This window comes from Chrysemys picta, chromosome 2 (genome assembly GCF_011386835.1).
Source record: "Chrysemys picta bellii isolate R12L10 chromosome 2, ASM1138683v2, whole genome shotgun sequence".
Classification (NCBI taxonomy): domain Eukaryota; kingdom Metazoa; phylum Chordata; order Testudines; family Emydidae; genus Chrysemys; species Chrysemys picta.
Genome location: NC_088792.1, coordinates 175,207,022 through 175,421,204, shown reverse-complemented (window position 1 = coordinate 175,421,204; position 214,183 = coordinate 175,207,022). Strand labels below are relative to the sequence as shown.

The 214,183-nt window shown below is 42.1% G+C and overlaps 1 protein-coding gene across 8 annotated transcripts; it reads right to left on the bottom strand.

Annotated features, from left to right (window-relative positions):
- Positions 1-17,137: 17,137 nt before the first annotated feature.
- RREB1 (ras responsive element binding protein 1) lies at positions 17,138-158,154 on the bottom strand. Of its 8 annotated transcripts, none has more exons than XM_065584930.1 (13): positions 157,502-157,640; positions 157,179-157,356; positions 96,473-96,597; positions 90,996-91,109; positions 89,163-89,476; positions 84,545-84,634; positions 60,736-60,880; positions 59,405-59,544; positions 42,650-42,839; positions 37,304-40,055; positions 30,631-30,795; positions 21,607-22,344; positions 17,138-17,892 (listed from the first exon to the last, which is right to left on the bottom strand). In XM_065584930.1, exons 7-13 carry the CDS (start codon positions 60,874-60,876, stop codon positions 17,372-17,374), a joined length of 4,647 nt encoding a protein of 1,548 aa, XP_065441002.1. In that variant the 5' UTR covers positions 60,877-60,880; positions 84,545-84,634; positions 89,163-89,476; positions 90,996-91,109; positions 96,473-96,597; positions 157,179-157,356; positions 157,502-157,640; the 3' UTR covers positions 17,138-17,371. The 8 variants fall into 8 exon arrangements, with proteins under 8 accessions (XP_065441002.1, XP_065440998.1, XP_005306027.2 ...); XM_065584926.1 differs by having other exon boundaries at positions 89,163-89,362; XM_005305970.5 differs by lacking the exon at positions 96,473-96,597 and adding an exon at positions 83,140-83,303 and having other exon boundaries at positions 89,163-89,362.
- Between the last annotated feature and the right edge of the window lie 56,029 nt (positions 158,155-214,183).

Sequence of the window (214,183 nt, the reverse complement as noted above, 5' to 3'; positions counted from 1 at the left end):
ATCCCACTGCTGCAATAGTTCATTGAAGTACTGCCACAAGGAGCCTTTCTAAGCAAAACGGAAGTGGCAGCAAGGGAATAGCTGCCATCTCTTTTAATTAGAAGTATGTTGGTTAAAGTGAGAACCTTTATCACCAGGCAATGACTTTTGCCAGGCAGAAGCTGACATGCGGCTGAAAAAAAAAAAAAAGCACTATAATGATACCAAGAGAGTCTGGAGTACATTGAAAGACAAGCACTACCCTGGGTACCATCACCAGATCCACAAGTGATGACATAATCCAATAGCCAAAACAGGGTAGGCATTCAGTGCCAAAACCTACCACCCCGTCCTCTAGTCACCACACTGATCAGTTTCAAAAGGCATTCCTTCCTCTCTCCTGGGACCCAGGAAGGGCACTCTGGGATTTGAACACTGGTGGGCCCAGGTCTGGGACACAGCCTCATGGGATATGTCTACACTGCGATAACAGAACTGCAGCAGCAAGCCTCAGAGCCTGGGCCAACTCACTTGCACTCAAAGGGCTAAAAATGGCAGTGTAGATATTCAGGCTTGGGCTGGAGCCCAGGCTCTGAGACCCTCCCCCCCCTCACTGAGTTTCAGAGCCTGGGCTCAAGCCCAAATCTCTACACTGCTATTTTTAGCCTCGTAGCACAAGCCCCACTGGCCTGAGTCACTTGCTGCGGGCTCCGAGACTTGCTGCTGTGGGGTTTTATTGCAACGTAGACATACCCAGTGGCAGTTTCAGTCCTGACTGGTGCTCGTTCTACAAGATTTGAGGGATAACGTCCTAGAGCCCGGAGTCTGAATTCTTGGGATATAGAGCTGGCTCTGACACAGACTTGCTGTGTGACTGTGGGCAACTCAGCATGCCTTCGTTTCCTCTTCTGTGAAATGAGGATGATACTACCTTGCAGGAGTGTTGGGATGCTTTGTTCCATAAAGCCCTGTGAGGTCATCAGAGGCAACGATGCTGCAGATGTGCAAAGTATTATTATTATTATTTCTATTATTCCTATTACCATAGAGCCTCAGAGGCCCAGTTATGAACCAGGACCCCAGTGCATTCTCTAATGACTTTCTTCCACTGAATATTATGTGAGTAAGGGGAAAGAGAAGGAGACTGTAGCTCTGAAACCCAGACAGGATGGAGCACACTTGGGGTTTGTTCACATTAGGGATTTTTGCACTGGTGTTGCTATACCAATGTACTACTGCAATCTCCCCAGTGTAGATGTGTAGTACTGGTCTAAAGTGGGGGCACCTGTGTGATGAATAAGTGTAGCAACACCAGGGCAAAGTTCTCTCAAGTACATGGCACACAGCAATATTTTAGAACAGGAAGTGAAGAATGCATTTTCCAATTCAAACGGCAAGTGGGGTAGATAAAGTTATTGCTTAGTATTATTTGTTATTTCTACAGCTGTAATGTCTAGGAGCTTCATTGAGGTAGGTGCTGTACAAACAGAACGAACGGACAATTCCTGCCCCAAAGAGCTGACATTCTAAGCAAATTAAAGAAATTGCAATTCTGAAGGACAAGGAAGGGATTCAAAATCCAGAAGGCATTCAACCCAAACTCCACTACTTATATAGTGAGACATTGTATAGTTGTTAGTGGAGCTGGAGACACTAAAGGGACACAGTTAAAAAATAATTTACAGAAAAAAATTCTTGATATACTTGCATTACCTTAGGTCTGAAGAACTTTAGAAACACTGTGCTTTCCTCCATCTATGCTTGTTGATTGTTGCTTTCCTCTCAGCATGGATAAGGAAAATAGTCATTAATTTCACATGTATTTGTTTACAGTCAGTTTCTAATCCCTTTCACTAGGTTCCCATGCCATAGTCCTCTAGCACAATGTTTGGGTTGCAAACACTGCATGAAAATGTTTGCTGTTGAATAAAAATAATCCACTCACTATTAGAACCAAAAAAACCCAAAACAAAACAAAAAAAACACTACCCCAAAACATTTCTTTAGGTTGTAGGTTTTTAAAGAGCCTGGGTGTTTTTGTTATAACACTGAAATTTGAGGCCACCTTTGAGCTGACGGCAGCCCTTTCTGCATATGCAGATTCTCTACACTTGAGCTAGTAAGAGGAAAGGTAAGCAGACAGCTATGGATATATGTCCAGATTAGGACAGAAGATAGTTTTTTAAGTGTGTTAACTAGCCCAGTCTAACACGTGTTCTGTAACTTGAGGCAAGTTGACGCTAACATGTGCTACAGTACAACTTACCTTGTCTACACCAGAGTTATACGACATGTATGTTAGAACGTGGTAATTAACACATTCTAAACACACACCCCCATACTTTTTATCCTACTCTACACATACCAGTCCTATAAAGGCATGTTCACCTAAAGGAATAGCAGTGAGTATGTTTAAATTGGAAGCTCTTTATGACTATCTTTTTATTCTCTATTTGTACAGCGCTTAGCACAGTGGGTTCCTGGGTCTATGGCTGGCATGGCGCTCCTAGGTTCTACCACAATACAACTAACATCCAATAATAATAAAGGTGTATTAATCAACGGAAAGGCTTTTGCATAGTTCAGACCTGATTCTCTGAGGTGCTGAGCACCTCCTGCAAGGTACTTAATGCTTTCACTTTAATTGACTTCAGAGAGGCTTGAGAGCACTCAAGCTGCTCTCATGATTGGGCCCTTCGCAAGGGCTTCATGAATACGCCTGATGAATTCTGTTTACCTGAACCTTCCTGAGCCTGTTGTTCTGCCCATCCCTAGACTCAGAAGAGAGGCTATAAATGCTAAACATACTTGAATAGTTCTCTGTGTACATGCTGCTGACAGAAGTGTTTTGCCGCTTGCTTACCTCTACTGCTCAGATTATGTATCATAATAAGACTGTCTCTCATGGTTCAGTCTGGCATGCTAGACTAGCCAGGACACATCTTTATCAGCGACTTGGCCATGTTCCATATTCTGTCATGGGTTGTATGCACAAGAGAATAACTGCCTGAAAACTAGCCCCGGGCAAATTATTTTGCACTTACCACATTAATCTTCAGTCATAAAATTATGGAAACGATCAGGCCTTTCATATTGAAAGGGAAAATTCTCCTTTTCAATCTGTATTGTTTATCTCTTATCTACTGGGTTGCCCAATTAATACAGTAACTCCTCATTTAACGTTGTAGTTATGTTCCTGAAAAATGCGACTTTAAGCGAATCCAATTTCCCCATAAGAATTAATGTAAATGAGGGGGTTAGGTTCCAGGGAATTTTTTAGACCAGACAAAAGACTATATTATGTATGTGTGTGTGTGTGTGTGTGTGTGTGTGTGTGTGTGTGTGTGTGTGTGTGTGTGTGTGTATATATATATATCTCATCACTGTATACCAATATTAAATTGTTTGTTTAAAACTTATACACACACACACACACACACACACACACACACAGTATAAGTTTTAAACAAACAATTTAATACTGCTACACAGTGATGATGATTGTGAGGCTTGGTTGAGGTGGAGGAGTCAGAGGGTGGGATATTTCCCAGGGCATGCCTTACTGCTAAATGATGAACTAGCAATTGGCTGAGCCCTCAAGGATTAACTCTCATACTCTACAAGGCAGCAGGAATGGAGGGAGGGGAGACAGCATCGCAGACAGAGACAGAGACACACACCTGTGTGTGTGAGAGAGAGATGTGCATTTCCCCTTTAAGTACACTGCCTCGTTAATTAGATCAGCTTGCTGAGACCGCAGCTGCTGCCAGCAAGCTCCCTCCATCCTGAGCCCTGTCGTGTGTGCCCCCTGTTCTATGGAAGATGGGGTAAGCGGGGTGCAGGAGCAGGGGGAGGGGGACACCCTGACATTACCCCCCCCCTTCCTCCCCTCCCCCCTGCACAGCAAACAGGAGACTCAGGGAGCAGCTCCAAGGCAGAGGGCAGGAGCAGCACATGGCAGTGCGGGGAGGGACAGCTGCAATTGCTAGCCTGCTGGGCAGCTGCTGCACAGAGAACTTAGGGGGAGTTGATAGGGGGGCTGCCAGTCTACCCTGGTTCCAAGCCCCCACCAGCTAGCTGCAACGGGCTGCTCTTCCTGCAAGCAGTGGACAAAGCAGGCAGCTGCCAAACAACGTTAGAAGAGAGCATTACACAACTTTAAACGAGCATGTTCCCTAATTGATCAGCCACGTAACAACGAAACCACGTTAACCGGGACGACTAAGTGAGGAGTTACTGTATTTGTAAACTGCTTTACCGTTCTCTGATGATAGGCACTAGAGAAGTTCAAAAGTGGTTATTATCCACAGTGTAGATCTCTCCATGGCATATTCTCCACTCCTGCATATAGAACATCCCTTTGGGTCAATGGCAGTGCTCTGAGCAGAACAAGTGAAAAACATGGAGTGAGGCTAAGCAGACTGCCTTGGGGATTGGAGGGGGGGAGTTTTCTCTTCAGTTTTTACTGTTGGGAAGATCACTGTAAGAATTTCCATTGCTCAACTTTTTGAGCTAGTTGTGGAGATGTAGCACACATTGCCCTGGTCCACACCACTAAATTACTTCAATATAAGTACGAATTATTCACACCCTTAAGTGACGTAGTCATGCCTAAGCACCGGTACAGGCAGCGCTATGTCAGCGGGAGAAGCTCTCCTGTCAACATAGCTACTGCCTCTTGCGGAGGTGGATTAGCTAAGCCTATGGGAGAAGTTCTCTCCCATTGGCATAGAGCGTCTTCATTAAAGCGCTACTGTGGTGCAGTTATGCTGATGCAGTGTTTTAAGTGTAGACCTGCCCATTGTTACAGCTACATTATCAATAGCTAGAAAGTGCCTGTTTTGCCAGCAGGATTCCCTTTCTCCAGGGGATACTAGAAGTGTTATGATTTATGTGGGTTTCAAGGGTTCTCTGCACTCTGAAAAATCCTACTACTGCAGGGATTTATGATTTGATTGTGATAGAAAAATTCCTTCTTTTCTGGAGTGGCTCCGGCTTGTAGGGTCTCTGGAAGGAGCCATGGTACATTAGCTTTATTTCTAATGTTCCCCACACACATCTTGGATCACCCAGGGTCTTTTATAAAATCATAAATACTTTCTAATACACAATACAAGCAGTAACATTTCACAAACTCTTGAAATTTGAAACAGAACACATGGAGGGGATTGAATACAGGGGAAAGTGGGAAAAGGAAATAAATGTGAAGCCTCCATGATGCTACTCAACTAAACCTTGGGGGCAAAAAAAGGTGTAAAGATTTTTGTTGTTTGCTTTTTAATTGGGCCAGGTGATCTGAGTGGATTCCAAAGGGGGCAAGCTCTGCCCCCTAGGGCCTACCATAGGAATAGCACAACTGATAATCAATTGACAGGTTTGTCTGCACTGAAAATTTAACCTGGCTTCAACAGAGTTTTCCCCTTAACACACACTGTGTTCACACATCAACACGCCTCCAGTCGTGCTGCACAGTGAGGCGGCCACCATGTCCTGAGCTATCAGACAGACCCTAGTTAGCAATAAGCAGGATAAGCTACACCAAGGTTAACTTCAGTGAAAACTGGGTGGCCACTACCAGTCACAACAATCAATAGATGATGGTCCCTCAGTCCCTTCCCACAAGCTCCTGAGCACCCAATCCTGTGTACTAACTTGCCATCTAACTATGCTCTGATTCCTCACTGCAAAGGATCAACCAAAGTGGACAGCACTGCAAGGAAAATATAAAAGGGCTCAAGGTGAGCTACCAGAAGACCATTTCCAGGTCTGGTACTGCCCTGATGAGCTACCCATTGCATGATGCTCTGTTCTCAGTAGCATCCTGAGCATGGAGCTCCATTTCAGTTGAGAATCATCTGTAGAAGTGGGAAGGGTGTGTGTTGGAATTTGGATGTCTGCAAGGATAAGGAACTCTCTCCCTCTGGACAGCCAGCCCCCTAGGAAGGGAGAGGACCTTGGCCCCAAATTGCAATATTTCTTAGTTGATCCAGACCAGGAAGAACACAGGAGGGTGGAGGAGAAGAAGAACCATAAAGAAGAACCAAGGGAGGACACAGCCATAGTGATCCACAAGGCCCTGCATAAAAATGGAGCAGTATCCTTTCCAGTTAGTGTACTTGCTTGCTTTCTATGGTGGCCTTAGGGTGGGTACATGTTTCATGAAAATTGCACTGGTACAACTCAAGAACCCCATCTGCACAAATCCCACAAATATTTCAGGGATATTTCCAACTATTACAATCCTGGAGGCCAGAACAACATTAACAACCTTGCAAACCTTTATGCCTACTGTGCCAACTGTGGCTTTCCCAATCAGGAACGGATTGGCATCCACAGACTGTTACAAATCTGTAACTGTTACAAATCTGTGGTAGCCTCCACGGTGCAAAAGCCACACACTTCTCCTCCCACCCTCTTATCCCATCATCTGCAAGCATTGGCATGCAAACATCCACCATCTTAGTCTGTCTGAAGTGGCACTAAGGTCCACTTGCTTACCATCTTCTTGGATGCAATCTATCCATCGCTTCCTCAGCTTTCCTGGGGGCCCTCTTTCCTACCACCTTTTCCTGCCCGGCTATCTTCACCACGTTGTCTTCATTCATCCTCTGTTTGTGTCTGATCCAGTGAACTCATGCTTCCTAGATTTTGTCAGCCACATCATAGACTGATTTCCATCCTAATGCTTTCATTTTGAAATCTGTCTCTTCATGTAACTCCTCTTATGGCACAAAGAAATCTCATCTCAAATATCTACAGGGCTTGAACCTGCCACCTCTTTACCACCCATGCTTCTGCACCATACAGCATTGTGGGGTGCACTACTGTTCTATACAATTGGGCTTTTAGTCTCACTGGCATACAATTGTCATACACAACACCTGAGATGCTATTCCACACTCTTCCAGCACTCCCCAGTTTGGACTGTATCTCACATTCTAGATCGCCATCTTCTGTGACCCACCCACCAAAGTACTTGAATTGGTCAGTCTGATTTAGTCTCACTCAGTTAATCTCTATGCCCAGTTTCCCTGTGGCACCGCTATTGGACAAAATGACCTCAGTCTTAATCATGTTCCTTTTCATCCCATTACAGCTTAGATGGTCATACCACTGATTTACTATTTCCTCTAGGTCTTTTTTTTTTTTTTAAAAGGCTGTCCTTATTTCAATGTCATCTGCCTATAGCAGCTTCTCACCTTTTCCCATTGGGATCCTCCTGTTGACATAGTCCATCAATGTGATAAAAAGCAGCAGACTGAATGCCAACCCCTAGTGCAGCCCAACTTTCACTTCAAAGGGACTTGTCATTCCAACATATGTTTGGATCATTGTTTTGGATCACTCACCATAGCTATTAAATCATTAGACAATCCATATTTCCTTAACACTGGTGTGAGAATCCTTCTGGCCATTTTATCAGATGCCTTTTCTAGGTCTATAAAAGCAGAGAAGCCATCCTATGGATACTCTAACTGTTTCTCTATCACTTGCCGAATTACGAAACGTGGCATCTGTGGTTCCTTATATTTTCCTAAAGCCAAATGGTTCTTGTTTGAGGAGTAACTCCATCATTCTCCTAATCCTAGCATTCAAGATACTTTCCAGTAACTTCATCCCTTAATGGTTTCTGTAGTCATGGAGGCTTCCCTTCTTATGTACTGGGACTAAGACAGACTTGCACCAATCTTCAGGATTTCTCTCGTCTCACCGTACAGCTTTAACCATTCTGCTCATCCATTTTATGCATCTCTTGACCAAGACTTTCTGCCATCACATCATCAGGTCCTACTGCCTTAACATTCTTCATTCCCTGGACTGCATTTCTCACCTCCTCCTCTGTCATGTCAGGCTCAGACACCATATTAGGATCACAGATTTGCAACACCACCAAAAAAAAAAAAAAACCACGGGGGGGGGGGGGGGGGGGGGGGCTTGCCTCATTTAAGAGACTCTCCAAGTATTGTTTTCTCCTCTCCTTCACTTGTTCAGATATTACTAGCTGTTTTTCTTGGTCAGCTTTTACAAATGGTATTGGCGACACCAACCTCCTTCCCTTTGCGTCTTGTTTTTGCAATGCTATAGATGGACAGTGATGCACTTCTGAAAAGTTATTCACCTCATCTGGGCATTCAGCTACTCAAAGGCCAAGGTGAGCTCCTCACAAACCTCCAAGAATGGGGCTTTCCTCAGACAAAAGTACTGGACCCACTGCTATTCATCACATGTTTCCATCACAATGTAGTCCCACCGCTCTGTGCTTATGGTCCTGGTCAAAAGCAAAGCGCAGCAAGTTGTGGTGCTATGAACCACAGAATATGCACCGAGACAGCTGCACTGTCTCTCACAGCCAGATACAGCACCAGTGAGGATACAGGGCATGATGGCAGCCTGCTGATGCAGACACTTTTGTCCAGTGAGTTAGTCTACCACATTTTAGTTGACCCATGATTATTTATCCCATGGTTAACATGCATTGAAGACACAGCTTAATACACATTGGTGGGAGCCCCTGCAAGGGAGATTGAGAGCGGGAACAGCTGCCAGCACAAAAGGCATGACCGCAGGGACAAAGAAAAAGGGAGTGGTCTCTTGGACCATAATCTAAGTCAATTTTGAAATTAACATCAATGTGCATCCTTTAAAAAAAAACGAAACAACAACAACAAAAATGGCATGAATTACTGAAAGAAATGGGAGGGAAAAAACAAAGTATTGGAACTGAAATAGGAGGGGAAACAGGAACATTCAAAAGAGTAAATCATTACCAAAAAACCTTACATACAAGGAATTCAAGTGATATTTGCATAGTCAGGGGAATGAACATGACAAAGCATATTTACTTTCCATCGCTAAATTCTATGAAACATTTTGGATGACCAGGAAAATCCTGTGAGCAAAGCAGTGAAGGTCATACAAGGCACATCAATAGTTTCAGAATGTAGATGATTAAAGAAAAAGAAGAAAAGAGCAAGAAAAATTGCAAGTGCAAAGAGGATTTCATAGAATCATAGAATATTAGGGTTGGAAGTGACCTCAGGAGGTCATCTAGTCCAATCCCCTGCTCAAAGCAGGACCAACACCAACTAAATCATCCGAGCCAGCGCTTTGTCAAGCCAGGCCTTAAAAACCTTGAAGGGTGGAGATTCCACCACATCCCTAGGTAACCCATTCCAGTGCTTCACCACCCTCCTAGTGAAATAGTGTTTCCTAATATCCAAACTAGATCTCCTCCACTGCAACTTGAGACCATTGCTTCTTGTTCTTTCATCTGCCACCACTGAGAACAGCCTAGCTCCATCCTCTTTACATGATATTAAGACAAATGTGAGATTTCACATAATGTGTGTGAAACCAGAAACATTAATGAGACGTTTCCTTGCCTCAGTGTACTGGAGACAGCCTGGGAAACATGCCAGAAGCAAAGATGAGTTTTCTGAGGTGAAGAGGGGCATTACTTACCTGTAATTGTAGGGTCAATATATGTGGTCCCTATTTGTATTCTACACATGGGTATGCATGCACTCCATGTACCTGAGACTGGAGATTTCTATTAAGTAGTGTCCATTCGTCTTTGCCTGTGGAGTTGCTCTTCTTGTGCTCTAAAGTGAGGGTGTAATGGGCGGCATGGGCTGACCCCTCTCCAGTTCCTCTTCTTACTGCAAAATAAGGAAAGATCCAAAGCAGATGGGAAAGAGGGTGGACAGTGGAATATAGATAGGGACCACATATCTCAAAGAGCCTCCAGTTACAGATAAAATCTCTATTTCTTCAAGTGCGGGCCTTTTATGCGTATTCTCACATGGATGGTGAAAAGCAGTATTCAAAAAGCAGGACGAGGGTGCCAGGATGCAGTTGGAATAGATGCCTGCATGACTGCAGTCCCCACAGCAGTGCCTGCTGAAAAGGCCTGGACTAAAGCGTAACGTTCTCTGAAGATACAGATGGCGCTCCAGGTAGCTGCTCTACAAATGTCCAGTACAGGCTCTTTTACTTGAGGTTGCTTGTGCTCTAGTGGAATGGGCTCTCACCCTGCTCAGGGGAGGAATAGGTGCCAGCAGATAAAGAACAATGCAGCCAGAGATCACCTTAGAGAGTCTCTGAGTAGATAGTGCTTGTCCTCACAATTGCTCCGCTATATGGCAAATAATTTTGACTTCTAATCACTTTTGTCCTTTGTAGACATGTCCTGGAAATGTTTGCTACTGATGTAGAGCATGATGTAGGCCTTGTTCCATTGGAGTTAATGGAACAGCAGTGCTTGCAGGATCAAGACCCAATATTGCAGGTAGTGGTACATAAGACACCTCTCCCGTGATGGAAGTGATGAGCAGAGTTCGGCAGGAATTAGCATCTGGTTTTACTCACACGGAGTATCAGTGGCTTGGACATAGGAATGCAGAGCAGCCTTTACGAGTCTACAGCTGACCCAAAACTAGAAGGGTTTGTAAATACCTCTGAGGGAGAGACATTAGATCTAAAAGAAACTTTACTAAAAAGTGGGCAAGGCCTTCAAAGCAGCTCATCTGATTTAATGGAGAGAGTGGTGAGGTGGGGTAGGTAGAGATGGACAGGAAATGTAAAAATAGATTGGGCAAAAACGAGGAGAGGGATTATCCCTAATAAACAAACACACTACGAGACACTGACATGGAAGAGGATGTGGGGTTGAGATGGGGACAGACCCTTAGCCAGCAACTCAGTGTTTGGCATCAGTTACGAGACGACGAATAGCACCCATGACAGAAGGCAATGTGTCGCGATGCTGATCACGAACACTTCTGCGTATTGTTCACAGTCGTGGGCACCACATCACAGGACAGCAAAAGCAGTGAAGAATTAGCAAGAGGTGCAGGGGAGGGCAAAGGTGGTATGTATCTCCAGGGCTAGCATTATGTGGAGAAGGAAGGAACACTAATTCATATTGATTTAAAAGGGGAATGAGGAGACCTTCTAATGATCTCCTAGGCCCTGGTGGGGGTTCACTATTGTAGCCCTGTGGGGAGCATTTGCCTTTTTTGATAATCACTGAGATCCTGAGATTTACAGGGCAGCAACATTGATGTCCCACATTGAGTGGAGGTGGCACCACCAAGGCCTCCTTTTCCCAGCACATTGCTTTTTTCCCAGCACATTATGTAGCTTCCTTACCACTAGGGGAACCTCTCAACTTTAGGTGGTCATGCATAGGGGACCACTTTCCTAGAGGAGACTGGCCAATTTCTCACCCTCTCTCCACATGCCTTTTCTTCTGGCTATAGAATGCCTTTGTACTCCATGCATGATTCTGTCACTGCTCTAGGACCAGTTTCTCCAGCATTTTATGCTTATTTCTTACCCTCTGCCCAGGTCACTTCATGTACAAACTTCCCTCTCCTGACCCCGAAAGCCCGGCTTTGGTCCCTCCCTTTTCCTCCTTTCTAACTGAACGGAGACATTATCCCATGGTTGAAGAACGGAGGCCTGGGTGCAATTCCTGGCTCTGCCCCCAGACTTGCTGTGTGGCTTTGGGCAAGTCACTACACCTCTCCATGACTCCATTTATCCCCATTTTATCAATGGGGATAATGATACTAACTTTGCAAATCACACTGAGATCTACGGCTGTTAAGTGCAAATTAATCTGTTACTATTATGATTATTGCCAGGGTGAGGCATGTTATCCAGCCTTAGTCCCAGCAAGCAAGTGGGCCAAAATTTCTTGGGTCACATTAGGATACTCAAGGCTATAATACTAAGAAGGATTAACACCTTTTTTCTTAACATTGGGCTTCTAGATGCAATCAAGCTATGGGGAATTCTAATCAAGCTCCTTTCACCTTAAACCAGACAGTGAGACATGCCCCTTTGTCGTCTCTTGCTCCTCTTTATGCCTTGTCTCTCTCCTTGGATATTAGCACGGAGAGTCAGTCTAAGGTACTGCCTTAAGGCGGTACAACAGTTACACCTGCTGGGTGGGTGCAGGGCCACTTTCAGGAAAGTGTCCAGCAGGCCCCTGGGTTTTCGCCTGAATCCAAATAGTTGTAGCTGCAACAATCAGGATCCCTTGAAGTTTCCACATGCGGCTTGTTTTTCTTAGCAAGTTGCCTGCAATTTTGAGTCCCAAGCATAGATCTCCACAAAAGCAAGCAAATTAATCTGAGTTGGAGGTTTGAAGAGAAGTCAGAAGGAGTTTCTTCCGGTCTTTTGCCTCCTTACTTTCCGTTTTGCGAGGCTGAGTCTGAACAGAGTGTATGCAAGGATTTCAATACAGGGTGGGGATGAGAAGTACAACTTTAAGAAACAGAACGGGCCACATGCATCTGTCCCAGTCACTACTCATTTCCTATTCTTTCCCCACTCCCTGTAAGTACTGCGTGTGCAAATCCCAACTACTGCTATTATGTGACTAAGGAGATAATGGCAAATACAAAATATTTTTATTCCTTTCTCCTTACCAGAGATTTCCAGGCTGAATTTCCACCATCTCTTACCAATAGCAACCCAAGTCAACATTTCGTATTGCAATCTGGGGGCAAATATTGGGTTTTCACCCAACTCCTACATTTTGAGAATCTCCTCCCATTCCCCCACCCCCAGCTACGGATGCCAACTTTGTGCTTTACACCACCATGCAAGAAGATGGGGTCTGGTTCCTTTCCCAGCAGAGGCACCCTTAACCCTCAGCAATGATTCCCTGCAGTGCTCTGTGAATGTAGAACTTCAGTCTTTTCCCCAAGCCCAATGCTTGGAAAAACAATAAATGTAGTTGGCACTCAAAAATCAAGCCGAAACCCCATGGTTATTCCCAAAACAGGATGGCTCTGTTGCCCACTCTGTGGGAGTTTTGCTTAAAACATATTATGTCAACAGAATCAAAATAATCTATGTAAAACTTCACGTTTAACGCACATCTGAGGGAACAAAGAGGTAGCATTTTTGGCATATAAAGGTAACACCAATAGCCCCAAATGTCTTGGCACTTCCCCCACACATCTGCCAACCAGCTGACAGCCCTACAAATGGTCTTCAGAAACCAAGTGTCACGGTGGCAATGGGGGGACTAGAAGGAGCAAAATAAGGTTGTTCTGGTAAGTAGCTGTATTGCCCAGTAGTAGTATTTGGTTTCTCTCCTAAACTGTTGCAGAACCAGGACAGGAAAAAATCACGGCAGTCACAGGGCCAAATTCAAATGGAATGGAAGGGAGTGTAAGTTACATGTCAGCAAAGGGGTTTCTGGGGAGCTTAATTTGGTATGATTTAAATATATGAGGCTACAAAAAGGTGTAAATCACAGCAGCACAGACTCCTTTACACAGCACTTCACAGGTTTAGAAGGCAGGAACGATTATCCACAGGGAAGGGATTTAAAAAGAAGCAGATTCTAAGGCCTTGGTTACACTGGCGCTGTACAGCGCTGCAACTTGCTGCGCTCAGGGGTGTGAAAACGCGCCCCCCCCCCAGAGCACGGCGAGTACAGCACTGTAAAGCACCAGTGTAATCAGAGCCTGCAGCGCTGCACCCTCGCTTGCAGCGCTGCACGCTACTCCCCTCAGAGAGGTGGAGTACTTACAGCGCTGCGAGAGCTCTCTCGCAACGCTGGCGGCCGACTATACTCGCGCTTCACAGCAGCGCTGTGAAGTCCCAAGTGCAGTCAAGGCCTAAAACTCCCTGCATTTCCCTGGGCTTTAGAATCTTGAGCTCAACCCAGATGGTCGTCACCACCCTGTGAAAGGCATTCTATACGGCAGACAAAGTGCAAGTTGGAAGGCCATATTTACCTGACAAGCTAAAATAAAGCAACATTCTCAGGTACTTTGCACATAGCTGTCTATTACATCCTGAAGATTTCACAGCTCTACTAAATTCCCTGTGGAAAATTCAACTGTGATGATAGTCGCCACAGAACAACTATTTCATTTATAAAGAATACTATTCATATTTTTTTAAGTATAGCACCATCCCCTGACAAAGCCATTTACTTATGTGATCATAAAGCTGAAGTTTAAAAGTGGAAAGAGAAGTTCAAACTAAAGGTGGCTCTAGGAAACTGGCATGAAAATTTTGCCCCAACTTTTTAAGTGAAATTTTAACCAAAATCTCCCCCCCTCCCCCCCAAAAAACCCAAACCATCGTTTTCAAAAGCTGTGACTTGCCCCAAACTGGTTGGCATACAGGACAAAATGTTCAAAATCTTTTGACCATCTCTAGTTCAAACACAGCCCAACAATAAGGGAGAACCAGAAGACCATCCCTACACATAAACTCAGACTCTGGTTTGTGTATAATCCTTCACAGATAGGCTTAAAAGAAAGTTATAACAAACCCACAAGAAGAGCCGTGTCCATTTTGCAACCTATAATTTTTAAATATAACATTTTATTGCTTAGATGGTTTGATACAGAACAGGTTTACTTTCAATTTGAATTTGGAAGTACTGTACAACTGAATAAAGAGAGGAATAAAAGTACCAAAACAAATGTGTGATTCTCTGTTCATGTGGCATAAACCAGTCTTGTACACAACTTGTAGCAGCAGTTTAAGTTCCCTTTAGAAAAAATATGAATTCTACACATTTATTATTGTTTCCTGCATGGGCTGAAATCACTAAGATTAAATTTCCTTCTTGAATAGAGAGAGGGAGAGAGAGACACACACACAGAAGGGGAGAGAAGATTATGAATCATTCTGAAAATGGAATCAGACTGTCACATAGCTCCGAAAAGCCATTTGAGAATAGTCACAAACATAAGTTCTCTTTTTCTTTTTGCGCTTTCACAGTCAAGTGCTTAATGTAGTGATTGAATTATTTCATCGTTAAGTCCATTGCAACTCTGACAAAAGAATTTCAGAAGATCCATTTTTTTTTGTAAAAGCCCTGAGAAAGGAAAAATAAAAGGATTCAAACAAACAAAAATAATAGAGAGACAAATTAGCTGAACATGCAAACTAAGCCTAAGATTCACCCATAGTTTAAACATGTTATAAACTTCACAGTTTAATATTGGGGAAAAAAACAACAACAAAAGTTTTCTCAGTCAAACTCAACTAATAAAAATGTCAATAAAATGTGGCAAGACCTTATAATCTACTAGGATATAGATAAAGGCTAAATAAAGCTTTAAATCAATAGTGATTATTGCTAGCAGATGTCCCGGCAGGCTGCTGGGAATTGATTACTCGCTACATTGTTCTGCAGCATATAGTTTAGTAATGGCTTCTCCCCCACAATATTGCGCAGTTTAGTGTGGAGAGCTGCAAAAAAAAAAAAAAAACAACAACCCCAAAATTAAAAATAAACAACAAAACAAACAAAAACCAAAAATACCCACAATAATATAATTATTATTATAATTATAATAGTAATAAAAAAAATTAAGGGATGTGTGAACTTGTTTAAACTAAGTAGAACACACCTGGTAAAGTTTTAAAGGAATCATTGGTTCTGATTTTTATTAATTTGGAGTAACTTATTTCAAAACTGGTTCATACATCCCTAATAAAAATCACATATACCTCAACCATTTTTTTTTCTTATTTTATATGCGAGAATATCACTTGAGAACATTTTTCTTCCTTTGAATTCTGGGGAGTTGGATTTCAGTCTCCAGAAATTTGCTGAAATATATATATTTATATTTCAACAAATTTTCCAAATATATATATGGAGAGAGAGAGAGAGAGAGAGAGATTGATTGATTTAAGGCCCTCTTCTTCCAAGTCTATTGGAAGTAGGACATGTGATTTTGCATGGGAAGGGATGAGAGGATCACAGTGTGGGTGAGGGAGCTGAAGTGGTGGAACAGCACAATGAGACTCCGGCAATACTATGGCTCTGTCTGTCCCAGAGATCATGACTGAAGGACACCAAGAACAACAGAATGCTGAGAATACCTAAAAATGCACAGCTACAGTAGGATACATTTTGCTTAACCCAAAAAATGCTGGTGGTTGGGAGTATCTCCTGTTGTAGGCCACAGGAGGCCTGTGGAGAAATCCCAACCCCCAGCATTAAAGCGGTTAAACTATCAATATGAAATTTAGAAACACACACTAGTCTTCAAGCATCAACCCCAAAACCTCAGGAAGAAAGATTTTTTTTTAACTTATTTTATTTATTTTTAACATGTTTTATATTTGTAGTTTTATTACCAGTAGTATTTTCTTGCTTTAGAAAAAGATGGTAGCAAGATCACGGTAAGGCTCGCATTTCTTTCTCGCTTTCTTTCAACTGGAAGACTAAATAACTTTGCTCATTAGTAACAAATGTCATGTGATCGGAACCAAGCAATTTGCAGTGCCTTCCTCACGCACTCAAGGTGGGAAAGGGAGTCCTTTCATGACCCTCCCCACACACACCCATGCTATCACTAGTGAGATGTTCCCCTGTACATTTGTGATGATTACTTGCTGGCCTCCATTTGATTCTCCAGTCAGAGGAAGGGTTCCATTTAAGTACAGTAGAAGAGCTGCAACATGAGAGGGGAGTTGGTGAAAGCTTAAACAGGGGATCCAAGCTGCACTGTAGATCTCCGTGGGCAAATATTGCCCATTTGTTTCTGCTGACTGCAGAGACTAGCGAACTGATGAATTTATAAAATAATAATAAAATAATAATAATAATAATATATTGAAGCAAATCAAACATATATAACAGCGGGTGCATAATTTCCATAGGTTAAGTTGCTATGTAACTCTTCTCTGTGTACTCAGTCCACAATGGCCAGAAAGAATGTCTTTAAATGGTAACTAGATTACCATTTCTAATGCTGAAAAGTGGAAACAAGTTATGAGGTTGAAAGCTCTTTGTCTTTCCTGGTTTTGGCTTTAACCAACTTTGAACACCTTCAACCACCATGTCGTTAATACCTGGAACTGGATTAATGCTCCATCGTATGGCAAATGCAAGAACGTCTATACTGAGAAAAATCAGCATCTTGTACATATTTCCTCTGGCTATCTCATCTGAAATTCATGTAATTTTCTTCCAGTTATTGGCTGTGGTATCCAAGGGCTTCCCCACCCCACTGCCCCCATTTCCAGCTCAGAGAACAAACACAGCGACTATAACAGATATACAAGAACAAGCTCACACACACACCAATACAAAAGGTAACATTAATGCTTAAATGAAAAAGGTCCTCTCCAAATAATTCATTAAAATATTACAAAAAAATCATTTTTTTTTTTGAAAAAAACCTATGATACCAAAAGATCTAATAAAGTAGTAAGGCACTCAAATCAGTATATACTGTAGTCTCTTGCATTATTATACTGAAAGGCATATGGCACTGAATCCAGTCTGCCATACTATCCCACAGCTGAAGGTCACTCTTACAAAATATACTCCAAAAACCTTGCTCTGCTGGTTTTAGTTTGTATGCTGGGATGGGTCCAATTTCATAGTAAGAATTCACTCAACTCCCAAAAGCTGAGGTGTACTATCTGCAGAGGCAAGAATGTGATTCATGGGAGATTTTTTGTTGTGCATCTCCAGCAAGTCCTGAATGAAACCTGATGGACTCTCGTGATCACAGTTACCCCGAGATTCCTGATCTTTTGTGATCTGTTTCTGTGCATTCTTGCTGGACTCTGCAAGGCAAGTACTGGCTGTTCGTCCAGGGGTTTTCTCCTCTCTGCAAAGGGAATCCTTTGCTGCATTGGCCGGACTTTCTTTTCGGTTTCTAGAGACAGATGAATGGTTACCAAGGCCTGCAACTGAGTCACACTCATTTTCTGAGATGGGGTTAGTGCCACTGTGGATAGACTCATTTTCACTGTCTTCTTCACACCTAGACTGGGTCTCTTCTTTGTCACTCTCCTTCTCATGGTTCCTAGCGTTCTTGACCTTCTGGTGTATGCGCTGATGACGAACCAGGCTGTGTTTCAGAGTGAAGGTCCGTTCACAGGTCTGACATTTGTATGGTCTCTCTCCTAGGACAGAATTAAGACCAAAATATAACTAAGATTATAAATACATTTCCCTCTCTCTTTTCAGGACAGTACAACATACAAGACTGCTCTAGACCAACGATTCTCAAACTGTGGGTCGGGATCCCAAAGTGGGTCACAACTCCCTTTTAATGGGGTCACCAGGGCTAGTCCCAACAATGTTTAGTCCCAACATTTACTGTAGGATTCCCTTTCACGTGACTTGGATAACTACCTGCTACTTGAGTAGTAAGGCCGACAGTTAGGTTCCTAAATAAAAGAGACCTGATTGAGAAAGGTACCGAGCTTCCACAGTGGGAGCTGCATGTAAACAGCACCTCTGAAAATCAGGCTGCTTTTCTTTAGGTGTGTAATTTTAGACACCAACATTTGCAGGAGTTGGCTTTATTGAAGTCATATACCAAATAAATGCATGACTTGCCACTTCTGTAACAACTGATATTTAACAACTCTGTACCTAAAATCTGTGTACTATATGGTTTCAAAATCTGGCTGTAAAACTACGACTATACTGAACTGTATGTCCACCTGTGTATCCAATTGCCTATTTAATAGTGAATTTACCTGCAACTACTCTACTGAAACACAAGCCAATGGTTTTAGAGAATTCTTCAATCTTACCCAAGGTCAACAGGATCTGGTGGTGAGAGAGTACAACCAGCTCATATGGTTATTCATTGTTAAACATTTAGCTATCACATAAACCTCAGGGGACTGTAAAGGCATCTGCTGAAACATGTATTTTTTAAAGGGACTATGTAGTAATTTGGGTAGATGGGTTAGTAAATTGACATGCTGTATTCAGCATCCATAATTCATGTCTGTTAACATTCCGTGCCCTTAAGTGAGCAACTTTTTCTGCCAGAAGTTCAGAAAAGTCTTTTGAAAGTCAAAGATGTTTGTGAAACCGAGCCAACGGCATTGAGGCAGCAGTTTCCTTTGCAGGATAAACAGACTGCATGACTTCCTTTCCCCCCTGAAAAGGATGGAAATGACCACAAAACAGTAAAGACTAGCTCATGGCACACAGGGGATGGGATTCATAGAAGGAATGAGGATGATGGGCCCAGTTTATCTGGGCAACCAGTATTTAAAAAACAAGCCAGGCAGCATGTGAGAAAACATTTCTTCCTCAGTCACTGATAGAAGGGTGAACATTTTACACACAAATTATTAAACCAACTAGAATGGAACCTGCATACAAATGAGTTCTGAAATAGCAAAACTATTTCTTGTTAAGTAAAATAAGAGTCCCATAGTGATTCAATGTGCAAATGTGGACCAAGCTGGAAAGTACCTACACTTATAAGAGGTTTCTGAGGCAGAGAGTAACTTTACTCTCAAAAGGTTCTGGTTAGAACCAGGAAAAAAAATTTAAGCCCCCCCTCCCCCTTTTTCTTATTTTTCCAAAAAAATGTTTCACAAAAAACTGGCATAGTGCTGTAAAGCATCTTTAACTCAGAATCAGGTCCTGTTTAATGCTGCACAAGCCCTTTGGTGCACTGCATGATCCATGATCAACAGAAAGAAAAATAAATTATGCAAGTTTGGTATGATTCCACTAATATGATAGCTTCTTGATCTTTTAACAAATATGAGTGCATAGAGTGAGCTCATAAATTTGAAGAGCCCACAGCAGTGGATTGAGCCAGACTTACTGTAGGTTGTATAATATACTAGAAAATAAACTGTAGGAAGCACCCTGCATTGGAAGAGAAATGGACTAGAGATGAGTGAATGGCTCTTCCATGCATCTTATTTTTATTCTTCAGGCAGGCATTGTACAAATTTTCCCCACACAACCCTGCCAATACACCTCAGTCTTAACCCAAAATATTCTTGCTATGCTGATCCTAGCCCTCTTTTTTGTTTTATTGAGAGGTCTTTTTTAAAAAGGAAACCTTTCAAGAAAGAGAAAGCATCTCACAGATTTTTGCCACATATAAATTTGAACGAGCAAGGGGGAAAAAAAGTCAATGTAAGTGATTGAGAGTCCCCAGTTGGGGAAAAATGTGGATGGGGTCACAAAAACAATTTTTTAGAAACAACTATCAATGAAGCTAGTTAAATGTATTACGTTTGAAGGAAAAAGTAGTCAAGGTAGTTATTCAAGACTACTACAGAAAAGGTTAAAAAGTTAAAGAAAGCGGGGTGGAAAGAGAGACTCCAGCGACAAGTCCAACAAACCTTCAGGAACAATGAAAATATTAAAAGTATCTGACACATGGATTGTTGAGGAGCTTATCCTCAGAAAGCACAAAAGCAGCATTTGGCTCATCAGAGAATGCTATGTTAGACTTAAGAATCTTTCCCCAAAGGCTTTCTTGAACACAGATGTATCATATGTTGTAGTGATTTTGTAATGGACACAAATAAATATAAGAATGAGACCAAACTAGTTTTTCCTTGTGACACAACCCACACATCTAGCAGTGAAAACTAAACTCACTGCAACACTCATCCTTCAGACTCATAGCCCAATTTTCAAAGGTGATGATCTTTCATTGACTTCAAGAGGATTTGTGGGTGCTCAGCACTTTGGAAAAAAGTCACACTAATGGAGATTTGGTGTTCTTTTTTTTAAAGACTTCAATCAGAAATCAGTTTTGCATCTGAGAAGTTAATTACTCAGGTAGGTAAAACATTGGACCCACACACTTTTTAAAAGTGTCGTAGTGTCATTACTTAAGTGAAGCTTCACCTTTGATTAAAATTTAAATATGACGTACTTAAGCTTAATCAGAAAATATGTAACAATGAAAAGCTATGCCAAAAACCAGCACACAAAGGAAGTCTCTTTTCCTGATGTCACTTCAGCTTACTGCTAAGTGAAATTAAGCACACGTGAATTCTACACATTTGGAGTGGTGTGAATGAGTCACACCTCTTTGGGGTCAGAGTTATTGCTCAGCCATTCTACATGTGGATGACTGCGATTTTACTAATCAAAATGGAAGAATCATCTAATCCTCCCTCGTAATGCAATGTTGAACAATATCCTATTGCATAAGCAGAACCCCATTTATTCCACGACGACTAACTGCACAACGAAGTCACTAGAGGGCATTGTACTAAATGTATACCACCTGCTCTGCTCAGGTTCAGAGAAAGAGTGGAAGCTGATCATGGCGTTGTCTCTCATTCAGATAAACATAGCGAGGAGTGTGATCAAACAGATCCACTGAGGCATGGAGATGCTGGGTCTCTAGAATCATATGATAAACCGACTCCCTTCCTCCGATGTATTCCCTTTATAGTGTCATTATACTCCAATGTGCAACAAAATATAAGAGAAGTGCAGAGGAGGGGGCAAGGAGCTGGATATAAAATCTGTGCAATAGTTTCCCTGCTCTCTCCTCACCTCCAAATTCTGCACCACAAGTGGAAAAATAATTTTGAAAAAAATTAAGCCAACTACCCCCATCCCCGAGGTAGATAAATATATAATTGACTATGTATTTCCACTGAGCTTTCTGCAGATGTAAAGGATTTTGAATGTTTACCCTTCTCTCCCCATTCCTCTCCAATTCATTTTATGTTGCCACAGAAACGTAAACTCGTCTCATAACATAGTTTGATTGTGCAGAATTAGAAGTCCCTGCTCGTGCTGAGGTCCATCAGGCAGAAGAGCTCACAGGATGCTGACCATAAGCAGCAATCTCCTCCCTGCAATACTGTCTCATGTTCTCCACTTACCTGTATGGGATCTCATGTGTCGTGTCAAGTCCTGTAGAGACCAAAACCGCTTGTTGCACACAGTACAGACTTTCTTCCTCTTGTCTGCCTTTGTGGTACTCTTAGCCCCATTAGTCTTTGGTTTTTTGTCGTCATCACTCTTCTCACAGGATTTTCTCTCTGTGCTCTCTCCCTCAGAGATGCTTTCGCTCTCTTCATTCTCCTTTCCTGTTGCCTCACAGTCCACAGAAGATTCTAGCACCTTTAAGTCCATTGGGGGCTCTTCCTGATCAAGAGTGGAGTCTTGCTTTGGGGGAGCTCCAGCTTCCTCCTGAACACTTTTGCTTTCATCCTCACTGCTCTTTTCATCCTTTCTGTCCTCACGAGCATGGGCCTTTTTGTGCCGGCCAAGAGTGCCAGCAAATTTGAAGGTTTTCCCACAAACATCACAGGCGTGTTTCTTTTCGCTCTGAGAGCAGTTACCTGCACTCTGGTCACTCTCTGCCAGCTTAAAGTCCATCAGCTTACTGGCAAAATTGAGGTCAAGGCTTTTGTTACTTACAGAGTCTTCCTCCGGTCCCTCTTCATACTCATCTGGTTTTTCTTGTGCATCCTCTTCTCCTTGGGGCGAGTCAACCTTTTGCTCCTGTTTGGGACTGCATTTGTTTTCCGGTAGCTCCGTTTCTTCCTCTGGTTGCTCTCTCTCGCAGGAGGTCAGATCCAGCACCCCACCTAGAGTCTCCAGATCTGACTGACTGTCTGTAGGCAAAGAGAGGGAAATTTTCGTCAGTCAGACATCCTCCACCAAGGCAAAATTAACTATGTGTCCTGTCAAGGCATCACAGACTTACTAGCATCACTTCTAATTCATTCAAGTTATTTACCGCCAAGGCCAGTAAATGTACAGCTGAGAAGAGAACATAACAGACACCAAAAATGAGGCCATTAGGAGTCTGTAACAACATACTTTCTTCTCCAATATACAGCTACTGGGTTCTTGGGTCTCAATTTCATTGAGCCACAGTATAATCACTCTCACTACAGAGAACAAATGGTAATGCTTGGATACCAAAGAAGGGGAGGTAAGTGCAATACTATTATAATTGCATATCAAAGATCTACAATTATTTTTTATTTATAAAACAGGAGCGTTTTTATGCATTCTCAGAGACTACTTAATCAGTCTGTTTAAGATGTGGTTTCTATATAATGGAGCCCCTTTGCAAAATAAAAACAAATGTACTTAATTAGTATAATTAAGTGTTAAAGATTGTTACATTCCGAATTTGGGTAGATACAGATATAGGTCATATTGACATACATCTGACATAAAGAAATCATGGAAGTTTGTGCCAGTACAGGATTCAGTTCTCTATAGTGAACACATTTATTAAAATGATACTTCACTGAACTAAGACAAAAATGCAGCAATGGGCGACATCACCCACTGTTTTGTGAACCCTGCAACAACCAGACATAGGGTGAATTATCAGCCTCAACTACTGTAAAGCTCCCTGCTTTTATCACCTTGTGTCACATTCTTAACATTGCTTAAAATACAGTTTGAGTTAAATTCCTTCATTTCTTTAAAGAAAAATGGAGGCAGAGACAGAGCGCTTCTGAATTCTATATAGAGGGTGAATATGTAAATGGAAAATAATCCAGACCAGATTTGGATGCCAAAGTTGAGACTGATGTATGGGACGTAATTGCAGCTGTTGTGCCTCTTTTTAGTTAAGATTTCAGGACACAAGCGAGGCAAATCATGTTACCAAAAGCTGTGACTCTCCTTGCTTTAGTCAACTGTTTGCAACATTAAAATAGACCTAGATGTTAGTATTCATCAAATGAACAGTATCATCTTTTATATTGATCATGGATCTAATATTTTGAAAAGACCTCTAATATGCTATATGTACTAGCAGCCAAAACACTGCATAACTAACAGTGGATTTAGTGTTTAACTGCAAGTCTAATAGCTTCTTAGTAACTATAGAGATTTAAAAATGCTGATAAAATTTAAAACTATTTTCTGGCTGACACATACACATCATGTGGAGTTTGTCTCAGAACTGCCTACATTTTTTATTGTAAGCTTCTCTCATATAAAGAGAGCAACCAAAGATGACAGTAAGATAGTTATAACGCTCTTGATAGTTTGGAATAGGTTTTTGTAATACAACACCTTCACAGTGATAAGAAACAGCAATTAAAGAAATATTGTGGCTAAGCAGAACTTCTAGTAATTTTGTGCGTACCCACTTAATACAGTGTAATCCTGATACATTTTGTTGGGGGGTAGGAAGACCACAGAATCACAGAAATGTAGGACTGGAAGGGACCTCGAACAGTCAGTTCAGTCCCCTGAACTGAGGCAGGACTAATCATTATCTACACCATCCCTGATCTGTCAGCAAGATGCAATCTCACTTGTTAAATCAGAATAGATTGGTTTACCAAGGTAGTTAAATATACAAGGGGCCATTAAAGTTTTCAATAGAATTCATATTCCAACCTGTGAAAATATAGGACTCAACCATAAATTGGCACATAAGGGATTTTGGGGAGGAAGATGACTCTCGAAAACAAAGATCACCTGGAAGTTACTTACAAATTTGTGTTCATACTTTGCCCTTTTTGTGTAATATTAGCACACAGTTTATATATAGTGGATTTTCAAGGGGGAAATTATGAGAAAGACTTATGAACAAAAGAGTGGGACATCTATTGTCATTTGACAAATCAAACTGAAATGCTATGGAATAACTCTAAAATTAGCACTGATCTCCTACACATACTAACAAAATATCTATCATATATCAGAAGTGCAGAAAATGCTTCTGGATACTGTGATATTTAAAGCTGTGGAGTTTTCGGCAGGGGAGCAAAACTGGAATCTCATTGTCAGGCTATATCCACACTGGGAAAGTTTTTTTTTTTTTTGTAAAAAGTTTCCCACTGTTTCTAACAGCTGTTCAATTGAACTGGGGTGAGATTTAGTGGGAGCCATAATGTAGACAAGGCCCTGGTGGCTGCATCTATTGTTAGCCACACATTTTTTAAAACTAACTGAAATGCCTAGTTTTGAAAATATGGTACTGAAAGGGCAATTGGATTCTCAGTTTCCAAAGTAGCCAGGGTCATGGCACATAACAGACAAATCTTTGGCCTTTTAACACAGCCTGTTTTGCAGTGCCTGGAGGGCCTCCGTTGCCTTCTCAATAGAAAAGTCCCAACTACACTTATTATGTGACAGGCAAAGGTCGAGGCAAAAGGGAGGAGCAGGACAGGTTCTTGATTATAGGCTCTAGTTAATCACTAAGCAAATCTATGTAGGGAATGAGAGGGATGGGCGAGGAAAATCTGTATCCACCCCAAAGACCTGTACTAGCCCAGGGCGGTAAGGGCAAGTCACAATGATCTTGAAATATGATGAACCATCGTAAAATGGCTGCCATATTCTATTACTGTCAATAGGACTGAAGCCACAGGTTGACCCTCAGCAAGAGGGATGCTATCTCCCACGGTTACCAATGGGTTTAAGCCAGGCTGATTTCCGTGAAGATGGTGACCCCTTAGTCACTATGTGAGGGCCTGGCAGGGAACAGAAGAATGTGGAAGTGCCAAGAATGGGGCAGTGAGGGCAGAAGGAATATGTTAGGGAACAGGAACGGAAATTATGAGAACTCAAGAGGCATGTGGGCAGCAGGAGGTAGAATGAGGGGATGCAGAACAATGGAGAGCATGAGGAGACTGGGGTTAGGAGTGCAGAGGAATGGGGGGGAAAGAGGGAGAAAAATCAAGAGAGACACTGAGGGTGCCCCAGCTTTAACAAATCAGGAATGGCATTTTATGGACTCTTTGCAGCCCTCGCAGTAAGACAGCAGATTCGACACTATACGCTACATGCTTGTAACTTTACAAACAGAAGATAGTGAGGGCAAAGTAAGTAAAAGAAATATGGATCTATAGCACCCTAGAAGGGCTGTGCAAAAGTGGGAAAATCTATTTTGTTTTAAAAAGAACAACCAAACTTTACCCAGTTTCTCTTGGGACAAAGGTGGGTGCATGGTCTCCTGTCATTCTCTTCAATGCAGAAGATCTATTCCAAAAGGTGGGTGGATTACAGATTGAATTTGAGCATGTCACCCTTTGGATGTGGATGAATTGATGTCTCTGACGTCAGGAAATGGAGTACAGAGAGGGGCTTAGAGCCAATCAGGAGTTAAAACCTTGTGAGCTGGAAATAGCTAGTCTAGCTGTGAGAGCTTTCCATTCCAAAAGCTAGACATCATATTAAGGTGTCCTGTTCCAGATTCAGATACAAACTAAGCTAGGAATACATGAAAATCTGTGGGTGCATGTATTGGGAGTGATACTTTTTGCTGCATCTGGATCAGCACACATTTTTGGAACAATTTCACAGGTCTGTTACAAAGGGGCTCAGGAAGAGGCGTTATTACTCTATGAAAACTGGGGGTTATAAGCGAAAAACTGTTTTGTAACCTTAATATTAGTAGTTACTATCAGAAAATGGTCTAATAGTCTCCAAGGAAGTTGTAGAAACCCCATCACATAAAGACATTTAAAAACTGGGGTGGGCAAAGCACTAGAACTAATGCTGAAAGAACAACTGGCACTGCCAGAAGGATAAGATAGAATAAAATAGAATATTAGAGCATCCATCTACATTCACCACCATCCCAGTGCTTAACTTCTAGGCTATCCCAAGGAACACCACCTTTCATGTGTGTAAGATGGCACATTTTCTCTCACGATCTGAACAGCTTCCACTAGGTGGAACCATTTAGTAAGTTTTTTTTCATTTTTAAAAAACACACAAGGTACAGCTTTTCCTAGCTCCACCACCAAAGGGAACACCTGCCCAATCACAAGAGGTTTATGATATCAAAGCTCTAAAGTGTTTTTTTTCCCTTCTTCATATTCACTCAAAATATATATTATTGATACCCCTATTAAATCTAGTCACCTTTAATGAGAATAATACACCTTAAAAACAGTCAGTTTACATTTGAGGATTTCAGTCATACTCCTAAAACCCTTCCAACTAAAGGGAAAATTAAAAGCATAAAAGGACAAGTGCAATTTATTTAAAATAAATAAATCCTATCAACTTGTAATGAATGTGGGGGAAAATCACCATTTTACCAAAAAAATAGTTATTAAATACAGTAACTGGTGAAAAACCAGATGCCACGATATTGCTTATCTTCTGATACAGGTTCTGATCCTGCAATACCTTCAAGTGAATAGTCATTACTCACGTGAACAGTCCTATTGACTGATATGAGTGAAATTGTTGAAGACTGAGTCCATTAATTCTGTCCAAGAAGTAGAAATCAGTATCTGAATACACTATAAAGCCTGGAGAACTTCCAAGCTGTTTTAAGATGAATTCCATTGTTTAATCAGGAAAATGTTCTTATACTCCACTGGTTAATGCAAACGATCATTATATATCTTCTATACAAGATTCTCTACTAAGTAATAGCACTTGCTTTAAAACACTTAATGGCTCTTGCCTTTGTCACACACTCTACTGCTAAGCAGCTCTTCCTTTTGTCATGAACTATGATCCGGAACCTGAAGTTGCTATGCATGCGCCGGCCACAGAGCCCTCTGTCCTGCTAGAAAGTAACAATGATCTATTTGACATGTACTGGGGGCTGCAACAGTTGTTGCAACATCATCATTCTCCAGCGTAGACAGGGCCTGAGAGATGTAAGGACGAACCACAGAGATGGAGATAAGCAATGATGGATTCTGCTAAACATACTAAATATACTTACTTTGTAAATATTTGCCCAGTTACCTCTGGAAGTAGTTCTCAACTGTCTCATACTGTGGACTACTTCCTGAACATATTTGTCTGTCTTTCTGTACTACAGAATAGAGAGGCCCTCTCTTACCCCTCTCCCAATTCCACACCTTCCCTGCATCAGTTAAAACATAGTCTTTAGTCACAAGAAACAGTAAAATAAAGTTGCTTTCATATGTTAGATATGGATATTTTATTATGTCCCCCCACATTTTGTCTCTGGTTATTTCCTCTCCCTGGGTCTAGGGCTTCACATTTATTTATACCAAGTCACCCCTCATTGCCTGAAGTCTGACTTTTACTCTTCTCTTCTGTACTGTTACAATCCTCTTCGTTTATACTCTGTGGCTTCCCTTCATTTCAGAATGCTGCGTACAGGTTACTCTCTCACCTAGGAAGTGGGAACATACACATCCTCTCTCACTTTCACAGATTCTCTATCCATCTCTGAATCCTATTCATAAATGCCACCCTGGTTTTTGAGAACTCCTATAGACTTGTTTCATTTTACATGACCTCTCAAATTGCATTTCCTGTCTTTACATCTCACCTTAAAGCTTTCCTCTTTGCTTTATCTTGTGGTTGTGTCTAACCCTCATCCAAACATCCCTTCCTTCCCCTTTCCAGTGACACTGGTGCTGGTAATCACTGGCTAATGACAGCCATCTTCCTTACCACCTTTAAAATCACAGCCCTTGCAAACTTCTTCCATGTTAGCCGGACTACACTATTTACCCACCTTCTATAAGAGCCAGAAGAAGAATTAAAATAATCCCTGTCTCTAAGGTAATATCATTGAAACAGAAAGTATTTTAAAAATATAATTTGCGTTAATCATGTATGCTCTTTACATACCTTGGACAATGAAAGTAGACTGCAAGTCCAAGGCTGTACAATGATTTGGAAATATGATTAAAAGACTATTTGGTCCTGTCTTCGCTGCAAGACTACGTTGTGTGGGAGGAACAACTGTATTGTAACTGCATTCCCCAACACTATTCCTGGGGGAATTCTGCATCACTGTGCATGCGCAGAATTCACGTGTCCTGCAGAATTTTATTTTTTTCCCGCAGAAAATACATTCTGCCCCAGAAGTGCTGCAGTTCCACCTTTCGCCCACCAGAGGCCACTGTGGCGCCAGAACAGCCAACAGCATGAATACAACAAGGAGTCTGGTGGCACCTTAAAGACTAACAGATTTATTTGGGCATAAGCTTTCATGGGTAAAAAACCCATTTCTTCAGATGCATGAATGCAGCAGGCTGTTCTGGTACCACAGCAGCCTCTGGTGTAGAAGTTCGTCACAGCCCCTGGCCTGTGGAGCCAGGTTAGGACAGAGTGGGGCACACGGGGCTGCTGGGAGGTCACAGATAGGGGTTCAGAATCGCTAGTGCAGGAGAACAGACTGGGGGCATGGGCTCAGGAGCTAGTGTGGTGACAGCATTGAGCCAGGGACTGAATGGGAGTGGGGGTGCATGGACACATGGGGATGTGGAAGGAGGCTGCAGGGACCCATCAGGATGGGGGGTGCAGGGACAGGGGCAGATGTGCCTGACTGAATGGGAGAGGCTTGGGATCAGCCAGGGTCTACATGGGGGAGGCTCCCCAACTCCCTAACAATCCTTCCCCTCCCCCCCCCCAAGAAACCTGTTCCATACTTCTCCCCCCAACAACCCTCCCAAGCCTTTGCACTGCCTCTGACGGGTGCAGGAAATACAATTCTATACTGTAATTTAAATGAATTCCTCAAAGTTCTTATTAATATGCCTAGTAAGGAATCTATTTGTCAAAAAACATACAGACATACTTGCTCACAGATATTTTGAAATAAATTATGAAAATAACTGAAATTGGTATGATTATATTGTGTTATTTTGACATATAAAATATGCAGAATTTTGCAGAATTTTTAATTTCTTGGCACCAAATTCCCCCAGGAGTACCCAACACGGACGTTTATAGAGTATAGATCTGAACTTTATCTTGATTTTTAAGGCCCTAACAGCACAGGCCCAATAGCCTTGTTAAACAGGACAACTATAATTTACTTTGACAAAGTAGTGTGGACTGAACCAAATGGTACTAGAACAATCATGCACTGCCTAGACAGAGACTGAGGCTACACCACGCCTTTTTGAATAATATTCCACTTTGATTGCAACCACCCTTGCAACCCAGCCATGTTAGAAACCTCTTTGGTGACAACCAAGTTTAAAAACTTTCAAGCAGGGTTTTTAAATTCTGTTGTAGGGAGAGAACACAGAAGGCCTCAGGTCCTGTCTACACAATTTTATTCTGTCAGGGGATCATGTTATAACATGAAGTCCCCTTGATCAAGTTATGACATGGTTTGGTTCGGTCTGTGTAGTCAGGAACAAACCATATCACACCAATGACACCAAACTGTGCTATATAGCCCTGTAAAGGTAAGGGCTGCTAACACGGTTATAACACAGTGTAGTCCCATTTTGACAGGCAAGGCCAAATCATGTTGTAACATGTCCCCCAACATGGTAAAGTTTATTGCGAGGCTAGCACTTAGTAGGATCTGTATTACACCGTTTAAAAAGGGATTGCGAGGGATTCATATTCTGGTCTCTCTTCCCTTCATTACAGTACAACGCCATCTATCAAAGAATTGGTGGATATTGGAAATCCTCATATAAATGGGAATTCAGAAAAATGGAAGGAAGGTATGGTGCACCCTGATGCAACTGACTGTTGGTTAAATCAGGGTTCAGTGTAATAGGGTTGATTTGTAACTTTCATTAACAGGCTAATCAAAACCACGTCCCTTCTGCTGCTTTTAAATTCATTGCTACAACACAACTTCTATGAAACCTACTCAAAAGATTCCTGACACGGAAGCTCTCTTTGAAGTATGTATGTACTTCACAATGAAGGCTTGCCCATGCAAACGACAACCAGTAGCATATTAAGCAATTTTCAGGCAACAGACTCACACAGCCATCTGGTTGGCTTCCTCTAAGTTCGGTCTCTCCTGTGTAGTCAACAGAAAAACTACTGAATAATTCCAACTACCCTTGTTCCTATCAGCTTGCCCTTTCTGAACAAACACCACTCCGCCCTCTGAAAGCTAACTAAAGCCTTGTGTCATGCAGCAATGTATTTGCTTCGTTTGTCTACAGTCTCCAAACAAATTAACACAACTTGTCTTGTTATTCTGAACAACCTGAAAGAACTACCTGTGCTATCATGAGATCCAGCATCACTTTCTTTAGAGTGGGGGATAAGCCCGTTTCTTCTCAGAGAGCAGTTGGCAACTCCATGTTTGCGCAAGAGGTGGCGTTCACAGTTAGATTTGGTAGAAAAGAAGACATCACATTTTTGACAGGGGAAGGGCTTCTGACCTGAAGCGGGAAAAAACAAAAATTTATCTATCTTTCTAATGTGTAATAAGACCCTCTCTGGTTTCTCGTTGGTTTGAGACCACATGTGATTAATGTGACAATTATTTTCCCCCTACAACTAAAATTCCATCCTATCCTGCCTGGGTGGATGAAGTTCCCTCTCACCTCCATAGTGTCCCAGGAAAACTACTACAACATACTAGTTGTAAGATCCTCAGCAGAAGGATCTTTTCTCTGTGTGTGTTGCATCAGGCCTGCTGTGTTATGGGCCTGATGCAACTTCCCTCTGAAATCACTGAGGAGGTTTTTCCATTGACTTCAGCAGAAGCTAAATCAGGTCCTGTGTGAACAGCAATGATCATCTCTGCATGTTTGGAATAAGAATAACTAAAGGAGTAAACATAAAAAGCTAGAACAGCAAAATAGGACTGGGTATAGAAAGCTTTAAAAAAGCCAAAGCAAAAACAAATGCCATGCAATGGAATCAGAAAAACAGGCCTAAAAGATACCTCTCTGAAGAAGGAAGAGGTGGGGATGAGGGGTGTGTATAAAAGGAAATCAGCTACTGTAAGAAACCAAAGGGTAGCCTCATCTCCTTCATACAACGCAGACAATATGGTCACTTCCCTCACTTTAATCTTCCATAAATTGGGTTCTGTGCTAATTAGCATCTGAATCTGTATTAGGAAATCATGTGTCACTTAAACAGCCCCATATCTCACAACTGAACTGTGGTAGTCACACAGCTCCCTCAGATGAGTTCTGCTTCTTTTCCTTTCTTGATTTTCTCAGTGTAAATTCAGCTTTCTGCAAGTGACATGGTACCACTGTCTATAGGCTGATAAGTTGCTCACTTCTTAGTTGGCCAGCTAATTATGTTGGCTGTAAAATTAAGACTTGAAATATTTATACCATCTTTGTCTCCACTTGTACTTGGCTTCTTTCCATAATCCAAATATAAAACAGAACTTCAAAGTGGAGGCCCTTTTGCAGTTTGCTGCACGTTAGCTCTGTGTTTTCCCATGTTTCTCTGTGTGTATGCAGTAGAAGGGTTAGTTTGGAATTAATTATTTGTAACTCAGCACCAGCTTCTCAGATCAGAATCTCCTGGCCATTTCTAACATGGAAAGCTTTCACACAGCCATCTTTGTATAAAACAGTCTAATATATTTACAGCAGTTACAACCTAAACCTTTTGTTCTTCTGACCTTCGCACAAACACACACATTAGACGGAGGTCTCAGGTCCTACCTACAAATCCTGCCTGTTGTGCAAAATGTACTCCCCCCCCATGTATTTTGCCAACACCAACTTAAACTAATAGACTAAAGAAAGACGGTTAGGCCTCAGAAGGGCCACACACTTTGGACTCCACAAAATAAGAACTTAAAAGCTGGACCATTCTCTCTCTCTCCCTCTCTTTTTTTAATTAAAAAAAAGTTTTGCATAAGAAAATGCAGGAAACCCTGGGTAATCCCTTTAATAGTAATGAGGATTTTTTCCCCAATGAACTCAAAAATGCTATTTCAAATAGACTCAGGATGTGGCACACTTCTCAGAAGATGTCCACATTTTATTTTAAGTCAGGTAGCAAATTATATGAAGAGACAATGTTTTGGCCTGAAGGCTTTTTCCCCGGCTTTAAATAACAAATTGTTCTAGTGATAGGATACCTCATGCAAGTAGGTACATTAACTTTTTTTTAGTTAAACTGATCAGGACTGAGCTTTTGAGTTTTAATTATTTACTTTTTCCATAAAGACATCATTGCTTGGCCTGAAGCTTACACATTTGATGCAAGACGACTCATTGTCGAACTCAGAAAGCAATGCAAAAGAACTACTCTCTGGGTCAGGCAAATTTTAGGGAATCTTCAATAGCATCTATTTAATACACAAAAAAAGGATTACGAAACAATTACAACATAACATAAGAGAATTTCTTAACTTTTCTTAAACAGAATCAGCTCATGGTATTTTCAAAATTTATTTATTTTTTCCACTGTCACCATAAGGGGGAAAACCATAATTACTATGACAAAGTGTAACAGTGAAGATATCAATTCAAAATTAAGTTATTAAAACAAAGAATTTTTAAAACCTAGTTACTTTTCTTTATTTGTGCCTTTATGTATTTCTCAGTGTGGACAATAAAAACAGACTTGTCAGTCTCATTTTATTTATAGATGATTTCATTTCAAAGTCTAGTGGTTACTTGGCAAGGTTTGCAAGTCAAAGTTTATTTGTTTAAAAAAATGCTTCTACCAGTAAGTCTTAGCAACATCTCACTGTTAAAACGTTAATGTCAAAAACTCATTTTTAAAAACCTAAGCCTTGGGCCAAATTTGACCTGACAGCATCCGTTAAAGAATCACTCAGGAAGGTTTTTAATGAGCACACCACTGATTTAAAATATATATGGTTAACCTGCTGTAGACTCGGGGGTCCAAATATACCAGATTTTTTTTTAAACCATGCACTGCCCCACATGCAAGGAACGAAGTGAAATTAATCATCTCTGAGGCAACCTCTTGTTTGTTTCAGTTTACTATTGGAACACAGAGGAGGAAGACGGGGAGAAAAGCAGAGGGATGAGGGTGGGGAAAATAAAGTGACGGGAGAGGACAACTCGAGGAAAATCAAATACAGTCAAGCAAAGAAGAATGAAGAAAGAAACATATTAAAAGGACAAGGGTTCAGATATACTCAGACACAGTGGTACAAGTGTACAGGTACCACTTCTGTGCTCTTCCACATTAGAGTATACCTGACCCACTGATAACCAACTGCATGCTGTGCATCGCAATACAAACCAATGGTATTTCATTTACAGGTCAAATACTTCCAGAGAAAAGTTCCTGGAGTCACAGAGAAGTACTGAGGTGGAGATGAGGAAGTGGAAGGAAGCTATATGGGATCTGGTAGTGTGAGGGATGGAGCAAAAAATGTGGGAGAAAATGACAGATGGGGAACTTAATGATGGGGTAAGGCACCAGCACTGAAGATGAGGTGATGGTGCTCCGGCAGTATGAAAGAGGAAGGGGCCAGCATGCATAGGATGGGGTGTCAAGAAGAACAGACTGTGTTTAGTTATTTTTTTAAAATAGGGGGTTGGGGAAGGAAACCACATTTTAAAAATGAAAAACATATTCTGACCCTCCTTGGAAGAAATACCCCCAGTATTAACAAGCATAAGAGACATATATTTTAACTTTTTCACATTTGTATAACACACTTGCTTAATGTTGGCATGTGAACCCCAATTTAATGCTTGAAATGGTGGAGCTTTTCCTCATTAGGATACTCATTTGCTAAGCTAACTGGATAATTTAAACACTTAAGCCTGGGAACAACACAGATAAGTAACAGATGGGGAGAGGTTATTCACCACTTCCCCAACTAAATCAATCTCCATTATTTGTTTCACAACAGCTTATTACAGAAATATAGGAGGATGTGAGGAAGGGGACGTGGTGAGTGGCAAAAGCCAGGACTGTAGGCCTGACAAATGAGAATACAGTGCCAAGATTTCCCCCTAACTCCTTCAGATCTGTTGAGGCCAAAACCTTTAAGTGTCTCCTCCATCACTGTCCCAAGTCAGGGAATGCATAGCAAACTGAATAAAATATTCATAGTTTTCATGACAAGAAGGCTAAATAGACTTGCTCTGAAGTTTAACCAGAACTACCCAACACATTACAGAGTTCTGATGTGCGAAAGGGGCTTCGGGAAACTATCTTTTCCCAAACCACCTACTAACCTGTAGCTGTCCCCCTCAAGAATTCCCATTGCACAGCTTTTACTATCACACTTCTCTCTCTGGCACCCATCAATATTGTATCTACTACACCTGGCTCCCAACAATTTCTTCTATGTGGTCACACCTCTGACAGAAGGTCCCATTAATGTTTCAAAAGATTTACAGCTTGTTTTTGTTATTCACGACTGCCTTCCTGACCAGTACTTTATAGGCCTTCATATCTCACTCCTCCTTGGTCAATCCGTGTAGTCTCCGAGGCCTTGTCTACACTAGATTTTTCAGCTGTCAATTATGTTGCACTGGTACAAAACCCCGAGTATAGGGTTAGCGTGCTAGTGTCACCCAGGCTAAACTGCTCTAGTGCAAGTCATAGTTTATATCAGGAAACCACATCAACACTAGGGGTGTATACCAGCACAGCTACACCGGTGTCACTACACTGATGGCTAAAATACTCAGTGTAGACAAGGCCAGAGTGTACCAGGATGAATCTGAATTGATTGTAACCATCACTGTAAGTGATGCCATCAGCAGAGTGGCTGCTCAGCAAGGAGGAGGATACTGGGCTAGATGGACCATTGGTCTGACCCAGTCTGGCCATTCTTATGTTCTTTACCTATGCTGGGGATCTGCACCACTTAATGCTCTCAGTGGCCAGCCACCAACTTAGCTGTACTGGTGCAAGTCCCTAGGGTAGACAAGCAAAGCTGCTATATGAACTGATGGAGCTCATCCCCAGCTTGGAGTTAAGGTAAGTTCCACCAGTGCACATCATGGCTTATTGTGGTTTCCTCTGTCTACACTATGTGTCTGACCAGGGCAGATACTTTGGTGGCTAGTCATTGTCAGCTGTAAGCAGAGCAAACCCCAAGTGAAGACACATAGTGTTCTGCCTCAAACACTGGATGCTGCTTTTCTGCTAAGGATGCATTTCCTCTTTGGAGGGTGGTGATTTAGAAGATGATTAAGAGAGACCTCAAACACCCCTTATCACCGAAAACGAGCTGTGTATTTAGCGAGACAAAGCAAATTTGTTCTGTGCAAGGCAGAAAATAATAGCTTTACTGTTGTACGGGTGTTCTGCAAGTTACATGCTCATGTCACCCAAAGTGGACTGTAACAGGGATTGCTCTATGGGTCAGAGTCCCTTTAAATTGCTTAACTAACTTTTTTCAGCTCTTCAGTTTTCTCTCTTCATTAGCGACACAGTCAGTTATTATATTTTGCATTCTTTTCAAAATGGAGATTAAACTTCCCTACAGTCTGTACAAGCAGTAAACGCCTTTGTGAATCAACACTACTTGGTTAATATACAGAATTCCCACAGGAGAGAGCATTGCTTACAAATAAATGCCCGTTACTCTTATTCTTTTTGATGTCAGGATTTGACATTCCTCAACACAAAAGCAAATGCTAAGAGCTTAAACTGCTATTTCTCCTCTTTAAATAAAATGAAAGCGAGACTAGGGGTCCAAAACTGCAGCTTCGCTTCTCTCTGTACACAGGATGAGAGTCTACCCATGGCTTGCTGCAATGCTAGTTGAAAAAGGAAAGTAAAAAGCAATGCAGCATTCACTACAGCATTATTTATTTGTTTTAAAGTGAAAAACAAACAGATCGGTCTCCTCATAACGCCCTTGGAATATAAAAGTTTAATGTTATTTACACAGCAACACGAGATTAAGAAAAAGTTCCAAGGAATATACACAAAAAGAACAGGAGTCTGAAAGGAATATACAGTAAGTCTTCTTGCTTCAGGGCATAAGCCAGCCTCCTAAATGTCTGGGGTTAGGAAGAAACATCCCCTATGGTGCAGGTTATTATGCAGTTGTTCATTATGATATTTCTTGCACCTTCCTCTGAAGCACGGGGTACTGACCACCCTGAGCAACCAATACTAAACTAGAGGGACCACTTCTTTGATCCAGGATGGCAGTTCCTACGATCTTGTTCTGCTATAGAGTTTTACATTTATTTGGCCTCAGTTTTAAATTTCCTTATATACTTACTAAAGCTGACAAGATGCTAATAAAGAAAGGCAGCCAAACAAATAATCAACACATAAGCTCATCTTCAGAATAAAGTTAGAATAATTGAAAACTAGAGGGAAAATTCTCTTCCTAAGCACAACAGAAGAACACCACTGATGTCAACTGAGGCTACAACTACACAGTGAACTCGGGGTGTGATTCCCTGGCTTGTGTACACATACTTGCACTAACTCTCATTGAGCTAGCATGAGTATAAATAGCAGCAATAGAGGCACAACTGAGCCGTGCCGCGTACAAACTGCCCGGGTATGTACGTGGCTCAGCTGTTCCTCTGCTGCTACTACCACGAATATACTGCTATTTATACTTGAGCTAATGCGAGTATGCGTACGCAGAATCACACTCCTAGCTCATAGTGTAGACATAACCTGATTTGTGCCAGATCTGTACTACATGTAGGAGAGCAGAATTTACTCCTTGATATCCATGTACTGAGCTACAATACTGACAAACACTATAGTACAGTGTTGTGTTTCCATACCCCAAAATAACGGGAATGGTTGAGAAGTCACAAAACAAAGAGCAAAACTATTCAGACTATAAATGGGGGAGATGAATGAATGAATGGATGACACCCTTCCCTCCCGTCCCTCCAGCTAACATGGTGCGCGGAGTCTCCCAAGAAGTCAGAGAGTCTCTTTCAGGGAAAGTAAGCTCAGTGACTACAACCTAACCATTACAGCATGAGGTTCTCTTACCTGTGTGAGTGAGCATGTGGCGCTGCAAGGAACTCGCCCAAGGAAAGACTCGGGGACAATAAGGACAGGTGATTTTTTGCAGGCAGTTTGAGTAAGCATTCCTCTTTCCTCTCAGCAGCTTATCGTCGGCAGTTTCTCTCTCGTCTTCACTTGTGCCGTTTCTGTCAGCTTCCTCTTTGAAATTATCAGTGGACTGCAGAAATGGACTAAATTTATTAGTGTCTGTGGTAGCTAGCATCTTCTCTATGCTAGCAAACTCCCCACTTGACTCCAGGTCCACACCACTGCTCGCTTTAGGCTTGTTTTTCGTTCCTTTCTTCCTACCTCTTTTCTTAGCCAATCCAGCATCAGCAACAGGAGACTTCTCTGGAACATTTGGATTGTACGCCTTCTGAGTAAGGTCACTGGGAAGGCTGGAATCTTTCTGGATAGCCATTGTGATTGTCGCTTTTGGTTTGGAGTTCCCTGATTTATCCGAACCAGCGGAGCTGCTGGCTGCCTTGGGACTGGAGTCTGTTACCTCTGTTTTCAGCAAAGCAGGAGCAGAAGACACAGATGAAATGATCTGGGCAATAGAAGCCAGAGGTGGCAGCTCTTTAGTTACCGGAGGCTTTGGCAAAAGAGGTGGTGGCTTAGGCCTTAAGGGTCGCAGCAAGCCAGGGTTGCCAAGAAGAGCTGGGGAAATGATTGGGACAGTCAAATGCAAGGGACCCTTCAGTGGCTGCGAATGTTTGAGGGCTCCATTTTTCTCCACGCTTCCGTTGGTACTGAAGGCCAGAGGGCACTGCTGACAGTTATAGAGCTTGTCACTATTCCCAGAAACTTGGTCTTGTTTCTTGGCTTCACTCTGGACATCATCTTTATCCTTCTTGAGGGCTTTGGGAATTGACAGGTCTATGGGCTCCATGGAACAGTCATAGTGAGACAAGGAAGAGGTGCCAAACAGGTTCTCCTGCTTCACTTGCACTGTGCTTAAGTTTTTGTTCTTTTGCGAGAAGTCTAAGGGCTCGTCAAAGTCCATCGGGAAATTATTTGCAGGTTCACGTTTGATTGGAACATGAGAAGGTGCCCCCCGCAAAAAGCCATTCTGCGATTCCAGGAAAGACGTGATGGACTTGCGGTCCATGTAAGTGCTGTCCTCCAGTAGTGGAGGGTCTGGCTGGTTCTCCTGAGGACTGCAGTCCACTGCCAGGATGTAGTTCTCTATCTCCCTCTCTTGCACATGTAAGTGTTGCTTGAGGATATGGTGAATGCAGTTTCGCTTGGCTGAGAAGGCAGTGCCGCACTCTTTGCACTCAAACGGCTTCTTCTTCTGGCAGCCGCTGTGAGTCCTCATGTGGATGCGCAGGGCGCGATAATGCTTGAGGTCCTCACCGCAGAATTTGCACACTGTGTCAGGGGAGCAGAAAGCATCCACCATCTCCGCCGCATTGCTGGTGACATACTCAATGTTCTTTTCTATGTCCTTCCTGGTCACTTTGAGGTGCTTTTTGCGCAGGTGCCTCTCACAGTTGGCTTTCACTGTGAAAGGGTAGTGGCAAATTTTACAGATGTACGGCCTCTCTCCACTGTGTGTCCGCAGGTGCCGAATCAGTGCTGCCTTGTCAGCTGCAATGTATTCGCAGATGTTGCACTGGTAAGGGGAGATGCCCAAGTGAGAGCGAATGTGAGCCCTCAAGACACCAGAGAAGGCGAACACCTGGTCGCAGAAGCGACACGGGTACAAGACTTTCCTCATTGCTGGTGCTTTCTTGTTTGTGGCCCCCGCAATGATGGCCTTGAGGTCCCCTTCTGTGACCTCTTGCTTGATCTTGGCTTCCATACTCAAAGGCAACAGGGCTTCTATGATACTATCTTGTTCCAGCTGGGTTTTCATTTCGTGCTGACTCAGTGGCTCTGTCTTGGGCTGAGGGAACAACTGTGAAGAAGGACTGGATTTGTTTCCTGATTTGGACTGCGTAAGGTGAGCCCTGGAAGCGGACTCCACAGAGTTTTTGATCAGCCTCAGTGGCGGCGGGGGAAGGCTTGGACTGATGCACCCAGGCGAGGCTTGCTGTGCACTGATCAGTGGAGGCGGCGTAGAGGTCGCTACGACTGTTCGAGGAGCCACCAAGGGCTTTGGCTTTAGTGGAGGCATATGCTTGAAAATAGACTGCACAGGGACAGGAGGTGCCTTAGAAAGTGGTGGAAGACTTATCTGAGGAGGAGCTGAAGAAGCCATCTTCAAGATCTGCTGAATGTCGGCCAGTTCAATGGCAGACTCGTTGGAGATGGGTTTGACCACAATACTGCTGTCGGGCTGAATGATAAAGCCCTTCTGGAAAGGCTGCAGTGACAGGAGCTTCATATTCTCTTTTGTAGGCGGAAGGACCGAAAAAGAACCTCCCATGGAAGCAGCTTCCAGAGCAGACATGTTCAGCAGGCTAGTGCTGCCAGGTCCTTGAGGTAGGTTACTCTTCAGTGTTCTAAGCTGCATGTCTTGGACCTCATCTTGCATAACCTCCTCCTGTTTGACAGGCTTGATGTCTTTGGTGTGCTGTAGGCCCAAGGACGCCATGTAGACTTTCTGGTCTGGGTTCTCACCAGCTGGGGTCTTTACCTGCGGTTTGTGCTTTTCTTTTCCCTGATCAACCATATGGGTTTCTATGTGCAGTTTGAGTGCCGAATGCATGGGGAATGCCTTGTTACATGTCTCGCAAATAAACCGATGAAATTCACTGATGCATCTTCGCAGATTCGTTTCACACCAGACCTACAAGATAGCCACAAAATAATGTAACTGACCTAGTATTTGAATTAGAAAGCCTAAATATCAAACAAGCCTTATGTTTCTGCAGAAAAAGAAAACAAATTTCACTTCTCCCCGTCTCAAGAGATTGCAAATTTTATGGCAAACTTTCTTCTTTTCCAGTGTAAACTAACCTTTTTCAGAACATGAAGATTATTTTTTTTTCAAAATATCCCTTTATATAAACAATCAAATAATATCCATCAGAAGTTAACAAGTAATTTTATTAACAAAAGAGAGAAATTTAAAAGGGGGAAGGGGGACAAACAAGAGGAAAGAGGTTTACAGCAAGTGAAGTTTATGTAAATTTATTGTAAAACACCTCATAGGGGAACATATTTAAATTCATGCATACTTTTATTAAGGTATGTGTGAATTAAACGTAGCCCTCAGGCTACTCTCATGTTGCTAGTATTGCCCGTGTGTGGCAAAGTTTGTCCACCATTGTTTTATACACGCCAGGCTTATTCTAGGACATCATTTGCAAACAGACAGAGGGCTAGCACTATGTTTACAGCATCTACATTTTTGTTTATTCTGGTATCCTCCAGGGTTTGCAACTCAGACAGGCAGGGTTAGCAAAATGATGTTTCTAAAAAGACAACATGTTTATTATGCCCAACAATTCATCGCCCTTTAAAGAAAGGTAAATCCTATGCAGAATCCTGGAGAATGCTTAGATTACATTTTTGCATACCTAAAAGTGTGTGTGTGTGTGTGTGTGTGTGTGTGTGTGTGTGTGTGTGTGTGTGTGTGTGTGTGTGTGTGTGTGTGTGTGTGTGTGTGTGTGTGTGTGTGTGTGTGTGTGTGTGTGTGTATACACATGTAGTGGTGATAATTATGTGATAAACTGCATTAACATGAACCTATGACTACATCATCTGCTTTCTGCCTACTAATCCAGCTGTTTCAGGACTAAATCTAACTTTTCAAACTCCTGAGCAATTTAGTAATAAAAATAATAAAATAAACCAACCTGCCAAAAAATGTTCCCTTCTTTCCTGAATATGGAATTCCTTCATAAAAACCATACCAATCTGAGATGCAGATTGGGATAGTTATACACAGTCCTGCACCAGTGATAGAATTTAGGTCTAGTACATGGGTACGCAAACTTTTTGGCCCGAGGGCCACACCGGGGAACAGAAATTGTATGGTGGGCCATGAATGCTCACAAAATTGGGGTTGGGGTGCAGGAGGGGGCGTGGGCTCTGGGGTGGGGCTGAGAGGTTTGGGGTGCAGGAGGATGCTCCAGGCTGGGATCGAGGGGTTTGGAGGGCAGGAGGGGGATCAGGGCTGAGGCAGGGGGCTGGGGCATGGGGAGAGGCTCAGGGGGTGCAGGCTCCGAGCAGTGTTTACCTCAAGCGGCTCCCAGAAGCAGTAGCATGTCCCTTCTCCAGCTCCTAGGCGGAGGCGCAGCCAGGCGGCTCTGCATGCTGCCCCATCTGGAGGCACCGCCCCTGCAGCTCCCATTGGAGCGTGTAGGATCCGGAGAAGGGACATGCCACTGCTTTTGGGAGCCACGTGGTGTGGCCCGACCCTGCGGCCTTGGGGCCGAGCCGCGTGGTTCGGCCCTGACCCAGCGCCCTGGCCAGAGCAGGGCCAAGCCGCGTGGTGCGGCTCGCTGGCCAGCTTAAAACAGCTCGCAGGCCGGCTGCGGTCTGTAGTTTGCCCACCCCTGGTCTAGTATCTTGCAACCCGCCAGAGCTAGAAAACAGAGATTAATCCCACTGGGAAGGAGAGATTACCAACTTCCTAATGGGGCACTCACTGAACCTGGATGGTCCTGAAGTATTGGACTTTTCAGGCAGGACCTTTCAGTATACAAAATTCTATTTCAGGTCTTTTTTTGAGAGGCACTGTAAATATATTAATTTTAATTTTCTTCTCCTTGTGAGCCCTCTCCACTTGGACACATGGTAATTAAGGCAGGTGGGCTTGGCAAGTAGAAGGATATAAACAAGATTTCCAGTGCAAAATTTTACAACTCAAAAATATTTACAAAATTCTTTTTCTGTGAATTCTGTAGTACGTTCAGAATTCATGCAGATATGGGGGTAGTGTAAAGATTTTATAGGCACACATTTGGGGGAACTGTCTAACCTCACCCAAGGCATCGCCACGCACAAGTAATATAAATTTCATAAACCTCTATACCACACCAAAATGTACATATGAAGAGCAGAGCAAAGCCCATCACGTATTCCTGACTCTATCATGTGTCTTTTATAGGTCTTTTAAATGTGGAACAAAACTAATTTTTTGTTTGGGGGACTGGGAGGAGGAGCAGAGATTCATTTTTGACAGCCCAAAAAGTTTTCCTTTAACAAAATTATTATAAAAAACCTTTAACAAACTAACCTAAAAGGCATCCTCCAAGACGCCACTTGAGATCTAACATCGAGAGGAAAATTGTGGAATCTAAAAAGGTTGAATATGTTCTATAGCTTTCCACAAAATATTCTACAGCTAGTCCCTGCATTACCCAATACAAAATCCTTCAATTAATTCAACAGATAAGCGTGGCTGCGATTTTCAGAGCTAAGGATATAGAATACCTGAGAAATGCGGGGGAATTTCCTACAGGAGAAGTCTGTGAATCCCAAATCATGGAAGCCTGCTGGAATTGAAGGATTGTTCTGAATAAAAGGCTTTCCCAATGGGTCTCTTGGAAGCTGCTTGTGAATAACTGCATTATGACGCAGCAAACCCCGATGAGTGCGAAAGGTAATACAACAAGTGTCACACCTGGAAAAAAAAGAACATAGTAAAAAGTCACAGAGTGTAAGGAGAATAGTCATCTCTTTACGCTGGACACAGTATTTTTTCTGTGATACTAACAACTTGGTAACAGTAAATAAAGTTGTGGCCCATAAAATGCTTAGCAAAACAAACAGGACAGTTTTTAATCACGATCACTTTCTACCAGCTTCTGGCTAGTACAGTAAGTTCACGGGAAGTTCAAAGAATGCAGCACATGTAACCTGAATGTCACATGTTAACGGACAATTAAGAGAGACTGGGACCACAGCATGCTGACATTGTTCCCATTGTCTCAAACAATCTACTTTGATAGCTTTATGTTGTTTAATTTAAGTACAAATTCTGGGACTCCAGTGCTGTAAACATCTTAAAATCGTAGTGGTGGGGAAGGAAGGGATGAGAAGTCAAACTCAAGTCAGCAAGCACCAAAAATCATGTACCGATAGCCTTTTTAATTATTGTTCACTGTACTACAGAATTTCTATTGACCCTATAAACAAACTTCTATGTATGAAATAGCAGAAACTGTTTTATACTCCATATCATTGTCGTACTTTCATTGGTTTTCCTATGTAACACCACCTCATGCTTTCTTTTACATTAGAGCAGGGATCGGCAACCTTTGGCATGCAGCCCTCCAGGGCCAGGACAGTTTGTTTACCTGCCGTGTCCGCAGGTTTGGCCAATTGCGGCTCCCACTGGCCGCGGTTTGCCGCTCCAGACCAATGGAGGCTGCGGGAAGGGCGGCCAGCACATCCCTTGGCCTGTGCCGCTTCCTGCAGCCCCCATTGGCCTGGAGCAGCGAACCACGGCCAGTGGGAGCTGCGATCAGCCGAACCTGCAGATGCGGCAGGTAAACAAACCGGCCCGGCCCGCCAGGGGGCTTACCCTGGCGGGCTGTGTGCCAAAGGTTGCCGATCCCTGCGTTAGAGTATAACCTCTTTGGAAAAAAGCATCTGAAGCAGATTCAAAAAAGTCTCATATCATATACACACACCTCTCATAGTCAATGTATCCCAAAGACTGATCAGGAGTGAACACATTTTGATATCATACCCACACCAAACAGCAATATTTGCAGAACCCTGACTTGCACTATAAATGTCACATTTAAAATTCACAGATTTCAGAATGCAGCAACATTTAGACAGCATGCCAAGATCAAGTGTAAACAACTTGATTAAATATATGGTATCCTAGATTTATACCATAAAGAAGAATTCAAATCTCAACACTGTAAATACACCTCTACCCCAATATAACGTGATCCGATATAACACGAATTTCAATATAACGCGGTAAAGCAGCGCTCCGGGGGGGAAGGGGAGGGGGGGGGAAGGGGCGCTGCGCACTCTGGCGGATCAAAGCAAGTTTGATATAACGCGGTTTCACTTAAAACGCGGTAAGATTTTTTGGCTCCCGAGGACAGCGTTATATCGGGGTAGAGGTGTAGTAAGCAAAACATTCTCATTGAATTCAAACAAAGACAGATCACTTCTATCAGCAGTACCTTGCCGCTATACTGTCAACTTTGCATTAAGGTGTCAGTTTCACAGAAACAAATGCCAATGAATAACAGTAATTTAAACTCTGCCAGTGGAAATTTTATTAGTAATATTTGTACATTAAACCCTATTCTTGCATTCCTGCTATGCTGTACTCCAGAGTGAGGTTTTCTGCAATAAGAGACTTACCCACAAAACAAACAGTGTTCAAGTCACTTGTCCCTTAAACTGCTCATAAGAAGAATTTTTTTGACATCCACCATTACTAATACTGCAGAATCCCATTAATAAAAAAGTGTTTTAAAAAAATCACTAGCTGGTCTTCTAACCTGATTTCTGCTACGCCTTACGTAAATGCATGGCAGTTTTACTGAAAGCACAGTAACTGTCTTCAAGGTAAGAAAACATCCTGCAATTGGAAAGAGCTTCTCTGACAAAGTCCTGAAACAGTCCCCTTCTCTCCTGACCCCTAACTCACTGCCATTGGTGCTCTTTTTATCACTCTGCAAACTTTCATGTAACTTTTTTTTTTTTTAATTCTTCTCTGAAAATAAAGAGATAACCAAGTCACTCACAAAGTAGCTGACTTCATATTCCCCAAGTGCTGAAAGAAACGAGTGTGAAGTATATGTAACACTGCTTTTGTTATCATCCTGTGTAGAAGGATAGGACATGATTATTACGCTCTTGAGCTTTAATCTGCTTTATCTCCTCTGTCAGTTCACTTGCATATTATCTTAATAATTACTGCCAGGGTACTGTCTGCATTCAATTAAATATGGAATCATGCACATTTACAAAGCAATTGTTTACTTCAAGGGCTCTGATAAATGTGATGACAACCTTTGGTCATGCTAGAGAAATACCTATGTGTTAGAGTTCTTAATATCATAATTTGCAGCTGTTCTGTTACTAGGTCTGTGATACTTGTTATTCTAAGGGTACGTCTATACTTACCTCTGGGTTCGGCAGTAAGCAATCGATCTTCTGGGATCGATTTATCGCGTCTTGTCTAGACACGATAAATCGATCCCGGAAGTGCTCGCCATCGACGTCGGTACTCCTGCTCCGCGAGAGGAGTACGCGGAGTCGACAGGAGCCTGCCTGCCGCGTGTGGACCTTTGGGAAGTACCTTTAAGTTCGAACTAAGGTACTTCGACTTCAGCTAAGTTATTCACGTAGCTGAAGTTGCGTATCTTAGTTCGAACTGGGGGATTAGTGTGGACCAGCCCTAAGATATAAAGCTTTGTCCTTTCTTTTAAAAAAACAAAACACCAGAACAAACTCCATGTGTGAGACCGCATGGGAAGGAGGGCATCAAGGGTTAAATAATTACCAAAGGAACTTGTATAAACATAGAGGCATAAACTCTTAGAAAGGATGACATGTCAAACATGAAAGCAAAGAGTGTCATCAGTAACTTTCCATGGTGCCGGAACAGAGGAATAAACTTTGAAGTATTGTATGTATTATTACATATGGTTCCATGGCTTGTAATACAACCTAGCTACTTTGAAATTAATGTTAGTCTGATCAGAAAGTTCATTCTGCCATGTCGTCTTATTATTTATTTGTACTGTGGTAATGCCAATAGTCTCCAATCATAGATCAAAGCCACAAACCCACAAGTTTGATAGAAGTAAATTTTGTTTTCTATACACTCTAACCTTTCAGATGCAATATATCCTAAAGCACATTTTATAAAGGGATGAGTTAAATACAGGTAAGAGATGTGCCTGGAGGCAAACATGGCAGCTATTATGCACTCTGTAATAGCTCTGACCCAGCTCTTTGCATTAAAATCTGTTTTACTGAGAGGCAGGAAACACAGAGCATACAGTTCCCTTTTAGTATTTTCAAATGGTGCCATAAATTCTTGAACTACCAGCTGAACAAACTAAATAGGAATAAAAGGGTCTTTTCTCCATTTAACATATCATCTGAAAGACAGCTCATGGAGCAGCATTGCCTCAGACAGTACCACAGCATCTGGACAGAACACAGAGTTCTAGAGGGATGATGCACCGCAGTCCTACCATCTTATGCCCACTCTGTGTATGATCTAGATCGGCTACTGTTATTCTGTCCTTGTTAGGTTTTAGAGGTCTTGTCAGAAACAACACTCAAGAGTCTTTCTTTGAGCAAAGTCCGGGTAGCTGTCTGTGCTCTTACGCCACCTACAGTTTTAAGGATTTGCTAGTGTTGCCTCAGGTTGGCAAGAAACCTGGTTGAAAAATGGCAAATGTTTTCCATTAAATATTAAAAAGAAAAAAAAATGTAGAAAAAAAGTTTGGATTTTCACAACTGAATTTTTTTGTTCCCTTCCTTCTTCCATCCTGCTGGACAGGGAGAGAAAGAGGTCACGTGATTTTTTATTTGGTTGGAAAATGCTTTTTGTTCATTAAATGTTTTGACAAAAATTTCATGACCAGCTCTAGTTGGCAGGTAATACTGCCATTGCTATGCTGGGCCCGAGGGTGTATAAATCACTGTCCCTTGACTGAACATCTTAAAGCAGTATTGGAGCTGTATGAGACAGTCAATACAGTGGAGACAAAGGCATGCCCTGCTCTCCTCCCTCAGATGCAACACACAGATTCTCTTGTGGTTCAGACTCCTACATCTCACAGACAGAAACAAAGGTTTAGGCAGTGAGTCAGAGAGGAAGGATCTCAGGATTTAAATCGCATAGTGTAGTGAATAAAAATTCTGTCTCACACTCAACACCTGTTGACATGGCTTCAGCTTAGAAAGCTGAAATAAAACCGTCAGGAAAAGCCATCACCCAGAAACTTTTGGAACAGCCTCTATCAGCCAGAGACACTTAACTCCAACAGGCCACTCCTAATGCCTCCCAGCTAACTCTTGGCACCTTGTTTCTAAAATGCTCTTCAAGGACAAAGGAGGTCATTGTAAATCCATTCCTGATGCAGAGCGATGCAGATAGAGCTGTAGGCTCTTAAGGTCTCCCAGGATTTGCAAACCTCACTTGGGCTTGTCAGTCTTCATTACAGATTCAATGTATAGCCATTTTGCCCAACATTGTGTGTGACAGTTTTTTCATTAAGTGCCAAGGACCTCTGAGCTCTTTGTGTACAATTAATTTAGCTTTCAATGCAATGGCACTACAGCTGTACAAATGAATGCCAATTCTATGACAAAGACATACAGCTATTGCTATACTTTATATTGTAACTGATAAGGGAAGTTTCATATTATACTGGTGAATGGTCAATAACATACTAAATATCTTCATATTATTCCATTTTAAAATAAGTTGTCATGCTTGACAATACACCACACTGTAAATGTGTTTATTTTTTTTACTTATTTTATTTGTTTAATTTAGGAAGCCAGGCCTTTATCTTCTTGCTTTATGGATAGCATTATCTTTCATCTTTTAAATGAAAAACCACATACAAATACAATTTTTCTATCTGGAAATCATATTCCTAAGAAGCAAAGAAAATAGTTTAGGAGAACGCTTAATATTTTTTTAATCTGTGCTTAATGGCTTTGGAAAGAGCATGAAAAGTCTGACATGTCAAACAAAGCATTTGAAACATATGGCAAATGTCACAATGAATAAGAAACCCATTACAATCTAACAAGTATGCCCCATGCCCATTGCCAAGTCAAATAAGGATGGGATGATTACCTAAAACACAGATAGAAGTCCATGAAGGATTTCAGTGGTGCGACACCTGAACATCTGAAGGAGGTAAAGACGTTGTATTTGCAAAACAGGTTTCTAGCTGTACTTGATGTAGGCTGGAATTGTTTTAGAATTTCCTAACATGTGCTGTAGTTTTCTATAAATATGAATGCAAAGTGAACTTTTTCTCCAACTAGAGGCAACTAAGCGAACAAGAAAAAAGAATAGTTGCAGTGAATCTGTGACTGTTTCATAATGGGCCTCATTTTCAAACACCTTGCACCTTGTGCTGTCATTCAGATCTATGCAAAGTGAGTGTAAAACACTAACTTTCTGATCTGGTAGCATTTTGTACTCACCTTACATTGGTGTAAAATGCTAGAGAGGGGAGAAACAGGCTCCAGAAGTTACAGGTGCCAACCCCTAATGTAGATGTGAAACACAAATGTAAACTGGGGTTGACTTGGAGCTTAATCCCTATCTTTCTGCCAATGCAGCACATCTACATTATTACAGTAGGGGTTTGCAAGAGTAGTCACACTGGTGCAAATTATCTTAATGTAAACAAGCCCTAAATTTACAAAGGTGAGGAAGAAAATGTATCATTTAAAGGAGAATGCTGGTGTGGAAACAATAATTAACATATAAAATCTACTCTGGCAACAGCATCAGAGGACCCAACCACATCAGCCACACCATCAGGAGCTCATTCACCTGCACATCCACTAATGTCATATATGCCATCATGTGCCAGCAATGCCCCTCTGCCATGTACATTGGCCAAACCGGACAGTCCCTCCGCAAAAGAATAAATGGACACAAATCAGACATCAGGAATGGTAACATACACAAGCCAGTAAGTGAACACTTCAATCTCCCTGGTCATTCTATTACAGATTTAAAAGTCACTATCATTGAACAAAAAAACTTCAGAAACAGACTTCAAAGAGAAACAGCAGAACTAAAATTCATTTGCAAATTCAACACCATTAATCTGGGCTTGAATAGGGACTGGGAGTGGCTGGCTCACTACAGAAGCAGCTTTTCCTCTCCTGGAATTGACACCTCCTCATCTATTATTGGGAGTGGACTACATCCACCCTGATTGAATTGGCCCTGTCAACACTGGTTCTCCACTTGTGAAGTAACTCCCTGCTCTCCATGTGTCAGTATATAATGCCTGCATCTGTAACTTTCACTCTATGCATCCGAAGAAGTGAGGTTTTAACTCACGAAAGCTTATGCCCAAATAAATCTGTTAGTCTTTAAGGTGCCACCAGACTCCTTGTTGTTTACATAAAAACACTTTAATGTCCTTTTGAGAAGTAGTCAACTCTGGGTAGCTTGCTCATGAGGCAAGCCAAGATGTGCAGCACTTATGACTAAAGTACATATGCGAGAGAGGTTTACATAAGCAGGGCCCAGTCATTATCTTATTCTCTGGGCTAATTCTAATTTGTCAGCAATGTAAATAACTTTTTAAAAATGGAATGGCTCTCTCTAAAACAAGATGCAGAATCACCTTTATGTGTAGTTCACTGTAATTTTTAAGTAAAGGACTGTACAGGCAAATAGCAGATGCCTCTTACAATTTTCAATTTCAGTAGTCAATGTCTTTCAAATTCTGAATTATTATACCTCTACCATTCTGTTATTGAGAAATTAAAATAAATACTAGCCTCTGCTTTACGTAAGACCTAGATAAAAGCAATGTTGAAATGTTCCAGAAGCTTAAGCTTCTGGATCTATCGCAGAAGATGACTAAAAAGTAAAATTCTCAGAGCTGTGTGGATCAAAAAAAGGCTGTTGTGCAAATATGGAAGCAAACAAAAGCTACGTTAATTTCCAGTTTCCATTTAAAGCAGATTTTAAAAATGCAGGACAATTTTTTCCATACCAATTTTGCCCTTTTCTAGCCAATATTTTAAGTGACTGTCACAAACAAAATAAATTAAAACAAACTAGCTATAAAAAACAGTCGATGACAGAAACCTTTAACACAAAACTACACTGATAAATCATCCAGCTCTCTCACTTGAATCCCCAATGTGTCAGTATTCTTAAGTTTGAATTCATATGGCATTGCTCTGTTTTCTAGTTCACATCATCCTTAGGATTAATGCCATCTTTTTTAAGGACCAATGCAAAATACTGTGCTGGCATTTTACAAGGACAATGGAACAAGGTAGAGAGGTTATGGAAGGTGGGCGGGGGGGAGAGAGAGAGATTACGCCTTCTCATCTAATTTACTCCAAATGCAGAGGTGGGGAAAGGAGTGCAGGGGAATCACAGTTCTATCACTGATCTTTTCAACTGTGGAGAAGGCTGTAATAATTCCCCCCCCCCCCTTTTTTTTTAAATTTAAAATTTTCACATTTTGTTTGTAAAGTTCTTATCAAGTGACAGACATTCCTTCTTGAAAGGATTTCATTGTTCACATGTTACTTCTCTTGCCTCCTCTTCCAGGGAGAGATGGGGCAGAAGAAGAATGAATTGGTTTATGCTCTTTTTTAGCTCCACCCAGTTCCAGACATTCAACTCCTTTCTGGACAACCCCCTTCCCTCCCCTGCCTTCCTACCCACAGCCCTGAGAAATGATGTCAAACAGCTGCTCTAATCTCTTCCAGTTGCTGGTAGACAGAGTGATGGAACAGTGGCAGCTCTCTGACAACGGCTGCTGTCTCCCACTCAGCTACAGTCACAGATGTCTAATACATACCTTCTCCCATTCTCTACCCTTCCAACAAGACAACTCCATTTTTTTCAACCCAGACTCAGTGCGGTGTGAACACAGAGCAAGAGCCTGACAAGTCTCCTTATGTAAGGGTTAGTACAAAAGCTGTACATTACAATACTACATTGTGCAAAATCTGCACAGAGCACAAGGCTGAAGAGAGACTTCCCTTGTATAACATGGGAGGTTTCTGACATAGCAGACTAGGCCTCTGATGCAAGCAGCTCTAGTTAAGTCAACAAAGGTGGGGCTTTTATTTTAACTTTTCCCTCATTCTCCATGGCCTGTTCTCTTTTGCTTTTACTTCTTCTCCTTCCCTTAAACCTCCTTCTCTCTCTCCCCACCCCCCCCCGATAAAACAAAACAAAAAAACCAACTCCCCCCGCCCCTCCCCAACCCCCAACCTTGGATGCAGTAAGGCTGGAACCATTTCATCAGACATTCTATTTATAGGATGATGCTTAGCAAGGGCACAATGCTATGTACATTCCAAACGCTGCACATTACTCTTGCAGTCTGGACCAATGTGTAGAAGCGTGTGCAGCTCTGATATAAACCAGGGTGACGTTCCAAAGACAGTATTTTAGAACTTGCTGGTATGCTGCAGAGTTAGTTTCAGCATTAATATATCATGACTCCCATACTCAAAGTAACTCAGGTGAAGCTGACCATTACCAGATAAAAATCACAAGTTACTTTCTGAACAGATTACTCTGTTAGTTCTTGACTTTCTTCCCCATCCTTTTCAAAAATAAGGGGGAAGGACCTCACATTTCTGGCAGCAACTTAATGAATTCTGTTTTTTAGCAAATGACTGATTTTTGTAACATCAAGACAGATTCTGACATCTCTACTTGGGTAGAGATGTGCCTCAGTCTGCAAGTGGCCTCACTGATTTCAATGGAATTATTTATGGAGTAAGGTACTACTTAGCATGAATAAGAGGAGACAGAATATGGCCCACAGTTATTTGTGCAACAAAAAATGTAGCTCATTTTCTTATAATTAAGTTTATAACTTTGGCCCTAGAATCATAGAATATCAGGGTTGGAAGGGACCTCAGGAGGTCATCTAGTCCAACCCCCTGCTCAAAGCAAGACCAATCCCCAACTAACGCTAAAAGATAAGCATCAAGAAAGCTGCTTGACAGAATCACAGAGCTAGAGCTACATCTGACCAGAAACAATTTTGATCAAATTAAAAAAAAAAAAAACTACTACAAATGTACCAAATTTGTAGGGTTCAGCACCAAATGGCCACAAAAAATCTTCATTTGCACAACACACAGATGGGTAAATGTATAGACGTGCCTATGGGCACAAAATGCAATTTTACCTCTTGCACCCTCCTTTGAAAATCCAGTCCTTTGTGTATCACAATGTTCCTTTCAAATACCCAGTAGTTGCATATTTTAAAAAGCTTTTGCAGAAATTAACAAAGGATATTTGCTACAGAAAAAGGCCCCAATAAATGTTCTCTCTCACTACATTACTTAGGAAGGAAGCACATCTCTCTCCAAGAGCTGGTCTACACTAGAACAGCTCTCTGTTGATGAGAACAGGTGTCAGCACTGGGTGCAGCTGAACCTGTACTGAACATGGCTTGCCCTTGTCTGTACTTGCAGCCAAACCATGCTTAGTACCTGTTCAGCTGCTCCCCTGCTGATGCGGTCACTAGCACCAAGTAGTCTTTTTAATGCAACAAACCCTGGGAGATGGGATGGACTAGCACACTAGACCTGCTATACCAGCCTCAACCCCTTCCCCCCCATACGAAGCTCCTTTCTGTAGTACACTCAGCACGTCATCCTGTTTCTATTCTCGTAACCAAGCTAGATATTCAACACGCTGTGACATCCTACACAGCTTCTCATAGGGGATGTCCTCTCTGCATCCACTCACTGTCTGATATCCTATCCAGCAGCTTCAGATTCCCAGGCTCACAGCACAATGAGATCCCTGATGTGACCGTGCAGTCTCTATGTCTGAGCAGGACTCAAGTGCTCTGTAGAATTTCCTCGTTCTCTTTTAAATAAAAACACTAGAGTGCACTGTAGCTAAAATCCAAGTCTGTTCTGACAAATCAGCACAAGGACAGATGCTCTAATAAACCTCACCCTGTTTTATTACTCAGTTTGATTTTATTTAGTCAGTGAACAGATGCATTCTCCAGCTGGGTTGCATGGGGTTTTGTTGTTGTTGTTGTTTTTTGTTTTTGTTTGTTTCCTTGAGATCATTAGGAATTACTTTCTGCCACAGTTTATTGTTTGCTTACAGGACTTACCAGTATGAACGCAGACTCTGATCTCAATCACATGGGTGACTCAAATCAGCTCATTGGAGTTACTCTGGATTTAAACTGGTGTAAAGGACATCAGAATCTGGTTCATTGTTTCCATCAGCAGGACATTGTTTAAACTCTCCAAGCAAGCAGCTCTTGTGACAGAACAGGATGCCAGTGAATTGAACTGACAATGGCATGCAACTGACCCCTTTGGCTTAAAGCCTTTAGCTCCACCCTGTCTAGTAGCCGTTACTAGACTAGGTTAGGTAAACTATTCTCACTAATGCAATTTAAAATGCTGACTATAATTACAAAGGTGGAATGGCAGGGTTCTTAACTTGCTAAAACCAGAAGGAAGGAGTCTGTGGGTGCATCTATGCTAGAATATTTCATATCTGTCCTCCAGCACTTGGCAATAGTGTATGTCCTTGTGTATGTTGGGCTCCGGATTATTCAGCAGAGTGTTATGAAAGTGATTTTCAGATTTACAACGTGCTGAAAAGGCTTGGACCTGATTTATGCTTGCACTGGTACTAGAAAACAGGTATGAAACTTTATAGTGTTACACAGAGCACGCGTCTCTGGTATTGCACGCTGCTTCAGGTGGCATGTAAGCAGACAAACAGAACTTTGGGTCTTGGCAAATACGTAAATTATTTCCATCAGCATTTTGTTTTCAAATGCATTTATTTTGTCATTTTTAAGTCTACAGATATATCCTACATAAATATAGATGATTTGTGATCTTAAACGAGTCTTTTTTGTTGTTGTTTAAAATCATTTCAGTGCACTTTAAGAAAATCCTACAATTCAGTCGCCTGGCTAGTTTCTCTCTTGGTTGCTGATTAAAGGGTCCATCATAACAAAGGGCAAAAATATACTGCTGTAAATGTGAAATAGTCTAGATACTTTTTTAAAGTTTCATTACTTTATTTATCAAGTATAATTTTGAATACAAGCACAAAGGCCGTTTCACCGTGGCTTGACTTCAATGGGACTACTCACATGCTTAAAGTTAAGCACTTCTATAAGCTTTTGCAGGATTGAGGCCTAATACTGCCTCTCTGTGCAGCATCCTGCCACCTACAACAGGTGTTGCCAGGAAGTGTAACAAACCCAGCCTGATCTGAACTGCAAGCAGGAACCCATCTCTGGGATACAGGAACTGATTTCTTCCTCCTATGTGATGTCATATACCACCAGGATTCCATGGTTTGAATACAAAAGTTCAAGTAATTATTCTGCTTAGACAGCGCTGGGAACACCACCTAAAGTTAGATTTGCCTAAAATGGAAAGTATTAAGACCCAATTTTCAGTTGCCTATAACTTTACAAAACTTTCATTGTTTGGTCTGAAATTTTCCCTTGCCTGGTGTCTGCCTCCAGGTGAATTTTTTTGTAAAAAAAGTTTTAGAAAAAAGGAAAAAACTGACATCTTCCCAAACTTCATTTTCAGAATGTTAATAAGTGCTCACAACTGTTTTGTTTAGAAGCTCTAGCACAGTGGTTCTTGAACTTTTGTACAGGTGATCCCTTTCACATAGCAAGCCTCTGAGTGCGACCCCCCCCATATAAATTAAAAATGTTTTTACATATTTAACACCATTATAAATACTGGAGGCAAAGCGGGATTTCGGGTGGAGGCTAACAGCTCGCAACCCCCCATGTAATAACCTCATGACCCCCTGAGGGGTCCCGACCCCCAGTTTGAGAACCCCCGCTCTAGCACTTACATGGCATTTGAAATTTGGCATGGGGTGTGTTGCCCCAGGGTGCCTTCATTTCCCTTCTGAAAATCTATCCAAATTTGGTTGAGTTATAAGTGTAATAAAAATAATCTTTTTTTTTTTTTTAAATCACTGCTCTGACACGCTCAGCAGAAGTTTGTAAGATTTCACCTAAGAGCCTTCTACAGTTACCAGTTACTCCATTAGCTCAAGTGGTAAATGTCTTTACAATGGATCTAAAGTTCACAAGCCTGCTGACAACCCATGGGGGGCAGTATGTTCCACATAATGGAATATCTATTTTATCAGTTTGCTGGGGTCCTGCAAAGAAGTTAAGAGTTTATGTTCCTGCATTTAAAGGCACTGTCTTGAATGGCCCAAAAGAGCGCATTTTTCAATCACATTAGCTCAGTTAAGCTAGTTTTTAAACACAATAGAAAAGCTCTCTGAAGACTCGCTAAGATGCAGGCCAACACATCTGAAGCCACAAGAGCTCTTCTCCCAGTTGCTGTAATTAAATAAAAATATGTATTTATTTTAAAATGTGTCTAGAAGGCTTTTGATAGGTGTTAAAAGCTGGTCTGCAGAATGATTAGCCCCTCCCTCGTCTCTGTTCTGAAGAGCAAAAAGGGTGTTCGGGGTAGGGAAAAAGGTCATTGTGTCCCCCTGAAGCTGTGAGGGAGGAAAAATTAAAAGCCCTTTCAACTGTGGGTACAGGGAGAACTGAAGACAGCCCGGGGGGGGGGGGGGGGGAGTAAAATCTTTTGGTTAGAGTAAAATCAAGTGAAGAGATTTTTGGTGTACATACTTGAAGAAAAAAAAAATTCACACTTTACATTAAGCCTGTTCCATTGTACTTGCCAAAGGAAAGAAGAGAAACCTCACACACTGCCTCTAGAGGTTTCTGCTCAGGAAATCCTCATGCCTCATACTTCTTGAGTTTTGCTGGTGCTGCTGATGCAGTCGTGAGTTGTCCATCAGGTGACATTTACAGGCATTTTTCCATGTCTGACAGCAACAGGGAGCCACAAAAGATTCCAGAGAAGTAAGCCTCTGCGTGAGATTTCTCCTTTTCCCTGTTGGCTATATAGCGTTTCTCAGTTCAGCTAATTATATCAACGCTCGGATACAAACTCACCAAAATAGCTGGAGCCCTGCAGAGAAATCACTGGCTTCTTTAAATAATCGAAGCGGGGGAGGAAGAGGATAAAAACAGCACTGTTGTGCCACCTCCCACTGATAATGGTCACTGCAAGACAGTGAGACAATGTTGCTCTATCCAACTAATGTTGCTAATTAGGGTGTGGCTTCCAGAGAGTTCAATGGGATGAGAGGCTACCCAGAGAGGTTAATTCCATGAAGGAGCTGCAGTACCTCAAGCCAATTGTTAGCATAACAAAGGGCTCTATTTATTGCCCAAAGGGTAGAGCAGTTCTTACCATAATTATCAGACAAAGATGCAGGCCTTAAGATTTTACATAATCAAAAGGTACTCTCCCAAAAGGAGCCCTGCTCACATAATCAATGGATTAAGTATTGTTTATTCTGCTGTAAGTAAACAATGAGGTACTCACAGCTCTGAGGCTTTGCATAAACAAGCAGCACTCAGGAAGACAATGTCCTGTGTCTTTTTCTTTCATTTCAAACAGCTAACCCTCTGATTTAAAGTTGTTCATTTGACAATCCTGGGAAGGGTAAAGGCCCACCCTGTAAATTACAGTGTCTCATATGCTGACCCAGAGGCTACAAACCACTGGGCAGTGTTCCCTTTCCTAATTCTTACAAGCAAAAGTGTGTGAGAGAGGCTCTGTTTACACAAGAACCTTTCTGAAAAATGACCTGCTGCTGCTAACCCCAGTGCAGTGCTAAATCTACATGATATGGTGATTAAAAACCACCAGCAACATTTTTCCTGTATAGTGTTTATGCCTCTGCATCCACTAGGAGAGCTACACTGGTGATCTGGATGGTGGGAAAAGGCTGGTGCACTCGGCGTCACAGCATTTGTATGTGTGTGGAAGACAGAATAGTCTTACAACAATAAACACAGACTCTGAAAAATCAGACAATGTGGGAAATTTTAAAAATAAACAAAACGTAGTCTACTATTGGGAAATTTCCCAGATCCCAATAATCGATGGCCAGTCACTGACGCAGCTGCTTCAGTACAGACCCCATGTATAGACAAGGAAGCCATGGTTTATACTCGTAAAGTATCACTGGGTTTCAGGCAGGGTACACCATATTTGTCCTTGTCTAGACTAGGAGAAGTATGCATTGCTGCAGCTACACTGGTGGCAGGACATTGATAGCCACAACTGGGACAAACTCCCAGTGTAGATGAGGCGTAACTCAAGGATTTTTGCTTTTCACTCAAGAAGACAAATAAAAGTGAGTATCTTTTGCTTCCCTGCACTGCAGTGACAGCACAACCAGTTGCCGTAGCTATCACATCCATGCCCTTTCCCCTTGTTTTTGTTTTTTTAAATTAAAAATCTCTAATTTGATTAAAACCTAATACTTCACAGGGGACCAGTCTGCTATATTGGGCCAGCCTAGGGCAAACAACGCCCTGGGGCTTGTCTAGACTAGGATGAAAGGTGGGTTTTTAAAACATGTTAGCTCGCTGCATTTCAAGGTTAGCTGGCCAAGGTGAGCCATAAGCACTAGCACAGGGGTCAGCAACCTTTCAGAAGTGGTGTGCCGGTCTTCATTTATTCACTCTAATTTAAGGTTTCGTGTGCCAGTAATACATTTTAACATTTTTAGAACGTCTCTTTCTATAATTCTATAATATAGAACTAAACTATTGTTGTATTTAAAGTAAATAAGGTTTTTAAAATGTTTAAGAAGCTTCATTTAAAATTAAATAAAATGCGGAGCCCCCCCCGGACCAGTGGCCAGGACCCGGGCAGCGTGAGTGCCACTGAAAATCAGCTCACATACCGCCTTCGGAACGCGTGCCATAGGTTGCCTACCCCTGCACTAGCATTTTAGAAAGTGTTAAAACATTTTACAAATACCCCTTTTATCCTTATGTGGATAAGCTCACAAAGAGCAGCCTCACTCCAGCACACTCCCACACAGCCTGCTCTCCGGGCTTATAGCTAAGGAAACTTCAGTCCTTCCCAGGAAGCACAACTGCACTAGCGTGAGGAGGAGTATAAATGGGACCAGCGTGAGTCATTACTGACAGGCTACAGGGAGAGGCTATCCCCGCAAGGCAGCAGATTACTCTGCTCCCAGGGTAGGGAGCCAGCTATGCTGCTACCTTCTATCCATTCTGTCGAGCAACAGAATCCATTTTACTCAGCTTCACTAAGTACAGGCTCATGAAGACATCATGTCTCCGTAAAAGCTCTAGAACTACGCCATCAATGACATGCTGACTTTACTGACATGCTCGGTTACCTGCTCAATAAGTGCATTCTGTGGAGTGATTATCTCAGCCCTCCTTAGACAGCAGGAGGAGGGGAATATATAGAATACTGGCAGAGGCATCATTTGCTATTTTGTACTACATATAATTAAAATATACTGGACTTAGTTTTGCTGGATTAAATTTAGAAAAAAGCATTTTGCCCTTTTCCCCACTAAGGACTACAAATACTTGTGATTCCTTTTAAGCTTCTTTTATATATTTTGACATAGTAATATCATGATACTGTGACTATGGATAATATCTGATGTGGTTTTAAGTTTATTTGCAATACGATCTATCTGTTCTAACAAAGTTTCACTCCAACCCTGCCCCGCACCATCCAGTAGAAAAACAAATCCTCAGAAATAGAAATCTTTTCAGAAGGGTAAAGAGTCAAATCAACAAAGGTGTCCAAATACTCTGTACATGAGATACTCTTCAAAAATAAACTTAAGATGCAGCCAATGCTCATGAGTTTGATTTACTGATGTTCCTAAATGGGAGCTATTTGATTTCTAAGTATTTAAACCGGACTTGAAATCTATTTATGTCCTCATGCATTTGGATCTACCTGTTCTAAAAACAGGAAATATCACAGCAATCTCTCAGACAAAAAATTAAACCTTCTTATCCAAATGAAATGACATCTAAAAAAAATTGTCTAACTGTAAATTTTTCTTCCTTTAACCACTATTTGATACTTCACATTTCAAAAGGTAAAGCAAAAAAGTGTACATTTTTGGTAAGATCGCTTCTTATATATGGGAACTCCCTTGCCTTTATTCAATCTAATTTAAAACAAAAATCATTTCTGCATGACCGGCTACTATAACCATCCTCTCCATCCCGTCCTTCTTCTTTCCCCCTAAAAGAGGGGAGTCAGTTAGTAATTAACACTTATAACAGGTTTTCATCTTCAAAACACTCTGTACATAAAGCTGGTCGAAATTTTTACGAATCTCAAGTTGTTTTTCATCAAAAATTTGATTTGACAGCTTCCTCCCCCTCCCCCCCAATTCATGGGTTTTTCCAACAGCTGTGTTTGCAAACAGCACCCGTGAGACAATCTGTACTACCCCTCATTTACAGATGGGGAACCTGGGGTAGAAGGGTTAAGCAACATGTTCAAAACCACAAATGGAGTCCGTTAACAGTGTAAAAGGTGGAATGGAACCTCCCACACCGTCCTCTGGTGACAGGGAGCATGTTCAGGCCTATTTCTTACCTCAGTGAGGTATCTGGATGGGTCTCCATATGGGTCTCCAGCCCATACTTGCATACAAATTCTTTGAAACACACTGGACAACGATAAACTTCCTCCTCAGCCTTCTTCTCCACTTCACTGGACTGAGCCTCCTCGACAACCTTCAGAGAGATGAAAACGCCCGTCACAAGGACTACGCTCAGTGAGCCAAACATGCAATCCAGACAGAGTCTTTCTGTCACAATGTACCAGCCCATGACTTTGCTACAGGCTACTGAAAATTACTCACTCCAGAGAGACACAGAGAGCTGCTGGATCAATAATTACATTAGCTAAATGTTGACTAGTCCTTTAGAAGGTACAGCTGCATCACCCCAGATCATCATCTCTTATGAGAACTAAACAATTTATAAACAACTTTAACAGGGAAGAAAATGTGCATGTGAGATGTTCAACTCTGCTGACCATTTAACTAGCATCATTACCCCTCCCCCATCACAAATCAGGCTGTCAGCCTAGGTTATTTATGCCAATGAATCACTGCCAGCCTCTAACTCAAGTGATCCAGAGAAGAGCAGTAAAATTGTTCATGTTTTTTACAGACATCTTCTAATTACAGGAAAAAAAGAATGCACCAAAACAAGAGATGTCTACACTGAGTTACTGCTAGCCTAAAGAGTATAAAGGGCCACTGTCAAGTTAAATTTTGCATTGAATGTATGTTTTGTATAAACAACCTGTTATGAAACTAAACCCAATAGAAATATTGTATTAAAAAAATGCCAATGGCAACTTATTTTTTTCAAATGAAATAAATATTTCCTTGCGGTGTTTGAAGCATAAACACTGCAGCAGTATGCTAGCATGGGAGAACCTCAATGTGAAATGGACTACAAACCAACTATAAATTTTCCAGAGAAAAAACTTAAACTGTTGTCAAGATTGAAAGTAAATATTAGTGACTTAAGCTTTAAAGGCCTTCCAAGGCTGTTAGGTTTATCAAAAAAATAACACAATCCTCCACACATCAGACTGAGTTTCAGCCTAAATGGGTAATTTATTCTCCATCTAATTTTCATTGTCCAAATTGAAATGCAAAAAGGAAAAAAAAGCTTAAATAGTGAAATGTAAAAGAGATGTTGAAATTCTTTCAATTTGAATAATCTAAGACGTTAACAATACAGGTAAGAACATCTGTGTTTTAAAATATATATATGATTTTAACTTAACAGTGTTTTCTGGATAGGTTCTTTCATGCACAACTAGGTAAATATCAGATGCGAGAGGTTAGGAAATCAAAATGGGGAAAATGGTGGTCAGGAAGAGATTCTGCAACATGCATCGTAAAGAACCTTTTTTGCTGGGGTTCGTTCCTCTCTGTCTGTCTCAGGCTCATGACTAAGTTTCCTCTTACAGGACAATCGTCTGCGCTTCAGAGGAGATGGGGGAGTAGTACTTGCAGTGCTGTTTGGATCCTTCTCGTGAATCTTCATGTGTCTAAGTAGGAGAGGGAGGAAGACAGCCTTTCAGCACCCAGATCAGGATTCTGAAATTCAGCATAGTTTTAATCCAAATACCATTCCAAATATTTGACTTCAAGTAATAAACACAACTTCCATAAACTGGATTGTGCTTTTTAAGCAACACATAATGTAGAGCCTGATCCTACAAATGCTTACTACCCAGTGCACGAGCAGTCTCATTAGTAAGTGTCTGCAAGATGGGGCCCTTAAAATTCATTCATGCTAGATGACAAGAACCCTTCTTTCCTATGCCAGAATGTACATCAGCTGAAAATGGAAATCACGTGGAAGCATCACAAAACTTGTGAACATGTCCTATACATTTATGAAAATATGAAGTCCCCACAGTTTGATTTTTATAGCTTAAAATTTATAAAACAAGGTCAATCTTGTTCTATGTATCTTGCAACTCTGCTAACTGTACCAGGCATGCTTATAAACCTCCATATCACCCCCCCAAATTTTTTTTAAATATATTCATGTTTCACACAAACCAGCAGGAGTGGTCTGTATTTTACTGAAAAGGATTGCTTTATAAAAAGCACAGATGCATTTTAAAGTTGGAAATAATCATGCACTTATAGACACTAATTTATAAAATACAGAGTTCAGTTCCCCCAGTGAAAGTTAAATAGATTTTTCAGGTTAACCAAGGCCTTTATTATATAACATGTGGGAGGAAACGCAGGCCATTAACTCATGTCACCTTGGCCAAATCACTTGAGCAATCTGTGCCTCAGTTTCCCCATCTGTAATATGGAAATCATGCTCATCCACCTTTACGAGGTGCTGTGAGACCCTTGGATGAAAAAGAGTAAGCATCGTTATATCATAAAGGATATTATAAATAAGTAAAAAACCCACTGAACAAACCCAGGGATGTTCAGTTACAGGAAATATTGTACCACTTATAAAAGCGTTTCTTTTAAAAACAAATAGTTTTGGCTTACATTGTACTAAACCTTTTATTTATGCATGAGCTTTTGGGGAAAAAATTCAAAAAGCACCTAACTGACTTAGGTGCCTAGATCTCATTTAACATTTATAGCAACTTAAGCTCCTAAGTCACTGGGTATATTTGGAAATTTTACTCCTACTGGTTTAGTCACTGTTTCCAGACACAATACTAAAAGGCAATTTGTCTTGGTCTACACTGGTAATTAAGACTGGAATTTTCCAATGGGATTTGGGCACCTCGCTCCCTTATTGCACCACTTAACTTTGTGTTCAATTGTGACAAAGTTTATAATCTTCTAGACAAACCTTATATCTTCCTGCAACTGGCTGGCTTAAAATACAATCAATTATTTTGAAGACTGGCTACATGTGAATCACCCAACATTTTAAATTAATGTTACTTTTAGATGCCAGGTGCATGACATATGAAGATAACATAATGAATCAAACTGACCCCTGCTGCAACTCCATTAAAGCCAAATGGGATGAGTCTGACCCAACATGTTTTACATATATTTATTTCCTTTTCACAACAACTGAACCTTGAAAACACACACACACGGCCTTGACTATGATCTTGCTTAGCGTGGTGTAACATCAGGAGTAACTCCATGTTTAGTCAATAGAATTACATTGATGTAAAACACGTGCAAGATCAAAAATGATCCTGCAAGGTGCTGACCACTTTGAATTCCCAATGAAATCAGGCAGAGTACACTCTTCACAGGATCTGTCCCCCCAGGGCAAGATTATGGCTTCTTCTTTGCATCCACACAGGGGGTGTAAGATGCTCCTTTGCTTTGCCCCCCTCCATCAGCTACAATACAGGAAAAAGGGAAGAGGAAGCAACTACACAAGAGATCAGGGAGTGGGCAGAACCTTGACTCTGCACAGCCTCCTTCCCCACAAACTATGCTGCCCAACGGTATGGGAAACGAATCTGTACGAGGTAAGATAAGTAACAGACTCGACTGGAGCACGGGAAAGTAAACCCAAAGACCCAAATTGTACCTCAGACAGCAAAGCAACTATGCGCTGCCCCTTCTTTAGGACATGCAATTACCCCCCAACTGAGTACATAAATGTCCTATTCCTAGCTCATATTTATGGCAAATATTTGAAACAGCTTCTCCAGATTTGCACAGTCTAGTAAATTCAATCATTCTTTTCATTATTCAAGAACAGCTTGTTAAAATAAAAATAAAAATTGAGACAATAGAGTCTACAGGCAAGATGCCTAGGTGCACTGAGGCCAGTCAGATCTCTCCCAGCCAGGTTTCTCCATTTTTTTTTTGGCATTGCTCTAGTTCCCTGCTCCAACCAAGCCAACCCCAGAGCTTTCTACGGATGATAAATCTATAGGATAAAGAGCAGTCATACAGAAGCACAGAAGTAGAACTTAACCATTTGTTCATTATTTTATGCAATAGTTGAAGATGAGCTCGGAAAAAGCAACGGGGGGGGGGGGGGGGAGAAGTGAGTATTTTAGTATTCAATTCATTGGCAAGGCTAAGGCTGGAAGAGGTATGGGTCTTTTTTTAAGATAGTTTTCCAGTTAATAGGCAAGTCTAAAAGTGAGATACAGATATTTATGTTACTCACACACATATATTAGGCCAGCATATTTAACCTTTTGGCAGCATGACTGACACATAGCTAACATTACTTGGCCAGTGCCTCTTCAGAGAGTCAGTATAAGCAAGAAATTAAACACACACACACACACACACACACACACCCCTACCTACCTACCTCCCAGGAAAAATTCTATACTATAAAAGAAAATATGAGAAACCCCAGCTTAAAGATTCTATTCTATCCCTGAGAAGCGTGCACAATTCCCATTAGTAGCTACACATGCAAAATATTTCTTAGGGCTAGATTCTCTGCTCATGTTATTTTTACACCAGTTTAGCGTCAATGGAACAATTTTTGGTTTACATGAGTGCAAGTGAGAGGAAAATCAGTTCCAATAGCAAAGAATGAAGGTCTGTTCATGTTTTAATTTTGCATGTTTGAAACGAAACAGTTCTAAACTACTGAGCCATAAACAGGAAGACACCCCGACTGCACCTTTGACTTTTACTGCATAGGTCAAACGTCAGAGACCCTGATAGCTTTCTGTGTGGAATCATTTAAAAAAAAAAACACAAAAAAAAACAAAGAAGCAGGTTCCAAGTTCTCAAATAAATTCACAATCTGCCCCTACAGTACAAGGAGCAGATTTATTCTTTGACAGGTTAAACAGGTTTCACTGCATTGAATCGAGGGTGGAGAGAAAGAGGATTACTAGAACAACCACCCAAGATAAGCAGGAAGAGAAAGCAGACCAGTACAAAGGACAGATGCAATCTTCATCATCTCCTTTACCTTGCAGCAGGGACATGACATAGTTTAGTCTGCCTTCAGAAAACACAATCATCTGACTTATGCTGAACTGTAACAGATGTCAGATTGCATCCACCACCTTTTATTTATTTATTTTTTAAAATATAATCCCTGTACTATGCCACATCTGCACTCTTGAGGGCTATGGCGCCATAGCTACTTGCAGGGGAGATACAGACTACAGTGACGGAAGGAGTTTTTCCATTGCTGTAGAAACACCACATCCCCAAGCAAGGATAGCTAAGTCAATGGAAGGTTACTTCTGTCGCTCTGGCTGCACCTACACCAGGAATTAGGTCAGCATAGCTACCGCACCGGAGTGTGGATTTTTCACAACCCTGAGTGCCTAAGCCATGTTGACTTAAATTTCAGTGTAGACCAGGCCTAAGGTTCATTAATTTAAAGTTTCTTAACTCTGAAAACAAACTAATATTTGTGTTGCCGTATCCTCCTTTAGAAGTGTACCAAGCAGCTCTAAATTGGCCTCTTTTAGGGGTAGATATCGCAACAAAAACTGAGGGCCAGACATAGATGCTGGAACTAGGGGTGCTGGGGTTCTACCGCACCCCCTGGCTTGAAGTGGGTTCAGTCATATACAGGGTTTACTTGATCAATGGTTCTCAGCATCCCCGGGGCCAGATTCTCAGCTGGGGGTATTGCTTTATTGATGTCATTAGAGCTAAGTGAATTTACACCAACCGTGGATCTGGCCCAGACATGCACAAGAGAAATATGGTACTTCACATAGGCACTCTCAAAACTATACTTTAGGTAGGTAGCCTGAGTATGTGCATGCACACACATACACTTGGGAATTGCACAGGGTGGAACAAGAGGGTGTAGCTAGGGCTAATGGAATGAAATTAAGGAAGTGAAAATTTAAACAGACTAGCAGGAAAAACTTCAAAGCACTGAGAGTTATCTGTCTATGAAATAATCTACTAGGGGAAGTGATGGAAGCCTCATTACTTGGAATTTTTAAAACGAGACCAGAAAAAACACCAGAAGAGGTACTTGTAGGAAATAATCCTACATGGGAAGGGGAATGGACTTGATGATCTTAAAAGGTCTGTTCCATCTCTTGACTTGAAAGCTTTAAGAAATGCTATGCAAAAAATGCAGATATCTTGCTCCACCAAGTTTTTGCAGCAAGTTTGTGTGCAAGAACTCCCCTCCCTTTTCCCTCCCAAAATTCCACAGGTGAGTCAAGAATATCTGATAATGCCACAATCTTATTAGTCAATCCTCTAGCAACATAGGTGTTTTTCACCCATTTTAGTGAATTTTACTCCCTACTCTCTATCGGTGTCATCTTCTTCTCCCCCAGGCTCGGTCCCTTACTCTCCATCCCCCATCTTCAGGCAACTGAACTCTGATGATCACATGGTTAACATTCAGACCAAGATGACGTGGCACAAAAAAGCTGCTTTTCCTTCTCTATCTTCAGCTCTACTTTGATCCACAAGATATGGTTTCAGGAGAGTAACATGTGAGTAATCCAGCACTGCTACTATTGAAGAAAGGGTGAAAAAAGTGAATCTCTCTAGTTTTGCTATTTTTGGTTGTTGTTTTTTGTTTTGTTCTTTTGTTTTCTCTGCTGGGATGACATTGGCTGAGTATGTCACAGAGGCAACTCCTGAGAAAAGCTTGCACCAGTGGTTCCTACTGGTCATGATCTGACCTCCAGAAAGGGCACTGCCTAAAGTTTCAGGGAGAAGTGTAGAAAATGCAGAGGTTGTGTGTGTTCAAAAGATAAGCTCGCTTAAGATTTTAATACCCCCACAAGAGCCAGGAATATCCTTTGAAGAGGATTGGGGGTGTGACGGAATAAAAAGGTGATGACTGTGGCCTCTGACTAGTGCCCGGGGTTAAAGTCCCTCTTCTTTTACTTCTTTGGCATGAGCAGGACCGCTTGCCAGTTAGGATAGGCTGGTCCAAGGCAGGTCTGACCAAAGGAAAGGGAGCTTACTTACCTTGTACAGTAACTGAAGTTCTTCGAGATGGGTGCCCCTCTGGGTGCTCTATGTCAGGACCTGTGTGTGTGCCGGTGCACTCTGGATTGGAGATTTTTGTCTGCAGGTTCGTGCCTGGGCCCTACACACCATCACACTCCGACATGAGGGTACACAGGCAAGGGGCAGATCCACCACCACTCCAGTTCCTTCTCAACCCGCAAAAGTCTAACAAGAGACTCCAAGGCAAAGGAGAAGGAGGGATGGTAGTTGAGCACACACAGGAGATACGTCTTGAAGAACTCTATTTACTGTACAAGGTAAGTAACCTCTTCTTCGAGCAGTGTCCCTATGGGTGCTCCACATCAGGTGACTCCTGAGCAGTACCTCTTTCATGGAGAAGGGTGCTGAACAGGCGGATTCAGTACAGATTGTAGAACAGCTTCATTGAAAGCAGTCCCAAGGGTTGGGTCTGGTAGGGAGCTGAATGGAATAATCTGAAGAAAGCACCTCTCTGAGGTGATGAGCTCCCAGGGAGGTAGACAATGGGAGAGATGATCCCCATAAAGGAGGCAGAGGGGAGAGGTTCAGCGTAAGATCTGGAGTGGGAGTTAGCTCATGACCCTTGACTAATGGGTCAAAAAAGCGGGGGAAAGTGCACATTCAGGCTCTCCCAGGGTGCAAAGGTCCCCATGGAACAGACATCTGGAAGCTACCAGGGACCCCGGATAGAGATCCTCTGGAGTCAATATGTCAGGCAGCAATAGAGACGGTATTGAAGAACAAACAGTGCATGACAAAGGTTTTGTACTGACTCTGGAGCCCCCTGTTTCAAAGGCACTGAGTCCGGTGTCGATGTTGGGCTACTCTCGGAGGCATCTCAGTAGGCAGCTTCTTTGCCCATTGCTTCTGAGACCCAGACTGAGGGGATGACTTTCCCCTTTTCTTATCCCATTCCAGACTATGGGGTCTTTTCTTCTTAGAAGGCCTGGGTGGTGCCACAGGGCCCCCAGGATCTTTGTCTACCACTGGAGCAGTGGTGGCTGACAGATCTGATGTATATGGGGTGACTCAGAGAGCACTCCATTACCTTTGTCTTCCCTCAATTTCTTAGATCTGCTCTTGAAACCTTGAAAAACACCCTCCTGAGCAAGTTTCAGTGCTGTAAAGCGCCAGTGTAAACAGTGCACCAGTGTTGGGAGCCGTGCTCCCAGTGCCAGTAGCTGCGCCTCTCGTGGATGTGGTTTTTTTTAGAGTGCTGGAAGAGCTCTCTCCCAGCGCTCTGCTATGACCACACAAGCCACGTTAAAGCACTGCTGCGGCAGCGCCTTTGTGTTGTCGGTGTAGACTAGCCCTTAGACTAGCCCTTAGGCCATGGAGAAGGCAGCTTACATTTTTGTTGCCAAGGGGAAAAGACCTAGTGCAGGTCTGGCAAGGTTTGGCGCCTCGGGTCTTGGGTGTAACCTCAACTCAAGGCTGTGGGTCAAAGCCCCAAAAAAAAAATCAATAAAAGCCCACATCCCGCAAAGAAAAAAGGGGAAGGAGAATCCCATCCCCTCAAAACCACAAACTGTGCAAAATAACAGAATGATGTAATCAAACCTATGAAATAAAGAATAAATGAGCGACGGGTGTAGCAAGCTGGATGGCTAGCTAAATGGACACCACAATGCTCCGTCTCAAGCTGCAAATGGCTGAGATGGAACTGCAGTGGTGATGGGTCCACCCCTCCTGATATACCCTTGTGCTGGAGCACAGGGGGTCTAGGGCACAGCTGTGGACCCGCGGACACAGCTGACAAAAATCACTAGTCAAGAACGCACAGGTGCGCACACATCCTCATGAGGAGCACCTATAGGGACACTGCTTGAAGAAGAAGAGCAAATCCACAGGAAAGCCAGGAGGCACTTTCAGTGAAAGATGGTTGAGAAAGTTCCAGGCTCAAAAATCCTGATTAATTGCCGAGCACACGGTTAGCAAATGTATAGGCAGGACACCCTTTCCCTCACTGCTCTGGAAACAATGAAGGAAAGTAAAACTAGCCATTACCAATTCAGAGTGATTGTTTGCCAGTATCACGTCCACGCTTCACAGTCCACACATTATTCTATACCACTTCTCTAAAGCTTTCTTCACTTTACCACTTTATGTACCATACATCCCACTGCACTGCGAGAGGCCTTTTCTCCCCTCATTTGATTTCTGAATGCCGGATCACAACCTGACCTCAAAAAGATATGGAGGGTACCCATATATCTGACATCTATCTGAAAACAACAAGTGTAAAACCGCCGTATATTATTGCAGTATATATAGCCATCTAAATATTCTGGTAAGCAGTTAGAGTGAGAATAAAATCAGCCATGTTGAAAATGGCTTCTTTCATAAGCTACCACCTATATCATAGAAATTATTCTTCAAAGCAAAACACTCTTCAACATCTACCAATCTAGTAAGCTCAGCATTCTGTTGAGATGTAAGCTGGTCAGATGGGCAGTAGGTCTAGCTGCCCTGACTACAATGTAGCTGAAAAAATTACTGTAAGTATGGTCTGCTACTTATTCTGATAATTCTCTTCCCTAATTACCTTCAGTGTACTATTATTTTAGTTTATGTTAATAAATTGACCAAAACAAAATCAAAACCACATACTTTCAATATTCCACAACAGAGGACATATATACAATTATATAAAAAAAGGCCAGTTTCACCCGGATTTCAATCCTGCACAACCACATTAAATTCAAATGAAGTGCTAAGGATTTAAACAGGCCAGGTTTTGGCCCATTGTGCTCTTTTTGTCCTTCCATGGGATGAAAAGTGGCTCAAGAGCGACAGAGTGCCAACTTTAATTCCACTCATATCAAAACCAGGACCTATTTTGACATATTTCCAGCTCAAAACGTCTGTGCAATTATTATTTCATTCTGCTTGGCAGTTCTAACTTTATCCAAGTGTCCTAAAAAATATAAAAGACAAAAACATTTTATTGTATGGATTCGTTGCTGTCATTTGAAGCAAGAGGGGGGAAAACCCAAACAAATACAAAATGGGCTTGTGCAGCAGTGTTTTCAGGAGCCAGCAGTCAATACAAAGACTGTTAGCCCTCCCCCAAAGTCTGGTTGTGAAGATGACTAGAGCTTAACTCCAAAGTACAGTAACACTATATACCGGAGTTAAACCTCCAGTTGTTTGTTTGTCAAAACACGTTAAGTCATCAATTTGTATTGACAATATATGTTCAGTCCTAATAATTACAAGCAGCCACTACTTAGAAGAGTCTAATTCATTCAACACTGTCAGTTGTAATCGCTGGGCTCAGAAAGATGTAGCTAATTCTGAAATGAAACATGACTGGTATTTGGAAAGGTTTTTGTTTTGTTTTTCCTAACAGCTTATCAACGACAACAGTTGCTATTCAGATCCTCCCAAAACACTTAGTAAACTCAGAGACATTCTGATGCCAAAACCCCAACCACCTTGTGAAAACTCTACTAACACCGATGAGAAATTTCAATGCCGAGATTTTTGCTTTTATTTCAAGTATTCACACAGTACTGAATGATTAATGGCTAGGATCGGCAAGGAGCAACTAATAGTGAGAGAACTCTGTGTAGCTATGGCGAAGCTAATAAGAAACCTAAGACAATACACTGGAGCAAAGTGACCTCAGCAGAAGAGTTGGGTGTGGCAAACAGGTCAGGGAAGAGTTATGTTAGAAGCACTTGCTCGCTCTAAGTTCAGAGCAGTTAACCATGGCTATAAACAGCAGGGTATTTCATTTATGTTTGATGTTTGTTTTTTTTAAAACACTGCGCTCTTAGTTTTCTTTGAAGTACAACCCCGATTGATCCTGCACTGAGCTCAGTCCAGGGGGAGACCTTCACCCACATGAAGCATTGCTGAACTTAACAGGGCTCCAAGCAAGTGGCAGAGTCCGCCAGCATGGAGCTCATTGCAGGATCGGGGCCTAACAGGCTAGGGAAAACCTTAGTTTAAACACTGGTTATAAACACTGTCAAGACTGCCAAGCCAAAGAAATGCTCATCAGAATGTGTCTAGTTCCAAATTCTCCAAATGGTTTAAAGGCCACTGCTGAAAGAGTCCTATGCAGGGCGGTGGTAAATCTAAGGCTAAAGTCTATTCTTTGGTGTCTTTTTGTTCTATGTTTGTACAGCACCTAGCACAATGCAGTCCTTGTTCATGACTAGGGCCCCTGGATAGTACAATAATACAAACAATAAACAACAATAGACAATTATCTATTCTTTTCTATCTAGATTCTTATACTCATCACTGTAGTATCTGAGTGACTTCCAAAGTGCATTAAGCAATATGGCTAACATCTGTCATGGGTTTGTTCTCTCATCCTCTCCTGAGGGGGAGAAGTGTGTGCAGCTGAAGGTTTTATTTTGCATTGCGCGTGCACGCAAAACACACACAGAGCTATCCATGTGTTAGAAAAGGCAAGGCCAAAGAAATGCGCCTTGCACCTAAAGCAGGAAGTGGGGAGGTGTGTGATGGTCCTTAGTTCCTGGGGCAGTTCATTCCACAATCTTGGGCCAGCCCCCCAAGAGAGCTCTAACAGAGCAAAACAAAAGCAAAAACAAAGAAACCCCACAACATCATTTCAAAAATCATCCTTATGATAATATTTCTAATGGTTTAGAACTATCAAGTCTATTTGAAAGCTCCATGTTTGCAAAAGCTGCTCATGATTAATTTCCGATTCTGGTCAATAAATTCCTTGATGGAGATACCAGTAAGCCTGTGAATTGTAGTCAATGCCATACAACATAAAGCTTTCTGAAGTCTGCCAATATACATTATAGCTAGAGTGTACGATACACAACCACACACATGCTTATATTTTAGTAGTTTTACCCAAGAGAAGAATGTTTTTGTTGTCAAAAATAAAAAAATAGCAGAAATGTGTGTGTGTGAGAGAGAGAGAGAGATCTACAAAACAAAAAGGGGAAAAGTACTATTTCTGTAAAGCAGACCCGTATATGTTGTATTAATAAATATCTAAACAACCAACTTGCTATACTGAAGCAAGTTCAACCAGGTTTAGATGGATACAAATGCACTTCCATCTTTGCTTGACATTATCCCTGCTCTCTACCAAAAGTGTTGTCATAACACCTCAGGAAAAAAAAAAAGAAAAGAAAAGAAAAGAAAAGAAAAGAAAAGAAAAGAAAAGAAAAGAAAAAAAGGAGGCAGCTATTCCAAAACAACATGCCTGATGCTGCTGCAATAGTGAAGTGATTCAGTAGTGGCAGCCTGCCCTGTACATGCTTTTAAAGCCAGTTTTCCCAAAGGGGAAGAGATTCATTTGCAATTGTAATCACACAATGCACAAGCGGAGAGAGAGATGGTGGAAATTCAGTGTGAGCTTCCCAATGCTGCCCCACCTAACTGGCTTAGAGGCACCTTGCAGTAATTCAGGCTGTGCCACATTAACAATGACAAATGACATATGGTGACTTTGAAGATGAAAGAAACTCTGCTTACTGAGGGGCGGAGTTAAACACATGACACTCTTTAACAGGGTCTTCTGATTCTGCAAGCTTTGTAAGAAATCCCTATTTGTGCTGTGTTTATTAACCACATATGCATATAAGCCTAGCCACTGACCTGCACATTTGGCTGTTTCTATTCAATGTCTTAAGACATTCCCATTAAAAATAGATTTAAGAAGGAGACAGCAATTAAAGCAGCTTTAATTTCAGCACAAATACAGAGCACTGCAAGTTTTATCCCCCTTCAAAATAAACCATGGTAAAGAAATCTGAGAAAAAATTTTATTCGTTAAAAATAAACCAACATGATGAGCAACTATGTCCAGAATCAGACATAGCCTACTCCATTCACTGCCCTCTAGCATTTTGCCATTGAGTATTGCTAATGGCAAACAGCACAGAACAACTTGTTATATCGTATGGCACAGAAAAGAAACAATACACACAAACGCTGAAGGTGCTTTACAAAGGGAATAAAATTAAAAAAAAAATCCCAAGGAAAATGCACTATATTACAAAACCACATTCTAGACAAAACAAGATCTCTGCACTATCATGTCAGTGGTATAAATCAATGACTGCTGAAGAGGAGGGGAAACAAATCAACTCTATGCAGAGATTCTCAAGCCTTCCCCCCCCTACACACTGCAGACCACATCCTAATAGAGGAATTTCTTGTAGACCACCTCCCCTCCCACTCCTGACTCTCTGGCCCACCTATTTCTCCCATGTGTGATCCCATAGCATCCTTGTGGTAACCACAATTGCCTGTGTGGGAAAGTAATGTTAAGAACATATTTAATAAATTTCTTAGCTGTCTTTTAATAAAATTTAGCAGCTGGAAACAGGAGTGCCAGCACCACAAAACTAGTCTGCTCTCTATGGGCCTCCAGACATTGCACTATGGAACACCAACCACAGTTTGGGAACTTCTGCTCTAGGAATATGAACTTGGATGCAGTCAATGCAGATGTAGACGACTGATACATCTCATCATTAAGGCTGTGTGTCTGTCATGGATTCCGTGACTTTCTGTGACCTCCGTGACTTCTGGAGAGGCCGCTGCTGAGGCAGTCTCAGGCCACTGTACCCCCACCCAGCAGCAGCAGTAATTTGGATGTAGGAGGGGGCTCAGGGCTGGGGGTTGGGGTGCGGGGCGATGCTTACCTCAAGAGGGGCTCCCCAGAAGCGGCCGGCATGTCCCTGCAGCTCCTAGGCGGAGGGGCCAGGGGGCTCTGTGCCTGCAAGCACTCCCCCCTGCAGCTCCCATTGGCTGCGGTTCCTGGCCAATGGGAACTGTGGAGCCAGTGCCAGTGGTGGGGGGCCAGGGCAGCGCACAGAGCCTCCTGGCCTTCCAACCCTTTGAAAGCAGCTGCAGGGACATGCCGTCTGGTTCTGTGCGAAGCCGGGTAGGGAGCCTGCCAGCCCCACAAACCCTCCCCCCCAGCACCCATGCTCCCCCCCCGGCCTTCCTCCCTCCCCAGAGCACCCCCAGTCCAAGTTTTAGTTAGGGATATATAGTACAAGTCATGGACAGGTCACGGGACATGAATTTTTGTTTACTGCCCATGACCTGTCCATGACTTTTACTAAAAATATCTGTGACTAAAACGTAGCCTTACTCATCAGTTTCAAGTTTGCCACTGAAGAGGTGTCACCTGCCAAAATAATACAGGTGCCTCTATTTTAAAACAGCAGGGAGGGTTGCTTGTCTTCCTCTTCCTAGGACAGCTTTCTCGAGTCTAGACATACTGGAGAGTTTGGTCAGAGGAGTCACTGGACATAGACCTGAGCCAGAGCTCAATGCAATCAATAAGAGTCTTCAGTGGGCTGTGGATAAGGCTGCACGAGAGCTTACTCTCTCAGCTTGGACTGGCAAGAATACCAGTAGATCCCCTAATGGAAGATAAAGCAATATTTGTATACCAAGTACAACCCACCTACTTAATATATAATGGCATTGTCAGTTTACATAAATAGGCATCTTCCCCATACTGAAAGCCAGCCACCTATGTATTAGGTGTAACATGCAGACAAGTAGCATAGTGGGAAAATGAGCATGCCAGGATCAGACTGCTGCTGTTTCATGAATCCAAATGCTGAGGTTTTTTGTCTCCAGTCTTCTTCTGTTTTTAAGAAACAATTTATTGCTAATGAATGGCTTTAAAAAAAAAAATAAACAAAGGAGAAGCTGACAATGAATGCCTATATTCTGAGGTTTGCTAGTTCCAGCATGCTAAACCAGAACAGGTTGGGCAGCTTACATATTGGGGAGTGGGAGGGGAAGGGGGAGTTAAAGCTAGACATGCGTTAAGGTGGAACTACTGCCAGTACAAAAAACACAGTTTAAGATAGTGACAAAGGTTTTCCTCCTTATTCTCTTAGGGCCTGTGTCTACACTTACGGCACTGTAGCGTTTAGTGAAGACACTACCTGCGCTGATGGGAGAGCTTCTCCCGTTGGCGTAGGTACTCCACCTCCCTAAGAGGCAGTAGCTATGTCGACGGAGAAGCCCTACACATTAGGTATTGCAACAATATATATTTTTGTACACACACCTCCACATATACAGAGGATGTATTCCAACATGCAGAGAACATTCCTCATAAACCTCCCCAACAACCCGCATTTTTAGTGCTTGGTATATTGATCTATTTCCTCACCTGTTCCATCTTGTTAAAAATCTGCAACATGGCATATTGCCATTTGTCCTTAAAATGTTAGGTCTACGAAAAATCCTATAATGCTGGGATTAAAGCAAAAGACAAACAGCTTCCAAGTCCCAAAGAGATTCTTAAATCTCTAGAGCTGGAATTCCATCTTTTCTTGCAGTCTTGTGTTAAAGATGGAGAGTGGAGGCAACTTTCCTGAGCAGGCAGAATACTAACCCCCTAAAGCAGGTGTTGCTCCTGGGCAGGTACTTATGAAGATAAATAAAGGTCTAAAGGAGCCATGTGATCGGTGACTAGAATCTACTATGCCAAGTGGCATGTTTTCGTTTGAACTGTGACATGGGAAACAAAGCAGCACTAAGCTATGCTGAATACATGCTATTATATGGAGATTTATGTTATTACCTGTGATTAAATTGGTATTACCCCGTATTCCAGATCATCTTCCCCATTACACACACATGCAAACCAGACACCCAAACCTATTGCCAGCAGTGCACAAAAGTGTAAGACAGTCTTAAAGCGACCAAGACCAGATTTACGTAAATTAGAGGGTCTGAGACCACACACCCACTCTGTAGACTTAGAGCATCCTTGACTCACTTGTATGTTCAAGAACTGAAGAGGCCTGGATATGCAAATATAATGCTGCTTATTGTATATGCTTCAGTTCTCAAGAACAATTGAGCCAACTAAGGACAGAGTATAAACCTTAACTCTGAACTTCCTTGCTTTTCTGGATTCTAATCAGACTCCAATATGAGTGTTTGTGTTAACTTCACAGCTCTTTAATAATGATTGAAGAGGAGGGTGATATTTCAACGGCAGTAAGTGGAGTATGACATACCTGTAATCATGACATCTCCCTAAAGCTCTTAAGGTCCACTGAACTGTTGCGTACTTTATTTAAGAGAGAGAGAGAGTGTGTGTGTGCGCGCGCGCTCACTTTTCATTGATCCTGCACCGGCAAAGGTTTATAGTAAAACTATTGAGACTCAGTGGCACTAGCACTTTCTGCTATACTGGTGTGTTCACAACACTGCCAGTTTTTCCGGTCCTTCACTTGGAGTCTTCATAGGTCCCCAGTTACTCAGAGCATACCTGCTGATAGTTTTAGTCTCCACCCAGTTCATGCTTTCACTATACTTACACTGCATATTACTCAAAGAAAACACATATTTAAATTAAAAAGAAAATCAAATGTGTTGTGTCTCAGTTTTCTGCTACAACTATAATTAAAATCATCTGTTACTTTGGAAGCAATTAGTTCTAACTGTGCAGTGTTCAAGAATTAGGGCATCTGCAAATGCTGAACAAGTCTATCCTCTCTCATATGCTGATGTCACAGCACCTTGATATTGGCCAATGATCCTACATTCATCATAAGACTGAGTTCGAGACCATGTCAAACATGACTTGTCCAACTAGCCCCACTCCTCCATAATTAGTTCAGTTTAAGGAATTCTGTCCAGTTTTAATTTCATGTAAACCAAAATTTCTCAGAAGTTAAGCAAGGACTCATCCCACTGCATGAGTTGATCTAAAACTAAATACAAAGGAGAATCTAATGCAATGCTGTATCTATTATAAATGCACAAAAGTCAGGTAATTCATTATGGTCATACAGAAAATATAATTTGACTATATTGCACATATATAGTCTTTTGTATGCTGCTAATTTTAATGCCTTAATTTGTTTGTGCAAAATATCTGTACCATGGATGATGTGAAATGATCACTGATTATATTTAATTACATATATATTTGTAAGGCATGTAGGCTGAACTTTTCAAAACTGCCTAAGAATTTTAAATGTCCAATTCCTATGAATTTTCCCTTAGGCCAGGGGTTCTCAACCTTTTTCTTTCTGAGGCCCTCCAGAACATGCTATAAAAACTCCAGGGCCCACCTGTGCCACAACAACTGGTTTTCTACATATAAAAGCCAGGGCAATTGCCTGGGGCCACAGGGGCCTCCATGAAGCTACATTGCTCAGGCTTCGGCTTCAGCCCCAGGTGGCAGGGCCCTGGGCCCCAACAAGTCTAACACTGGCCCTGCTTGGCAGACCCCCTGAAATCTGCTCGCAGCCCTCTAGGGGCTCCCAGACCACTGATTGAGAACCGCTGCCTTAGGCAGCTCTGAAGAAGTGTCAAACTGAATATTGCATTTAGGTCGTTTTTGCACTGTACTTCCCCCTTTTTAAAAGGCAGAAACTTTGTCACTGTGTTTAACTATGTAGAGCCTAAAAAAAATTCTCTTCTCAACACGCTATCTAAAAATCAAACAAATGCAGGACTGCATGTGTAATCAGAGATTGTACAAATTCTATCCAGACTCCACATACAACCTCAAAGTATGCTATTTAATGCACTGCACCTACAATGCACATAATACACACCAGAAGGGATCCAGCACCATAATTAACACTGGAGGAATTCATGGGTGGGTTGCAGAGAAAGGATGCTTTGGCAAGGTCAGAAAGAGGGTCTGTAGAATCAAAAGTTGTGTGCAAAAACCTAAAGTGTATGCACACCCACCCCCCCGTACCTGACGCATGTACCTATATTTTAAAAAAGTAAAGGAAGTATGGTTTATGCTCAGGGACAGTAAGTGGGTCTCATTCATTTTTTAACCAATGTTTTGTAAACCTCACAAACTGCACTCATTGACTAATGAAGAACTTATACACCCAAATTTTAAATGAAAGCTGCTTTCAAGCTCTCAAAACATTCAAACATACAAAAGTGGGGAGGAATGGATTCTGAAAAATATCTTACTCAGAAGGCAGAATTGTATCGTTCCCAACAACAAAAAACAGCAGCAGTTATGACATTGCACACTGACTTGATCCTTTTCAAGAAGTTTGGGGAAATTGCCACTGAAGAAAAAACAACATGGATGAAGTGCCTTCTTAACTCAAAGATTAAAAGAAAAAATGCTGTCTTTGACTAGAAGTCTTTGTAACAGTTTGCCACAGCAAAGCTCCTGCAATTCTGCTCTTCTACTTAAGTTTCAAGATTTTTTACATGTATGCACTGTATGGGAGAATTTTTTTGGTTGAAATACCTAGGTCATCCCACCATTCTTTTCAAAACATGTTACGGAATCTTTAACAGCCACCAGAGACTGTCAAGAAAGGAGCCAGTATGTATCGAACTTACCTTCTGACATTTACATTTTATTAAACCTTCAAGTTTTATGGAAAGTTCGTCTTTAACAGACAGAAAAATGCCATTTAAAATAGATGGGTACAGACCATCCTAGTCATAAAACTGGAAGAGGATCCAGGGCAGGATGACCTATTATCCAGAAGGAACTATTTTGGGGAAGCTCTGGGGATATTTTCAACTTCTACATTGAGTCCTTAACAAGTTTTGCTTCAGCAAAACTTGACCACAGAATTAAGTCAGGCAAGCAGTTTTAGACACCCCAAGTTCCCTTAATAAAAGATAGCACCACAAATACACTAGCAGAGCAACTCATTTGTTTTGTTTGTTTTTGAGGGTTGGGGAGCTGCAACTTTCAATTTCTTGTCAAAGCCAAGGCCCAGAGAGTTTCCCCAGGTTTTAATCTGCTAATTATTGGATACACCAACAACATACAGATACGGCAAAAGTGACAGCATGGATTAAAATACTCTCATAACGTTTATCTACTCCAACACTTACTTCAGACTCTTCTTCAGACAGGATTTGAGGTTCCTATGCTTTCAGCTCTACAGAAAGCCCTCTTACGCACGCACACACACACACACACACACACACACACACTTTCAGTGTAAATGTTGTAAAGCGTAAGCATATAACTCATTCACTGGGAATGAGAGAAAAAAAACCTCCTGCTCACCATCTTTCTAGCACAAGTATGTGTGGATCTGCATGCTCTAAATAGCAGTGGTCCTGTTAAGACAGCCTGCATTTTCAGGTTTATGTCTCAACCTTAATACGATTTTGAAAAATAGTTCTTTAGTTCTTTTCAAGAACAAGATTAATAACAAACTCCTCCATAGGGTTGTGTGTGTTTTGTAAGACATAAGAAATAAATGGATTCACTCTTTCCAGTGTTCCCCAGAAATAAATACATATTGGAATACGCAGCCTCCAACCTCTCCTCTCTCTCAAGGAATTCCACTCCCTGACAGACTCAGAGATCCCCCCCACTTCAACAACCCTTCTCCATTAAGTGCAGCAGTTCAGCAGGGTCAGTGCCCCATTCAGAGAAATAAAAGTAAAATAAATTAACTTCCCTTCAGTGTCTATGTGCCATTCACTGTTGTTCCTTGAACCGAACAGCTCTTCCAGACGAAGGCTCCATGTTGGGCACCTGGCCCAGTGCTTCAGGCTGTACAGTGCGCCTTCCAGTAGGGAGCTCCAAAGTAGCAGGACATTTTGAGCAGCCTGGTAGCCATGACAGAGACCTCTCAAAGATGCCCTCACTCACTCAGTCCAGAGGACAGTTACAGTTCCCCATTTAGAATGCTGACCAAAAGTCATCCAGTTCAGAAAATGAGGCCACGCTGTTCACCTCAGTTTCAGAAGAAGTGCTGAAACAGTGTTTTTTTTCTAAGCTTCTAGCACCGGCTCGGCTGTACTCGTGGAGAGAGGGCGTAAGGTCAAGGAGGATGACAGAGTTGGAACTTTAAGAAGTCAGAGGCTATGACTCATTCAGAAAAGAAATAGAAGATTTATTCTGAAGGTTGAGAAGGATAGCCTCTATACATCCAGCAAGAAATGTAAAAGAAGCTAGACTGCAGATGAGGGAGGCTAGGACAAGTTTGGAGTAAAGATTAGGACAAAAGCCAGACAACTATGAAAGTCAGATTAAAGGGCTAGGTATGAATTAATTTTACGGGGGGAAAAAAAAAAAAAAAAAACCCACTTTATATACACATGCAGCATTCACATTTCTTTCCTTTCAATGGCTTTTAGGTAAATACAGTATTAGGTGGCAAGACTCCAATGCAGGGCAAGGAGCATTCAAAGTTACCTTTCTTCTTCTACAGCAGGTCCACAAATCACTGATCTATTAAACATCACTAGCTCCCGGCTCTGTGTGATACCCCAGCATGATCTCTGCTCCTGCCATCACACCTATCATTGGAGTCTGCCAATAAGGGTATAAAAGTCTCGTCCCTCTCCACTTGGCACGTTTTTTTGTCATCTTTTAAATATTCTTATTTTTAGCACAAAATATTAAAAAGAAAACTAGAAAAACTGTGCAATCCTGGGGATTGGGGACTTGCCTTACCCTCCCCTCCTCCCCCCACCCCCCGACAGAGCACAGGTACAGGTGACGTCAAACTGCAGGTGCAGAGTGCCTGTAGGAGCTTCACACCAAGAGGGAGCTAGCAAGCCATAGCGCATCTTCGCTTGGCAAAGGTGACACAGAAGTAAGTTTGAAATGTAATGTGATGAAAAGCCTTTCCCCTCACTCATTTATGGCTTGTTGGACTCGATGCTACAGTTGTGTTTGAAATCCATATAAAAGAATTTTCTTTGGACCGCCTTTAACTAGAAGTACGTGGTTTTGACAGATGTACCCAATGCGCAAAATAAACCTTTTGATACTGCTTGCATTATAGTGCCATATAGTAATTTCTCTTCACATTTATCATCTGTCTGCTTGAACTTTAATGCAGTGGTTTGATTTTCTGAGGACTACTATCATAAAGCAGAACGTCTTTAAAACATCCAGGCTGCAATCCTGCCCTCTCTGAAATCAATAGCAAAACCCCCATTTACTTCAATAGGGGCAGGATTTCACCCTGCAGGTAGTCTAAGATCATCTTCTGCAATGACAGACTACGTCAGTCCAGTGTGAGACTTCTGCAACATTCACTGAGCTGCTGCAGTCTGAAATTGGGCAGTGAAATAAGAGCCTTCAAAAGGTTTGTTCGTTTTTAAGTTTAGTGTCTTAAACCTACACCCAGATATCGGACAATGGAAATGCTGTTTATAGGGCGTCTATTCCTGGTGGACCCATCTTAATGCTCTAAATAGCTGCTGCACTGCATGCTATTTGGCTTAAATGAAAAGCCTCACTAAAATTCAAAGCTTTGATATTGTTTTGATACATTTATTTCCTTTAGAGAAGTCATTTCTTAAGTCAACCATAGCCTGCATTCTGGCTGATCTGCCCTTCCTTGGGGATCAGATTTGCACATGACTTGTTCTGTTTAACACATGACCTCACAAAAGAATGACAAGAGATGCACCTACTGTGAATCACAGCAGTGAGATAAGCTTGCGGGCTGGGAATCTGAAGTACCATCTCACCCCTAGGGCAATCCCTGCTGCCCAGTAAGGAGGCACATTAAGAGAGCAGTGCTGGTAAGCAAGCACTTCTGCTGGCACTGTACCCATTCTATGGTTAGCTCAAGGATCATCAGGTCTGTCAATCACTTTTCATGGGCACTAAAACAAGTAACTACAGCATAAAATGAAAGATCACGTATTCCAATACTGTACGTTTATCAGTAACATGTTTCTGTCCCAGAACCTAATTTTCCCTGAATTTTTACCTTTTGGAAATTACTTGAGAGAAATTGCACCTAACTTTTAAATTAGCATTTTCCCATTCTGGCTGGCCAGGCAAGCTGTATCTTGAGACAGAGCATCTACTTGGAAATCAGAGACTTGAGGTCATTGGTGTGACCAGAACCAACTTCCTGTTCCCTGGAGAAAAATAATGAGACATGCTGAACATTAAAGCTAAAAAGATGGCAAACCCTGCACATTTGACCCCAGGTTTGGGAAATGGATATAAACAAAGCAGAGAACTCACCCTCCAATGCTGCCCGTCACAACATCTTAGACCCAAAACAAACAAGCCTGCCTTTGCCACTGCAGGGAGTACCGTGTCAGATACACAATATGTGAGAGACGTGTCAAAAGTCAACATACAGGAAAGTGTTAGTCTAGCAGAAAATGAAACCATCAACCTGAGAGCGTAAGAGAGAAGATGGTTCCTCTATTGGCATCACATTAGACAGAAGGAGAAAATCTAACCTTGCAAATATGCACACAGTTTTAAGTTTATGTGCCATGTGAGTGTGTCTAGTATTACACCAGGGGCCCAATTTTTATCCTGCATTTCATCAGCCAAATAAACATTTTAGGTGCCTTAATACCAACTGCATTGAAGTTTGAAAACTTAGTTCTTCCATGTTTAAATAGGAGACTTTCAGCAATGTGTTTACAACTCCACTATTCCAACCCCCAATAAACCCCTTGGAGCACAGAAACTAGCATCCAGGCAACTCTAACTACCAGCCAGCTACAATGGCTACCAGTTTCACTCAGCAGAGGCTAGTATCTCTCTCTTCAGACCCATCCCCTTCTAATCAGAAAATTATACAAATCACACAGATACAGATGCAAAAATACTGTCATTTTATAGTATCTTTTTAAACTGCATACACATCATGCAAAGAGGATAAAACAGCAAGAAAAATGTCAAAGAAATGTTGGCCAAGAATTCATCTATGCTCTACCTCTGCCTAACTGAAATCACTCCTTTAAAACCCAGCTTTTCATTGCCTACCAAAAAAAAAAAAAAAAGTTACTTAGGCTATGTCTTCGCTACGCACCTTTTAGCGACACAGCTGCAGTGTAGCCGTTGTTTGTTGGCTCTCCTGCTGACAAAAAAACTTCCACTCCCAACAAGCGGTGGTAGCTCCCGCTGACAAAGCACTGTTCACACCGGCGCTTTTTGTCGTTAAAACTTTTGTCATTCGGGGGGGGGGGGGGGGCGCGGGGGGTCATGCCTCTGAACGACAAATGTTTTGTCGTTCAGGTTCCAGTATAGACAAAGCCTCACACTCAAACCAAAGGAAAAAACAGACAAGAACATACTCCTGAACCCCACAAAGAACTAGCAAGATGTGCACCTGCTACCACTCTGGTCACTTCACTTATCATATCCCTTTCCCCTTTACCTGTCTTTCGTTGGGCGGCTTTGTAAATCGTTAGTTCTTTGACACAGGGAATTAATTTTCTTATGAATTTGGAAAGTGCTTAGAATATTTTAGGTGTTACAGCAATACAAATGAATGAAGTAATTGTGTGGGACAAAAATGTGTGTGTGATTAAGTGTTTTGCTTCCTCAGTCAACAACATGTATCATTATATATAAACTAAACTATAGTAACTTTTAATTTTGACAACCTGTTATAGACCTAGGAAATTCTTTGTAAAGAAGTAAGATGACTAGAGCATGCAAATATGTAAAAAAGGACAGGCCAAAGAAGAAGCCCCTTACTGAGAGTATTTAGATATTTAACTACCCAATCCACCCACAAATCACGCAGATGTCTATATGAAACCTCTTACATCTGCCAAACTGAAGCTGCAAAGTAAAGAGGCTGGTTGTTGCCCCTTTAAAATTTGAGCCCATATGTTATGCCATTTATATGACAATCTAACCTCTGTGGCACCTGAACAAAAAGAAAGTAGAACTTCCAGATATTATTTGTACCCATAGTTGATTGAGCTAAAAACCCATCCCCAATTCTTACATCATCCTAAAATCTAGCATTCTGGCAGTTCTGGGGGATTATTGTGACACAGAGCATATCATCACACACCTTCTTTGTTTCTCTCTCAGCAATAATGCACTATACATAATCCATACTTCCCTGCCCACGTAAAAGCCTTTTCCTTGCTTGACAGTCCTGCCAAGGAAACATAATGCCCCCACATTCCACAATCCTTTCCACGCTCCTGTGTCATGATCAGCACTCACCTGTGCATGTTCCCATTGGTGGTGAAGGATTGTCCACATACTGAACATTTATAAGGCCTTTCACCTGAGTGCACCAGCATGTGGCGATCAAGGGAGCTTGCTGAGCTCAGAGACTTTCCACAGATGCTGCAGGAATGGTCTGTCCCTCCAGTGTCAGTGTTATGCTAAAAGCAAGCAATGATTTTCATTGAATTCCTCCTATGTACTGCCCAGGAAATATCAGAGAACTGTAACAGCTAAAAAAGTAGTTGTGTTTTGGGTTTTTCTTTTTTTGTTTTTTTTAAAAGAGCTACTTAGCAGGGTACTCAACGTAAAGGTAAACCTTACATGCTTTTCTTTTCATTAACCCCTTCGCTGCCACAAAACCACACCAGGAATTTCTGGCTGATGTAGGCCTACTGTGTTGTGCAACATCCACTCTAGAGTGCAATGCAGGAGGGTGAAAAGGTATCCAGACACAAATGGTTAAGGGCAGAGTGGGGGGAGGAGAGGAGAGGTGTTGTTTAAACTTGAAAGATCATTTTAAAATATTTATGCATTTTTGTCATGAAAGTGTCAATTTACATTTGTTTAAAATGAGTAGGTGACAGAATTTAGAGCAATATTCTGCCATTGGATGGACACCAGATTTTTATGGCTATGTACGTGCCTTTTAGGGTAGAATCTGGCCCTTAGTTATTAACACCACATGAGGATCTTTACACAGACTAAAATCAGTGTGATATGTTGATGATGAGGCTAATTAAAACTATATGTTTTAGCATAAAAGGAAAAACTGAAATACACATTTATCCAGTGGACACCAGAAAGTGACCCACACCCTCAATGTTCAAAACAGATCTTTTTGTTCCTTATTATGAAAAAAAGACAAAAGCTCCTTTACAAAACTACCTACCAAAAAAAAATAAAAAAAGAGAGAGAGAAGCAAGAGGAGGACATTTAGCTCCACAAAAAAGGTGCTGTTTGCAAAGTCACTTCTTTGTCTAGCTTCCCAGAGTTGCTGCACTCTGCATAGGACAGAAGTGCTTCAATATCAACCTGAGCTCATAGGTCCTGTGTTCATGGTCCTTAATTTGCATGGGTGTTGAAGGTGACTATGGTGAAACAGACAATAAAAGCAGGACACGTCTTTCTAATGGAAACGTTGTTCTGAATCCTCAGATTACTTTAAACTTCCTGGAAGAGGAAACATTTCATTGCTTGGGAATAGGCTGGGGTAGAGGGGAAAGAACCCTACAACATTTTTGCATTCCAAAAATAAATTTAAATATGAAGGCACAAATATGTATGTGAAAAGTGGGTTTGGACAAGGAATGATTTTTGTTACTGAAAAATGGATCTCTCTCTCCAAGTCACTGTGCTCTCTTTAATATAAAAGAACGATTAAGATAAGTAGTCAGCATACCTGACGAATGTGCATAGTTAGCTGGTGCTGTGTAGTGCAAATCTTCTCACACAGAGGACAGGTATAGGAAGACTTCTCTTCTTTTGTTTCCTGTAACAACAACAAAAAAACAAGAAAAAAAAACACACAAACATAAAAGTAGAGAAACCCAAAAGCTATTGATGGGGATTGAAATCATACGCAAGAAACGTAAGAACATCTCTCAAAAAACAGAATAATAACTTGTATTTACACAATCATCATCCTGAAAGATCCCTAAGGGAAGCTTCAGAAACTTTATAATTGACAAATATGGGTCGCTTCACCCACCACAGACATGCAGCAGCTGTTTCACAGCTCACAGCAACTCTGCAACAGCAGTTTGGGACAGGAAGTGAAGGCAACCATTGTGACCAGCTGAAACTGCCAGAAGGAATTTAGGTGAGCAGAGCACAAGTACCCAAATTGGAAGTTGGCCAAGACGTGAGGGTTAACACCACTAATCTTCCAACAAGGACCAATGAGATCTTTAAACAAATCATAGGGGCCTACATTTTACATTTCATCCAAATGACGGTGCAGGAGCGCAGTGCCTTTAACAGAACACTGCTTTGCACAGGGAAGCGCTGCACCTACTGACTCACCAACACCACTTTTTAGAGCATCTTGGATTTTTCCTGGAAGTATCCCACCCACATGTGGGCCAGAGCCAACCTTTCTTAAGTTTGCAAGATCTGATGAAACTGTAGCCTTCAAGAGGTAATGATGCAGGAGTATATGCAACACAAACAAACACAATATACCTTATTCTCCTTTCACACTGGTGAGAACCAGAGTAACTATGGTCAAGCCAGAATAAGAACAGTGAGTAGAGAATCCAGCTTTATATTATGAAGTACGCCCTTGAGACATTGACTCCACCACCAAGCCAAAGATGCAATGGGACTCCAAGTGGAAATAAATTAATTTCACTTAGTTGGCCAGAACTGCTGTTAAGTGATGAAAGGCACATCACCGACAACCCTCCACAGAAGCACAGTGCATTGTTATTATCTGAGCCACCAACTAAAAAGCAAGAGTGTCTGAGACTGAAAACTGAACATGGTTCTTCTGCAGAACAGTGTAGCTCTCTACCGACCAGGAAGACCCAATGTTTGTTATTTAAACCCCTGGTATCTCAAGAATGCACAAAAATCATCAGTGTTGCGGCTGGTGAGTATCATGTTTATACTGAAAAGGTATGTTCTACTTGAACTTTCTTGCCTGCTATTTTAAGTATTCTTGGTGCAATAATGAAAAAAGATGAATAGCTCCTCCATCAGAGATACTGTGTATGTGTCCGTGTCCACCCATTTCCTCTTTCTAAAAAAGTTCACTGGAGATGTCAAATAAAAAACTTTCCAGAATGTATGACATACACATGAAGGGAGGTTGCCCATTCCACTGAAAAGTGGATGGCTAAAATCCCTTATGGTTATGTAGTAGAGAATTTAAAAGTGGATGATGCCAATCAGGTGCTCGGAAAATTATTCTGAAGTCCCATGCAATTGAATAAAGCAGTAACTGCTCTATAGTTTTTTTTTGGTTTGTGTTTGTCTGGGGTGATTTTTTATTTAGCAGGTGTGGGGGGGGGGAGACCATCCTATAGAGGGGAATATAATTTCCCTACTAAATTTTATAGAATTGTTCAAAAATAATGGTTATTTTCTATTAATCTCTAATAGGACTTTTCTGTATGGACAAATGGCCATTTTTCTGCATCTTTTTAGCCCAAACAAACAGAGTAAACAATAACACTGATCTCAAATCCCAAAAGCATGAGACTTGTGATCTAATTTGCAATGATTAGCCTTTTTTGCCTTCTCTCCTACACAAAGAAAAATCCTCACACTGTTTATAGATCTACTATACACAACTCTCTACAGCAGACTTCACTATAACATGGACCAACGCCTCATGTACTTGATGTTCACAAAACACAAGAAGGCAAAAACATTAGAAGGCAAGTGGGAAAAAAAAAAGTTTCTCTGAAATCTGTACATCCCCAAGAAAGCTGATCAAATCTGTGCAGTAGAACATATCACATATGGAATATATATGTAATTAAAATACACATATTCCCCTCCACAAATGCAACTTTATTGCACACCACCAGTTTGTGGAGTAATGTTCAGCTCCAGTTATACTGCAGCTCTGTTAAAGTTGGCTCAGGGCTGGGAGAACAAACACACAGTGCTGTGAGGAAAATCCCTGCAGCTGTGCTGACAGTTTAGATGGTGTTTAATCCCCAGAGATATCTGTGAAATTATCAGTCAACTTCTTTTTCCTTTTTAGCTAAGGATACAATTCTACATGATACAATTAATTGTTTCGAAGGCTGCTTTCTAGACTGCCTGCTCTTTGAATCAGCAAATTAACAAAAGATAGAGTAATTACTGGTTCACCTTGAAGCAAAGATCAGACACACATTATAGCTCAGCCAGAGTTGATTAGTATTGACTCTGGAGTTTATTATTAACTAAAACCCAAACTTTCTCCAGTGCTCACACAGTACACACTGCATACCATAATACAGGTCAACCAAATCAAGGGTGGCTAACCACGGAATTCTAGTGACTAACTCAATGCAGACAAAAAAGTTTAGCATCACTTCTGTAAAAGCAGCATCGCTGAAGAATTAAAAATGCAACACTAAGGGTATGTCTTCACTACCGGTAGCAACATTAAAGTGCTGCTGTGGCAGCGCTTTAACATGGCTGTGTAGTCCCGGCACCAGAGCTGGGAGAGAGCTCTCCCACTGCTGTAAAAAATCCACCCCCACGAGGGGAGTAGCTACCAGTGCTGGAAATGCGGCTCCTAGCGCTGGTGCACTGTCTACACTGGCACTTTACAGCACTGAAACTTGCATCGCTGGGGGGGAAGGGGTGTGTTTTTTCACACCCCTGAGCAAGAAAGTTGCAGCGCTGTAAAGTGGGAGTGTAGACAAGGCCTAAATATCTGAGTTGCTGCAGTTGTGCTGGTGACAGAGCACTTCCTGAACTGAAAGATAAAATTAGCAGCTCATTTGTTAACTACACTTGCTTAAATAAAGCAATTTGGCACTGCTCTTCTGCACCCAACTGCTGGCAAATCTCTTTAGGAGTTTCACATTAGGTAGATTTGTTTTCTTGTTTTTCTCCCTTCTTCTCTCTTAAAAGTGGCCTGAAGCCTCTTTGTAACATCTTTTCTTCAGGAGAAAATAAATGAAAAGTTATAATAGATGAGGATTAATGTGCATGTGTGTTTATGAGACTCTAGGCAGACCAGAGCCAAGATAAAGGCAGCATCATAAAAAGAACCATAGACTTGGGATAAGGATTCAGGAGAGACTGTTTCACTATAACCCCATGGAACATAGCAATGAGACATAGAAAACCAAATAAATTCTGTTACCCTTTTACTATACCTGGGGCATGGGATGGGGGCAATTCTGACCAGAATTTAGACTCCTATTTGCAATGCACTGAAACAATTCACCACTTTTAATGTGCTTTGCTGTAAGTAGAAATTTGCTGCATCCATCATGCATTGCTAGAGTCAGGCTACAAAACAGACTGATACAAGCTTAATATTGCCCTGAAATCCTGTCAATTCCATTTTTTCCAGTGAGACAAATATTTACTTCATTGGTGGTAACCTATCTCCACCGAAAAACAAATCAGCTATTTTATTAATTAATTAATTTATTTTTACACTGTAAGAATCCCTCTTAATCCTGTCACATTTACTCCTTGAGCGTCCCTTGATCTGATGCCCACAGAAATATCAGGTGGAATAAAGGTCAGCAACGCTAACAAACTCTCCTGAAGCCAAATCACGTGGTGTCCTAACAGCAGACAGCTGTTTAGTAGCCCTGCCACTGACACGAGTCTGAACAACACACTCCCACTTAATGTAACTTTGGACTGTGAACGAATGTTAGCAGGCAAATCTTTCATGCCAGCTGCCAGACAATATACTCCTATGTTCGCATTTATCTTTATGTCACCCTGACATATTTTTCTTTTCAATTAACATATTTTAGTTTAGAGGAAATAAAATCTAAGCCAAATCAGAAGCCATTTATCTGAAAGACTAGTTTGCAGGTTATTAATAAATTGCTACAGGAACATCACATAAGTAACACGGTTTTGACTGATATTCTCTTCGTGGTGGTATTGATACAGTACCGTCAACTGGTAAATGTGATAAACTTGATCACCGCCTACGCATTTGTATTGCGTTATGTAGTAAGTCTATGTATATGTTTAAAAAAAAAAAAGAAAGTAAAGAACAATGTGTACTAGTAGAGGGACAGACTAAGGGCCTGACTGAGCAAAGTACGTAAGCCAGGGTAATTCAGTGGGAATACTCACATGCTTAGAGTGAAGCATGTGTTTAAGTGCTTTGCTAGATCAGTGTGCAAATGACAAGAAGGTCTTTTCCAGCTCAGATTTCTATGCTTATTCTGTGAAAAAAGTCACAAACCACACATGGACTTGTGACGCATTTCAGCTAGTGCCACCATGTACTATTTGAAAAGCAAAAATGATAATGAAAATTAACTCCTTTTCCTCCACTGTGAACCTCTCTCACCCATTGCATGCTTTGAATTATATACCTGGTTCCTCCTGCCAATCCGATTTGGTGCAGGAGACTTCGATGGGGACTTGATGTTTTGAGAGTTCCCGCCATTTTCAGCGATCTTCCCCACACTCATTACTGCTGACATCATGGCATCAATGGACGACAAGTCTGTACCTTCCAAACTGTTTGGTAAAGTTGGTGTCTTGTAATTGGTTAAGCTTTTGAGCTGCTTCTCTGGAATTGTAAACAAAACAAGTTGCTGAGATTATCAGTTGGAGAGCTAATGGTGTGTTCAGCAGTATGCAGCTGATGGAAGAGACATGGTCCATGCCTCAAAGAATTCATAACCTGTGTGATCAGAAAAAGTAAAAAACAGTAGTTCATAACAGTTTGGGGTCCTTTATTAACAGGAAAGCTACGAAAGTTCTAGAAAACATAAGCCAAGTTGCGACTTTTTCTTTGAATGCTCTGGTCACATGAACTTGACCTTCAAACCCCCAGTACAGTACAGTAGAATCTCAGAGTTACAAATACCTCAGGAATGGAGGTTGTTCAGAACTCTGAACAAAACGTTATGGCTGCTCTTTCAGAAGTTTACAACTGAACACTGATATTAATACAGCTTTGAAACTTTACTATGCAGAACAAAAATGCTGCTTTTAACCATCTTAATTTAAACGAAACAAGCACAGAAACAGTTTCCTTACCTTGTCAAATCTTTTTTTTTTTTAAACTCTCCCCCCTTTTTTTAGTAGTTTATGTTTAACACAGTACTGTACTGTATTTGCTTTTTGTTGTTGCTGCTGCCTGAGTGTGTACTTCCGGTCCCAAATGAGGTGTGTGGTTGACCGGTGAGTTCATAACTCTAGTGTTTTTAACTCTGAGGTTCTACTGTAGAGAGTCAAAAAGAAGAACAGGAGTACTTGTGGCACCTTAGAGACTAACAAATTTATTAGATGCATCCGAAGAAGTGGGCTGTAGTCCACGAAAGCTTATGCTCTTCTTTTTGCGGATACAGACTAACGCGGCTGCTACTCTGAAACCTGTAGAGAGTCAGTAATTCTGGGTTTAAAATCAGACGTCGCTTAATTCTCTTGTCATAATACAGCATCTTGTTGGTGTCCTGTGTCCACAGTGAAAGACTGGAGCACTGTTCATGAGCAGTTGCACTTGCAAACACATTGCCATGGCGGTGAGTAGGTGTTTTGAGTAATGTTACATTAAAGGTATAAGAAGTGCAATGTAGAATACACATAGAATATTTATTCTACGTCACATGTAGGAAGGATGTTCTTGTTTCAGATACTGTACTTAAATAGTTGGGGCACTAGGTGTGTGGTGTTCCAATTTATGGACATACTACGTAAACATTAACATACTAGTAAGTCTTTCATATTCTGCTTTAGAAACATAAAAAGAGCATGCTTTAAAACCCCAGCAGATTCATCATTTAAGATGAGCAGCACAGAACCCAAGACTTAAAATCTGAATATATACAGGAAAAGCCACTATAAGAGATGACATGGGGGGGGGGGGGGGGGATGTATAACAAGGGACATGTACACTTGATCCTCTGTATAACATGTTTTGGGAAAAGAAGTACGGACATTATAAACAGGTGTTTTATGAGGATAAGTAATGCTGTGCCAAGTTACTGGGAGCCAAAAAAAGAGAGTCTTCATTTGTAAGCCTTCCGGTGGTGAGAGAGTGTTTGTGCTTCTGCTCAATATATATATATATATATATATATATATATATATATATATATATATATATATAAAAAAATGAACAGGGATGAAGAAAACTCTTAAAAATCTTGCTGATCCCTTAAATTAATGAAGAACATAATTCTAGTTAAATAAGTTACCTTCATTTTCCTCCTTTGACTGCTGAACAATGAGGTTTTCTTCTTGCTTGCTGCTCTCCCCACTTAGTGTATTAGGCTCAGCAGTGTCTAGATCCTCTATAGCACCCTCTAGTACTGTACGAAGAAAGGGGGAGAGGGGAGGTAAGAAGGAGTACATTAACTATGAGGTAGTTTTAACAGAGAAAGACTTCATCCCCCTAATTTATGTCCCAGATTCAACTTGCAAAAAAAGGAGATAGAGTACATCACTGACACTACTGACATCTGGCTGAGAAATTCAAGTGTATTCTGCAGCTAGAGAATTTCAGTAATTCAAGTTCATACATTCCGCACTTTCCTTTTAGAAAAATTACAATTTATTCTAACAGATGAATTCATGATGACCCTTTGCTTAATGCTAACAGTGGAAAAGATGACTGAAATTTCTGGGACCATTCAGCACATTTCTCATATCCACTGTCCCAGTTTATCAGTAATTACTGAAAATATACATAAGCTGGTAGAATTGCTGGTGGAATTTTTCCCCCTCCTCTTGCTCTTTTTTTTTTTTTGGAAGCCACACATGCACTTATCAAGCTATTGTCAGCAACTCTAACTCTGTGAGAAGGACACCTCTCTGGTTCAAATATGCCAGAATAGTTTTTTGAAGGCCTTTTTTGAGTGGCAGACATTCCAGGAACACAACAAAACATAACAAACACACAAAAAGTGATTCCTGGGGGAAGATTTTTTTTCAGCAAGTAACATTGCAAAATGCAATTACAGTTTTAACAGAGTTGCACCATGGTAACATTAAAGAAAAATAGTTGTTACTTCATTATTGAAACAAAGAATATCAGCCTTTGGAAGCTTTACCATCTCAGAATTCAAAATGGTGTCTGTCAGCAGGCCGTTAGCAGCATTACGTGCTTTTATTTCCCTATTACAGAGGCTACAAGGCTCAAATAGCAGCGAAAACAATAAGGATTATTTTTTTGTAAAAAGAATGAGCACATCTTACTGTAATTATCCCATTTACGGCATCATTGAGCTTACACAATATGTTTGCACTTATGTAGCACTTCTCAGTGGATCCCAAACCGCTTTGCAAACATTAATGAATTAATAAAACATCATAGTGATGTCCACTTTACAGGTAGAGACAGGGCCGTCCTTAGGATTTGTGGGGCCCTAGGCAGTATTATTAAACTGGTGCCCCAATGCTGGCGCATTTGGATCTGTGAATGCTGGTGCTCCTATACTGCCCCTATACTGGTGCCCCTATGCTGGTGCAACTGAAGCCCTTACACTGGCGCATTCGGCTCTGTGAATACGGCCCCTGCCTTCTGCCTAGTAAGGAGACTGCCGCGCGTGATGGATATGCGGGAGCCGACCCGTTCTGACCTGCTGTCCTAGTCATAGGCGTGGACTCCGTGGGTGGGTGCTCCGGGGCTGGAGCACACACAGAGAAAATGTAGTGGGTGCAGAGCACCCACCGGCTCCCCCCTCTGCCCTCTCCCCCCGTGCCTCTCGCTCGCCAGTGGTCCCGCACTTAACAACTCCTCCCCGTCCCGCCCAGCGCTTCTGGAGCACCGCAAACAGCTGATTTGCAGCGTTCAAGCTCTGGGAGGGAGGGGGAGTAGGTGAGGAAGAGGCGGGCTGGGGGTGGAGCAGGGGCAGGAAGAGACAGGGCGGTGGGGCATTGGGGAAAGGGGTGGAGTGGGGGCAGGACCTGGAGCAGAGGGGGGGTGTCAAGCACCCCCTGGCAAGATGAGAAGTCAGTGCCTATGGTCCCGGTGGTGCCCCAAATTTTCGGGTGCCCTACACAGCCATGGATGCCTAAGGACGGCCCTGGGTAGAGAAACAAAGGCATAGGGAGACAGAGGGCCCAATTCTTCCATGTTTACTCAGGCTGAATAGCTCCTTACACCACGCCTACCTTCACCTCAGTGGGAGGAAGGATGGCAGAATCAAGCTCTGAGGGACTACTCACTTGCTTAAGGGTTCCCCATGTGCTTAAGTACCTATCCTAAATCAGGACCTGAGTGACTTGACACACTGGGTTAGTAACAGAGTTTAGATTAAAAACTTAGGTGTCCTGATTCTAGTCCCGTGATCTACACACTAGACAATGCGGTCTGCTCCCTAAATTGGGCTTTTATAAACTGTCTGTTATACTCTCCTGACTGACACACTCTCTCCCAATTTTAATACCTTTCCACTCAGAAAGCACTGATTTTCCCTTCTGGTGTGGGCCTGATCCTGGGAGGGGCTGAGTATCTAAAATGGCCACTGAGTTCAGTAAGGGTTGCAGGTAGAGTGACCAGACAGCAAGTGTGAAAAATCGGGACAGGGGTGGGGGGGTAATAGGAGCCTATATAAGAAAAAGAACCAAAAATCGGGACTGTCCCTATAAAATCTGGACATCTGGTCACCCTAGTTGCAGGTGACCTGCACTTCAAGATCAGGCACTGCGTTTCTAGCAGAATTCCAATTAATTTCTTTGTTATCTTCCTCATTTTTGCACAGCTCTCAGATCAGGGTTTTTGTTAGCTGCAGTGTCAGTTTACTTTATTTTGGCCCATAAAAGTGATGGCTTTTTACTTTTTAAGTCTCAGCGATGAAGGGTTCATGCAGGAGTAGATTTATTTTAAAAACAACAACTACAAAAGTAAAAATCACAACATTTCCCTACTAGTTTAAAATTTTTGACATTGGCCCAAACTTAATCTTACTTAACAGCATCCCTTTAGTTAATACAACAGAAAAACTGGAAAAAATATTAAACTATTTTTCTGTTTTTGTTAAAGCGAAAAACAAACTTAGTTTAACCATCTTTCTTTCTGAGCAGATCAATAACTATTCTTGAAATTTTCACCCAATAACCAACATGTAAGTCCTTAATTATTAGATACTTTCTAAAACAGTCAAAAAAAATCTATTTAACTACTGTGAAAACAGGGTGTGGTCCAAGGTAATTTAAATACCACAGGAGGTCCTTTCAGAGAAATAAATTCTGAATTCCTAGCATTGTTTTTAGTTGTTGATTCAAACTGCTCATCAGAAAGAAAGAAAGAAAAGGGCAGACATGCAAACATCAGCCTGAAATCTCACCTTCAGTTTTGCAATCTCTGTGCAAGTATGCTTGGTATACATCTTTCAGAAAGGGCACAATACAGTACAATTGCAGCCCATAACAGCTTCTGTTTACAAATAGCTATTTTATGACAAACTAAAATACAGCTTTCTGCCAATTCAAACAAGATGTTTGGATACTGATCTTGTTTTTAAACAGGAGACCAATTTTTTTCTGTACATTAAAAACTTCCTCGTTTGCAAACAGTTTAAAGAATGAAACTTAATTTCTGCAAGAGTAAGTATTATTGGAGTGCACTAAAATATATTCCAGTACTGTTGTGGGAAGGAAAACTATACCACTGAAACAAAGACAATAGCATGCATTGATTCTCGAAGCACAACTTTCTATTTGCAATAGGATATAGCAACAATAAGAATACTGGGCCAAATCACTTCTTCCTGTGGGAAAACCCATGGCAGGGAGGGGCCCTGGGGCAGGAAAATTCAGTGAGTTTTCTCTTGCAAAATTTATTACACATCTGGGGGGGCGGGAGGGAGCATTCCCCCCCTCCCCAAGTAGAAAAGAGAGGGTTTGGCCCACTGAACCTATTTCAGGGAATCAACTGGGGAGACAGAGCCAAAAGCATGGAAGTTCTATAACTGCCTGGCTACAGGATCACCTGTCTTCTCAAGCTCTCAGGGATCCCTCTGCTTATTGCTGCACTGGGCAATTACCCCCTTCCCAATTAAAGGAGATAGGAGGTCCACAATGAAGAGGGAGCTCAGCTTGGAGGCAATACAAACTCAGGCTGCATTAAACACTGAACCAATTCCCTATGGAGTAAGCATTCCATCCTCACTCCACCCACATGCACACAAATTCAGAGCCAGACATATGACTGCAGGTTCCCTAGCAAGAATCTGTCCTTTCGCTCTGGTCCTGGCTGCTCAAATTGTGCTGTGGCTAGAGGTGTGGCATCTGTAAGTGACTGAGGCCATGCAGGACCACAGAAAGCTAAAGGCTGCAAATAGCTGTTTGTGCCAAAGGCGAGATCTGAAACAACTGACAACCAGCTTTGATGGGACAGTAAAGCAGAGACTTGAACAAAAATCATGCAAAACTTGTTGCTTCCCATTCAGTCTGAACAGGAAAGCATTTGCTAGATCTATTTCCTCCTTTGGGATAAAATGTGACTCCACAGTATGTTGAAACTCAGCTCATCAACATTTACTCCCCGCCACCTCCCCCCCCCCCGCGCAATTTTATCTTTAAAAAAGATCGTTCTTGATGGTTACAGCATCTTCTCCTTTCATTTTAAAAGCTCTAGTGAGAAAGCAACAGGAGAACCTTGGTTACAATCTTTAAAGGGGGTAGGAAGAGGGAAGGAAGAAGAGATGATGCTTTTTTCAGTCACTCGACTCACCACAGAGAAGCTGCTACAGAAGCAAAAAGTGTGCCCCAACCCTTTGGAGCTATTACAAGTTTTTACTACAGTTTGTTCTACTGTCTTGCACATGAGCGCTCCCTTTGGAATAGATAGGAAGAAGCACACAATACACACAGTACAGGCAAAAGAGAGGGCAAACCTGATGTATAGCACAAAGCAGCTCATTGTTCCGCTTTAAAAAAAAAAACCCAAAAAACACATTAATGTTAAAACACAAGCTGTGAATTAATTGGGCCAGAGAAAATTTAATACTTTTAGCTAAACACTTTTCTTGGTTTCATTAAACACACTATGTTCTATACTATGGATAATCTTTTCTTTTGTGGGGAGGAAGGAGGATTCCCATCTTAAAAACACACACTAAATGCATTTTAAAACACTTTTCCTTTCTGGGCCTAAAAAGCATTACTACTCCTACTTACCATCGCCCTAAAATGACCTACTTTTTCAATGAGAAGCGCAACCAAAGATTGTTTAAATGTAAGTCCAGGCAGTGTTACTAAGGCAGAGATTTAGAGAGGAATAACTAACTATTTTCAAATCAGCAAGGGGACATCTTGTCTGGGACAAAAAGCCCATGATAGCTTCTTTCTCGGTATTCCTAAAGATACATCTCATAGGTTGCAATTCACCTCCATTTAGAAGTCCAGAACCAAACCTATTTACCACTAAAGTTGCACTTGAGCCTTCAAATTAGGACTTAAGTGAGACATAAGTGGTACATAGGTCTCGTGCTGAGTTTCTGCACGGGAATGAATTTCACTCAGAGTATGCAATGGGAAACTGTTTCTCCCCACTCATCTCCCATGCTGTTGGTTACATCAAAAGAAGGATTATAGTTTTAGTGAAATTTTGCATCAAAGCCTCGAGGGTAGCAGGGAGGAAACAGGCTGGGTGGGAAGAAGAAAGAGTGATACTATTCAATGCCACTACCTGAAGCAAAGGAAAACCAAAGAAAGTTTTCCAACTGACCTTTTTTAATACCAAGTCTGCCCTGGCTACTGAAGTATTGGTGCTGGCGAGGCCCCAACGGCAGAGAAGTTTACTGGTAGCGTCACCTCACTGTCACCACTGCTGGAGCACCAGTACAGAGCAGCCTATATGAAAAGAAAAGCAAAAAGGATAAGACAGCGGAACAGGACTTCATGGTGGCAGTTTTCTACTACTTACCATTAAGTCAAAAAGGCACTGAGAATATTTCCAAAAACGTCTGAATATACACACACGTAAAGGTAGAATTTTACCCAGAGAAAATGTCACTCTAAACTCACAAAAACAAGAGAAGCACATCTTTAAGGGCCACCCTCCAACTACTAAACTGAGACTGCCTGTTTTGTTTTGAGCCTTTTATGTTATTCGTATTAGAGTTTGTTAGCAACATTTGGTGTATTTATATTACCGTGTCTATGTAGGTGTAATGGTTTATACTTTTGCTTTGTTTAAAAATAATAATAAAATAACCGAACCTGCCATCTCTTCACCCTCAAAGACCCGTCAATATCTCATATGCTTATTTTTCCTCTATAAGAGCTTAGATAACAAAATACATATGTACCATAAAAGTATGTAGGATTGGCAACATGGGCAAGTTAATGATGCTGAAAAAACTACAGCCCTTTGAGTCACCATTGCGTTACTTCAGTTGCATGATGTAACTGTACTGAAACCAGTGCAGCTATACTGGCGTGCAACTAAAATAATGCAATGGTGAACCAGTCCCCTGCCATTTCGTGGATGAGATTCACCAGTATGCTCCAGCTGCCCTGTGCCACTTCAGTGACACAAAGCAGCCCTAATGTAATTGTGAATTTGATCTCTGTCTTATCTTTTGTGCTCTATTTCTTAACTGTAATGTTGCATCAATGTTTCTTCATTGTCTGATATGGTATGTTTATGTGCATGTGGTGGGAACTGCCTCCCTAACTGAGATTAAGCTGTGAGGCAAGAAAGCTGGATCTACTGTGCAAGTACTGAAAGTGAGAGCAAAAACTGGATGGCCCCAGGTACGGATTGAGTGCCTGGCTCTTCAATGGACCGGTACCTTGGATAGTCACTTACACCTGCACACAGGGGCGTGAAACTATCCCATTCTGATTGTGTAGTCACACTTGTGCAAAATGCTACCCAAAGTGCCAGGCACTGGAGAGTCAGACACTGAGACAGTGATCACTACTGACACACCCATATTTAGGTTGGATAGTTGCTGAAGAGTGTAAACCCCTTCTTTCCCAATCTGGTGGCAATCACGCTCACCTACAGAGTACCCAACAGCTAGCACGTGACACGGAAAGCTAGTCAGAAGAAACTCCACACATCCTTACTGCTCATTCCGTTTCTGGGTTTAGCTTATTTAATAACAAAGTCCCAGGAAATAAGGTTCTACATATTTCAGTATCTTCAGGAACTTGCTCAAGTGAAAAGGAGATCAGGATTTGAAAGTGATCTGGATAATGTTGTTAGAAGCCCTAAAATTATCAGCTACACAAGCTAGGACAAAAACACACAAGCAACAAACTGAAGGCCCACAAAAATCAGGAAGGAGTTTTCACTCCTTTCCTCTCTAACCCCTCATGCTACAGCATGGCACAACTGGAAATGAGGAGGTGGCTGCCTTCCACTGAAGCCGGAGGAACTGACAACCATCAGAGGAAGACACTAGATTAGATGGACTTTTGGTGTAATCCGGTATGTCTATTCCTATATTCCTTCTCTGCTTGCTAAAGACAGACACAAAAGCATTACTGTGTCTGCCATAAGAACTGCTTTGCATGTGTTCTGAAAGCTAAGACAGCTGTGTGAATGACTTAGAGTTCCAGGAAGTAGATGTGTTTCTTGGCTTTAAGTCTGGTTTATTTGCTTTAGACGGAGTGGCAAGCCAGGCAAGTTCCCTCCCCAAAGAGTGGCACTGGCTGTAAGAATACTGAGCCGCTTGAGACTTCACGTAGCGTCTTTCAGTAGACAGATGAGCATTTCCCAGTTCTGGACATTATTTTGCTCTTTAGACAGTATTGTCTCATCTCACTGGGCAAGGAGACTTTTTTTTTTTTAATACAAAGATTGAGGAGAACATGGCAGTTTGAGACAATACTGCTGACAGCAGCACCAGGGACTGACGCAACAACTTTCCGAACTCCCTATCCTCAAGCAGCCAACCTTGGGGCAGAGCCATAGGGAGGAGAATTCTATTCTGTTCTATATAGGTTCTTATATGGCACTCATTATTGTAGTATCTGAACTCCTGCTAGTGCTTTGTATCTCTTGGGGATGCAGTTATCAGAAGCCTCATTGGGGTGAAGATACAAAACAAGCCAGCAAGGAGAGTGGCCCTGTATACAGCCAGGAGCTGTTTCTGCAGAAAAGCCCTGAAAGAACTGAGGAAATGCCTTCCCTGTAGTGGCTCTTGGGCCGCCTTTTCCTCACTAAGCAGCAGTGAGAAACGAGAGGTGCCCTTTCTCCGGGGGGGGGGGGGGAAGAGGAGGTAAAGGGATACTTGTTAAGACTCCTTTAGTGATGTGTTATGATAAGTAGTGCATCAGATATCAAAGCACCACATGGCACTCCCCCTGGCACAACCAGGAACTATCTTTTATTGAACCAACTTCTGTTGGTGAGAGAGACAAGCTTTCGAGCTTACACAGAGCTCTTCTTCAGATCTGGGAAACTTATTCAGTGTCACAGCTAAAACACAGAATGGAACAGATTGTCTACTTATGCTAAACAATCTGTTCCATCCTGTAGTTAGCTGTGACACTCTGAATATGTTTCCCAGACCTGAAGAAGAGCTCTGTGTAAGCTTGTCTCTCTCACCAACAGAAGTTGGTCCAATAAAAGATATTACCTCACACACCTCGCCTAATATCCTGGGACTGACAGGGCTGCAACACTGCATTTGACCAGGAAAAACAGGCTGGGGCTGTAAAATAAGGAAACATGGTCTAAAATGCAACAGGTAAAGAGATCTGTGGTTGGGTCCTCTTGTTTGGTAAAAAATAAAAACAAACAAAGGCGAACCATAATACAGCCAGATCATTAATATGAATAAAGTTTAACCTTTGGGAAAGTTGCATATGCCGAGATGTCCTTTAAAAGGAAAGGATGGGCAGGCACTGTACTCCAGCTTATGGAAGGGATTTCACATCCAGGAGCCTCAATAATAGAGCAGATGGATTAAATCTGGAAGAACCAGATAGAAAGCTTGTGGTGAAAAGAAAAAAAAAAAAAGGGGGGGGGGAGTGGAAAAGAAAAGAAAAGAAAAAGAAAAGAAGGGAAAAAAAAGAAAAGAAAAGAAAAGAAAAGAAAAGAAAAGAAAAGAAGGGAAAAGAAAACCTTACAACCCGAGACAAAGTGCTCCTGGATTCTAAAAACGTCTGCTGAAGAAAAGCTATGAGGACTACATGCAGGCAGAGCTGGACAACGGTGACATAGAGGCTGAAATCCCAGACGGTATAGCCAGTCCAAGCCATGGGATTCCTGCTGTAAAATGAACAGGAGGAGAGAGAGAAGCTGATGAGAGGCATGATGCTGCAGCTTTGCCCTTTAAAGGCGGGCCAAGAGCAGGCATCTGTGTTCCATGTGGTGCAGCCAGAGCTTACAATCAATTGTTTCTGAGACAAGTTACAAAACGGGGACTTCTGTATCTTATCAATTGGTCATGCAGATGCCTAGGCATCCACTGTAATGAATCGGTAGGGGACAATTGGTCTGGTTGTTCTTATTACAGCATCGTGAAAACAGCAGTCGTAGTAATGCTGAGACGAAGGAAAGCCACAAATTGGTGATGTCGAATTGCTCACTGGCAATCGGTCTTTGCACCTGTTGGTCAGGAGGGGAGGCCCGTCAGATGAGTAGAAACGTATCAGACATCACTCTGCAGTTTAATACCCTCCCCTGAAGCTGTTCGGGGCATCTTTCCTCATGGATTTAAGAGGAGAGGGTTTAAAACTCAGATGTGTGTGTCAGGCACTAGTTTGTGCAGCAATTAGTGTCCTAACCCTGCACTTCTCACTATGTAGCTGGAGTTGCGTTGGCTGCAACAGGAAAAGGCTGAGGAAAGATTAGAGGAAGACTGGATCATCAGTATGAAGCGTGCACAGGAAGCAACAGCAGATCTCCTGATAATGCTTTGCATCTCTGGGGGGAGCCCTGGTCATGATCTGCTACCACCTTATAGGGATTTTTTTTTTTTTAAGTTACTCACTGAAGGCTTGGCTATATGGGGAATTTTAGCGATAATGTCACTTTGGAAGCAGCATAGGAAAAATAAAACTCTTAGCCAAGAATAATAGTGTCCACATGGGGAGTTATACCAGTACAACTATACTGATATAATTATGCTGGTCAGTTTCCCTGTGTAGACAAGCCCTAAGGGGACAGTATTAGAACAGTTTGCCAAGGAGTCCTGAACAGATCCTGGAACGCTGCTGCAGCAACGCCTCTGCCACTAATCATCTCCTTTTATTACAAACTCCAACCCCCTTGCTCACCCAGCTCTCAGTTGGGAACACCTTACACGGCTGCACCCCACAGTGCTTTGCACCTAATGAGTGAATTTAGTAAAACGATGCATGGCATTAGAAAACTTTGATTAGAAATCAGAGGAATAAAAAAGTCACGGTTGCCACCTATCACGATTTTATTACATCTCGTAAAATCTGATCGAGTCATGGTATTAAATGAGCATCTCGGCTTTTGCTCAAAAATAAATAAATAAATAAATAAAATTATTTGTATGTTTCCAGCCCTCAGAGTTGTGGACAAAAGCTGGAAAGCATGAACCCTAGAGGTAAAAACAAACAATAAAAAAAATTAAATTTTATTTGCTTTCAAGTCTTATGCATTATAAGCCAATCCTGATTTTTTGGGGGGTGGCCTGACAATTTTTGAATGCTTGAAGATGGCAATACTGTGGAGAGAGTTCCTCCTTGGTACAGCGATTCTCTTACGCCCTACAATGAAGTTTTTTTTGTTTTCATTTTGTTTTTAATTCATAGCACATTCTACTAATGCTACTTTTAGATGAGAAGCTCACTGAAATACCACATTTGATTTAATGGGGAAAAGACTCAATTAAACAACAAAAACAAAAAAGTTTTTCCGATAGAATTGTTTAAGAACGTGCAGCTCTTCTTGCTGCTCTTTTCCAGGGAGCGTGCCTTGCTGACAGGATTAACTACTGCCAGACTCACAAAGCTGGGAGACAGCTGCCACATGGCAGCCATTTATTACAAGGCACCACTCCTTTAAAGTCAGGAAAGAGACAGAGCCTCTTATTTTCCGCTGTGTTATCAGCAGGGTTCCCTTGCTCCACAGGCTTTAGTGACTGGACTTTTTCTAAACAAACACCTCCTTTTCTCCCCACCTTGTTAACATCATCATATTACTGTCTTCTGCTCCTGGGTGAGCACAGGATCTTTCCTCTCTACTGTGTATTCCAGACAAAAACTCTATTAAAACCGTTAAAAGCTCAGAATTTCTGTATCTCACACACACACACACACACACTCCTCTACTTTACAATAAAGTTTAATTAGAAAGTTTTAATTTAATACAAACCAACAAAACGAAAACCAAGAGGGAGGGAGACATACTGGAGTGAAGGAATGCAGAGATAAGGTACTATAACAATAAAAATTCTGACCCCACATATGTGACCTCTCATCCACCCAAAACACACGTTTGTTTACACCTGCACTTCTTTAATCTATAATATTGAACATGGAGTACAGAACACTATCTCAGGCTGATCTCAAAACCACTGCGTAGTCATTGACCTTTTCCCAGTCCACATGACCATGATGGGCCAGACACACATTTCTTTCCTTCTTGGCACAGACTAAAGACCTGACGGGCTTACAGGCCACCATCCTGCAGTCTTGCATCTTACTCTCTAAATAAGTTTTCAGACAACACCGTCCCACATTCCACTCTGAGCCAGACACACCAACATATCACATCCATTAAGATTAGATATCCCATTGTATATTAGTCATTCCCTTTCCTTCTATGATTTGCACCTCACTTTAGAGATGCAGGCCAGCTATGTAACTTTACCTTGTGCTGTCTACATACACTTGCTGCTGATGTCAGAGTACCACAGGTCACTCAAACTGAGCTCATGATTTCCCCCAAGAAGGAGAGAAAAGAACTTCCTGGCTGTAAAATGTATAATTTTTATGCCAATTTTTTTATGTGAAATTTTTCTAAAGTAGTTGTATACATGTGAGCACATCCATGAGCTCTTTTAAGTGGGCAAGGCTAAGGTGGTTCATGGAGCTTTAATTCTGAAGTCAACTGTTTAGTTTGGTTTTCTATTCGAATGAGATTAAATTTAATTATGATATATAAAGTTGACTGCCCGCTAAACCTTCTAAAGTGTGTTGAGATCCTCGGATGGATGGCACTATGGGAATGCAAAATAATATTACTGTTTCTTAACATGAATTTTCTTGGGGGAAAAAAAAGGAGGAAAAATGCTTATGTTTTCATGCCTATAAGAAAATGAAGCAAGAGTGTTTAAATGAATTAGGAGCAGCTGGGCAACGCACCATCCTCCAGGATCAGCAAGGCTCCCATAGAGCATCTCACCCTATGACATAAACGGAGCATAGACGAAGTTTTTTGGGGGCCGAGGCAGTCTTTTTCTTCTGTGTTTGTACAGTGCCTAACACAAAGGGGGCCTGGCCTATGATGCAGGCTTCTCGGTTCTACAGTAATACATATAATAATAAGTTCAGCAATTGCTCATGGAACTCAAAAGTTCCCCAGCTTTGTTAAAGGAGCTTGGGAAGAATTCTCAAAAAAGACATTTCTGTATTTGGCTATGAGGATGGGAGGACACACACAACCTATTCTTCTCCCCTCCCCCCAGGTATGTCTGCTGACCTTCTACATTCCTTGTAGTATTGCTTTTGGTCCAATGGACTTTATAAGACCCATAGGCATTGCAAAGGGATTTTACAAAGTACACATGCCTCGCCTCGTAAGACCTACAAGGACTCCATGGAGGTCAGCACAGAGCACTGCAAGTACTGTACGTTCTGTGGTGGTAAGCAAGCGAATGACCAAAATCAGCTGAGTAGGCCTGGTGACTGCTTAAGGGACAGGCTGCTCCTGCAATGCTGTATGCTCTGCAGGCCTTTCCTGCTGACCTGGGAAACTCTGTAGTAGGAATAGTCTGAAGTTTACTGAACTCCAAGGGCTAACATCTTTGCTATATGGAGGTGCAAACAACAGTGAAGTCACCAGAATTGTGACCACCTGTGTCAGCAGTGAGTTTGGCTCTATGAGTGTCCATGCTCTGCTGGATGTATCAGTAAAGCTTTCAAAATCCTTGAACTACAGCTCTGGTGGTATGCAAAGATCCTGGGAAAACACACAAGACTCCAGTGAACGACACAGCCATACAGAAAATCATTACAGAGGATGGAAGACTGGGTACTGAAGTCAGAACCAGAATAGCAAGAGTGAAAGAAACATTCTGGAAGAATAATCATCTGATGAGAACGGACATAAATCTGAAGATTAAATTCTAACTTAAAATTTTTTATTTGATCTGTGTTAAATTGCAGCTGTGAAACACGGACATTCAAATGATAAAGAAACGACAGTCCTTCAAATGTTGGTGTTATAGAAGAATTCTGAAAATATCAGATAGATTGTGTAACCAACTGGAAAGGACTGGAATTCAGCAAATGCTAGTGTAAGATATTACGAAAAGAAAGATTCAATTTGCAGGGTACTTTTTAAGAGGTTCAGAGGGCGATATGCATGTTTACGGGCATTGGAAGGGAAAGTTGATGGCAGAAGAACACGAGGCAGAAAAAGAAGATCGTGGATGGATGATGTGGGATCCTGGGTGGATCAAGAGGATTATTCCTCAACAGAGAGATTAGCAGAGGACCATACAGAATGAGCTACTATTGCTGCAAACTTGCAGACTCCATCTACACTAAAGCACCTACAGCAGTGCAGCTGTGCCGATGCAGCTGCGCTGCTGTAGCGCTTCTAGTGAAGACTCTCTAAACCGATGGGAGGGAGCTCTGCTGTCAGCTTAATAACTCCTGCCTCCGCGAGCAGCGGTAGTATGTCAACAGGAAAAGCTCTCCCACTGTCTACACCGCCACTTAGGTTGGTATAACTTATATCGCTCGGGGTATTAGTCACACCCCTGAGCAATGTAAGTTATCCTGAAGTAACCAGTAGTGTATAAAAGAGCTCAATTATGGAGATACAACATAAGAGGAAGATCATCATCAGCCATCTGGATTTAAAGGATCTTACAAACACCGCAGGCTTTCATCTTTCTACTCATCCTCACTGTAGAGGCTCAGTATGAAGAGACAACAATTCCTAGCATGTGATGTTCCACTTGTTTGGACCAAATTAGCAACCTGTGACCAGTTCTTTCCACAAGCCACACATCTATTACAAAACATCAGGACAGTTGCAGTGTGCCTCATTGTAAGCAGACATTTAGATACAGTCCTTGATTTCCTCGCAAGTTGCTTGAGTATCTGTTGCTGGTCCTAAACCACCCTCCCCTACGAAAAGGAGGAGGAATTCCACTGCTCGTACGGTAAATCAACAGATGACACAGACAACTCTTTGAACAATCTATCTATCTATGAAAAGGCCAACTTGCTTCCTTCTCCCCTTGAGATACATATCGAACACCAAAACATAGCCTGTTTCAAGCCTCACAACAATAATTACACTTGTGACTGATTCTGGGGAGATAAACACAAGAACAGTTATTTTATAAACATTTCCATATCCAGCAGGAAGCAAAGTCCTCTGGCAGGATGGTATTAGTTTGCTAGTGAAACTAAGCTAATCAGTTTTCAAACAACAACGTATATACACTCAGTGTATATCAACACTGTATGTGTTAATTCACAGATACTGACAATGATCCTGCCATTCAAACTCACTAGGATGAGCAATGTTCCTGTGTGTTCTCCGAGAGAGAACTGACCCTGCTCCAATTCTAAGATCAAGTTTTTTATAATTCCAGACCAGGTGACTTGGTTCTCCACTCGCTCATTCCGCTTTTGAGCTGGTTTGTATTGTAAAGTGTAATTCCACTGGCTTCAGTGGAGCCACTCATAACCTGCACCAGCGTACGAGGAAAATCAAGCCTAGAATACTTAAGAGAGCTGGGGAAAGTTCAGCAAAGGTTCACAGAACAGGTCACAACTATAAGAGCTCTGACTGCATTTATGCTTAATTTGAAAGGCCAATGGAACAGGAAGATCACATACTCATTCAGAAAAAGATATACACTCAATGTGAAAACACTACAGCTGAATTTGTACTTTCCTTTAGAGACATTAAACAGTAGCAAATAATGAAATGGTGGGAGCAAATGCTCCAAAATTAGAGTCTCCTTCCAGTTCAGATATCATCCCCTTGCTGTATAATGTTTCAGTGAGATCCTAATAGAACTGAGCCAGTTAGATCAAGGGAGATCACCCAGTATGACTGAGGAGGTTGAATCTCTAGATAATATTGCTGTTAAATTTGAATTACTTAAAACAAGAAAGCTGCTGGGGAAAGCAATACCACCAGCTCTAAATCAATGAATTATCAGTATGATGTGGCAGCACTCTGGTTAACAAATATGCTAATTTCATATATGGTGATGTGGTACAATTTATCTATTAAGAATTGGGCTGAGGCCACCAGACTCATTTCACTTGTTCCCTAATTCAGACTTTAAGCAAGGTTTCTGAAAGCAAGAGAAGGTATCAGCACTTGCCACTTAAACCCCAGCTAAAGCAGTATCTAAGAGTACGTCTACACTGCAATTAGGTACCCATGGCTGGCCTATGCCAGCTGACTCGGGCTGGGGCAAAGGGGCTGTTTAATTGCAGTATAAGCATTGAGGCTTGGGCTGGAGTCCAACCTCCAGGACCCGGCAAGGTGGGAGGGTTCAAGAGCTCTGGCATCCAAAGCCCGAACATCTACCCAGCAATTAAACTGCCCCTTTGCCCGAGCCCCACAAACCCAAGTCAGCTGGCCCGGGCCAGCCACAGATACCTAACTGCAATGTAAACATACTCGAATAGGTCTTTTCCATATCTAACTACTATGATCCTACACTATATAAATATAATTTATGAAGGTGAGCAGCACACACACACACACACACACACCAGCCCTGGACAGAGAGGGGAATATCATATACAGGATGAGCTTTGTTACAAATATAAAACACTACAAAAAATGATAACCCCTAACATACCCCATAGCAAATTCCATATGGGTCATCATAGCCAAAATAAGTCTATGGATTCCCCACCAAATCCTCTTGTATAGCCCCAAAATATCACAAAAAAGGTTACTTCTGAAATGACAACGGACTTTAAAATAGCAGTAACACAGCTCCTAGAAAGGTGGGGGTAATTAGGAGGATTAGCACATCTCTGAGGGAAGTCAGAGGTTCTGTCTTGGCCATGTTTCATACCTCAGTAAACCCAGGGGAGTGATCAGTTCATATCTGTGCTCCCTAGGGTGCCTAATTGCTTAACTGTCTTACCAAAACAAAAAGACTGTGCCAGCGTAAGTCACACTAAATTAAAGAAACACTATCCGACAAATAGCAAAATCATGTTTGTTCTTTTTCACTAGAACCAGCAAAGATTACACTTTGGCCACATATGGCACACACAGAACTTAGAAGACCTAAATTTGAGCACGTACTTGCTACTAAATTGGTAACAAATGCTCTAAGCACTCTCTTTCCTAAGACACCAACACTCATGGCAGGGGAAAGGGGGGCAGGGAGGAGGAATACAGTAAATAGAGATCAGATGCCTTGAAATAATAGTTCTATTCATTTAAACTCTTCTCTTAATTATTAAAGAGCCTACAATCAGGAATGAGCTTCAGATATAAAATTAGAGAAGAAAATAGCTGATTGGATTCTAGTGGCATTTGAAAATAAAAAGCCCCAGTCAGTAGCAGACATAGTTGCCTAAAAGCTTGCTGGCTGTGAAGCGGCTATGCCTATAGTTAATGAAGCCTTGTTTAAACAGTTGTTTGTGATGAAACAAAGGGCCCGATTCTCCCCTCACACACTGATTTTACAGCAGCACAACTCCACTGACCTCAGTGGAGATGCTCCAGATTACACCAATGTAAGCGAGAGAAGATTAAGGCCCAACATCTTTCAAAGCAGTTGAATAGCTTAAATAAGAAAGAACCCTTTTCAGTAAGACGACCCCTGTTCTTCCCTGTCCTTTTATCTTTTCTTAACAGTTTGCCATCCAGGAATAGGAGGGAACCCCAGCTGCAACAGCCTACACTTTTATCTTCTGCTGACCATGCAACAACACAAAGCTGAGTGCTGGATTTCCTGCTGCTTGCCTAAAGGGGCTGTTCGGCTTGTTTAAATATTGCTTGCCTTGAGAGTTTTGGAGTTGTGCCCAAGCAATGTACTGTATCTTCCCAGCATCCATTTCAGCATGTACTTTAAAGGTCTCTAAGTTCGATGTACTATGCCCTGCCGCACTACGGGAGGGGCTTGATGCCTTTAGAAAAGTCATCTTGGTTTTTTTTTTCAAATCTATTCACATGCCGTGTTCTGTTGCAGAGCTAACAAAGGGTCCCCGCCCCCACCCTGAAAACATACCTCACATTTAATTCAACAAAGGAAATTTTGAAACTAATTAAATGTGAGTAAAGTACGCTCTGGTATGAAGGGTTATCACGAGGAAGAAAACAAATGCCATGTATTGTCTATAAACGGTTATCAATGCTCAGTGCACAAACAGCCTGAGATAAAGTAGAGCCAGCAGCTGTGCACTACTTTCAATCACACAGGTGAGCTACAGTACAGTGACCCCGAGTTACGCTAAGTTTTAAAAGTCTCCAGATTTATTTATTTTTTAAAACCACACAGATATTTACTGGTTCCTCGGGACAGTGAAATTTTGAGCCTGTATGATACAACTGTACCAACCAAATTACAAATGTGACACGGCGAGTGAGTGCCCACATGCAGCACACACAAATAGAATCCGTGATCACAGCTACAGCATATGCCTGTAAATTTGCAAGGACACACCTCAGGAACAGTGAGGCCAGACAGACTTAGGAAAGCTGATGCATACTTCCTGAGGAGGTCTGATTCTGTCAGCATGATCAAGAGTCCTGGGGAGAAGGCTGCTTGGAATGGCACAGTAATGGCACAACGTGCCCACAAATGCTGCTTCACTGAGGACAAGAGTCAGCCAGCCAGTGCATTCCTAAGAAATGGGCAGTGCTGGCTGGAGAGCGAGAGGGGCTGTGGTGGTGATGACTCATTACATCACTTGGGCAGGAGTCCTTGCAGGCTGAAATTTGGGAACCCTGCCTGCAAATTAACACCGGGTTTTCTGGCAGAACACCTAGGGAAAATGGTGGTGCAAGCAAACTTCTGCATGAGCACCACATAAATAAATCAATATTCTGCAAGTCCCCTGTAAGTCACCTAATTAAACAAATACTGTATCTAACATATGAAGCACAAACAGGGCAAGAATTAATGCAGCAGACAGCCCTTTACAAAACCTTGGTAAGAGGTGGTTAATATGAAATCTAGCCTAGGAACAACAAAAATGTAAGTAGAATGTCTCCTTTATCTCTTCTACCAACTAAGGTCTATTTCAAATTATGTTTCTTTCTTTGAATTTGTGAACTTGAATGTAGTGGGTTCCCCATACCTTCTCCCTCTCTCTCTCTCGACATTCAAATATAATAAAGCCAAGGGTTTCATAAAAATACCTCCTTCGTTCTCAAAAAGAAAATCATCCTTTACAAACCCTTTCAAAATCTTCCATTTACCCGATTACCAGGTAGCCAGGATTCAACCTTGGTGGCAAGGTCAATGGAGGAGATAACCTTGGCTAATAGCATGAATCCATATTGGCCCAAAGGCAGCAAAATGCATCCTAAAAGACAAAGCCCTTATCAGCCCCAGACCAGGTTAACAGCTGATATCGACAGAGAAGAGATAAAAATCCAGATTCAAAACTTTCTTGTGAAACTTCTGAACGAAAGGTTCTTGGAAGGAAAGCTTCAGTGTATACTGCTCATAAGGAACTTTCAAAAAGGTGCTACTTAAGATGTTTTGCTGAAGACGAAATATACATACACCCACAAATACAGATATGTTTAAGACAACGCTTGCAAGGAAATGCAAATCTAGAGGTGAAAACTTATCTTTAACCCATTCTGCACTGGCTCAGTACTGGAGCAGGGATGAGAGATCTGTGCTTGAATGTTTCACGCTATTCTTCTTCTATGCTCTAATGCTGTAGTTCAATGAAGCAAGTTAAAGATGGAGCATTCGCAAATAGGGTTGCAGGTGGCCGGTTTCCAACTGGAACGCCTGGTCAAAAAGGGACCGTGGCGGCTCCGGTCAGCACTACTGACCAGGCCGTTAAAAGTCCGGTCGGCGTCGCAGATGCGCAGCGGTGCTAAGGCAGGCTCCCTGTGTGCCTTGGCTCCACGAAGCAGCAGCATTGTCCCCCCTCTGGCTCCTAGGCATAGGGGCAGCCAGGGGTCTCTGCGGGTTACCCCACCCCAAGCACAAGCTCCGCAGCTCCCAATGGCTAGGAACCGCGGTCAATGGCATCTGCGGGGGCGGTGCCTGCGGACGGGGCAGAGTGCAGAGCCGCGTGGCCGCGCCTCCGTGTAAGAGCCGGTGCAGGGACATGCCACTGCTTCCGGGAGCTGCCTGAGGTAAGCACCGCCGGCAGCCTGCACCCCCTCCCACACCTCAATCCACTGCCCCAGCCCTGATTCCCCTCCTGTCCTCTGAACCCATCGATCCCAGCACGGAGCACCCTCCTGCACCACAAACCCCTCATCCCCAGCCCCACCCCACAGCCCACACCCCCCCCCCACACACACCCCTGTCCCAGTCCAGAGCCCCCTCCTGCACTCCGTACCCCTCAGCCCCAGCCTGGAGCCCCCTCCTACACCTCAAACCTCTCATCCCTGGCCCCACCCCAGAGCCCGCACCCCCAGCTGGAGCCCTCACCCCCCCCGCACCCCAACCCCCTGAACCAGCCCAGTGAAAATGAGTGAGTGAGTGAGGGTGGGGAGAGCAAGTGACAGAGGGAAGGGATAAAGTGAGCGGGGGGGGGGGGGCAGGGACTCAGAGAAGGGGTGTGGCAGAGGGCAGAGCAATGGTGTTCTGTTTTCTGTGAGTATAAAGTAGGCAACCCTATCAGCAAGTCGAGAACAAATGTGTGGCCAGTCCTATTTACATGCCACCCCTTGTCTAATCACTTTTTTTGCATTCTTTATGCTGCATGGACCCCTCTTTTCATTCAAAAATCTATTGGAAATTAATTTCTCCAACAAAGCTCATTGACAATAGTCTTCCTAAACAATACTTGGGGTCCACTCCTTCCTTCTTTGCTCAAACATAAGATCCAGTTAAATGGAGTCTGAAGTGTGAAAAAATACTCCGGATTGTAAACTTTAGAGTGCAAACTCCTTGGGTCAGGGGCTTCTTTCATGTTTGTACAGCATCAAGCACACACAAATAGTGCTCAATCATTCCTTTACTTTTGTTGAACTGAATCACATCCTTCACGTCATTTAAACTTAAATTTTCTGCATTTTGCTGCTTGCTATTTTTCCAGTGTAAACTGTCCTTGACTCAATTACCCCCTCTCCTGCCCTCCTCACCCCCAAAATCTATCAAACTACATAAGTAGCCATGCTGTACTAATGCATAATAGCACCATCACACATCTAGACCATAAAATATGTACTCAACAACTCATCTGGCACTAAGCTGTTTTAAAAACAGCATATTTTCAAACCTAGAATCTATTATGGGGAGTAGTGGGAATGGTGCACACACCCTGGCATATGTAGTTGACCACTTCCAGAGTCTGATGCATCATCATCAGAAAAAAATTGAAGAACCCAAGCCTCCCAAAGAAGCAACAGTCTACTGTCTGATTCCATATCTGCAGACCCTGATAGCCTCACTCATAGTGCTCACAGTCTAGCAGCAGATGGGAAGCTAAATAGGGTTACCATATTGCAGTCCTGGAAAAAGAGGACACCCCAAGGGGCCCCGGCCCCACCCCAACTCCGCCCCCTCCCCTGAATGCTCCTCCCCCTCCCCTGCTTCCTGCGAATCAAATGTTCGCGGGAAGCCTGAAACAGGCAGGCAGGCAGCAGGTAAGCTGGGACTGCGGCGGCGCGGGGGGGGGGGGGGGGGGCGAGGAGGCGCGGCCCAGTCCGGCCCCCCCGGCTGAGCGGCTCCCTCTGGCGTCTGGCCAAGAGGCTCTGGCGGTTCCGGGCTGTTCCTCACTGCCTCAGCTGCAGCTCCTGAAGCCCTGGATCGCAGGCTCTCCTCCCATATGCTTTCTATAGTCCAAGCTTTGCCTACAGGGTTCCGAGGGGAGCTATGGTGCTGAGCACCCCCCGCACTGGGCCCCCCCAGGCGGGGGGTGAGGTGACACCCCCACGTGCCCCGGGCCGGGCCCGGGTCCGTGTCCCTTTAAGAGCGGGGCCTGACTGTGCCAAGCCGGCGGGGGGTGGCTCCGCTCCCCACTGCAGGCTGATGCCGGAGCCTGGGCTGAGAGCCCCGCTCGTCTCCTGCATCAGCTCCGGGCGGGGCTTTGCTGCGGCTCCCCCAGTCCCCCAGGGCCGGACTGCCCCACGGTAGGGGCGGGTTGCTTGAGGCAGGGCAGGACCCAGTGGCGCCGAAGGCTGAACAGGCCCGGCAGGGCGGTGCGGGGGCTGCTGGAGGGTGAAGCTGGGGAAGGGGTGGCACGGCCATAACCCCCTGGAGCTGCCTGCCCCGTGGAGGAGGCAGAGGGGCACAAGCCACAGCAAGACCCCAAACCCCTGGGGGAGGGGATCTGGGGCCGGCCTGGGGAGGCAGGAGCAGCCCCAGGGGTGCTGGACACATGCAGCGCAGAGCCCCGGGAGAGCCCCAGCCCCACGGCGGGCAGTGCTGCAGAGGAGTCCGTGCCCCGTGGCGGGCAAGGGGAGCCGGGCCGCCCGCACCCACCTCTCGCGGCCACTCCATGCTGCTCCCGGTACCGCTTTCCACCAGCGCGGCTGCCCTATCAGCCGCTTTTGGGACTTTAAATAGCCGTCCGGGGGGAAATCCCGGACATTTTTAGTTTTTTTACAAATTCCCCCCAGACGGCTATTTAAAGACCCAAAAGCCAGACATGTCTGGGAAAATCCGGACGTATGGTAACCCTATAAAACATAGAATTTAGGTAGCAAGGCATAAATGCTGTTCAAGCAGGAGACGTGACCCATCAGCTGTTTTTGCCTCAGAATTACTACGCTGTGTTTTGCGGGACCGTTTTGCTTCATAAACTGCTGCCGCATTTTACTGCATCGGTGCACAGATTTTGATGTAGGAGAAGGAAGTCAAGCACCACTTGTAGCAACAATACTGTAGCCATTTTTTCCCCATGGGCCTAAAACAGTGGTTTTCAACCTGTGGTCCGTGGACCCCTGGAGGTCTGCAGACTACATCTAATGTGTCGGGGTCTGCAGACTACGTATAAGATTTCCAAAGGGATCCGCACTGCCATTTGAAATTTTTAAGGTGTCCGCGAATGAAAAAAGGTTGAAAACCACTGGCCTAAAATATAATCCCTTCCTCTCCCCGCCATCCCTCAGGAAAGGTTGACTGAGAAGCAATATTTTGTTTTAATCGAAAGAGCAAACAAGGCAGAGTTAAGAAAGCAGATTAACAGGGTAGAGTCACTCACTCTTCCCCTCCCTTTAGACAATAGACGCAAGCTTCATACCAGGAAGCACCACTAGCCTCCACAGCAGCAGCAACAGAAGTCCTTTGGAATCACTGCCCTTTGCAATTCAAAGCTACTTTTTGGCCTTTTTCCTTCAGGCCACTGCTGTGCTCATGCTTTTTATTTTTCATTTTTAAAACTTCTGCTACTAATAAAAAAAAAGTTATTGCAAATATCATTTCTTTGTATTACCATATTCTTGAGTGACTTCATTAATTAACAGACTGACCCAGCGAGATGCTGAGCCTCAAGAGACTAAACAAATGGTTTCTTTCAGCTCTTCCTCCATTTTATTTTTGTGAGAATGCACAAAGTACAAATGTAGGACTCTGAAAGGAAGTTTTGCATATTGAGTTGAAAATGCAAACATCCTCACTTGAAGGAAACACTTAATTTTTAAGCACTTTGTGCATCTCTGGAATGAAATATTAAGTTCAGCGATAAGCAAAGCTTAAGAGCTGTTCAAAGCCAGCAAGAAAATAGAAAAATATCTGATGCTATCTTTATCTCCGAGCCTCTAATGTACAAGCAAAGCTGGTACTGCCAAGGGCACACAACTTGCTAGGTAGTAGTCCCAGTTCTAGTCAGCAAACAGTGAAGAAAGGCAATGAAGAACTAAATTTTATTTATATTAAAAAATACAAGAGAAAAAACTGATGAACTAAAATGCATCTAGCAAGCAAAATTATTTTGAAATGACTACCTTTATGACACCATGAGCATCCTGGTCAAAAAGAAAAGTTCACAAGGTTATTTCTATGTCAAACTATCTATCAATCTGCTTCATTATCTCAAACTTCCTGTTTCACATAAGGTGCAAAAAAATAAATCATTTCATCAGAAGTTACTTGCAGAAAGAAGACACATTCAAACTAAACTCCTTGTGGCCAAGGGTTTAAAAGAAAAATTCCCCATCAATTCAGTGCTGCTGTTTTCACAGGAGCAGGAATGCATGCAAACATTGGGCATTATCAGGAAGAAAGCAGAAAAGGAAAGTACACTAGTGTGAACAAACACTTGTATGCCAGGCAAGCACAATGATGGCTAACAGTGCAGAACTTCTGTTAGCACAACTAGAACATCCACCTTCTAAGAAACCACTTCCCATCATACTTGTCCCACCCCCGCTCCTCAATGGTGTGCTGTTTATTGAAGTTTAAAATAACTGGGCAACTGATCTCTAACCAGGCATCAGAAGAGTTGGCTAACAGCATACCACCGCCCTACAACATGTACAAACCACCAACGAATAAAGCTGGTGGTGAATTGCAAATTTTTGCCTAACTGAAGTGTTAATGGGGTCTCTCTTGGTGACATCAACATTGCACACCTACAAATCCAATCTACACACATTCAGGTTTACAAATATATACAGATACTCTACACATTTGCTTCCACCTTGTGGATTACTGGAGATGGAAACAATAGTATTTTTAAAACAATGTATGAATACCTCTAAAATTAATCTCCAGGGTAATCTGTGGGCAATATATCATATTGTGCTATAAAAAGCAGGAGAAAACCCCCCCACTAACCATGAAACCACTTTTTCATTTCAGTATTGCATTTTCTGGGGACAGTCTGTGTGGCAAGGAAAAAAAAAACACAGTTTTGCTTTTATTTTACTGAGTCTCTCTAAGCAGAGAGCTACCCACTGCAATATTACTCTACACAGAAATTATCAGTGTGTTTAATAAACTAAAACATTTTTGAAAAAGTGTCTGGAATTTATAGAGCATGCAAAAAATCTTACCATTGCCTCATTCCCCTAACCAAATAAACAAAAAACAGGTAACTAGTAAGAATGTTTAAACTAAAAAAAAATGCGATCAGTTTATCAATTGCTGGATACAAAAGTATAAACTAGGGGTCTCAGAGTTCTGCACAAACAAATTCAGCTAAAGATTAACAACAAATACCCCAAACCCTGCAAGATCTTACTTGTTAAAACCAACTTGAATCAGCCAGTTCCTACACTTGCTTGTCCTTGCTAAGTTAACTGCAATTTTAGCATTATCAGTGTACCACAGCCCCTTTGGGATTATTTGTTAAGATATCAGCCTTCTTCTGTTGCTACATAAAGCATCAGTGGATCCTGTTTTGTACATTTTAAATTCAGAGAAAAATGTCTCAGGGCTGCTAGGTGTGTCACACATTCCACTGTTCTATGTACTCCTGCTGTGTGGAAGGAAAGGTAAATATTGCTGTAGTGTATCTCGCTCCCACAGACACAGAGAGCAGCTCAATATTATATTGCAATCACCAGGGCACCATTACAAGCTAAGACCCTAATTCTGCAAGTGGATCCACACTGGCAGCCCCCTGCTCTGGGAAATCCCCATTAGCTCCATTGAGATTTCATTCATACATTTAGGTGTGACTGTGCAGAGCACTTTGCAGGATTGGACCCCCCCCCCCCAAAGACAACTGCTGAAGGATTTCCTGAGACTATTTAGCAAGCTCTGTGTGGGGGATGCTTCCCCCACTTTGTTCTCCCCTGTATTTGAAAAACAACTTGCAAACCATACTTATTAAATCTGGAGTGGAGGGGTCTTTAAAGATGGACCCATTCATTAGCACTAGACATTAAACTGGGGGCAAACCAACTCTCAAAGACAAATCCTTAAATTGTCTTTAGAGGTGAAAGAGAGATAATTTAGCGCACAGCTGTGTATTCTGCACAAACAACATGTATAATGCACAATGTATGTCAGAGATGGGCCCTACCTTGCAAAGTCAAGATCCAGAACTGTAATAGGTTCCAAACTTCAGTATTCAGACAGAGTTTAGGACAACAAATTCCAATCTGGTCCTATTTTTAGTTTATATACGTACACATACAGATATCTCTGTTTACAAGAAACATTAAGAACCTATGACTATTTCTAAGAACTACTCTTTCACTTAGTTGCAGCCAGTAATGCTTTCCCTTATCCAACCAATATGCTTTAAAAAATGTATTCTATATACTGGCAATGTTAATAAAATATTCCTTCCTGTCTTCCACTTGTACAAAACTAAACCCACACCTTACCGGGGGATTTTATATCATATTCAAAGGAAGAGCAGGTTATACTATACATGTTTACATAAACCAAAGAGAGCGTTATTGATAGCTAGACATACTATGTACTAAAATATATACACACACAAAAAACTACATTAAAAGAATATTAAGTTTGTAAAGTCAAACAGTCAGAAGTTTAGAAATGCTAGAATTAAGGTTGTCTATGCAACCTCAATTTGACCCCTTTGTGTGTAGGTATTATGATACAGTCTGTAATTACATGATCACATACTATTTTTTCCACAGGACCGCCTAAAACTGGGCCAAATTAGGATGGATTTTCATGGAAATGGCACATCTTTGACATGATATCAACACCCCTGCCAAATTTTTAAGTCCCTGATCCTAAGCATTGGGGTAATAGGACTTGTCAAAGAAAAGGTTACCAGAATTTTTTAAAATGCGCAAGACAACATACTTTTCCAAAGACCCATTCTTGGACATGGCTGAACCATTTTGGCTGAAAATCCCCATCCCCACCCCAAAAAATCCCCACAGCCTGAGGCATACACGCAGCATGTAAAATTTCAGCCCAAATGTTTAAAGTTTGGTAAAATTGTAAGTAGGGCCAATTCATGGTCCATTTCATCCTCACAGGATTTTAAAAATCTAAAATGTCATGGTTTCAGATATTTAAATCTGAAATGTCAAGGTGCTGTAACTGTGGCGGTCACAACCCCAGAGGGGGTTGGAGGGAGGGTGTCTGGAAGGCTATTGTGTGTGGGGGTGGGGTGGGGGGGTTCACGGTATTGACAGGCTTAATTCTGCACTGCTGGTGGTGGTGGCGGCGCGGTCTTCAGAGCTGGGTGGCTGAAGAGCGGCAGCTGCTACCTGAGAGCCCACCTCAGAAGGCAGTGTCACCGCCAGCAGCAGCGCAGAAATGAGGGTGGCATAGTATGGTATTGCCACCCTTACTTCTGTGCCACTGGCAGAGGTGGATCTGACCTGGTCCCTGGAGCGGCCCATGCAGGAGAAGAAGTCCCATCCCTCTGCAGCCCAGCCGAGTCTAGCAGCTGGAGCCCGGCACATGGTAGGAGCCCCTGACTGGGACACCCCCAACCTTACCCCTCCCCAGTGCTCAGGGAGTTAGAGGGGCCTTGGGCTGCCTGGGTGGTTGTGGGTGACCACAGCGCCCACGACATCCACTTGTAAGGCAAGCCATGTCCCCCCAAAAAGAAACAACCCCCCCATATCATGCTACCCTCACTTCTACGCTGCTGTTGGCGGAGGCGCTGCCTTCAGAACTGGGTGCCTGGCCAGCAGCCACCACTCTCTGACCACCCAGATCTAAAGGCAGCGCAGAAAGTACGGGTGGCAATACCGCAACACCGCCCCCCCCCCCATAATAGCCAGATTTCACAGGGAGGGGACCAGATTTCAAGGGGACGTGTTTTTCAGGGCCGTGAATTGGGTAGGGCCCTAGTTATAAGCAACTGAAAACAGTCTTATAAATGGGAAATGTCAAGCAGCCTCAACAGATGGCACTACAAACACCGCCTATAATTCCATGCTGAGAGACATGTCAGGGCTCTCTTTCCCCCTTACTTGCTCTCTTCGGAAGACACCCGAGAATTAGGATTCCCTGAACAGCTAAGAGATTACTGGATCAATCCATCCCGTAACCTAGGACCCTAGTTCAAAATCCTTGGAAGTGGCTAGTTTGGCTTCTTTGAAGAAGTCATCTGACCAGTCTCAAACAATATTGCTGCTATTGCCAACACAATCATTCAAAAATCCATGAGTCAGGTCCAAAAAAATCACGCTATTAAAAAAACAAAACAAATTAGTTTTGTTTTTTAATTTCCATTCCAGTTTTTGAGCCATGATGGTGCACTCAGTTCACAGTTTCAAAGCTTTTTTTCCTGAAGCTATGAAGGCTAGATACTATCATTTTTGAAAAAGAAAGTAAGCTGAAATTCTCAGGATCACTTGACTCCAGGAGCTTTTGCTTTGAGAAAACAAACAAAATATCGTGAGACTTGTGAGTTGGCAGCACTGTAATTATTTTCCTTATTTTCTATATAAAAATAATCGGTTGGTGTTTGTATCTTTAAAGTAAGTTACCATGGCATCTAGAAGTGATACGTTTTACTAACACTGATTCGCCACTCTCCACACCCATGTTTGATATGTTTTATAGTTAAGGTCCTGCAATCTAGCAGTTGTTCACCTGGCAGTAATTTATATTCAAGAAAAAGTTGCTTTATTCTCCAGGCCCAACGATGCTTGAGTTCGTCCATCCCTAACGTTCTCCCGAGACACTAATGTTTTCAGAGAAACTTGACTGTTTCCTGGACTTCATTAATTTTGAGCTGCAATCCCTCAGTCAATAGATAGGGTTGTTCCTTTTAGGCAGCACTGACTTACTCTCAGATAAACCCTAGAGGCAATTTGTGTTTAATGTACATGATACGTGCAACTTGTGTACGCTACTACACATGCACAGCTTCTATTTCCTTCTAAGAACTCCACAGGGGAATGCACTGATTCAAGTTTTTCCTTTTCCGATGTTTCTCAAAGCACAGCCACTCCTTACTCTTCCTAATTACTAAGAAAGGTTAAAGCTCACTGATCTGATGATAGCTGCAAGTCTTTTGATGAAGCAACAGTGGCTAGCTACTCGCTGAAATAGCCTGATTAAGGATTAAAAAAAAATAAATAAATAAAAAAAACACCTTAGAGCACTACAAGCAATCATAAAATCCAAATTCTCTGCCTATCATCCCAAACATTAGACAACAGTCACTCTAACACAAAGGATAACTTGAAAAAAAAAAAAAAAAAAAAGAAAGCTTAAAAAACCCCAAACTACATCAGCAGCGGTCAGCCCATGGAACAAAACCTCTGAGGTGTTATCCAGCCAACAGCGGTATGTATGTGGAAAATACTGGGCATTTAAGGAAATCTGCCCAACTCCCCCTACCCTCAAGACGCTCACCCTGGGATCTTAGTATTTCACAATGACAACCCTTCCCATTTCTGAGTTTGCTGGTGAGGAATTAGAACTTAGGCTTGTTTTTTTTACCCCATCATACACTGTTGTCACATTAAATGCCAGTAACAGCTGCTTAAATTCATAGAGCAGAGCATAAATTCTCTCTCTCTCTCTCATCATTATGCTTCTATCTACACAGCAGATGTTAGTGGATTTAGGAATACAAACTCAAACAGAGCTACAATAAGAGCAAACTGGTGGTCACTTCCAGAGTATATAAAATACAACTGCAACACAGGTCTGTGATGAGATTAATCCTTTTATATGCCTACCATATTTCCTTCATGTCTAGCAGAAAACAAATCCCATTTTGGAGCATTCATTTATTTTGTTTCCATCTTTTCTCCTTCATTCTTGTTGCTCAAGGACCAATTCTTAATTCTTTTTTAAGGGCTTCCCTCAAGTGCTTCAGGTTCTAAAATGCTGCAAAAAAATCGAAGCCTTTTTTCTGCATGAAAAATTACAAACACAGTGGGATGTTCAAATTAATTTAGCTGCTATTGATGTAAATTTTGTTTTAAAAGCTATTACTCCTTTGGGCTTTTTTAGTTTTATTCGTTGTTTTGATAACAGGGAACAAGTGGTTTCCTGTTGCAAAGTGTGATCTTTCAACTTTGAGATGTGATTTAATACAGGAACTGGAATCTGTGTACAGTTCACATACATTCACACCACAGTCATAAGGCACATAAGGAGGATGTACCTGCAAGGTTTAACATACCCATACAAAGATGAACACTACATACTACCACACCTTTTCATCAACAACTTTGTTAGGACTCTTAAAGCAAGAGCATGTTTATATTATGTGCATCTGGATCTACTCAATAGGCTTGTAAGCACTGTTATTATTTTATATTGCTAGAGCTCCTTTCTTCTCCAAAGAGTTCAAAAAGTATTTCCAAACCAAATACAGGAATCATGCTGTCATCCTATCCCAGAAGAGGCTGACACCAGGATCACCGTTCGACTGTGCAATAGTATAGAGATGAGAAAATGTTGGTCAAGAACACTGGAACGAAACCCTATTCATATAAAGTGCTGTGGATTTTCAATGTCTACTCAGAGCAGATTGAAACTAGACGCCTGATTCTCCCCTGCTTTGCATCTTGAACTGCAATTCAGAAAGTGTACAAAGTGATATGTTCTAATCTGGAAAGAGTGTTCGACCCATTTTGATCAAGTGTAGCTGACTACACAAAGCATCAAATAGAAGAGAATCAGACCCTACATTTCTGAAATCTCATCTGAAAAGTTCCCACACAGTAAGGTTATCTCTACACTACAAGCACAATCGTGGCACAACTGCGGTGCTGCAGCTCTGCTGTTATAGTGTAGACACTACAGCAACGGCAGAGTTTTTTTCCATTGCTTCAGTAAATCCACTCCCTGCAGAGGCAGTGGCTAGGTCAAGGAAAGAATTCTTCATTGACCTAGCTGTGTCTGCACCGAGGCGTAGGCTGGCTTAACTATTCTCTTAGGGGTGTAAATTTTTCACGATGCTGAGTGATGGAGCGAGGTCGATCTAAGTTTTAGGTGTAAACCAGGCCTAAACTGCATGGAACTTAATTTATCTCTCTCAAAAAGAAGAAGGGCTGGTTGATCCTGATGGGGAATTAAATGAAGTTCCAGGGGATGTAAAAGCCTGATTCTGATCTCACAAAACACCAGCGTAAGTCAGAAGTAATTCCACTAAAGTCAAACATATAACCAGTGTCAGAGCAAGAATCAAGCCCTTAGGCCTGTAAGCCATCTGCTCCAGCGTTATTATTTCAGTTTACTCACTGAAGTGTATTCCTTAAGAAGTCACCTGTTTATAACAACTCATCTTAGAATAACATGGTTCGAGTATGATTAATCGTCATCATTATTTGCAGTCTGGTGACACGCTCATTGTGCTAGACACCGTCCAGATGCACAGGAAAGCCCTCCCTAACCAAAGAACTCGCAATCTAAGGCCTCCATCCTGTACACTGCTCCTTATGGGCAGACCCCAGCTGTCCCAAAGAATCCCATTTTATTCAGCGGGGCTCCACGTGGGGTCTGTAGTGGAGCAGTGTGCAGACATGGGTCCAGGACAACAGACAACATGTGAACAAAAATAAACATAACCTTTAATAAATACTATCCTGGGACTGACACAGCTATGACAATACTGCACACATACACACCTTGTATTTAAGATAGATAGATAGATCTAACTGAGCCTCTGCCCATCCTTTACTGTGGGAGTCACAGTAGAAGTGCGTCCTGCAGAGGGATTTGAAGGAGAATGTTTAAACAAGTTTAAGAAACAAGAGGGTGTAATGAGTGTACAAAGATACAACTGCTAGAAACCAGAGTACCTCACTTGGTACAGTAAACAGGAAAGTGGCTATTCTGTTCTTCTGCAGCGTTAGTAACTTCTCAAACAAAGAAGCCTGATCGAGCCAGACAGAGAGGGGCTTATCAGCTTAAGAAATGGGAAGGATGGTCCAATTAACTGCCAAGCAGTCAGACATAATTCACCCTGATGAGGCCAGTAAGAGCAGACAAGACAGAGAAAGTACATGGCCTGCCCTTTTATGTAACACCCATGCTGCAAACCATCCTGGTATCAAAACTTTGTCTAAATAAGGACCAATCATCAGAGGAAAATACACCTAAATCCAGCATGTGAATTTAATGGTACCTTTCTGATGTACCAGTCCCCCTAGCTGTGTGGGCTGGCAGCTCATGGCACTGCTAGAGCTAGGATCCAGAAGCCATGGACAGTGGAAGCAGAGGAGATATTGCACCTGTTATCTTGTGTTCATTGCATTGCATTGCAACTGGAGACATGAACATTCCATGTGCCTTCCTTAACCCCATATCCCTGCACTGTCTCTTGTCCCCAGCCATTCTTACCAATAGGTGGAGAATCAGTAACTCCACAGGAAGTCGCTTCCTAGCACTCAAAACGGAAAGTAAGTCATTGTAACAACTGAGTAAATAAGTTGTGAAGCGGGGAGAAAGAGGAATTAAAGGGGGATGCAGAAGCGAATAGTTACAAAAAGTTCTCAGCCGACCATAAGTATTGGTGGGGATTCATCATCTGGCATGTAACAGATGCTTAAAAAAAAAAGTTTGCAAACAGAAGGATCATAAATATATCTGACATTAAACTTATTGAGAGACAACAAGATCTTTATTCTTAAAAGAATGCAAATGCATGCATAGGAGCCGGTCCTTCTCATATGATAAGACAATTTGTTTTATATAATCCTCTTCATTTTTCACGGTGCTAGACTTAGAATGTCATGATCAGAAACATGTGTTTCGCACACCATGAACTGGAGTGTAAAAACGGTTGTGTGGAATATTAATGTTACGTACGGCAACATCTCATTTGTCAGTCTGTTACCAGGAGCCAAGGCATCTGTGTGTTACTAGAGAAGCTGCCTTGCAATGGAGTGTTATAGTGAGCATGAACCAGACTATATATGGTATGTTTACTGAATGTTTAGGCATAAACATGTTACAAAAGAAATGATGTGCAGCGTCGTATATTAGACCCTGGACTAGCTGCTGTAAGGCTAAATAAACTCTGTCTCACTTAGACACTAATTCTTCATATTATACTCAGCTGCATTTGACTGTGAATGCCTCTGAAACCTCTAGAAAGCAGGTACAGTTTATACTGCACAGTAATTATTAACTGTGCAGAATATCAGCCTTCCAGCTCCACCCTCCTACATTCCCTCTCTCCCTCCTTCTCTTCCTCCCCCGCTACTTTCCTGCTCTGGCTGTTCACAACGCAACCCCATAGAGGGCATGAAAGTACACGGAAGAATGTTGCTGCAGAATGTTGCCTATTCTACAGGATGACAGGCACAGACAAGTGCACCATCTATGTCTTAAGAAACAGCTGGCAGTGAGAGTGCTACACTATCTGCCTACCCCACGTTCAAACCGAGTGTCTTCATGAGACTATTTCATAACAGAAAAAAATCTTGAATGGGTGGAGGGAGGAGGAGGGTTTACTGAAGATGCCTTAAAGCATGGAGAGAAACTTCATAACTGGCTTCAGAGTCTTGCCTAACCTGTTTTGTGGTATGTTCCGTTTAACTCTTTTTTTGGCAACGAGATCTAGATTGCAGCCCCTTTCTTCTCTCTGGCTCTATTTCACATTCTGTCACACACTAGCAACACCCTGGCTCAAGGAAACACACTAAAAGAAAGCTAACAACTAAATCCAACACAGATTGAAATCAGACCAACAACAACTTTATTATATGGAACTGGATCTTCCTTATCAACCATTCAGGATTGCCAAATCTCAAGTGTCAGGCTTCCCACTTCCACAGCAGTTCTTTGTCACGACACCTTCCATCCCCAAAAGATAAAACCCTACCAAACCAAAGCAAAAAAACAAAAACAAAAAGAAAGTAGTAACCTACGATTGTGGGGGTTGGTGAGTTTTGGTTTGTTTGTTTTTTTAAACAGAGTACTTGCCCTGAAAATCTAGCACAGGGCAAAGAAGGAGCAGCAGCAGCCATCACGGCATCGCAAAGACAAACATTTCTTCACTTTCGCATTATGTGGGGCATTTACAGGGTTAATGGATAGCCTGCAGATCAGAAATTTACCTGCTTAGCAACAAAAGCATCAACTCTAAGCTATTCTGGTTCTCTTTAAACTCAGGATAAGCAGTTTCTAACTGGTGGGAAGAACTGGGTGATGGTTCAGTAGCCATTTTAAGCAACAGATATATTAATCATGGGAGTTCAGTAACACAGGAACGGTGGATAAAGAAAGGAAAGTAGAAAACAAGGACCTTTAAAAGCTCAACAACACACGCTACAACTGAGTTGCAGCATCAACATACATAACACACATTTCAAGAAACCAACAATGTCAACTAAAAAGAAAGATCATTAGATGACTTTCAGAGAATAGGATATCCCCAGAGCAATCAGTATGAGGCAAATTATATTTCCTGGGTTTCCAGTCAGGTTTTTAAGGACTTTAGGAAAGACTTCTAAGTCTATTAGAAACAGGCTGCAACATCCTCTACACCCCCTCTGCGCCCTCCCCCCCCCCCTTGCAAACTGCAGAGACAAAACATTTGCAACACAGGAAAGACTGAAGTGTTGAAGATGAATGCTTAAACTAATCCTTTTTTTAAAAAAATCTACTACAGAATATATTGAACCCATTACAATGTAGAACCTGATGCATTTTTATCAGTCTGTTCCGCCATATCTTTTTTAAGACACTGAAAAAAAGAGAGAGCCTCTTGGAAACCTGAACACACTTTTAAAGCTGTATTTACAAGACCTTTCTTATAAACCCCCTCTGGGAAAGGCTGCTTTTGTTTTTGTGTCCTGTACAATAAAAATGCATATATGAAATAAATAAATAAAATAAATAGAGAAAGTGGATCTGCTTCTCTTTTTGGATTTGCCAGGATGCTGGGACATGCAGAGTGTTTTGTAAGTTTTCTGTTCAGTTACCAGAAATGATCCTCAATCAGTTTCTTGGTCACACTGGGGCCTGAAATCTGTTACAATTATTAACTGTGCTCCAGTCACATGAAAAGTACAAGCATTCCCCTCCCATCCTCATCTCGTGGGTAATTTTATGTGGGTAGTGAGTGCAAGAAAGACCAGTAGAGAGGGGAAATCCTCACAGAAAGAATGCACGCTGTTTTTCTATTTCTGCTTGGAGGATACATTAATATGAGTTAGGATCAGCACTCTTCAATGTTTTTAATCATTCAAGTACCCACAGAAAGATTGCAATGAGGAATTTTTTTTCACCTTTTTTTTTTTTAAGGGGGAAGGGAAGCTAAAAATGTTTGCAATTATTCTCAATTATATCTTTAAAGAGCTGATAAAGGAATGTGAAAATATTTCACTATGATAGCACTTTTAGAAGGGAATGATAGTTTTTTAAGTTTCAGTTTTGGTGGGTGTGTGGGAGAAAAACCACACTACTTTTCTGAGGGACAACTCCTTGCCGACTTTGGCAGAGATGAATAAAATTACAGGCTCTGATTAGCTGCTAGGACTTCAAAGATTCAACTAAGAGCCCAAATCCACCTTCTATTGGAACTGCCTGTACTTATATATCTAAGTCAGAATTGGTCCTCCAGTTTATACCACTGCTGTGATTTAAATGCAAAAAATACAAATGTAAACTGTAAACCTCTACTGTGAAACATTATATTTACACTAGGAAGAGAGCTATGCTGGACACCCGATGTTAAATACAGTCCCCTTTGGATTCCCCAAAACCTAACTGAATACTATTTAAACTGCTGATATCAAGAGGCCCAATCCACCTTCACAGTTTTCACCTTAGGTACTGAACACTATGAGGCTACAAGAATGGCCAAACCACGGAGGTCAAAGGTTAGTGGGGAAATGAGTCATACCTGACATCAGATGTCAAACACAGCTGATATTTTAGAGCCAGAGGGCTTTTTGTTTTAAATTTTTAATTAATCTGTTACACAAAGGAGAGTCTCGAACATATAGATAATTTAAAAGTTACATCTAGGATGTGGGTTTAAGAATAAGGATAGAAGAAAAATATCAATGAATATTACTGTTTCCTCCAAAATACTAAATGCATTTTCTTCTAAACTGTAGTCGAATTAATACCAGGATCTCTTGATCTGCATTTATGTTGTATCATGTGTCGGTTTATAAAATATTTAATATTAAATTGGTAACAAGTCTTCCCCACCTAAATAAATTAAGGAATAAGTTTTCCATTTATGAACAGAAATCCAGCAGACAGTATCAGGAACCAGTAAACTCATGAAATAAGCCTGTATTTCCTTAAAATTAGAATCTATGCTCGTTCGATAGCCTTTATATTAGTGTTTTTCAGTACATCAATATTCTTTCTACAATTTGCATCTGAAAAATGTAAATCATTTCACAAAAAGGAAAAAGACAGACTACTACTGGGGACAAAATGGTGCCATTTAATACAAAAATCTGGTTTATGCAAAGACCTGTTATAGTGCATGCTGGTCCCAGGCAGAGTGGGATGCAGCCAGTTATATCTAGCAGTTGTGCCCTCAGCAACAAATGGTGCATTCATAGAACTGGAAGAGCCTCTGTCTAGGGGCTCTAAGTCCTGCAAATGAAACAATCAGTTGCTGACGTTTTCTGAGGGAGGGTATGGCTAAAGGGGCTGAGCGGGAGCCGTCTGAGCTACAGAAAAAAATTATATGCAAAAGAAATATTAATAAAGAAAGGAGAAAAACAAAAACCGCCATTATCACCACACTCTTACTGCATCAGCTAGGGATCAGCGAGCCAAGTATATAGCAAATGCCACTCAAAAGGGAGGAACACACACAACAGAACAGCAAGCACATCAAGAGAACGAGGCAGAAAGAGAATAACTTTGTTTAATAGATTGATATTTTTAAATAAAAACTCAGGAGTATACAAAACCCACACTTGACAGCCCAAATAAGCTTTGCACAATTTCATATTACTGCCTTATTAACTATGCCACCTCCAGATTGGTAACAAAAAGGGAACATCTGGTACTAGCTAAATGTCAGCTTATACAATCCCTTGAATAAATTTTTTAAAAGTTGGAGCTCTGCTGTGACATCCATCAGAGCTGTTACAGTTGAGGGTCTGTAGGGGCTTACTCTAAAAGCACCCTGAAAGTGTGACTGATAGGACTTACGTTTTTGTTTACACTGGGCTTAAAACTTTTCAGACAGGTTCTAAAACCCAATTGTCTTTGGTCATTACAGGTAAATAGAACATCTCAATGGCTACAAAGTTTGACACTCACTATCCTCTAAAACAAAGAAGTGTATCAGCTGTGCAAGCCCTGAATCAATAAAGTCAAAACATATTGGCCTCTCAAGCATAATGAAACACCCAAGTACCTCAATGCAAACCGTGACTAATATGCATTCTGGTTAACTAATTTTTAGTACAAAATTTCACTGCATAATACTTATTCCATTTTACCTCTTTCTATACAAAATGCAACTGAAATTCAGTGAGAGCGCCAATGCTCTAATTAGTCATGACAACACACATCATAATCATAAGAATAAAGTTTATCCTGGAAATCTCCCCCTCACCCTCCCAAGACAGATCCACAGATACTACACGTCACTTGAGGTCCTGGGGCAGATCCACACCGGTTCAAGAATAGAGTCCTTAAATATCTTCTAGATAAGACAACTCTGTAGTTGGAGAAATTATATGTCCTGTGTTACACAGGACGTCAGATTAGATTATTATAATGGCTCCTTTTGGCTTTTAAAGTCTTATGAATCTATAGCTGAAAACTGGACCTTGATACTGTGGGCACCGAGAAGGGCATATAGCCTTACACGTAATATTAAGAAAGTTAAATGTTCATTTGAACATTCTACTACAGAGCATGCAATACCATTTCCTGGGGTGGATTTCAGCACTGTTACACATCTGCACTAAGGAAGGGTCACAAAAGTGGATCTCTCATTTGAAGAAAGGAGATTTTCAAATACATATGGGATATATTTCCCTGTTCTTCTGCACTGACAAATCCGCAAATCCTCCAGTGGGTTGGAAGGAATGCAGCCTACCAATAAGCAAACGTTGACAATGTTTTGCTGCATTGTGGAGAATGGAAGGTAGAGAGAAAAGGCATAAAGTAGACTGGTCAGCTAAGTTTAGGATAGTGCATTCTTGCTGATAGCTCCCTGCTGCCTTTTTCTTGAGAAGAACTCTGTCTTTATTGAAGCTGCATCCGTAGGCAAATATGTCTAGTTCAATATCGCCAAAATTCTGCATCATTAAATGAAAGATATCAGTGGATACACACTACTCTGCTTCATCTATTGTTTGGTGGCTCAGCCAGCCAATCCATCCCGGTGATGTTCCTTCTGTGGATGTTAGAAGCCTTGCCAGACAGGAGGTTCTTCCTAGAAGAGTAAGAGGCGAGCTTCCCATCACAGAGAAGCAGATCTGATATCCCAGTGCAATATTATTGTCTCTCCTTACTACATGTGTTTGGTATTGACACAAATAGTAGCCTGGGGCCTCTGTTTATGTCTCTCTGTTCCCAAAGATAGATGGTGTACTTATTTTCCCTTGACAGCCATTTTCCTAGGCTGTTCCTACAGAGGAATCTGTTTCCCTAGATCCACTCCAATCAGTGCAGTTCTGAGATCTGAGATCCCACATGTGCAAGAAAGGGGGAGAGAGAGAGTGTCAGAGTGCATCAGACTGGGAGAGAGTTGAACTTTGGAGGCCTTTTCATGCTGGCGGCAGTCTTGGTGGGAGCTCCAAAACAAAACCTTGTATTAGCCTCATATGGAGGCTCTCCCATTGGGCAACCTTGCCTAGCGGGCTCGTGATCCATTGCACTTCTTCCAATAGGTTTTTTCAAATCTTCCATATGCTGCTGTACAGAGTTTTCTGATGTCTCTTCAGAGGAATTAATGTTTGGTGGAGATCAAGTCTGTTATTGACTAGGCTTTTTTCCCTATTCACCCAGGAAACCCTGCTGAGGTAGCAACTGAATTTGTCAGGAGAGCTCGAAACTTGCCACATTTTTAATTTAAAAAGCTCCACCAAATTTTTGTTGAAATTTTTCAAGTTTTTCAACTGGCTCTAGTTGGAAGTCCACACCGGATTACTTTTTTCTTGGATAGAGCCTTTGTGAGGATATAATCTAGACGTGGATTCACGTATATCCCCTTCTGACTTTGTGAAGTGCTTGAATCCGTGGTTAGTGTAAAGGGCCAGGCAAATTTTAGAGTTTAAACCCTTGAGAGATGAGGGTTTTGGTCTCACAGGTCAGCAGCGGGCATGTCTGTCCACACAGAAGCAGCTATAAAGGCAGGCCAAAGTGGTAGGCTCTTCAGGAGAAGGGGTTTCTTTCCCCAAAACTGCAAGCAAGCTGAAGACTCACAGTAGAATCTGTAGGGCTACTGATGTGAAAGAAAAGTTGGTTATGAATTACTGGATAAGGTTTCCAGAACTTGGTAATGATTGGCAAGCCATTTTGAGATTAATGGTAATATTTTTCTTTTCTGATTACTTCTTTGATCAGTACAATTTTATTGCAATAAAGTTTGTATTACATTTGCATAAATGATTACAATAATGCTAATTGAAAAGTCATTTTACAAGCAGGTAAAAAAAAGATCCTGTCTGAAACATGCAACTTTTTGCAGTTTCTTACTTTACTTGTTTATGGTGATTTGTTAAATGTTGCTGTTATTTAAGATCAAAATCACAGTATGTTCTTTGTATGTTTAGGTGAAATACTGCATCACTAAAAAGGTTGTAATTGCAAGACTGCCTTTAAAACTAATCTCTCCCTCTCCCCCCACTTCAGCACAGAGCTACAGGCATGAAGATGCAGGCCAAAGTACAAGGAAAGAGCATTGGCCAACTGTAGCAGCAGTAGCTTCCCTCCTCCCTTCCTCATGTGGCACTTCTGGACCAATCATTATGCTCCACCCAGCTGTTCTGCCCTGCTCTCGCTCCACTGACTGACAGCAGTGCACTGTTACAGCAGAAGGTGTCATCCATCACCGAGAGAGCATGAGAGAACTCTACAGTGTTCTCACATCACAAATCCAGCCTGACACATCTGCAGTTTCTCCCCCCCCCCCCCCGCGCCTCATGCCCAAGGCAAAATATGAAAAGCAAATAAAAATTAAAACTTGAACCTTCTTGTTTTAGGTTATGACAGATAAGTTTGAGTTAAAACAAGCTGTATGCACGTGTAACTCATTTCAGCTAGAATGCCCCTCCGTGCCTCTTCTTCACATCCCCCAACTTAAGGTAGAACAAAGGTGTCCGATCCTCTTCTTTCACACTGATATGACTCCACTGACTTTAATGGAGTCAATCCTGATTTACACTCCAATAAGTGAGAGGAGAATCTGACCCAAAACGTTCAAAACATTCCCAGCTGACAGAAAACTGTACCCCCACCCCCAAAATGCTCAGCTCAAGGAAGCTGTTGGCTGAGTGAGGCCACTAATATTTCTATGAGATTCTTCTAGTTTCCTGCACTAAATCTATTTTCATCACCAAATACACAAAAAGATAAGATGTTAACTATGCACACATGCTACTTATTTGAAGGCCATGTTTGTAGGGCAGTCTTCCTCAAATTTCACTCATTTAATTTATAATGGGTTTGGGGGGTTTTTTGTCTGTTTATTTTTTAATTTTTGAAGATTTAAGGTAGGGATACAACTTTCTGCTGAGTCATAATCTTTACATAATGTTTTCTACAAAACAAAAATCAAAACGAGCATTGAAATAATTTAACTAAAATGTTCTTTGGCTGGGGATGGGGGATCAGGTGTATTGATTAGCATAATAATTTTTTTTTTACAAAATAATAAGTACTTGACCACTTGCACCTGATATTTCAAAAGTTAGTATAATGGCAGGCCTTGCTTTGTGTTCTGATTACTGTTTCTTTGATATCTCAAATAATTAAATCATTGCAATGGCAATTTACCTAATTTTCATTGCTCAGCTGTTCAGTGCATATGTTACTTTACAGAGAATTCAGTAGCACTATATCATCTATACAATTAAAAAAATAAAATAAAAAAAGCAATCCAAGAAAATCTTCGTCATCTAAAAGGATCTTCTAAACCCAGTTTCTAATCAGGATGATTTCCCATCATTTTTTCATGGGAGATAACATCTCTTTTGCTCTTTGGGCTCCATATTGCACCATTGAAATTAATGGGCATTTTGTCATTGCTATATAGGAGCAGGCCCAATTTTGAACGAAGTCGTTGAAAAGTTAATTTGTCATTCTCTGAAGTAGTGTGTCAGGGCAGAAAAATCAGAACAAATCCACCATAACCAACACACATACGTTAAATTACACTTGAACACTTTTACTTCAATGAAAGATAAAAGGAGAAAAACCTGCTTTTTTATACAAATCTGCCCTTTTAACAAATTGTAGTCATCTCTGCCTCTTGTTAAAATAAAGAAAAATCTACCATCCTTTTGACCTTGGACTTGTTCATTTCATCTGTCTCTCTCGGCACATGCTCTTTGCTAACCATTCAGCATGCTCCGAGGCCTGATAAAAGTGGTTAATGTTTACTGAAACCTGCGTATGAACTGTACTAAACCAGATAGGGGGAAAAGAAAGGCAAAGTTCTGCTAACAGCATCCATGACCAATTTAAAAAAAAAGTGCACACATTTTACTTCTTAACTAAGCCTTTTCACTGCCCAAATACAAGTATCAGTAGTCAAGGGGAAAATAAATAAATGAAAAAGAACAAGAACTTTAAATCCATCTCTTCAATTGTTTGAGAGAGTTAGTCACTGATACTGCGAGACTCATACTCAAAGTTCTATAAAAAAGTAACAATTAAGTTTGTTTTCTAGAACACATAAAAGAAAAAGGAAAATCAAGTATTGGTGACTGTGGCCTACTTTCTGTGGATGCATAATTTAACCCAAAGTAGAGGTTTTAAAAACATCGACGTGTCCAGAAAGGCTTAGCAGAATTATTGAATTCCTTTTTCCAGTTCTTCTGTTGGAATTTTATACATCCCTGCTTTAACAAAACCTTCTAAACCTCTTTTTTTGTCGATTTCATAGGGGAGAACAGTATTATTTTGGCTGTTCAAACAAACTACAAGGTTTAACATTTCAGCAGCTGCCTGAGCACACATTAGTTAAGAAGGGAAGTAGGGCCTTCTTGTAAAGTGCTTATCTTCACTCAAACACTTTTAAAATGTGCATTTTAAAATATAATAAATAAAGTATTTTTGACAGGCTTACCTCAACAGTTTTGGTTTTATTAACATATTGGGTTCATGCTAAGAAATATACATCACCACTCTTGTTAGCTTACTGACATTTTGCATGTTACTTCTTTAAATGCCCATATTTCTATCTTTTTACAGCTATTTACAACGCTCCCAGAAAACAACTCACCACCTTGAATCTTTTCTGCCACCATTGTCCTTTTGTCAGAGCAGGATGCTCTCAGGTGCTTAAAACCAACTTTTTTTTGTACTAAAGGGCTGCAATAGAACCACAGTCACCTTGGAAACAAACATCATCCACTGTTTGCAGAGCAAACAATGGTACCTTTTCAGCCAGTATGAGGCAGGCAGGGCAAGGGGCAGCCAAGCAGTTCTGGGACTTACAGGAGTGTTAACATATTGCATTCATTCAGTGCGTCAAAAAATAGTTCAGCGCTAAAAGTGAGGCTCTCTCAAAGTGAGAGCCTTTGGCTGCAAACCACAGACAAGCTCATAAGGCTAAGAAGGTCAAACCAGTCTCCCAGTTCAGTGACAAACTCTCTTTTCATAGATAAAGGCAATTAAAAAATAATTGTTAGATTGACATCTTATGCACCAGGCAAACTATTTATCTGGTTTTATTCAACAAAATTGAAGTGTTCAGCTTTGAAGAAACACTCACTGAAGTTTTATGAACATGTCAAAATATTTTTAAAAATTATTTACCTAGGCCTACATAGCTTTCCACTCAACATACAACAAGCCTGATTTTCAAAAGGGCTCGCAGCAATGTCTGGCTGCTCAGTATTTCTGAAAATCAGGCCCTAGAGCCAAGTGTACAAATAGTAGGAGAAATGGGGTACAACCGAATTCAGTTTTTGAAGCATCATGGCCCATTTGACTATCATGGCTATTTTGTAGACATGTAAATAATGTACACAAACAAGTATTTGACCTTACAGAACAAGAATGGCTAAAACTATGAGCAGTTTTACAACAGATTAATTTTCTTCCCCAGTGGATTTTTCTCTCCTGTTGTGATAGGTAAAAGCAAATACGGTGTACTTAGAAGACTCAATAAAAATGTGAATCCTAAAATCCTCTTAAGAAACATGTGCTACTTATGATTTTATATTTTTAAATGCAGGGCAAATTATTTTAGTGTTTAAAGAGAACAGGGGACTGTGGAATAATTAAGTTAGTAATTATGCACTTAAGTGCAACAATCACTAATGTATTTTATAGCACCTCCACAGCAGCAAACACCTAATTAGTCTAGATCAACAGGGAACTAAAATCCAACTGCCAGCATGTCTTTCAGGTCTTTCAACACAGGAATGCAAAGTACTATGAAAATACCACTGTTTAACTTGTATGTACAAACTAACACTCCTCTAACTCATGAAGTAGGGCAAACAAAATTCACCAGTTTTGAGAACTGTGCTGAAGTGATGGGATGGGCATGGTGTGAAGGTGAAATGAATTAAAACTACATCTCTACCTCGATAGAAGGCGGTCCTCGGGAGCCAAAAAAATCTTACCGTGTTATAGGAGAAACCGCGTTATATCGAACAAGCTTTGATCCTCCGGAGCGCGCAGACCCGCCACCCCCCGGAGCACTGCTTTACCGCGTTATATCAGAATTCGTGTTATATTGGGTCACGTTATATCGGGGTAGAGGTGTACGTGGTGTTATACAGGTTTCCACATCACAACAGAAAAGTTTCTACAAACTTGACAGCTCTTTGGGAACACATTCTTATTTCTTGATGCATGAGGAATTTCCTTTGGCAGATAAGAATTAAAAAGATTTAAAATCCACAACAGCAAATTATACCAACCATAACATTAGGAACATCAGTGCTTTATTACTAGCCAGCACAGGAGTGTTAGCTCCTGTGTCTCTCTACCTCTGTCTTGACTGGCAAAATAGGTGTGTGCTTTTCAATCATCCAGTTGGCTTAGCAGGACCGAAAAGCTCTCTTAACACTTCTTAGGATGTAGAGGCTAACACAGTTGAAGCTGTGCATGGCCAGTTAAAATGGCTTCCATGTGTCAGCCTGAATCTTAACAAGCATTGAGTGCTTTTTCTACTGAGTTTAGCTAACTCGATTGAGCTCAACTGAAACACTCCCTTTTTCACCTGTCAAGACAGAGGCCTTGGCTACACTGGCAATTCACAGCGCTGCACTTGCTGCGCTCAGGGGTGTGAAAAAACACCCCCCCGAGCGCAGCGAGTGCAGCGCTGTAAAGCGCCAGTGTAATCAGCGCCTGCAGCGCTGCACGCTCTCTCGCAGCGCTGCAAGCTATTCCCCTCGGAGAGGTGGAGTACTTGCAGCGCTGCGATAGCTCTCTTGCAGCACTGGCGGAGCGCTGTGAATCCGCAAGTGTAGCCAAGGCCAGAGACTCGCTATCTTGCTAATTGCAGAGTCATAAGGAAGAGGACTTAACTGGTATAAAGTGATTCACATTCACCCATCCTTTACTTACAGCTACGAAACAAAGAAAGCAAGCACATGACTGAAAGCAGAAACAACTCGAGGATCTTATTCCATTCTTATGACATGCTTCCAACAGTCATCTGTATGAAAAATAGTGTTAGTTCTAGCAGAATGAAGGGATCATTAAAACGTCTCTAGCGCTGCCACATCATAGCTTTAGAAAGACAAGGTGGGATGAGGTAATATCTTTTATTGGAGCAACTTCTGTTGGAGAGAGAGACAAGCTTTCTAGCTTAAACAGAGCTCTTCACACAGCCCAGAGCTGAAGAAGAGCTCTGTATAAGCTTGAACGCTTGTCTCTCTCACCAACAGAAGCTGGTCCAATAAAAGATATTACCTCACCCACCTTGTCTAATTTCCTGGGACCGACACAGCTATAACACTACTGCATACATCATAGCCTTGGATAGAGAACGATTTCTTCCTACAAATCCAAGAAGGCTACTTTAGCATTAAGGAGTAGCTAAAACTGTTTCACTGATTTAACTGGATACTCTTATTTTAGAATAAGGCTATGTCTACACTAGCACTGTTGTTGGTAAAACTTCTGTCAGTCAGGATGTGTGTGTTTTTTCACTCCCCCAATTGATGTAAGTTTCACCAACAAAAAGCACCCCTGTGGACAGCGCTATCGCAGCAGGAGATGCTCCTCTGCCGACATAGCTACTGCTGCTGCTTGGGGGTGGTTTAATTATGCTGATGGGAGAGCTCTCTCCTGCCGGCATAAAGCAGTTACACAGGAGATCTTACAGCGGTGCAGCTGGAGAGGTACAGCTGTGCTGCTGTGAGATCTGTAATGTAGACATAGCCCAAGACTGGCTTTTTGCAGTTTAGCTTGTGTCACTTTGGAAGTGGTTTAAACGAAACCCCCAAAAAGCTCCTCTTATTCTGGAATAAGAGTGGACAGATGGGGAGTTCTCTCTGTTTAATTAAACCAGCATAACTGGAAAAATTTCCAGTGTAGACAAACCCTTGAGTTTCTTCTTTTAAAATATATTGCTGAAATGCTTAGCAAGTGAAAACGGCAAACACATGTGCACACAATATAAACTCCAAGGAAATTCAGTGCCCTGAGTATTCTTCATGTTTAAAAAAAAACTTCCCTGAACTGCAACTGAGCTGCAGAAGCAGCAGTTGCCGCTGAAGCACTACCAGCCCTTCCCCCCGTAACCATCCCCACCCTCCAGGAGCTATCTCAAATCCTCAGGCTGTGTCGACAGCCAGCTGACAGAACTGTTTAGTCAGCAACTAGAGAGAGAGAGAAGCAGCCATTCTCTCCTCCATCACTCCCCTGCTGCCTTCCCTCATTACCTTTCTCTTCATAAACAGCTAGCAGAGGAAACATGCTCTGTTCTACAGCCCCTCCCTCCCAAACAATGTCCATTAGCAGTTTTGTTAGCAACTTATCTAACTTTCCGTGTGGCTTTTTTTTTTTTTTTTGAGCTTTGTGTAACCCTCCTTCCCCACCCCACCCCCTTAAACCAAGCAAGAAGAGATCCAGAATTACAGCTTCAACTGTAGCAACTTCCTCCATCTTCTGTGAGAATATCACGTCAGGGAGCTCAACATGTTTCACTTCCTTTCTGAAGCACAATAGCCAGGGCCCCAGGTGCCAAGGTTAGCTTGTCCTTTTCCTTTCTGAGAGCTGATTTCCAAGTTCTTTTCATACTAGTCTCTCATCAAATACAAAAAGCTTGAAACCATACAAAATTACTACTGCTACAAATAATTACTTTGCACTTTTAAAGTGCATTTCCTCTGGTGCGAAGTGCTTTATAAAGGATTATCCACATTTTACAGAGAGGGGAAACTCAAGCCTTGTCTATGCAGAAAAGTTGTGCCACCTTAACTATACTGGTATCATTAAAGCTGTACAATCACTCTCGCACAGAGGCAGTATTACGGGGATGAAAGTGCTTATACCTGTATAGGTTATTCCCATAGAGGAAGCGATGTAAGTTATAGCAGTATAACTGCACTCACACTAGGGGCTGTATCAGTATAACTATACTGGGTAAAAATAAAATAAAATAAATAAATAAAATAAATACCCCCCCCCCCCCGGCGATATAGTTATACAAAACTGTGTGGAGATCAGGCCTCAGGAACAGAAGTTAGGCAATTTGCCCAAGGCTATACAGCAAGCCAACAACAGTCATCAAAACAACCCAGGTTTCCAGACTCTCAGACCTTTGCTCTAACCCCTAGTGGATACTGTCTCCAAATTTGAAAAAGCACATCTAAAACTTAGCATTCCATAGAAATGAAATATAATTCTTGGGGAATATATGCCCTGCAGCTCAGGAAAAAAGGCAAAAGGCAAACACTAAATAATCAATTTAACTGATTAAAGAAAGAGTGGAACCAAAACAGCTGTTCTTAGTAACATTTTTTAACAGAAATGTCTATTTTTAATATTTAAAAAAATTGAACAGGTAAGTGAAAGGTATAATTGCTCACACAGATGGTGCTAAACAAATTTTGTCTTTATATTCTGGAATGCAAATTCAGGCCTTCTGGTGCTGAACTGGTTTTAAGGAACTGGGTCTGTTTACTCACTTGGCAAAACAGTCTAATTCTCAACATTAGTGGAGGTGGGAAAAGGGAGAAACTACTGCTTATATACTTCATGAAACTATGCATGGTTTATATCAAAATAACATGACCCAAAACAAAATATCCTCCATGTTAAAATGTCTGAAATGAACTACCATTTAATTTTGCATCTATGAAGCAGCCTCTCCTTCACAATATAGTCTGTTTTCATGGGGGAAAGAAAAAACCAAAAAACCCCACATACATCAGTTATTGGTCTCACACTGTATGTAACTGTAGGTTTGACTTCTATTAATCTCAATGTTTTTTCTAGAAAAATCACGGTATTTAAAAAAAAATCTTCTGTATATCTACTCATCATTGCTGCTTGTATCAGAAATGTAAAAATTATTGAAGCAAACAGAAAAATCCTCCCCTCCCCCCACCCACAACAACCAACATACTAGAACAGTGGTGAAGATTCAACTTAAATTTCATAGAAGCCATGGAAAGAGTTTAGGACAGAACTCCTTCCTAACTTACTCCTTTGTACTAAAAGCACTGCAGTACACATGCTACACAAGACTGCCCAGAGCAGCAGAGCCTATAGACAGGCAGCTGCAATATCTACATATGAAGAAGGTGCGTTTAGGATGAAGGTTTAGACTTTATTGTGAGTTTTCTGGTTTTAAACCATCTGGCCCTACGTAGTTATAAAATAAACTTTTAGAAATTTGGAAACAAATGAACCTTTGTGATAGGATTATTATATCACGGATAGTCTAGGTCAGGGGTTGGCAACCTTTGGCACACGGCTCGCCAGGATAAGCCCCCTGGCGGGCCGGCCGGTTTGTTTACCTGCTGCGTCCACAGGTTCAGCCGATCGCGGCTCCCAATGGCCGCGGTTCACTGCTCCAGGCCAATGTGGGCTGCGGGAAGTGGCGCGGGCCCAGGGATGTGCTGGCCACCACTTCCCGCCGCCCCTATTGGCCTGGAGCGGCGAACCGCAGCCAGTGGGAGCCACAGTCGGCCAAACCTGCAGACGCGGCAGGTAAACAAATCGGCCCGGCCCGCCAGGGTGCTTACCTTGGCGAGCCGCGTGCCAAAGGTTGCCGATCCCTTGTCTAGGTCAATAATACGCAGGCTTCAACACTTCTCCATACTCCATGTTTTATTACTACACTTAAACTGCACTAACACAATTCATGAAGCACATTTCCAAGAGAATTATTGCACTCTTATATTCAGGTGTTCAGTGTTACTTGGCTTTTAGCACACCTTAAGTCATGCACCTGATCACATGACCTTGGATGTCCAACAGTTGCTCAACGAGTTACTCTTGGAGATGGCTTAAATGAACTGTTGATACAGAGGACAAAATTCTGCTCTTGGTTACACAGGTTTACTTGGAGTAACTGACTTGAACGAAGTCACTCCAGATATACCCTGGTATAGCCAAAACTAAACTTGGACCACAATCTTTGGTAGTAAAACAAACAAAGATGTCCGGGGGGGGGAGGGAAGTCTTTTTATGACTTACGTATAATTTAAACAGATTGTCACATGGACATAAACTTAAAATAAAAGAAGAAACTACTTAAAAAGCAATTTTCAACAGCAATAAAACTTCTGTATTCCACCTGCGAACAAAGAGATTAGTATCTGAGGAGTGATGGTGGGGATTGGGTGGGGGAATGGGATGGTGATTGGGTGGCCAAGGAAATAATAGTGAGGTCACTAATTCATCATTATGGACTTCCTGGATATCAAAATAGAGAAAGAAAGCTATTTTGTCCCGCCCTACAACCTAAGTATAAAAGATAAGAAAAAGGCATCTTCAAGAACAAAACATAACTCTAGCACCCAGAGAAATCCATTTAGGATTTTTCCCTACTGTAAAAGTGCCTCTATGATTCTGACTTATTTCATCGGCACTGTTTGTCATCATATATCCTGCTGTGTATTCACCTCTGACTAGTGAAGAAGTTGTGTGAAATAGCTTGGAAGGCAAACATCACAGTTTGTCTCAAATGGAAGAAGTAGTGAACCCGTATAAACGCCTTCAACTAATATGTCTGCCTTTCTTTCGGTGTGCTACCAGCATTAAATGGTAAGAAAGCACCTACCAACTGGTGGAAGTCAGAGAGGAAATCCGCAATTAACTTTAATGGAGTTGCAAGTCAGAATACAGATGGTTTATATCAAAAGTTTAACAAAGCACCTTATAAAAAGGGATGCACTGTACCTGCATGACATCGCAAAACCACCCTCCAACTCCATGGCTGCAAAGGTTCATGCCCCAGTAGCAGAACAGATGTGGTTCCTTTGCACAGATGATGGCTTTGGGTGCCCAACCCAGCACAGGGTGTACAAGCGTACACCACAAAGCACAATTTAGCAGAAGCTCCCTGCAGTGCAATAAGGAGCTATTGGGATGCACAGCTGTGTGGATTCCATGGCCTATCCCAAGCAACAGAGGCATGCTGGAAGGATAGGTCAGTGGGTTTAAATAACCCTGGTAGAGTGACTCTGGGACTTGGGCAGTGAGGGACAGTAAGGGGTAGGAAGGCATCCTCTTTCTCCTACAACCCCTCAACAAAGATACCCAATGTTCAGCCTGTTACTCAGGGACAGGATGCCAGGGGATTTGGCCATGCAGGTATGTTCTTGTTTCCTGGGTTGCAGCTGTTAGATAAACAAAAAAAACATCTGGTTGTCTAAGTTACATACCTTGAGAATAATGCAGTTAGCACACAGCCAGGGTCTGCTTTCACATTGTTTTTTACATCCTGGAACTCAACTGTCACATACAGTCACTCCTGATTACGCATATGAAAGCAGAAGTCAAGCCCACAGTCCAAGTCCATGCCAGTTTAGGGCTCAATTCCTTAACCCTCACGTGAACTACACAACCCTCAGGAAAGCAAGTACACAGAGCACTGCCAGAGTGCCTTAAGACCAATCTTGAATCCAAAAGTTAATTCATGGATCATACCAACAATCATGGTTGGCAACTTAAGTCAGGATCCCCTAAAATGAAAACTTCACTGCATTTAGCTGATCCTTCACTTTATTTAACAGACATACCTTGCACTGTAGATGCTGGGCTACCAAACTGGTTTTACATAGTGAAAATTCAGCCTCCACTATAAAGCAGTACAATGTCATAATTATAGCTGGGACCAAATTCTGTTACTTTTAAAGGCATCTATAAAACACTTTTAACACTAAGAGACTGAATATAGCCATTATACCCAACAAGCTGAATACGAGAGTAGTATCCCGGGTTTAAAAAACAAAACAAAAGCAAAAAAAACCAACAAAAAAAACCAACAGAATTCTGTTTTTAAAAGTAACTATTTTCTAACACCCAGTAAAGGCACCTTTACTACTCAAGAGACTCAGACACCCAGACATTAAAATGTGCACTATTTACAGCTAAATGCCAAGCTTTAGCAAGATTGACTAAGCCTTTTCATCAACCCAAGGCAAACTGAGTATCATGCAGTATATGGTGTATGGGTTAAGAAGAGACTTTAGAAGCCAAGGCTCCTCTTCTGGTTTATGTCAGCATTATAGAGTGCAGAGCACTTTTCATAAGGAAAGGGTTTTCCTCCTGGTGACCTGGCCAATACGTCTCTTCTCCCCCCACCTTTCACTCTAGAGGTGGCTGCATTTCTGTAGCACAATATATCTATACAGTTGTAAAGCACTTTGGAATCCTTCAATGGATAAGGGTCTATAAAAATAAATGGGGTTATTTGGATAGTGTGAAAAGCAAAATAATTTCCTTTGGAAAACTTTCTTATTTGTTCCAGTCCCAAAGTGTGCGAATTCCCTTATAGACCAGAGAGACAGGTCCCTGCCCCAGAGACCTCAAAGATGCGATATACAAATACGCTGAGCAATTATAAGCATAATGGGATGGCAGTAGGAAAGAGTTATAGCAATAAACCTTTTTTAAAGCAGGTCAGTGCAATTCCTATGCCAAATTTTTAGACCACAGTAGATTGGTGAATCCTGGCTTCCATCACCTGCAAATACTCAAGTATTTTTCGCCTTTGATGAGTCTTCTAACTTTTTATAGCTAGTATCACATGGATGTCGATGGTGTCGACAGGGTAAATGCCTATTGTCTCTGGCCAAGTTTCATTCCGTAGGGTTCTAGTTGTGCTTGGAGAGCTTCAGGCTACCATCGGGGAGGGGGGGGAGAATATTGGGTACACCAGGGATCGGCAACCTTTCAGAAGCGGTGTGCCGAGTCTTCATTTATTCACTCTAATTTAAGGTTTTGCGTGCCAGTAATACATTTTAACGTTTTTAGAAGATCTCTTTCTATAAGACTATAATATATAACTAAACTATTGTTGAATGTAAAGTAAATAAAGGTTTTAAAAAATGTTTAAGAAACTTCATTTAAAATTAAAATTAAATGCAGAGCCCCTGGAGCAGTGGCCAGGACCCAGGCAGTGTGAGTGCCACTGAAAATCAGCTTGCATGCCGCCTTCGGCACGCGTGCCACAGGTTGCCTACCCCTAGGGTACACTGTTCTCGTCAATTAACGATACCTCTCAGAGGGAGGGCAGGGATCAGGAATCACTCAAATCATAGGCCCTTGATCAATTATCCATATCCTGATGTTAAAAGGCTGTCCATAAATTACATAATGCATAGGGGTGTCCTTAATTCTGTGTGTTTGTCTTAGTGTTACAAGGAGGGAGGGTGGGTGGGATGGGGTGAGTCTTGAAGAAACAAAACAAAAACAAACCACCAAAAAACATGTTATGTAATTTATGGACATCCCCTAATGATTGTGCTATCTTCCTGTGTCCAGTCTGCCTCTATTGGGCAAATTTATTGAGACGATGGTGGAGAGAGAACCCTGGCTGTAGCCCTCAGCATTCCTGGACGTCTGACTATGGACTTGTCTTCAATAGGGAAAAAAAGGTATATTTTAAACACATATTAAAATCCCAGCATAGACAAGGCAAGTTGTAGTTTTAACAGGCGTCAGCTGTTCAAGGTAAACCCTTGACTCCACCTAAGCTTTAACTCAACCAGTTCAGCAGCTGTTAAAAGCTGCGTGCCTTGTCCACTCTGGACTTTTAGAAGAGTTAGTTAGAAAGTTGGCTAACATGTTCTAGCAACATACCTTTAAATCCTAGTCAGGACAAGACCAAAGATTACCTATCACTATCATCTTGCTTGTTTTGCAGCTATTCTGAAGGCTCCATCTTGCAGTGTTCTATTTCATTACTCCTACTTTTCAATCTGTATCTGTAAGCTCTTTGGGACAAGGACAGTATGTGTCTCTGTACCACCTAGCATCAATCCTGATTGCAGCATCTGGTTGGTAATGTAATAGGCACTACTAAAAATATTGAACAGCAGTCACTGTCTCGTACCGTGGTTTCAGTGATGCAATTTGAGATAACATATGGTAAATATGGGCACACACCTCTACATCTCTTTGTTCAGACCTGGACAGTGTGCTGACTCCATTCTTGTGCTCTGTGCATCAGTACATTAAGTCAGCTGAAGCATTCTCACTCAAAGTCCCTACATCTGAACATCAAGGGGAGCTGTTGTCCTGGCTTTTCTAGCAGAGGTCCATTAACTCTGAAACTTCTTTCCCTCATTAATCTGAGAGAGGCCAAAGTTTGATTTCAGATCATGGGCTGGTATAAAGGTCCATTCATTTACTCAGGCTTTGGTGTGAGTGGTGAGAAGGGTCCACTGTTTGTCAACCTGTCTCCTTTCACAAGCACAAAATCTCACTTTTTAAAAGCAAATAATTCACAATGTTCCACCACGCATCACTTGGAAGCTAGATCCAATATATTAGCAATGACTAGATTTCACAGTGCTATTCATAGATTCATAGATTCTAGGACTGGAAGGGACCTCGAGAGGTCATCGAGTCCAGTCCCCTGCCTGCATGGCATTACCAAATACTGTCTAGACCATCCCTGATAGACATTTATCTAACCTACTCTTAAATATCTCCAGAGATGGAGATTCCACAACCTCCCTAGGCAATTTACTCCAGTGTTTAACCACCCTGACAGTTAGGAACTTGTATGCCATCTATTAAATGACGGTTGTCTATGAACCTACAGTTTTGTGTGTTCAGCTTCCTAGACAGGAAGTACAACCTACTGGTTCAGACACAAGACTGGGAGCATCTCTGTTGCACTTTCCCAGTTGCAAAAATTGAGATAATACTTATTCTACCTGAGCAGGCTGTTGGGACAGCTACTGTATTAAAATGTATGAAGTACTTGTGAGATTTCTGGATGAATATACAATGTGCTATTCCTATTAGTAAAACTAGACTGAGTCTTAACAAAACCTTCAGCCTGACAGAGGACCATGACAAAATCCCAAAGAATGTCAATGATATTTGTCATTCATCGTATGGTATACGGCATCCCAGCACAATATTATTGTACTGAGCATTGGGGCGGCAGCACTTCACCCTGCTAATTTAGTCTTCTTGTGAAAAGTGCGGGACCGAGAGCCAGGAGACTGAACAGATCCTGTGATGTAGCCTTCCCTGACAATGTGTCTCAGCCCTGAACTGGAAGAATTACTCCCAGACAGATAAGAAGGTAATTCACTTCTCATATATATTCAATCTAGGACCCCTCTACCGAGTGCCTATTATAAGGGGGAATTTTGCAAATGTGCACCCGTCTCACAAAGGTCAGAAGCTAACTGGTGGCAATGACTTTAATTCATTGCTCCCCTGAACTGAATTTGAAATGTCAACCTACAAGGTAAAAAGCTTCACCACATCTTATTACTAACACCTTGAGCATCCTGTCTCCCTGGTATCAAGGAGAACAAAACAAACAAAAAAAAGGTTGCTTTATACAAAGCAATCCCTGGTCTTGCAGTCTGTTTTCTTCACACAATTCCCATCCAATCATTCCCCCTCACCCCCTCAGAGTTTAAGGCGTGTTGGCTATGCTGACATCAGTGACTGGCTCCTGGGGCTGTGAAGACAGCTGTTGCTGCTCCTGCTCATGGCCAAGAGCCAAGTCTCTCTGCCTTTCTGGTGATGCTCCCTCCTGCTCCCCCTCCCTCCCTTGCCCTCGGGCCCACATGTCTGCAGGGTGGGTGAAGTGGTCACTGGCAGCCTTTCCAAGCAAACTGAAGCAGAAAGCTAACTTTCATTCCCAGCCTCAGATCAGATGCAATCAAAATGTTAACCCCAAGTTTTGGCTGTCATAAGTGAAACAACCGTATTTTCTTACCAGACATCTGAGGCCCAAGTTGTCCTTATGACAGGTCACCTTTATATGACAATCCACCACACCTACCCTATTGGGTGGATATCTTTTTTGATGCAGATACCAGGGAGACAGGATGGCTGTAGGTTGCCATTTCAAATCCATGGCAACAGAGTGCATTCTCTGGGGTAGCTGCTTTGTACAGCACCACTGCTTATTCTGCCCACAGAGCGGACTTAACCAGACCAGGGAAGGTCACATGAGCGTAAGGGGATTCCTCAGTGATGCAGAGACATTGTAGGGCCTCTAATGGTATTCCTCCTTCACCCTACAAGCAGCACTGTGGGGACAAAAGGGTGTGGCTAGAGAAGATGGAGCCAAGTCAATCCTTAGCTGCTGCATTTTTGACTACTGGTGACCATTTGTAGCCAGCACACCTAGAAAAGGGAGATAACCCGCACTGCATCAGGATCAGGGGAGTGAAAAAAAAAAAATCTTTAAGGCACCTTTGTTTTTACATCTTCCCGCCTGCGCACTGTGGCTCTGCAGCCCAGGCCCAGTATGCCACGTTTAACAAATTATGCACAAAATTTAAAAAAAAAAGTGTGAGTTGTTGAAATACTACACAGTTTTTGTTTAGATATTGCAGACACTGCATTTGAGTTTTTGTATACTTCAGCTCTCTAATTAACATAATTTTAAAGAACATAGCAACATTTACTCCAGTGTTTCTTCAAAGCCACTTCGCAATGTGCCAAATTCTGCAGCCCTTTCTCAAATTGAGTAGTGTTTACTCAACTAGTCTCATTGGCTTCAATGTGTGAATAAGTACAAAGCATACAGTGAGCATGGGTTGCAGATTCTGTCTCTTATCACAAATAACTTTTTTGAAAAAGTAAAAGTAGGCCCTAGTCCTAACAAAATTTAATTTAACTTAACCCACAAGTAGTTTGACTGACTTTAATGAGACAACTCATATGAGTAAACTTATGCATATATTTAAATGTCTGTAGGATTAGGGGCTGGCACAAGCAACAGGTATCATGACCCTCTCCTCATCCCTTTGACACACTAAATCCCTAACATGTTAATGAACAATATTTGGGTCTGAAAGGGCTTTTTCTGCATTGCTACAAGTTAGAGAGTTAAAGAAGATAACCAACACATGCAGAGCAGATTTTACATTCACGTATTTCTTAAAAAAAAAAGTCTCATTAAAGAGAATTGCCAGGAAGATGGAAAGAGGGTAGGAACAGCTTAGGCTCCTGACGCTCAGTTTATCTGGACTAAAAGGAGTACCAGTAATGCAAATACATAAGTGCTGCACATCAGACACAATACGCCTAACACCTTGAGATACCAGGAAGAGAGACACCTATAAAATAATTTTATTTACAGTAAAGATTAAAAACACTAAACATTAAAATGGTTATTTGTTACACTTGGAGATTAATAAAACTATTGTATATTACTTAAAGAAAAAAAATGTGTTATAGACATACACAACTCTCAACCCCCTTCCCCAGCACCAGAATGGAAAGGGGCTGATGCAAACATAAGAAAGAGTTTCTAGAACAAGCCAGTCAAATTCATTAAAGTCTTCATTAACTCAGCAGGGCAAAACCCATTCCAGTTTTCGGAGCTTGTTACAGCAACATGACTAAACATGCTGAACAGTCCAATTTGATAGGATGCATCCATTTGCTAAAGCTAAAGGAAGATGCATTTCTGTTATATATGGCACCAATGCGGTCACACGGTTTTTCAAAAGATGTTTAGAAAATAAACCTGCTGCATGCATTCAAGTCATAGCATCATTGGCCTTATAAGTCTTTAACCTGTACTTGCTATGCACCGTGGGCAAATATCTGACATTAGCTTATTCCAGCTCTAGTAACACTGAACTGCATTTGACTGGGAGAAACCCAGACACAATGGAACGCTGGAGTTCTGAAACTCAACTAGTTAGTATTAGTGTCACATATATTACCCTTGGTTTGGTTTAATCCAGGTAACCTGATTAAAATGGAGCCTTCTCTAAGGGGGTCTGTTTCTAGTGATTTCCATTACTCAATATACTTTCACACTTTATAAACCAGGATATATGATATACATTCTAGCTGGCATGCATTTTTTTTTAAATCTTAAACGTGAATTATTTATGCTGCACCCTAAGGAATTAAAGTTAGATTAGGTTTTGAATGGAAAGAGTGAATATTTTAGTAGAATTCTGTACTGTACCAACAATGTGATTATTGAGGGAATGGCACACTGCTCTATTCCCAGTTTCTTTCTCAAACCTCTACATTTCAGGATTTTAACGCTTAGCATGTTTACATCAGGGCCTAAAACAACACAAACAAACCCAATGGATGTGCAATGAAGTTTTAAAATATGCACAGAATTTTTAGGAGTATACTCACTGCAAAACTTAAAAAAAACAAAAACAAAAACTACCCAACCTAAAGATTATTAACCATGTATATTTACTGATGCCACTGCATAGAGAATCAGCATGTCTTTCCTTTATGCGTGAACAAAGCGTTCATGAGAAGTGCCGAATTCATGCAACCAAAATCCTCTGTTTATATACACAAGCCAGGGCGGTAGTAGTACAAGATTAGGACAACCTCCAGGGGTATGAGGGAAGTTATTATTAAATATTTATATTGCAGTAGTGACTACCAGGTCATGTCCACATTGTGCTAGACACTGGACAAACGTGGTAAATGTATGAGAGTCCCTGCCCCCAAAAATGTATAATCTAGGAATTAAGATATAAGAGGTGGAGGAGATAAACAAGTTGGCAGAAGTCAAAGAGGAAGAAAGGATGGGTTAAGCAAAAAACAAGAAGATAGGATATTTTAGCAAGTAGTTATTCAGTATCTATGTCCTCCTTCAATTAATCCATTATATCGCTAACTTCTCGGCTAAGTCGGCCAATAAGGTGACAGAACCAATTTTGGTGATTTTTTTTGCTACACCTACACACTGGGAAATACTAGACTGAGTACTAAAGCAACTCATTTCTGGATTATTTTGGCTGTTATTGAGAGAATATTTGTAGTAACTTATGTTACATTCATTTGCATTGGTCATCTGGACTATTCAAAGAACATCTGACTCTCTCTCTCTCTCTCTCTCTCTCTAAATAATCAAATACTAGTTAGCATTTGTGGAAGGAGCTGCTGTATTCAAACCGCTTGCTAGGAACGGTTACTGAGCATGTGACAGGTACGCGTGGTTGTGTTTGTCCCATCCAACATGAACAAACTATTTTTGGTCCAAAGACTTTTTACTGTACATTTTAAAAAGGAAGCACAATGAGCACAGACATGGAAACATTTACTGTAAGTTAAATGAGTGAGGCAGAACATGCAACAGAGCAGCTTCCAGAAAACCAGGTCAAATCAGGAGCCAGCAAATACTTCCTCAAGAGGTCACTCAACATCCTATATGGCCACGCAACATCTACAGTATAGCTGACAGAGTACTATATGTGCTGAATATTACCAGATGCCTACTAGTTTTCAATTGCATACAAATAGTGGATTGAAAACCCACACACTGAAGGATTTGGAGTAAGAGCTACTTAATACTGGAAATAAAAACTTTGGCCCAAAACAAGCCCCTTAGACCTATACACAAAGAGAAGAATCTCCCATGTGTATCTCTCACTCTTTCTCCATGGAAGGCTGGATCCTTGGGACACACAGTCTCCCTATCATTCCCCACAGGGAAACCACTGGAAGGTTAACGCAGCCTCTGGGTTGCGGAAGATTTTTCTAGGGACAGCTGTGAATGGAGCTCCACTGCCAGGGAACCAAAATGGGGAAAGACATTTTGGAGGCAACATAGAGGCAAATGGTACCCATGGCGGCTGTCAGGTGGAGAGGGCTACGCAGGAATAAAAAAAACCCACAACATATGTTCAACATGGCCCACTTAATATTCCTGTGAGAACCTTAACTTTAATTTCTGACTTTTGAGCATTTAAGATGTCACCTTAGCTTTTTTCCCCTCAAGGCGGAAAAAGAACCATGAAAAATCCAGAGCAACTAGACTTAGAGAGCTTACAAATTCCACCAGCTTTGAAAGCAGAGCTTGAAAACTGCCTGAATTGCAGTTAATAGGGCTGCAGAGTTTACAGATTCTGTTGGTTCCCTCCTGCAGTGTTTAAAATGTGCATGGCTTCCTTACAAGCTACTAGGCATCCACTGTGACATATGGATCACTTCACCCTCTACTCAAATTTAGTCTCTAATTAGGGACAGCATGGCAGTCATTCTGTGCATAGCAAAGCTACAGAGCGGTCTGGTCTTTTTATAAATAAAAAAATAGTAATAATAAAGGTGAGAAAGGAAAGAAGAAGTTTCTTCCATAAAAGTGAAGGGAGTTTAGGTGGACAGAATGGAGCAAATGCTGCAGATCTTAAATGGAGCAGAGTTTCCAATGACTTAAACAGGAGTTCTGCTCAATCACAAACCACAGAAATTACCTAAAATTGCAAGAGGATGAGGATAGTGGATTTAATACGTTTACTGATTCAAACATTGCTCTGGGACCTTAGAGGGTAGGAAAGTAACTTATCTGCCATGAAAGTTGTTGTGGGATTAGTTACCAGAAGCTGTCAGGGCCTCAACTTTAAGTCTCATTTGGAAGTCATATGAATGTACAAACTGACACATATTTGGGCCATCTCATTAGGAAAAAAACAAATGCTATCTTGAGATGTTAAAAATTCTCTCTTGAGAAATAGATCATTAGTTTCAAATAGTATAAAGTGTAAATTACATCTACGCAGAAAAGCACTTGTTACCCCTCATTTAACTTATACCCCACATCTGGGGAGTGTACCTTGCATTTGCAAATGGAAGATCTTAACAATCCATTAGGCCTTGTCAACTTCTAACTTCTATAGCATTCAATTATTCTTACAGTAATTTAGTATCTTAATTTAAACAAGCCAAAAAAAAAAGTTTTATAAACTATGGTGAAACATTCAAGCTGTGACACAAATTACTAGAGTAAAAAGAATATGGGATAACAACTGTTGGGGGTGGGGGAAAAGCTGTAACAGCACGTGACTTAGGCCTTGGCTACACTGGCACTGTACAGCGCTGCAACTTGCTGCGCTCAGGGGTGTGAAAACGCACCCCCCCCCCCCGAGCACAACGAGTGCAGTGCTGTAAAGTGCCGGTGTAATCAGTGCCTGCGGCGCTGCACGCTGCACGCAGCGAGTGCAGCGCTGTGAATCCCCAAGTGTAGCCAAGGCCTTAGACAGGGCAACCACATTAAAAGTTCATCGCCATATATTGCCCTTTGCAGGCATGCAGTTCCACGGACATCAGAGTAGAGTTCCACACATGGATGCAGAACAGTACAGGGTCATTAATATCTTGGCTGCTTCTCAGGTTTTCAAAACACTAAAAGAAATTAGGCATCATAATGACTTATTTATGTCAAGACAAGCCCTTTTTTCTAATCTTAGAAAAACCCACCTGATTTTAGTAAATTCCTTCCTGCTTCCCCCAACCAAATCTGACAACTGTGAAAATTATTTCTAAATTGATCCCTCCCACCCTCAAAAGGAAATAGAAGATCTTGTTTGCTAGGACTACCCCATGCAAATCTCTATGGCTGAGCTATAAAATAGTGGATTAAAAAGGAAGTATAGAAACAACAATATACATGGAGAAAGTTAACTGCTGTAACGTGCATGATGTATTTATATGAATTGCTGTATGGTATAAAACCTCAAGCTTCTGAACACTTACATCACATACAAGATGAAAAGATCCTCAACAGTGTCCTCAATAAAACAAGCAAACAAATACAGATGACAAAAGCAAAGGCTACTTGCATTTTTAGGATTTAATGTTTTGTTTCCCTCATCTTTAAAACAAAAAAAAAAAGGAACCAAATTCCTACAGAAACTCATTAAAAACTGGCTATCAAAGTTCATTCATCTTCCAGCTTCAAAAGATAAATGATGGTGCCTATCCGCTCTGTTCACACCGGCACTTGTCGGTGTAACTTATGTCACTCAGACGGGTGTTTATTTCACACACCTGAGCAACATAAGTTATTCCGATAAAAGTGCTAGTATAGACACAGCCTCAGTGTAGACAGCCTCAGAAGGGACTTAGAAGCGTCTGAAAAATTTACCTCAAAGCTTAAAAAAAAAGAATATTCTTCTTGTTCCAAACATATTAGTTTTCAGTTTATAATTTGAGAGAGATCAAGTTGATCTGATTGACAGGCATTGTGCCTCCAGGAAGATATCTTCCTCGTCTCACATCTTCCTCCAAACTGATGTGATGAAAAGACAAACAAATCCAAGTAATCCACCAATATTAGCTAAAAGCTCTTTTGCACTATGCTAAGACCCTATGCTAACATTTAAGTAGAGAAATTCAAATATAACTACATTTAATATTCTTCCATGACAAAAACCGATGGTAATGCAAACATTGGGGTGGAGAAAAGGTTGTAATCAAAGCTGTTAAAGGTCTTAATCTAACAACCCTCAGAGTACTGTTTAGTATACAAGTCTAATTATGTCTTGGGGAGAGGGTTTCCAACAGCTTTTCTCCGCCTTGTTAGTTCCATCCTCATGGAGCTCAGGGAGTCTACAGGTGAATCCTCATTAAGCTATTCAGCTGCTCTGTCTCTAGGACTTTACAGAGGCTTTCAAATACTTGTTTCAATCACTCCGAATAAACAGTCTCCACCCAGTCACCCACTTCTTTTGTCTAAAGCACCTATTCACAGACAACTACTGTACTGATTGGTAGGCAGGCCAAACTGAAAGCTGAAGTACCATTAAAAACAAGATTCACCGGAATGCCTCCAGATTGCTAGAGGAAACAGAGGTCCAGATTCCATTCTGTTACATCAGGGTAATTCCAGACAAACTCCACTGACCCAATAGAGCTCTGCCAATTTTACTCTAGTTTAACTGAGAGCAGAATCTGGCCCACACGTCTTATCGCCCTTTCCAGGCTAGTTTACTCTGAACCAATGCCACTGCTATGGGAGTGTGAAAATGAGAAAATCTTTTCAAATTGCCTGCTAACTGGACTTTTTATTTCACAAGAAAGCAATATTAATATTAGCATCAAAGCAGTTAATCATTCATGTAAGCACAAAAACAAAGAACAGGATGCTTTAGTTCTGCCTTAAGAGTTGTAGCCTCTCAAATCATGTATGTCCTGCCTTAAAGTGTTGCTATATGAAACAAATTGATGGCCAGGGTGGGGTTGAAAGAACTTTTAAGGTGGGAAATGCTAATGACTGGTTTGCATCCAAGATGTACCATCATCACATTTCTGCACTGAACAAAGGAAGTCAAATCTCCTCCAACTCCTGATCAGATGTATCCCATAGCACTGTACTTCCCAGCCCAGCCCATCTATTTTCATTAGTAATTAAACACCAATGACTGAACCTGACCAGGCAGAGCTAAGCAAATTTCTGTTTTTCCCATGGAAAGTGATATCAAACTTTTCAGCACATCATCAAAAGTGAAAGGTGGGAGAGTGGGATTTCTACTCAGTCTGGATCCCATCCCCCCTAAAGGAATATTTTTCATCCATAACATCTTTGTATATGGTGATTGAAATATAATCATTGTAACTGCTGTTTTAACTAAGATACAAGAAATGGAAAGTAGACCTTTTACAGTCCTCAGAATAGCTAGTTTTAATTTTCAAATTAACAAATCAGATTTCCCAGCCAACATTAAGAAATTGGCTAGTCCCACTGTTTCCTTGAAGAGAACACTCTTCCTCCTCCCAATTCTATATGTGATCTCCCAAGACATTTCTTGGCAAGTTTGTAGGGTATATGAACACCATGGTCATAATTAAAATTATATGAAGAAAACACAGTGCAAACAAACTCTGCCCCTTTTCAAAGCTTCAGTTTGCTCTCATGAAATGCATTCTAAAGTTGTGATGGGGGGCTGGAGGGAGGAAGGAAGGAAGAACATTGGTGATAATGCAAACTATGAACCAATATGGTTTGAATTCAGAAAGGAGGGGAAAGAGTAACAGATATGAAAGGCAGGCATCCTCACTACTTTCAGCAGAACTTAAAATAGTACTGCCAATCTCCTCTAAGAGAATGGAACGATTATCAGTTGGGGGGGGGGGGGAGAAAAGTATTGTCACATTATCACAGAGACTGTGGATCGTGACATGTATTCATAATAATGGTCCAGTAATATATTTCTCTCTTTTCAATTAAAATCTTGCCAATATTTAAAGAAAATTATGTCATATGATTTGATTTCACATGCTTTAAATCTGTAAATCAATACAGATGACAATTTTAGTTAAGAGGATTTTCTGTACAGAAAAAGATCTAAAACTTTTCTAAACAAAACAGAATGTACTTGTTTTCTGCTTGTTGCTGCAAAATCTTTGGTGCTGCTTTTTCCAAGTCTGTCTGCACAGGCTGCTATCCAACATACATCAGTTGCTCACAGAGCAATGAACAACAGATAACTCTTCAAGGACATTTGTAAAGGGCACAAATCAAGGGCCAAATCCTGCAAACACTTAGGCACATGAGTAAGTTTATTCACATGAGTAGTCCCAATAGGCTATTTATGTGAGTAAATTTACTCATATGCCTAAATATTTTTCCAAGATTTCACTCCAAGATCTTTGTCTGACACCTAAAAAAGAACCACTGTAAGTAAACTAAAAATTTATTTACAAACTTAAAAAGAACAGAATCCCTTACAAATACACTTGGGTTAATTTTAGCATCCTTCTGTTTAGCTGCTTAGCAACACTTATCCTATGACCTTCTAAGCACCACCTACTTTTACAAGGGATAATGAATATAACCAAAGGGATTTCTCTCTCTATTTTTGTAATCTATACAATGCAAGTACAAGATTAATTTTTATTTCAAGAAGAATTCCAACAGACCAAACTATGTTTCTAATTAACAGAGTTTTCACTAACTAAAGGAGAGTAAATTCATGGTGCAGCTATGAACATACTGTGCCATTAATCCAAACAAGTGAAAAAATCCTTAAGATAAAAAACAAAAGCACTGCAGAAAATAAAACTGAGAAGTTTTTGTAATATGTTGTGTTCACCTTGGGTATTAAAAGGAGTTTATTAAAATTACTATTGACACACAACATAGACATTCAGCTTTTTCAATCCTGAAACTTCAGGGATCTCCTGACCCTCAAATCCAAAATAAAGACCATATGACCAAAAGGTCACTGAATGATGTAAACAGTTAAGAATGGATGCACCACCTGTACCAGCTGAGTCAGACTGAGACATTCAACTATACTGAAATCTGCTAATAACTTAAACTTCAAACTTCGGAGAAAAGGACAGCTAAGCTTGTGAAACTACATTTTAAAGCATGTGTTCTATTCTGTTTTAATACTAAAAAACACAAGTTCCCTATTGCAAGAATAAAGACGTTTTTATAAGAAATAATAATGTGGGAAGATTGTTAAAGAATAGATAAATTAATGGCTAAAGAAAACTATTGATTGGTAAACTGAAGAGATGACAATTTAAAAAAAATTGGTTTCCTATGAAAATAAGCTTGTAGAAAGCCTACAAAACTGTCTAAATGATGTGTTTTTTTAAAGCTACAAGATACCAGTCAAGTTCTAAATGTGAACGCCTAATCAAAAAGAGAGAAAAGCATCAAGATCAGACCAACTGCATTGTACCAAGTAAGGACATTAGGTGAGCTCCCCACTGAATGCTGAAAAGAAGTGTTGTGGTAACCTGACTGATTGGATGATGGATCCATGCTGTTTCTGAGTTTCTAACACACAAAGGAATCTATTCTCCCATGGATGTACCTAACTCCCGATGATGCTAATGGGCATTATGCATGCACACCAATAGAATATACCCTTAAATCTTCAAAGGGAAAATTAAAACCTAAAACAAATATGGCTGGCCTGGCCATGAGTCACAGCATCCCTCTCTCACACACCCAAAAACTCCGCGGAAAAAGGGAACTGTGGTAACATATTTTATGTGCTTCAAAATAGTAGGTCTCAACACCGAACTTCAACCTTATAATAGAGGTTTCCACTATAAACTTCAGAGATGGCAGGCCAATTTATGTCTTTGACAATTCCTACTGTAGTTGTTAAAAAGCAATTACTTGTTTTAAAAAGCACAGTAATTGAATCTAGGGTCTGAATTAGAAGGGCTGGAGAAAAGGACTACAATTATTTTCTCTCTCCCACACTATCCCAAGTCACATTTAGATACTAGTTGAGTATGTAGTTTAAGAGAAGCACATAACCACACTTGATCTTATCTAAATCATAAGACATGCAAAATAGGATGGTGAAAGTTAAGATCTACTTTGGTTTTTTTCAAAAATCACTTCAATAGGCTCCTCATAGGATTAAAGCATCTCTTTGCTCCTTTCAGCTACCACCTATCCTAGGAGCAAAAAACAAAACAGAACAAAAACAAATTCTCCCCATCTTTTCCACTGATTTTCCTAAATGATTCAATCTAGCCTACAGAGGAAGAGAGAATTTGGATATTAAATCAACCAAACAGATCTGCACTTTTTTTTTTGGTAAAGAACTCTCTTTCCACCCCACCCATCTCCCAAAAAGAAACTATGTGTGAGTGAGTACTGGTGGTGCTGCTGCTGGTGGTGGCTCTGAAGCCGTGTAGAATTTCGTAATGGAATGTGAACTGCTCATCCGGATCTGGGCTCGCGTTCTGTCTTCTACCCAGTAAGGAGCAGGGAAGGACAAATCTGCTGAGCAAGGAGAAATACTCTCCTCCTCTTTTATAACCCATCAAGGATGCATTGCAGAGCGCAGGAAGATAATGTAACTCAGAGGTAAAAAAAAAAAAAAAAAAAAGAGAAAGAAAAAAAAAAGAGGGAGGAGGGAGAGAGAAAGAGCCAGAGGAAACTTATCAACGACATGACAAAGTTCAATCCACCACCCTCCCCTCCCTTCCCTTCTCTAAAAAGTTTAAGCATCTCCAACTAGTCTCCGTCTCCGGCTACCCTACTCTGCCCGACAACAAGATGCGTCTGTCTTGGGAGCACGATGTTGCACAACTAGAAAACTGAAGTTGAGTACAGAACACAAGCCACGCTTCCCACTGCTGCTTCTCCCTCCCAGCCACCCTTATTACAGAGTGTAACAAGTCCAACTCTGGACATGGTGCCAAGCCCAGCCTGTGCAGGCTCATTTGTTACACTGAAGGGAGAAAGAAGTGCGGGGGGGAAAAGGGGAATCAGGTTCTTGTAGTAGTTGACTACCAAGCCCAAAGGAGGAGGATCTGCATCCTCATTGCAACTCCCACTTAGCCACAGAGAGAGAAAATATGCTGATCAACAGAAGAGAGAAGAGGAAAAAACCTCTCCCCTGCTTCTTAGCAACGATTAAGGTCGCTGTTTCCTAAGAGACGAGTCTTGACTAGTCCGCATCAACATGGGGGGGGGGGAGATAGAGAGGGGGAAAACTTTGCTTTACAAAAGGAAGTCCTTATTCCAAGAGATCTTAAAACTTACGTTATTAACACACACACACAAAATTGCAACACGAGTAAAGGATAAAAGTTGGAGTGCGAAGAAGAGAACTATGCAAGATCTGGTCCAGCAAGCGAAAGATTAGCTAATATACCCCGTTTTAAAAGAACTGGCAAAAGTAAATATGATCTTTACTATTTCCCCTATTTCGGATGCTGCCCAGGCTCCTTCCTGTACTCGTGACGATGTGTGTGTTTCTTTCCTCCTACAATCCACATCACACACACACAGATGTGCCTCTGCCACAGCACAATGGCAGAGGAAAGAAAAGAAATACAAACACAACACTCCTCTTTTTAAAAAAAAATAAGTGTGAAAACTCCAGATACTTCTTTTAAAAGAAGCGACCCTGAGTTTGTAACTTTACAACAACAAATAAAGGCCAGGAAGGGGAAAGGACACACATGATCATGCAAGGTCCCCACCTCCCTCCCAAGGGCGGAGGGGGGTTGAGAAGAGAGAAAGAGAGGTATCAAAGTGCAAATTAAAGACACACATGGATGCTTCGATTCATCAACGAAACAAGGAGAAAAGTTAGCAAAGAGATGTACAGAATAAAACGTTTTCTACCTTGAAAGAGGAGCCTTCATCTCACGTTTTTTAAATCCAACTCCCCCCCCCAAAAAAGGGGGGGATAAAAATGAAAAAAAGGCTAAGGGAAAGGGGGGGTCTATAGTTTAGGAGGAAGGGATGAGTTGGGTTAAAAGAGGTTTCTTCCTCGCAGCCGTATCCAAATTGTGGTGGTTGCTGGTTAAAAATAAACTTTGCAGCAGGAGGGGGAGATGATCTGGCCAGATTCCTGAGCTCAGACGGTTTAATATGGATGAGCATCAGGTCCTGCTGCAGGCAAAACGCTGCTGCTGGTGCTGCTGGTTGGTAGAGAGTCTGCAACAGGGAAAGGGGGGGGGGGAGGAGAGAAGGAGCAAAGGAGAGAGAGGACAGGAGGGAGGAGCGGGGGGTGGGGGTGGAAGGGAAGAGGGAGGCTACACAGGCTCATCATCATCTCCACCACTGCCAGCCAAACTTTTTTTCTTTAAAAAAAGGAACCCAAGAAAGCCCCCAACTTCTCACTCTTTTTAAAAAAGTTGATCAAAAATGAACTTTTCTCTTGAACAAAAAATTGCAACTTCCTAAACCCCTCTCTCCACCGCCCCTCCCCAAAAGTTTTTTTCCCCTTTAAAAAAAAGACCCTCATACTTAGCCACTGCTGCTTCTTTGTAACAGAGTTAAGAGCATAGGTAGAAAGGTCCGGTCGTACTTACGCTTGCTTTTGCTGGGGCTGGGCTGTTTGCGTCGAGACATGATGCACTGATGATGGGTTGGTGAAGGGGGGGGGGGAAAGAGACGCAAAGTTGTTCCGGAAAAAGGAATCAAAATGGCGTTTCTGTGGATGTGCAAAGTTCATCAACTCCACAGTAACTTCCCTTCCTCCTCTTCTCCCTGAAGGGGGGAAGATGGGCACAGTTAGGGACCCCTCCACCTCTGCAGCGGTGTTGTGCGGGCGCCCCCCCCCCCCGCGCACACTCTCCCTCTCCCCCGCGCGCACACACACACACACTCGCGGCTGTGCCTCGCTCCCTCTCACCCTGATAAGTAGACACATCACGTGTTGCTCCTGCTAGTCTCCTGGGGACGTGTTACTCAGGCTGCCGCTGCTACTATAGCAGCCTGTTGCAAGTAGCAGCATCTCTAGCTCTCCCCTCGGAGCGGGGAGGGGCTCCGCCAAGGAGAGAAGTGAGCGAAACTTTTTTTTTCTCTCTCCTCCTCCTCCACCCCAGTTGCGTGGAGTCAGCTTCCTGCCTAGAAACTTTTGCGAGCTGGCAATTCCTAAATAGGGAGCCGCGGTCCCCTCTAATCGGAGGTGATTCACATCAACAGAGAACAGGCAACTTCTCTAGCAAGTGAGAGGTGCGCGATGGGGGTGGGGTGGGGGAGCTACCAGACTAAAAAGGATCTAGCTAGTAATGTACCATCTGGCTGCTGCTCCCCTCCATTACAGAGATCCAGTGGTAAGGAGGAAACGCTGCTGCTGCGCAGAGCAGTTGAGTGCTGGTGGCTGATAAAGCGTCAGGGATGCAGACGGTGCAGTATCTTCGCTGAAGGGCTCGCTCTGTGTGTGTGTGTGTCTCTAGCTGCTTAATCCATTGTCAGCCAGGTGCCACGCATTCAGCCCGGCCGTCTAATCACTAGGAAAGGAAGAAGCCCATGTTGCCTGTTGCACTTAAGCCTGCTGCTGATGGTGCAGCAGCATTCCAAGCATTAGTACACTACGCTTCCAACCATAGGCACGATGTGCCCAAGGCAGCAGCTGACTTGCATCCTTACATACAGACGTACTGTTTGAGGCTTTTAAAAGCTTTCACATATGGAGTCTGTAGACATCAATATTCAAAAAAGAAACTAGGTGAGAGGTGAATCAACTTCTTTTCTTGTAAACAACAGATTAGTGTTGTTGTTTTTCTTTTCTAGCAGTTTGCAAACACTTTTTTTAGGGTTAGTTTGGCATGCAGTACTTCAGGCTGTTGATTTTAGGAACTAAACTAGTTATTGTTTCACCATCAAAAAATTACTGTACATTCTATTACCAATGGGTTTTTTTTTCAAATTCAAAATTTGTTATACTATATTTCCTTTACCTGACCAAGGTGAAATAAAAGTTCCAGAACCTCTTATGTTCTAACTCATCATCGCATACACATAGAAACCAACATTTTATTTAGTGCAAAGTTTGAATATTATAAACTTTGAATACCTGGCTTCTTGCTAGAATCAGTTATACTCTCTAACAAAATTAAATTAAATTAAATTCATGAGCAGCAATGAGAAAAGCAGCATCAGAACAGAGAACCCATACACCATTTGACCAAAGGTAAGATTCAGAAAATTACAAACAAAGTGTCATGCAAAAACAAGCCCATCAAATGTTCAGAAGTGCTCCAACTTGAATGGTGTGGCCATTTTCATGGTTTTCAAAATGAAAGTATAACAGAGATTTTAGCAGATTAAAGGGTGATGTAGAAGGATATTTCTAAACAAGTTTTAGGGATTTCCCTGAAAAGCCAGGAAGAGCTGACAGTTATGGGACTGATCATAGGAATAAATAAATAAAAACGTGGCAACCCTCTGCACTGGAATCTCAACTGAAAAAAAAAGACAGTCTATGAAAAAAGAAAAATTAAGAATATTTCTGGAGTGTGCCACAAGGAGTAGATGAGGAACCAGTTCATTCTTTCAGGAAGTGGTTTTTATTACATTTCTTAAACTAAAACTAGTAAAGCAATGTCTTTGAAGTATCTTTTTTTAATTAAGAGAGCAAATATCACTTTTGCTAGAAATTATTTATAGGACACGAGCAGTATTTGAAAAGGAATATCAAAGGTTTTAAAAAATAAAGAGTTAAGCTGAAGACAAACCGCTTGCATCCGTTTATTAAAACTTGGTTTAATATTCTCACAAAGAAAACATTTCAGTAGGAAAGGTAAGCTAAATTTCATGTGTGTGTGTGTGTGTGTTATGAAGTCAGTGATTAAACTCGTGACAAGTAGCCCTTCACTTGTAAGATATCAGTAATATATAAAGCTCTCTATTGTATCATTCTTCCTTGAAAAGCTTTTTAAAATTGTGGATCAAAAAGTGTGTGTAAAGGAGTCTATTATATGTGCTTCAACAAAACTAAGTATATTTTACATAAGGAATAATGAATCCTTTCCCAAACTCTAAATAAAACCAATGAAATTCTATGAAAGAGTTCTGGTAGCCTCATAAATGTGAAACCCAATCATGTAATCAGAACCCCAAGATGACAATGAAGTCTTAATATATTACAGTTGGGACAGTAGTTTATGTACACAACTGATATTTTAATCAGTTAAATGTTGTACAATGTTATGAAAATATAACAGTATATATATATACATGGTAAGCATTATTGTTATTTCAAACTTCATTAACGCAGAGTTAAGACTGCCTCCAGATCAATAACTAAAATTCAGAGACTCTTGTAATAATATATTAGCTTATGCTAAAAAAAACAAACATTGGAATGTATGAGAATTCTAAAGAAGATTCATATTTTATCAAAACCAACATGGGAAATCATGGGAAAACAGTGTAAAAGTGCCCTGAACTTCTTTATTCTGCACCATTATCCTCACCATCAAATGCACTATCTAGCTATGGTAGAAGAAATGTCTCTGTGATAAATACATCCATCCATACATCCATACTGTAGTATTCTTCCAAACTCAGCCCATAAAACAAGCTCTACCTAGTTGTGATGCCAAAATGAGATGACATGCACAGTGGATTGTTCAAAATACAGTTTTGCATGATCTGCTTGGCTGGGTTTCACTTTAGGGGGAGATCAGATGTCCTACTCATCTCTGCTTGGTTCTTTCTTGATTATTGGAAACAATAACAGGTACCTCCTTTTATATGTGCTTTGATTAGCAGTGAAATAGTTAACTGTAGACATTTAAATTATCATAATTGGGTATCTGAGTTATCACTCCATTGAGATGAATGGGAACAGTTCACACTTCTCAGAGCTATTATTCCATGCTCTCTACAGATTGAGGTGGACATCAATTACCAGGACTGAGATTCCATTTGGGATGTCTTCACTGCACAGTTAACCTGAGTGTTAATCACTGTACATTTATAGATGGTCTTTGGCCCAAAGGGCTCGTCTACACACAATTTCTGTACAATAGAGGATTGCACTAATTTAACTGCATCAGTTTATAAACCCAATATAATTCAATTGGTGCAATTCCCTAGTTTGGATGCAGTTATACTGGTATAAAGGTGTCTTAAGCATGTATAATTTATTTCTGTATACTTACCAAAATATGTTATACCAATATAAGCAACTTTATACAAATATAATTGCAGCTACACTAGAGGTTGCACTGATTTAAATAAATTCAGTTAAATCAATTAAAAAACTGCATGCAGATGAGGCCAAAGTATTTGTAATATAAGAGTTTGTAATCTAAGGCCTTGTTTACACACACATTTACACAGGTTTACTGGTAAACTAAACTAAACTGGTTTAGTTAAATTGATATAAACCCTGGTGTGGAAACTCTTAGTTGGTGCTGACCGTATAACCTCTGTATGGCTCACCTAATACCACTATAGGGGGAGGAATAGCTCAGTGGCTTGAGCATTGGCCTGCTAAACCCAGGGTTGTGAGTTCAATCTTTGAGCGGGCTGTTTAGGGATATGGGGCAAAAATCTGTTGGATGATTTAATTGGGGATTGGCCCTGCTTTGAGCAGGGGGTTGAACTAGATGATCTCCTGAGGTCCCTTCCAACCCTGATATTCTAATATCATCTATGATAATCTCATGTGGAGACTTGTACAATCTTGCTATAAAAACTCTACCATCCTTATTCAATTTTATAGACATCATGGACTCTTTAATCAACCTTGAAAGATGGATGTTTGCTTGAGGGGATAGACAAAACAGAATAATATATTTACAACCAAACAACTGTATACAATCCAGCAAACCCTGAAATCTGGTATACAATGGTGGATTAGCTGTGGGTTTGGACCATGCAGCTATTATAATGCTCTCATAGGAAAAATGAGAGGATTTTAATGCCTATAGTAGCCTATGCAATTACAGCGGGTCAAAAAATTCCTTGTTTAGAATTTTTTTAATAAAAAAAAAGGGAGTGGGGCATTTTGTTAAAAATTTCATAAACAAACAAAACCCAACATCTGTTTTCTAATCAGTTCTGTATGCAGGTATTATAACACTTGCATAGGCCAAAGCATAGAATATCAGGGGTGTAAGGGACTGCAACAGGTCATCTAGTCTAACCCCCTGCTCAAAGGAGGACCAATCCCCAGACAGATTTTTGCCCCAGATCCCTAAATAGCCCCCTCAAGGATTGAACTCACAACCCTGGGTTTAGCAGGCCAATGCACAAATCACTGAGCTATCCCTCCCCCAGTTTGCACAAGCCTTATCTAATAACTCAAAAAATCTAACCACCAAATTTCCAGAAATAGTCCAAAGTGCCTGTTTTTATCAAGGCATGAGATTAAACCTGATTTTGAGTTATCAAAAAGTGAGAGAAATTAGAATAATTTACTTTTCAAGCTCTCTCATTTTACCTCATGCTTTCAAAACGAAAAAATACAAAATGCAGCATCCTCTGATTTTGGACCATGCATGTGGACTTCCAGGTAAATGGTTGAGTTTTGATGAAGCATGACATCAACACTGAGCACAGACTGGAAGGTCTTCAGAGGCAGGCACCATGTCTTTACCCACTATATAAAATGCACCGTGCACATCCATGGTTCTATAAACAAATGTTAAACACAATGAACTATACCACAAATATATAAACAACTGTTTTATAAGTCTATTACAGGCTTTCATACATTATTAATTTGATTAAAAGCATCAGGGACACAGCTACTCTTGGTGATATGAGAGCCAGTTGTTCCCATCCCAGTGGAAAGACAACTTTGCCCCACCCTCAGTTTAAATATCAGAGAGGCTGATTCAAGTTATTCAGGGAGAGCAGAAAAACAGGATATGTAACTGTATAAAGGCCACAGTTAAATGATGCTGTGATGTCTTGAAGCAAAGAGATTGAAATGAGCATTTGCACTGAGAGAAGAAGATAAGGGTTATCTAGTAACTCAGAAATTTTATTCTGGTTAGATATTATCAGTATTCTCTACTTAGGCCACAGAACTTGGAAATTACTTTGCCACATAAATGTTAGTATTTTCAAACTTAACAAGCCACTTTGAGTCATATCACTCCTTAATAAATCATTCCTCACACCAGATTGAACTATTTTACTACATTAAATGGAGAGTGTTGAGCCAAGTTTGGTCCAAAATGTTGGCCCTGAGTTTACAATACTTTTAAGCTGCATTCTAATGTAGGGGATGGGGCACCTACAGACAGCCAGTGATCCTTGGCCATCTGACCTCAGGTTCAGTGGAAGTTAAAGCAGCTGGGGCCCTACTTTAGCTTCTGCGACTGGAGTTGATGCCAGCAGAGAACTTGGAGCACTGTGGGTTCCACCATGCTCCCTCCTGCCACCCCGCCAACATGCAGGGGTCAGATGGCATAATTACACAGTGCAAAGTGAACTTGAAGGATCAGAGAATCCAGCCATTGAGGTTTTCAGAAATAAGCTTTTATAAAATATAAGACCAAGAGAAATGCTTCCTTGAATTTCCTTTACATTTCAACCAAGATTAAAAAAAAATAAAATAAAAAATAAGCATGCACTCTGTTTTTTGCATAGCTGCAGTATTCTAGTCTAAGTGACATTGACTAGAAACAAAGGTAGAACCAACTAATGTGTGTTCATTGTCCAAGATGGGAACAATGCAAAAAGTAATCAGAGAGCACACATAGTGAAAAGTTCAATAAATATTTTGTTAAACATTTTTTTTTTAAATTAAGCCTTATTAATTTCAGCAACAGAAAACCAGAGTCATACAAACAATACCATTTAAATAACAATACTTAGGTCTTATCTAGCACTTTTCAAGTCTCAAAGTACTTTACAAAGGAAGTATAATTATCTGCATTTTACAGATGGAGAAATGGAGGCACTTAGATGCAAAGTGACTTGCCCAAGGTCACTCAGAAAACCAGTGGCAGAGCTGGGTATAGTTACTTCCAAGCCAGTCCTAGCTTTATCCACTAAGCCACACTGCCTCCATTTAGTGGACAAAGTATTAGCAGCAAATCATGTGAAAGTTATCATCAACATATGGTATTTTAGTTATAACACAAACAAAACACACAAAAACCTCTAATATTAAAGACCATATCCTTGGCCTCACTAAGGGCAGGTCTTCACTACAGGGGGGGTCGATTTAAGATACGCAAATTCAGCTACGCGAATAGTGTAGCTGAATTCGACGTATCACAGCCGACTTACCCTGCTGTAGGGACGGCGGCAAAATCGACCTCTGCGGCTTCCCGTCGACGGCGCTTACTCCCACCTCCGCTGGTGGAGTAAGAGCGTCGATTCGGGGCCCCGAGAGGTCGATTTCTACCCGCCGATTCAGGCGGGTAGTGTAGACCTAGCCTAAGTCTCTTTGAGCCATTCCAGCACTGCAAAGCAGTCTTAAAACTGGCTTACCTGGCCAGCTGAGGATTCCTCCTCTTGTATAGGGAATCCTCTAGCCGTACTCAAACAATGTTGCTGGCTCTATGCCACTTCTCCCCTCACCGCCCAGAACCTGGAGGGTATACTGGGAGTGAGGTCCAAGTACTGTTGTTCTCCAACAATCCCTGGTGGCCAGAACAGCCCCCTGGGACCTGTTGGAGCTGGGTGCAAATTAAAGCACCTCTGAGGCTGCTCTAATGTATGAGGAGCTGAAATAGCCCAATATTGGGAGAGTGTAAAAGCAGCATAAAGTTCTTTTCCCCCCACAGCTATACTTAGGTTCTGCCTTGAGCAGAACTTGGCCAGGTGTCTAGCCCTGACTGTACAATAGCTAATCATGTGAAGAACTAGAAAAAAAAAAAGAGACAAGAAAAGAGCCGTCTATACAGTGCATATCTGCACAGAGGTAACACTGACTAATGAGGTAATGGTCCTGAGCCTTTTCTGGAGTATCTCAATCTCTGAGACTAACACATCCAATAAACTATTGGACATTGTGTCCCAGATACACCGATAAAGAATGGCCAAAGTGATAGCCGGTCAAGTTATATATCCATAAGTCTAACGATTACTGTCCTCTTTAGAAGAATAACTTTATACAACAAACAACAGTGGCTTAGAATAGGATTATTACAGTTTTAATAATCTAAAAAAAAGTGAACCTGGCAATGTCCCTTTAGACATAATGAATTTCCCAACAAAGTTTTCAAATGTATAACCTACCTAATGTCCAGTATCGATTTTTAAAATGTAATATGAAAAATGATATGATAGCTATTTGGCATTTACATTCTCTAGCAATCTCCCGGTTCACCAACATAAGACTCAAAAACAGCCTGTACAGCCTGGGGTGAATCCAGAACTTCTGCTTCTTTTAATACTTCTGAATTGTCACCATGTACCTTGTCATCACCACCAGGCAGTGTCGTCATGTTTAAATAAACCAAGTTAGGGTTTACCCGCAACTAGTTGATTTGATAGTGAACATGACTTGTTCTTGTCTGTATTGACCAGGCAATTCTTGTCAACATCATGATATCTAACTGATTAGTAAAAATCATATAAATTTCCTAGTGAAGACAAACTATAAGAGAGCTGTGTGTTTAGCTAGACCCTGTTTTCTTAAGTGGGGTGTTGATTATGAAGTCTGGCAATCACAATTTACATGTTGACATTAACTATTTCACTGCTAGTCATTTAAGGCCTGATCCAGCACCACTGAAGTCAATGAGAACAGGAACAGGACTTTAAGCAGAAACATCCAGCTAATGAGTTGCCCAGTGTGCTTGGATATAATAGACGGTTAGAGAGATGAAAAATACACGTATCATTTTATTCATCCTCTGAGGCTGCTGCAAGATTGTTCCTTGCAGTATCAAGGGTGTAGACAACTTTGGTTTATTTGGGGGTAGGTGAGTGGGGCTAGAGCTAGTAATAAAATAATAACTGTTGAATATGGCTTCAATGAGCAGTTTGGTTTCATAACTAAAGTGAGCTAAAAGAACTTCTGTTCCAAAGTCAGTGTTTCCTTTATTTACTAAGGCAATCTCTAGCTTCTCCAGTGCTTTGTTCAGTTTAGTTTTAAATGGTCTCAGTTATGGAGCTTCAACCAGTTCCCTTGGAGACTAGTTCACAGTCTGACAGATCTCACGGTTAGGGGCTTTATCCTGATTTTTGCAGCCTATATTTTTCTTTTCTTAACTTCATGCCACAACTATCTATAGCTCAGGGCTCTAAGGGTATGTCTGTACTGCAATTAAAAACCCACAGCTGGCCCATGCTAGCTGACTTGGGTTCATGGGGCTTGACCCAGGGGGCTGTTTCATTGCAGTGTAGATGTTCGGGCTCGGGCTGGAGCCCAGGCTCTAGGACCCTATGAGGTGGGAGGTTCCCAGAGCTCAGGCTGCAGCCCAAACCCAAATGTCTACACCTCAATTAAACAGCCTCTTAGCCCGAGTCAGCTGGCACAGGACAGCTATGGGTGTCTAATTGCAGCGTAGATATACCCTAAGAGAGCAGCTAGAGATGTGGGGAAGGACAGCCAGAGCAGTCGGCCGAAGAGATGGCGGAAGCAGGCTGAGGGAGCCATGAAGGAAGGAAGAACAGAAAATAGGGCCACCAGCCATAACAGGAGTGGAGAAATGGGAAGTGAGGCAGCAGTCATGATAGCAGATAGGAAGCCTCAAGGCGAGAGAACAAGAAAGCAGGGCAGCAGCCTTCCTGGGGAGCTAGTTTAGGCAATATGGAAATGGGGGGAGGGGATACCAGGCTACCAGGGAAGCCTGAGAAAGATGAGGAAAGGAACTTCCAAGAATGATGGCAAAGGGAAAGTAGTGGACCTCACCCTGAGTAGTAATAGGTGAGCCACCCAATGAAGAGAGTTCCACCACTCTTTCCCTCACGTTTTGTGTCCGTTTACACCATAGACAAATTTGTCTCCAGAGTTTATAGACTTTCTAGAACTCTTATTTTAAAAATAAAATGCCTTCAGGGAAAGAAAACTTGAAATTTAAAAACAATTCTAGAACTAACAACCTGTGGATGTTAGGAATTAGGTAAATTTGAAATTGACAATTCACAGCTGGAAATAATGCTGAATATAAAATTTTGTCCATTCCCTCATCCCCCTCAGCTTCTTTCTTAATGGAATTCTATATCCTGGCTCCTCCCTGTGAAGCTATACAGGAGCTGGTGACCTTCCTAATCAGAGTCTGGAGCCACACTGATCATTCAGTTTTCCATTTACTTCTTTGGCCAAAAGGGACTCTGCTCTGTCTGAAACAAAACTATAAAAAATATGGCTACCAAATGCACCGGAGTGAGATGCTCCTTGATATGCTACATAGCATGCAATTAAGGAGATGGAAATTTGAACTCTAAATATATATTTTCAAATAATAGAGCACAAACTGGAGTCTTTTGCTCAAGACTCCAAATCACCACCTCGGAATCAGGCTGTTTAAATACTGCATGCACCCAGGGCCAGTGCAAGGATGTTTCGCGCCCTAGGCGAAACTTCCACCTTGCGCCCTCCCCCCCCCCGAACCCTGCGACAGCTCCCCGCCCGCTCCCGCCCTGAGGCCCCCCCCCCCCGCGGCAACCTCCCCCCCCCACCCGGGGAGCCATGCGGCAGCTCCCCACCCCAGCTCACCTCTGCTCTGCCTCCTCCCCGAGCACGCCATCGCTGCTCCACTTCTCCCACCTCCCAGGCTTGCGGCGCCAATCAGCTGTTTGGCGCCGCAAACCTGGGAGGGAGAGAAGCAGAGCAGGGCGGCGTGCTCAGGGGAGGAGGCGGAGCAGAGGTGAGCTGGGGCGGGGAGTTCCCCTGCGTGCCGCCCCCCCTTACTTGCTGCAGGCGGCCCTCCCCGCGCCCCCCTGCCCCAGGTCCCTCCACCTAAATGCCAATGACGACCGGGGCGGCCGAAGATCCGGCCGCTGCGGTCGCCGCCGAAGAAAATGCTGCCCCGCAAATGCTAGTGCCCTAGGCAACCGCCTAGGTCGCCTAATAAGTTGCACCGGCCCTGCATGCACCTGTTGCTTAAAGATTTAAGGATGAAATAATTCAAGACTAATATCTCAAAAGAAACCCAACAAATCTGAAATCCTAGAACTTTAAAAAAAAATTCTTTGGGACCTTTTATGATCTGATAAATAAACCTTTGAGGCTCCTTCACTTGTTTGTGAAATCATCTCAACAGCTGGTTTTGAATTAGATGACAACTTACTAGAGAAATGTTTTTTCACAATTTTTTTTTTTGACAAAAGTACATATTCAGTTTATGTTGGTCGTTTTATTTGTTCTCCCCCCCCTCTCAACAAAGAGTGGACCCATGAGATCTTGACTAATGATACTGATTGTGTTACTGTGTCTCATTTCTCTCTCATGTGGTTGAAGATTAACTTTAGAATCCCTTTTAGTGACAAATTGTCACTCCATAGTTATCATTATAGTTCTATGGAGTTATTTATTATAAATACAATATAAAATCAAAAAGCACTGAGAATGACACCTATTGTAATTATATGTGCTGAAAGAAATGGTATAAAGGTGGCAATCTGGGACAATGGGGGAGGAGGAGGGGATTGTTAATGAGCCTGATGGCACCATGGATTAGAACTTTTACCTCTGGAGACCTGGATGCAAAGCCTGATTTAGAACACAAATGAATTTCATGAATTCATCCTAGTCCCTATTGGGGAGTTATGCACATGTTAAAAAAAACACCACCCGTTGAAGGATGCTGACATCCTCCAAGCCTAGAAAATAGAAACACTAAATACAGCATGAAAATGTAAAGCAAGCTAAGCTAACAAAGAGATGCAATGTAGATTGCTATCCTACCGCCTTGTACTTTTACTTTTTTGTTCACATTTAGTCTTGTTATGGTATTTATTCTGGTGATGCCATATGTCATAGAGATATGTAATACAGTTTTAGGTAGTGTATAGTTTGCTAAGGTGATGTGAAAATATGAGTTGTGGCTTTTCCTGTAATTGCAATTGATTTACCTCAAAAGACCTGTGTAAACTCCCGCCTACTGTTTTCAAAGCATAGCTCGCTTCAATAAAAAGACTGTTTACAAAACAAACCAACCCACAGATCCACCACCCAGTTTGACACAATTCACCCTGATTTTCACTCTTTGCTAAGGAAAGTCTTGGGGCTGGATCTACAAATGATGTTTCAGGTGTAGATGGAAGATGACTGAAATAGCTATATAGAGGGAATTTACATGGTGCTTACTTCCACTACCATAGTCTGACTAACCCTGCTGTTATTAGTCCCTCATTATTATGAAAAAAAATTACCTAACCAAGCTTAACAGAATAAAATAAGAGTATATTGCCTATAACTAGGAGCTTCACAGGATCTGGTGTTAGCCTGTTGGTACTAGTCAGACAAAAATGGTAGTTTAGACAGCTGGAACAATTGTGGAGTTAAGATAAAGTAGGTTAGGAAAGGTATGAAGTAGTTCAATGCACAAGAGTAAGCAATGGGGGGTGGGTTGCCGACATCGCCGCAGACCCCGGGCACCCTGGCGTGGCCCTCCCCGCCCGGCGGCACGAGGCAGTCGGGGCGCACTGAGGACAGTCCGCCCCGGTTGACAGTCGCGTGTGACTACCTTTAGACACGATTACTTGGCCAGTTTTTAGGCTAGTGATGACAGCAACAGGTAAGAAGGTAAAACAAAAATGAGAAAAGCAAAATTACTTGTACACAAATCATAGAATATCAGGGTTGGAAGGGACCTCCCTGCTCAAAGGGGGACCTAGTCCCAATTTGCCCCAGATCCCTAAATGGCCCCCTCAAAGACTGAACTCACAACCCTGAGTTTAGCAGGCCAATGCTCAAACCACTGAGCTATCCCTACCCTCATGATGATAGAAACATATGCAATAAGGGCCTGGCCTACTCTTATAAATTAGATCAATCTAGCTGTGTTGCCCAGGCCGGTGAAAAATTTCACTCCCTGAGCACAGTACTGGGCTCAACCTAACCCCTGGTGCAGGTTGTGGTAGAATTCTTCTGTCAACCAACTTACTGCTTCTCAAGGAGGTGGATTACCTACAGCAATGGAAAAACCCCTTCCACTGATGTGTGCCAACACTACGGCGGCACAGCTTCAGCAGGATAGCTTTTGCCACTATAGTGGCTGTAGTGTAGACTTGCCCAAAGACTGCTGAACTGGAGTTACATGCTTTCTAGAAGTAAGATATTATTAAAATATGGCCATAGCTGGGGAACGATGGGGAGTTTAATATACAAGGATTTGCTAAAGGTAATGGTTCTAACTTGTACTATAATTGCCTGGGTCTGAATTAGGGAGCTATAACTGGCTCCCTGTGGCCACTTCTCTACACTATATTTAAGCATAGTTCGGACTTGGTGGTAAATTGGGGCCAAGGTCTTTAATTACACAGTCACATACTATTTTACTATTTCTCAAACTACAATATAAAATCAAGACTTCTTCCCCTGTAAACTTGGGAATGTGTAGCATCTTGTCATTTTTTTCATCATCATTATTATTTTAGGCTAGAACTTTGATCCTTGGAGATAGTAATTATTCAGCTAGTAACAGTGATAACACAGTAAACACTATCTTTACAAAACTATCTTTGTGTGTATATCTATGGTGTCAAAGGGCTTATGGTTGTCACCCATCCTGGTTATCTCGGGACAGTTCTGTATGATGGGAACTTCACAAAATTAAGGGGCCCTAACATATCTTTGGGGATCGGTACAGCATGATATAAGGATACAACTCATGTTCATGAATTGTGAATTGACAATTTTCTCCCAAAATGTAAAAGGTTACAACACTGTGGCTTTTCTGGAATGCTAGGAAATGAGGCAAGTATGATAAATAAGTTGAATAACAGACCATATACCAGAGGTGGCCAGACTGTGGCTTGCGAGCCACATACAGCTCTTTCACAGTTAAAGTGCGGCTCGCGGAGCCTCTCCCTGCCCCCCTGCCCTCCACCTGCCAGACTGGGGGAGAGGGAGCTCGAGACCTCTGCCTTACAGCAGGGTGGTGGAGTAGGGGCTTCTGCCCAGCGGGGAGGGGGTCTCAGGGCTTTAGCCCCATAGGGCACACCTGCCAGGGCTCGGGGCTTCAGCAGGAGCAGGGCTAAAGCTCCGAGCTTCAGTAGGTGTTTCCCACGTGGCTGAAGCCACGAGCTCCGGCAGGTGTTCCCCGGCTCTCAAACTTCTGAAGATTGTCGTATGCGGCTCGTAGGCTCAGTAAATTTGGCCATAGAGTTTAGAAACCATTGTTCTTAATCAAACTACTCAAGTGGCATAATTTACTGGAGAAAGCACACATACAGGATTTGCCATATAAGTCTGAACAATTGGTCTGTTGTCAAGTCAGACAGTCTGGTTCTGGTAGTGACCTATACCTCTAATAGAAAAGAAAAAAAGCAGGCCAAGATTTTCCAGTTTAGGTGTTGGTAGATAGGCACACAACTCCTTATTTGTTAGACACCTAAAAAGTGGCTTGATTTGCAGAGGTGTTGAGCACTTGCATTATTCCAGTGGGTGCCAAGTACCTCTGAAAATCAAGTCACTTATTTACACACCTAAATGAGAGCTAGATGCCTAACTATAATCACCCAAACTTGAAAATTCATGTCTTAATACATATAACCAATTGTGCAATCATTGGTAAATAAGGGAGGGAAAAATCCTTCCAGACTCTTGCAGTGATTACCTGATGTCCTGAAGTGAGAGATCTGATTATTGCTATCTTAGACTGTAGAATGACAAATGTTGTTAATAATAAAATAAGATTACCTACTCTCCTTGTAACTCCTGGAAGGCTGACTTTGATTAAATGTGATAATGCCATAAGGAATTTTGTTTAGAATACTATATAGTTTTTGAAATCTGCCGCAGAGAAGAGGGAAATATTTGAGAAACAATTACAAAGAAAACACGTTAAATTCCTCCCAGTTAAGTCTAAATGGTGGGGAAGGCTTATAGAGGCCAATATGCTTAAGCCAAGATGTAAAGAGTAGCATAAACAATAAAAAGAAGGCTTTTAAAGATACAAGTAATCTGATGAGATGGTTTGAGAAACCCATAAAAGAAGAATGAATGACGCAAGTTTAAAGGATACATAAATCTTTTAAAAACATCATTTTAAAAATATATATTTGATTAATGTTTCCTTCAGTTATATTTCACAGGAGACAGAACACGTTAGGGATTTGGAGTCAGGATAATGCAATGATCTGCAAAACAGGCTATTTGCTATTGTCTTTATGCAAAAAGAAGAGGATGGAATGAGCTATCTATGACAGGAATCCTCTTTTCTGGTATGGTGAGCAGAAGTCAGTGTGCACACAACAATGTTAAAAAGACTGGGTAGTAAACGTATCAAATAACACACATTCATGAGTTGTATGCAAAAAGTTTAAAAAGAAATCCTACAACATTAGCAAAATGTTAGCTGAATGCTTCTGAATAGCAGAAAAGTCTATAGATTATTAACTTAAAACTTACAGGGTCTGGTTTATGTTCCAGGATCCCACTATGGAAATCTCAACTCTGAATGATGACCCAAAATGCACCATATTAGTAACGTCTCATCAATAGAGCCCCATTGCAAACTGGAGAGGGCTAATACACAGAAAGGCAAGTATTGTCTTCTTACAACAGTGTGTTGTTAAGAACATAAGAATGGTCATACTGGGTCAGATCAATGGTCCATCAGGCCAGTATCCTGTCTTCCAATAACGGCCGGTGTCAGATGCTTCTGAGGGAATGAACAGAACAGGGCAATTATCAAGTGATCTATCCCCTCTCGTCCAGTCCCAGCTTCTGGCAGTCAGAGGCTTAGGCAGGGCTGGCTTTAGGCCTATTCAGCCGATTCCGCTGAATCGGTCCCTGCGCCTAAGAGGGCCCCGCAGCTGTCCACCCCGCCCCCAGATCACTTCCCCCTCCTCCCCTCCCCTGAACGCTCCTCCCCCTGCTCCTCCCCCTCCCCTGCTTCCCGCGAATCAGATGTTCGCGGGAAGTCTGAAAACAAGCAGGGGCGGGCAGGCAGCAGCAGGTAAACTGGGGCTGGGGGGGAGGGCGCGAGGAGGGATCTGGGGAGGTGCGGCCCAGTCCAGCCCTGGCGGCTCTGGCTCCGGCTTGGCTCGGGCCCCGGAGCGCCGGCCCCGGTTCTGGCTGAGCGTGTCACCCCGGCCCTGCGGCTCCGGCCTGGCCCCGGCCGAGCACCCTCGGCCCCAGCCCGAGCAGCTCCAGCCCAGCTCAGTTCGGGCCCCGGGGCGCCGGCCCCGGTTCCAGCCAAGCGCCCAGGCCCGGCCACGGCCGAGCACCCTCGGCCCCGGCCCGAGCAGCTCCGGCCCGGCTCGGCTCAGGCCCTGGGGCTCCGGCCCCAGTTGCGGCCGAGCGCGCCAGCCCGGCCCCGCGGCTCCGGCCTGGCCCCGGCACTGGCTGAGCACCCCCAGCCCCAGCCCGAGCGGCTCCAGCCCGGCTTGGTTCGGGCCCCAGGCGCCAGCCCCGGTTCTGGCCAAGCACCCAGGCCCGGCCCCGGCCGAGCACCCACAGCCCCGGCGCGAGCACCCCCGGCCTTGGCGGCTCCAGCCCAGACCCAAGTCCCGCGACCCCGGCTGCAGCGCGGCCTGATTCCTGGGGGCGGGGCGCCCCCAGGAATCGGGCCCCGCTCTTGCTAAAGCCGGCCCTGGGCTTAGGGACACCCAGAGCATGGGGTTGCATCCCTGATCATCTTAACTAATAGCCACTGATGGACCTATTCTCCATGAACTTATCTAGTTCTTTTTTGAACCCCGTCATACTTTTGATCTTCACAACTGACCATTTATTCCTACCCTTTGTTTATCTTTTGACCAGTTGTTGATTCATGAGTGGACCTTCCCTCTTATCCCATCGCTGCCTGTGCCTATTTTGCTTAAGAGCCTTTGTCAAAGGCTTTCTGAAAGTCCAAGTACCCTATATCCACTGGATCACCCTTGTCCATGTTTGTTGATCGCTCAAAGAATTCTAACAGGTTGATGAGGCATGATTTCCCTTTACAAAAGCAGTGGTGACTCTTCGCCACCATATCATGTTAATGTATGTGCCTGATAATTCTGTTCTTTAAGTTTTAACCAGTTTGGATGGTACTGAAGTTAGGCTTATTGGCCTGTAATTGCCAGGATCACCTCGGGAAACTTTTTAAAAATTTGGTGTTACATTAGCTGTCATCTGGTACAGAGGCTGATTTAGTGATAGGTTCCATAGCACAGTTAGTAGTTATGCAATTTCATATATGAGTTCCTTCAGAACTCTTGAGTGAATACCATTTGGTCCTGGTGACTTATCACTGTTTAATTGATCAATTTGTTCCAAAACTTCCTCTACTGACACCTCAATCCGGCACAGTTCTTCAGATTTGTCACCTAAAACGAATTACTTAGGTGGGAGAATCTCCCTCACATGCTCTGCAGTGAAGACTTATGCGAAGAATTAATTTAGCTTCTCTGCAATGGCCTTGTCTTCTTTGAGTGCTTCTTTAGCACCTCAATTTTCCAGTGGCCGCACTTATATTTGGAGTATACATATAGTTTGAGCCTCTATTATGATGTTTTTTAAAAGTTTCCACACAGCTTGCAGGTATTTCACTCTTGTGACTGTTCTTTTTAATTTCTGTTTACCTAACTTCCTCATTTTTGTGTAATTCCCCCTTTTGAAGTTAAATGCTAATGTGGTGGGTTACTTCGGTGTTTCCCCCCCTACAAGGATGTTAAATTTAATTAAATTATGGTCACTATTACTGAGTGGTTCAGCTATATGTACCTCTTAGGCCAGATGCTGTGTGCCCCTTAGGACTAAACCGGGAATAGCCTCTCCCCTTGTGGGTTCCAGGACTAGCTGATCCACAAAGCAGTCATTAAAATTTCTAGACACCATTATCTCTGCATCCCATCCTGAGGTGACATGTTCCCAGTCAATACGGGGATAGTTGAAATCCTCCATTATTATTGTGTTTTCTGTTTTTGTATCTTCTCTGATCTCCCTGAGCATTTCACAGTCACCATCACCATCCTGGTCAGGTGGTTGGTAGTATATTCCTACTGCTATACTTTTATTATTTCAAGCAGAGAATTTCTATTCACAAAAATGTGATTCATTTAAGATTTTTACTATATTTGACTCTATGCTTTCTTTCACATATAGTACTACTCCCCAACCAGTAAAACGAACAGGAGTACTTGTGGCACCTTAGAGACTAACAAATTTATTAGATCATAAGCTTTCGTGGGCTACTGCCCACTTCTTCGGATGCCTGTTCTTTTTGCGGATACAGACTAACATGGCTGCTACTCTGATTCCCAACCAGTGTGATCTACTCTGTCATTCGTATACATTTTGTACCCGGGTATTACCGTGTCCAAGTTTCTGTGATCTCTAATATAGCAATATTCTCATTTAATAGCAGGCACTCAAGTACACCCATCCAAACTTAAAATAAAAGTTTAAATTTTGTATACAAGGACTCTTAAAATTTGTCAATACTTAGTTGTCTGCCGTCATCTGATGAATTGAATTGGACTCCTTTTCATTTGACTTTTTCTCTTCAGCTCCTACCTGTACTTTATCAACATCTATCCTCTCCTCTTTACTAGAGTATCCCCTTTAATAAATCCTCCCCTAAGGGATGTTCCTGTCTGAAGTGTGTGGTCCTCCGCACCTGTTGGCTTCCCCCAACCCTTAGTTTAAAAACTCCTTTGCGACCTTTTTAATTTTACATGCCAGCAACCTGGTTCCATATTTGGTTTAGGTGGAGCCCATCCTTCCTGTTTAGGCTCCTCCTTTCCCAAAAGGTTCCCCAGTTCCTAATAAACTTAAATCCTTTCTCCCAACACCATTATCTCATCCACGCATTGAGACCATGCAGTTCTGCCTATCTAACTGGCCCTGCATGTGGAACTGAAAGCATTTCAAAGACTGCTACCATGAAAGTCCTGGACTTTAATCTCTTACTTACCAGCCTAAATTTGGCCTCCTGGACATCTCTCCTACCTTTCCCTATGTCATTGGTACCTACATATATCCCGACCTCCGGCTCCTCCTCAGCATTGCACATTGGTTCTGCAGAGCTTAATTTTAATATTAGTATTTTATACCATTTGAGATTTAAAGTGACCTTGCAAACCAAAATCCAACCAAGTATTTACCTGACCCCTTTAGGCACAAGCACTATGCTGTCGTGAGGTTCTGTAGTGATATGGTGTCACTAGCATAGGGCATGCCAGGGCATCTGTGGGAGCAGGAAATGTGATCCAGAACAAGGCTGGCCACCACAGGATCTTAAAAATTGGTGTCAGTCTAAGGAGGGTAAGTTTTAAATGAATAATGTGCAGCACGTACCTCTTAGCCTGCTGGGAAGGCATTCAATATATACTTCTAAAGTTATGGAATTTGCATATCCATTTTATGTTACCTTTAGCCAAAAGGAGTCTACAAATTAGGAAATTTCAGATACCCGATTAATTAAAACTGGCTCTAGTGTCAGCCTTTTTTTCAACAACAACAACAACAAAGGCCATGAACAGTGAAATGGATTTCACAGAAGGATTTGCACTAAAAAAATCACAATGAGTTTCTCAAGAAGCAACCTGGATGTCAAGTTAAGCATATATATGTGGACCGGGTTTACCAATATGGGAACAGGACCAGACCAGCTGATGTATCTAAATGGCTGAAAGTGTGCTAAAAATAGAGTTGTGGCGGGGTGAGTGGCAGGAGGGGCTAGCCGCCTGAGAATGTAAGCCTCCAAGACTTAACACATACCTGAGGCAGCTAGCCCCTCACGCCACTGCAGCTACACTGTATTTTAGTACGCTTGCTCGATGAGAGCTAGTGTGAATGTGTCTCCTCGTGCTGCGAATCCCACCCCCAGCTCAAAGGGTAGACATGCCTATAGTTACACCAGTAAAAGCCCTAGCATGAATGCAGTTATACTGATCTAAGGTACTTTTATACCAGTATAACTGCATAGCCTTGCAAGCTTGGGCTTTTACTGGTATAACTTCCTTAAGTATAAACCAGCCAGAGGCTAAATCTGAGACTTGCAGTTTCCACAGCATGTTACTGTTTCTGCAGGTGAAAGAAATTAAGAGAGACAGAATATGGGTCTGACAATGTAGTAAAATTAAGGGGCTTTAATGAGAGAGCTCCATTTCTAGAAGGAATTCCTCCTTTCCTAATTTATGTAATGGCACCTTCAAAATGCTAATAATAAATAATAATATACTGTTCTTGGGTCCATTCACACAAGAATTGTCAACTGTGGCCATCCAAACAATTTATAAATAGATGTGAAGAAGGGGTTGACAGTTTCCTAGAGAGGAGATGTGGGCTGAAGGATACTGGGGAAGCAGTGGTGGATTAATGCACGGGACCACAAGGCCTGCGCCCAGGGGCCAATTTAGGGGCCCCCACAGGAGCACTGGAACCTGTGTAGAAGTAGGAGAGCCACTGGTGCTGGAACTGTGGCTCCACCCCTTGCTCCTCTTCTTCCCCCTAAGGTCCCGCCCCGAGCAGGCCAGAAGCCATTGCGAGGCAATGGTAAGAGTTGCCCAGAGAGTCTTTGCCGCTGTGGGGAGCCCTGGACCCTCCAACTACCCAAGAGCAGCCCCTGGCCCATGTCCCTACAACCTGGGATGTGCCATGGGTGGAGGGTTCAAGGCTCCCCACAGTAGCCTGGGCTCCCTGGGCGGCTATTACCATGGCCCGGCTCTGGCTTCCGGCCTGGCTGGGAGTGGAGCCTTGGAGGGAAGAGGAGGAGCAGGAGACGGGGTCCCATGGTGAAGGTGTGGTGGGGGGCCCATATGGTCTTTGTGCCTCATGGGGCCCCAATAAATCTTAATCTGCCTCTGTAGAAGCAAACAAAGTAGGAGGGTTGAAACAGACAGATTTTTTTTAACTGGCTTTTTCTTGGCCAGACTAGAATCATAGAAGATTAGAGTTGGAAGAAACCTCAGGAGGTCATCTAGTCCAACCCCCTGCTCAAAGCAGGACAACCCCCAAGTAAATCATCCCAGCCAGCGCTCTGTCAAGCCAGGCCTTAAAAACCTCTAAAGATGGAGATTCCAACACCTCCCTAGGTAATCCATTCCAGTGCTTCACCACCCTCCTAGTGAAATAGTTTTTCCTAATATCCAACTTAGACCTACTCCACTGCAACTTGAGACCATTGCTTCTTGTTCTGTCATCTGCCACCACTGAGAACAGCCTAGCTCCATCCTTTTTGGAACCCCCCTTCAGGTAGCTGAAGGCTGCTACCAATTCTCTCCTTTCTCTTCTCTTCTGCAGATTAAATAAGCCCAGTTCCCTTAGCCTCTCCTCATAAGTCATGTGCTCCAGCCCCCTAATCATTTTTGTTGCCCTCCACTGGACTCTCTCCAATTTGTCCATATCCTTTCTCTAGTGGGGGCCCCAAAACTGGATGCAATACTCCATGCCGAATAGAGGGGAATAATCACTTCCCTTGATCTGCTGGCAATGCTCCTACTAATGCAGCCCAATATGCCATTAGCCTTCTTGGCAACAAGGGCACACTGTTGACTTATATCCAGCTTCTCGTCCACTGTAATCCCCAGGTCCTTTTCTCCAGAACTGCTGCTTAGCCAGTCGGTCCCCAGCCTGTAGCAGTGCACGGGATTCTTCCTTCCTAAGTGCCGGACTTCCCACTTGTCCTTGTTGAACCTCATCAGATTTCTTCTGGCCCAATCCTCCAATTTGTCTAGGTCACTCTGGACCCTATCCCTACCCTTCAGCGTATTTATCTCTCCCCCAGCTTAGTGTCATCTGCAAACTTGCTCAGGGTGCAATCCATCCCATCATGTTGAACAAAACCGGCCCCAGGACCGCCCCTGGAGCACTCCACTTGATACCAGCTGCCAAATAGACATGGAGACGTTGATCACTACCTATTGAGCCTGACGATCTAGCCACCTTTCTATCCACCTTATAGTCCATTCATCCGATCCATACTTCTTTAACTTGCTGGCAAGAATACTGTGGGAGATCATATCAAAAGCTTTGCTAAAGTCAAAGTATATCACGTCCACTGGTTTCCCCATATCCACAGAGCCAGTTATCTCATCATAGAAGGCAATCAGGTTGGTCAGGTATGACTTGCCCTTGGTGAATCCATGTTGACTGTTCCTGATCACCTTCCTCTCCTCCAAGTGCTTCAAAATGGATTCCTTGAGGACCTGCTCCATGATTTTTCCAGGGACAGAGGTGAGGCTGACTGGTGTGTAGTTCCCCAGATTCTCCTTCTTCCCTTTTTTAAATATGGGCACTATATTTGCCTTTTTTCAATCGTCTGGGACCTCCCCCAATCACCACAAGTTTTCAAAGTTAATGGCCAAAGGCTCTGCAATCACATCACCCAACTCCCTCAGCACCCTCAGATGCAGCGCATCCGGCCCCATTGATTTGTGCATATCCAGCTTTTCTAAGTAGTCCTTAGCCTGTTCTTTCTCCACAGAGGGCTGTTCACCTCCTCCCCATACTGTGTTGCCCAGTGCAGCAGTCTGGGAGCTGACCTTGTCTGTGAAGACAGATGCAAAAAAAAACATTGAGTACTTCAGCTGTTTCCACATCATCTGTCACTAGGTTGCCTCCCCCATTCAGTACAGGTCCCACACTTTCCCTGACCTTCTTCCTGTTGCTAACATACCTGTAGAAACCCTTCTTGTGTTAACCTTCACATATCTTGCTAGCTGCAACTCCAGTTGTGTTTTGGCCTTCCTGATTACACCCCTGCATGCTCGAGCAATATTTTTATACTCCTCCCTAGTCATCTGTCCAAGTTTCCACTTCTTGTAAGCTTCCTTTTTGTGTTTAAGCTCACAGAAGATTTCTCTGTTAAGCCAAGCTGGTCGTGGTTATTCCTGCCCCTTTCTCTTTTTTGATGAGGCTCCAGACTCACTGGAACCCGTGTGGGTTGCTGTGCAGAAGAATAATTTGGGGAACGTACTGGTGGTGTGTGCTTTCTGTGCTGCAAAGTTCATCTCTGTGGAGGGGGCAGGAACCAGGGGGATGTTTCGGTAGCTCTGCCACTACATGGATCCATCAGTCAAAGCCTCCCTAGGAGGCGAGGCACAGGAGCGACAGTAGGGCTGCAGCAGCATTCATCCACTACTGGCCTGGGCATGGGTGAAGATTCCTTCCCTACCACCTCCTGCTGGGAACCTCTGCAAGCATCCCAGCTCGCTCATATTATGCACTAATTTCCAGAGTTTGGCCCTATGTTTTTATAGTAAAGAAACCAATTATGAGTTTTTTCTCATCTTGTTTTTTTCTTAAATTCTTATTCTGCTGGAGAAGCAAGGAAATAAGGAAGATGAGAAAAAAAAAGCAGGAAAGTGAGATTAAGATACACCAGGGGTTGGCAACCTCTGGCACACGGCTCGCCAGGGTAAGCACCCTGGCGGGCTGAGCCAGTTTGTTTGCCTGCCGCATTGGCAGGTTCGGCCGATCGCGGCTCCCACTGGCTGCGGTTCGCCGTCCCAGGCCAATGGGGGCTGCGGGAAGCAGCGCGGGCAAGGGATGTGCTGGTCACAGCTTCCCGCTGCCCCCATTGGCCAGGAGCGGCGAACCGCGGCCAGTGGGAGCCGCGATCGGCCGAACCTGCCGACACGGCAGGTAAACAAACTGGCCCGGCCCGCCAGGGTGCTTACCGCCTGGTCAGCCACATGCCAGAGGTTGCCGACCCCTGAGATACACCATAAAAAGGGCAGGTCTGTTGAGCCAGATTGCCTTAGTAACATTTTTGTGGTTCTCTTATTCTTGGGGTATGACTTCACTACCCGGCGAATCGGCGGGTAGTAATCGATCTATCGGGGATCGATTTATCGCGTCTAGACAAGACGCGATAAATCGATCCCCGAATGTGCTCCCCGTCGACTCCGGAACTCCAGAGTGAGGCGGTAGTGGAGTCAATGGGGAAACTGTGGCCGTCGATGCCACACCGTCAGGACCCGAGGTAAATCGATCTAAGATACTTCGACTTCAGCTACGCTATTCACGTAGCTGAAGTTGCGTATCTTAGATCGATCCCCCCCAGTGTAGACCAGCCCTTGGTCAGGTCTGCAATGCTTCCAACTAAATCAGCATCCTCTTCCCTAAGTCTAATTTGAAACAGTGATCTTTGTTTTGTTTTAAGTATCAGGGGGTAGCCGTGTTAGTCTGTATCTACAAAAACAACAAGGAGTCTGGTGGCACCTTAAAGACTAACAGATTTATTTGGGCATAAGCTTTCGTGAGTAAAAACCTCACTTCTTCCTATGCATCCGAAGAAGTGAGGTTTTTACTCACGAAAGCTTATGCCCAAATAAATCTGTTAGTCTTTAAGGTGCCACCAGACTCCTTGTTGTTTTGTTTTGTTAGTGAGGATCTGATTTTCAGAGATGCTGGGCACTCTCATCTTCCAGTGACTTGAGCTGAAGTTGCCAAGCATTTTGAAAATCAGGGCCTTAACATGGAAAGTTGGGGGGAAAGGGGTCTGGTATAATAGAGGGTTAGCACGCTTTGAAAAGGCCTGGGTTCAGGTCCCTCCACCCCTAACCCAGCCTGCAAAGCAAACATTGCCAGGTGGCTTTAGAGGGGTACTCTCACAGTCCCTTTAAAGTTTGTAGATTTGTAGATCTGGCTGGAATTCTCTTCATTGCTCTCTGGGCTTGGGTGGGAGGGCCTGGAGAACAGCGTAGCCTTGGGGGATGAAACCAAATTTCTCTTAACTGAGTTAGTTAACAGGAATTCAGAGAAAATAGGATTGTACTATAATGACTGTTTCTGATTAAATGCAAAAAACCTACATCTCCCAGGGTCCAGTCACTGCTCAGCCTCTCATTTGGGTGTTGTCTGAAGTATACAATGTATAAGTGTATAATACCGTGTATTAAGGTACGAGGAGCTAGGACGGCAATTAAGACTTTTATAAGTCTTTTTTAAAAGGGATCTAGTAAATTCAAGGCTAAAGTTTTGAAAAATTGTATAACACGTAGAGAGGTTTTAAATCCACCATGTTCTTACTTGCAAATCCTTTGAGCTCCTTATGAAGCATCTCATTGGAGGAGGGGTTATTAAAACCTGACTTTTGTTTGAACACTACCAAAATCAGGGAAATGTGTTTAATGAACATTCTTCTTGTTCAAAGTGTTCAGTTTCAGTGTTCAGGTTCTGCACTGATATTGTTTCAAAACTGTTTTCTCAAGGCCCTCTAGCACATGGTGTTATGAAAAAGTTGTCAGACTGGTTCTAACACATCTCTTCAGCACTGATAAGCAAAAGTTCACTGAAGTAATTATGAATAAGATAAAAGCAGAATAATCCTGTAACTTTCTTAAAACTTTCAAGTTGAATTCAAACTCAATAATACTTTTTTTAAAAAAGAGAGCTGTTGAATTATTAAGCTCAAGCACCCCTTTTTTTTTTTTTTTTTTGTAAGTTGTTAGAAAACTACAGGGATGTTTCATGCACTGTTCTGCAGAAAGAGGGTATGTCACATCCTGTTAGAGTGTCTGCTTTTAAACCTGTTTTGTGAGTACTCCACTGAATCTACAACTGCAAGCAACTTTGAAACTGCACTAAGTGCATTTCAAAAAGAAAATGGAACATTATTGTATTTTGGTTGCTAAAGGTGAGACACTCAACAAATAACATGGTTTTCTTAATCTAGTTAAAGATTTAATCTTGAAACTACTCTGTTTAACAATGCCATCATTTAAATGGTAATAGGCTTTGAGGTCCCTATTCACTGTGGTGGGGGATCATACCTTTGCTGCTATTGTTTCATCCTGTTTACAGAGAAGTTTCTGCAATTCAGTCTAGTAAGAAGAACAAGGCACTGGGGATATAAAGCTTCAAATGGGGTGTGGCTAAACCTTTAAACTTTTCTTAATAAGGCCCAATTCAGCAGCCCACTGAAACTAAGCAATGTACCTTGGTAGGGTGCATTATAATTTTCCTGAGCAGCACAGACAAAGTTATAAACTATTAACTATGTTGTAAATGAGGGTCTTATAAGACATTGGCTACATTTGTGTTGACACTGTCAACAAGAACAACTTTACAAAACTGTACAGACCAGTCTATTAGCACAGTTTTTTGGCAAAGCAGTTTTTATAACACTTTTCATTTTTGGCCACAATGGCCAGGGAGATCAGGTTGGCACTCTGCTAGCAGGAACACGTTTAAACTGTTCTCTCTCACACTGCCTCAGTACGAAGGGAGACAGGGCCTAACACTACCTGACAGGACCTCCAAAACAATGAAAGCAAAACCACTCTGATTACCCATAGTTCTGATTTTCCACAGGTGGATTCAGGTCTCAGAAGCGAAGCTATGACGCATGTGCAGTCCATTCTATGTTCCCTGTTGGCCTGTTTCTCCACTAACCAGCCTCTCACTGCCAGACTAACTCCACTTGGGAAAGTTGATCATACCGTCTCCTCTGAGGCCACAGTCAAATACCAATCATGCCATAGATTTTGGGCCTAATTCTCCATTACAGCTAAACTGTGCTTGTTGCAGGTATGTTGTAAGACATCTTTGTTCCTCCTCACGTTATTGGCCCTGGTGGGGGCCTGCCTAGCCCACAGCATAGATTAGAGCAACCTCAAGGTCACTGTAAATTGTGAGTGGCTGTAATGGCCTTCTAGAGGCCACTACAGCAGCCAAGAAGAGCTAGAGAGCAGCAGCTCCCTGGCCATTCCTCCCTCTCTGACCCACACTCAGCATGTGCTTGACACAGTATTATCCCCAGCATACAGGGAGTACCTGATGGCTGGTTGAACAAATTTGACATCCCTGTTACTCTGTCGGAGAGACATACAGCGGTCCCAATGTAGCAGAGACTCAGGCCCCGTGTGTCAACAGCTGTACTAAGTGAAGGAATTACCACAAAACCAAGTGCCTCTCGGTTGCAATATGCTTAGTCTTCACAGGTCTGAGTCACTAGGTTCCTTCCAAACGCATGTAGTAAACAATACATAAATAACATATGGTAACACATTGAAGGTCTGCCACAGCACTAGGAAAATGATAGATTGAAATCCTGGCATCTGGATTCATGAGTGTGAATCCCTGCAGGCTCCTGCCAAAGTTAGTGAGACTACGCGGGTGCAGAGATCCACACTCGTGGATCCCATTTAAAGATGAAGCCCACTGACAGTCCTGTATTTCTGAAGGACTGTCAGGAGATTTCACAAAACCAAGTAACATTCATCAGTGTTTGTCCACAAAAATAAACATACAAAACCAAAGCAATTATTTATCTTAAAGCTGTAGGGAAAGGTTGTCTACATCTTTTCTATTTACAGAGACAATGGACTAAATTCATCCCTGATGTAACTCTGAGCATTTAAACATGCAGTTAGTTTGGATTAAAAAAGAAAGAAAACTGATCAGTGTTAGAGTTTATTTGTTTTATTTTACCACAAGGTACTTGCTTTTTTATGTGATTCTTTTTATTCTTAAATTTCACTTTTAATAACAACTGACTACCTAAAATGTACGAGCATAATTATCTCACACGAAAAGTGAAACACTATGATTCATCATCTGTGTCCTTGAATCAAAGGGCAGGACTGGGTTTAAAAACTGAGAAACTAGACTAGCTTGCAGAGAAGAGAGAAGCTAGGTTACAGCATTATCCATTGGATGCAATATCCAAAGGGGCACCAATTTGAAGCAACAGGGTTAGCTGCAAACTCTAGTCCGTTCACTTTTATTTCTTAACAAATATACACATCTTTCTATGTCCAGCTAGGGGACATATCAGTGCTTGCTACATGGCTCTCACTTGAAATACTTGCATACTTCTAAGTGAATCAATGGGCCAGATAAAACTCGTGTACAATGAGAGTAGAATCAGGCTCCAGGAGCTTGGAAAGTACACTGGACTTTTTTTCAAACATAAGTGTTTTAAAAAGTAATCAGCAATAAAACCAAGAAGAAAACTGATCTATTGTAGTATGTGTCTTCTCCGTTTTCTGCCTCTCAGCTCTCAATCCTTACTCTGAAAAGCAAGGCCCTGCCCTGGTGAATAAAGGCACTATAGGGGAAAGATGGAAACCAGACTATATGAGCTGGGGGGAATAGGGAGGAATGGTCCATGATTGGGCCTAATGTTGAATATTTGTTGGTTGTTCTTTTGGCTTTGTTTTCAACTTCCATAGTGTTTAGTTTGACACTGTCACAATAAACAGCAGAGCTGCATGTAATCTGTCTGGTAAAACGAGAGCTATTTATTAGCAGTAAATACTAGAAATGGATTATATGAAAACAAACAGCACAAATTTCATTCTTCAAAAATCTGCAAAGTTTAAAAAGAAATACTAACTTTTTAAAGTAAAAGAAAATTGCAAATAGCCTCCTACTGTAATGTTCTGAGTGAAAGCAGGGAGAACAGGGTGCTCAGTATTTCCAGGGTTAAAGCCCTAGCCAATCAAAAAGGCAGATTATTTCCACAGATATTTTATAATTAGCTTATGATATCCAGGGGATAGATACAATGGGTTTCAATAGAGCAGCAAATACAAATCATGCATTAAACCTTAACACATTCTGAGGTTTGGTGGAACATTTTATAAATGTTTCTCTATGTGTTTGCACTAGAACTGCCTATACAGTTTCAGTTTCCTCATCCACCATTAGCAAGGCTCACCTATGATATTTACTGCATCGTTGCATCCAAGCCAAACTTGGTTACTGAGGCAACTAAGTTTTTCTTCTCAAAGGGTCACAAGGAAACACATCCTTCAGGATCCCCTGGTAACCGTCAGCCAGTATGGCTGGGGAACATCAACAGTGAAATGCCTGCTTTCTATCGCTAAGGCAGCGCCGCCTATGTCTGCAACTGGGGGGGGCAGAGTCTAGTTACATTCCTGACCCACTTTCACATCCCCTCCCTCCTCCTCCATCTCCTCCTCCTTCTGTAAGAGCATAGCAGCAGCCAGTCAGGGCAGCAGGAACCTCCATTTAGCAAGACTCAGACACCCTCAACTACCAGGCAGTCTGCTGTCTCCTAGCAAGCAACAGAAGTGCTGCAAGTTTCTTTATTTGTAGCACTGAAGCAAATGCACACCATTACCACAAGTGAGCCTAGTGAGGGCATATTCTTCCCCTTATTTCATTCCTTACACACATAGCCCACCCTCTGTCTTCTCTTCAACTCCCTCCCACTCCCATATGTGGCTGGCCCCTTTCTCCCTAGGCCCCACACTATGGGTGGCTGTACTCCTTCCTACCTCTATTCTTAATGGGAGTCCTCTTTCCTCTCCCCATCACCCACATACACTCTTTTATGTGGTTGGTGCTGCATTTCTTTTGCCCTCTCATCACACATTATGTGGCTCCCCATCTCTAAAATACAGTTTATGGGTCTGCCGCCCATTTCTCTTTCACCACCCACCCACACTCTTTATGGGGCTGCTCCATCTCTCACCCACTCTTGTCCTTCTGGGGCTTTCCCCTTCCCCCAACCCTTGGGAAGCAAGCCATTTCAATACCTCCTCCCACCTGTGGTACAGGGCAATTGCGGTGACAGGTTTTGCAGGCCCAGGAATCTGCATCCTTAGTGCTGCCCACTGTACCCTGCTTGGTTACTTTGCAAAGTGCATCCCCATTTCCTGCAGCCCAGTGACAGGGCTTAAACACTCACACCTGGCAAGGGCTGAAGATTAGACCCCACAATGCACACATACACCCCTGGCAGGACAAACTGCTCTCCCATGTTTATCCTGACCCTGACCATGCTGTGTACCAGGCTGGGGCCTTGCTCAGTGCCTGGCAGAGGCGCTGCTGTTGCAGGAGCCTAGAAGTGGTAATCAGCCCTGATCCTGGCTCCTGCCTGCACACTTGCAGTGGGCGGGGGAACGGGGAAGGCTAGTAGGGAGAGGAGAAAAGGGAAGCTGCTGCAAAATAAATGGGCAATAATATCCTGCCCTGTAAAGTCTAGTACAGCCCCTCTACCCCCATGTGGCTTGCAGGCAGTCATTTTCTCTATGAAGAATGTATAGCAAGTGCCCCCTCTTCCCCATAGGCCATATGTGCAAACCTCTCCCTCACTTTCATGGGCCACGTGTACAAACTCCCCTCCCCCATGAGCCATATGTGCAATTCCCCCCACCCCCTGTGGGTCATGTGCACCCCCCGTGGGCCACATATGCATCCTTCATCCCCTATGGGCGACGTTTACATTCCCACCCTCCTGGGTCCTGTGTGCATCGCCCCACCTCTCACGAGCCATATCGTTGCATCAACCCCCCTATGAGTCCCCATTGGCCCTGTCTGCACCGGGCTGCATGGAGCCCTGCTCCCAGCAGCAAGCGTCCCCTTCCTTGTCCCTCACTAGTTCCCCTGCACTAGTGCTGCTGCTGGGTTACTCGCCCCTCCCGGCCGCCTTGCTCCCCAGCGTCCCGCAGAGCTTGCGCGGAGCAGCCAGACCTGCCTGGTGCCTGAGCCGCGTGGCCCGGCAGCTGCTGTGGCTCAACCTGCTCGGAACCCCGGCGGCGGGCGCAGCAGCAGGAGGGATTCCCAGCGATCCGCTGCAGTGCGCGCTCCGGGTGAGAGAGGGGCTGCACGCAGCCTGGGTGTAGCTGCTGCTCAGTGAGCGTTACCCTGGGAGAGGCGTGCGGGGCAATGGCTAGAGCCGGAGCGCTGGTCCCAGCTCTGCCACAGACTCACCGGCCGGCCTTGGCCGCGGCACTCAGTAACACACCTGCCTTTCCACGTTCAGGTTTACATTTCATTGTTTGCTTTTACAAAAAGTTGACTTTTTTCCTACTGAAAATTTCGATAGAAACCTTTTTTTCCCCACATTAATCCCATTTTCCAAGCTGCTCTGCTTCTTATTTTTGCTTTATTCTCCTCAGGGGACAGACATCTTGCTCTCAGGTATCAGACAGAGCAACATCTGGTTTAAGCAAGTGCCTTTCACATTAACTTTTCTCCAAGTTAAATGGTTGCACTTTCAGTTTCACCAGGGACCAAGGCCTTTTTCCTCAGCTTTACTGTCACATTAGGGCAGGGGTCGGAACCTTTCAGAAGTGGTGTGCCGAGTCTTCATTTAGGCACTCTGATTTAAGGTTTCGTGTGCCAGTAATACATTTGAACGTTTTTAGAAGGTCTCTTTCTCTACGTCTATAATATATACTAAACTATTGTTGTATGTAAAGTAAATAAGGTTTTTAAAACGTTTAAGAAGCTTCACTTAAATTAAATTAAAATGCAGAGCCCCCCAGACCGTTGGCCAGGACTCGGGCAGTGTGAGTGCCACTGAAAATCAGCTCGCGTGCCGCCTTCGGCATGCATGACAGAGGTTGCCTACCCCTGCATTAGCGTATTCTCTGGGAAAGTAGTGCTGTGTTTCTTACCTCACTGGTTGTGTAAGCTCTCATCCTGTAACACAGGCTGAGTAACGCCTGACATTGAAATTCCATTGATAAAAATTTTACTCACCAAAGTTTACTTGGTGCTCCAGGTCCAATTCCCAGTGAACTGCTGTTTACCTCTCAGTATGTGATATTGGCTGCACTAAGGAAATTTTACAAACATTTCCCTCACTAAGGAGGTTGCACAAAAGTGTCTGTTCTGATGCATGTTTGTTAGCACCTTTAGGAGTTAAAGTTTAGAGGGAAGCCGCACCATTTCATCTAAGGCAGGGTTAGATTTCACCCCACAAGATTCACTTTAGAAAGGAAAACAAAACAAACAACAATAATAATAATAAAAAAAACCTACCTGGTCCATCAGCTATGGAATATTGGTACTTCAAGGAATATCGCTACCTTCACCCCGATACAGAAGTAGTGGAAATGGGGAAAGCGCTTAAATGCAGGCCTTATACATTTTCCTCATCCTATAGTTAATGCTGAGAAGAAACTTCCATACTAAAATATTGGCTGAAATTTGACATGCTTATTCTCAGACCAAAGGTGACATTTTTGTGGAAAGTGATATAAAAATTGGCTCATTCATTTCTGAGTAAGGAAAAGTCATGCTTTAATAAAAACTGTTCAGATTAATTTTGCACTTGAATAATTTAAAACCAACTTTGTTTTCAAATTTGAACTTGATATATTCTTAGGCTCTGTTCCTGTAAACACTTATGCACATGTGTAAAGGTATGCACATACTTAAGTCTTTGCAGGATTGGGGCCTTAGTCTTTAATGAGAGAAACGAGCTTTGCTGAACTTAAAAAACCCTAGAGTAATAGATAAATTAATAATGCCTGAAAATAACATTAAACATATACAACATTTAATTTTTATTACCTGTGTAAGAGCAAATCAAATCCTGTTGTCCATATATATATGAATATGTGTGTATATCAGGATTTCTACATATTGAAATGAACACAGCTGTATTTTTAACAAATGAGATATTGAAATAAATGGGCCTGATTTTCAATGACACTAAGAACATTTTACACTGCTGTAGCGTAAAAGGGCCTTGAAGCATATGTAAATATAATTTATTCCAGCTTTACACAGCCAGGGGGGCAAATCCTCAGCTGTTGTAAATTGTGCATTGAGTTCCCCGGTTGAGTGCAGTGAGTCCCCGTCCCCCCAGTGTGGTGTAAAGTGGCCTTAGTATAAATGAGAATTAGGCCCAAATGTCTTTCTTTGACCTGATTCTGATCTCACTTACACCAGTTTTACACAAGTATAATCCAGAGTAAAATTGGTATAAGTGAGATCAGAAACAGACCCTTAATTTATTTATTTCAGTGTGAGATCATGTCAGAAAAAATGTCTGTGCAATCACTTTTTATTTAAAAAAGATAATTAAACACATACCAATAGATAATTCAGCATTACAATTGATAATTTACACATACAATTGTCTGGAAATTCAAATTTATATTTCCCATAGCAGCCACGGCTCAGACTCCTTGTCCATTTTGCTGTAACATACATGGTGTTAAATTTAATATGTAAATTACATGTACAATATGATCAAGTTATGGTTGCAATGGGATCCATGACTTTGAATTTCTTTAGTTTTGTGCATTTACATTTTCAGCCACAAAGCTTCAGTCCTGCAAAGACTTATGTACTTATTTAACTTTACACTCCAGGAGTCAGTGGCACTATTCACAGTATGCAAAGATGAGCATGCTTGTGAGCCTTTGCAGGATCGGGGCCTAAACAAAGACTGCATTAATAACAAGTTTTCTCTTTAGTAGCTTTTTGAATAGATGAATATGTTAATCCTTCCTAGATGCATTGTGACCATGGCACAAGCTCATCTTTTGTTCTAAATGGCATCGAGTGCAATTGTCAGCCATAGAATGAAGTGGAAACAGGTACAAAAAATTAGAAAAGAAGGGGAGATACACACAGTCAAGGAAATAAGTGTGGAAAGACTACAGTGATGGTTGCCAAAATTCACTCACTTCAGTGTCTATTATATTTTTTACTGAGGTAACCATAATCTATAGGTGGCTTATAAACTATGATTTTTAGTAGGCCACTAAATTACAATGCTACAAATAATATTTAGATTTGTAAATGTATAAGAACATGATTGTGACAAGCTGTGAGAAAGCCTGTTTTAATGTATTGTTATTGATAAACAAGGTGTGTCTGTTTAATACAGGATCTTAAATTGTTAGTAAGCCTGCAATAAAATGCCATAATAATGCAAAGTATTTCCAAGGGGAGCTATAGGGGCTGTCTGTTGCATGTATTCATTAGATAAAGAATTACATTGCAGTACTCCAGAGTTAAGGTTTATAAACTAAACTATTTATTTTAGAAGTTCATACACTGGTTACCGGGGGAAAGAAAACACTAAGGGCTTGTCTAGATTAGAAAGTTGTACCATTTTAAATAGACAGATATAGTTAAAACAATACAATCCCCTGAGTATGGACATAGTTATATGTAGTCATAAAGGTACTTTAGACCAGCCTAGATATTTCTATATGAGAAGGGGAATAATATCTTCATGATAAATTTATGAATGGGATTATATGATGCGGTTGCTTGCAGGGGGCTGGACTTGATGATCTAGGAGGCCCCTTCCAGTCCTATGCCCCTAACCAGAATAGTTACATCAATAAAACATTTAAATGTAGACTAGACTGAAGGAGGCTAAAAATGGCTTGATTTTCAGACGTGCTGAACAACCATGGCTCCCATTGATGTCCATAGGAACTGTGGGCATTCCGCACCTCTGAAAATCAGGCTACTACTTAAGTGCCTGGATTTGGTGCTTAATCTGGATGTAGGTATGGATTTAAATACTTAACTCCAGGCAACCAAATTTGTCTTTCAAGTATCAGGAAACTAGCTTTCTATCCCAATATGTGGGGGCAGGGGAAAGGGTTTTTACAGAAATACCTGTCTTCTCTCCATACCAGACCTTTTTCGTATTCTGACATTTTATTTAGAATCATTTATCAATGTAGACAATGCTGTATGTTAAGTAAAATGTACCAAACAAATAACTGAATCTGTACCCTAGGGAGTATACATTCTAAAGGCAAAGTGGTTACATTATGTTATACTTCAGGTACAAATGCAGAATGCTGAACTATCAGTCAAAATAAGTCATAAAATAGCTAGATCTTGAGTAGATTTTTGAAGGAGCAAAGGGAGGGAGTTTGATGGTGGTTAATGGGGAGGCTCTTCTAGGTGTATGAGGCAGTGTGAAAGAAGGCATCAAGTCTGGAGTGCACAAAGGGTAGGATTAGGAGAGAAGCACGAGACAGTTATCTAAGATCTACTTTATGAAGACCTATAGCAACAACAAGAACAAACAAGAAAAGGGAGTGGGGGAGAAACTCCTGCAGCTGACTTTTTATTCCTTTTATTGCAAAACAGGCAAATTCAGGTGTGCTGTCTAGGGCCTTCTCTTCACTGTTAAAAGGGTGCATTTTCTACCTTGGGGTAACCCACACTCATGAATAAAACCACAGTAAAGACAAGACACTGACTGGGTAAACTAGATGAGGTCAGCAATATACCCCTGCCTGGGGCTCACCTTAGATAATTTACCTCACTGTAACACTAAACTGCCTTGTCTTTACTATGTTTTTACCTTGGGATAACTCTGTGTTATTTACCTCCCTCGGGTAAAAATTACACCTTTTTTAGCAGTGAAGATAAGGCCTAACTCTGCCTCAGACATCTCCCTCGGTAACTGGAATTTCAACAAGTACCTGCCCCAAAGATTAATGCTGCGTTGCATTTCCAGGCATGCCACACCTCAAACATAGGCCTAGCTTCCTCCAGGCCCCAGTGGAGCAACAGAATCTTTTCCTGCCTGGGTAAGCGAAGGTATTGTATTCTGGTCTAGGAGCCAGTCTCCTAGAGCTGCAAACACATTCTACTAACAGATTATTAGGCAGGAATCCACCCCACCACAGGAACCTTAAAGTGTTATCATCTAGGGCCTCTTTCATGGCTAAGAAGAGGGGGGGATTCTTTCCCCTCCCTCAAGATTTATAAAGTCTGTTTATAATATCTTAATTGTAGAAGTAATGTATTTTAAACATATGTGCTTTCTACAGCACTGTGAATTTTATCATTCTTTTCCCCCCTATAAATTCATAGGAAGTATTTCTGCATCTGGAAACTGTCAGACTACCTGAAAGACAACACACGGATACAGTTAATTATAAGGAATAAACACAATGGGGGCTATAACCAATCTCTAGATATGAGTCAATATTTTGTTATTGAGCTAAAGGATAAGAGTCCATTATTTGCACTCATGTTATATTCAGTAAAGTCTCTGTTGCACATAATGCAGATTTCTTTACATGCTGCATGGCAGAGAGCCAAGGAATTATAGCGTGGACAGGATTTTACAATCGGTTGAATTTAGGGATGAGCAAACCTTGAAACTCTAAAAGGTTGAGGGAGAAAATTCATATTTTCAACAAATTTTCAACTTGTTCTTATTGTCAGTCTTTTATTTTGGGATACCAAAGCCAGCAACCTTTTGTGGGGGGATAAGCAACTCTCTTCTATCAACCTACTGTTATGATATATATGTCAACAAATAACATACTCTGGACCACAAGATATTCCTTCCCTGTCATGTTGGGTGAAATTTACCTTTGTGTATCAACAAAAGTCATGTGCATCACTGAAATCCTCAGGTACCATGATGGTTCATGAGGACTTCAGTTGTGCATATGCCTCATGCTGGCCTTCTGTAAAGGGATGGATTTCACCCTTTATATACACTATATCTAGTTAGTTATGACATTTGAGTTTGCAAGAGAGAAATTCACAGACAAAATCTTTGTTGACTGGAGTTAGCATATCAGGTACATATTAATAACTTAAAGGAGGGAACCTTTGATAGAATGCTGTTTTGATGTTGTTGTTTTTTTAGAAAAGCACATACACACAAAAGTCTGAGCACCATAAAATTCAATCTTAAACAAAACACACACACCGTAAAATATGGTTAAAGAGTTAAAGTACCCTAAACAATGTTAAGCCTGCCCTCATATCCATACTCACCCTACTTCTATAATCATGACACAGTTTTGCACCTGCATAGTATACATCTATGACACAGAGCCACATATCCACACTACATTGTGCTATTCACAGCACACCAATGTTTGTGTCACTCAATATGTATGGGTAGGGTGACCAGAAGTACCGATTTTATAGGAACAGTCCCGATATTTGGGGCTTTGTCTTATATAGGTGCCTATTACCCCCTCTCCCCCCACCTGATTGTTCATATTTACTATCTGGTCACCCTATATATGGGCCATCTATCCAACGTTTCTAAACTGGTAGGTCATGACCCGCAGGGGAGTGGTGTCACAAAAAGCAATCGGGGTGTCATGCAAAGTTTAAAATTGTATTACACATTGAAAGAAAATTAAACATCCAGAATAACTTTGGGGCAGCCAAAACCTTGGTGCAGGGAAATATGGGGGCAGGAGGGAGACCCTCAGGAGGTTCAGAAAGATGTGTGGGGCAGGGACATTATAATTTGATACAATTTTTACTCTTACTTTCATAGTAAATATAAGGGGGTGGCCAAAATTTTTGACTTAGAAAAGGTTGAGAAAGGGAGCAGGTTCCAGTGCACATGGACTGATTAACTACTGTCCAATTGGGCCTAAGGGAAGGTGCCTGAGCCCTGTGAAAGGGGAGACAGCTGCAGGCAGTTAGGTAGATACCTGCAGATGCTGTAGGGAGTCAGAAGGTATTGGAAAGGGGAAAGACTAAGCTCTAGGCAATGGGTGCTGGGGGAGTGGGAAGACAGACCCTCAGGGAAGAGTTATATCGAGCATGGCAGTGGGTGAAAGTCATAAATTGCTAGAGAGAGGACAGATCTTAAGGAGGAGGGGCTGAGCGCAGGTGAGACTGAGATGAAGACTTTTAAGCTTTGAGTTTTCTTTGAAAAGACTTTGTGCTGGCTCTAATAAATTGGATTGCACTAAGGGGGAATGTTTTGAATATCTGGCCTGTGTGGGCTTTTTAAGGGAGCCTAAGTTAAGAAAAAAAACTGACAGGCCTTAGCTGAGCCATACTTGGCCAGAAGGGGGTGCTACAGAAGAGGTGTGCCTAGTGACAGTGCCTCAATAAAATAAAATAAAATAAAAGCAATGCTGGCAGAAAGTGCTATACTACAACTGTGTCTCTACAAGGGCTTTTTTGGGAATAGCTATGCCAGTTAGGGGTCTGATTTTTTTTTTTCCTTCCCTCCCCCCAATTTACAGAGCTATGCCAGTACTACTTTTAAGTGTGGACCAGTCCTAAGATGGAATTTAAGGAAGCTGGAGACCCAGTTTCTTTTCCTGACTCTGCAGTTGACTTCCTGCATGACCTTAGGCAAGTCACTTAGACCCAAATTTTCAAAACTGGGCTCAGGTTTTAGATGCTCTACTCTAGATATCTGTGCTGAGCATCCCTTCAACTCCAGCTGAAGTCAACAGAAGCTAACTACAATTGGTACCTCTGAAAACAAGTCCTTAGGTGTCCGAAGTTATGCAGAAAAATTTAGATGCCATGTTAAAAATGTGGGTGGCTAATTCTGTTGCAATTTCTGGATCTGCGTAATGGGCATGATAACACATACTTCCAAGGCTGTGGTAATTAATGCTTGTGAAATGATTATTGATTGTAACCTCCTGTTTACAAAGCCTTTTATATAGGAATAAGAGATGAGCTCTGTGACTGTGCTATCTAATCTGTCATTTCTGTAGGTCTCAAATAGGTATGGAGAAACTTTTACCTTTTTTCTTAGCAGGTTCAATGAATGTAATGTGCCTAAGAAGATTGGGTTTTAATGGGGAGGGTTACGGGATAAAGGAGATTTTGATTCCTTTCACTTGTTTGCAAACATTATTTCCCACACATCACTGCTGGTCAAAACAGTGCTGCTCTCCTTAACAGAAGTTAAGGGAGAGCAGAATTACTCCGTAATGTTGTGTAACTGGACAGGATTATGCTTGTCCAAACACAGGATAACTTAGCCTGCCCTTTGTGCTTGATATTTTATCCTTTTTTCTCTTGGGGGTCCAGTTAAGAAATTTGACTGGGAGTGGCTGAATCACTCCCAAACTGTTCTTGTTCTGTGCTTTGGGTTTTGCTGAAATTAGAGGGAAGCCTTGTCCTCTTCTATGCATGTGAAGTTTCCCAATTCTTTCTCATCACCATCACCTCTGTGGTTAGTACAGTATGTAGCAACAAGTTTTGGTACTCAGCTGTAACTGAGAATTTTGTAGTTGTTGGTCCGAACACTCATTCTGTGCCTCTGTGCTGTACGTAGGCTTTGCAGAACTTTATTTTTTTATGATGTTGACAGATAAAATGTAGATCAATAAAAATGTATATTCACAATTGTAGGAAACTAGGGGTGGATCAGATAATGATGTAATGACAGCAGATGTTCAGATTCAAAGAGTTAGAGTTTTTGAAGTGTTAAAACAGAAAGTGTGACATCACATCTCAAAACATACAAAGTAAATATCCTTAACTCAAACTCTAATAAGTTCTCAAGCAGCATTTTCTTACTTTGCCTATCTGTAAACTTTAAAAATATTTCTATCAATAATTTATCAGTTTGTGTGTCTTCAGTGAAATCAACATTTAGCAATACAATTTTAATTCTTCCAAGCCTAGCTGTAATGTTGGTCCCTCCCTTTTTACAGTGAAGCCAATGGAGCTATTCTGACTGACACTAGGTGAGGATCTGGCTTCTTGTGTTTAAAAAACAAAACAAAACAAAAAGAACTAAATCCTAACCAGGTCACTGACATTTCTGTCTGCCCCTGCCCTCCCTCTACTCCTTCCCCTTCAGCATCCCAATTGCGGCTTTGGTGTTGCTTGTCCTTTGCTTTCTCCACTGCACACATCTCTCCTAAGGGTAAGACTCGCTCACCTAGGCTGGGAAGAGATATAATGGAACCTAGTAGATACAGACCACAGCTGGACAATCTGGGCACCAACAGGGCCCTGTTTTTCAGAGAAGGCCACCATACAGTACATGTGTGTTCTCCAAACTTCTCCCTCTTGCCAGTAGTCAGTCCACTAAGCAGGCTGTCATTGGCCACCAGGTTGAGATGCAAACAGGAGCAGAGGGATGGAACCAGCAGGGCCCAGGGTATGTGAAAAGTCCTTCTCATCACTAGTGGTGGAGAATAGAAAGGATTCAAATGTAATAAACAGGGAGGGGATAAATTATTTCAAGCACAGCTGCTGTAGCTCCCTGGCTCACTCACTCTCTAGCAGACTGAAAACATAACTTGTGATGTGTCCTGGGCTGCATTAAGCAATCTTAGTGGATTGCTGACTCTGCTATGTTGCCCACCCACAGCCACTGGCTTTGTGGAGGGAGGTTATTAGTCCTGAAAGCAATCCTGCAGCACAAGAGTGAGCCACATTCTCAGAAGGGGCTAAGCCTAGAAAAGGATTGGGGCTGCTGGTCAGATGGCTGACAGGAAGACCTTTCACTAATACTGGCAAGGGGGAAAGCACAGTATGATTATGGGCTCTCTCTTTAAAGAAAGTCACGGGAAGTAGGGAGAAGGCAGAGAGTGATTCTAGTGGGGCAGAGGTCAGAAAGGTATTGGGGAATAGAAAATGTATGTGGGATACCTGAGAATGGGGAGAGAGGGTGAGGATAGCAATAAAGATGTAGGTACCCCAGAAAGAGAGGAAGGGACAGACAAGGGATCTGGAGAATGAAGAAGGCGGGAGACACACAAAAGTGAGACAATAGTGACAGCAAGAAAAAAAGAGACAATGAACAAAATTGAGAGATAAGAGAACAAAAGATTTAGAGAAAAAATAGAAATTAGGGGAATAAAGAATGGAAGGAGAGGGGAAAAAAGCAGGATAACAGGCAGAGTGAATTTTATTTTGTTTATGCTTAATCACACATTTCCCTCAACTTGCAGGAATCGCTGGGTGAATTGTATGGTCTGTGCTTTGCAGGAGGTCAGATTGGATGGTTGTAGTGATCCCTTCTGGACATAAAATTTATGAATCTATTAATTCTATTTCCTGGCTGAAAAGGAGTCCTCTTTAAATCCTGCAGAGGTGGGGATGGGGGAATCTTTGGGCAGGGTGCAGCTTTTAAGGTTGGGGGAAAGAAGAGGCATACCATCAACTGAACTACATGAGTCACATTGAGCCTGTTTGCATGTGACTGTAGGATCAGGACCCTTATTAATCCTTGTTTTAAAACTTTTTTTCCCATGCAGCTAAAAACTGTTGCTCATACATCCATATACCTGTGCCTGTCTTTTCCTTGATCATAGGTCATTATTTTTGTTTTTAAAGATTGCTTGAAGCACTGTCACCTTTTCTGAGCATAACTTTTGCTTTTTGAAGAACAGGAGGACTTGTGGCACCTTAGAGACTAACAAATTTATTAGAGCATGCTCTAATAAATTTGTTAGTCTCTAAGGTGCCACAAGTCCTCCTGTTCTTCTTTTTGCGGATACAGACTAACACGGCTGCTACTCTGAAACTTTTGCTTTTTATTACAGTTGTATCAAAAGTACAAGTTAAGCCCGCCTGCCCCTGAAAAAAAATCTGAAATCCCAATCCTGTTTGCAGTGAAGTCAAAGTGAAGTGTGTTTGTATTTTCACTTAGCCTCGCCCCAAAAGAAAATGTTTGAATAATATATGTTAACTTGCTGTGCCTGATTCTCATTTACACTAGGGCCACCTCACCCCTTTCTAGAAGCGCCAGGGGCCCTTAAAGTGGGGATAAAATAATTTATTTCCATTTTAAGGCCTGTTTACACTGGCAGTGCCATGTAAAGTGGTGTTTGTTTAAATGAAAATCAGGCCTAAGATGTTTAAAAATAAAAAGACTTTCAAAGGAACCCAGTTCAGAGATGTGGCATGATTACTTTGTGCCACCAGAGGGTACTGTTCAGTATTGTGAACCCAGAAAAGAAGGGAAGAGCACAAGAGAGCGATTAAAGTAATAAAACACAACAACATGTTTTCCTGCATGTTAGGTCTAACTCCAAATCCTAGAGGCCTGGCAGCAGCAAGTCACTCACTGTCAATAGTGTAATCCTCTGGATTATTTGGTTTGTTTGTTCTTAATGCTAGTGATCTTTGCCTGACAAATGTCAGCTCTCCAGAGAGAAAGTGTTTGTGGCCATATTGATCTGCAGGGAGCAAATGGGCCCAGTTGATAACATGCTTGTTAAAACTCGAGGATGTCTGGTTGAAAAACAACTTTTGCAGTCTTGTTTAAAAGTGTCAGGCTATTAGACCCAACTCCCCACCAATGTAAGTAGGCATCATTTTGCAGAAGAGATTTAAGACAAAACCTCCCCGTACTTAGCCTCTGTGCTGACTCAGGGTTTGGTGGCATTTTACCATTTCCCCCTTCTTCCATCATCAGCTATTGCTTCCTTTACACTGAGAGAAATAAACATGCATTTATACCTGATGGACCTGATGTCCCATATGTGTAGTGCTGTCCTGCAGAACTTTCCTTATAAAACCTTCTTCACTCACACAAGCATTCCCTTGCAGCAGGATTCTAGGGTGAAATGAAGCCTTCTTGGAACAAATACTCAGGGTAAGAGCAACGGGTAAGGGAAGTTAACAACATGGTGAGGGAGAGAAAAGGATGAGGGTAGCTGGCTAGTCAACCTGCTTCAGAAAAGCAGATGGTAAAACAGAAGAGCCGTTTGTTCACCAAGCCAGCTGCTGAACAGCCACACCCTTGTCTGTGATCATGTTCTAATTCCATGGAATTTAGACCTGGCCTACACTTAAAAGTTAGGTTGACAGAGCTGTGTTGGTCAGGAGTGTGGATTTTTCACACCCCGACTGACATCTGTACCGACCTAACTAGCAGTGTAGACGCAGCTATGTCGAGAGAAGAATGTTTCCATCGAAGTAGCTATCATTATTTGGGGAGCTGGTGTTCCTACACAATGGAAAAACCCCTTCCGTCAGTGTACGCTGTGACCTGGCCTACACGAAAAAGTTAAGTTGACTCAGATACATGGCTTGGGTGAGAAAAATCCACATCCCTGAGCAACAGCGTTAACCTGATCTAATCCCCAGTGTGAATATCACTAGGTTGCCAGAAGAATTCTTCCGTCGATCTAGATACCAACTTTCGGGGAGGTAGATTACCTACACCGATGGGAGAACCCCTCCTGTCACTGTAGTGAACGTCTAAGCAGACACACTACAGCAGTACAGCTGCAGGACTGCAGGTGTGCTGCTCTAGCATTTCAAGTGTACACAAGCCCTGTGTCAGTGCTATGGGGTTATGCTGGTATAGCTATGTCAACATAGCTGTATCCCATTTCAGGGTTGCTACTTTTTATTGGACCAACATATATGCAAGCAGAACAGAAGATTTTAGGCCAAAGAATCACCCTTTTTACGTTTTTGCAGTTTATGAAGCTGTGTTTTTTGTTTTGCACTAAAATTTGTATGCACGTTGGTCCACTAAAATATGACATCAGCTTCCTTTGTGAATACTGACAATAGTGTTCTAAAATGCTTTTTGTTTTCCAAATTCTACCTTTTTAAAAAGATGCTGTGTCATCAGTGCCATCTTCCAATCCATGGTTGTTGCTGGAATTAATCAATGTGATAGACCAGCGTTTCTCAAACTGGGGTCTGTGAAGGGTCCGCTGGCCCTGCTGATGAACTCCTCCCTGTCCCTTCTGCATGCTGGGGAACAGCTGTTCAGTAGCGTGCAGGAGGCGCGTAGGGTTGCCAGATGTCCGGTTTTCAACCGGAACACCTGGTTGAAAAGAGACCCTCCCCAGCCTAGTAAAAATGAGCAAGTGAGTGAGGGTGTGGGAGAGCAAGTGATGGAGGGATGGGGGATGGAGTGAGTGGGGCAAGGCCTCGGAGAAGGGGTGGGGCAAGGGTGTTCAGTTTTCTGCAATTAGAAAGTTGGCAACCCTACAGAGTTGGCCTGTGGGGGGAGGAGCGGGGATGGGATATGCTCGGGGGAGGGGCCAGAAAGAGGGGGGGGGAAGAAGGGGCTGGTGTGGGGTGGGAAGAGGAAGGGCGGGATGGGACCTTGGGGAAAAGGGTGGAGGGGGGGCAGGGTCTGGGGCTGAGCATGGGGCTTAGGGGTCTAGGGTGACCAGATGTCCCAATTTTATAGGACAGTCCCGATATTTGGGGCTTTGTCTTATATAGGTGCCTGTTACTCCCCACCACACAGACCCAATTTTTCATGCTTGCTGTCTGGTCACCCTGTAGGGGTCTGTGAAAAATTTTAAATCAAAATGGGGGTCCTCGGGTTGTTAAAGTTTGAGAATCACTGCGATAGACTGTATAGGGTACACCGCCAGAAATGGTTTTTCATAGGCTGAAAAATTCATTCTGGTGGCTTACCTGCTTCTTCCTGCTTCATTTACCCAAAAAGTCTGAAAAGATCAGAATGAGTGTTAGTTTTTCATGAATAATGTTTGAAATTTTCATGGAAAAAATTTCACTGAAATTTCAAAAATTTAAAATAATTCTACCAGCCCTTTCAAATGTTATTAACTTTCCTGTTTCTTCAGAACTTAGATGAAAGGTTCTCAAGCCTCATGCTTGAAATACACTAACTGATCACCAGTTGGTGTTAGAAATACATCTCTTACATAGTGGTATTATTGCAAAACTAGGTGCATTATGAGTAGGGCCGTACCAAATTCACAGCCATGAAAAACGCGTCACAGACCATGAAATCTGTTCTCCCCCTGTGAAATCTGGTCTTTTGTGCGCTTTTACCCTATACTATACAGATTTCACAGGGGAGACCAGCATTTCTCAAATTGGGGGGTCCTGACCCAAAAGGGGGGGAAGGTTGCAAGGTTATTTTAGAGAGGTTGAAGTATTGCCACCCTTACCTTTGCACTGCCTTCAGAGCTGGGCGGTCAGAGAGCAGTGGTTGTTGGCTGGGCGTCCAGCTCTGAAGGCAGCACCCCACCAGCAGCAGCACAGAAGTAAGAGTGGCAATACCATACCATACCATGCCATCCTTACTTCTGTGCTGCTGCCTTCAGAGCTGGATGGCCGGAGAGTGGCGCCTGCTGACTGAGGGCCCAGCTCTGCAGGCAGCAGTGCAGAAGAAAGGGTGGCAATATTATGCCATCCTTACTTCTGCGCTGCTGCTCGCAGCGGTTCTGCCTTCAGCACTGGGCTCCCGGCCAGCAGCCATCACTCTTCAGCTGCCCAACTCTGAAGGCAGCGCCGCTGCCAGCAGCAGCACAGAAATAAGGGCAGCAGTACTACAACCCCACCCCTACAATAACCTTGTGACCCCGCCCAACTCCTTTTTGAGTAAGGACCCCTACAGTTACAACACTGTGAAATTTCAGATTTAAATTGCTGAAATAATTAAATTTACAATTTTTAAAATCCTATGACCATGACATTGACCAGAATGGAGCATTAACTTAGTAGGGCCCCAATTATGAGGATTTTACACCTCTGAAACATTTGACTTTGGCCATTCTCAGAGACAGGTGCTGGATTAGATGCACTATTGATCTGTTTCAATATGGCCGTTCCTGTGTTTCACTTAATTCTGCCAGTAATTTAAACAAAGTTAGGTATTTTCCTTGCAAGAGCAAGGAAATTCAAAAGTAAGGTTGGGGCACCTATTTTTACTTCATACCTGATGAGATTTAAAAAAAAACAAGAAACAAAACCAGTCAGCTATAACTTTGAATTTCGTGGCTTGTGTCACACGGATGCAATTTAAAAGCAGGGTATTTTTTTAACTTTTTTTTTTTTTTTTTAAGAGGAATGAAAAATCTTTTGTGTGAAGGCATCATAATGGATTATTATTATTTAAAATATGATTCTGTTTCTTCAGGGCCTGATTCCATGCCCATCACCATAGTATCTGAGTGCCTGACAAGCACATGAAAGTGAACACACAGATCTCTGGGATCTCCGTCTCTCTCTCCATTCTTCTATAGGGAGATTTTTTGGTTTTGTTTTGTTTTTTTTACGTAATATGGTTTTGGTAGGTTTAGGTCAAAGAAAGGAAGGATAAGTGGAAAAGGGAGAGTTTACATCTCATTCTGGAGGCTCTGAGGTCTGTGGTTTAAATGATTTCATTCTGAAGGTGCTCAGGATCTGTCCTGGAAGTGATTTCTGCAATTACGGACTAGTCACTGAGAAAACTCTCCTGCACACACAACCTTCACCCCTTAGGTTGACTTTTCCATTATTCCAATGGAATGGATCTGTCATCTGACAGAGTGAGGTGGTCCTCAGGTAATTTGGGCTAATCCTAAATATGGAGGGCTTTGAAAATAAGAACAGTAAAACATTGAAATTGATCTAGTATTCAATTGAGAGCCTGTAAAGAGAGTGGAGCGCTGGGGTGATGTGCTCCTGGCAGCCTCATTGCTGAGTAAATGGACTGCAGTTTTCTGAACCAGTCAATCCTTTCTTAAGCATGGTGGTTTCATTTCAAGGCACTGAGGGCTGCAGCAATACGGAAGTCCTGTATGCATTGATCACCAGCCCAGGTCCGAATCTGATAAATGTGTGTGCTGCCACCTGGCCAGCAAGTTAGAAAAGGGTGGGTTTTGTATCTGTGTCTATTCAGTTTTCCTAAAGCAGTAAGGAATTAGTTCAGTCAAATGCTAAGGCTGCAGTCAGTTTTAACAATCTGAGATGGGAGCATTTTACCGTAACAGCACCAAACTCTGGAGGAGTTTGAATTCAGATCCAAGCACAATGCACAGGTTCCTCTCTAAATAAAAGTAGCAAGATGAGAAGCTACTCTGGGTTAAGTATCAGAGGGGTAGCCGTGTTAGTCTGAATCTGTAAAAAGCAACAGAGGGTCCTGTGGCACCTTTAAGACTAACAGAAGTATTGGGAGCATAAGCTTTCGTGGGTAAGAACCTCACTTCAGATTGCTTATGGTCCCAATACTTCTGTTAGTCTTAAAGGTGCCACAGGACCCTCTGTTGCTTTTTACTCTGGGTTAGTGACTTTTAGAAAAGAAATGTAGAACTTGCATGGATTATTACTCTTATCAAATCTGGTTTGCATGCTGTATAGATATTCAGAATGCACTTTCATTGGGGTAGGGGATATCTGACAGCCGAAATAAGAATGCGGAAACTGTAGAACAACTGACATACTGCAGGATAAACACTCTTTGCACCTAGAATATTCTGCTTCGGCTACTCTGGTTGCTGCTGCTGATATAGTTTCTGTCATGGCCTGTGATGAATAGCGTGCAATGTTAGTTCAAGATAAGAGCCTACAGCATACTGGGAAGATTCCTGTAAATACGAATCCCAGTGGTTCTGACTTCCTTGACTGGGAGGTGATTGACTAAATGGCCATGCCTGCTACCAGTTACAAAGTTGCCAAAGCTGTTAATCACCCTCTCCGTCCTCCCCCCCCCCCCCAAATACCACTTAACTATTCTAATGTCTTTCTATTTAGTAGAATAATCATGTGAATAATTATTGTTTGATGAAGACTATGGAAGAATATAGCTAGTTATCATAATGCTTGTGGGGTGGGAGGCAAGGGAGAAGGTAATATTTTGGGACATTCCTCTCAAGGATGTCAAGCAGCAAGAGCTAAAGCATGTTCTGCATCAATGTTAGTATCGCTATCTCCAGTATTCTGTTATCACTCCTGGTATTGTGGTCTGTAGATGGAAGGTGGGAAGGTATCTCTGCTGATTTCAATGGTTAAAATAGTTTGTATTCTACAGCACTTTGTATCCTAGGGTCACCAAGCACTTTAATGAATTAAACCTCTCGGCACCTGTATTATTATATCATTGTATGGATGGGGAAGCTGATTTCCCTAGTGTGTCTCATAGGAAGTCTGTGGCAGAGCCAGGAATATAACCTGCTGTAGATCTTCTGATTTATGGCCTTGTGTTTTAACCAAAAGACTGTCCTTCCTTTTAACATATCTGTCTTCCTTCTCTTTGACACTATTCCGTCCTTTCATATTACTTGGGTAACATCTGATCCCTATGATTTTTGTATTGGATCAAAAAATCTAGTAGTTTATTTCCTGCTGTGCTAATTTTGCTGCATTTATTGAAGATATCATGAGACTCATCACAGGAGTCAGGGTGAGCTAAACTCTTTAAAGCAAGGGACAATCCTTGTTTTTACTCCGCCTAGCACAATGAGCCCGAGGCCTCATATAAATAATAATAGTCATAACTTCAGTGTCCTGGCCAAAATTCAGTTTGTATAATATAATTTTGCCTACCTAAATTCCTCCTGAGCTGCTGCTGAATACAGTATTCTTTACTTTCTGTCCTAAACTGGTGTGTAATGTTGCTGTGTGTAGATGTAAAGCTTCTGCTCCCTCCAAAGTGGCTTAATTTCAGTGTTGGATGGAGTGATTCCTATAGAGAATCAGTTCAACACCTGAAGTTTTAGTGTTTTCCTTGGATATAAGGTGCTACAGTTTATACATGACATTTATTTTAACTGTACTGTAAGATTTTTCTTTTGATTTTAATCTCATCTTAATGGTTTGAAACTTGCTTGCCATTTTTCTCCTCTAAATGTTTACAGCTGAATAGGCATCATTGGGAAAATCCTGGCCTCATTTACCTCCTATGAAGTCAATGGAGTTGCACAAGTGTAAAAGAGGACAGAATTTATAGGATGTGCAAGCTATCACTTTGTCTGGAAAAGCAGCATGATCTGGTGGATTGATTTTTAGGGTAGGTGTGGAGAGGATTCAAAAATTCCTGATTTCTGAAGGCCTGATGTACACTCAGTTTTTGTACTTGTATATCTATTTTGGTTGGGGTAGTGATCATTTTCTTCTTTCTTTTAAACCAATAATTATACTGATATAACCCCTAGTATAGATGCAGTTAAGCGTATAAAAGTGCCTTATAGCACCTCCCATGCAGGAGTAAGGGCTTGCCTACACAGAGAAATTTACCGGAAGAACTATGCTGGGTATAATTATTAGGGCCATGCCGAGTGTGGATGTTCCATTTAATGAAAATATTCAAGATTTTGAAGTTTGTCTTGTTCCCAATTAGAACGAAACCCCCAAATATAGAAATGCTGCAACGGAAAGTAACAAAGCACATTAAAATGTTTCATTTAAACAAAATCACAATGTTCCAATTTCAATTCTTTTTTGTGTGTGTTTATTTTGTATATATAATACAAAGTTTAAAAAATTCAAAACCAAAAACCTAAACTTTTCATTCTGAAAATTTTCAAAGGGGCCATTTTTGACATTGTCAGAACTCCCCCCTCCCCCTATTTTTCTTCCAAAACAGATTTTCAGCGAAATGACCCAATTTCACAGAGTACTTTGATTTTGACAGACCCACATATTCTGATGGAGTATAGATCTATCAAAGTTTCTCTGGCAGCTATTATTAGTAATAACTATACCGCTATCACTGCCCGAGTAGATGCTCTTATTCTGCAGTCAGAGTGCCTTTTTCCAGTTTAGTTTGTATTGCTTCCAAAGCAACGTAAGGAATTCCTTTATCTAAGGAATTACTCAGGAGTGATACAAACCATTTCTTTCCTTCAGGGGTGGGATGAATGTGCTTCCTCTGCAGCAATCATGGCTTCCAGACCCTGCCAGCTAAAGGTGCAGTGGGTCTAAAGTCAGGTCATTATACCCTATTCCAGACTCAGAGTTTGCTAAACCTCAGGCCATGGGTGGGAGTGGGGGTTGTGGGGGTGGGAGTGGGAGACACTCCAATATTGGAGGAAAGAACCCTAGGATGGCAAACCGTGCTATGTGATAGCCACGTACTGGATGTGATGCATGAAAACTATCTCTCGCTGAGCTCTGCGGGTTGCCCCAGGCAACTGTACTCATGACTCTTACATGATGCAGCAACCACCAGACTGCTGCAGTTCTTCTTACACCCTGTCACAGGGGCAGCTCAGGACAACTCCCAATCTGAGGTGAGATTGAGACAGACTGTGTGTGTGTTGGGAGAGAGGTGGTGCTGTCTCTGATGATGCCAGAACTCTGGGGAGGGTGGAGCTGCTATCATTTGCATTTCTCCTGGGGTTTCAACCCCACAGAGGTCTGACCAGAAAAATGAACCATTCCTGCTGAATGCAGGTCAACAACGACAGTTTCTCTTTTTCTTTCCCCACAGTCATTTTCACCTCTCTCTGGAATGGACTGTGTGTGACCGTTGCTTGCTGTAGGTTTGTGCCCCCTCTCCTCAGCTGACCATCTGCTTCCCACCTTCCAGATGTAGTCCAGATAAGAGTCTTTCCTCATGCAGCCTAGTCATATTTCTCACAGGTGTGAGAGTGGGCTAAATCCGTTGCTTTTTCCCCCAGGGAGAGCAATACAGCTAGATTCTCAGCTGGTGTAAATGACTTCAGTGGAACTCTGTCCCTAGGCTTTCTTGTGTCTCACCAACAGAACAATTTACAAAAGTTCAATTAGTTGCAGTTGTGCAAACCCTGTGAAGGTCACCGTATGCACGGGTGTCACTGAGGGCATAATTTAACCTGCAGAACCTTTATTACAGGCAACTATGCATGAGAAGGAAAGAAACCAACATGGTTCTCATCCCAGTTTGAGTTTGCAGGGCAGGCAATGAGATTTTTTTTTATGGATATAATTGAGAGATAATAAACATGGAACTCTCCACAATGATCATATTTTTAGAGTTCTTTGTCACAGATCACAACAGCACTTTAAGGTATATTTCCAATCTTAACCCTAACAATCAGGGCCAGGAACCTTATACGAATAACTCTAGGAGGTCCTGTTCATTATTTGTCCTTTGGACCCTTCACACTAGTTAGGCTGGTTTAAAGGGTCTGCAGAGCAGCCACAAGAACCCTCAGGGAATACATCCAGAGTAGAAGGGCTGTCTGTGCAGCAGCTCCAGGTGGAGGGAGTGTTCTCTGTGGCCTGGAGATGGAGGAGAAGCAGGGTGTGTGTGGATTGGATGCAGGAGGGTGCAAAAAGGGTGTATGGCCCAGTTGGACTTGCACCCTGATTATTCTGGGCCCTGCAAAGCCCCATACGTTTAGCAGTGGCATTACTTAGGGCAGCTCTAGGAGTATAAGGATGTTAAGCATCCAACTTCTGTTAGAATTCATTCAGCTTCATTCTCTTGTGAGGTCTTAATTTCACTAGTTCTCCAGTCACAACAGAGTCTTCCTGCATTTCTATTAATTTTTTTTTAAATGGTGAGAAAAATAAATGTCTTTGACTTGGAGGGAAGAGCGCCACCTGCTGAAGTAGAATATTGCATAAGTTGTGGTTAAAAATACAACATCAGCCAAAATAAAATCAATGGCTTTCAAGTTTTGCAATGCAATGACAAGTAAGATGCTATATAGCCAAGATTTTAGAAAAATTATTAGAAATTTGGAGTGCTTCAGTTTTTGGCGTCCAAACCTGAGCTGCTGTTAAGGGGCCTGACTCAGAGTGAATATACAGCACTTTCTGACATATGGTCCCTTTAAGGTGCCTCAGATTGGACACCCAAAAACTCAGTCCCCCTTCTGAAAATTGTATCCTATACTTCTTGTTTTATAAATACACAGAAATCTCTCTTTAATTTGTAATCAGTACACGACAGGGGTGTGTGCAGGAATTTAAATGTGACCTTTTTGGTCACAGAAACTCGCTGTCCCCCATCCCCACCCTGTTCCAGCAGGAGCTCGATCTTCCCTGCCTCCGCGGCCTCGGGCCGGAGAAGTTCTGTGCCCCCAATGATTATTGTGGGGGGGCATGCCCCTGCTTGACCGCCCCCTCCCCCTTGTGCATGCCCCTGGTACAGGAAGGAACAATTAAAGAAGCTACAGCTATCTGTCAGCTGAGACATAAAATCAGGGTTGGAATTTGGAGGCTTTCTTCCTTGTGGTTGCTTACTGGAAAAGGTGCAGCTTGTCCTTTTGCAGATACAGTAGTTACACAGTTCACAGAGAACCAGGTAACCCGCTGATGCAATTGACGTCACAAGAATGAGAAACAGGATATCTTCTGTGCACTATTGTTCTCCCCAGGACTTCAGGCATGATGTTTAGTTACATGCACCAACCTGTATGGACAGTGCTGCTGTGTGAATGATGTCAGCTGGCTCAGTGCATTAGGCCCAACTAATCAAAAGGGTGTGAACTGTAAAACTAAATGCTCTTCCCCTAGTGAAATTAATGTCTATGGCTAAACTTGGACTCTTGGGTTTTTATTTTTGTGTGAGTAATTTAGGAACAGTTGAGGCAGTGGCTGGATTATGAAATCGGAACATTTCTGAAATCCATCATGGGCTGTGACATGTTCCCATCTTTGACTAAAGTGTCGGATTCTTGCTGACTTTACGTTGGTAGCTTTGGCAAGAAGTAATAACAGCATGAATCAGGATTAGCTGGCACCTGCTCCAGTCAGTGTGGGCATGTTTGATCTTAACACCAGCTGAGTTCTATCCTTTGGGGGAAAAACTAGTAGGCCTACTGCAATGCACTGAGATGAGGCTGGATTTGCTGGGTGTGGCGCAGCATCAGTTCATCCCTCTCAACCAGAAGGAGGGATTTTTTTTTTTTAACATAACATGGACTGACACAGTATCTGGTCAGATTTACTGGAGCCTAGTAATATTGTCAGCTGTACAATGTACCCCCACTGTACAAAACTCAAAGAGCAAGACAGCCCATGCTCTAGTGTGCTTATAATCTAGTCTGAAGGACAAAAAAGCACCAAGAGACCCAGATTGTCCTTCAGACTGGACCATGACATGGAGGCAGGTGAGACATTATCTAAAATTATGTCAGCACTACTTGGATTTTTAGGATTTAAATGGGAGCAGGTCTGCGCCTTTCCGCCTTGTCTCTCCCGCCATCTTATTCTTTTGTTTTTCAGATCTTTGTCCCCTCTTGTGCTACTTCTCATGCAGCTGTTTTGCTGGAAGGCTGTTCTTTTAATTTAAATGCTCCCCAACACCGTCTCCACTCAGCTCTCCCCAGGAGAGTAGCAGCAGGAGGGTCATGTTGGTACACCAGCTCATCAACAGTACCCGTGCACGAGTCAGATCAAATCAACAGCTTGAGCCAGTCACCACTGATCACTCGGGGTCTGTTTCTGGGCCTCTGCTGTTCTACACTCAGGCTGCCACTTAGCTCTCTAGTTTTGTCACCTCCAGGATTTGGTGCAATCCAGTGAAACATTCCTACCCCTGCCACCCTTTGAAGGATGCAAGATGCTTTCTTTATCTGTATGAGACAGATGTGCCTAGGATAAGATGGGACATTCATAGTTGGAGATCATATTGCCATTGTTCACAGTTGGGGGCTACACTGGGGAAAAATGATGGAACTCTAGTCATGTTCCCCATGCCTGATGGCTTTCCCTCGGTTTTTCCCCCCTCTCCCATGATAGTTACTGCTCCCTGCTCTCCATTCCCCTCCCCTTTGGCCCTCTCTTTTCCCCCCTTCCTTTTATTCCCTGGTGACAGTAGCTTTTGCTTTTCTTCTCTTTGCTCTTGCCAGGGTAGAAAGATCAAATCATTGTTTTAACTTTGTTAGCAAATTGTTCTACTACCCTTCAAAGTCCAGGGCTGTACAAGGATTAGGTAATACAGTTAAAAAGGGATCAGTCCTGTGCATGCAGGCAAGGACAAATTGTTTTAGGCCACTGCCTTGTTGGGAACATACTCATAATGGAACAGTCTTGGGAACACAAATATTTTGCTGGTGTAGACAGGAGCAAAGGGTCTTTTGCATAAAGTCAAAAGGGAGAAAGATGGGTTCAAACTATGGTACAAAAGGTGAAAGACCAGCGAGACCATTTATTAAGTACCCGGTTCCTTGGAGCACCATCTGTAAAGTGGGCAGCAATTTTTTAATTTTTCTAGGATTATAAAAATTGTATACTAATGTTTGTTAATGACTTAGCATCTGTGTTTAAAAAAAAAAAAAAAAAAAGAATGTGGGGGCCAATTCTGGTCTGTTCTGGTGTAAGCTCAGAATAACTCTCTGATAAAATCAGTGGAATGATTCTTAATTTACAGGAGGGTAATTCAGAGCAGAATTTGGTTCAGATTGCCCCAAACCCTGAAAGTCTGCATCTGATAGAGCTGTGAGTTTTATAGCATTCTTATCTGGGTATTCTCATAAAGCTGATATTTTAAGATCAAACCAAAAGCATCACTCAATAAATAACTGATTGCAAAAAGTAAGTCTGGGGGATTTAATATTCTTTAGGTCAGTTGATCTCTAATGTTTTTAGCCTCCGTGGTGGTGGTTGTATCTTCATAAACTCTTTGTATGCACATGCATCTTGTGTTTTTTTCTTTGGCTCTCAGTCAAAGCAAAACTTCTTGGAGACTGGGTGTGGCGGTGAGCTGTAGAGAATGCAGTAGATTTTTCTCCTCCAGGATAAAGGTAGGGGCCAGAACAAAGATTCCTTCAAAGGGAGTTTTATAATCTGTGTTCACATCTTATTAAGCACAGGCCTAAACGAACAAAATTGTGAAGTGACACATCATCGTCATATCCCCTGCAGCTTCCTGATTAGAAGCTGACCCTCTCCCCCGCCTCCCCCCGCCCCAGGAAGTTCATACCAGGATGTATGCTTGGCTCGGGTGGACCAATAACAGCCCAGTGCTTGCTGGGGTAGAACTCTGACAATTTAGTGCCCGATTCTGCTCCCATTGAAGTCAATGGAAAACTCTCACTGACTTCAATAGGAGAAGGATTTGGCCAGTTGCATCAATAGGAGTTGAGAGCTTGCAGAAGGCACTTAGCTTTTTGAAGGATCAGGACTACAATGCAGACATGAAATCTACAACACCTCACTTCAGTCAGTCCCTTGATTTAAGAAGCTGCCAGCAACCAAGGACACACCAAGCTATTGCAATATATTCCTAGTGACTCATCACTCCTGGGCAAGTGCTCATACCCCACTATCTCCCAGTTAACCAGTCACTTCTGCCAAGAATCTAGCTTCCACAAAATCCTCTTTCAAGGACTGCAGAAAGCTTAGGACCTTGGGAAATCTTCCTGCTTGAGTGTAAATCTCTATGTTGACAGATTAATCTCTAGCCCCATCCCCCATCAGTAGAATTTGTGGATTTGATTAATCTCGGAGTTATTCTGGCATACAACAGGGTAACCCAGACCACAGGGCCCTGGTGGTGAAGGTCTGCTTGGAACCTCCATTCTTGTGGGGTTGCACTAGCTGACTGAGTAATCTCTGGAAGTGGGTGCTGCAGGCTGGAGAGGTTTTGTGACCAAGATGTTGCAGAGAGACCATGATTTAGTGCATATACCATGCAGCCTCTTACTGGGGAGCTCCTTTGGCAGAGCCCCACAATCATCTCCCCTCGCAAGAGGGCAGCAATGAAAGTACCACTCTTCCCTTGCCCCCTTCTAAACACACATCCTGGAGGTTAATACCCTATGAGACCCTTTCATGGGTGCAAATGGTGAATTTTGCACTTCCTCAGCACTCTTGCATGTGAATCTCACTCTACAGTTGTTACACCTAACTGAATGGGATACAAATGAGATATGCATTTGGTGATTGACTAGCCAGAGTCTGACACTGCAAAATGTAAGAATGTATTGGCAGTAAAGGAAAACTATGTTCACACTGATGAGAACTTGTCATTACAAGCACTGTCTCTTTCCAAAGCCCCTGATGCTGCATTAAATTGATGTATTAGAAACATAGCAAATAATTTAAAAATCACACTCTTTATTTTGTAAATTTTCCAATAATTAGGCCTAGAGCATTCAGCTTGCCTTAAACATTTAGGATTTAGTTAAAGGCTGGCGTTGGTAGAGATGAAGAAGCATGCCCTCATGTGGCAAAAGCTTTTTCTTGTAATACCAGTTTATTTTTCTTCTAACCAAAAATTATCTGCTTCACCAGTTAAAGAGGATGGTATTGTGTCTTCAATATCTGCAGACAGAATGGGTGTTCTGATACAGCAGAGCTGGATTACACACAAACTCGCTCCAGAATAATTAAACAGGTTTTAATTCACATCTTTTTGTTATTTCTGTGCAAGTCTGTGTGTGAACATTTTTATTCTGAAATAAGAGTATCCACACAGAGACTTGTCCCAAAATAATGAAATGGGTAAATTAAATTAGAGTCTTGTCTGCATGAAAAAGTTGCACCATCTTACTACAGGTATGATTTTTAAACTGACTTAGCTGAACCAGTGGAAACCCGTATTTAGATACTCGTGTTCCTGTTTAAACTGGACTTGGTTTTGGTTTAGTTTAAGTCAATTAGGAATTGATTTAAGATAAATCAAAATAAGCCACTCTTAGGCCTTGGCTACACTCGCGGATTCCAGCGCTGCGAGAGCTCTCTCGCAGCGCTGCAAGTACTCCACCTCTCCGAGGGGAATAGCTTGCAGCGCTGCAGGCGCTGATTACACTGGCGCTTTACAGCGCTGCACTTGCTGTGCTCAGGGGAGGTGTTTTTTCACACCCCTGAGCACAGCAAGTGCAGCGCTGTGAATTGCCAGTGTAGCCAAGGCCTTAGCTCTGGTCTACACTTGAAATGTAGATCAACCTAGTGACATGATTCAGGAGTGTGAAAAAGCCATAGTTAAGATGTAACCCCTGGTGTAGACACAGCTAGGTGAATTCTTCTGTTAACCTAGCTACCACCACTTAAGTGATCCAGGTAATCCACCTATGGGAAAAACCCCTTCCGTCAACGTAGGAAACATCGACATTACGGCACTGCAGCTGTGCCACTGTAGCCCCAGCAGTGTAGACGTACATGAAAACAGAAATAAGTGTCCACATAGGCTGGACGAACTGGTTTAATTAAATAAATTAATGTAGACATGGCCTTCATTATTTTGGTGCAAGTTTGTGTATAGAAAAATCCACAGAAATATAGTTGCCTTTATTATAAATTTTGTATTCTTGACAGAGAGAGATTAGGTTTTATAACTTTACTGACATTGTTCAGATAAATGTTTTAAAGATCAAAAAGTTCCAGTCTTTCACAATATAACACAATCTACTTTTTACCATAGATTATGATTTATTTTTATTCCCTGAATTTAAAACAGTAAATGTGATTTATAGAAATTACTAGTGTCTAGCAATTTACCAGTATTTTTAAAACTTTTTTAAAAAATGATGCACATGGCTTGATAAATTTCATTCAAAGTATGATAAAGGGGATAAAGATGAAAATGAAAGAGCATCTTGTGATGTCTCTTCTGGTGATCTGGAGACTCAGATGACAGATGAAATCAAGGTTTAAGCCCTGACATCAGGATCATCTCCTGCACGGGAAGTATCCAGGCAGAGAACAGGAAATCATGAGACTCCAATCATGGAGTTTCCACAGGATCATTCCTTGTTTTGTCTCCCGCCCCCTATGGAATGGCCTGATGTTTTGGTCCCCCAAAATTCATGATCTCTATGGGTTTGAGGGGAGCTGCCAGAGACAGGGGAGCTAAACTGCCTTAAACCTCCTCCATGTCTCTGTAGCATTCCTGTCCCTCTCCCTCCTCCATGACAGCATGCCCCTGGTGGAGACATGCTGTCATGGGCTGACCTCTTGCCTTCCTCCAGGAGTCCTCCCACAGGGCTTCACACAACAGAGCAGGGAGAAGTGATTCAATTAATGCTGACTCTCTTGCCTTGATGAGAGGCTAATTCTGTGGAGAGCAGGTCCCTACACGTGTCCCCAACTCCCCCTCTCATGGATCCCAACCTCCATGGAGGACTTAGGTACCTGCTGAGGGATGTCCCTGGGGTCAGGGAAAGTGGGGAACAATGGTACAGAGGCAGTAGTCCCACCCATATCGCTAATTCTGCTGCGTTCTTGTCCTCCTCTCCCACAGAACTGGAGAGAAAATGTTTAGCTCTTTCTTGTGGATGAGACACAACTCTCTGGGAAAGGTCACAGGATGGCCTTGGGGTCAGGGGGTGCAAGATGGTGGCAGACAGCATCAGAGACTGCTGTAATGTGGTCTACTTTGGGCTCCATCTTAAGTCCTTTTGGAAGCTAAAGTTGGTGTAGAATGTGGCAGTTTGCTAGTTGATTGCCTTTGGAATTTGCTTCCCCGCCCCTTGGTCTGACATAGCCTGAATCTATTAACTTTCAGGGTCTGCTGCAAAGCTAATCTGTACAGGGAGCTTTAAAAGAGGGAGA

Bases quoted from the DNA above. Each gene is read 5' to 3' on its own strand.
- RREB1 (XM_005305970.5), bottom strand. From the start codon at position 157,218: ATGTCTCGACGCAAACAGCCCAGCCCCAGCAAAAGCAAGC. The intron at 59,545-60,735 runs GTTCTTTACGAT...ATCTCTCTGAAG, and splicing joins AACGAACCCCAGCAAAAAAG to GTTGTCGAGGAGGCTCAGTC. The intron at 30,796-37,303 runs GTAAGAGAACCT...TTCCCGCTTCAG, and splicing joins CCACATGCTCACTCACACAG to GTCAGAAGCCCTTCCCCTGT.